The sequence below is a fragment of the Dipodomys spectabilis genome, unplaced genomic scaffold (genome assembly GCF_019054845.1).
Source record: "Dipodomys spectabilis isolate Male_0828 unplaced genomic scaffold, ASM1905484v1 ptg000187l, whole genome shotgun sequence".
Lineage (NCBI taxonomy): Eukaryota > Metazoa > Chordata > Mammalia > Rodentia > Heteromyidae > Dipodomys > Dipodomys spectabilis.
The window spans coordinates 14,259,681-14,548,038 of NW_024870864.1; the positions used below are offsets into that span (position 1 = coordinate 14,259,681).

The following is a 288,358-nucleotide window of genomic DNA, read 5'->3' on the forward strand; positions in this document are numbered from 1 at the left end:
TCTTGAGGGCCATCCTGTTCAGAGACCTGCTGTAGAATCGCCGATAGAAGCGCTGGGTTGCAGCCCAGGAGAGCCAAGGTCTCCCAGCGTGTGTCCAGTTCCTTTGCCATACTGCCCACCAGCGGGTGCTTCCTAACATCCTTCACCATCTCTCTGATACCCGTGGCGCCAAGGATTTCTGCCGTGATGGGCAAGACCGACAGCAGACTCAAGGATTTGCGGAGCTCCTCCGAATGTGTGCTGGAGGCCAGGTGCTCTTGGAGCAGCTGCACGGCTCCCCACACCCACTCTGCGGTCTGCGTCCCCATGCTACTCCTGGCCATGTCTACAGAGACACGGGAACCACACATCTGGACTCCTCCATCCAGGGGTTCACTCGCCCTGCTCTGAGAGGACAGATCCACATTTGACGCCTCCAACAGGTCCTCCTGCTCCCTCTCACCATCCTCCACCTCCTTCTGCCCCTCTCTCTGCCCAAGATCATACTTCCTGGGCTCTAGACCTCCATCCTGGTCAGGGACCTGGCTCAGAGCCTCTGATTTGTGGCTCAGAACAGCCAAGGTCTTCCAGTGTTTGTCCAGTTCCTTGGCCAAAGCAGCTACCTGTGGGTGCTTCCTAAAACTCTTCACCACCCTTCTGACACCCGAGGTGGCAAGGATTTCTGCCGTGATGGGAATGACTGAGAGCAGCCTCAGGGAATTAAGAATCTCGTCTGTGTCTGTGCTGGAGGCTAGGCGCTCCTGGAGCTGCTGCACAACTCCGCACACAGACTCAGCATTCTGCATCCCGATGTCACCCCCCACCATGTCTACAGAGATGCTGGACCCATTCGCCTGTGTTCCTGGGTCCTGCGGATCACTCGCCCTTCTCTGAGAGAACGCATCCACATTTGAGGACTTCAACATGTCCTCCGTCTCCGGCTCCCTCATCATCCTTCTCCACTCCCCCTCTCCCAGATCATCCTTCCTGGGTTCTTCACCGCCATCCTGCTCAGGAACCTGGCTCAGAGCCTCTGATTTGCGCCTCAGCACAGGCAAGGTCTTCCAGCGCTTGGCCAGCTCCTTGGCCAAAATGCCCAACTGCTGGTACTTCCTAAAACCCTTCACTGTCTCTCTGACACCCGTGGTGGCAAGGATTTCTGCCGTGATGGGCATGACTGAGAGCAGCCTCAAGGATTTGTATAGCTCGTCGGCATCTGTGCTGGAGGCCAGGCGCTCCTGAATCTGCCTCACGGCTCTGCACTCCCACTGGGCTGCCTCCATCCTTCTGCCAACCCCGTCTATGTCTACAGAGATGCCCAGGACACTCACCTGGCTTCCTGAATGCCGTGGGTCACTCACCGTGCTCTGGGACTCTTGTTCTGGTCAATCGCTGTGAGGCACGTAGGCTTCCTCCTGGTCCTCTCTGCAGCTGAGTCCAGAGTGACCCTGCCCACCAGCTGCCTGTCTTATATAAACTCTTACTGCCCCACGTCTTCCCACAGTTCCTCCTGTAAGCCCCTCCCTGTCTCATGCCTGTCACACCCTTACACCCTAGCAGGGGGTCTCCCATGATGCACCTTGCCTGACCTTCCACAAGTCCCCTCCCTACAACTCCCAAGGCCAAATGTCGGCTCTGCCCTTCTTGTCTGGAACTCCTGCATCAAGAGATCCCCCACTATTCCTCTGACCTGGGGGACCAGAGGATGGTGCAACTTTCAACTTCCACTAACACTCCCTTTGTCTCCATCCTGTTTACAGTATCCTCTCTATCTGGCCCTGTATTATTTTCCACCTTTAAAGATAACCGATAACCCTAGAGATACTTTTTTAGTTGCTCCACAAACTTCAGGGCTATTGTCGCCGATTTGACCTCAGTGTCCTTCATCACCTGATGTGCGTTGGCACTTCTAGGATTGGACACTTGCTGAGGGAATCGCTGATCCCGCCTGCACCAATCCAGCTAAAGGCAGTGGCCATTTGCCTGGTCAAGTTTAATAAATATATAAATGAATAAATAAATATGTATTTATGTGTGTATGTGCGTATTTTAACCTATGTATATGTGCAAACATATATACATACATATATATTCACAAGCATATATAGTTATATATAATTATATATATACATATATATACATTTGTATGCAAATCTGTACTGGCCAGTGTCTTTTCCTAGTGTTTCCTTCCTCTTTTGTTGTTCCTGTTGGGGTTGTGTGCTGCTGGCTTGCTAAGGAACTGTTTTGTTTGCTTGCTTTGTTTCAGAGACAGGGTCACACTGGGAATACCAAAGTGACTGGCAATTTGAAACCTCGTGATTCTGCTGCCTGTAGGCTGAGCACAGGTGTGGACCATCAACACTGAGCTCCTACCCCCTGTGGTTAGGGTGTGTTTTGATCTGAGCTTGTTGCTTCTGTTATGGTAGGAAGCAGGTTGGGTAGAAGGGAGAGTGCCTTGATCTCCTCCATCAAAAGATGTGTATTGGCAGTTTCCAGGTTGGATACTTGTTTAGGGAATTGCTGCTCACGCTTGATGTAATCTAACTGAAGACAGTGGCTGTTGGTCTTCTAGAGATAAGTGTATATATAAGTATATTTTCCCTTGTGTATGTATGTGTATATTATATTCATACATATATACACATATATGTACATACACATATGCAGAAACCTATACAAATGTACATATATTGCATATATACATATGTGTGTGTGTGTGTGTGTGTGTGTGTGTACAGTGTGTACAGCCTTTCTTGCCTCTTTCTAGGTTCTTTGTAGTGTTGTGAGACTTTTGGCTTGGTGGGAACCATTTTATTTGCTTGCTGGGTTTCAGTGACAGGGTTCCACTGGGAAGACCAGGTTAAACTTGAGCTTTGGAACCCGGTGAGTTGGCCTCCTGTAGACTGTCCCACAGGTGTGGATCATCAACACTGATCTTCTAACCCTCCCTGCTGTTAGGGTGTGTTCTGATCTTAGCTTCTTACTTCTGGTTTTGTGGGAAGTAGGTTGGGTAGATGGGAGAGAGTTCCTCAATGTCTTTCATCACCTGATGTGAGTTTTCATTACTCAGGTTAGATAATTGTTTAGGGAACAGCTGATCAGTTCTGCACCAATCCAACTGAAGCCAGTGGCCATTTGTCTTGTCCATATATATATATATATATATATATAATTTATACATTTATGCTTATATATATTTACGTTTATCTATGTATATGTGTGATATCTATTTAGCTATCTATATCCCAAACTTGAAATATGTTATCAAACCACATTTAGCAGAAGGCTTTAGGATCTTATTTTTAACTCTCTTGCTCTGAAATTACTTATTCTCCATCCTCCACATTTCTATTGTTAGAAAATTTCTTCAAAAATAATCATTCCCCATAGTTTATTTGTTCAAAATCCTTACTAACAAGAGAAATCATATTCCAAATTAACCACTTCTTCTGTTTCATTGTCTCTCTTTCTCTCTTTTCTAGTCTCTTTTCTGGAGTATTTTCTTTCTTTATTTGGGGGGTAATTCTTCATTTTGTTTCTTTCTTTTAATTTAATTGTGAAAATAACATACAGAGGGGTTACAGTTACATGGGCAAGGTAATGAGTACATTTCTTATCAAGAATTGCTACCTGCTCCTGGGAGTATTTTCTTGAGGTTACATATATGGGGCCCCATACTTGGTTTTCTGTAAGACTTCTTATGTTTGCTGAAGAATGTAGTCAACATTATCAACAATTTAAGATCTAGAGGTCTCTCTGTCTTCAGAGTTTGAACATGGTCTTACTATTCATCATAACCTGGTGTGTTCCTTAGGTTAATGTTTCAGTGTTTATAGGACTCTTCACAGATTCTAAAGGATGTCTGAAGGACAAAATCCTAACATGCTCTATCTCAATTTTTCTTCCCATAACTATGAACCCATCCTCTTACATACACAAAAATTCTTCAAACCTGCTTACAGACAAGGACAAGTTGATTGCACCCAGAAGGTAAATAAGAGGATTTCAAGCAGCCGGTGGGAACACACCAATTAAGGAAATGGAGAAGGAATGCTGTCCTCCATGCTTTCCCATCCAAAGGGTGCCAATCTCTATCCAGACAGAAAATGAACACCTTCCTGCAGTCAGCAGAGAAAAGATTCACTCTCTGGCACACCTTTCAGCTCCATAACACAAAGCTAATTTAAATATGTACCAAAAAGTCTGAGGGATTTCTATATTTATCAGAACCCTTATTCTTTGTTGTCACACAGAAGTTTAGTGTTTAATATAGATCATCGTTTCCAGTAAATGATAGCCAAAACATCATTTCATAATAAATTAGAATGCTAGTTAAATATTTATTGATTATACACTATAGTCAAATGAGAATCTTGGATATAGATGTATTATTTACTGACAAATAATAAAATGAATATCATTTACTGACTACCTGGCCTAAGAAATAACATTCTCAGTAACATTGAAGTCTGTATTTCTCCATTTAAGAAAGCTAGTTCAGAATAATAGTATTAGCATCTTCTATGTTTTTCTTTAGGGTGACAGAAATACAAATAATGCATCTTCTATGTTTATAAAAATGGGATTATACTTCCTAGATTTTTCAGTGGTTTTTTTGAACATCAACATTATGTTTCTCAGATTCACCTGCATTAATCCATATGGCTGTAGTTCATTTTTGTTTCTTAGAGCATTGCATTTCTGTGAATTCAGGACAGTTTATTTCTCCTGGGCTAGACCCTGAGATGTTTCCAGTGTCTTCTGTTTCTGGATGCTGGCTGTTGTTTCCCTCTTCTAGAGATGATGAGCAAGGTGTTTCAGGCTTGTATACCCAGGAGAGGAGGTGTTGTGTGGCAGCCCATTTACAAATGGTACATCTCCCACTTTACCCCGCAGCCTTGGTTTCTTCCAAGGTCCTCAAGCCAATTTTCACTTCTCACCAGAACTCTAGGAAAATACTCATCACTTCACAGTCTTGCCAACCCTGAGTCCTGGCACATTATGTATGTCTTCAAGTCCTTTGGGTTTGAATTTCCTGATTACCAGTGAGATCATCTGTCTTTTATAAGTTTATTGAACTTCATGTTTCCTTTGACCTTCACTTATACTTTTCTTTGAAACGCCCCACTGTGCCCTTGGGTGGACAGTTCTTTCTAAACTGGCTCATTAGAATTTTTTTTTATGTTCACGTAATTAATCTTTTCTTTATTACTATTATTTTTTGTGAAAATACCCTATAGAGGGGTTACAATTACATGGGGAAGGTAATGAGTACATTTTTTATCAAGTATTGTTGCCTCCTCCTCTGTTTCCCCTTCCTATTCCTTCCCATTTCTCTACCCCAACCCCCCAATTCCCGGGCCAAAGTTGTATAGTTCTTTTTTCGACATAATGACTTGTACATCTCACTGTTGCAATGGGTCCACCTGTATCCCTATTTAAATTATTTGTTTTTTCCCTTCCCCTCCACAAATTATACTGACCTCAAATACAGTGAAAGCAAGGGTTATACTGTGGGGAAGGGACATACAAAGCAACAAAGAAATAATGCTATAAATGTGTTAGAAACAGTCGCATGAAAGAAAAAAAAAACATTTGAATATATATCTTAGGGCTCATTTCCCTAACATCACCTTATCTGACCTTTTCTGCTTGACTCAGACATATGCTATATATTGCAAATAAGGGAAGCCATGGGACCTATGTTTCTTTGGGCCTGGCTTATTTCACTTAATATAATTTAGGAAAAGGAATCTTATCCTTTGTCTGCTATTCTGAACCTTCACCCTTTTGATCCCTTTGCTGATGAAAGTAAGGATGATGACCTGTTTCCTGCTCTCTCCAAGGATTATATCTAAGTGTTTTTTTCTTTCTTGCTTGCTATTGTTTCTAATCTATTATAATGTACCACATTTTTTTGTCTGTTTGTTTGTTTTTTGCTTTGTATGTCGCTCCTCCACGGTATAACCCCTGTTTTCACTCTATTTGATGTCGGTATAATTTGGGAAGCAGAAGGGAAAAAAAACAAATTGTTTAAGTAGCGGTACAGGTGGACACATTTCACAATGAGGTGCACAAGACGCTATTCGGGGGAGGAATGTAGTTGTGGAGATCGGAGGGAAGGGATGGAAGGGGAAAAAGAGGAGGAGGCAACAATGCTTGATAAGAAATGTACTCATTACCTTGCTCATGTAATTGTAACCACTCTGTACAGTATTTTCACAATAAAAACATTTAAAAAAATAAAGAATTCAATAGAGAAATGGCAGGAAGACCCTTACTACTGTCAAAGGGATCACTGACTATTATGATAAAAAGAAACTACTGAAGTTGTTTAAGAAGAAATTTGCCTGCAATGGTACTGTAATTAAGCATCCAGAATATGGAGAAGTAATTCAGCTACAGGGTGACCAGCACAAGAACATACGCCAGTTCCTGGTAGAGCTTGGACAGGCTAAGGACGATCAGTTGAAGGTTCATGTGTTTTAAGTGCTTATGGCTCACTAAAGCTTAAGTGAGGATTTCCTTGCAATGAGTAGAATTTCCCTCCTTTCCCTTGTCACAAGTTTAAAAACCTCACAGCTTGCATAATGTAACCATTTGGGGTCCACTTTTAACTTGGACTAGTATAACTCCTTCATGCAATAAACTGAAAAGAGCCATCCTTTCTAGTCTTGAAGTCCCTTATTTAAACTGAGTTCAGGCAACAGGCACCTGGCAGTGTCCAGCCTGCAACAAAGCAATAATGTGATGTTTCAGTTAAGCCCAGAGCCCCAGAATCACAGGTGGCTATGTCTGGTCAGAAGCTCCCTCTGCAGCTTCCCCTGCCCTAAGAGAATGCTGCTATTTGAACTACCCATGGTACTCCAGAGAGAATGGGTAAGTCATCAAGCAACAGCTGTGCCACTAGGGGGAGCCTTGAGCTGGCCACACATGGTCTAAGTAGGGGGTGTCCAAAAAATGAGACCAGCCTAATAACAATTAAACTTTTGACAAGGGAACAAACATCAGAGTCATCTCTCATGTAGCTAGCTGTAGAGTTTGCAACTTAAGTAACAGCTACTCAGTGCCATGTGAAGTAACGGACTGGTTTTTTGTTTTACTTCTCCCAGTTTTAATGTTATATCATTTATTTATACTTAAATGAAAAAGAATCAATCTTTTTTCCCATTATCAGAGAGGAACCTGTATAGAGGCAAATTTGCCATATGGTGTCCTTAAGTCTCTATTTGGTCACTGAGATCTGACATCCTGCAGTTGGCCTGCCCCTGCTGATTTGCATCTTCCCCAGAGCAAGGTCCAAGGACTTGATAAGCTGCTTACACACTGTTCAGTAGAATGTTCCAGTCAGCGCACAGAATGAACATGAGGAACCCTGCTCAACTCCTGGGGCTTCTGATGCTCTGGCTCCCAGGTTAGGATGGACAATGCTAAGGATTAGTTGGCTCTTCTTGGAAAGCATAATTTACTAAATGGCTAATGGTTTTTATGTTTCCATTGTCAGGTGCCAAATGTGATGTTCAGTTGACCCAGTTGCCATCCATGTCTGCATCTCTTGGAGAGAGAGTCTCCATCCCTTGCAGGGCCAGTCAGGGCATTGGCAGTAATTTACATTGGTACCAGCAGAAACCAGGGAATGCTCCTAAGCTCCTGATTTATTTTGCCACTAGTTTGCAATCTGGGACCACATCCAGGTTCAGTGGTGGTGAATAAAATGTTTCCTTTTTCTTGGTCTATTTATATATTACCATACATCATATTATATTATATAATACTGCAATATGGATAATATTAGTGCTGTGTTCCTCAGATATTTCAATAAATAAACTAATGTATCATATTTGTTAATATATCTTGTAGCTGTTTTCTCTTTCCTGCTTGATTGTTTTTATAAAGATACATAGTTAATCAACTGGTTTTTAACAAAAATAGAGCACAGTGAACCACCCCAAAACTTTTTTTCAGTCGTTCTTTAGGATTGAACTCTGGATCTGGGTGTTGACCCTCAGATCTTAAGCTCAAGGCTAGTGCTCTACACTTGATCCATGGTGCCACTTCCAGTTTTGTGGTGGTTTATTGGAGCTAAGAATCTCATGGACTTTCCTGCCCTGGATGGCTTTGAATCGTGATCCTCAGATTTCATCTCCCTTAGTAGCAAAAATTACAGATGTGAGCCACCGGCACCCAGCTACCCTAAACCTTTTTGGCATACAACCCCAAGCACTTATATTCATCAGCTACTCGTGCATTTTTGTTGGTCTTAGGGCTTGAACTCACGGCCTGACCACTGCCCCTGAGTTATTTTGTTCAAGGCTAGGTCTCTACTACTTTGAATCACAGTTTCTCTTCTGGTATTCTAGTGATTATAGCTGGAGATAGAGTCTCATGGACTTTCCTGCCCAAGTTGGTTTTGAACTGAGAGCCTCAGATCTCAGGTTCCTCAATAGCTAGGATTTTAAATGAATAGCGGGGAGCAGGTGGCTCACAGTGTTGCCCAGTCAATAGGTGGCATATTCATACATATATGGGTATGTTTCTCTATGGAACATATATTTTAAAAACATGCACAAATATTTATTTATTACTGCACATATATGTATATATATAAATATTCAGAGAAAAATACATCATGTGAAGATACACACACACACACAATGAGGGATCTGATGAAAGGTAGTCTAGTTTTCCCAGAGCCTTTTCTAGAGAAAGATATGTAAGAATGCAGAACATGGAGACTTAGGAATAAACATACATACACTGCTAAGTAATCTTCCTAAACTTATTATTTTCATGAAAGGTTTAAGAAAACAGAAGTAATTTTGATGACTTCTCAGGTGGTTCTGCATTGTCACATTGGTTGGATTACTTGTAGGTTAAGTACACTTCTGCACCTGTCTGTGAAAGTTTCTCTAGAGACAATTGACTAAGAGAAAGATGAACACCATTGTCCACAGCCCCTTCCAATAGGCTGGTGTCTCTTCTGCAAGAAAAGGGGAAGGAGGAGGAAGTAGAATATTCACTCTTATTCTTGGGGGTCATGATGTGAACTCCACTAAACTGTGCTCACATGGCAGACTACAATTTCTAATGTAAGATTGAAGTAAAGAATTCTGCCCTTCAAGTTGCTTTCAGTAAGATCTTAGTCACAGCAATGGAAAGTTAACCTATCTTTATAACATGTTCTAGCTTATTTTGACTATGATAGAAGATGGATGCTGATCTGAGAGCATTTAGACTCACTATCACTTAGTTGAAAGGGACAGCTCTTATTTGTAGTGGAAACTTTGTTAGCTTGTTAGGCAACAATATGTAGATATAGATTTTAAGAGACTTTAAATGAGCAAAAATAACTATGAGTGAAAAAAAAATAAGCTGAATGTGTAGAAAAACTTCTTGCATTCATAGATTTAACCTCCGGAGGGTGAGATGTGGATATAAAGAGCACAGGACAGCTGCAGGACAGCAGATGGGTTGTGAACACTGGTGTCTGGGTACAGTATTTCTGGAGCAGGATGAGAGGGGCAGTTCTTCTCTGCAGGAGGCAAGTGAGTACAGAGCCTCAGACAGCTGGGGTTCCCCCTACAGCTCCACTTTTAAGTGGTTTTCAGAACCTTTGATTTAAGAATTCAGTAGTTTGTGTCAAAAATATACCTCATAAGTCCATTGTTGCTGAAGGCACTTGACATCTATAACTAAGAACAGTGAACAACCCACATGAAGAGCAACAGGTTCTTTTTTGTGGAATTATCATACTTTTCCAGCACACTGACTTCAGGAAGCCAACACAAGCAACCTTGTAAGACATCATGACTCAAGTCAGACAAGCACAGGAGGAGCCACTTGTTCTCCACACATGCAGCTGTTGTACACCAAAGAGAGTTAGATTTTCCTTTATCAGTTCAGCTCTCCACATGCAGTTAGTGATTCATATTTTGTAGAATCCCAGGGGTGACTTGAAGAGATTCTGGGATCTCTGTGCAGCTTTTATCTCTCATTTTTCTGTCTTCAACTTTGTGGACTTCCTAGCTCTATTCTTCAACTTCCTACTGGCAAATCAGGTAATACTCTCTTTCTCTCTGTCTCTCTCTGTCTCTGTCTATCTCTCTCTCCATTCTCTCTCTCTCTGTCTCTCTGTCTCTCTCTCTCTCTCTCTCTCTCTTACAAACACACATACTACTGGAAAAAAGAGGAATTTTATCTCAGTAAACATTTCTCATGTTAAACAAAGCAATATCCATTCAGTTTGAAGCCACAACTCTATAATGTAATACCAGGGACTAAAACTTTGAGTATAGAATCACTGAGGAAGAAGAGGACAACCTAAAATACAAACAGAAGATATAGACTCCAATAGGAATAGAATATTCTTAATAAACTGTGAACAAATCAAATAGGAAACATAATGAAAGCTGCTGCCATGATGGCAGACATATCTTATCTAAAACATATTCATTTTCCTAATTATTACTACCAGAAAAAATAAGATAGGTTATAATGCAACTCCTGATGTGGTATACTGACAGTATTCTTTCTGCATTACTTTTCTCAAAAAGTATCCAATCTAATCCAGGTACTACTGATAAGATCTGAGATCAGAGTTCAAAGAAACTTGGGAAGGAAAGACTTTGAGACCCTGTCTCTGATTAACCAGCGAAAAAGGTTTAAGTGGAGTTATCCAGATGTAGAGCAACTGAGCTAAGGGCAGCACCTAGTCCTTGACTTCCAGTACTTCCATAAAGACACGAACACACACAGACACACACACACACAGACACACACACACACACACACCAATCAAACAATCCGAATTTAATCTATAAAAAAGGATAAAAAGACATTTTAAAATGTAATTCATAATTAATTCTTCCTTTAAAAAATTCTGGTTTTGTGAGATGTAATATTAAAAAAATACCACTAGATGGAAGAGAAACCCCACAATAAACAAAAATGCTCTTTAGCAGTCATAAGGAAGCCATAGAATTAGTGTTCTATCATCAAGGAAGAGGCTCTGAGCTTGGGCATTTGACTATGATAAGGGACACTCAGGAGGAGCTGCCTGCAGGCTGAATTGTGGGGAAAAGTCTTCTGTCTTTGGTATTTGGAGACTGGAAGCTGGGCCTGCCTCTATTTCCTGCTTTCTTTCTCAGCACAGGCCATCTTTTAAGAATTGATTCATGTTACCCAGAGATATGTGTCCTTGGCAAAGAGGCCTTTAAGAAGTGTGTGAGGTCATGTGAGGTCAATGGAGCTGTAGCAAACCCCGTAGTACTAATACCATTAGGAGATGAGGCATTGGTTGCTCTGTCTCTGTCTCTGTCTCTGTCTCTGTCTCTGTGTCTGTTAAAGGTATCAAGGCCTCAGAATGTTCCAAGAAGTTGAACAGTTAGAAAGACCAAATAAGATGATAGCTCCTGACTTTGCAACTTTAGAATTTTGGTTTAAAAAATACTTTGCTTTGTCTGCCCAGACTAAGATATTTATGTTCTTCATGGCAATGGAGGCAGAGTAAGGCACCAAACCAACTCTCTCTGAACAGGATCAGCCTCCCTCAGGAGTTGACTTCTGGACATGGAGTCACAGCCTTGCTTCTCTTCTCTCTGCTCTGACCTTGGGGAGGAAGCAGGACTGAGGCTTCATCCTGAGGATGCTTGCATTCAACGAGAACATTTCCTTGAAAATAAAAGTGTGAGCCTGCTTCGTTTTCTGATCAGAATCAGAAAAAAATGACTATATGCAATGTTTCATTGGTTTTGTTCGTAGATGCATATGCATTTTTTTTCTCCTGCTCAGATGCCAGTGAACACCTTATACGGACATGGTCTCAAGACTCCTTCATGTGTCCTAGCAAGAATATAAAGAGCATCCCAGACAGGAATCAGCAGAAACCAAGCCTGAATCCTGAACTCCTGCTCACTCCCTGCCTGGTCATCAAGTCTACCAGAGTTAGCCTTGGGTCTGGACATAGGTCACTCTAGCCATCAGCAGCCCATTGCCTTTGAGGCACATGAACTTCCTCCTGTCACCACTAGAAGGGGAAATCTCACAGTAGCTGCTGCCCTGCAGGGGGCAGCTGGGAGCCTGGGAACTTCTTTAAGAACAGGTGTTGGAGTGGAGTGGAGGCTGAGGGATGAGGGTTCAGCTCTGAAATAACATCAAGTCCCCCTCCCACATCCTTCTGTTTCTCATACAAAGACACCACCATGATTCTGCTCTGCATTTCTGAATGAGGACTTCTCAGTTTCCTCACCCCACTTGCCTCTTACACTATGCTCACAAGCCAATTCTTCCCTACTTCTCACGTAGCTGTTCTTGAGTTGAGCTTCAGTTCTTTCTCCAGATCTTGGACTCTGGCTTACTACTGTCTCTACAGTACTTTAAGAATCTTCCTTGGTTAATTGTGGTTATTGACAAACTTCCAAGGAAGTGATATATAGATAGAGGATTACATATGGAGAAGTTGTAGCCTTTCAGGAACAGATTCCTAGGTGAGCAGAGAAACCCTCATTGCTGCAGGTCAGAGAGGAGGCTGACAGTGGTCTGTGTGGTTCTTTGTTCTGTGCCGACCTAGATCCTACCAAGGTATATGCCCTGAGTGATATGAAATCCACGGGAAGTAAATTCATTGTAAATTCCTCACCCATAGCTTCTCTGAACATGGATCCTTGATATCCTGAAGTTCCAGAGCATTTGGTTTTCTGTGTCTTAGATCCATTTAGATAACCTTTCATTCTCAAAAATGCAAAACAAATCTCTCCATTAGCAGGAATACAGGAGGAGTTTCTTGGTGTTTGATGGTCTTGGCTGTGGAGAAGACAATGAGAATGCTCAGTCAGTGTTGGTTTTATGTCCCCAAGGCAAGTTACCAAAAAATAAAGTCATATATTACCTTAGACAGGAAAATTTTATCTCAGTGTATCCAAATATTGTGAATATTGAACCATGGTGTATTTATAGGATTTCACATCCTGTGCAAGAGTCAGTCCCAATCAGCACACAGCATGGACCTGAGGGCCCCTGCTCAGCTCCTGGGGCTTCTGCTCCTCTGACTCCCAGGTAAGGAAGAAAAATGTTGGGCCAGTGTGGCCAGTACTGGTCATTATCAGGGAACTTAAATAAGAGTAATGTTGTTAATTTTTTATAGTGAAAATACCGTAGGGGTTATATTTACATGGGCAAGATAATGAGTACATTTCTTATCAATCATTGTTGTCTCCTCTTTTGTTTCCCCTTCCCATTCCTTCCCATAAAAGTTGTAAAGTTCGTTTTTTGACATACCTTTTTGTACATCTCATTGTTACACTGGGTCCACCTGTATCCCTAGTTAAACGATTTGTTTTTTCCCTTCTCCTCCATAGATTATACCAACATCAAATACAGTGAAAGCAGGGGTTATGCAGTGGGGGAGGGATATACAAAGCCACAAAGAAATCATCTTATAAATATGTTAGAAACAATTGCATGAAAGCAAAAATATTTGAATACTTATTTTGGGGTTCATTTCACCTAACATTAACTTATCTGACCTTTTCTGCTTGTCTCAGACATATACCAGTTATTGAAAATAAGGAAAACAATAGGACCTATGTTTCCTTGGGTTTGGCTTACTTCACTTAATATGATTTTTCCAAGTCTTTCTATTTCCTAACAAATAGGGTGATGTCATTCTTTCTGATGGAAACATAGAATTCCATTGTGTATATAAACCACATTTTCTTGATCTATTCATCTACTGAGGGGCATCTGGGTTGGTTCCATACTTTAACTATGGTAAATAATGATTTAATAAACATAGTTGTGCTGGCAGTTTTCGTATGATCTTGTTTGTGATCATTTGGGTAAATGCTTAAAAGTGGGATTGCTGGGTCTTAGGGGAGATCTATGTGGAGTCTTTTGAGGAACCTCTATACTATTTTCAAAAGTGGTGGAACAAGTTAAAATTCCCACCAACAATGCAGTAAGGTTCACTTTTGTCCACATCCCCTCCAGCATCTGTTGTTATTAGAGTTCTTGATTATAGCCATTCTAACTGGGGTGAGGTGGTATCTCAATGTTGTTTTGATTTGCATTTCTTTTATGGCTAGAGAGGTTGAGCATTTCTGCATGTTTCTATTGGCCATCCTTCTTTCCTCTTCAGAGGAGTTTCTCTTTAAGTCTTTAGCCCAATTTTTTATTGGGATGATGTTATCTTTGTTGTTATGTTTCCAATGTCAGATGCAAGATGTGACATTCAGATGACCCAGTTTTCATCCTTCCTGTCTGCATCTCAAGAGATAGTCTCCATCACTTGTAGGGCCAGTATGATTCATGGTACCAATTTAACCTGGTATCAGCACAAACCAGGGAAAGCTCCTATGTTCCTGATCTAATATGCAATGTGTTTACAATTTGGGGGTCCATTCAAGTTCTGTGGCAGTCAATTTTGGACAGGGTTCACTTGGAACAGCAGCAGCCTGCAGCCTGAAGATGTCACAAGTTATTATTATCAACATGATACTGGTTTTCCTCCCACATAACAAAATCCTATTTACCTGTATAACTGGCAACAGCAAATTTTATCCTTTTGTGAAAAACCCCAGGGGCTCATATCCTTATTAGAGACAGTATTCTTCACACATCAGCCAACCTGGGATGATTGTCAGCAACATTTACAGGTGCTTTTAACCTGGGAGGAAAGAGAGTGAATCCAGCACAGTGCCTTGAAGGCAGTCCAGATACCAGATGGTTTCCCCACTGATGACCCAGTCCATTTGGAGCAAATCTTTCCTCACACTTGCCCAAGCCGGGCTACAAAATTGATTGAGATAAGGAGACACTTTTCAATTATCACCACTGTGTTAGCAGAGATACAGGCAGTGGCTAGGAAACCAACTAATTTATCTATGTGAGTGAGACTGTACAGCTCCCCAGTGAGTCCCCTAATGCTTTTCTGGAATGGCTCCTAGAAGCCCCTAGGACCTATATGGCTATCGATCCTGAGGCCCTGGAGAATTGAAGAGCACTAAATATGGCCTTTGTTACCCAATCAGCCCCATATATTTGAAGAAAGCTGCAAAAGTTAGAAGGTTTTGAAGGAAAGGAGTTATCTGCATTGGTAGTGGTTGCTCAGTGGGTGTTTGATAATAGAGATACCCTGGAAGAAAATAGTCTAAGAAGGAACTTCGAGTTTGGGTAGCAGCACCAGGATTATAGATTAAGAAACCCTTGGTGAAAACAGTAAAATTCATTTGCAATGGCAGTAGGGAACCTCTAGGAGGAGATCAGTGTGTTTACTGCAAGCCAAAGGACAATGTGATGTAACTGTGGAGATGATGTCAAAAAGCAATAGTTATGGTACAATGGCATGTCTGACCTCAACTGTCCTTAATTCAAAATGATGATATGGTTACCCAAAGATACTCTGATGTCCCAAAGGCCATGTGTTATTTCAAAGGTGTTAAGAGGTCGTAATAGGTTTAGGATGTCACAATGGCAATGTGACTCACAAAGGGTTGGTGTTGTCACAGTGGTGATGAGGTCTCCATTGGATAGTGATGTCACGACTAATTTGTAATATCACCATCACATGTCCAATTTCAATTGCTACAAGATCACAATGAAGATACCAGTTCAAGGAAAGAGCTATAAGTCAGAAAGGCCATGAATTTTCTAAAATATTATGAGGACATAATGGGTTTGTGAAAACACAATGGGACAGTGATATTACATTGACAATGTAATGTTACAATATCATGTCATAATAACTTTTTGATGTCACAATTAGTTGGTGATTCCATACCAGTGAGGAGGTCACAATAGGCTTGTTATGTTGTGATGGGTTGATGATGTCATTTCATAATGCTATGATGTCATTGTAGTTTGGTGAAGTCACAATGAGCTGATAGTGTCATAATGACAATGTAATGTCACAGTGGTGATGATATCACAAAGGTTTATGATGTTAAAATGGCATGATTGATCTCAATTGTTATTAGTTTACACTATTATCATACAAAGAGACTAGGTTTTTTCCCAAACCTATTATGAACTCATAACCTTTTAGAAAATTCCTGGACTTTGGCACTTCTAGCTCCTACCTTGAACTTATATGCTAATTGTGAACTAGTAACAATTGAAATTGGACATGCCATTGTGATATTACAAACTCATTAGTACATTACAAATCCATTGTGACCTCAAAAACAGTGTGAAATCACAAAACTATTAGGACCTCAGAAAATTTGAAAAATACCTGGCCTTTGTGACATCACAGTCCCTTTTTGTACCCATACCCCATTGTGAACTAACGACAATTGAGATCAGACATGTCATTGTAACATCACAAACCCTTTGTGGCATCATCAGGAGTGTGACATCACAGTGTCATTGTAACACTTACAACTCATTGTGACATCACACAAAAAATGACATAATAGCATTATGATATCACATTGTCATAGTGATGTCATATACACATTTGAATGCCTATTCTGATTTCATTCTATTCAAATACGGCATGCGTGTTGATATCAGAAACCTATTTTGACCTCATGAACATTGTGACATTGCAATCCCTTTTGACATCATGTTGCCATTGTGATATCACTAACCCACTGTGACTTCACCAACCTGTTCTAATCTCGTAACTGTTTGACATGATAACATTGTGATATCTTAGGCCTGTTGTGGGCTCACAGTCTGTTTTCGACCTATTTCAGGTAAGATATGTGATATCAGGAATCCACTGTGACATCATGACCATTGTGACATCTCACTGTCAGATATCATGACCATCGTGTGACATCACAAACCTGTTAGGACTTCATCACATATGTGCCAACACCTACGTTTTGAGACATCATGGTCCCTTTGTGAACTCACATATTCATTGTGAATTTATGACAATTGAGACCTGACATTCAATTTTGACTTCACCCACCCATTGTGACATCACAAACCTATAGTGACCTCATCACAAGTATGACATAAGTAACACATTGTGATATCAAAATATTATTATGACATGATATTGTGAGATCACATTGCCATTGTGATATACATCTCATGGTGTTTTCACTAACTTATTGTGACCTCTTAATATTTTAGAAAATTCATATCCTTTAGGAATTCAAGTTCTTTCTGTGAACTTGTATCCTCATTGGTAACTAGTAGCAGTGGAAATGGGACATGTCATTGTGATAATAGAAACTTGTTGTGACATCCCAAACCCCTTGTGACCTCATCACAGCTGTGACATCAAATCCTTTGTGACATCACATTCCCATTGTGAAATCAGTCACATTGTGACAGCCCAAATATATTTTGACCTCTTAGCTTGTTTGAGAAAACATGGTTTTTGTGACATCACAGTCCCTTTGTGTACCCATATCCTCATTGTGAACAAATGACAATTGATATCAGACATGCCATTGTATCATCACATTGTATCATACCATTGTGACATCACATTGCCATTGTAACATAATGATTATATTGTGACATTCCAAATCTTTTATGACATCTTAGCACTTTTGAAAAAGTATATGGCCTTTGTGACATCACAGTCCCTTTGTGTGCCAATTTTTTTGAACTAATGACCCTTGAGATCACAAACCCCTTGTGACATCACCAGTGTGATATCACTGATATCACACTGATATCTGATACAAACAGCTCATTTTAACATAATAAAACTACAATATCATCACACCATTAGGACATCACATTGTTATTGGATGTCATAGACACATTATGAATGCCTATTCTGTGATTTCATGCTATTTCAAATGTGGCATGTTGATGTTCAGAAACATTGTGACCTCATAACCATTGTGACATCATATTGCATGGTGATATCACTAACTCGCTGTGACATCACAAACCTGTCCTGTCCTCATAACTTTTGTGACGTGCTGCCATTATGATATCTTAGGCTCTTTGTGAGCTCATAATCTGTATCCAACCTCATAATATTTCAGGTATGACATGTGATATCAAAAATCCACTGTGACATCATGAAAATTCTGACATCATATTGGCAGATATCACGAGCATTGTGTCACACTGGGACATCAAAAACCTGTTAGGACTTGATCACATTTGTGAAAACATATACCTTTGCAGACATCACAGTCCCTGTGTTAACTCATATACTCATTTTGAATGAATGACAATTGTGATCCAGTATGACACTGTGACATTTCCAATTCATTGTAACATCACAAACCTATTGTGACCCCATCACCAATATAGCATCACTTAATAATTGTGACATCAAAACATTATTATGTCATAATATTGTGACACACATTACCATTGTGATATTACTGTTCCATTGTGTTTTCACAAACCCAGTATGACCTCATTACATTCAAGAAAATTCATGGCCTTTGGGACTTTAAGTATCTTCTGTGAATTTGTATCTCCATTGGGAAGTAGCAGCAATTAAAATTAGACATGTGGTTGTGATATTACAAACTCATGACATCACAAACCTATTGTGACCTCATCACCACTTTGACCTCAAAAACCACTGTAAAATCACATTGTCCATGATTTCACAATCACATTGTGACATCCAAAACCTATTATGATCTTTTAGAACCTTTCAAAAACACATGGTCTTTGTGACGTTGCAGTCACTTTGTGTACCAATATCCTGGTTGTAAAATAAGGAAATTGAGGTCAGACCTGCCATTGTAACATCACAGGGACATCATCATAAATGTGACATTATATAGTCATTAAGATACCATCAACTCATTTTGACAACACCAACCTACAATGACATCATAGCATTATGACATCATACTATCATTGTGATGTCATAAACAGTTTTGAATGCCTATTCTGTGATTTCATTTTATTTCAAATGTGGCACGTGGGTTAATATCAGAAATGCATTGTGAACTCATAGTCATTGTGATATCACAATCTCTTTGTGACATCACATTGCCATTATGATACCACTAATCAACTGTGACAACACAAACCTGTCCTGTCCTCATAACTTTTGTGACATGCTGCCATTGTAATATATTAGGCCCTTTCTGAGCTCATATTCTTTTTGGACCTCATAATATTTCAGATATGAAATGTGATATCAGAATCCACTGGGACTTCATGACCCTTGTGACATCAAACTACCAGATGTCATGACCATTGTGTCATGGTTTGTGACATCACAAACCTTCACAGTTTCTGTGTGGCATGGAGTGAGATCCTTTCATATTTTCAAGTTAATGTGAAGGACTCTATAAAAATCTATAAGCAAATGTTTGATGCTTTGCTAGTGCTAAGTGTTGGCTATTTGGAAGCAAAACACAGAACAGCCAGGGTTCACTGATTCCTGTCAATGATGAAACCATTCAATCACTGAGCTCTTCTCTGAATCCTCACTCCATGTGTGAATGACAGAGACCCAAGAGAGGCCATGAGCAAAGGGACTTGATGTGACCTGGCTGCAGTTTGAATGCAGTCTCAAAACTGGGAGAAGTAGGATGAACTTTCAGCGTGTAATAAACCTGACCCATCGCTGATACTTTCATGCTATGTAGATAGAGGTCAGCCATTAACAATTCAAACAATACATTGAAATAAAAAGTGAAAAAAATTCAATGACATCAGTATTCAAATACCAAATCGCAAGATGATGGCAAGTGAAATGAACTACAACACATGGACACAAAAGGTTTCTCTTTGTTGTTGTTTTTAATGTACTACGTGGTTTCTTTTTCCTTTTGTGTCTTTAGTTCCCCATATAGTTTATCCCCTGCTGTCACTGTAGTTGATTTTGGTACCCTGGGTATTGTATGTATGTTTGTCTGAATTAGGGAAGAGAAGGGGAACAAAAAATGCTGAGACAAAGGACAAAGGGGGAATGAATGCAACAGTGATACTCACAAGACAATATGTTGGAAATGTTCTGTACAACTTGGGGTGGTTTGTTGTTGGAGGGAAAATGGGAGAAAAATGGGGGAGAGGGTAACATGCTTGGCAAGGATTGTACTCACTACATAACTTACGTAATTAACTGTAACCTCTATATAGATCAACTTGACAAAAAATTAAAATTTAAACAAAAAAGAGAAGTGGACTGTTGGTATCATGGACCACACTGTCTCCTCATCTCTTAGCATTAGAAGGAAAAGAATAGGAAAAAGTTACAATTGAACTCTGAAGCAATATCACTGATTAACCAAATCATCTTTTGATCAAAGATGTTAGTTATTCATTCCATCATGTCCCTCTAATTAGAAATCCCCTGAGAAACAGTTTAATGTCATGAACAGACTCTGATACTCTAAGTAATCATACTTGGAGACACAAGTAGTACAGTATCATTGACCATTTTCAACATTCCTGTCAGTGAAGACAACCTTAATTTGTTTTAGGTGTTTTGAACATAGGCAAAGGAGAGAATGTTATCTATTATGTCCATAGAGTTCATAATGATAGTTCCTTGGAATTCTGACTGCCCTTTTCTTCCCTAATATTTAACTCACAGCCTTGTTCACAGATGGAAGAATGGACAATGTTTTTTTTCTCTTCTAATGCATCTATTATACCTATTACAATACACCTATTACACATTGGGGTTCTTATTCCAAATAGCTATTGTTGATTGTAGAGTGTTTGCTTTTAAGGATTATAAATCTAAACCCTTTGCAAAGACCATGGGCAGAAAAGAAGATTGGGCTTTCTGAGAAACCATGTCCTTGGCTACTTAAGGCTTGGCCTTACCTAGCTTGACTTCATATTGAGAAATTGAGTGGTATTTCAGGAAAGAAGCTTGTACATGCCAAGGATAATAGGATTGATTAGCAACAAGGCAAATTCTTCTCCTAATAAAGAAATAGCACACAAGAAGGCAGAGCACAGAGGTAGGGAAAAATCATATCTTAGTATACAAATGAGCTTCTGGGGAACCTTACTGCATTGTTGGTGGGAGTGTAAACTTGTTCAACCACTTTGGAAAGCAGTATGGAGGTTCCTGAAAAGACTTCACATAGACCTCCCCTATGACCCAGCAATCCCACTTTTGGGCATTTAACCAAATGCTTACAAACAAGACCACACTAAAGCTACCGGCACGACTATGTTTATTGCAGCCTTATTTACCATAGCTAAGATCTGGAACCAACCCAGATGCCCCTCAGTAGAAGAATGGATCAAGAAAATGTGGTATATATACACAATGGAATTCTATGCCTCCACCGGAAAGAATGACATTGCCCCATTTGTTAGGAAATGGAAAGACTTGGAAAAAATTATATTATGAAGCAAGACAGGCCCAAAGAAACAGGTCCCATGGTTTCCCTTATTTGCAATAACTAGTATATGTTTGAGTCAAGCAGAAAAGATCATTTAAGTTGATGATAGGGAAATGAACCCTAAGATATGTATTCAAATTTTTTTCTTTCATGCTATTGTTTCTAACACAATTATAATATTATTTCTTTGTTGCTTTGTATGTCCCTCCCCCATGGTATAACACCTGCTTTCATGCTACTTGATGTTGTTATAATTTGTGGAGGGGAAGGGGAAAAACAAATCGTTTAAATAGGGATACAGGTGGACCCATTGCAACTATGAGATGTACAACTCCTTATGTAGAAAATGAACTTTACAACTTTGGTGGTGGGTGGGGGGAGGGTTGGGTAGGAGGTGGGGGAGGCTTGGAAGGGATGGGAAGGGGAAACAAAGGAGGAGGCTACAATGCTTGATAAGAAATGTACTCATTATCTTGCCCATGTAATTGTAACCCCTCTGTACAGTATTTTGACAATAAAAAAACAAAGAAAGAAAGAAAAAAACAAATGAGCTTCTGAATCAAGTTTGTTTGAACTTCCTTTGTAGCATTTTCTTTTGTGTCTCTATTCTTCTATTCACTGCATTGTAAACAGAAATCTCTGCCAACTCTACTTTAAATTTTGTCAAATGATCTATGAATTCTAATGGATATTTTTCAATAATGGAAGAATATTTCTATCTTACATCTTACTATGCAAGTATAAATATCTAACTATACTTCAATTTAAATTGATTTTAAATAAAATTAAGAAGGAAAGAAATACAATGGAGGTTTGTGAATCCTTTCTTAAAAATTAACTTTGATGGCTCTAAAAGAAAGGCTAACGAATGGGTCATTCGGATTAGAATATGATGTGAGAGCTGGGTGCTGGTGGTAAACCTAGATACTTAGGAAGCTGAAATCTGAGGGTAGTATTTAAAAGCTATCCTCGGAAGGAATTTGTGTCTTTCTCCAATTAATCACAAAAAATAACTGGAAGCAGAGCTGTGGCTCATGTAGTGGATGGATAGCCTTGAACATAAAAATTTACAGCTATAGACCAGGCCCAGAGTTCATGCCCAGGACCAGCAAAAAGAAAAGAAAGTGAACAAAAGAGAAGATAAAAGAAAAGGCAAGAAATATGAGACATGCACAGGTGAGATATCATGGTGAAAGCCCTTCATGTATTTAATATATACTAAATAAATGAATGAAAAGAAGATAAAATAGGTTCTATGGGTTTCTGGGAAGAAATGACAGAGAAGGAAGGAGAGGAAATGAAGGTGAATATGATTTAAGTGCTTTAATGGCATATGTAAAATAGAACAGTGAATCCTGTTGAAATGTTTTAAGAAGGGAAAGGTGGGGATAATGAACAGGGATCAATGGCATGAAGTTGATGATATACATTGTATGCACGAGTGAAAAAGTCACAATGAAACACTTTTTGTACAACTTTTACATGCTGAAAAACAAACAAATTCATTCTTATTTTCTAGCAGTACAAAAGCAGTGGTCAAAAACTGTATATGTTGCTATTTTCTACAGAAAAATATCACTTTCTCTTTATGCTGTCAAAATTTCTCAGCTCAAAGTCATGCAAATTCCGTTACCCAGACAGGTAAATTCAAGTTTTAATCTTAGTCACAATATATATAATAGTCATGAACTTGTTAAGAAATGATTGTAGAAAGTGAATGATTTCAAAACACACAGGGAAATTGATGAATTAATGCCATATTGGGCATAATGGCTGATACCTGAAGTTCAGACTCCGAAGGAAACAGAGAATGTTAGGAATGTGCTTCTAGGTCAGTCAGGGAAAATTCGTAAGGCCATACCTCATTCATTAGGCCACCAGAGAACAGTTTCTTTTTTTAATAAGTATTTTATTGTGAAAATACTGTACAGAGAGGTTACAGTTACAAGATAAGGATTCAAATGGCTTTTTCTTTCTTGCGATTGCTTCCAACATATTTCTAAGATGATTTCTTTGTTGTTTGTATGTACCTCCCCCATGGTATAAGCCCTGGTTTCACTATATTTGATGCTGATATAATTTGTGGAGGGGAAGGGAAAAAACAAATTGTTTAAATAGGGTTACAGGTGGACCCATTAATGAGATTTACAAGATGTTATGTCGAAAAAAGAGAACAGTTTCTTTAGTCTGGCCTCCAATTTTGTGATCTTATCACTATCGGTGACCAAAAGTAACCATGTTGCTGAATGTCTCTCAGATTAGATTTGTACTTGTTTTCTCACAGGTTTATATTCAGTGGTGCATATATGAGACTAAAGTCCAGAAGTGCTGCTGTGCTCTTTTGGTGGTGTCTGTTAGGAGGTTCATGTTTTGAATTACCATTACTAGCAGTCTTCCTTCCAGTTCTAGACTAAGGGGATAGCTGGTAGATTGTTCTGCTCAGTTATTCTTTCCCCTTGGTAATTTGTGAGAATGCACGGAGAACTTTTTGATATCTTACAAATAGCCTGTTCCTTATTGAAATATCATTATGAATTCAAGGATTTACAATTTCTTTAACGGATGTGATATCCAAATTCATCAGTGAATAGCACTTGATAGCTCATTTCTTTTCTCTTATTAGTTTAGCTCAAGCTAACTTTGTATCCCACACAGTAGTGACTCCTTAGGTTCTGACACCTGCACAGGCCAATCCCAAACATCTGGATGTCCTCTTGTGTCACTCCATCTCAGCACACAAAAATTAGGGAGCCTGTGAAAGACAGTTTATTCTTTCCAGAGGCTGCCTTAGAGAAAAACTTGTAAGAACCCAGAACCTGGAGACTTCTGAAGAAACATGTATATACTGTTCAATAATATTCTTTTTTCACTCACTATTCTCTTGAAAGCTTTAGGAAAATAGAAGTACTTTTGATGATGGTTTGTGATGGTTTATCTGCATTGTCAAATTAGTTGGATTGCTGCAAGATGAACAAACTATACTTGTTGACATATCTGTGAGAGTTCCTGTAGAGAGAATTGGCTAAGAGAGGAAAATCTACGCCATTGTACACAGCCCCTTCCAAAATGCCAGGGCCTCTTTTGAAGTTAAAAAGGAAGGTGGAGTAAGCAAATCAATGTGTTACTTGGCTGCCATTATATGAGCACTCTGCCCATATGGTACACTAAAGTTTCTAATCTATGAGCTGAAACAAAGAATTCTGCTATTTCAGGTGTTTTTACTGAGGACTTAGTCACAGAAATGACAAGTTAAGTAACACATCTTTATAACTTAGGTTCTAGCTTACTTTCTGATTAATGATGGAAGATGGATGCTACACTGAGAGCATTTGGTGTCCCCATTACTGGGTTGAAAAGGATGATACTTATTTCAGTGGAAACTGGTAATTTGTTGCAGAAGATTTTTTCAAAGTGAGAGTTTAAATGTGGGAAAACATTTATCAGTGAAGGAAAGCTGTAATGCAGAGGGAGTAGAATAAGTTCCTGAACACATGGATTTATGCTTAGGAAGATGAGATGTGGAAGTGAACATCACAGAAGAGCTGCAGGCCAGGCAGTGGGTTCTGAGACCTGGTGACTGGGTGCTGTGCTACTTGGAGCAGAATGGTAGGGGCAGCACTTCTCTGCTGGAGGAAACTGGGTATAGAGCCTCAGACAATCAGGACTACACCAACTACAACCCGCCCCCCCACCCCCCATCTCCAACTCCAGAAGCTTTGCCTTAAGACTTCTGAATAGTTTATGAACACGTCCATATTTTAAGTCCTTTATAAGCACATTTGACATCTGTAACTAAGAACAGTGACCAATCCTCACAGAGTGCAACAGCCTGTTTTCTTCTAATTATAACCCTTACCCAGCATACTGGCTCCAGGTAGCCAGCAACTAGCAACTTTGTAAGTCATCAGGACTCAAGGCAGAGAAGCAGAAGGGGAGCCATTGGTTCTTTCCACCTGCACTATGCCATGAACCAAATACTGATGGATTTCCTTTACCAGTTCAGCCCTCTACATGCTTTCAGTGATTCATATTTGGTAAAATGCGGGGTGTCAAATGGAGGGATTCAGGGATCTCTGTGCAGCTTTTTTCACTTGTTTCTGTGTCCTCCCCTGTGTGGAATTACTTCCTCCTCCTCCTCCTCCTCCTCCTCCTCCTCCTCCTCCTCCTCCTCCTCCTCCTCCTCCTCCTCCTGCCCCTCTTCCCCCTCCTCCTCCTCCTCCTCCTCCTCCCTTTTCTCCTTCTCCTTCTCCTTCTTCTTCTTCTTCTTCTTTTTCTGTCCTGGGGCTTGAACTCTGGGCTTGGGTGCTGTCCCTGCGCTCTTCAGCTCAGGACAAGCGCTCAACCGCTTGAGCAACAGCACCACTTCCAGTTTTCTAGTGGTTTATTGGAGATAAGAGTCTCACGGAGTTTCCTGCCAGGGCTGGCTTTGAACCGAGATCCTCAGATCTCAGCCTCCTTAGTAGCTAGATTACAAGCGTGAGCCACTGGCGCCCGGCTTAGGTCTTCTTTTTCAACATAATACTGGACACCTTCCTCACCACCCCATAAAAAAGGGTAGAATTTTATCTCACAAATTACTCCTCAGGTTGAACAAAGTGGTATTCAATCAATTTGAAACCACAGCTCTCTACAATGTAAGGCGGTGAATAACAGTTGAGTATAGAATCCCTAAGGAAAAAGAGGAAGACCTAAGTAAAGACAGGATCCAATTGGGATAGAATATTCCTAATATTCCTAATAAACTGTGCATAATACCAAATGGGAAGAATTATGAAAGCAGCTGTCATGGTGCTCTTCTAAAGAGTTAATTTTGCCAGAGGGGCTTCTTTTTCCATATGAATTTATTACTACCAGAAATAATAAGATAGGTTGAAGTTATATAACTCCTGAAGTAGTGCACTGAGAATGAGTATTCTTTCTATAATGCCTTGCTGAAAAAACTTATACTTGGAGTCAGTACTACTGAGATCTAGGTTCAGTGAATGAAATCTGAAGACCAGAGTTTCTAGCAAACTGAAAAGGAATGCTTCTGATACTTTCTCCAATTAACCAGCAAAACACCTGCATGTTGAATTGTCAAATGGTAGACCTGCAGCCTTGTACAGAAAAAGCTAATGGCAACATACAGGCCCTGATATCAGTATAATCACACACACACACACACACACACACACACACACACACACACACACACACAGAAACTGCAATATTAAACCCCTACACACCACTAACAATATACAATACAAATTTAATCCATAGAAAACGTCAAAAAGACATTTTGGAATATATTCATTAATATTTCTAGGGGGAAAAGCTTACTTTATAAGATATAAAGCTAAAATATTACCACTAGAGGGCAGAAAAACTCAGTAGAAAACAAGCTGGAAACTTCATCTTGTCTCTATTCATGCCTGCTTTCTCAGCAAAATAATATTTCAGGGAAGATTCATGTCCCCCTTAGTTATGTTTACTTGGAAGAGGCCTGTAAGAAGTGAGTGAGGTGATGTGAGATCACTGGGGCTGAAGCAAACCCTATAGTACTAGTGTCTTTAGCAGATGAGGCATTGGGGATTGCTGTCTCTGTCATGGTGTCTATCTCTGTCTGTCTGTCCCTGTCTCTGATCCTCCTGGTCTGCACTTCATTAGGTAAAACACGTGGTCAGCTGATACAGATGGATTGCCATAATAGTTTACACCACTTGGATATTCAGCATTTGTTGTTTGTTTTTCAAACATTCTTTTCATGAATAATCACTAATTTATTTTTCTTCACATTGTCATTTCTACCTTTTAGCACCTTGATATAGAAAACCTTCTATCAACTCTTGCCTTAGGAGAAGTTTTATGAAATATTTAATGCACTCATACATTCATAGTAGTCACAAGGTTCTTATACCAACATATTTCCTCTGCCTTATAAACTTTTTGCAGATTAAAGAGGATAATTCTCACAAATCTTTTCTTCTCTGAATTGCAAGAGGTGTACAAGAGATTATGATGTAACATGCTCATTGGAATGTCTAGGGCTTCTTGATCAGAGTCAGCCTTCTGTCATGCTATTTGAAAATAAACAGCAGAAATTATAGCATGGAAAACATCAAGTTACTTCATACAACAGAAAAGATGAAGAATTATATAGGATTTCTCTCACACAAATCCTCATAATTATGAGTGACCTAAATATTATTTTAGATAATAAATTGTTGTTATTTTACCAAAATCAATGTTTCAATCACAAGAATAAATTACTTTCCTATCACATTATTAAATGCGGAGACATACATATATGCATAGCTTTTTATTTAAATATTGACAAATATTTAAACACTTTCAGATGATGTAATTTCAAATATTAAAAGATACATGAAATATTGTCTATACATTACAAAAGTCCTTCCAGAATTAGAAATACTTTACTTGTGTGCACATTCATATGAGACATAGAGCAGCAGGGAGCTGAGGAGTTGGGGTTGTGATGCCATCTTGCTGCCATTCACCCGTATGATGCTCTCAGACTCTTGTTGCTAGGAAAGCCTATGAGAGCTTTGAGCACCCAATCTTGGACCTGAGCAGCCTATGCTAAGATTCAGAGAATTAAATATTAGAACAGGGGCAGTGAGTTCTTTGGAAAAATAATGGAAAGACAGGAAAGATGCCATTACTCCTAGAAATATAAATGTATGTTTGCCAGGTATTTGTCAGCAAACTTAAATGCTTCATTTTCAGTCCTAGTTCCTACAATTCTAAATATAACATGCATTTTATATCATGTACTATGCTTTTAAAAATAACATAGAGTCAATTTTAAAACATTGATTTATGTAGCCTAATCAATGAAATTCTTGGTATAGAATTGCAAAACATGGTGAAACAAGTCTTTGAAACACATGAAACAGTTAATTGTTTCTAGATTGCATGAGAAGACTGCACTTTTCAGACTCTTTTTCTATTTTAATACATGTTTGATTTCTTAGATAATGAATAGGCACCCGGTCATCCAAAGCAGACTTCTTAGATTACCATCAGTGCGAACACTATCTCCAAAATGAGTTCACACATACTTAGAAATCACTTGTCACTGCACCTCAGGACAGTTAGTTAAACCTATGACATCTCACAACCTACGAAATTCTTCTGTCACCATGAGATTTGAGGTGTCACAGCTCCCCCTGGGTACAAAATAGGAAATACCTTTAGTTCCTCAATTCTGGTAGAACATTTTTTTATTCTTACTCTAAATACAAAGAACCACATTTACAAAAGAATGGAGAAATAGTACCATGAACACTTCTAGACCTGAATATTTTGAACAAATCAAATAGAACCTCTGATCTCACAGAGCTGCTTTCATTTGAAGGCAAAGAGCAGAAATTGAACAAAAGCTTCTCATGATTCTCTAATTTCTGATACTCCCCACATGCAGCCTTCCCTTTCTCCCCTCACCAAAAGTAACACAATTACTGAAAAAGATGAGCTGTGAACATCTAAGTCCACATTTTGTCTCCTTACCACCTGACATGATTAGAGTTAAGAGTAGGGTGATAAGTTACATTTGACCATTTGTATTTTCTTAAAACAAAACAACCAAAATAATCCCTCTGATGCAATTTCACTGAAGGCCATATAATCAAACTATCTTTTGAACACACATATAAATTTTTCATTCCATCATTTATATGCAGTTGGAAATCACCAAACACACAGATCAGAGCCATGAATTACACCTCAATCTCTATTAAGTAAATCTGGATCCATTTGTAGCAGAGCATTGTTTTTGTTTTTTACTATTTTTACCATTTCTGTTAGTGAAGAGCACCAGTCTCCCTTTGTTTTTGCTGAGTTGTTCACAAGCAAAGGGAGAGAAAGTAATTCTTGCCTATTATATAAAGTCAGTCAGATTCAAAATGATAGTTCTTTGGAACTGTGCATTACTTTCTACCTGTAATCTTTAAATTGGCCATGGCCATTTCTGTTTGCTTTATTAATTCATCTTTTGCAACAATTTGTTACAATACATCAATTACACATGGAAGTTCTCACTCCAAATAGCTATGAATGTTTGTAGACAATTTGCTTTGTAAGATGCTGAATCTAAACCCATTGCAGTGAACATATGCAGGAAAGCTGAATAGCCTGTCTGAGAAGCCATGCCCTTGGCTGTGATCATCTCAATATTTGTCCAAGATTTGGCCTTGTCGGTCTTAGATTCATGGAGAAAAAAATGACATGGTAATGGTATATGAGAAAGAAGACTGCACATGGCTAAGAGTATACATATTCTTAGGATTAGGTAGCAACAAGCCCAAACCGTCTCCTAATACAGAAGTAGTACAAAAAGGGTAGAAGAGACAAGTAGATAAAAATCATATCTTAGTATACAAATAAGCTTCTGTATTAACTTTTGTTTGTGATTCTTCTCTGGAATTTCCCCTTGTTTTTGTATTCTTCTGTTCACTTCTTTGTAAACTGAAATCTCTGACAACTATCAAAGAAATATTCCCAAATGATCATGGAGTTCTAATCACTGTTATTCAGTAATGGAAGACTAGTTTATCTTATATCCTACGATGTTAGTAAAAAAATCCACAATGTAATTATGATTCAAATTTAATTTAATTTAATTAATTTATTTATTTTAAACTGTAAAGCATTCTATTTTTTTTAATTGTGAGAATAACATACAGAGGAGTTACAATTACATGGGCAAGATAATGAGTACATTTCTTATCAAGCATTGTTGTCTCCCCTTTGTTTCCCCTTCCCATCCCTTCCAATACTAGCCCCCTTCGCCCCATCTGATTCTCCCCCCATCCCCCACCAACATTGTAAAGTTTGTTTTTCGACATAATGACTTGTACATCTCATTGACTTATACATCTCATTGTTGCAATTGGTCCTCCTGTATCCCTAGTTGAACGATTTTATTTTAAAATAAAATTAAAAAGGAAAAGAACACAATGGAAAGAGGTCAATCCTTTAAAAAATACAATTGATGTCTCCAAAAGCAAGATTAATAGAGAGGGTTGTTCTGATTAAAAGATGATATATAACCTGGCACCTGTGGCTCACTACTGTAATCCTAACTACTCAGGATGCTGAGATATAAGGATAATGGGTCAAAATCAGCATGCCAGGAAAGTCTGTGACACTCTTATCTCCAATTAACCACAAGAAAGGTGAAACTGGAGCTGTGGTGTAAGTGGTAGAGAGATAGAATTGAACACAAATACTTAGGGACATTGGTCATTCCCAGAGTTCAAGCTCTAGAACCAGCAAAAAGAAACAGAAAGGAAATATGATTTATGCACAAGTGAGATACCATGGTGAAAGCCCTTGGTACAATTAATATATATATGAAACAAATGAATGACAAGAGAATGAAATAGGCTATGTTGGCATTTTATGGAGCGAGTACTATGAATGGAGGAAGTTATATGAACGTGAAGATTATTGAAGTGCTTCTCTGGAATATATGAAAAAGGCCAGCAAAACACATGCAACTTCTTTAAGAAGGGAAATATGGGGATAAGGATGAGAGATCAAGGGTGTGAGGTTAATGGAGTACATTGTATGCTTGTGTGGAAATGTCACAATGAAACTCTTCTTGTACAGTTAATATATGCTGACAAGGACTAGTGTATGTCTAGGACAAACAGAAAAGCTCAAAAGCTATGTACCTATGACCACATAAAATGATGCTAAGCAAAATGCATCCCAAGATAGCGACACAAATGGTTTTATCTTTCTTGCTGTTTTTTTAAGGTACATTTATAATGTACTGTGTGATTGTTTTGTTTCTTTTGTATGTTCTTCCCCCATGGTGTAACCCCTGTTTTCACTGTACTTGATTCTGGTGCCCTGCATCTTGTATATACATTTTTCTATTTTGGGGAGGGTAATATAGCAAAATGCTGAAATAAGGATAGAGATTGCCCTTTATAACAATGAGACGTACAAGATGCTATATTGAAACCAAACTTTACAACTTCATTGGGGGAGTTGTGGGAAGGGAGTAGTTGGGGAAGTGGAGAGGGAAGGGACAGAAGGGGAAAACCAAAGGAGGAGATACCAATGCTGGATAAGAAATGTACTCAATACCTTACTCATGTATCTGTAACCCCTCTGTACAGTATTTTTACAAAATATATATATATATATAATTTAAAAAGAAATTAAATATATTCTTATTCTGTAGCAGTATAAAAGCAGTGGTCAAAAATTGTATGTGTTACTGTTTTGTTTTTTAACATATATAGCTCACTATGTCATTATATTTTCAAAAAGATCTTAGTTTGAAATCACTGAGGTTCCCTTAACCAGACATGTGAATTCAATCTTTAGTCTTAGTCACTGTACATACCATGTTTATGAACTTGTGAAGAAATGGCTGTAGATGAATGATCTCAAGACACAAAAATTCCAAACAAAAGAATACTTTAATGGTCATGATGGCCATAATGGTTCACACCTATAGTTCAACCTCTAGAGAATGGTAGGAATATGGTTCCAGTTAAGTCAGAACAAAGTAGTCAGACCACATCCCAATAATCAAGCCACCAAGGAACAGGGTTTTAGTTCAGTCTTAAATTTTGTCTTCTTGTTGCTCGTGGTGAACACATACTAATCATGTGGATGAATGTCTCTCAGATTAGATTTGTGCCTTTTTCCCCTCAGAGTTCTTTCAGTAATGGATATATGTGAGCAAAGTCTAGAAGTGTTGCTATGTTCTATAAGGACATCATTACTGATGATCTTTATTTCAATTCTAGATTAAGGTGTTGGCTATTGGATTTCTCTGCTATATAGTTGTTCTTTTTCCTTTGAAATTGTGAGGATTTGTGGAGAAATATATAGTGGTTTATGGATATCACATCCCTAGTGAAAATATCACTACTAATCCAAGGACTTACAACTTATTTCATGGAATACTTTGGTATTTATTCAATATTCAAAAACGCTCAAATCGGCGAGTGGGCATTCTTGTTAGCTGATTTCTCTCCACTCTTTCTATTTATGAGAGAATAAATGAGGTCAATTAATGAAGGTGCTATCTGTTATTAAAATGAAAGCATCATTACTTCTAGATTAGAAAAAATTATCCACTTGTGCATCTATTCATCAATATGTATATATATATTTACATGTACACATTCATATATACATATGTATACATCATACATATGTAAATTTATGGTAATTACTTCACTCACATCAAAAAATTAGGTTATTATTAAATGAATTCTTAGAAAAATTTTCTGATTTTCTTTTTTCCAGAAAATATTCAGTATAAAAATCTTTGAAATATGTCACTAACATTAGATGAAATTTTCATTTAATTAGCTTACTTTTTTTACCTCAAGAACATTGGCTCTAATTTTCCCTCATTAATTTAGTCATATGATCAACAACTCTTCTGGGTGATATGAAACTCTTGGTGTTACTGCCACTTATATGATCAGATCATACACACCCTGCCCCCAACCCCAGATTTGTTCAGATATTCCTCAGAATGTGATAACATGGATAAGATGAGCCAACTTTGTATCCCATGCAATAGTGACTTCCTGAGCCCTGACATCTGTACAGGAAAATCGAACACATATGGATGTCCTCTTGGATCACTCCATCTCAGCACCTACAATGGAGTAAAAAATGATGTTTCTCCCTTGCACAGAAAATCAGTTCTCCCATGTTGCCTTATCCTAATATGGATGACATTTCCATGTTCTATTGATTTCAAGATTCTGTTCAGAGATTTCAACATACTCACTTTGCATGGGCCCAATACCTTTTACCCAGGTGTGCAGCACAGTGTTCTCTTAGGATCTAGAAGAGTCCACTGAACAGGAGACATATGTAGGTTTAGGCCACAAAATAGGCTTCAAGATAACCTAAGTTTATCCTTCTTTTTTTTTTTTTTTTGGGTCCGGTCATGGGGCCTAAACTCTTGGCCTGGGCGCTGTCCCTCAGCTCTTCAGCTCAAGGCTAGTGCTCTACTACTTGAGCCACAGTGCCACTTCCGGCTTTTTTCTTTTTGCTTATGTGGTGCTGAGGAATCGAACCCAGGGCCTCAGGCATGCAAGGCAAGCTCTCTACCACTCAGCTACCTTCCCAGACCGAGTTTATCCTCCCTTTTAAGGAGAATTTATCTCTGCTTCTGAACATAGTAGTTGTGGTGAAGATGATTAAAAGCCAGAAGGAATAATATGAGAACCTTCAGAATGGACATATAAAATGATACAAAATTCTAGGTCAGTAAAAATTGTAAAGGCTGTTCAGACATGAAGGGAGAAAGGCTCTGAAAGGACGTGCTTGTACGGATCACCTGGGACAAAAACTCAGAGATGAAGGAGATAATAAGGCTGAACAGCACAGTACAGAAGTCCAGGCATTTTCTTATCAACACAACAGCTACACTTATTCATTACAGGACAACAGTGCTGATAAATTGACACATACAGATTATCAGTGAATCAGAGCTACTGTAAAAGTTTCTGTCCTGCATAATAACAAAGAAATGCCAAATTTGTGTTCTGCAAAATTTGTTTATAAATTTCTGGCACTAACACTCCAGTGAACAAGTCTTGACTCAGTTAAAGAAATAAGATGGAAAAAAAGCTTTGATCCTCAAAGCTACCATTGTTGTGAGCACATCACAGGAAAGCAACTTGGAGATTCTCTTCTGTGTTTAAAACTTATTCTGTTGCCCGACCTAGTTCCCTTGAGACTCAGAATGCAGAGTTGCTGAGATGAGGCAGCTGGACAGCTTTGTATAACTCTGCTGCTGATTTGCATGCACCAACAGCACAGCCCAGTGTGCTCAGGACTTCTTCATAGGCTGCTCACATTAGGCAGTAGTCAGACCACGTCAGCACACAGCATGGACATGAGGACCCTTGCTCAGCTCCTGGGGATCCTGCTGCTCTGGCTTGCAGGTAAAGTAGGACAATGCTAGGGATTAACACAGCTCAGTGTGATCCAGGATGTTTACTCTTCAGGGATGCCTTCTTATAACTTGATAATTAGTGTGGATATTTGTTTTCATGTTTCTGCTTCCAGGTGCCAAGTGTGATATCCAGATGACCCAGTCTCCATCTTCACTGTCTGTGTCTCTAGGAGACACTGCCACCATCACTTGCAGGGCCAGTGAGGACATTGAGTATTATTTAGCCTGGTACCAGCAGCAACCAGGGAAAGCTCCTAAACCCTTGATCTACGGTGCAGATATTTTGGAGTCCGGAATTCCATCAAGGTTCAATGGGAGTCAATCTGGGACAGAGTTCACTCTCAGGATCAGTGGCTTGGAGCCTGAAGATGTTGCCACTTATTACTGTCAACAGCATAGCAGTTTCCCTCCCACAGTGATACAAGCCATAACAAAAACCCCCCAGGGAAGCTGAAGTGTGAGTCTGGGCTGCCCCAGCTGCTCCTCCTGCTGCCTCCACCTGCTCAGAATGTTGTCAGAAAAGGCCAGTTAATACTAGGAGAGTCTGAATTGTATCAGTTGATATTTATGCAATAATAAAATAAATAACGGTATTTAAGCAGGAATTGCCTTTAATACAAAGAATGGATTCATTGCTTCAGATTTTATTCCCTTATTTTCTGATAGCCTATTTTTTTTATTAATGTACATATCTGTAATCATTAATGGGATTCTGGGTTTCTCAGTATATGTGTATTATGTGCATTGATCATAGTCTTCCATCTTTCTTCTGTGTTCAACCTCCTGCGCTCTGATCCTGTGCCCTTGTCAGCCCCATAGTATCACTATTGCATTTTATTTTTTAAAATTTTGCTTGAGTGAGAAGGAGTATAGACAATGCTCTTTGTCTTTACTATTTTTGTTAACAAGGTGTTCTCTACTTCTATCCATCATGCTGCAGACTATATGATTCTTTATGCATGTTGTATGTATATATATATATGTATAAATACATATATATGTATTTATACATATATATACATATATATGTACATATATACATATATATGTATTTCATGGGGCTTGAACTCTGGACACTAGACACTGTCCCTGACATTTTCATGTCATGGCTAGCGCTCACCACTTGAGCCACAGTGCCACTTCTGGTTTTCTTGTGGTTAATTGGAGATAAGATTCTCATGGACTTTTCTGCCCCAGCTGGCTTTGAACTGTGATCCTCAGATTTAAGCCTCCTGAGTAGCTAGGATTACAAGCCTGTTTTAAAAGACAATGTTATGTAAATGTTTTTTCTACTCATGTGTCTTGTGTTTTAGTTCATCCAGACATGAATGTAAATAAACAATATTCAGACTTTTTAGGCACAAATTTAATTGTGTGGGAGCTCAGTTTTGAAGTTAGGCTCCTTCAATTCTTCTGCTTGATTTAGCAATAGTAAGTCCTGATCTTCAACCGATAGTCAGCAGATCACTTCCACCCTTCATCTCACATTGCTCCACACAAATCACAAAACAACTCTTGTGTGGACTGTCTGTTCACATATTCAGAATCCATCCACCTTCCTCAAAGCAGCAGGGTTGGACCCCTGTGGATCTGGGGAATGGATGACCTGTCATGGAATGATGGTCAAGAGGATAGATTTGAGGAAGAGAGCCACAGAGCCTATAAAATTTAAGCTTTGAATTTTTAGTTTAAAACTTTTGTGGTCATGAGGGTAATAAAGATTGAAAAAGATGATTCTGTTTTAATTATATCTTTATTATCTTTAAGAAATAAGATAAGAAATTATCATTCAACACGTCAGATTTGAGTAAAATAATATCATTCTCTCCTGTCCCTCCAAGGACAGTTGATATTTTTAAATTCTATTTTATTGTCAAGATAATGTACAATGGGGATACAGTTACATATGTAAATTAGTAAGTACATTTCTTGTCGAACATTGTTACTCTCTTTCCCATTTTCCTCCCACTTTCCCTTCCTCATTATGTCCCACCAAGATGTAAGGTTCATTTCCAACATATTGTTTTGTGAGTATTGCTCTTGCATTATCTCTTTTTTCTTTTTTTTTCTGGTTTTCCCTTACGGTTTATCCCCTGTTGTCACTGTATTTTATTTTGGTGCCCTGTGTACTATATATACATTTATCTGAATTAGGGAAGGGAAGGGGAACAACAAAATGATGAAACAAAGTTGATTCTTGAATTGTCCTTTCTCTCAGAATGTCTGAAGGAGAGCTATGCCAGAGATCTAATTTCTGGTGAACAAAGGAAGATATCAAAGTGGCAATTTATACTTACTGGATTATCAACATGGGACTGTTTGGCATGAAACTCTGATTATTGTTGTTACACTCTGTGGGCCTAATTGAAATAGAGGATGGGAACTTGAACCAAGACACTGTCCTTTACATAGAGTCCTTTTTGATCCATCAGTTCTCTTTTGACTTTCTGGTGTTCTTAGATTCCTGGCAGCACTTTTCATCTCTGCCCTCACTCTCTTCCTCTCTGTGTCTCTGAACTCAGGGTAATAACCCAGGTCATGTGATGCTGATTTTTGTCTTACATTTGTGTCATTGTTCTGAAATAGATCTGAACTAGTGTGGGGTTTTAGGGTTATCCTAAGTCTAGTTCCATTCACAGGGCCAGGTTGCTTGTTTGGAGGAAGTAGAAGGTTCATCATAAGAGATAACCATAGAACTACAGTAGGCACAACATAAAGTTTATATTTAGGTATTAAATTATATGTGTATATTCTTTGTCTACAAGTTGTATAATTAAAAGAATCACAGGAAGTAGGTGTAATCTAGGTCCATCATATAACTAACTACATGGAAGAATCCATCAGGGAAAGTCTCTCTCTGGATGTGTGTACCAAACATACATACTTCGTCTCATTCAATTTTATTTAAGTCTACACAGCAAGATTTGCTGTGCATTTCATCCTGACAGGAGTATGGGAAAATGCTTCTGGGGTCACATAGAACCCAATCACATAACTAGTTTATATCTAATTGTGACTACAAAAACACCCCTCTGTGTAGTATTTTCACAATAAAAAAGCACCATGCCTCACTCGTTCCTGAATATTGTGTTTCATTAGACACAGCTGCTCTTCATAGAGGGATCAATACTGTAAAAACAGGAAGTTAAGAGATCACTTGAAATTGTAAAATCTGTTGTTCACTTCTCATTAAGATGATATTTTGATAGTATGCAATTATGAATTGAAAAGAAATTTTCCTCAAAATACATTGTTTCTCCAATTTCCAGATTTCAAGTGGAAAAGTCACATTTGAGTTGAATGTTTTCATCTTTGATTTTCAAACTTCTGCTATGTACACTGCATCATTGCTTAATGGAAAATTTTTCCTAAATTTTATAATGATATGCTAGTTCAGACAAATCTCTAACAATTTTACTGAGCACTAAAAGGGATTTCTCAATCCACATGTGGAGTCTCTAAGCATATGACAAAGGCAAAATCCTATACTATTATCCTTGCTAATTATTTCTTAATTCTGAATTGTTTATATGTAGAAATAGTGACATCATTTAGTAGCTATAGAATTCCTAACAGAAACGAAGACGCAACTTTCTATGATCAATTTTTATTACTCCTTTGGTAACATTTTTGATTTTATGATTATTTGGTTGTCTTGAGACACAGAAATTCCCCACACCTCTTGCACTTCACAAATGAGTTGCAGATGAGTCTCCATGTGTTCACCATTCAAGAGATGGAACAAGGTTAGAGCCGACTTCCAGATGTTGAATGTCATTGCCATGTAGTGTCTATTATATAAATATAGCACAATTAATCTGCTCTTGGTTATGCTGTTTTAGCTATGGATCTTATATAGAAAAAAGCTGTGATGGGAACAATTATTTTCATTGGCTTTTTGGAGCTCAGTTCAGGCACAGGATTCTATCTTTTTTTTAATTCTATTTTTAAAATGTTTCTTTTGGTATTTTAGTTTACAATTCTGAACAACATGCATTTAGTGATATTTATTTAATAATTCATCAACATGTTTAGATATTAGATATCTAATATATAAATTTTCTAAACATGACAGAGATTTAGTGGTACAAAAACCTGCAAAAATCCACAGACACACACATCCAATGAAGATTTCCCCTGCTGGATTCTTCCATGTAGGCTTAGTTATACTATGGATCTAGACTATACCTACTTCCTGTCATGCTTTTTATTATCAACGTGTACACAAAGAACATATAATATATAATACATAATATAATACTTAAATATAAGCTTTACTGTGTTGTGCCTACTGTAGTTCTATGGGCACAAATACAGAGTGTCAGATATCTCTTACTTATGGGCATTCAGCAGTCTACTTCCATGTAAAGTATTCAGACATTTCTGCCACTAGAATGAAGGAGTTAGAAAGTTTCTTGTTTCTTTTTTCTTTTTGCTTATGTGGTGCTGAGGAATCGAACCCAGGGCCTCAGGCATGCAAGGCAAGTGCTCTACCACTGAGCCACAAAGGAGGAGGCTACAATGCTTGATAAGAAATGTACTCATTATCTTGCCCATCTAATTGTAACCATTCTTTACAGTATTTTCACAATAAAAAATAAATAAAAATTAAAAAAAGAAAGTTCCTTGTTTCATTGTTTTTTGATTTTTTTCCCCACTGAGAAATTACAAGCTTTGGAAAAAGAAAACTATTATATGTTCTTTTTATTTATTTTCAAATAATTATAAATGTCCATAAAGTTGTGAAGAAAATTACTAGGAGGTTTTTTGCATCCATCCCCCAGACTATCCCAGTACCAACATCTTTGTATAACTGTGCTGCATTATTTAAACCAGGAAATAGACATTGGTTCAATCCATATAGATACTACAGTAGTCACTTGCACACTTTGGTGTTTGTTCATGTGCAGATGTGTGTGCATTGGGTTTGCTTATCACATGAGCAGCCCACATGTAAGTGTGAATGTTGAGAATATATAGGTACCCCATATTTGGGTTTCTCTGTTGTCAACACCATCATGGAGGAACTGTTCCCTACCAATGCCACAGACTCCTGGGGCTGTCCATTAGCCACAGAATTCCCTTTTTCCAATCAGCCCTGGCCAACACTTCATAAAAAGAAAATATAAAAAAGTCCTGTTTTAAGATTGGCTGTATTATTCAGTATAGCTTTCTTATGGTTCATCCAGACAATGTATATGATAGTTTAGCTCCTGTTTATATTGAATAGAATGCCTTGGTTGAAGAAACACATATTCTTTTATTTTTTTATCAGTTAATAGTTGGGAAGATTCTTAGTTTTACTACTGATAAGGATTCTAAGACTATTTCTTTAAAAGTTTCTATGTGAAAATTAAATGCATTACTCTGGGATAAATGCCCCACCATTTTTTTTGGAAATGTATTTTAATAGAGCTTTCAAGTTTAGAAAGCACTGTCCAATTTCATATTTTTTATTGTCATGATGATGTACAGAGGGGTTATAGTTACATAAACAAGGTAATAATTACACTTTTTGTCAAACTTGTTACCCGATTTCAAGGTCATTTTAACATTGCTGTAGCATTTTAAATTCCATTCAGCAATGGATGACTATTCAGCTCCCCACCATGTTTAGCATAGTTCCTGTTATCTTTATCCTTTTTCAATTTATTTCCTCTCGAAAGTTTATGTAGCTTTTCTTCTGATGATATAGAAACTTGTGCCAGACCTCATTCAGGTTCATGGCCCAGACCATAAACACTTTCCTTCTGAACTGCACTTCCTTCTCCCAGGAAGATCCATAGGAAAGTCTTCCAGTATCCTCCTTCCCATGAGTCCGCAGCCTCATCTGTCAGGCAGAAACTCACAACCCATGAAGTGTAAGCCTGCCCATAGCTCTGGTTTGAGATCATTATTCCAAATTCTATCATGGATTCTGGTGCCTGAGTCTGTGTGGACTGGAAATTCACAAGCCACATGGCCACATTTGCTGAAGCCAGCCCTGGAGCAGATACATCATGAAAATTTCAGGGGTTATCCTTAGAATCTGGCTTCTTTCAACCCTACTTGTGTCAATGCTTTTGTGACCTCTCTTTGTCAATCTATTAATGTGTCCCCTAAGTTTACCAAGTGGCTTTCACACCTACACAGCACCCAGCTTCCTTCACCTTGTTTTATTTAGTACCAGTTTTGTCTATCCTGCAGTTCACATGATAAAGGAAGAATAAAACAATGATTTTATAGTAACTTGAGGAAATACAAAGGAGAAATAATATAAATTTGTACCTTGTTTTAGAATGATTGGACATTTTTTTCTATTGTTTATTCAGAGTTTAGATGGTCAAAGCACCCTTGGCTTGTGGCCCAGTTAAATAAATACACACATAGAAAAAAGTATGAAAAATGCGAATAAATAAAATACATTTAGAACACTTATGAGACTGTATAACAAGTACATATAAAATAGTGACCCATATAACTTCAGTATTTCCAAGGGTAATATGAAAAGGGTCTTCCATGTACCATACATATATAGAGCCATAAATTCATATTTAATAATCTAATATGTATTTTATACATGGAAATGTTTCTGGAGGGAGAGGGGTTGGATAGAGTAGGGCAGAGTAGAAAGATAAAAGAGTGACATTATTCAAGATGAATTGTATTTATAAACTGACATGTTTAATGGTAACAGTTTTTTTTGCACAACTACAGAGAGATAATAAAAGTACAACTGAAAATAAGAAATGTGTATGAAGTTCTAAATTTCTTCTTTTCATGGGCACAGAACCTGGCATTTATTACAGGGGGAGTTAGGGATGCTCATTCAGTCCAGCGGTGGCCGCAGTGCACACGTAGTACAAGCGCATGGCATCCTCAGCCCGGACACTGTGTGACTGGAAGAACACTGCCTCCTTGTGGCCACACTTCTGGCATGGGTGGTCTTCGGTCCACTGCAAAGTGGGGTCCTGGGACACGTCAGCGATGATCTGGGTCAGCTAGTGCACTTCGTGCTTGATTTTGTGGACATTAGATGTAGCTGTTGTCTGCTTCCTGCTGGTAGTCACAGTTCCGGCACGCACACAGCAGGATGCGGTTCTGCTTTTCTTCCTTGGGGTACAGCATGTTGTTACATTCCTGGCAGAAGCGAATGCCTACAGAGCCCGGCTCGTAGTACCATCGGGTTCAATAGTTACACACTGACGCCCAGCCTCCCCAGCTTGCGCAGACTGAAGCTCTAAATTTCTTCACTCTCCTCTCTGTCTTTCTGTTTCTTTGAAGGTTATATTTGAATAAGATTGAATCTTTTAAGGCTTCTAATCGAGATTAGAAGTGATCTCATCAGTGTTGGGAAATGTACTTCCAGAAGAGACTGTGATGAGAGGAGTTCACAGCTGATGACCCAGTGAAGTCGTGGTCCAACTCACTGAATATATACAGGAAGGCACTTTGCATAGCAAGAGTTTCAGTCAAACTCAGTCAATGTAAAATGAAGTATTTATAGCATATATAAGGAACACTTCTCCAACAAAACTCCTTCTTGACACGTAGGAAGCAACACAACTAAATATAGATGCAATATTATTTTCTTTTCTACTCAGCATTTGTCCAGAAATCAGAATCATCAGCAGAATCCCTGAGAACATGCTACAAATTCAAAATGACAAAATCACCTCAGATCTACTGAATATATGCCAGCAAGTTAACAATGATCCATGTTAGGTTTAGGAATTGTATTCAGATTAGTATAACAGTACTACAGATATGATTTTTACTCCTCAACACATTTAAAAGCATTTTCATTTAAACCATAGTTCTCAGAATTTCTTTGTTTCTCTATCTCAGTCTCTGTCTTTCTCTGTCTCTGTCTTTGTGTCTCTCTCTTACACATGCAGATAAATGCACACACACACACACACACACACACACACACACACACACACAGAGCCCTGCACCAGTCCTTTATTATAACAGAGGAATTGACCTAAGCTCTGAATGAAGAAGAGTTTTGTACTCAGGCAAGGCCAGTTCTGTCTATGTCACAATAATATTCATAAATAGAAAACCAGATGCAAGTTGAGATGGGCAAGCACATGGCTGTCTTCACTTTATAACAAGTGAATATAATGTGACTCATTTCATGAGAACAGTTTTAATACTCTCAAGGAATGGACAGCCAATGGTCTAATAATTTCCCACAAGGCACCTCTTTGCAGGGCTAAATTGGGTACATTGTGGCATCAGCACAAGCCTTCTTCTCTATTTGCTCCTAATTGCCAGGTGATGTTCTCCCTTACAACAAGTCCAGAATCTTTGGAGACAGGAACTGGAGACTGAAATCTCTGAGACAAATAAGCAGAAACAGGTTGTTTTGGATTGAGACTGAAGACCTTTAAAGATTGTATGTTAGCAACAATGAGATGTGCAAGTCGTTATGTCGAAAAACGAACTTAACAACCTTGGTGGGGAGTGGGGGGAGGATGGGGTGAGGGGAGGGGAGGAGTATGGGAAGGGATGGGAAGGGGAAAGAATGAGGAGACAACAATACTTGATAAGAAATGTACTCATCATCTTTCCCATGTAATTGTAACTCCTTTGTATGGTATTCTCACAATAAAAAATAAATTAAATAAATTTAAAAATAGATTATATGTTAGTTTAAAATAAGCACAATTATATATATATGTATATATATACACACACTCATCATGTGTATATGTATATAATTATATACAAGTATTTACACTAGGGCATTTCAAGTCAACATGTCAGTATGTGAGTGCAGTACATCTTCATCAATTTCACATTTCCATTACTCCAAAGAGAAAATTTTAAAGAATTATTAGATTAATTTGCTATAGAAATATAGTGTGGAAGAATGACAGGATATTAGTGGATACAAAAATTGTTACATTGAACATATATTCACACTTTCATGTATAAACATTTCTATCATTTTCCTTTTCCATTATAAAGGCCATGAGGATAATACCTGTAAGAGAAAATTTTGTCCTCCCTGTCAATTCTTTATCCTAAGTCTGAATAGGAAGTTCCCAGGAATCAAGAGTTTCTAACACTCATAGTAAACATCCCTGAACAGATGTGAACTATGGTATCAGATGCATCTTCAGGTAGCTCAACTCTGTGCACTGATTGGTCAGCTCCCTTGAGGATTAGTGCTGCTGGTGGTGACACTGTCTTTTTCTGGACTAGCTGAATTAGGTTCAGGGGAGATCAGCCTCAAATCTATTCCTTTCCTAGAGACTATGCTAGACATAAACTTAACTATCACTGGGTCTCTGATGCTGAATTAGGGTGGTAGGTGCATATGTCTCTTCAAAACCATACTTCCACCGTGGGTCCTTCTTCCCGGTGCTGCAAGCATCATGGGTTTTTATTGGTTATTACCAAGCGATGTCACTTTTCTCAGAAGAGCAGGTCTTACCCTATCCATCTGGCTATTTGCATATTGCTCCCAAAGGACAGCCTTCCTTTCTAAGTCTGAAATAAAAACTTAGCTCTGAACTTGCCTTGACCTGTCAAGACTCCTCATCTCACTCCTAAACTGAAGTCCTTCTCTCAGCTCCTGTGGCTGTAAATGCTGTGGATCCCTGGTAAGAGCAAGGGGAGATGAGGGATGAGAGTGGGTTGAAGGGTGTGTTCTCAGGGCTCAGTTTCGACCTATGCAAGTGTTAGATGTTCAGTTCTTGTTATCTATGGTGGGGCAATTGAGATTTAGTTCTGGGAAATAGAGAAATATTTCAGAAGGATCTAAAACTTACGCTTTTGTGAAGATTCTTCTTGGTTAGAATAATGTAGTTGACTCCTGGATACTCATTTATATTTAAAAAATACCTTTATTTCTAATATGAAATATATTGTAAGCCAAACCATGAAATATAAACAATAGGTAATATATCAAAATACAAATAAAAAGCATGCTTTTCTATGTTTGTACATAACCTTGCACTTCTGTCTTATCCTAATTTCAGGATCCAGTGGAGATGTTGTGCTGACCCAGACTCCACTTTCCCTGCCTGGCACTCTGGGAGAGCCAGCATCCATCTCCTGCAGGTCGAGTCAGAGCCTCTTGCATAGCAATAGAAAAACTTATTTGGATTAGTTCCTGCAGAAACCAGGCCAGTCTCTACAACTCCTGATCTATTTTCTGAGGTTCCGGAGATTTGGCCAGTGAGGTGGGGGGGAAGGTCAGGCAAAGATTTCACATGAAAACAGGGTGGAGGCAGAAAATGTTGGAGTTTATTGCTGCTTTCAACATACACATGTCCTCCCACAGTGATACAGCCCTGAACTAAAAACTTCCTTCTCGCTATTTGAGCTGCCTTAAACATTGCTGGACTTGGGGGCACTAGAGAAGATTGTCTGGGTTGCTTTGTATGTTCCTCCCCTATGGTATAACCCTTGTTTTCACTGTAATTAATGTTGGTATAATTTGTGGAGGGGAAGGGAAAAAACAAATTGTTTAAATAGGGATACAGGTGGACTCATCGCAACAATGAGATGTTCAAGATGTTATGTCAAAAAATGAACTTTACAACTTTGGCGGGGTGAGGGGGTGTGCTGGGGGCAGGAGGGTGGAGATGGGAGGGCAGGGATGGTAAGGGGAAACAAAGGAGGTGGCAATAAGAAATGTACTCATTACCTTGCTCATGTAATTGTAACCCCTCTCTCTGTATGGTATTTTCACAATAAAAAAAGAAAAAAGAGAGAGAACTGGAAACAGCACATGTCTTGGAGCTCACTTTGATAAGAATCATTTTATATGCTCATATGCACAAGCTGGTACAAAAGAGCAGACAGGGGAATTTTCCCTCAGCCAATCAGCTTTTCTTTCTTCAGCCAAACGCATGGTTTCTCTCATTCATATTGATCAGCAGTCTGTGGAAAAGTAGCAAAGAACTGGGCTCTCTCAGTTAGCTCTGTCCTCTCTGCTTACTTCACACTCCTGGATTCTGTGCTTACTCATCACTTGATGGGTTAACAATGGGGTGGTGTTACTGGTAGGATGTAAAAGCTCCTAGTTGGAGGAAATACAATTGTGGGACTGTCCTTAGGCCTAAATCTTGCCCTCACTTCTTCCTATATAATTTTGGATTCGTGTTTGCCATGAGTTGAATAGCCTGTAGTAGATGGTCCCACATCATGAAGTTCTGCCTCTTCATAGGCCAAGGAAGCTAAGGATTGTAAACTGAAATCTCTGACAAAATGAGCCCAAATGAATCTTTCTTCTGTTAGGTTGTTCTTGTCAGTACTTGGGTTCAGACACAAATATTAGGAACTCACCTAAATATTCTGACTAGCAATCTGTACTTTAATCAGGTAACAAGGATCCATGCAAAATTTCAGAAACTAGGCTTTAGCACATGCCTATTTTGGCTAAGAAGATCTTAAGTTGGAAATAATTATTTAGATATACACAACTACTTATCAATACCATGATCTCAGGCCTCAAAATAATAATGGTTTTAGAAACTTGAGGATATATAAAGACTAAACAATTACTAAACATTTTGCCTATAATCCCCAAAGGTCACAGAAGGAAATAAGTGGATTGAAGTTGAGGCTATATTGGCAAATCATTATCACAAAGCTCTCTGCATGAAATCTAGGCATTGTGCTACTATTTTATACTAATGGCTATAAGGGAGGTACAGATAGATGGAACATGGTCTTACCTCTATCTGATAGACAAAACTAAAACAGAAAAGGCTAGGTTTATGGCTCATGGAGTGTGGGTGGTTGGGGAGGAAGGGATGGTGGGACAACAACAAGGGAATGGGTAACAATGATGGACAAGTAATGTACTCATCGCCTTACTCATGAAAGTGCAACCCCTCTGTATAGCATCTTTAAAATAAAATGAAATAAAAATAAAACAGAATTGCTTAGCAAGCTCAAGGCTTTGGACTACAAGCCCTTTACAAATGTGTTTCTGTGTTGGGCATTTTGTGACCTGAATTTCTCTATGTACCTTGATCTCTAGATGTTGCTTATGAACTCTAGAAGTGACTCTTTGGCCACTGAGGAAGATCAAACAAAATCCATGTCAGAGGCAAAATGAGTGATCTGCAATACAAGAGCTCCAGTCAGATCAACAGCCATTAAGAGTGTGAATAGTTTTGAGCAGGTGGCTCATTCCTGTGAATCCTAACTACTCAGAAGGCTGACATCTGAGGATGTCAGCTGGAAAGTCCATGAGACTCTTATCTCCAATTGTCACTGGAAAACCAGAAATGGACATGTGCCTCAAAGTGGAGAGTGCTAGCCCTGAGTTCAAGCTCCATGAGTGACCAAAAAAAGTATGAATTGCTGATGAATATAAGTACTTATGTTGTATGCCAAAAAGTTTTTGAGTGGTTCATTGCACACTATTTTTGTTAAAAACCAATTGGTTCACTATAGATATTTACAAAACAATCGGAAACAGGAGAAATAAAAAAATCTACAAAATATATGAATGAATAGAATACATTTTAGTTCATTTATGGTAACAGCCAAGGAATAGTTAGTACTATTATCAATATTACAGAATTATATAATGTAATATACAGTAATGTGTGGTAATATATAAATGGAGCCATAAAATGTGACTTTATATGTACAATAAAGACTTTTCAAATATCATTAAGTTCACAGTTAAAAAATGAGTGGCATATATCCCTATGGGCTATAGGTTTTAAAACATGCATATAGATTTATTTACTGCTACATACATACATGTATATGTGTGTGTATTTATAAATATCAAGAGAAAGATGCATCATGTGCAGATACACACACAAACACACATACACAAACACAAATTATGAGGCATCTGATGAAATGTAGCTTAATTTCTCCAGAGTCTGTCCTAAAGACAGAAATGCAAGAATGTAGAGCATGGAGACTTCTGAGGAAACATATATATTGCTAAACTACATATTGCTAAATAATCTTATTTCTACACTTACTAGTCTCATGAAAGTTTCAAGAAAACAGAAATACTTTGGGAACCTTTTATAGTAGTTCTGCATTGTCAAATGGGTAGGATTGCTTGCAGATTAAGAAAGTGTATTTCTGAACCTGTCTGTGAGAAACTCTCTAGAGAGAATTGACTGTGAGAGGAAGATCCACCTCATAGTCCACAGTTCCTTTCAATAGGATGCAGTCTCTTGTGCAATAAAAGAGCCAGGAGGAGGAAGGAGAACATTCACTGTGCTTCTTGGGTGACATGATGCGAGCTCCACTGTACTCTGCCCACATGGCAGAGCAAAATTTCTAATCTAAGATTGAAATAAAGAATTCTTCCCGTCAAGTTGCTTTTATTAAGGTCTTGTCACAGCAATTAAAAGCTAAGTACACATCTTTATAACATGTTCTAACTAACTTTGACCAATGATATAAGATGGATGCTGTACTGAAGAGCATTTGGCATCACAGTCTCTGGGTTGAGAGGGATGGCTATTATTTATAGTGGAAACTTTGCCAATTTGTTAGATAACAATATGGTGAGGTAGATTTCTTTAAAGAGGGTTTATAAGTGAGGGAAACTATGTTTCTAAGCAGATGGTGTAAAACAACATCCTGAACTTATCTATTTAGCCTCAGGATGATCAAATGTAGGTGTGATTAAGGCGGGAGAGCTGCAGGCTAGGAGGTGGATTCAGAACACTGGTATCTGGGTGCCATATTCTTGGAGCAGGAAGGAAGTGACAGCTCTTCTCTGCAGGAGGCAAGGTGTCCCCCTACAGGCTCCATGTACAACTTTAATCTTAAAACAGTTTTGACCCTTTGCAGGGATGGGAAGGGGAAAAAAAGGAGGAGGCAACAATGCTTGATAAGAAATGTACTCATTACCTTGCTCATGTAATTGTAACCCCTATGAATGGTATTTTCACAATAAAAAAGGGAAAAATAGAAAAAAAAAGACTTCTCAATAGTTTGTGAACAAATCCACATCTCATGATAAGTCCATTGGCACTGAGTGCACTTGACATCTGTAACTAACAGTGATGAATTCACACTGAGAGTATCAGCCTGCTTTTCTTCTAATTATAATACTTTCCCAGCACATTGGTTTCAAGAAGTCAATACTAGCAACCTTGTAAATTGTCAGGACTCAATGGCCAATAGACATAAAAGAAATGCAAATCAAAACAACATTGAGGTTCCACCTCACCACAGTTAGAATGGCTATAACCAAAATCTCTAATAACATGTTGGAGGAGATGTGGACAAAAGGGAACCCTACTGCATTGGTGGTGGGAGTGTAAACTTGTTTAACCACTTTGGAAAGAAGTATGGAGGTTCCTCAAAGACTCCACATAGAGCTCCCCTATGACCCAGCAATCCCGCTTTTGGGCATTTACCCAAATGATCAGAAGCAAGACCATACTAAAGCTACCAGCACAACTATGTTTATTGCAGCATTATTTACCGTAGCTAAGATATAGAACCAACCCAGATGCCCCTCAGTAGATGAATGGATCAAGAAAATGAGATATATATACACAATGGAATTCTATGCCTCCATGAGAAAGAATGGCATCGCCCATTTTTTAGGAAATGGAAATATTTGGAAAAAAAATATATTAAGTGAAGTAAGCCATGCCCAAAGAAACATAGGTCCCAAGTTTTCTCTTATTTGCAATAACTAGTATATGTCTGAGACAAGCAAAAATGGTCAGATAAGTTTATGTTAGGTGAAATGAACCCCACAATAAGGACTCAAATATTTTTTTTTCTTTCTTGCTATTGTTTCTAACATATTTATAAGATTATTTCTTTGAGGCTGAGACGGTGGCTTAGTGGTAGAGTGCTTGCTTTGCATGCATGAGGTGCTGGGTTCGATTCCTCAGCACCACATAAGTAGAAAAAAAAGCTGGAAGTGGCACTGTTGCTCAAGTGGTAGAGTGCTAGCCTTGAGCTGAAGAGCTGAGGGACAGTGCCCAGGCCCAGAGTTCAGGCCCCTTGATTGGACCAAGAAAAAAAAAAGATTATTTCTTTGTTGGTTTGTATGTCCCTCCGCCATGGTATAACCCCTGTTTTCACTGTATTTGATGGTATTATAACTTGTGGAGGGGAAAGGATAAAACAATTTGTTTAAATATGGATACAGATAAACCCATTGCAACAATGAGATTTAAAAGACGTTATGTTGAAAAACGAACTTTACAACTCGGACGTAGGGTGGGGTTGGGGAGTGGTGACTTGGGTGGTGGAGGAGATGGGAAGGGATCGTAGGGGAAACAAAGCAGGAGGTAACAATGCTTGATAAGAAATGTACTCATTACCTTGACCATGTAATTGTAACCCCTCTGTATGATATTTTTACAATTAAAAAAGAAAAAAAAAACTAGCTCACAGGGAAACACTGGTTCTCCCCATCTGCACCATGGCATGCATGAATAGTGATAGATTTTCCTTTACCACTTAAGCCCTCTACATGCCATGGGACCTATGTTTCTTTAGGCCTGGCTTACTTCACTTAATATAATTTTTTCCAAGCCTTTCAATTTCCTAGGAAATGGGGCAATGTCATTCTTTCTGATGGAGGCATAGAATTTCATTGTATATATGTACCACATTTTCTTGATTCATTCATCTACTGAAGGGCATAGGGATTGGTTCCATATCCTAGCTATAGTAAATAATGCTGTGATAAACATGGTTGTTGTGGTAGCTTTGGTATGATCTTGTTTGTGTAAATCCTCAAAAGTGGGATTGCTGTGTCATAGGGGAGCTCTAGGTGAAGTCTTTTGAGGAACCTCCATACTGCTTTCCAAAGTGGTTGAACAAGTTTACACTCCTAACAACAGTAGGGTTCCCTTCTGTTCACATCCCCTCCAGCATTTGTTGTTACTGGATTTCTAGATTATATCTATTCTAACTGGGGTGGGGTGGAATCTCAACATTCTCTTCAATGATACTGAAAGCAAAAATTCACTAGCACACTCTTTTATATGAAGCCAGCATAACCCTCATACAAACCAGGCAGGGATTCATCAAAGAAAGAGAACTGTAAACCCATTTCTTTGATGAATATTGACGCAAAACTTCTCAACAAAATCTTGGCCTAAGGACTTCAACAACTCATCAAAAAAATTATACACCACAATCAAACAGGAATCATTTCAGGGATGCAAAGATGGTTCAATATATGCAAATCAAGTTATAAAATTCAACATGAGTAAGGATAAGAACCACACAATTATCTCAATAGATGCAGAGAAAGCATTTGACAAGATCCAACACCCCTTTATGATGAAAGCTCTGGAAAAACTAGGAATCTACAGAACATTCCGCAATACAATAAAGGCTGTATATGACAAATGTACAGCCAGCATTTTACTAAATGGTGAAAAATTAAAGCCATTTCCTCTAAATTCAAGAATGAGAAGAGGATGCCCACTCTCTCCACTCCTCCTCATCCTAGTATTAGAATGCCTAGATCATGGACCTCAAGCCAGAAATCTCAGGGATCATGCCCATGTCCTGCAGCCTTGCCTAGCTCCTGAGGATTTGCATGTGTCCATGCACAGCCAAGTGCCTGAACCCTTCTTCATGGTCTGCTCACACCCTGTGTAGCAGTCAGTCCCAGTCAGCACACAGTATGAGTAAGAGCCCCTGTTCAGCTCAGAGGATCCTGCTGCTTTGACCCAAAGATACAGAAGGATAGTACTAGGAATTTATTGAGCCCAAGGTTAACAGTGATGCCTCACTCCTCATGGAAACTCCCAGAACATAATTAATTCTGTGGATATTTGGTGTCTGTTTTCAATATCAGGTGCTAGAGTGACATCCCCATTTCCCAGTGTCCATCCTCTCTGTGTGCATCTGTAGGAGACAGTCTCCATCACTTCCAGATCCAATCAGGGATTGGTCGTGATTCACAGTGGCATCACCAGAAACGAGGTGATGCTCCTAAACTCTTGATTTATTGGGCATCACATTTACAGTCTGGGGTGACATCCAGATTTAATGGCAATGGACAAGAGTATTGACAACCCTCTCAATGTTGTCTGTCTGTCTTCCATCAGCCTCAGGAGCACCAACCAGATAATGCTTCTTGTGTCTTATTAAAAACACAGATCTGTCATTCTGAGCCTCTGAAATATGGTATCCAGGTGGATATAATTTGCAGTTTGTCACACAAGAGGCCTTTGCCCGCCTTGTGCTCCCTTTACACTGCTGCACCCACCTGCTAATTTGCATAGTGCTCCCTAAGGAGGACTTTCCCTTTTGAGTCTGAGATGAAGACTCAGCTTGCCCTTGTCTTGTCCTATCAGGACTCTTAAAAGAGAATTCTTTTAGTAAGCTCCTGGGCTGCTAATGCTCTGGCTCACTGGTAAGGACAGAGGGAGATGAACAATGAAATCATGTAAATCGCAAGAAAATGAAAGGAACTAGATCATCATATTGAGTGACATAGGTCAGGATGCAAAAACAAAATAGTATTCGGTCCTACTCACTTGTGGAACCCAGACTTAAATGATGGTAATGATGATGGTGGTGATGGTGATGATGGCATTGATGATGATGATAATAATAATAATAATATAATTTAACATGAATGCCAAAATGGAAAATATGTGAAGGGAGACAGGTGAAGGTGAAAGAAAGGGACAAAAAGCACACTAAGTGTAGAAGAAGAATTGGTATATAAATAAATATATACATTCACATACTCACGTGTGCATTCGAGTTATGACGTTCCTTTACACAGTATGAAAAATGGGAGTTCCGGGAAGATGGCGGAGGAGAAGCTGGAATCTGAACAAGCTCTCGCATAGAAAGCAGGTTTAGAGTTCCAGTGAACAGTCCTAAGCCAGAGAATCACACCAAGTGTGCCATCACAGGACAGAGAGTTAGACAAGAGAGGGGAAGCCAAGACAAGGAGACACATCTGAGCGCCTGCCAGCAGCCGCGGCGGCGGCGGCAGGGTCGCAGCGGCGACCGCAGCCGCGGCCATACCTGAGCGCTCACACAGAGAGTCTGGGACGAAGGAGCCAGACGCAGCGGGTGAGAGGATTCTACTCAACACCAGCAAGAACCGACAAGGAGCGGACATCTTCATCCTGCAGTTTGCAGACCAGAGACGACCCAGGATCCAAGACTCGGCGTGAGTAGAAGCCCGACATCCTCACTCCTTCTCCGGGAGCAGAGGAGGGAAGGCCACCCCTCCCCCCGCAGCACCGGTGATCTCCATCTTGGATACCAACAAAGCTCGGAGGAGCTGCTAGCTCCAACTCAGGCCTTGGAATAAAACGAGTCATATAACAGGTCACAAGAACTTAACGGCAAAGTGACCTGCCAGACTCAGCTCCATCCAGGGAAAAGTCACCCAGCTCAGGCACCAGCCATTGGAGTGGCTTTCCTCACTGGGTAACCAGAGCCAGAGGCTGCCCCTCCCTCTAGCAGCGTCCACAATCAATTTATAAACAGAAACCCTGAGAATGGCTCCAGGGTGGGTGCTGTGAATTTTTCACAAAATAGCCCCAGGGAAAAGCTACTGTTTGTTGAAAGGCCTCAACTCTACCAGAACCTAGCCTCATCACCCCTCTTTTGTGATTCTCAAAGCAGATCACCCTCCCATTAAACTAACCTGGGAGGGGGAATCTCAAAATCTTGGGTAAAGCAGAGCATTTTTCTGCCTGTTTGAACAAACTGACTCAAGAAACCAATCAAGCCACAGGACCTCAAGCTGACCAGAGACTCCAACAAGAGGCTGGTTACAGACAAAAGGGAGATACAGGATTCTTCCCACCCCTCCCAAAAAAATCAAAAAAAAATAAAAATCAAAGAACTTTTTTTTCTTCTTTTTTTTTTTTTTTTTTTTTTTTGGTACCTTATATATATATAATTTTTTTTTCCTTTTCTAAAACTTTTATTAATCTTTAAGTTTTGCCTTTTTTGAAAAAATAATTGTTTTCCAGTAACTTTTTTTTCCCTCTTATAATTTTTATTTTAGGAATACGTGAATGTACGTTTTCCTTTCTTTTCTTGCCTTCTCTCTCTTTTTCTTTCTTTCTTAATTATCTTTTTGTTTTTTGTCTAGCTCTACTGAACTTCTGATCTTTTTTTTTTCTCCCTTTCTTATCCTTTTCACCTTTTCCTTTCTTTTGTTCTTCTGTATGTGACTTAACTCTTGTCCTGCACATCCTCAGATAAACCCATAGTTAACTAGTAGACCCTATCCCCCATTGTGTACACACTTAATCCACAAATTTATTACTCAATCCAAAACCTCTGAGACTTAAATTCCTTAATAGCAGTACTACCTCTTTATACCTATATAATATTTTAAGCATTTTTTAAGTTTTTCACATCTCCTCTATCTCCCTCCTGTTTTCTCATTATATTCACATTCCTCACTAAATACATGGTCTTTCAATCTCCATAACTATATTGATTTTTACATTTCTAATTTTTTTTCTGGTCTCTTTTCATTTCCCTTTCCCTTTCTTCTTTTTCTCTCCCTCTCTACTTGCATCCTACCCAACCTATTTCCTGCATTGAGATTAGGACATAGTTAACTCTCCCTGTGCCTCCCCACACCAATCTATTCCTAATTTTTACCCACATCTCTCCCTAACCCTAAAAATTTCTGGTTTTCCAAATTCTTCTCTGCGGTTCGAAGCCCATTAACATATAGTTGTTTGATGTTGAATAGATGTATCTGTTGAACTAGATTGTATTTGTAGACTATTGACTGTATAAATGCAAACGTTGGTTGATGGTTGCCTTAAGATAGTGTTCTAGCACAAAACTGGTGCTATTTTCATCTCAAATGGGCAGAGTAAGCCGGAAAAACACAAGAAAAATGGCAAATCCGGGTATCTCAATTCCCAATCTTGATAATCAGGGGTCAGATCAGATAATGAACAATCCAGAGGAGAGTTCCCAAATAGCTCTACAAACACTGGTGGCAAACATGATAAATGAGAAGTTTGACAACTTACAAAGGACTCTGTATGAGCATGATAGGGAGAGAGAGGAGGCATCCCAAAAGTTTATACAAGAATATCATAAGCGTGAGGGAGCTACTCAAAAACTGATACAGGATTTGCGTGAACAACTTGAGAATACTCAAAGAGAAAGGGAGGAATGGCGTGAGCAGGCTGAGAACACTCAAAGAGAACTGCAGGAATCCCACGAACGGGAGGAAAGAGAACTGCAGGAATCCCACAAACGGGAGGAAGCTAATCAAAGAGTAATTCAGGAATTGAGAGACCAGGTAGAGAACACACAAAGATCACTAAAGGCATTCATGGAATCCATTAACAAAGAGCTGAAGGAAGTCAGGGAGACCACAAAGGGAATGCTGAATGGAACCCAACAGAAGGAATGGGAGTCCAAAGAAACCATAACCAATCAACTAAGTGATTTGAGAACAAACGCTGAACACCAAATTAAGGAATTAAAGAAATTCATACAAGACCTAAAACAGAGCTTCAACAAAGAACTTGAAGCCATCAAAGCTGACCAATTAGAAGGAAAAGAGATAAAAAACAAAGTAGAGAGTCTTGACAGCAGGTTAGACCATGCAGAAGATCGAATCTCAGGGATTGAAGACAGCCTAGATATTATAGAGAAAGAACATACAACCATCCAAGACAAGTCCAAGAAGTATTATAGATCTATCCAACACCTGGAAGACACCATCAGAAGGCCTAATCTAAGGATAATGGGTGTAGAGGAGCACCTAGAAACAGAAGTTAATGGTCTAGGAAATTTGTTTAACAGGATCCTAGCAGAGAACTTCCCAAACATACAAAAAGATAGGCTTATTCAGATACAAGAAGCTTTTAGAACCCCAAATAGACCAGACCAGAATAGGACATCCCACCGTCACATTATAATCCATACAGGATCAACTCAGACCAAGGAAAAGATCCTTAAAGCTGTCAAGGAGAAAAGGGTAATCACCTATAAAGGGAAACCAATTAGAATTACCTCAGATTTCTCAGCAGAGACAATCAAAGCAAGAAGAGCCTGGAATGATGTATGCCATGCCCTAAAAACAAACAACTATCACAAAATGTCATGTCAAAACCAGCTTTACAATGTCGGTGGGGGGGGGGGAGGGGGGGGTATGATTGGGTTGGAGGGAGGGGGGAGGCTGGGAAGGGAGGTGAAGGGTAAACAAAGGAGGAGGCTGCAATGCTTGGTAAGAAATGTATGCATTATCCTGCCCATGTAATTGTAACCCCTCTGTACAGTATGTTCTCAAATAAAATAAAATTAAATTAAAAAAAAAAAAAAAAAAACAACTATCAACCAAGAATACTGTACCCTAAACTCTCCTTCATAACTGAAGGCCAAATAAAAACCTTCCATAGCAAAGAAAAATTGAAACAATACATCTCCACCAAACCAGCCCTACAAAAGATTCTTAAAGATGTCCTACACATAGAAAACCAACAAGACCGCAACAAAGGCCAAGAAACTGCACCCAAACTGAGAATCCAAGAACCATAGGAAGAACCCAGTTTTCGCAGCCCCCACGAAGGTTGATAACATGGCAGGAACTCCCAAATTCCTCTCAGTCCTATCTCTTAATGTTAACGGACTGAACTCTCCAATTAAGCGACATAGACTGTCTAGTTGGATTAAAAAACAAGACCCTTCTATCTGCTGCCTTCAGGAGTCACATCTTGCCCATAAAAACAAACACATTTTCAATGTCAAAGGCTGGAACAAAATCTACCAAGCAAACGGCCCCCATAAACAGGCGGGAGTTGCAATCTTAATATCAGATAAAATAGACTTCAAATTAAAATTCGTGAGAAGAGATAAAGAAGGTCGCTACATACTAATTAAAGGATCTCTCCTTCAGGAGGATATTACAATTCTAAATATCTATTCGCCAAACAATGGAGCACCCAAATTTATCAAAGAAACACTACTTTCCCTCAAATCCCATATTGATCCAAAGACATTAATTGTTGGGGATTTTAACACACCACTCTCCCCACTAGATAGATCAACTCGGCAAAAACTCAACAGAGAAACCGCAGATCTAAACAGCTGCATAGATCAACTAGACTTAACAGACATCTACCGAACATTTCACCCAGCAGCATCAGAATACACGTTTTTCTCAGCAGCACATGGAACGTTTTCTAAAATAGACCAAATTTTGGGCCACAAAGCAAACTTGTCTAAATTCAGAAACATTGAAGTTATACCTTGCATTCTCTCTGACCACAAGGGAATAAAATTAGAACTCAACACCAAAAGCCACCAAAGAAAGTCCAGTATCACATGGAGGCTGAACAACACACTGCTGAATCAAGAGTGGGTCATGGAAGAGATTAGAAAGGAAATTCAAATGTTCATGCTATTCAACAAAAATGAACACACAAATTACCAGCTCTTCTGGGACACAGCAAAGGCAGTACTCAGAGGCAAGTTTATAGTTCTGAGCTCCTACATCAACAAATTGGAGAGATCTGAAACTAGCAATTTAATGACACATCTAAACCTCCTTGAAAAAGAGCAGCAAGATAAACCCCAATCCAGTAGACGGAAAGAAATAATCAAAATTAAATCAGAATTAAATGAATTAGAATCCAAAAAAACTATAGAAAGAATCAACAAAACAGAGTTGGTTCTTCGAAAAACTTAACAAAATTGACAGACCCTTAGCAAATCTTATCAGAAAAAGAAGAGAACAACCCCAAATTAATAAACTCAGAGATGAGAATGGAAACATCACCACGGAAACAACCAAGATTCAGAACATTATAAGGGAATACTTCTCAAAACTTTATGCTAATAAGTTTGAGAACTTGACAGAAATGGACCTTTTCCTAGCAAATATTGACATGCCAAAACTAAACCAAGATGAGTTAAACCAGCTTAACAGGCCCATATCAAGCATTGAAATAGAAACAGCATTAAGAGACCTCCCAGCTAAGAAAAGTCCAGGACCAGATGGTTTTACAGCAGAATTTTACAAGGCCTTCAAAGCAGAGCTCACACCAATACTCCTCCAACTCTTCAATGAAATTGAAAGAGAAAGCTCACTACCGAACACATTCTATGAAGCCATCATAACCCTCATCCCAAAACCAGGCAGGGACTCATCAAAGAAAGAGAACTATAGACCCATTTCTTTGATGAACATTGATGCAAAACTTCTCAACAAAATTTTGGCCAATCGACTTCAACAATTCATCCAAAAAATCATACACCACGATCAAACAGGATTCATTTCAGGGATGCAAAGCTGGTTCAATATACGCAAATCAATTAATATTATTCATCACATCAACAGGAGCAAGAATAAGAACCACATGGTTATCTCAATAGACACAGAAAAAGCATTCGACAAGATCCAACACCCCTTTATGATGAAGGTTTTGGAAAAATTAGGAATCCATGGAACATTCCTCAATACAATAAAGGCTGTATATGACAAACCTACAGCCAGCATTATACTCAATGGTGAAAAACTAAAGCCATTTCCTCTTAACTCAGGAACAAGACGAGGATACCCACTCTCTCCACTTCTCTTCAATCTAGTATTAGAATGCCTAGCTACAGCAATAAGACAAGATGCAGACATAAAGGGGATCCAAATAGGGAAAGAAGAAATAAAACTCTCCCTCTTTGCAGATGACATGATCTTGTATTTAAAGAATCCCATAGACTCCACTCCCAAATTACTCAAGCTGATTCAAAACTTTGGCAAAGTAGCAGGTTATAAAATTAACCCCCAAAACTCAATGGCTTTTCTGTATGCCAACAATGAGAAAAGTGTGGCTGAAATTAGGAAAGCAACTCGATTTGTAATAGCCCCACAAAAAATAAAATACCTCGGAATTAACTTAACTAAAGAAGTGAAGGACCTCTATGATGAAAACTTTAAAATCTTGAAAAAGGAAATCAACACTGAACTTAAAAAATGGCAAAACCTCCCATGCTCCTGGATTGGAAAGATTAACATCGTGAAAATGGCAATACTTCCCAAGGCTATCTACAAATTCAACGCGATACCTATGAAAATTCCAACCTCATTCTTCAAGGAAATAGAAGAGGCAATCCAAAAATTCATATGGAACAATAAAAGACTCCGATTAGCAAAAATGCTCCTCTACGGAAAGAACACTGCTGGAAGAATATCAATACCAAATTTCAAACTCTACTATAAAGCCATAGTAATCAAAACAGCTTGGTATTGGCATAAGAACAGACCTCAGGACCAATGGAATAGAATTGAAAACCCAGAAATGAACCTACAGACCTATAGCCATCTAATCTTCGATAAGGGAGCTAAAACAATAGAATGGAAGACAGACAGCCTCTTCAGTAAATGGTGCTGGCAAAACTGGTTAACTACATGTAGAAAACTAAAGCTAGATCCTTATATATCACCCTGCACCAGAATCAACTCCAAATGGATCAAAGACCTTGAACTCAAAGCAGACACTCTGAAAACATTACAGGATGGAATAGGAGAAACCCTGGGTCTCCTTGGCTCAGGCCGAAATTTTCTGAATAGAGACCCGGAAACACAACAAATCAAAGAAAGGTTGGACAAATGGGATTGTATAAGGTTGCAGAGCTTCTGCAGGGCAAATGACATAGCTAGCAAGATCAATAGAAAGCCCACGGACTGGGAGAAGATCTTTACTAGCCATACAACGGACAAGGGTCTCATATCTAAAATATACTTGGAACTCAAAAAATTAAACCACCCAACAACAAATCCTCAAAGAAACAACTGCCCAATAAGTAAGTGGGCGAAAGACTTAAAGAGAAGCTTCTCTGAAGAAGAAAGAAGGATGGCCAGTAGACACATGAAGAAATGTTCAACATCCCTAGCCATAAAAGAAATGCAAATCAAAACAACATTGAGATATCACCTCACTCCAGTTAGAACAGCAAAAATCAAGAACTCTAACAACAACAGATGCTGGAGGGGATGTGGACAAAAAGGAACCTTACTTCATTGTTGGTGGGAATGTAAACTTGTTCAACCACTTTGGAAAGCAGTATGGAGGTTCCTCAAAAGACTTCACATAGAGCTCCCTTATGACCCAGCAATCCCACTTTTGGGCATTTACCCTAATGTTTACAAACAAGACCACACTAAAGCTACCAGCACAACTATGTTTATTGCAGCATTATTTACCATAGCTAAGATATGGAACCAACCCAGATGCCCCTCAGTAGATGAATGGATCAAGAAAATGTGGTATATATACACAATGGAATTCTATGCCTCCATCAGAAAGAATGACATTGCCCCATTTGTTAGGAAATGGAAAAACTTGGAAAAAATTATATTAAGTGAAGTAAGCCAGGCCCAAAGAAACGTAGGTCCCATGGTTTCCCTTATTTGTAATATCTAGTATATGTATGAGTCAAGCGGAAAAGGTCAGATAATGTGATGTCAGGAAAATGAACCCTTAGATGTGTATTTTAATGTTTTTTTTCTTTCATGCATGTGTTTCTAACACATTTATAAGATTATCTCTGTGTTGCTTTGTATGTCCCTCCTCCACAGTATAACCCCTGCTTTCACTATATTTGATATCAGTATAACTTGTGGAGGAGATGGGGAAAAACCAGTTGTTTAAGGATACAGGTGGACCTCTTGCAACAATGAGAAGTACAAGTTGTCATGTCCAAAACGAGCTTTACAACGTTGGTGCGGGGGGGGGGGGGGGGGGGAAGGAGAAGGATTGGGATTAGGGGGGGAGGGGGGAGGCTGGGAAGGGATGTGAAGGATAAACAAAGGAGGAGGCTGCAATGCTTGGTAAGAAATGTACGCATTATCCTGCCCATGTAACTGTAACTCCTCTGTACAGTATGTTCACAAATCAAATTAAATTAAATTAAAAAAAAAAAAAAAAGAAAAATGGTGGGAGTGGGAGAGCAAGAGGATAGCAATAGAAAGGAGGTGGTGAGTTTTTGAAAATAAGCTGCATTCAGGTAGGGATTCTCATCACAAACTAACCTCCTGCTGTTAATATATGACAATTACAATTTATCCAACAATAAAATAAATAAAATCATGATTATGCATATAAAACTACTGGGAATCTGCACAACTATTAACCAAGAATGGTAAAACTCCAAAGGAAAACTTGTCAGCTGCTATGTCATAAAAAGGCCACTAGATGGAAAACAAATCTCACAAAGAAAAACTTGAAACCTAACCTTGTCAATAGGAGCTTGAAGCCAGGGAGTTCCATCTCAGTCTTTCATGGCACACATGGCATGTTTACAGAGGATATTGTGTCTCCCCACATCCACTTTGTAAACTTTAATCAAACCTGACAAGGAAGACGCACAAGTTTCTTTTTTTTGCGGGGGGGAGGGTCCGGTCGTGGGACCTGAACTCTGGGCCTGGGCCCAACACACAAGTTTCTTGTAGTGAAGTTATTAAGGGCAGGTCAGAAAGGTGAGGGGAGGAGGGTGGACCCTGCAGATATGCAGCCCTGAAGGGAACATGTGCACACACCCTGTCCAGCTGTGGAAGGTGGGAGGGGGCTGCAGTGTCAGTGCTGTCCCCAGCAGTTCCCAAGAGACGTCTGCAGTGATCAGGCCACTGATTGTCCTTAAAGGCACAGATGATGTCCTGAGCTTCATGATGTCAGGCTAGAAATATAACTGCTCATTGTTCCTAGCATTCTTTTACAGTGTTCGAATTTAAAATGGTGAGTTAGACAATTAGAATTATATTAATTAATGTTTTAGTTTACTAGGTAATTTACTATGTATAAACAATAGATATATAAATTCTACATTCATTTGTGAAGTGCTCCTCTCTATTTGAGAGGAATAGACTTTTTCCTTGGACCTAGGCCTCACTTAGGTCCATGACCCAGACCATTAACACCTTTCTTTCCTGTATGCTCTTTCTTCTTCCAGGAAGATCTCCAGAAATGTTTTCTTATGACCTGCTTGGTCTTCATCTCTTTCCTTGGTTTTCAGCCTCATTTCTCAGCCAGCTGGCTACATTCCTCACACCTCAGAGCAGTGTAAGCCTATCTGGAGCTCTGATATGAGACTAGTCTTCCGTGTTTTTCAGTACCTGAAGTCTGTGCAGATTTCAAATTCACAAGTCCCATGCCACATGTCCACACATGCTGAAGGCAGCCCTGGAGTGTGGATCTGGAGAATGTAATGTGTTATTCCCAGAGCTTGGCTGATTTTAACCATACTCAAATAGATACTCTTGGGGTCTCTCTTCTTCATCCTATTATAATGGACCCTTGAATTTATCAGATGGCCTTCACAACTATAGCAGCCAGCTGCCTTCTCCTTGTTTTATTTAGTACCAGTTTTGTCCTGCAGTGCATGTAAGAGATACCAGATCCCTCCCAGCAAGGGCAGTAGGAGCTATTCAGGGGACCATGTGATAAGATTAGAAGTGATATTTCAGAACAGAGAAGGGGGTGGGCATATCTTTCAGGAAAATATATAAATCGTCATCAAAATAGGAAAAAAGAGCATTGTAGAAGAATTATGTGAGCATGTAGTGCAGAGAACATTAATTTTTTAAAGGATGGAGGTCATCAAATCAAGACTCAGATGGAGTTCTGGTAGTAAATGGTACTGAAGAATACACTGATTGGGTAATGAGTTACTCATGGTCTATTGGCTTTGAAAGAGCAGTGTTATCTTTACACATCATCTTCTTGGACTTCCAGTGGTAAGTTCCATGTGATCACCCTGTTCATTTAATTCTGGTATGACAATCTACACAATGGGATGAAGCATGTCCACATGCTAATCTCTATGTGGGGACCTTTTTCATTTCACTTTGGCTTCACTGTCTGTGATTTCCCAGGTGGAAGATGTTCTTTGCAAACTGGGTGGCTCCAGTTTCTCAACCCCACCCTTGACCACATTGTAATTTGTCATTTCTGTACCTATAAGAATAACATCTCCTACATACAACTTGTGAAAACTGCTTTGTTGGGGTAATGCATATAATACTAGCCACAGGAGGTTGAGATCTTACGATTAGGGTTGGAATTCATGTTGGACACAAAAGACTATGAGTCTCTGTCACCACTTAAACACAAAAAGGTTGGAAGTGAAGCTGTGACTCATTTGGCACACTACCACCCTTGAGCACAAAAGCTCAGGGACTAAGTCAAGCCCCAGGCCTAGTACACAAAAAACTGCTTGACTTAGGACCTAAAAGACATGTAACTTGAAGGACTATGCAGGCTTAAGGAGCATAATGAAGTTCAAGTAGAGTTGAGTCCTTGGTCTAGAGAATAACTCAGCTTCTGAGAAAGAAAAATTTCCATTACTAGAAGAAACAAATGTCCTCTAAAAGTTCAGAAATATCTGGCACATACATGCATAATACCCACAAAGCTAGATATGATTCCAGGTATTTTCCTAAAACTAAAGAAGAAATGCCTGAGGGTGAACTGTTCTAGAGGAAGGCATTCGGGAAGAACATTCAGAAGGGAAGCAATCCAGTCAAATATATGAGTTCACAGGACACCAATGAATGCACCAATGGATTGTCCATATACCTCTGATCATGACACTTTGTAGCACGTATATTTTCAGTGCGACCTACCAATAAAGACTTTGAAAACTGTCCACTTCTCTCTTTCTATCAATGCATCTATCTGTCTTTCTACCTACACATATATTATCACTTTTATAGCACACATGTCTGGGTAATAATGATCATTATTAAACCATATAACAAGGTTCAGGCAAACAACCTGAATACTCTTAAGAATTCTGTGTCACAAACTCCACTGATCCCAGAGTTAGGGGCATCCTAAAATTACTTTTCCTTGGAAATGTTTGTCTTTGAGTGACTGATTTTAGTGAAGGAAATCATACCAAGTCATGGATAAGTTGAAAATGTTAAAAAATCTATTTGGGGTTGGGAATCGAGCTCAGTGGAAGAGTGCTTACCTGGAAAGTGCAAGGTCCTCAGTTCAGTCCTCAGATCTGGAAAAAAATCTATTCTTATCACAGGCCAACAGAATCATAATGCTTTCTTGTCTCTAGAAACACATCATCTACAAGCACATTGGACATCTGGGTTCCTCAGGACTGTGCTTTGTCACTGAGATCTGCTAGCCTGCGGCTCTGACTCGCACTGCCCAAGCCATGTTGATTTGCATGTGCCCAGAGCTCAGCCCACTACACTGGGAACTTCTTCATAGGCTGCTCACACTCTGTGCAGGAGAAGTTCCAGTCAGCACACAGCATGGACATGAGTGCCTCTGCTCAGCTCCTGGGGCTCCTGCTGCTCTGGATTGCAGGTAAGGAAAGATGATACTGGGGATTATTCATCCAGTGTTCAACTGAGCTACTTTGCTGTTCAAGGAAGTACTTGGACAGCAGAATTAATTAAACTGTTAATGGCTTTTATGTTTCCAATGTCAGGTGCCAGATGTGACACTCAGTTGACGGAGCCACCATCCCTGTCATCATCTCAGGGAGACAGAGTCACCATCACTTGCCGAGCCAGTCAGGGCATTAGCAATTATTTACATTGGTACCAGCAGAGAGCAGGAAAAGCTCCAGAGCTCCTGATCAGTTATGCAACTACTTTGCAATCTGGGTTCCCAACAAGGTTCAGTGGCAGTGGATCTGGGACAGAGTTCACTCTTGCCATCAGCAGCCTGCAGCCTGAAGATGCCGCAACTTATTTCTGTCAACAGAGTCATTATTATCCTCCCACAGTGATACAAGTCATAACAAAAACCTCCCAGCAAAGCAGAAGTGAGGGGCTGGGCTGCCCCAGCTGCTCCTCCTGGGGCCTCTACCTGCACAATTGCCTCTACTCTACACAACTACTCAGACACAGCCAAACTTTAAGGTCACTGGAATGTATTGGGAGAGGTCATGGAGGCATTTGCACACCCTAACATTCTGTCCTCCTGCTCATCCCAAGCAGCACACACCTTCTGACTTTAAAAATCACTGATCTATACTCATGTTTCACTTACATTGTGCTAACAATTTGCAGCCACCCAAAAGAAAGAGGCATTTTAGGTATATCAAACCAGGTTTTAAACGCAAGGCAATAAAGCTTTAGAAAAGATTTGGAAAAAATTATATTAAGTGAAGTAAGACTGACCAAAAGAAACATAGGTCCCATGGTTTCCCTTATTTGCAATAACTAGTATATGTCAGCGTCAAGCAGAAAAGGTCAGATAAGTTGATGTTAGGGAAATGAACCCTAAGATATGTATTCAAATGTTTTTTCTTACATGTGATTGTTTCTAACACATTTATAAGATCATTTCTTTGTTGCTTTGTATGTCCCTCCCCCACGGTATAACCCCTGCTTTCACTGTATTTGATGTTGGTATAATTTGTGGAGGGGAAGGAAAAAACCAAATTGTTTAAATAGGGATACAGGTGAACCCATTGCAAAAATGAGATGTACAAGTCATTATGTCGAAAACGAACTTTACAACTTTGGTGGGGGGGAGAGGGGTAGGAGGAGTGGGTGGAGGGGCAGGGGGAGGATGGGAAGGGATTTTAGGGGGAAACAAAGGAGGAGGCTACAATACTTGATGAGAAATGTACTCATTACCTTGCCCATCTAATTGTTAACCCTCTGTATGGTATTTTCACAATTAAAAATTATAATAATAAAAAACAGATTTTGTTTTCAGATTATAAAGAATTCTTCATCAAGTCTTGAAATATAATTTCTTGATTAAAATGGAAAATTTCCAGTTCACTGAGAGATACATCCATGAGTTATCATATATATATATATATATGTATATATATATATGCCACTAGCAATACATAAGATAGCAAATTTACACAATTCCTGTTACAGCCATGGTCTGATTCATAAGATACTTCATCCATCTGCCAAGGGCTCTGAGGATACCGAGCAGAGCATATCTTCTGAGACCCCACTCCACTGGGCCTACAGCCCACAAAGCTCTCCCCTTGCAGGTCTGTATTGGTGGCTCTACTCAAGAAGAAGTTTTCCCTGTATTTGATGTTGGTTTAATTTGGGGAGCGGAAGGGAAAAAAACATATTGTTTAAATAGGGATACAGGCTGATCCATTGCAACAATGTACAAGACACTATATTGAAAAATGAACTTTACAATTTAGACTGGGGGGTTGTGGAGGGAAGAGAGAAGGGAGTGTACTTGTGGAGATGGGAGAGAAAGGATGGGAGGGGAAAACAAAGGAAGAGGCAACAATGATTGATAAGAAATGTATTCATTACCTTGGTTATATTGTTACCCGGCTCTATTAGTATTTTCATAATAAAATCCTTATTTAAAAAAAAGGAGTTGTTTGAAGATATTGAAAGGTAAAGAAAAACAGAAATAGGAAAGGAACAAGATAAAAGCCTTGCTCCTGTCATTGCTTAAGGAGGTAAAGAAAAGAAATGTTAATAGAGGAATAGAAACATCTTAATATTCCTTAAAATAACATGAAGCTCAGACCTAAGTGAGACATAAGTCAGGCAAAGCAGTTCTCAACACTTTCAAACAGTGTGTTGAGCATCCTTTGAATATCAAAGTGTGAAATAAGAAAGCAACAAAATCATGCTCTGAGAAAGAGGTTAGAAAGGACAGTTGTGTAAAGCTTAAGGTTGAAAATGGTTCTCCAGTATCAGTTCTTTGGCTTGCTGGGTAGTAGCCTCCAGAACAGCAAGATGTGAGGCTCTGGTTTATGGATGCTATAATGACCCCATACCAACTCTGCTGCACACCAAGATTCCTCCTTGCAGATTCAGACAACAAATTGCTTTTAGGGACAAGCTCCATTATGTCGTTGGGTAACATGTCATGCTGGCATGTCCTATTTATCTGAACAGTAAATTTTTTTATGCAACATGAATGCTCCATCAGTGAAATTCTAAATGCAAGCTTCCAACCATCAAGCAACTCATAGCAGCACATTTGAAAACATTTTAGAAAAGTAATTTTATAAAGAAAAAATAGTCATTGAAAAACAATTTTGCCATGATACAATTGTATTTGAAGTATACTATTATGCCATGATCTAAACATTTGAGCTAACAAACTAGTTCATCACATTAAACATCAATTTCTTATAGGCATGGGATATTTTCAGCTAATTATGTCTTTAAGAACTTATTTCTGGGGCTGGGAAGGTGGCTCAGTAGTAGAGCGCCAGAGTTGGCCTGAAGAGCTGAGGGACAGTGCTCAAGCCCAGAGTTCAGTCACCATGACTGACAAAAACAAAACAAAACAAAAATAAAATCTCCCTTATTTCTACTCATGTTAACAAAACATCCAATCTAATTATCAGAAAATTAATTTCTTTCTGATGGTGATTATCAAATTGGTTATTAATTGTCAATGCCATGGTCTCATCCCTTGAAAGTAGAATAGAACAATGACATTATAATAGCTTAAGGAAATACAAAGACAAAACTAAGAAAAATGTGTTACCCAATTTTGGAAAGTTTGGACATAGATATATTTTTTTCAGTTACTAGACCTCAAGGTATTATTCAGAGTTCAGAAGGTCAAGGCAGCCTTGGATTCTGGCTAGGTTCAAATAAATATGCACATAGAAAAATAAAATAAGAAAATTTGGGAATAGATAAAATACAGTTAAGACAATATTTAACAGGTTCAGATACATACTGACCCATATTACATCAATATTTACTATAGAGTAATGAAAAAGGGATCTTACATATACTATACAGTTTTACAGGGTCAGAAATTCACATTTATTAACTGAAAATATTTTATATATGGAAATATGTATAGAAAAAAAGGGTTGGATAGAGAGGACTGGGCTAGAAAGATGAAATGGTAATATGGATCAAGATGCATTATATTTATAAACTGACATGTTTAATGTACCTTTTATGTAATACTCATAGATAACAAAAATATAATTCAAAACCAGAAATATGCCTAAAGTTCTCAGTTGTCCACATTCTCATTTCTGTCCACATGATTCTTTGCAGGATGTAGATGGACTGGATTGAGACTCTTAAGGCTTCTAAACTCATAAGCGATTAGAAGAGGTTTCATCTCATTTAGAATAACCACAGTAAAGAAGAGAAGGAATAAAGTGCTGGAAAGAGCACTTCCTGAAGAGACTGTGATCACAGGAGCTCACAGCTGAAGACCCAGTGAGGTCAGGGCCCAATTCTCAGAATATATCCAGGAAGGCATTGCACAAGACCATGTTCACATGTGCTTCTTCTTATCAGCAACTTTTAACCATAGCAAGAATTTCAGTAAGACTCAGTCCAAAGAAAAGGAGATATTTGCATGACACTTAAGGGACACTTAAGCAAAACTACTTCTTGACACAAATGAATCAAACACAACTAAACATGGATGAAATATTATTTTCTTTCCTACTCAGAATATGTCCAGAATTCTGAATCATCGTCAGTATCCCTGAAAGCATCTTACAAATAACACCTTAGATCTACTGAATGTGAATCCTCACTGATTCTTAGGAATCTGAATATGCTTCCTTAAGGTTTAGGGTGTTGTTTATGAGAGGAGAGGAGTATCATGGGTAGAGAGATGCTTTTTATTCCTCAAACAGCCCATTAAAGAGCATTTCTATGTAAACCACATCCAACACACACACACACACACACACACACACACACACACACACACACACACACACACACACACCCCTTTATCAGTCAACTGACTTAAGCTCTGAATAATGTTTAACTCAGTTTTAGATACAGAAAATTCTAGATGCAGTAGTTTCATCTGCCTCTACTCAGGTGAGGCCTGTCTGCTGTGTTAATGTAAAGAGAACAAGTAGTTGCCAAGCGCTGGTGGCTCATGCCTGTAATCCTAGCTACACAGGAACCTGAGAGCTGAGGGTCAAGGTTCAAAGCCAGCCAAGGCAGGAAAGACCTTAAGAGTCTTATCTCCAATAAACCACCAGAAAACTGGAAGTGACACTGTAGCTCAAGTGGTAGAGCACTCTCCTTGAGCTGAAGAGCTGAGGGACAGTGCCCAGGCCCAGAGTTCAAGCCCCATGACTAAGCAAACAAAAAAAAATGAAAACAAGCTGCACTTAGAGTAGTCCAAACATACGGATTGTAACAAGCAACTGTTATGAGAACTGACTCACTCCATGAGAGAAGATATAGCTCTTCTGAGAACAAGACCTCCAATGAATTAATCACTTCCCACAAGGAGGCTCTTCAGATGACCATGTGGGGTCTTCTGGAGCTTCAGCACCAACTTCCTTCTCCACATGTTCCTTCTTACCATGTGATATTCTGCCCCATGACAGAGCAGAATCCTTGGAGACAAGAAGTAGGGATTTAAATCTCTGTGACAAATAAGCAGAGACTGGTTAATATATATTGGGAAGGTAGACATTATAAGATTTTATGTTAATTAAAGATAACCAGAATTACATACCTATATTTGCCTTTACATAGTTTAAAAAAGAGGTTAAAAACATGTCAGTATAGCAGTAGAATACATCTTGATCACTTTCTCCCTTTACTTTCTAGAGGGAAGATTTAAGAAATTCTGTGAGCAATTTGTTGTGTAAATACAGTGTGGAAGATTAACAGGACAGATTTTAACACTCATTACACTGAAGTAAAAATTTATAACACTTTTCTTTTATCCTTTTTAATTTAATTTAATTTTGTTGTAAAGGTACTGTACATAAGGGTTACAGTTACGTAAGCAGGGTAATGAGAACATTTCTTGTCAAATATTGTTACCCATTCCTTCATCTCCTACTATCCCTACACCCAACCCACCCACCCCGAAGTTATAAAGTTCATTTCCAACATAGTGTCCTGTGAGTATCACTGTTGCATTGGTCACCCTTTGTCCTTGTTTCACCATTTTGTTATTCTCCTTCTCTTCTCAAGTCATAGAAATGTGTATAAAAGATGCATGGTTCCAGAATATAAACAGTGACTACAGGGGATAAGCCAAAGGGAAGTTAAAAAAGATATAATAGGGCTGGGAAGATGGCTCAGTGGTAGAAGTGCTTGCCATGCATGCCTGAGGCCCTGGGTTCGATTTCTCAGCAACACATAAGCAAAAAGAAAAAAGCCGGAGGTGGTGCAGTGGCTCAAGTGGTAGAACGCTAGCCTTGAGCTGAAGAGCTGAGGGACAGCGCCCAGGCCCAGAGTTCAGGCCCCAGGACTGGACCCCCCCCAAAAAAAAAGATAAAATAAAAAGAAGGAACTTGATACAGTATAGAGACCACAACAAAGTCAACAAAAAAGACCTCTTGTTTCTATATCTTGGAGTTCATTTGGATTAGCATCATTTTATATGGTGATATGTACATAGCTATTGATCTATTGTGATCCTCTGCAAGGACTATACTAGACATATACTAATTATTACAAATAAAGGAAACTATGTAGCCTATGTTTCTTTTGATCTGCTTACTTAACTTAATATGGTTTATTCTAAATCTTTCCATTTTCTTGCAAATGGATTTGTAGGGCTCCTTTACCCAGGAGAAAACTTTCTAAATATAGATCGAGAACACAATGAATCAAAGAATGGATGGATAAGTGGTATCATATTAAGCTGCAGAGCTACTGCATGGCAAATGCCATAGCCAGCAAGATAAATAGAAAGCTCGCAGACTGGGATGAGATATTCACAAGCTATACAACAGACAAGGCCTCATATCAAAAATATACCTAAAGCTCAATAAACACTCCTCAAAAATCCTCAAAGAAATAACCAGCCCATTAATCATCAGGCTAAAGAATTAAGAGTCTATTCTGGAGAGCAAATAAGAATGGCCAATAGACACCTGAAGAAATGTTCAACATCTCTGACCATAAGGGAGATGCAATTCACAACCACACTGAGATTCCACCACACCCCAATTACAAGGGCCATTATTAAGAAAACAGATAATAATAGATGTTGGCAGGGATGAGGCCAGATACTACTCTGATGGTGGGAACATAACGTGATTCAACCACTATGGAAAGCAGTATGGTGGTTCCTCATAAGATTAAACATAGAACTCCCTACAATCCAGCAATCCCACTTCTGGGAATTTACTCAAGTGACCACAAACAAGGCCACATTAATGTTACCAGTACAATTGTATTCCTTGCAGCACTATACACCATAGCTAAGATATGGAACCAACACTGATGCCCCTCAATTGATGAATGGATCAAGAAAATGTGATATATATATATATATATATATATATATATATGCAGGGAATGATAATCAGTTTTTTCTTAGTTGATCTAAATGAAAAAAATGCCACAAACCATACAAACTATACTAAAAAATAATATCTTTATGAAAAAATAAAATATTTACTCCAATGTGACACCTTCATCATCATTTGTTGTCCTTTACAGAGATCATCCCATTGAATTCAACATTCAAAGCCAATGTAACTTTTACTCTTATCTCTTGTAATGGCATTAAGGCATCATATATAGCTAAATTTTCCAGAAGACATTTCAAACTTAGCTTTCTTACAGAACCAAACCTAGAAATGATTTGTTTTCTGGATGTTTTAATAAATAAAGTACTGGGTTTAATTTGGGCTTATTACCCAAGATTACATTTTATTACTTGGTTTTGGGTTAAATTATATAAAAGTATATTTTTCTTAATATTTATTTATTTATAACTGCTGAGTTGAACATGGAGCCTTATATCATCTTGGGTAGTCCTCTCTCCTTGGAAAATTCCTCCAGCATTCTTTGATGGTAGCTATTTAGGAGATAGGACTTGTGACCCTTTGTGACCATGTACTGATCTTCAACCCAGATTCTCCAGATCTCACCCTCCCAAGTAGCTTGGCATACAAGCTTGATCTTTGCTTCCAGCAACAATCTGTAAAACCCTTTCCTCTAGCGTTTGTTTGCTGTCCGGAGCATGTTTCAGAAGTGAAGGGATGTAGGCAAAAATGGCTCCAAAAGCTGGTTAATCTGGACTCAAATGTACTATCATTCTTCAGAAACTACTTGCACCTGAAGAAGCTAATTGTAAACAGAACTCTAAGTAGCCAGGTTTGGTTCCAAGGATACCATGTAAGTGATCAGATGGTGTGAAAGAAATAAGCAAATGTGGAATCTTTTAGAAAGGAATTAAAAAATGGAACCATTGCAGCAATTGTCATTGTGAGCTTACTATATGTTAAGACAATTTAAATGCACAGTTTTCAAGAATTTTCAGTAGTTAATTACTTCAAATATCAACTGTACTATTTCAGTAGAAACACAATAAGAAAGGTGAATTGAGAGATACCAGAATAGGAAATTACAAAGATAACTGAAGTATTAGTTCTTGTGTTACCTCATGCAATACATTATTTTTAATACTTTTTTATTGTAAAAATACTGTACAGAGGGTTTACTGTTACATAAGCAAGGTAATGAGTACATTTCCTAACGAGCATTATTGCCTACTTCTTTGTTTTTCCCCTACAATCCCTTCCCTCCCACCTCCACAACTACCCCCCATAATTGTTGTCACTATTTATTAGTTTGGCTCTGGTCTGGGGTTGAACTCAGGATCTTGTTACCCTTCCTGAGGTTTCCTTCTTCAAGGATAGTGTTCTACCACTTGACCACTTGAGCCAACACTCCACCTCCAGCAATGATTTTGAAGCGGGGGAGGCGGTGATGCCTTTGCGGAAGAGTAGTTCAGTGGGTAGGACAGTCTCCTGTACTTTCCTGCACGGTCTTTTTGCAACCATGGCCTTCAGATCCCAATCTTCTGAGTAGCTAGTATGGTAAACTTGAGTCAGAGGTCCTCCAGCTTTTCCCCTGTTTGGAAAAAAATCTGATTAATTTTCGCTGTCCAGAGGCCCACTGAGTAGTCTGTGCTTGATCTGAGTCTGAGACACACACACACACACACACAAACACACAGATATTATGTATATGTTTGCTTGTATATCTGTGTGTGTTTGCTTGTATATACGTGTGTGTGTTTGCTTGTATGTGTGTGTGTGTTTGTGTGTGTGTGTAGTCTTTGCATTATACAGGTATTCCGTGTGATATTTTTGCACATATTCATTCATATATTGGTATAAAACTTAATTTTATTGATTTTGACCACGTTTGACTGCTTTCCCCTATCCACAGCCTGTCGGCACAATGTGTGCACTTTGTGGGTCTAGGTGTGGGTATATGGTCCATCTCCACACAGCTGTTCCCTGTGAATGGGAGGAAAATCCATTTCCTTCTGGAGAGTAATAAGTAATGTATATGTCTTATAAACTCAATCCACATGGAATACCTGTTCCTTAGGACATCTTCCTTCAAGTTGTATAAGGACAGGAATTAAGGAGGGAGGAGTAGCCATGAGGTGCTAGGGTCCCAGGGGTAAGGTAAGAGTGGACATATTGTGAGACTGTGGCCTGGACAGAGGCATGGGAAAGCCAGTGGGCAGTGTCCTTTGGACATCCCACCAGTGTTCCAGGCCTCTCGAGCTCATCACCAGAGGAACTTGCCATTACATTAGTTGTCCTTGCAAATGGTCTTGAACATGAGCTTGGCAGTTTTCATACCAGCGGCCTTTCTGGTGTTGCCCATGGACCTGTGAAAAGATGGTGGTGCTGGAAGGGGCACAGGCTGTTGTCTGGGCTTGGGATGAAACTTCCTTCCCCTGAGACCACCCCTGTCCTCACCGCGCCAGCACTAGCAACACTACCAGTACCCCTTCCTCCTCCTATACCTCCAGCTGCTGGCTGACCAGCACTTCACATCACACTTGGTATGTGGGCAGAGATGTGGCCACTCCCAGTGCAGGCCAGGTCAGGCTGGAGTTGACCTCCTCAGGACACTGTGCCCCTATGTTCATGGCCCAGAAGCTTGTGCAAGAGCCAGGAGGAGGCTTTTCTGGATGCTGGTGTAGAAGCATCTGGGCCTGTAAGCCTCTGCTCATGTTGCTTTGGGCAGCCCAGATCCTGGCACTCATGGCTTTCAGACGCCATTCTTGGTGTTGGCAAAGCCGCAGGTACAGCTCTTGCCAGGACTCTCCCTCTGCTGCTTTTTAGTCTTTGAATTGTCTTCTATACCAGACTTGCCCCAGTTTGTCTATACTGCTTTTGGTCAATGTCCTAGGCAGTTGTGAGGAGGGGACTTGTGGAAGGTCATGCAAAGTGCATCTTGGGAGACCCCCTACTAAGATAGGAGGGTGTAACAGGCAGGAGTCAGGGAAGGGCTTAGAGGAGGAACTGTGGGAGGAGGTGGGGCAGCCAGAGGACTATATAAGGCAGGCAGCTGGCAGGTAGAGTCACTCTGGACACTGCCAGGAAGTTCCACGTGCCTCGCAGTGACCAACCAGAGATGATTGCTCAGTGCACAGTGAGTGACCCATGGCATCCAGGAACCCAGTTGAGTGGCCCAGGCACCTATGTAAACGTGGACATGGTTGGCAAAATGATGGAGGTGGCCAAGTGTGTGTGTCGAGCTGTAAGGCAGATTCAGGAGTGCCTGGCCTCCAGCACAGATGCTGAGGAGCTCCACAAATCCTTTTGTCTGCTCTCAGTCATTCCCATCACAGCAGAAATCCTTGCCACCATGGGTGTCAGAAGGCTAGTGAAGAGTTTTAGGAAGCACCCACAAGTGGCCGGTTTAGCCAAAGAACTGGCCAAACACTGGAAGACCTTGACTGTTCTGAGCCACAAATCAGAGGCTCTGAGCCAGGTCCCTGGCCAGGATGGAGGTCTAGAGCCCAGGAAGTATGATCTTGGGCAGGGGGAGGGGCAGAAGGAGGTGGAGGATGGTGAGAGGGAGCAGGAGGACCTGTTGAAGGCGTCAAATGTGGATCTGTCCTCTCAGAGCAGGGTGAGTGAACCCCTGGATGGAGGAGTCTAGGTGTGTGGTTCCCGCGTCTCTGTAGACGTGGCCAGCTGTGGCATGGGGACACAGACCACGGAGAGCGTGTGGGGAGCCGTGCGGCTGCTGCAAGAGCACCTGGCCTCCAGCACACATTGGGAGGAGCTCCGCAGATCCTTGAGTCTGTTCTCAGTCTTGCTCATCACGGCAGAAATCCTTGGTGCCATGGTTATCAGAGACATAATGAAGGGTTTTAGGAAGCACCCGCTGGTGGGCAGTATGGCAAATGAGCTGGACCTTGGCTCTACTGGGCTGCAACCCAGCGCATCTACTGGTGCTTCTACAGCAGGTCTCTGAACAGGATGGTGTTCAAGAGCGCAGGAAGGAGGCTCTTGTGCTGTCAGAGTCAGGGTGGGCGCAAGAGGACAAGTTGAAAGAGTCAAGTGTAGTTTGTGGCTCCGGGGGAAAAGCCATGGTGCCCAGGAAGGGAGGCCCCAGCTCTGGGCCAGAGACCCCATGGCCTGGGAAGCTGTGTGAGCTCCAGGGATCTGGCAAGCAGACTGCCAGCCCTTGGCCCAGTAGCAGGTGGGAGAAGCATCCCCAAGTGGCCCCAGCATCCTCTGGGGGCAGCATCAGTTCTCATCACTGGTCCATGGACAGCTCCAGAGGCCCTCAGGACCCTGGGCCCACTGGTACTGGGGGCACACCTGGCATCAGCTGCCCTCCCAAACAGTAGGTCCGGAATTCACCAAGGCGCCTACAAGAAGGTCTCCCTTGGGAACCCCAGGGACAGCACAGAGCCAAAAGAGGGGTGCTGATCCTCTGTGGAGGAGAAAGGAGGATTAGGCCCTCTAAGGTCAGACTTCTGGCAACCCAGAGAAGCTGTGTGGGGGCAATCACCAGAGCGAATCCCAGCAACAGCATGAATTTCATGCACCTCCACAGTCTTTTGAGGATGCCCTCTGCTAGACCCAGATGCTGCCGAGGAGAGAGTGGACCAGGGACAGGATTCGTGCAGCTGCCTCGGCTCTTGGAGGTCTGAGAGGTAATAGGTCCCATGGTCCCAGTAGACTCTCAGATTCCGTACATGGCTCAGCCTCAAGGGTGATCACGGGACAACTGGCCAACTATGCAGCCAGTGTCACCAATTCCATACAAGAAGCCAGGGTGGCAATAGTGCCGCTCAGCACTGAAACCCTTAATTTCCCTGGGTCGCAGGCCAACTCGGGTGACTGCCTGACCTGCAGTGGATGTCCCCATTTCCTCCAACTGGGATCAGAGCCTCTGTGCCCTGGGAAGTGGGAGAAGGAGAAGGCAAGGGGGAGGGGAAGCGGCCTTGCCTTTGTCAGAATTTCCCTGAAGATGCCTCTGTACTGTGGACCAAAGCACAGCTCCCTCACTCCCTGGCGCACCCACGAATTCCAGGGCCTCCCACAACACAGTGCTCCAGCCAGTCCCAGGCCGCCCTGCATTCTCCTTGCCCCGGTTTCCAGGACTTATACCCATTCTCCACACCAGCATCAAGGGCACACTCACCCCAGGCTCTTGGCACACAGGGTCTGCAAGCAGAGAGTGCCAGGGTCTGGCCTGCACAAGCAAAGGAAAGCAGAGGCCAACTGGTCCAGATGCATCTACACCAACCTCCAGAAAAGCCTTCTGGCCCTGGTACAAGCTTCTTGGCCAGATTATAAGGCCAGCCATGTCCCGAGGAGACAAGGTCATACCCAACCTGGCCCACAGTTTGAGTGTGAACATAGCCAACCACCTGGCAAGTGCTACTGGCAGTGCTGGTCAGCCAGGAGCTGGAGGTATAGGAGGAGAAAGGGGTGCTGGTAGTGTTGCTAGTGCTTGTGGGGGTGGAGGAGCGAGTGGTCTGGGAGGCAGGATGTTTCATCCACAAGCTCAGACAACAGCCTGTGCCCCTTCCAGTACCACCGTGGCTGCCCCAGGCCCATAGGCAACACCAGAAAGGCCACTGATATAAGAACTCCCGGGCTCATGGTCAAGACTATTCACGAGGACAACCAAGGCAATGGCAAGTTCCCCTGGTGATGAGCTCAGGAAGCCTGGAATAATGGGGAGATATCCAAGGGACACTTCCAACTGACTTTCTCATGCCTCTGCCAGGGTCACAGTCTCACAATATGTCGCCTCTTACCTTACTCCTGGGACACTAGCACCTCATGGCTACTCCTCCCTCCTTAACTCCAGCCCCTATACAACTTGAAGGAAGATGTCCTAAGGAACAGGTATCTCTCACATGGATTGGTTTAGAAGATATATACATTAATAAGTCTTAATACTCTCGAGGAGGGAGGTATTTTTCTCCCATTCATAGGGAACAGCTGTATGAAGATGCACCATGTGCCCCCACACAGACCCACACAGTGCACACATTCTGCAGATCAGCTGTAGATAGGGAAAAGTAGTCAAACATGGTCAAAATCAGTGAAATTAATTTTATACCAATATATGAATGAATATGTGCAATATTGTGGGGGAATTTCAAATCACAGAGAACATCTACATAGAGCAAGAATAGACACACACATGCACACAACAAACACACATAACCAGTGTGTTTGTATGTCTCAGGCTCAAATAAAGCACAGACTACTCAGTGGGCCTCTGGAGAGGGAAAAGTAATCACGTGTTTTCCAAAGAGAAGAAAAGCTGAAGGACCTCTGACTCAAGATTCAGTGAAGACCATGATTCCAAAAAGACCAGATAGGAAAGTACAGGAGCCTGTCATCTCCACTGAACTACTCTTCCTCAAAAGCATCCCACCCTCACAATCATTGCTGGAAGTGGAGCTTTGGCTCAAGTGGTAGAACACTATCCTTGAGGAAGGAAACCTCAGCAAGGGCAACCAGGCCCTGAGTTCAAGCCCCAGGACCAGAGCCAAACAAATAAATAGTGACAATTAAAAATTTATGAAAAATCTTGTAAATTAAAAAGGGTTTAAATATTTTTAAGAATAGCCAGGTGAAAGATGATTCATGGAAAAGCTGAGAGACACAGGTGGTGGCCCTCAACCTGGGCTCCAACTGGTGAGGCAGCTGGAGAGACCCACTGGAGCCAAGGGGTTCATAGCCAGGCTACATGAGAAACCAACACTTCATGTCCTAGGAAGCATTGTGTGTGAGGGCTTGGAGGCAGAGGGAAGAGGAGGAGGAAGCAGTTAAACACCATCTTTATCAGCACAGGTTTGGATGGACATTACTTCCAGGTGCTTGATAAACCTGAGGCAACCATCCCTGTCCACACCAAATCATATACATCAAGAGGGAGAGGCTCCAACAGCACTGGTCTTGCAATGTTCCCCTTTCATTTTACCTAGAATGCTGGAGATTGGCATGTAGGGTATAGAGAGGTGTTAGCTACCATTGATTTCATGCCTTCATTCAGTGGGCTCTGGTGGGAATGTGATGGCTGTCAATGACATGAGTGCAAAAAGAGGTCTAGGGTGTTTCTTGTGAGCAATGAATGATGAAGAGGCAGTAGCCTGGCTCTCATAGAGTCTGAAAATCTGCAAGATTCACAGGAGTGTAATGCATTGTCTGTAGCTAACAATGTCCTGTCCTGATCCCATGCAAAGAAACCTGATGCTCTGTCACTCCCCTCATTGCAGGTAAAAAGAGCTTCCAGACTGCGTTCTGCTTCAAGGGGTAGACTAGCACAGCTGGGTTTAGGAACATGTTACATGCTGTGACATGATAACCGAAGATCCATCAGGGTTTTCCCAACATGGAGCAGGGGCAATAGGAATCCATGTTCATCAGTCAGATCTGCATTAGGAATGATCTGTGTAACCATAGGAAGCAAAGACACCTGAGCCTGTGCAAGATTCTATCTTTTTCCATAGCTACCAGCAGCCTTCTTGCACACCCAGTCATTAGCTAATAGCCAAAAGCAGATATTGACTCTGTAACAGAGCTTGTACTGGATTATGATGTGGCTCATTCCTTTTACCTTTACCCCCGAGAAGTTTCTACACCAAATGTAACCTTGTGTCGAATATAAATTTATCAAATAATGGGGAAAAATAAAAAAAAATGACCATCAGTCTAAATAGAAGGAATGATGTTTACTGTGACGTCTTATACTTCCTGGTCTTTATTCTTCTGCTTTATTGTGATGACATGAATATACACCTTTATTTTATTCTTTAAATAGTTTGTATAGGTAGATTACTTATTTGCTACTTCCATGATGACAGCATTGTAAGGGGGTTAAAAATCCCTTTCAATAGGGGTTTAAAGTGATAGTATTTTTATGATCATCACAAAAATAAAAATGTAATCAAACAATATATCAATACATTATTCTGATAATATAACCATCCGAATTTGAAAATAAATATGGCTTGTTTATTTCATAGGAGCTAATGCAGATATATGCTTTTCATTTAATTTCTTTTAAAATATTGCTGTATGATGAGTTCTCAATAATGCTTGACATTTCAAACATTTACATGGTATAATGAAAATAAAAGAACACTTCCATCACCATGGTAAGATAAAGAAGACTTCAGTCAAGGGAGTAAATTAGAGAAATATTTAAAGATAATGGCAATTCCTATGAACTCTAATTGAGAAGAACTGGAATTTGACATTAGTGCTTCCTGAATTCAATGGTATTTACAATCATCTGGTCCTTACACCAGCAAAACACTAGGGGTCATTCAAGTCATATATGTACAGACATTTTTCTCTACAACTTCTGGACTAAATTTTTCAGACTCCGTTCAAAGGATAGGAGGAGAATAACAAAGGAGAGTCTAATAATGCTCGACAAGAAATGTACTTATTACATTACCCATGTAACTATAACCCCATCTACACTGCATCTTTGCAATAAAATAAATTTTTAAAAGACACCAATGGCTCCCACTTCTAATTCTACCTAACTGAGGGTTGAGAATATGTGGTTTGAAGGCCATCCTGGACTAAAAAGTTCACAAGACCCCTTTTAAGCTGATAGAGCTGGACATAGTGTTGTGTACCTTTTATCCTAAGCTATGCAAGGGTATGAGATTTGGAGGATTGCATTGACAATTGGATTATTTTAAGCTCATATTCACCTTTTGCTGCCACCTTACTGGAACTCCAAGATGTGGTGTTTAGCTGCTTCTTTCCTTGAAAGTAGAGACAGGTCTTCAACCACTGAATAGGATGCATAGCCCTTCTTGCCGGCTATTGATAGAGCACAGGAGAGAGCTACAAAGCAAAATTCTACCTTTAAACTGGATTCAGATGCAGAGAAGACTGTTAAGAAATGTCTACTTAGGGGGTAAGAGATTTCAAACTCAGAAGCTAGTTAGAAAAAAACAGGCAGGTTAAATTCTACATGCCCTGAGATTCAAGGATCTACTCCTTCTACCCTGAGCTTGGAGTAATGTTTTGTGCTTTGTGACTAGACATCACTTTTATATTAAGGAAACACTCCCCATTTCATCAGAAAGAACATCCATTTAAGCCTTGGAAGGAAACTGTTTCTGTGTGAATTAATCTGTCCTCAAACAGTAAGGGATGGGCTGTGTGTGATGACAGAGTCTACAGGACAGTGTGCAGAACCTGTGGTCCAACCATGCTCCTCGACTCGCCAACATCTGCCTCCAGGGGATGGCAAAAAATTCCTTCAACAAGTAGTTTTCTAAGGCACAGGAGGTGCAGCAGCCAGACAGTGTCATGGCCCCAAACAATAGCACCTGGCAACACAATGGACATTTCAAGGCAGTGCACCTGCCTCAGTCTTTTCCTAAATGGTGGCCAGATCGTAGGCACTTGGGGACACCTACTTCCACAAAAAACAACAGGATTAGGAATTTGAAGCACGTCAGAGGCTACATTGTGAAAATGATACTTTCTATTTTTTATTTTTTTAATTTAATTTTATTGTAAAGATTCTGTACAGCGGGGTTACAGTTACATTTCTAAATGAATGAGTACATTTCTTGTCAAGCATTGTAACCCTTTCTCTTATTGTTCTCCCACTATCCCTTCCTAGCTTGCATTATTTATCTTTTTATCCTCATGCTTGTTCAGATTCCTTGCTTGTCTGGTCCTCTATAACATGAGCCACACCTCCAGTCCACCTTCTTGAATGTTAGTTGGGATTTGATCATGATCCTTGAGATCTCCATACTCCTGTATGGTTAGGAATATATTCATGAGATACTGATATCTGACAAATGTTTTCATGATTATATTTTGATTCTATGAGCTCATGACATAATTTCTACTGCTTCTTCATTTTGCCTCAATCCAAATTTCCATATTGGATAATTACAGTGTAAATGGTTGGGACAACCATAACAAAATTTCACAATTTTAGTGTTCAGAGTAGCAGATAGGAATTGTTTTGTCATATATTTGATTGCTGGAAGGGGAAATAATGTGTCTGTGCAGCTCTGACAGAGCATCCTGTTCTTCATCAGGTTTTGATGAAGGTCCAGTGAAATTTCAGCCATTGCATTGAGACAAATGAACAGTGGATCTACTCTTGTGTTTTAATCTGGGAAATCTACATTTCAACTATGGACTCCTTGTTGTGGGTGCTCTACATACAGCCTGGGATGAGATGAAGTAAGGTTCTCACTAAGAGCTATAAACCTTGACAGGATCACATGTTGTTCATCAGAAAATTTGTCATTCTGGGCTGGGAAGGTGGCTCAGTGGCAGAGCGCTTGCCTTGCATGCCTGAGGTCCTGGGATCGATTCCTCAGCACCACATGAAGTAAAAAGCCGGAAGTGTCGCTGTGGCTCACGTGGTAGAGCATTAGCCTTGAGCTGAAGAGCTGAGGGACAGCACCCAGGCCCAGAGTTCAGGCCCCATGAACGGACCCCCCAAAAAAAGAAAAAAAAAAAGAAAATTAGTCATTCTGTCCCATTGTACACAGAGAAATGAAAAGAAATATGAGATTAAGTGCCCAATTATCATGAAGAAATAATATAGGTTTACTAATTAGATTTTAAAATAATTCCGTGCAGTTTTATATTCACATATTTAGGTGTAAACATCTCTGCTGGTAATGTTATGAGCTCACTGACTGTAAGAAATGCGGTTTTTCCTGTGTCCATTTTTTCAGCCATGATCACTCTGATTAGTTTATTAGATCCAATTCTATTGTTTTTGGTAAATTCTATTTTATTGTAAAAATGCTGTACTGAGGGGTGACATTTACATGAGGAAAGCAGTGAGTACATTTCCTGTGGAGCATTGACACCCTTTCCCTAGTTGTTCTCCTTCCATCCCTTTCCTCCCCCACCACCCTCCTCCCTTCCCCCTCCCCTTCCCCTCCCCCCCCCCCCCCCCCCCCCCGCCGCCTTCCCTGAAGTTATAAAGTTCATTTCCAATATACTCTCTTGTGGATATGTTTCAATGTGTCATCCTATGTCTTTGTTTCACAATTTTGTTAATCCTCTTTCCTTCCCCAAATTAGACAAATGTATATACAAGATGCAGGGCATCAAAATCAAGTACAGTAACAACATAGGGGGAAGAACAGACAAAGGAAACAAAATAATCACATAGTACATTAAAAATAACAACAATAAAGAAAGACCTCTTGTGCCCATATCTTGGGGTTCATTTCACTTAGCATCATGTTATATGGTCATATGTACATAGCTTTTGAGCTTTTTCTGCTCATCTGATAAAATTGTCCTATACATACACTAGTTATTGTAAATGAGGGAAACCATGGGACTTGTATTTCCTTGGGTCTGGCTTACTCCACCTTAGGTCTCTGGGACTGACTGTCTTTTTTGCCAGTCCTGTACTTGAACTCAGGGCCTGGTTGCTATCCCTGAGCCTCTCTGTGCTCAAGGTTAGTACTCTACCACTTGAGTCACAGCACCACTTCTGGCTTTTTCTGTGTATGTGGTACTGAGGAATTGAACTGAGGGCTTCATGCATACTAGGCAAGCACTCTACCACTAAGCCACATTCCTAGCCCAGGACTGACTGTCTTGTTAGTAGGGTGATTCTTACTCCATTCTCATATCCACTTTTCTTCTACCTGCAACTGAGAGCTATTCCTCTAATTGTTCTTCTCTCAAACCCACATCAGAGGAATGATAATCAGGAGACCTTGTCTGCACCAGGAGTGCATGTTTACCATAAGCCAGGTCCAGCATCAAAGCTCTACTCATTATGTGGAGGGGGAAGAGGAAAACAAGAATTTATTTCTATACTCTGCTTTGTTCCAATAGTGTATGAAATACTTCAGTTAGCAAGGTTGCTATAGGAACCTGTCATGTAGGGCCTGGTACAGATGGACTCTGACTTTGGCAATGCCTGGTCTGTGAGCTACTGGCCTTTGGGAGAGCATTGCTATCTTTGTCCACCTGGAGCAACTGCTTGGACTCACAATAAGATGGTGGATTCATTGTCTTGTCCTGTCCGTGACTTTCCAGTTGTGACATCCAGCACTAGGGTGAACAGCTTCCTCACATGCTGGACTCCAGGTGGGAGCCTTCCTCATCGTACTCTGGATTTATCACCTGTGGCATTTTCCCTTGTCTTCTCTGGGCTTTGCAGCTCCGGTGTCCCACTTCACACTTCACTATGCTACATGTCATCCTTTCAGAGCTTGTTTATGTCATAAACTCTAAGTTCAATCACTGAAAACTTCATTAATTACAAATTCCATTAAATGGGAGGTACTGTGGGAATTTACATTTTTAAGAGGCAGAGTAAATTGAAGTTTAGTTCAGCCTTGGTTTAGAGAATAGCTCATGTTGTGAGGAGGAATAACTTGGATTACGAACAATAATGCATGAATGTCATCAACATTTTAGGAGACTTGCAGCTCAGAAATGTACAAAGATAATAAAGCTGTGCCTGTAGCCAGATCCTTTTAGTATACAGAGAGCCAATGTCTGATGTTAAGTCTAGTGGATGATGGTGGTGGGAAAGTATATTCAGAAACAGAGACCTGTAGTTGATAGCAAAACCCAAAGGCTAGCCTATATATTGTACACCATAGCCTAATACTGCACATAGTTTAATTTCAGACTTTTCATTATCTTTCATTAAGTCTTAACTGATACTTGTCTATCATCTAATTATTTAACTATCATTCTCTCTATCAAACTACATACCCCTGTAGGTTGAGTAATTGAAAAATTGTGTCTATGATTAACAAATGGGTTCAAGGAAACCAAAGACTTAGAAAATCTGATCTAAGTCATTAATTCTACATTTTGGAACAATATTTGCTTGAAAAATTGACTTAGATAAAATGATATCATGAAAAGCATGCCATGACCCATGTATAAATTAAAGTTCATTGTATTTAACCAGAGAGGCATTCTGTCCCCTGAATCCCAGAGAGAAACATATTCTCTTCATGCACAACAGTGCTATCCTGGTATTGTTTTTTGTATCTGGGGCATAATGTCTGGGCTGAGATACTGAAATATGGCATGTTGGTGTAGCTGTGCTGGCCCCTTCCAACCCCTACTGATTTGCATGTGCTCAGAGCACAGCCCACTACCCTGAGCAGTTCTTGAAAGCTGATCACATCCTGTGCAGGAGTCAGTCCTAGTCAGCATACAGCATGGACATGAAGGCCCCTGCTCAGTTCCTGGGGCTCCTGCTACTCTGGATTACAGGTAAGGAAAGACTACGTTGAGGATCTCCTCAGTCTGCTGTAGTCAGTGATGCTTGGCTGTTTTTGAAGCTTTCTTATAACATGCTTGATTCTATGTATACTTATTACTTTTCCAATGGCAGATACCAGATGTGACATCCAGATGACTCAGTCTCCATCCACTTTGACTGCATCTCCTGGAGACAGAGTTTCCATCACTTGCCGGGCCAGTCAGGGCATTAGCAATGCCTTAAACTGGTACCAGCAGAAACCAGGGGGAGCTCCAAAGCTCCTGATCTCTGGTGCAAAGTATTTACAATCTGGGATCCCCTCCAGATTTAGTGGCAGTGGATCTGGGACAGAGTACACTCTCACCATCAGTAGCCTGCAGCCTGAAGACATTGCCACTTATTACTGTCAACAGTATTATAATTACCCACCCACAGTGATACAAGCCATAACATAAACCTCCAGGAAGCAGAAGTGTGAGCCTGGGCTGCCCCAGCTGCTTTCTTCAAGCTTCCTCTTGCCAGAGCTGTCCTTGAATCATAGGACAGGAATCCTGCCCAGGCTAACCTGGACCAGCGAGCTTCTATACCTCAATCTTTAGAGTAAGTGTAATTATAGATGTGCGATACTGGCACTGTGCTAGGTGTTGAAATATTAATATTACATTCCAGACTATAAACATGGAAATACTCTGACTTTATCCAGGTTATTTTATTCTTGAATAGATATTCACAATGTGCACAAAGACACTTCAAAGTTATTTCAAAACTTTTATTTTGAGATTTTTCAATACTTCATGCACGAATTTCATTAGCAAGTAAAGACAGTTTGCCACTTCCTTTTTCTGCTTCAGGTCTTTTGTGCTTCTTATCCAATCAGTTTTAGCTTTTCTTATTGCATTTGGAGAACCTCAGTACAATTTTAGGTATAGAAGGTAATAGTGAACTTTTCATAGTTTAATGCAGCTTGAGTGGTAAATTGCTAAATAACTATATCAATGAGTACAAAGTTTGTTGCAGAGTTTGCCTATTTATTAAAACAGGTATTTTTCATTATTCCTGACGTGCTGATATGTAATGGATAGCTGTTGATGCTATTAGAAATATTGTTTCACATAAATGTAGACAGTTATAGTTTTTCTCTTTAACTCAATCAGAATGATGAAATGCAGAGATCAGTTATCTAATTTTAAAAGAGATTTCTACTTGTGGAACATATTCGACTTGATCAACATACATTGCCTGAGAAAAATAAGAAATGAGAGAGAGAGAGAAAGAGAGAGAGAGAGAGGGAGAGAGAGAGAGAGAGAGAGAGAAGCAAAGTAGGAGATGGAGATGAATGGAAGGAGAGAAAGGGGAGGTGAAAGGAGGATAAATTTAGTTTATTTCTATTTTCTAAATGCTAGTTCGACTTAGCAATCAAGCTGAAATTATCAAGAGAAACACTGAATACAAACAACACTGTTGGCACTGGGTATCCAGCCATCCTGTGCTCTCCTGCAAGGTACACTGAAGGTGAGATGTTTTTTGAGCTTAGTCCCTCTGTCCTCCAGACCAGTTCCCACCAAGAATCACAGCAGTGTTCCTAGTTCACTGAATCTTCTCTGTTTTAATCTCAAGAATCAAGGAATCTTTGACAGTCAGAGGAACAACACTGACGTCTTTTATTTATAAAAATAAGAATGGAGAAACCTCAAGATAAAGCAGATCTTCCTTAAGTCAAAAGCCCTCTGATTCTCAGATTGACAAGTGAACATATGCATGCAATTTATATATCATATTTATGTATATATACCTAATATATGAGATACAGTATGTAATAATTAAATATAAATTACATAAAATATATTATGTGTTATTTTGTATATATGATGTATTATTAGATATTAGTCTATGATTTTTCTGATTTTCCCTATTTTATTGTTTTCACATTTTTTGTAAAGTTGATATGTAGAGGGGTTACAATTACAAATGTAAGGTAATGAATAGATTTCTTTTTGAATAGTGTTCCCCTCTCCCTCACTATCTCCAATGTCTACCTTGCCAACTACTCCCCCAGCCCAAGTTGTAAAGTTCATTTCCAATATATTGTCTAATAAGTATTATTGTCACATTGTTTTGTTATTATATGTTATGTCATTCATGTATCTTCTTAAGATTTAACAAATTTTTTAAACAATGTATAGGTGAACTCTTCTATTTTACAAAATATTGTCCTACTGATTATAACTTTACCTGGAAATATATCCAACTAATCATAAGGAATAACTTGAGGGAAAAACTCACTCTGAAAGAGTTTCTATGGTAGGTATTGAAGTTTTCACTAAATATCATGAGTTAATTATTAGGGAAAAGGTATACAAAAAGGTGAATTAACAGCAAGTTAAAATGGCAAACGTAGGGCATCTCTCTTTTATAGGCAATGTTTTAACAGTGGATGTAGGAGGAAATGTGTTGAGAAGTTGGAGATGTACTTCAGGGGTTTGTTGCCATTGAAGAAAATACTTAGGATTATGAGATATATGATCCTATGAGTGAAAATAGCCAAGAGAAAAATTGGCCCATGGATGGAAGAAGGTAAAATCCCAGAGAAAGATACAGAAAAGTATTCAACACTACTGTAACAGTTACACAAATGAGGATGCTGAAGCAGAGAATTAAGGAACTTAACAGCTGCCACACTCCATAAAGCATGGAAGGGCGGGGCCACCAGGGCACATTGTTTGACCTCAGGCTCACAGGATAGCAGTTGGATTGTGTTTATGGAAGTGCGATTTAAATTGAATCTACAGAGATATGGAATAGAGTGGCACAGATGAAAATGCTTGCTTGAGACACATGTTGCAGATGGAAAAGGACAGTTTAATTTTTATTGAGGAACTAGAAGACAGACAGGGAGGACATTCAGAGCCAGAGAACTTAAGCCAAAGTAAAGAGCAGATCACACTGTCCTTCAAGACATGCATTGTTGAAGACCAGCCATCCAATGAGCACAACTTGAAGGAGCAGGAAAAACCCAAGGTGGGTTCTAGGTAGAACCTGATTTTCTTTTTCTTTTTCTTTTTTTTTAGTATTCCACAATCTTTATTTTTTAATTGTGAACATACTGTACAGAGGGGTTACAATTACATAGGCAAGATAATGAGTATATTTCTTATCAACCATTGTAGCCTCCTCCTTTGTTTACCCTTCCCATCCCTTTCCCAGCCTCCCCCTCCCCCACCAAAGTTGTAAAGTTCGTTTTGGACATGACAACTTGTACTTCTCATTGCTGCATCGGGTCTACCTGTATCCTTACTTAAACGACTTGTTTTTCCCCTTCCCCTCCACAAATTATACCGACATCAAATACAGTGAAAACAGTGGTTAAACTGAGGGGGAGGGACATACAAAGCAACAAAAAATAATCTTATGAATGTGTTAGAAACAATCACATGAAAGAAAAAAAAAACATTTGAATACATATCTTAGGGTTCATTTCCCAACATCAACTTATCTGACCTTTTCTGCTTGACTAATACATATACTAGATATTGCAAATAAGGGAAACCATGGGACCTATGTTTCTTTGGGCTTGGCTTACTTCACTTAATATAATTTTTTCCAAGTCTTAACATTTCCTAACAAATGGGGCAATGTCATTCTTTCTGATGGAGGCATAGAATTCCATTTTGTGTATATACCACATTTTCTTGATCCATTCATCTACTGAGGAGCATCTGGGTTGGTTCTGTATCTTAGGTATGGTAAATAATATATTAAACACATGTGCTAGTAGCTTTAGTATCGTCTACACAAGAGATCTTTATGTTCATGATTCCTACCTGAGGCTCAGGGCATAACAGTCTTATTACACAAATTGGGAAGTGGTTGATCTCCACTCTCATATCCACTCTTCTTTCCTCCTGAATCGTAGCCATTCCTAAAATGTCTTGGTCTGAAACCCAGGTGTGGGGGGACGTTGTGTGTACCAGGAGTGGATGTGTATCAAAAGACAGGTCCACCTTCAAAGTTCCTCTAATTAAATGCAGGTAAATAGAAAGGCATGAGTTTTACAGTTTCAACATAGCTTCCTTTGGCTTCAGAAGTGTAATATTTCAGGCCACAGATACATCATAACAAGGGTCGTAGTTGGTGAATCTCTCAAATCCAGATCCACGTGCAGTTCATTTAGTGAAGGATGATGAAGAGAACTCTGACTTTGGCAGGGACTTTCACTGTGTGTGAGCTTCTGACTGTGAAGAGCAGTGTTATTTTTTGTACCTGCAGCAGCTGGGACTCACAATGATGAGAAGTCGATTCACTGTCATGGCAATGCCCTGCTAGTGGCTCCCCAGAGTGACATCCTGCACTAGGGTGGACAGTGTCCCCACATGCTGGTCCTGATGTGGGAGCCTTCCTCACTGCGCTCTGCCTTCACTGTCTGTGGCAGGTTTTCCTTGCTTCCCATGCTAAGGATGTCTTCTCCATTCATTGTGGTTTCATTGCCTTGCTCACCCTTTATTTTGTTTCCTTTCATCAAATCTGAACCTGCTGGGACCACAAGTTCTAGCCCAGTTACTAAAAAAATGTTATTCTGAACTGGAAGAGACGATAGCATAAGAACATGAAGGTTTATGAAGCAGAAGAGACTGAAGTAGATGTGAGCTCTTGGTTTAGGGAACATCTTATCTTTAAGGGGAGTTTTTTGGGCTATTGATAGGAGACAGGAATGTTACCTGAGAGATTTGGAGACTGCTAGTTCAGAAATTCATGAAGATCACAAAGCTATGTATATAGCCATATCTTTTAAATCTTTCCAACCCTGCTGATTTTCATGTGCCTTGAGCACAGCCCACTGCCCTGAGAACTTCTTCAGAGGCTGCTCACACCCTATGCAGGAGAAGGTTCCACTCAACAAACAGCTTGCAAATGAAGGCCGCTGCTCAGCTGCTGGGGCTCCTGCTGCTCTGGCTCCCACGTAAGGAAGAACAATGCCAGGGAATACTCATCTCATATTAACAGAGCAGCTTGAGGCTTCGTGGAAGTACTTGGATAATATCATTAATTACATGACTAATTGTTTTAATTTTTCCAATGTCAGGTGTCCATTGTGATGTCCAGTTGACTCAGTCACCATCCCTGTCTGCATCTCTGAGAGAGAGAGTCACCATCACCTGCAAAGCCAGTCAGGTCATTAGCAATTATTTACATTAGTAGCAGCAGAGAGCAGGGAAAGCTCCAAAGCTCCTGATCTATTTTGCACCTACTTGGCAATCTGGGGTCCCATGGAGGTTCAATGGAAGTGGATCTGGCACAGAGTTCACTCTCAGCATCAGCAGCCTGCAGCCTGAAGATTTTGCCACTTACTACTGTCAGCAGGGTAATTATTTACCTACCCCTGTGACACCAGTCATAACAAAAACCTCCCAGGAAAGCAGAAGTGAGAGGCTGGGCTGCCCCAGATGCTTATCCTGGTGCTTCAACTGCTGACAGAACATCTCAGATGCAGCCCCCATTTTTAAGGTCACTGGAAAGCATTGGGAGATACGTTCTGGAGTCAATTGCATACCTTAACTGTCTGTCCTCCTGCTCATCCCAAGCAGCACACACCTGACACTGCCTGTTCTGTGACTTACAAAGAACACTGCTCTGTACTCATGTATGGTCCAGTCTGTCCTAAAATTCTGCAGTCAGTCAATAACGAAGCCATTCTAGATATGTCAGGACAGGTTTTTAAAGGTAAGGAAAAATAACTTCTGAAAAACATTTTAAAAACAATTGTTTGAAGAAAAATAGTAGTTAAAATTTATTTGAAATTAATTTTGTATTGGCATGAGATAATTTTATTTGAGGTACAATATGATGTTTGGGGAAGCTAAATAATTAAACATGTGAGTTTAGTAATTTAAACATTTATCTATTTCTTGTCAGGGAATTTTTTTCAGGAAGTGTATTTTTAAATACTCATTTCAACTCTCATATTAAAACATGCAACATTTTAATCTAGTTCTCAGAAAATTAATTTATTTTGATATCGAGTAACATATTATTGTTTTACACTGCCATTGTCTAAACCATAGAAAGTAGAGTTGAAAAATATGTTTTTAAATAACTTCAGGAAATATAAAGAAAAAATTAACTAATACTTTGTATCAGGTTTTGGAAGGTTTGAACATGTTTTTTTTTTTTTTTTTTTTTCTGGAGCTTGATCTTAGAGGTGTTATTCAGAGAGCAGATAACAAAAGCACCCTTGGCTTCTGGCCTAGTTAAAATAAATGCAAACTGAAGAATGGAAATAAATATATGTGAATAAATAAAATACTTTTAAGACACTTGTGGAGTCATGTACTGGGTACAGTTCCAGAGTGACCCATATTATATCTATATTTATCACAGTAATCAGAAGTGACTTCCCCATATCCTACAGACATAGTGAGAGTGATAAGTTCACATTTAGCAATTAACATGCATTCTTACACATGGAAATGTATATGGAAGGGAGGAGTTGGATTGGGAGGGATGGTTCAGAATGATGAAAGGGTGATAGGTAAAGATGAATTGTCTTCATAACCTTGAATCTTTATGGACATCATTTTGTACTACTACTGATGGAGAGCCAACATGGCCTGGTGCCATCCAGATCGATGAATAAACATACCCCTTACCTGAAAAAACAAAACAGAATTTAGGACAAAACATTTGTATGGAGTTCTCTTTTGTCCACACTCTCACTTTTGTCCAAGTTCCTTGCATATTGTGGATCGATAGGATTGAGTCCCTTCCACCTTCCAAACTTATATGTGATTGGAAGATATCCCATCTAAATCAGAATATAAACAGGAAAGCAGAGAGGGAGAGGAGTGCTGGGAAATATATTTCCTGTAGAGACTACGCTGATGGGAGCCCACAGCTGATGACCCAGTGAAGTCACAACCCTACTCTCAGAATATATCCAGGAGGGCCTTGTCCAAGACCAGGTACACACATGTCTCTTCCATAGTAAGAGTTTCAGTAAGTCTCAGTTCATAGAAAATGAGATATTATCATGAAATATGTAAGTGACCATTCTCAAATAGAAATATTTCTTGACAAAAAGGAAGCAAACACAACTAAACATGTATGTAGTAGTATTTTCTTTCCTACTCAGAAAGTGTCCAGAATTCAGGATCATCAATAGCATCCCTGAGAGCATGTTACAAATAAAATATTACAAAACCACTTCACATCTGAGTGTGAATCTGCCTTTCAGCAAGTTAACAAGTAATCTTATAAGGTTTGAGAAGTTGTATTTAGAAGAAGAAGAGTATCACAGGTAGAGAGCTGCTTTTTACTCCTCAATTAACCTATTAAGAGCACTTCTATTTAAACAGATTTCTCTGTCTCTCACACACACCTGTGCGCACACACACATAAACATGACACACGTGAGTCAGTCCTTCCCTATAACAAAGAAACTGGCCTAAACCCTGAGTAAAGAAGTTTGTTTAGCATACAGTTTTAGATGCAGAAAGTCCCCGATGCTGAATCTTCATCTGTCTGTACTCTGGTGAGGCCTGTCTTGCATTTGGTACAATATGTTGTGTTGATAAAGAGAGAACCAGTTGTAATTTGTGGTGGCCAAGCATATGGTTGTCTTCATTGGATAGCAGGTGACTATTATGAGAACTGCCTCACTGCATGAGAGTATCTTTAACCCTCTAATGAGCAGTGGTATAACCTCCAATCCCATAATATAATCACTTCTCACAAGTCACCTCTTCCATTGGCCAGATTCATCCATTGGGGTATCAGTACAAACATCCTGCATGTCCTCTTCCTTCCTTCAGGCAAAGTAGAGACAGAAATCTCTGAGACAAATAAACAGAGACTGGAGACATTTGGAGATTTTATATTAATTTAAGATAATCAAAATTATATATATACATATATATCATTTTAAGTAGTTACACAAAGTGTTCTCAACTAAGTATGTCAATTGATAAGAACACTATATTTTGATCCTCTCACTCTTCCGTTACTCTCCAGAGGAAACTTTAAGAAATCCTTTGATTAATTTGCTGAAAAATACATTGTGGAAGAATGATAGGATATTTAGTGAATTTAAGAAACTGTTACAATGTAGGGGCTGGGAAGCTGGCTCAGTGGTAGAGCGCTTACCTTGCATGCATGAGGCCTTGGGTTTGATTCCTCAGCACCACATAAGCAAAAAGAAAAAAGCCGGAAGTGGTGCTGTGGCTCAAGTGTTAGAGCGCTAGCCTTGAGCTGAAGAGCTGAGGGACAGCGCCCAGGCGCAGAGTTCAGGCCTCAAGACTGGACCCCCCCCCAAAAAAAAAAAACTGTTACACTGTAATTCTATGCTTCCATCAGAAAGAATGACATTGCCCTATTTGTTAGGAAATGGAAAGACTCAGAAAAATAGTATATTAAAATATAAAATAAAATAAAATATATAATATAATATATAATTATATAAAATAAAATTAAAATATTATATTAAAATATTATAAAGTGTAATAAGCCAGGCACAAAGAAATATAGTTCCCATGGTTTCCCTTATTTGCAATAACTAGTATATATCTGAGACAAGCAGAAAAGTTCAGATAAGATGATGTTAAGTGAAAAGAACCCCAAGATAAAAGTACAAAAGTGTTTTTTTTCTTTCTTGCTATTGTTTCTAATGTATTTATAATGTACCTGGTGATTTTTTTTGTTTCTTTGTATGTCCTTCCCCCACGGTATAACCCTTGTTTTCACTATATTTGATGTTGGCATAATTTGCGGAGGGGAAGGGAAAAACAAATTGTTTAAGTAGGGATACAGGTGGACCCATTGCATCAATGAGATGTACAGGATGCTATGTTAAAAAAGAAACTTTACAATTTGGCGGGGTGGGTGGGGTGGGTGAGGGGGAGTGTAGTTGTGGAGATGGGAAGGAAGGGATGGTAGGGGAAAAACAAAGGAAGAGGCAAGAATGCTTGATAAGAAATGTACTCTTTACCTTGCTCATGTGATTGTAACCCCTCTGTACAGTATTTTCACAATTAAAAACTTATTAAAAATTACATTGAATTCATACTTTCAATTGCAATCATTTCTACCATTAGGTTAAAAGACCATTAGGGTACTTACTGCCTATAAGAGAAAATTTTGTTATGCTTGTCAATTCTATACCCTACATGTTAATATGAATATCCTGGAAAATAGAGGTGCTAACCTTTGTAGCTAGCATCCCTAAGAGATAACTTGGTAACTATGGCATGCCTCTTCATCTAGCTTAACTCTGTGCTTTTACTGGTCAACTATTTTGAGAATCAGTTCCAGATATTATCAGTGGAGTCCTTCTGTCCATGCTACAGGCATCATGGATTTTATTTGTTATCACCAGTATTTTGATTGGAAGGGGTGTGGGGGGGGGAACTCCCAGTCTATTAAAAATGTAGTCACTTTTGGCTCACCCCAACAACACACACAAATTTATGAACACACTCATACCTACTGCATCTCAATCTGTATTTTTAAGAAGTTAACAAGGATCCATAAAAGGTTTTAGAGACTAGGCTTTAGGAGAAGTCTATTTCTGCTAAGGAGATCTTTAAATGGCAAAATTATTTAAACACAGACAAATATTTATCAATTATATGATCTCAGGCCTGAGAATAATAATGATATTTAGAAATTTGAGGATATATCAAGATTAAATATTATTCAAAATATTGCCTACAATCCCCAGAAATGGGAGAAGTAGATTCAAGTTGAGGTTTTACTGGCCAATTGTTATCAAGGAGCTATCTCAAGAGAAATCTAGGCATTGGGGTAATCTCCTATAGTCATGGTTACCAAGGCAGTACAGATAGGTGGAACATGGCCTTGTCTGTATCTTCTAAACAAAACTAAAATGCAAAAGTTTAGGAGTAGTGCTCATTTTAGAGGACTTGCTTAGCTACCTCAAAGCAGTGTTGAATGTTCAGAATACAAACACTTCAAAAATGTGTTTCCTTGTTGGATATTTTATGACCGGAATTTCTCTATGTACATTGACTTCTAGATGTTGGTCATGATCTCTATAATACTCTGCCTCTTTAGTCACTGAGGAAGATCAAACAAAATCCAATTTAGAGGCAAACTGATTGATCTGCAGCACAACAGTTAAAGGAGCTCCAGCAGGATCATCACCAATTAAAAGATGATATATATAACTGTTAGCAGTGGTTTACCAGTGGTTCATTGCATACTATTTTTGTTAAAAACCAATTGCATAACTATGGATATTTAAAAAACAATGGGGAAAAGGAAAAATAAAAAGTCTGCAACATATAAGAATATGTAGAATATATTGTAATTCACATATGGAAACATGTAAGGAGCAGTTAGCATTTACTTTATCCAGATTATTTATACCATATAATGTAATATACAATAATATATAGCAATGTATAAGTAGAGAAATAAAAATGATATTTGAATAGGTAGTACAGATTTAACAAATGTGATTCATTCACAGTTAACAAATAGGCATACTTATACATATATTGGTATGTGTTTATATGGGTCATCTATAAAACATGTGCCTAGATTTATATATTTATTGAGTGCATATATACATCTATATGTACATATAGATGTGTACATATGTACATATAAATGTCCAAATGTAGCTGCATAAACATGAAGCTACAATGTACACACCGAGAAATTATCAGGGATCCAATGAAACATAGTTTATCCTTTCCAGAGACTGTCTTAAAGAAAGACATGTAAGAACACCCAGCATGTAGACTTTTGAGGAATCCATGTATATATGGCTCAGTAATCTTCTTTCTATACTCACTATATTCTTTGAAAGGTTTAAGGAAACAGAAAAAATTCTGATGATCTTTAATGATGGCCTCTAGGTTGGATATACTTCTGGACCTGGCTGTGAGAGATTCTCTAGAGAGAATTGACTAAGAGAGAAGCCCCACCCTATTATACACAGCCCCTTCCAAAGGACTGAGTTCTCATCAAACCAAAGGGGAAGGAAGATGTAGCCACCAAGTATAAGATTTCCTCTGTTTCTTGGGTGCCATGTTGTGAGCTTCACCAAACTCTGCCCACATGGTAGACTAGACTTTATGATCTAAGAGTTGCAATCAAGTACTCTGCCCTTTATATTGCTTTTACTGAGGTCTTAGCCACAACAAGGGAAATCTAAGTAACACAGCTTCATAACTTTGGCCCTAGCTTACTTTCTAACCAATGATGGAAGATGAATTAGGCACCAGAAGCATTTGGGGGTCCCCAGCACTCAATTGGGAGAAATAGCTATTATTTGTTGTGGTAATAATATGTTGAGGTAGCTACTTTTAAGTCAGAGTTTCAATGTGGGAATGTATGTATTAGTGAAGCAAAGTCATTAAACATGAATCAGTCCAAAAACTCATGAATTGGATTTATCCTCACGAGTGTGAGATGTGGATGTAAACAGCACAAGAGAGCTGCAGGCCAGGAGGTGGATTCTGAGCACTCATGTCTGGGTGCTATAATCTCAGAGCAGGAGGAAAGGGACAGCCCTTCTCTGCAAGACATCACTGAATAGAGAATCCCAGTACCAAAGTTCATCCTACTGGCTCCAACTTCTACTCCATTCTTGAAAAGGTTTCCAGAACTTCGGCCTTAAGACTTCTCAATAGTTTGTAAACAAATCCATATCCTAAGATAAATCATCTTGTGCTGAGTACACTTGACAACTGTGACTAAGAACAGTGACAAATCCACAGGGAGAGCAACAGGCTCCTTTCCTTCCAATTAGAATACTTTCCCAGCAGACAGAGTCCAGAAAGCCAACATTAGCTAACTTGCAAGCCATCAGTACTCAAGCCACATAAGCACAAGGTGAGTCATTGGTTCTCCACACCTGTACCATGTCATACAACAAGTAGAGATCAACTTTTCTTCACCACTTCAGCCCTCCACATGCAGTCAGTGATTCATATTTAGTAAAATACCACGTTTGGCATGGACAGATTTGGGGATCTCTGTGCAGCTTAGGCCTCTTGTTTCTCTATCTTCACCTGTGTGGACTTACTAGCTCTTATTCTTCAAGTTATCACTGGCAAACCACTGACACACGCACAAACACACATCCACATATATACACTCAGATACAGACAGATACACACACACACACACACAAATCTACCATCTTATCTGAATTTAATCCATAGAAAAATTAAAAAGGATACATGAAAATATAATTTATAACTCTTCCTGAAAAAAGAATCCTGGGGTTCATTTAGCTTAGCATCATCTTAGATGGTCATATGTACATAGTTTTTGAGATTTTCTGCTTTTCAGATAAAATTATCCTAGATGTATATTAATTATTGCACATGAGGGAAACCTGAATCCTCAGATATGGACACAGAGGACTTTCTTTGTTGTTGTTTTTAATGTATTGTGTGATTTTTTTTGTTTCTTTTGTATGTTCTTTCCCCCTGTGGTGTAACCAATGTTTTCAATGTACTGATTTTGGTACCCTGAATATTGTATGTACATTTGTCTAATTTGGGGAGGAGAAAGGAAATAACAAAACGCTGAAACAAGGACACAGGATGACTCATTGCAACGATAATACCCACAAGACTCTATATTGGAAATGAACTTTACAACTTTGGAGAGGGGGAAGGTATGAGGGAGGGAAGGGAGAAAAGGGATAGTGGGAGAACAACAAAGGAGGGAGTAACAATGCTTGACAAGAAATGTACTCATTACCTTACTCATGTAAATGTAACCGTTTGTACAGCATCTTTGCAATAAAGTAAAATTAAAAATTAATAAAAAGTTAAAAAAAGAATCCTGGTGTAAAAGCATGTACTGTTTGAATAATACCACTAGATGGTAGTGAAACCACACAAGACATATAAAAAGAGCTATTTAGGGCTAGGAAGGTGGCTCAGTGGGAGAGCGCTTGCCTTGAATGCATGAGGCCTTGGGTTGGATTCCTCAGCACCACATAAGCAGAAAAAAAGCCGGAAGTGGCGCAGTGGCTCAAGAGGTAGAGCGCTAGCCTTGAGCTGAAGAGCGGAGGGACAGCGCCGAGGCCCAGAGTTCAGGAGCCATGACTGGACACCCCCCCCCCCCAAAAAAAATAGCTATCTAGATTAGTAATCTAGGGAAACTAGAGCGAGTGTTTTATCATTAACAAAGAGTCTCCAGGCTTGGGTATTTGACTAGGACCAGGGACACTCAGAAGGAGCTGTCAGCAGGCTGAATTGTGGGGGAAAGACTTCTGTTTTTGGAATTTAGAGACTGGAAGCTTGGCTTTGCCTCTATTTCCTGCCTTATTCATCAGCAAAGACCATGTTTCAAGGATTGATACATATCCCCCTGAGATATGTGTCCTTGGAGAAGTCTGTAACAAGTGTGTGAGGTGATGTGAGGTCTCTGAGACTGTAGCAAGTCCTGTAGTGCTAGTGTCTTGAGGAGATGTGGCACTGGATGGCCCTGTCTCTGTCTCTGTCACAGGCATCAAAGTCCTTGTGAGGACCTTACAAGAAAGTGAACAGTCAGGATGAGAGTCTAAAACAGATGATACTCTAGACTTCCCGGCTTCCAGAACATTGATTTTTAAAACTATTCCATGAATTTATGCACCAGCCCAAGATATCTGTGCTCTCCATGGCAGTGCAGGGAAACTAAGTCACCAAACCAGCTCTCCCTGAGCAGGATCAGCCTTAGGAATTCACATGTAGTTTGGACATGTAGCTGCAGACTTGCTTCTCTTCTTCCTGCTGCTGCAACCATGGTGAGGAAGCAGGACTCAGGTTCCATTCTCAGTGAGCTTGAATTCAAGAATGTTGCCTAGCAGTTGAAGGTTTAAGCCTGCTTAGTTTTTGGATCAGAATCAGAAAAGCATCAACTAAATGGGATGCATTACTGGTATTGTTCGTAGACGTACATGTATTTTTTTTCTTCTGTAAGCAAATGAGAAGATCCTTTTTATCCAAACATTCTTTTCTCTATATAGCCCTCAGCACAGACTTTATAATGCCTCTCCTGACTTGTAAATGACATATCTACATACTCGGGGTAGTCAGGGTTGTGCCATTATTTTAGATTCACATAGCATATAGAAGTTTATGTAGGTAAAATAAAGAAGTATATGTATTTATATATTTGTTTGTGCATTTCATTTATTCAGTTTTATTATTATAGTTTTCATAGTACAGATGATTTATCTCCTTGGTTATGCTTATATATTCTTATTTTTGAGGAAATAATTTCATAATTTCATTTTCCCTATTTAGTATGGTGTTGACAATGGTTTTGCCAGATATCTTTTATTGGGCTAAGGTGATATTTTTTTCTATCCCTAGTCACTTGAGAGAATTTTATCAAGCGCTTTTCTCCAATGAATGGCAACATTTAAAGTTATTATCTTTTTATATTTTCTGCTGCTTCTCTGAATCCAACTTGCCAAGAACAATGACCACTATTGAGCCTCTACTACTGCACCACACCTGAGAAGAGCAGACCATCACCTGGTATGCAGTTGAGGACAAATGGCCAGCAGAACTGATCAGCAACTTCACAATGTTCCAATCCTGAGAATGAAACCCTACCATGCCTGGTTGTGTGGCAAGGGACTGTGTTTTGAGAGGTATACATTCAAATCCCGATATTCTACAAGGCTGATGTAGCTATAAGAGGCCAATGCAGGTGGCTCATACCTGAAAACCTACCTACACAGAAGGCTGAGATCTGCTGATCACAGTTCAAAGCCAGACCAGGAAAGGAAAGTGCAAGAGACTCTTTCCTCCAGTTAACCAACAAAAGGACAGAAATGGATATGTGACTGAGGTGGTTGCTCATCCTTGGTGGGGGGTATGAAAGGATAAGATTTCAGTATTTCTTTTGAGCTATATCATTTATAACTCATCTACAGGATTGAAGTTACAACCTATTGGGAAATTACCTGTGTTAGTCATCTCACTTTCCATGTGATTGGCATGTAATTTCACTTTGAAACTTTCTTCCAGTAATGGTATCTGAAAGAGTTTGGAAAGGAATAAAAGAAATAATTTACAAATAACATATTTATAAGATAATTTCTTTGTTGCTTTGTATGTCCCTCCCCCAAGGTATAACCCATGATTTCACTGTATTTGATGTTGGTATAATTTGGAGAGGGGAAGGGAAAAAACAATTTGTTTAAATAGGGATACAGGTGGACCCAGTGTACTAAAGAGATGTACAAGACATTATGTCGAAAAATGACCTTTACAACTTTGGTGCTTGGGGTGGGTAGTGAGGGCAGGGGTCGAGGGAACAGGAATAGGGGAGATAGGCATTGATAGGAAGAGGAAAGAAAGGAGGAGGCAACAATGCTTGATAAGAAATGTACTCATTAACTTGGTCATGTAATTGTAAACTCTCTGTATGGTATTTTCACAATAAAACACTTATTTAAAAATAATATATAGTACCACATATATGGTATATAAGTGCACATCAGAGGGAAACTAGGAGGAAGACACAGAAACAGAGGGAAATGGGAAAACATACAATAGTGGGACCTATCAGCTACACTGGACATTGATCAAAATGAACAAAGCAACTCAATGGAAGCAATGGGAGGGAGGGAATGAGCAGGAAAGAGGGAAAAGCTGACACTAAGCAAAAGGAAAGAAATGTATATATCACCCCATGTGGAAGAAATAACTGTATTGTCAAAGCTCATAGAATTTACAAACTTTATAAACCATGACAAAGATAATTCACCCCACGAATGTTAGAATGTGTTTTTGACTATAAATATCACTTACTTTGTGACTATAAGTATCACAATCCTGTGAAATTTGAGAAATTTATGTAATCACTTAATCACAATAAAAAACCCTATAATAAATTTTAATAGAAGAAAATTTTTGTGTAACCTATAAGAAAATGTCACAAACAGTGTCCAATAGTAACAGAAATGTATGTTCTTCAGGCTGAGTGGAATATGAATTCCTCTGTAAAACTCTGAACCAACATTCAGTTTCTGAGTAGATCCTGATGAAGCTTAAGAGAAGACTTAATTTTGAGTACTTGTTATATTGAGACATGAAAACAGATCTTGCTGGGTCCTGCTATGAGGTGTGGAGTCCTGGCTGTGGCTGCCCCCATGGAATCCAGGCATGACAAAGAGGGTCTACTACAGAGTTAATAACTTTTCTAGGAACAGACTCTGTAGAAAGATTAAAAATAGATGTTGCAATAGTCTGACTACCTAACTGAATGTAACTGGTGTTCTTGTACAAACTGTCTTATAGAAGAGAGAGAGGAATATTAAGAATGCTGTTGTTAGTCTGGTGAAGAGTTATGCTGAATAAGTGTCATCCCATATTTACAGATTGTGAAAATGCCTATGTAAAATTTAGTTTTCTGGGGCTGGGAAGGTGGCTCCGTGCTAGAGTGCTTGCCTTGCATGCATGAGGCCCTGGGTTTGATTCCGCAGTACCACATAAGCAAAAGAAAAAAAGCCGGAAGTGTTGCTGTGGCTCAAGTGGTAGAGCACTAGCCTTGAGCTGAAGAGCTGAGGGACAGCACCCAGGCCCAGAGATCAGGACCCACGACCAGACACAAAACAAACAAACAAACAAACCAATAAATAAACTTAGTTTTCTCTGCCATTTTTCTCTTTCATTTAGAAATGTTATTAGTTTACCCTCTGTAAGGAGGATTTTATCCTCTGGGTTATTTTGTTTTGACACAAGTGATCATAAGGAACTTAATTTATTAGGCCCTCTATGAAGAATCTTATTTTTTTAATCACTTGTAGGGATTGAACTCAGGACCTGGGCACTGATCCTGAGCTCATTTGCCCAAGGCTAACACTCTACCACTTTCAACCACAGCACCACTTACAATTTCTGAATGATTAATTGGAGATAAGAGTCACAAGGAGAATTTTCTGCCTGGACTGGCTTTGAACCATGTCCTCAGAACTCAGCCTCCAGAATAGCTAGGATAATAGACGTGAGCCACCACTGTCTGGCTTATAAAGAATATCTCTAACAGGTGTTGATAACTTGCTAATCTTAAATTAACTTTCCTTCAGTGATATCGGATTAACTGAAGTAGGTATTTGATTTCCTTACCTAATTCAAACCACAGTGATATTGGATAGAAGTCTTGAGAGACAATGGCAAATGAAGTCTCTGTACAGTACTTTTCTCTAGAATAACTAGAAGAGGGCCAATCAAATTGACCCTTCACCAAGACTCTCCTGGACACACATTTCAATTGAATTGGGCCTCTAGTGTTTTAAGTAGACAGTGGAAACTCCCTGCAGATCCAGGCATCAGGGGAGAAGGGTCCTTCTACCCACTGCTGGAGCCAGCCTGGTATTTGTGGGTCTTTTCTCCAAACACAGAAGAAATTTAAGTCACTTTCTGCACCAGAGCGATGCCCTTGTCCTCCACTTTGTTCTTCTCACACTGCTGCACCCACCTGCTGATTTGCATAGTGCTCCCCAAGGAGGACTTTCAGGCACTAGTTTGACATAAAGACTTATCTTGACCTTGACTTCACTGATTAAATCTCCTGGATTGCCAGCTAAAATGAGGCTCTGTTCTTGGGCTCTGGGTCTCCTAATGCTATGGATTACTGTAAAGGGCAGAGGGAGAAGATAAAAAAGGGGGTTGAAGGGGAACCCTTAGGGCCACTGCTTTTTGTTTGTATTCTGTTCATGGTTTAGATGCACAGAACTTGTCCTCTAGAATGGGGCAGGTGAAGTTAATTATATGAGAGTGATGAACATTCTAGATGGAACCAGTTCCTGAGCTTTGTTGACAACTATGACAACTGTGCAGTGGGTAGTATACATGAGATCTAGAAACTCATTTATGCTTTTAATATTTGTATATTTTTTGAAATATTGAATGGTAGGATAGAAGGAAAAACCATGAAACGATTAGGAATAAATATATAAGCACAGAAAAAATTATATTACCAATATAACCTTGTGCTTTTCATTTATTTTAATTTCAGGATCCAGAGGCGATATTATAATGACTCAGACTCCACTCTCCCTGGCTGTCACCCTGGGAGAGAAGGTCTCCCTCTCCTGCAGGTCAAGTCAGAGCCTCTTACATAGCGATGGAGATAGTGCTCTATTTTGGTACTTGCAGAAGCCTGGCCAGTCTCCAAAACTCCTAATCTATTGGGCTTCCAACCGAGCAACTGGGGTCCCAGAAAGATTCAGTGGCAGTGGGTCAGACACAGATTTCACACTGCAAATCAGCAGGGTGGAGGCTGAGGATATTGGCGTTTATTACTGCATGCAAGGTATAGATACTCCTCCCACAGTGATATAGTCCTTAACAAAAACATCTCTGTAGGGCTTGGCCCAGCAGTCCTATTTCAAAGCTTGTCTGGGGAGCAGCATAGCACATTCTCTGAACTGAAGCAGTAGTCTGAGTTTGGAGGACTTGACAGAAGATGTCATACCAGAGACCTTGTCCAAGTGGGATCTTGGGTTACTTCAGCTTCAAGGGACTCCCAGAACCAGAATTTATAATGTTAATGCAGAAATCAATTTATCACTTATTCCCAAATGTGAAAGACAAAGACAAAAACATCTACCACCAGCATGCCATTTCTATAGTTTGGAGAGAATTACAGAGTAAAATCTCTTGCAGAATAACTCAAGAAACATTAGTAGCTAGCAATTGAAGAATGAATCACAAAGCTTGGCTTAAAAGTGAGAAAGATTTTATTTAATAGGAATGTTACTGAATATCACCAAATAAATAGAATATGTTTGTTAAATATAAAGCAAATTAATTATATGATTCTGATGTTAAAACCTTGTTGCTTAATCAACCTATGATTCTGAAATTCCCATTAGTATTACTTTTTAATTGTGAAAATACCATACAGAGGAGTTAACAATTACATGAGCAAGGTAATGAGAACATTTCTTATCAAGCATTGTTGTCTCCTCCCTTTTTTCCCCTTGCCATCCCTGCCTTCCCATCTTCCCCTCAACCCCCAAAAATTATACAGTTCATTTTTTGACATAACGATTGTATATCTCATTGTTGCATTGTATCCCTATTTAAACCATTTGTTTTTTTCCCTTCTCCTCCCCAAATTTTACCAACATCAAAGACAGTGAAAACAGGGGTCTCATTGGCACAGGCCCATTCTTTTAACAAAGCTACAAATTGAAGTGTGACTCTGCATAAGGCTATGTTACATGTCTGTTTCCTCTAGTCCTCCTCTAATGGAGGCTCTTTCTCACCTGCCTCTTACAGGTTAGAAGAATATGTTCTTCCCTTCCAAAAACCTACCATTACATGGCAAACAAGCCTGACAATGAGCAAAGGCTTCCACTGAGACTTGAGCATGTACTGGATTTTCTCTCAGACAATGCACAGACCACTGAGATCCTTGTGTGCAGATCAGGTTCTTACTCTATGCACACAACAGATCTTTTTTAAAAATAACTTTTTTTTTATTGTGAAAATACTGTACAGAGGGGTTACAATCACATGAGCAATGTAATGAGCACATTTCTTATCAAGCATAGTTGCCTCCTCCTTTGTTTTTCCCCTACCATCCCTGCCCTCCCATCTCCAGAACTACATTTCCCTCTCTCCTCCCCCACTCCACGCCTAAATTATAAAGTTCGTTTTTCAACATAGGTCATATACATCTCACGGGTTAACCTGTATCCCAATTTAAACAATTTATTTTTTGGGTCCGGTCGTGGGGCCTGAACTGTGAGCCTGGGTGCTGTCCCTCAGCTCTTCAGCTCAAGGCTAGTACTCTACCACTTGAGCTACAGTGCCACTTCCAGCTTTTTTTCTTCTTGCTTATGTGGTGCTGAGGAATCCAACCCAGGGCCTCATGCATGCAAGGCAAGCACTCTACCATTGAGCTACCTTCCCAGCCCTAAACATTTTTTTTCCTTTTCACTCCCTAAATTATACCAACATCAAATACAGTGAAAACAGGGGTTATACCATGGGGAAGGGGCTTACAAAGCTACAAGAAAATTACATGGTACTTATAAATACATTAAAAACCATTGCAAGGAAGAAAAAAACCACTTGTGTCCATGTCGTGTGGTTCATTTCACTGACCTTTTCTGCTTGTCTCAGATATATACTAGTTATTGCAAATAAGGGAACCCAAGGGGCCTATGTTTCTTTGGGCCTGGCTTGCTTCACTGATATATTTTTCCCAAGATTTTCTATTTCCTAACAAATGGGGCAATATCATTCTTTCTGGTGGAAGCACAGAATTCCATTTTGCATGTATACCACATTTTCTTGATCCATTCATCTACTGAAGGGCATCTGGGTTGGTTCTGTATTTTAGGTATGGTAAATAATGCTGTATTAAACACATGTGCTGGTAGCTTTAGTATGGTCTACACAAGAATCTTTGTTTATGATTCCTACCTGAGGCTCAGGGCATAACAGTCTTATTACACAAATTGTGAAGTGGTTGATCTCCACTCTCATATCCACTCTTCTTTCCTCCTGAAACATATCCATTCCTAAAATGTCTTAGTCTCAAACCCAGGTGTGGGGGGACGTTGTGTGCACCAGGAGTGGATGTGTATCAAAAGACAGGTCCACCTTCAAAGTTTTTCTCATTAAATGCAGGTATATAGAAAGGCATGAGTTTCACAGTTTCATCATAGCTTCCTTTGGCTTCAGAAGTCTGAGATTTCAGGCCCCAGATACATCATAACAAGGGTCGAAGTAGGTGAATCTCTCAAATCTAGATCCCCATGCAGTTCATTTAGTGAAGGTTGATGAAGAGAACTCTGACTTTGGCAGGGACTTTCCCTATGTGTGAGGTTCTTGACTGTGAGGTACAGTGTTATTTTGTGTACCTGCAGCAGCTGGGACTCACAATGATGAGAGGTTGATTCACTGTCATGTAAATGTCCTGCTAGTGGCTCCCCAGATGTGACATCCTGCACTAGGGTGGACAGTGTCTCCACATGCTGGTCCTGATGTGGGAGCCTTCCTCACTGTGCTCTGCCTTCACTGTCTGTGGCAGTTTTCCGTGTTTCCCATGCTAAGGATGTCTTCTCCATTCCTTGTGGCTTCATTGCCTTGCTCACCCTTTACTGTGTTTCCTTTCATCAAATCTGAATCTGCTGGGACCACAAGTTCTAGAACAGTTACTAAAAAAATGTTATGTAGGAACTGGAAGAGATGATAGTGTAAGAACATGAAGGTTTATGAAGCAGAAGAGACTGAAGTAGATGTGAGTTCTTGGTTTAGGGAACATCTTAAATTTGAAGGGGAGCTTTTGGGACAATTGATAGGAGACAGCAATGTTATCTGAGAGATTTGGAGACTGCTAGCTCAAAAATTCATGAAGATCACTATATCTTATATAGCCATATCTTTTAAATCTTTCCAACCCTGCTGCTTTTCATGTGCCCTGAGCACAGACCACTGCCCTGAGAACTTATTCAGAGGCTGCTCACACCCTATGCAGGAGAAGGTTCCACTCAGCAAATAGATTGGACATGAAGGCCCCTGCTCAGCTCCTGGGGCTCCTGCTACTCTGGCTCCCAGGTAAGGAAGAACAATGCTGGGCATTACTCATCTCATATTAACAGAGCAGCCTGAAGCTTCGTGGAAGTACTTGGATAATACTACTAATTGTTTTAGTGTTTCCAATGTCAGGTAGCCATTGTGATGTCCAGTTGACCCAGTTGCCATCACTGCCTGCATCTCTGGGAGACAGACTCCACATCACTTGCAAAGCCAGTCATATCATTAGCAATTATTTACATTCTTACCAGCAGAGAGCAAGGAAAGCTCCAAAGCTCCTGATGTATTTTGCACCTACTTGGCAATCTGGGGTCCCATGGAGGTTCAATGGAAGTGGATCTGGCACAGAGTTCACTCTCAGCATCAGCAGCCTGCAGCCTGAAGATTTTGCCACTTACTACTGTCAGCAGGGTAATTAGTTACCTACCCCTGTGACACCAGTCATAACAAAAACCTCCCAGGGAAGCAGAAGTGAGAGCCTGGGCTTCCCCAGATGCTTATCCTGGTGCTTCAACTGCCGACAGAACATCTCAGATGCAGCCCCATTTTTAAGGTCACTGGAAAGCATTGGGAGACAGGTTCTGGAGCCAATTGCATACCTTAACTGTCTGTCCTCCTGCTCATCCCAAGCAGCACACACCTGACACTGCCTCTTCTGTGGCTTACAAAGAACACTGCTGTGTACTTATGTATGGTCCAGTCTGTCCTAAAATTCTGCAGTCAGTCAATAATGAAGGCATTCTTGATGTGTCAGGACAGGTTTTTAAAAGTAAGGAAAAATACTTTGTGAAAATCATTTTGAAAATTATTTTTTAAGAAACATAGTCTTTGAAATTAATTTTAGATTGCCATGGAATAATTTTATTTGAAATACAACATGATATTTGGGGATGCTAAATAATGTAATAAACAACTGAGTTCAGTACCTTAAACATTTATCAATTTCTTGTCAGGGAATTTTTTTTCAGCAAATGTATTGTTTTAAATACTGATATCAATTCTCATGTTAAAACATGCAACATTTTAATCTAGTTCTCAGAAAATTAATTTATTTTGATACTGAGTATCATATTATTGTTTTACATTGCCATGGTCTAAACTTTTGAAAGAGGAGTGGAAAAATAAGTTTTTAAATAACTTCAGGAAATATAAAGAAAATACTAACTAAAACTTTGTATCATGTTTTGGAAGGTTTGAACATATTTTTCTTCAGGTGCTTGAACTTAGAGGTGTTATTCAGAGAGCAGATATCAAAAGCACCCTTGGCTTCTGCCCTAGTTCACACAAATCCAAACTGAGGAATGGAAATAAATATATGTGAATAAATAAAGTACATTTAATCCATGGACTTTCTATTGATCTTGCTAGATATGTCTTTTGCCATGCAGAAGCTCTGCAACTTCATGCAATCCCATTTGTCCAACCTTTCTTTGATATCTTGTGTTTCTGGGTCTCTATTAAGAAAGTTTGGCCTGTGCCAAGGAGACTTAGGGTTTCTCCTATTCCATCCTGTAATGTCTTCAGAGTGTCTGCTTTGACTCCGAGGTCTTTCATCCATTTGGAGTTGATTCTGGTGCAGGGTGATATATAAGGATCTAGCTTTAGTTTCCTACAAGTAGTTAACCAATTTTGCCAGCACCATTTACTGAAGAGGCTGTCTTTCTTCCATTCTATTTTTTTTGGCTCCCTTATCGAAGATTAGATGGCTATAGGTCTGTAGGTTCATTTCTGGGTTTTTAATTCTATTCCATTGGTCCTGAGGTCTGCTCTTGTGCCAGTACCAAGCTGTTTTGATTAGGATGGCTTTATAGTAGAGTTTGAAATTTGGTATTGATATTCCTCCAGCAGTGTTCAATAGAAAGCCCATGGATTGGGAGAAGATCTTCACTAGCCATACAACGGACAAGGGTCTCATATCTAAAATATACTTGGAACTCAAAAAATTAAATCCCCCAACAACAAATCCTCAAAGAAACAACTGCCCAATAAATAAGTCGGCTAAAAACTTAAAGAGAAACTTCTCTGAAGAAGAAAGAAGGATGGCCAATAGACACATGAAGAAATGCTCAATCTCTCTAGTCATAAAAGAAATGCAAATCAAAACAACATTGAGATACCACCTCACACCAGTTAGAATGGCAAAAATCAAGAACTCTAATAACAACAGATGCTGGAGGGGATGTGGACAGAAGGGAACCTTACTTCATTGTTGGTGGGAGTATAAACTTGTTCAACCACTTTGGAAAGTAGTATGGAGGTTCCTCAAAAGACTCCACATAACATATGACCAGATAAGATGAAGTTAAGTGAAATGAACCCCAAGATAGGAACACAAGTGGTTTTTTTCTTTCTTGTTATTGATTCTAATGTATTTATAAGGTATCATGTGATTTTTTTGTTGCTTTGTATGTTCCTCCCCCATGGTATAACCCCTGTTTTCACTGCATTTGATATTGGTATAATTTGGGGTGGGGAAGGGAAAAAACAAAATGTGTAAATAGTGATACAGGTTGACCCATTGCAACAATGAGATGTAGAAGATACCATACTGAAAAGCGAACTTTACAATTTAGGCGGGGGGTGGGGGGGGGGGCGTTGGTGGGGAGAGGGGAGTGTAGTTGAGGAGGTGGGAGGGAAGGGATGGTAGGAGAAAACAAAGGAGGAGGCAACAATGCTTGGTAAGAAATTTACTCGTTACCTTGCTCATGTAACTGTAACCCCTCTGTACAGTATTTTCACAATAAAAAACATTAAAAAAAAATGACTCCACATAGAGCTCCCCTATGACCCAGCAGTCCCACTTTTGGGCATTTACCCAAATGTTTACAAACAAGACCACACTAAAGCTACCAGCACAACCATGTTTATTGCAGCATTATTTACCATAGCTAAGATATGGAACCAACCCAGATGCCCCTCAGTAGATGAATGGATCAAGAAAATGTGGTATATATACCCAATGGAATTCTATGCCTCCATCAGAAAGAATGACATTGCCCCATTTGTTAGGAAATGGAAAGACTTGGAAAAAATTATATTAAGTGAAGTAAGCCAAGCCCAAAGAAACATAGGTCCCATGATTTCCCTTATTTGCAATATCTAGTATATGTCTGAGTCAAGCAGAAAAGGTCAGATTAGGTGCTGTTAGGAACATGAACCCTAAGATATGTATTTTAAATGTTTTTTTTTCTTTCATGCATTTGTTTCTAAAGCAATTATAAGATTATTTCTTTGTCGTTTTGTATGTCCCTCCCCCACAGTATAACCCCTGCTTTCACTCTATTTGATGTCGTTATAATTGGTGGAGGGGAAGGGGAAAAACAAGTCGTTTAAATAAGGATACAGGTGGACCTGTTGCAACCATGAGAAGTACAAGTTGTCATGTGGAAAAGGAACTTTACAACTTGATTGGGGGGAGGATTGGCTGGGGAAGGAGGGAGGATGGGAAGGGATGGGAAGGGCAAACAAAGGAGGAGGCTACAATGCTTGATAAGAAATGTACTCACTATCTTGCCCATGTAATTGTAACCCCTCTGTACAGTATTTTCACAATAAAAAAATAAAAATAAAATAAAAATATACGTTTAAGAACCTTGTGGAGTCATTTACTAGGTATAGCTACATAGTGTCCCATATTTTATCTATATTTATCAGAGTAATTAGAAATGACTTCCATATGTCCTACAGACATTCTGAGAGTCATAAATTCACATTTAGTAATTAACATGCATTCTTACACATAGAAATGTATATGGAAGGGAGGTGTTGGATTGGGAGGGATGGTTCAGAATGATGAAAGACTGATTGGTAAAGATGAATTGTATTTATCACCTTGTATTTTTAGTACATTTTGTACAATTAGTGATAGATATTAAAAATAGAATAAAGACAAGAGAGGTGTATGGAGTTCTCACTTGTCCACACTCTCACCTCTGTCCTTGTTCCTTGCATATTGTGGATCAATAGGATTGAGTCCCTTCCACCTCCCAGTCTTATATGTGATTAGAAGAGGTCTCATCCCATTCAGAATAAAAACAGGAAAGCAGAGAGGGAGAGGAGTGCTGGGAAATGTTTTTCCTGAAGATACTATGCTGTTGGGAGCCCACAGCTGATGACCCAGTGAAGTCATCGCCCAACTCTCAGAATATATGCAGTAGGGCATTGCCCAAGACCAGGTACACACATGTCTCTTCCTCTTAGCAACTTGTAACCATAGCAAGAGTTTCAGCAAGTCTCTGTTCATGGAAAATGAGATGTTTTCATAAAATATTTAAAGGTCCATTCTCAAATTGAAACATTTCTTGAAAAGGAAGCAAACACAACTAAACATGTATGTAGTATTATTTTCTTTCCTACTCAGAATGTGTCCAGAATTCAGGATCAACCAGAGCATCCCTGAGAGCATGTTACCAATACAATATTACAAGACCACTTCATATGTACTTTGTGTGAATCTGCCTTACAGCAAGTTATCATGTCATCACTGTAAGGTTAAGAAGTTGTATTTAGAAGAAGAAGAGTATCCCAGGTAGAGAGATGCTTTTTACTCCTCAATTAGCCTATTAAGAGCACTTCTATTTAAACCACATTTCTCTTGCTCTCTCTCTCACACACACCTGTGTGCACACACACACAAACATGACACACCTGTGTCAGTCCTTTTCTTTAACGAAGTAACTGACCTAAACTCTGAATAAAGAAGAGTTGGTTTAACTCACAGTTTTAGATGCAGAAAGTCCCCGATGCTGAATCTTAACCTGTCTGTTCTCTTGTGAGGCCTGTCTTGCAAATGGTACAAGATGTTGTGTTAATAAAGAGGGAACCAGTTATAATTTGAGCTGGCCAAGAATATGCCTGTCTCCATTTGATAACAGGTGACTATTATGAGAACTGCCTCACTGCATGAGAGTATCTTTAACCCTCTGGTGAGCAGTGGTATAACCTCCAATCCCATAATATAATCACTTCTCACAAGTCACCTCTTCCATTGGCCAGGTTCATCCATTGGGGCAGCAGTACAAACATCCTGCATGTGCTCTTCCTCCCTTCAGGTGAAGCAGAGACTAAAATCTCTGAGACAAATAAACAGACACTGGTTAAATTAAATTAAGACTGGAGACATTTGGAGATTTTCTCTTAATTTAAGATAATCACAATTATATATGTATATAGATATATAGATTTATATCATTTCAAGTAGTTACACAAAGTGGTCTCCACTAAGTATGTCAATTTATAGGTACAATATATTTTGATCCTCTCACCCTTCGGTTACTCTCCAGAGGAAACTTTAAGAAATCCTTTGATTAATTTGCTGTACAAATTCATTGTGGAAGAATGACGGGATATTTAGTGAATTTAAAAAACTGTTACATTGAATTCATACTTTCAAGTGTAATCATTTCTACCATTAGGTTAAAAGACCATTAGGGTACTTACTACCTGTAAGAGAAAATTTTATTATGCTTGTCAATTCTATATTCTTACATCTTAATATGAAGATCCTGGAAAATAGAGGTGCTAACATTTGTAGCTAGCATCCCTAAGAGATAACTTGGTAACTCTGGTGTGCCTCATCATCTACCTCAACTCTGTGCTTTTATTGGTCAACTATTTTGAGAATCAATTCCAGATATTATCAGTGGAGTCCTTCTTTCCATGCTACAGACATCTTGGATTTTATTGGTTATCACCAGTATTTTGATTCTCGGGGGGGGGGAAACTCCCAGTCTATTAAAAATGGAATTAGTTTTGGGTCACCACAACAACACACACAAATTTATGACCACACCCATACCTACTGCATAGCAATCCGTACTTTAAGCAGCTAACAAGGATCCATACAAGGTTTTAGAAATTAGGCTGTAAGAGAAGTCTATTTTTGCTAACTAGATCTTCAATTGGCAAAATTATTTAGACACACACAAATATTTATCCATTATATGATCTCAGGCCTGAGAATAATAATGATATTTAGAAATTTGAGGATATATCAAGATTAAATATTATTCAAAATATTGCCTACAATCCCCAAAAGTGGGAGAAGTAGATTCAAGTTGAGGTTTTACTGGCCAATTGTTATCAAGGAGCTATCTCAAGAGAAATCTAGGCATTGGGGTAATCTCCTATAGTCATGGTTACCAAGGCAGTACAGATAGGTGGAACATGGCCTTATCTGTATCTTCTAAACAAGACTAAAATGAAAAAGTTTAGGAGTAGTGCTCATTTTAGAGGACTTGCTTAGCCACCCCAAAACAGTGTTGAATATTCAGAATACAAACTCTTCAAAAATATGTTTCCTTGTTGGATATTTTGTGACCAGAATTTCTCTATGTACCTTGACCTCTAGATGTTGTTCATGATCTCTATGATTCTCTGCCTCTTTAGTCACTGAGGAAGATCAAACAAAATCCAATTTAGAGGCAAACAGAGTGACCTGCAGCAAAACAGTTAAAGGAGCTCCAGCAGGATCATCACCAATTAAAAGCATGAATAGTTGATATATATAAGTGTTAGCAGTTGTGTACCAGTGGTTCGTTGCATAGTGTTTTTATTAAAAACCAATTGCATAACTACGGATATTTAAAAAACAACGGGGAAAAGGAAAAATAAAAAAGTCTGCAAAATATATGAATATGTAGAATATATTGTAATTCACGTATGGAAACATGTAAGGAAGAGTTAGCATTCACTTTATCCATATTATAGTAATGTATGATGTAATATACAATAATATATAGCAATGTATAAGCAGAGAAATAAAAATGATATTTTAATAGGTAGTACCGATTTAACAAATATGAGTAATTCACAGTTACCAAATAGGCATACGTATACATTTATTGGTATGTGTTTATACGGGTCATCTATAAAACATGTGCCTAGATTTATATATTTATTATGTGCATATATACATCTATATGTACATATAGACGTGTGCATATATACATATAAATGTCCACATGTGGCTGCATAAACAGCTACATGCAGCTACAATACACATACTAAGAAATTATCAGGGATCCAATGAAACATAGTTTATCCTTTCCAGAGACTGTCTTAAAGAATGACATGTAAGTTAGGGAAATGAAACCTAAGATATGTATTTAAATGTTTTTTTTTTCTTTCATGGGATTTCTTCTAACACATTTATAAGATTATTTCTTTGTTGCTTTGTATGTCCCTCCCCCACAGTATAACCCATGCTTTCACTGTATTTGATGTCGGTATAATTTGGGGAGGGGAAGGGGAAAATTAAATCGTTTAATTAGGGATTCAGGTGGACCTATTGCAACAATGAGATGTACAAGTCGATGTGTCGAAAAGGAAACTTACAACTTTGGTGTGGGGGAAGGGAGGGAGGATTTGGTGGGGGTGTGGTGGAGGATGAGAAGGGATGGGAAGGGGAAACAAACGAGGAGGCTACAATGCTTGATAAGAAATGTACTCATTATCTTACTCATATAAATGTAACCTGTCTGTACAATATTTTTACAAAAAAAAAGAAAGACATGTAAGAACACATAGCATGTAGACTTTGAGGAAACCATGTATATATGGCTCAATAATCTTCTTTCTATACTCATTATTCTCTTTGAAATTTTAAGGAAACAGAAAAAAATCTGATGATCTTTTTTGATGGTTCACTTGGTTGGATTGCTTGGAGATGAAAAAATATACTTCTGGACCTGGCTGTGAGAGATTCTCTAGAGAGAATTGACTGAGAGAGAAGACCCACCCTATTATACACAGCCCCTTCCAAAAGGCTGAGATCTCATCAAATAAAAGGGGAAGAAATATGTAGCCACCAAGTAGAACATTTCCTCTGTTTCTTCAGTCCCATGTTGTGAGCTTCACCAAATTCTGCCCACATGGTAGACTAGACTTTATGATCTAAGAGTTGCAATCATGTACTCTGCCCTTTATATTGTTTTTACTGAGGTCTTAGCCACAACAAGGGAAATCTAAGTAACACATCTTCATAACTTAGGCCCTAGCTTACTTTCTAACCAATGAGGGAAGATGAATTAGGCACCAGAAGCATTTGGGGTCCCAGTCACTGAAATGAGAGAAATGGCTATTATTTGTAGTGGGAATAATATGTTGAGGTAGATTTTTTAAAGTCAGAGTTTAAATGTGGGAATGTATGTATTAGTGAAGCAAAGTCATTAAACATGAATCAGTCCATGAACTCACAGACTGGATTTATCCTCAGGAGTGTGAGATGTGGATGTAAACAGCACAAGAGAGCTGCAGGCCAGGAGGTGGATTCTGAGCACTCATGACTGGGTGCTATAATCTCAAAGCAGGAGGAAAGGGACAGCTCTTCTCTGCAAGTGATAACTGAACAGAGAGACCCAGGAGACAGGGTTCATCCTACTGCCTTCATCTTCAAATCCACTCTTGGAAAGATTTCTAGAACTTCTGCCTTAAGACTTCTCAATAGTTTGTGAATAAATCCATATCCTAAGATAAATCATCTTGTGCTGAGCGCACTTGACAACTGTGATTAAGAATAGTGATAAATCCACAGGGAGAGCAACAGGCTCCTTTTTCTATTAATTAGAATACTTTCCCAGCAGACAGAGTCCAGGAAGCCAACATTAGTTACCTTGCAAGCCATCAGTACTCAAGCCACATAAGCACAAGGTGAGTCATTGGTTCTCCACACCTGTACTACTGTCATACAACAAATAGTGATAAATTTTTCTTCACCACTTTAGCCCTCCATATGCAGTCAGTGATTCATATTTAGTAAATTACCAGGGTTTGGCATGGAGAGATTTGGGGATCTCTGTGCAGCTTAGGCCTCTTGTTTCTCTACCTTATCCTGTGTGGACTTAGTAGCTCTTATTCTTCAAGTTATCATTGGCAAACCACTGACACACACACAAACACACACCCACATATACACACTCAGATACAGACAGACAGATACACACACAAATCTACCATCTTATCTGAATTTAATCCATAGAAATGTTAAGAGTTTATAACTCTACCTGAAAAAAGAATCCTGGGGTTCATTTAGCTTAGCATCATCTTAGATGGTCATATGTACATAGTTTTTGAGCTTTTCTGCTTTTTATATAAAATTATCCTAGATGTATACTAATTATTGCAAATGAGGGAAACCTGAATCTTAAGATATGGACACAGAGAACTTTCTTTGTTGTTTTTAATGTAATGTTTGATTTTTTTGTTTCTTTTGTATGTTCTTCCCCTCTATGGTATATCCCCTGTTTTCACTGTAGTAATTTTGGTACCCTGAAACTTGTATATACATTTGTATAATTTGGGGAAGTGAAAGGGAATAACAAAATGCTGAAACAAGGACACAGGATGACCCTTTGCAACGATGATACCCACAAGACTCTATATTGGAAATGAACTTTACAACTTTGGGTGGGGAGGTGTGAGGGAGGTAGGGAATGGAAGGGATAGTGGGAGAACAACAAAGGAGGGAGTAACAATGCTTGACAAGAAATGTACTCATTACCTTACTCATGTAAATGTAACCATTTGTACAGCATCTTTGCAATAAAGTAAAATTAAAAATTAACTAATAATAATAAAGAAATAGAATCCTGGTTCTAAAGCATGTAATGTTAGAATAATACCACTAGATGGTAGAGAAACCCCACAAAATATATTAAAAGAGCTATCTAGCTTAGTAATCTAGGGAAACCACAGAGTTAGTGTTTTAATCATCAACTTTCTCTAGCCTTGGGTATTTGACTAGGACCAGGGACACTCAGAAGGAGCTGTCAGCAGGCTGAATTGTGGGGGAAAGTCTTCTGTTTTTGGAATTTACAGACTGGAAGCTTGGCTTTGCCTCTATTTCCTGCCTCATTTATCAGCAAAGGCCATCTTTTAAGGATTGATTCATGTCCTCTGAGATATGTGTCCTTGGAGAAGTCTGTAACAGTGAGTGAGGTGATGTGAGGTCCCTGAAACTGTAGCAAGTCCTGTAGTGCTAGTGTCTAGAGGAGATGTGGCACTGGATGGCTTTGTTTCTGTCTCTGTCACAGGCATCAAAGTCCTTGTGAGGACATTACAAGAAAGTGAACAGTCAGGAAGAGAGTTCAAAACAGATGACAGTCTAGACTACCCTTCTTCCAGAATTTTGATTTTAAAACTATTCCGTAAATTTTTCTACCAGCGCAAGATATCTGTGTTCTCCATGGCAGTGCAGGGAAACTAAGTCACCAAACCGCTCTTCCTGAGCAGGATCAGCCTTAGGAATTGACATGTAGTTTGGACATGTAGTTGCAGCCTTGCTTCTCTTCTTCCTGCTGCTGCAACCATGGTGAGGAAGCAGGACTCAGGCTCCATTCTTAGTGAGCTTTAATTAAGGAATGTTTCCTAGCAGTTGAACGTGTAATCCTGCTTAGTTTTTGGGTCAGAATCAGAAAAACATCAACTAAATGGGATGCATTACTGGTATTGTTTGTAGATGTATAGGTATTTTTTGTTCTGTAAGGAACCGAGAAGATCCTTTTTATCCCAACATTCTTTTATCGACATGGCCCTCAGCACAGACTTTATAATGCCTCTCCTGATTTTTAAATGGCATATCTACATACTCTGGGGAGTCAGGGTTGTGTCATTAATTTGGATTCACATAGCATAGAGAAGTCTATGTAGGTAAAATAAAAAAGAAGTATGTTTGTATACATTTGTGCATTTCATTTATTTATTTTTATTATAATAGTTTTCATTGTAGAGATGCTTCATCTCCTTGGTTAAGCTTATATATTTTTACTTTTGAGGAAATAATTTCATAATTTCAGTTTTCCCCATTTAGTATGATGTTGACAATAGTTTTGCTACATATTTTTTGGGGGGGACTGAGGTAATTTTTTTCTATCCCTGGTCAATTGAGACATATTTATCAATCACTCTTCTCCAATCCATGGCAACATTTAAACGTATTATGTGTTTATATTTTCTAGTGCTTCTCTGCAGCCAACTTGCCAAAAACAATAACCACTACTGAGCCTGTACAAGTGCACCACATCTGAGAAGAGCAGACCATCACCTGGTATGCAGTTGAGGGCAAATGTCCAGCAGGACTGATCAGCAACTTCACCATGTTCCAATCCTGAAACCCTTCCATGCCTAGTTGTGTAGCAAGGGACTGTGGTTCCTGAAGCTATACTTTGTCCTGTTTTGAGATGTATAAATTCAAATCCCGGTGTTCTACATGGCTGATGTATCTACAAGAGGCCAGTGCAAGTGCCTCATGCCTGAAAATCTACCTACACAGAAGACTGAGATCTGCTGATCCCAGTTCAAAGCCAACCAAGGAAAGGAGGGTGCAAGAGACTCTCCTCAAGTTAACCAACAATAACAGAAATGGAGATGTGGCTCAGGTGGAAGAGTGTTGACCTTGAGTACAAAAGCTCAGGGCCATGGCCCACACCCTGAGTTCAAGTCCCAAGACATACACACACACACACACACACACACACACACACCCATACAAACACACACATAGTAAAAATAATGCACAAAAATGTCGTCATATATGATTCTTCTTATGATTGGTGATCCTTGGGGCAGGGGAAATCAAAGAGTAATATTTCAGTATTTCTTTTGAGTTATATCATTTATAACCCATACACGATTGAAGTTATAACCTAATGGAAATTTACCTGTGTTAGTCATTTCCCCTTCCATGTGATTGGAATTTAATTTGAGTTTGGAACTTTCTTCCAGTTTTGGTATCTCAAAGAGTATGCTCATTCTCTTTGCATAAGCAAGCAGCAAAGGAATAAATGAAATAATTTACAAATAACATATTTATAAGATAATTTCTTTGTATGTCCCTCCCCTAAGGTGTAACCCATGTTTTCACTGTATTTGGTGTTGGTATAATTTAGGGAGCGGAAGGGAAAAAACAAATCCTTTAAATAGGGATACAGGTGGCTCCACTGCAATAATGAGATGTACAAGATGTTTTGTCAAAAAATGAACTTTACAACTTTGGTGCTGAGGGGGAATAAGGCGGGTGGGTAGGATGGGGGGAAAGTGGAGAAGAAGGGAATAGATGGGAAGAGGAAACAAAGGAGGAGGCAACAATGTTTGATAAGAAATGTACTCATTACCTTGCTCATATAATTGTAACCCCTCTGTATGGTATTTAAAAAACATTTAAAAATAATATATACCACATATATGGTATATATGTGCACATCAGACGGAAACTAGGAGGACAACAGAGAAACAGAGGGAAACAAGGGATAAAATATAATAGTGGGACCTATCAGCTGCGCTGGACATTGATCCTAACGAACTAAGCAACTCAATGGAAGCAATGGGAGGGAGGGAATGAGCAGGAAAGAGGGAAAAGCTGACACTAAGCAAAAGGAAAGAAATGTATATATCATCTCATGTGGAAGAAATAACTGTACTGTCAGAGCTCATAGAATTAACAAACTTTATGAACCATGATAAAGATAATTTACCCCACGAAGGTTAGAATGTGTTTGTGACTATGTTTCACTTACTTTGTGACTATAAGTATCACTTACTTTGTGATTATAAGGATCATAATCCTGTGAAATTTGTGAAATTTATGCAATCAATTAATCACAATAAAAATTGCTATGAAATAAGTTTAATAGAAGAAACTTTTTGTGTAACCATAAGAAAATGTCACAAACAGTGGCCAATAGCAACAGATATGTATGTTCTTCAGGCTCTGGATGGTGTAAGTGGAATATGAATTCCTCTGTACAACTCTGAACTAGCATTCAGTTTCTTAGTAGCTTATGATGAACCTTAAGAGAAGACTTAACCTTGAGTGTTTGTTATATTGAGACATGAATACAGCTCTTGCTGGATCATGCTATGAGGTGTGGAGTCCTGGCTGTGGCTGCCCACATGGAATGCAGGCAGGACAAGGAGGGTCTAATACAGAGTTAATAACTTTTCCAGGAGCAGACTCTGTAGCAAGATTAAAAAATAAATGTTGTAATAGTCTCACTAACTAACTGAAAGTAACTGGCATTCTTGTCCATTCTGTCTTATAGAAGAGAGAGAAATATTAAGAATGCTGTTGTTAGTCTGGTGAAGAGTTATGCTGAAGAAGTGTCATTCCATATTTACTGATTAGAAATGTTATTAGTTCACCCTCTGTAAGGAGGATTTTAAAATCTGGGTTATTTTGGTTTGACACAAGTAATCATAAGAACTTAATTTATTAAGTCCTCTATGAAGAACCTTATTTTTTATCACTTGTAGGGATTGAACTTAGGACCTGGGTGCTGATCCTGAGCTCTTTTGTCCAAAGTTAACACTCTACCACTTCCAGCCATAGCACCACTTCCAATTTGTGAATGATTAATTGGAGATAAGAGTCAAAAGGGGAACTTTCAGTCTGGACTGGCTTTGAACCATGTATTCAGAACTCAGCCTCCACAGACATGAGCTACCAGTGTCTGGCTTATGAAGAACATCTCTAACAGTTGTTGAATACTTGCTAATCATAAGTTAACTTTGTTTCAGTGATGTCAGATCAACTCAAGTATGTATTTGATTTCCTAACCTAGTTGTAACCACAGTGGTATTGGATAGAAGTGTTGAGAAACAATGGCAAATGAAGTCTGTGTACAGTATCTTTCTCTAGAATAACCAGAAGAGGGCCAATCAAATTGACCCTTCACCAACACTCTCCTGGACACACATTTCATTGAATTGGGCCTCTAGTGTTTTAAGTTGACAGGGTCAAGTACACCACATCCTCCCTGCAGATCCAGGCATCAGGGGAGAGGGGTCCTTCTACCCACTGCTGGAGCCAGCCTGGTATTTGAGGGTCTTTTCTCCAAACACAGAAGAAATTTAAGTCACTTTCTTCACCAGAGAGATGCCCTTGCCCTCTGCTTTGTTCTTCTCACATTGCTGCACCCACCTGCTGATTTGCATAGTGCTTCCCAAGGAGGACTTTCCAGCCCTAGTTTGACATAAAGGCTCATCTTGTCCTTGACTTCACTGGTCAAATCTCCTGGATTGCCAGCTAAAATGAGGCTCTGTTCTTGGGTTCTGGGTCTCCTAATGCTCTGGATCACTGGTAAGGGCAAAGGGAGATGAGGATGGAAAAGGGGGTTGAGGGTGAGCCTTCAGGGCCACCGCTTCTTGTTTGTATTCTGTTCATGGGTTAGATGCACAGAACTTGTCCTCTAGAATGGGGCAGGTGAAGTTAATTATATGAGAGTAATGAACATTCTAGATGGAACCAGTTCCTGAGCTTTGTTGACAATTATGAGGATTATGTAGTGGGTAGTATACATAAGATCTAGAAACTCATTTTTGCTTTTTAATATTTATATGTTTTCAAATATTAAATGGTTTTAGGATAGAAGGAAAAACCATGAAAAGGATTGGGAATTAATATATAACCACAGAAAAAATTATATACCACATATAACGTTGTACTTTTCATTTATTTTAATTTCAGGGTCCAGAGGCGATATTTTAATGACTCAGACTCCACTCTCCCTGGCTGTCACCCTGGGAGAGACGGTCTCCCTCTCCTGCAGGTCTAGTGAGAGCCTCACAGATAACAATGGAAATAGTGTTCTATTCTGGTACTTGCAGAAACCTGGCCAGTCTCCAAAACTGCTGATCTATGGGGCTTCCTATCGAGCACCTGGGGTCCCAGACAGATTCAGTGGCAGTGGGTCAGACACAGATTTCACACTGCAAATCAGCAGGGTGGAAGCTGAAGATATTGGGGTTTATTACTGCATGCAAGCTATAGATACTCCTCCCACAGTGATACAGTCCTTAACAAAAACATCTCTGTAGGGCTTGGCCCAGCTGTCCTATTTCAAAGCTTGTCTGGGGAACAGCATAGCACATTCTCTGAACTGAAGCAGTAGTCTGAGTTTGGAGGACTTGACAGAAGATGTCATACCAGAGACTTTGTCCAAGTGGGATCTTGGATTACTTGAAGCTTAGATGGACTTCCAGAACCAGAATTTATAATGTTACTACAGAAGTCAATTTATCACTTATTACCAAATGTGAAAGACAAAGCCAAAAACATCTACCACCAGCATGCCATTTCTGTAGTTTGGAGAGAATTACAGAGTCAAATCCCATGCAACATCACTCAAGAAGCAGTAGTACCTAGGAATTGAAGAATGAGTCACAAGCTAGGCTTAAAATGAGATGGATTTTTAAAAATAGGAATGTTACTGAATATCACCAAATAAATAGAATATGTTTGTTAAATATAAAGCAAATTAATTATATGACTCAGATGTTACAACCTTGCTGTTTAATCAACACATGTTTTTTTTTAGGGTGGGGAGTAGGGTTTGGGGCCTGAACTCTGGGCCTGGGTACTGTCCCTCAGCTCTTCAGCTCAAGGCTAGCGCTCTACCACTTGAGCCACAGCACCACTTCCGGCTTTTTTCTTTTTGCTTATGTGGTGCTCAGGAATCGAACCCAGGGCCTCCGGCATGCAAGGCAAGTGCTCCACCAATGAGCCACCTTCCCACCCTCAACTCATGATTCTGAAAGTTCCATTATTTTTTAAAATTGTGAAAATACTATACATAGGGGTTACAATTACATGAGCAAGATAATGAGAACTTTTCTTATCAAGCATTTTTACCACAACCTTTGCTTCCTCTTACCATCCCTTCCCTCCCATCTTCCCCCCAGACCATAGTTACAAAGCTCATTTTTTGACATAACATCTTCTACATCTCATTGTTGCAATGGGTCCCCCTATATCCCTATTTAAAAAATTTGTTTTTTCCCTTCCACTCTGCAATTTATACCGACATCAAATACAGTGAAAACAGGGGTCTCCTTGCCACAGACCCATTTTTTTTTTAAACAAAGTTACAAATTGAAGTATGACTTTTCATAAAGCTATGTTCCATGTCCGTTTCCTACAATCCTCCTCTAATAGAGGCCATTTGTCACCTGCCTCTTAGAGGTAAGAACAATATGTCCTTCCCTTCCAAAAACCTACCATTAGATGGCAAACAAGCCTCACAATGAGCAAAGGCTTCCTCTGAGACTTGAGTGTGTATTGGATTTTCTCTCAGAAAGTGCACAGACCACTCAGACATCCAAAGTAGACCCCTGATATTTCCCTCAGCACAAGCATCATCTTAGGAAAGGACCATCCTTACCAGTTTCTCTATTACATTTAAGTTCTCCTAATCCCTCTGTCACTGATAGATCTAAAATATCTCAACTTCCCCTGGTGGTAAAACATGAAATAGCCTCATAGCCACAGCTATGCTGGGAGAAGTTCTATACTTACTGAGTCCCAAACAGACAGAAAACATTTATAAAATTATCCACTGACTATATCATGAGCTTTACTAGGGAAGCATTTGAATATTTCAAAGAACCACAAACCACACTGAGAGTTGGTTTTAGTGCCAGGGGAAGACAATACTATTGAACAAATGCTATTTCTGGCAATGTGCCCTCTCTGCTCCTGCCAACACCACTCCATGAAGCAAGGCTATGTCAGGTGAGACAGGGCTTATCCATGTGTGTCCTGATTGACCTGAAACTCTCCATATTCCTTCCTGTGTCTCCCTGAGTGATTAGGATTACACATAGGCAGTGTCTGTGGTAGAAGCAGTCCTTTCATCTCAAATAGCTTATTTGTGTATTTCACAGGATGTCACTATCTATCAATCTTACACCTTACATCTTAAATAAGAATCCTACTTTTAAACAGAACTTTGAAAGCATTTTAGGAAAATGAATAAACAGAAAACACTCTGCCCTTGTTTACATGGCAGCTAGCCTGTGAGACATCAGTGACACAGTGACCTGAGATCCCTGTGTGCAGATCAGCTTCTTACTCTATGCTCACAACAGATCTTTTTTTTAAATAAGTTTTTTTATTGTGAAAATACTGTACAGAGGGTTTACAATCACATGAGCAATGTAATGAGTACATTTCTTATCAAGCATTGTTGCCTCCTCCTACCATCTCTGCCCTCCCATCTTGACAACTACATTTCCCTCTCCCCTCCCCCATTCCACACCTAAATTGGGGCAATGTCATTCTTTCTGGTGGAGGCATAGAATTCTATTATGTATATATACCACATTTTCTTGATCCATTCATCTACTGAGGGGCATCTGGGTTAGTTCAATATTTTGGCTATGGTAAATAATGATGCAATAATCATAGTTGTGCTGGTAGCTTTAGTATGGTCTACACGAGAGATCTTTATGCTTATGATTCCTATCTGAGGCTCAGGACCAAACAGACTTTTTACACAAATTTTGAAGTGGTTGATCTCTATCCCCTTATCCACTCTTCCTTTCTCCTGAAACATAGCCATTCCTAAAATGTCTTAGTCTCAAACAAGGTGTGAGGGGCTATGTGTGCTCCAGGAGTGGATGTTTATCAAAGGACAGGTCCACCTTCAAAGTTCTTCTCATTAAACGCAGGTAAATAGAAAAGCATGAGTTTTACAATTCCATCATAGCAGGTTTGGCTTCAGAAGTAAGAGATTTCAGGCCACAGAAACATCATCACCAGGGTAGAATGGTGAATCTCTCAAATCCAGATCCACATGAAGTGCATTTAGTGAAGGTGCTGAAGAGAACTCTGACTTTGGCAGTGACATTCCCTGTGTGTGAGCTTCTGACTTTGAGGAGCAGTGTTATTTTGTGTGCCTGCAGCAGCTGCTTGGACTCACAATGATGGGAGGTTGATTCACTGTCATGTAAATGTCCTGCTAGTGGCTCCCCAGATGTGACCGCCTGCACTAGGGTGGACAGTGTCCCCACATGCTGGTCCTGATGTGGGAGCCTTCCTCACTGTGCTCTGCCTTCACTGTCTGTGGCAGTTTTTCCTTGCTTCCCATGCTAAGGATGTCTTCTCCATTCCCTGTGGCTTCATTGCCTTGCTCACCCTTTACTGTGTTTCCTTTCCTCAAATCTGACCCTGCTGGGACCACAAGTTCTAGCCTAGTTACTAAAAAATTCTGTTTAGAAACTGGAAGAGATGATAGTGTAAGAACATGAAGGTTTATGAAACAGAAGAGACTGAAGTAGATGTGAGTTCTTGGTTTAGGGGACAACTTATTTTTGAGGGGGTCTTTTGGGGCTATTGATAGGAGACAGGAATGTTACCTGAGAGATTTGGAGACTGCTAGCTCACAAATTCAGGAAGATCACAGAGCTACATATGTAGCCATGTCTTTTAAATCTTTCCAACCCTGCTGGTTTTCATGTGCCCTGAGCACAGCCCACTGCCCTAAGAACTCCTTGATAAGCTGTTCATACCCGATGCAGGAGAAGGTTCCACTCAGCAAACAGCTTGGACATGAAGGCCTCTGTTCAGCTCCTGGGGCTCCTGCTGCTCTGGCTCCCAGGTAAGGAAGGACAATGCTGGCATTTCTCATATGGTGTTAACAGAGCAGCTTGAGGCTTCATGGAAGTACTTAGATAATATAGTTTATTTGTCAAGTGCCCTTTATGATGTCCAGTTGACCCAGTTGCCATCCCTGCCTGCTTCTCTAGGAGAGAGAGTGGCCATCACTTGCAAAGCCAGATAGGTCATTGTAAATGTAAATAATTTTTTGCATTTTTACCAGCAGAGAGCATAGAAAGCTCCAAATCTCCTGATCTATTTTGCACCTACTTGGCAATCTGGGGTCCCAGGGGAAATGGAAGTGGATCTGGCACAGAGTTCACTCTCAGCATCAGCAGCCTGCAGCCTGAAGATTTTGCCACTTACTACTGTCAGCAGGGTAATTATTTACCTACCCCTATGACACCAGTCATAACAAAAACCTCTCAGGGAAGCTGAAGTGAGAGGCTAGGCTGCCTTTCAGCAAGTTAAAAAGTAATCTTTGTAAGGTTTAGGAAGTTATATTTAGAAGAAGAAGAATATCACAGGTAAAGAGATTATTTTTACTCCTCAATTAGCCTATTAACAGCACTTCTATTTAAAACATATTTCTCTCTCTCACACACACCAACACCCACACATGTGTGCACACACACACAAACGGGACACACGGTGTCAGTCCTTTTCTATAACAAAGTAGCTGACCTAAATTCTGAATAAGAAGAGTTTGATTAACTCACAGTTTTCGACGGAGAAAGTCCCTTATGTTGAATCTTCATTTGTCTGTACTCTGGTGAGGCTTGTCTTGCATGTGGTTCAATATGTTGTGTTAATAAAGAGAGAACCAGTTGTAATTTGAGCTGGCCAAGAATAAGCCTGTCTTCATTTGATAACAGGTGACTATCATGAGAACTGCCTCACTGCATGAGCGTATCTTTAACTCTCTGGTGAGCAGTGGTATATCCTCCAATCCCATAATATAATCACTTCCCACAAGTCACCCCTTCTACTGGCCAGGTTCATCCACTGGGGCATCAGTACAAACATCCTGCATGTGCTCTTCCTTCCTTCAGGTGAAGTAGAGACTGAAATCTCTGAGACAAATAAATTGAGACTAGTTAAAAAACTATAGACATTTGGAGATTTTATGTCAATTTAAGATAATCAAATTTATGTGTGTAGATATATATATACACACACATATATCATTACAAGTAGTTACATAAATTGGTCTCACCTCAGTATGTCAATTTATAAATACACATTATTTTAATCCTTTCACCATTCTATTACTCTCCAGAAGAAACTTTAAGAAATCCTTTGATTAATTTGCTATACAAATATATTGTGGAAGAATGACAAGATATTTAGTGAATTTAAAAAACTGTTACATTGAATTCATACTTTCAAGTGCAATCATTTCTCCCATTAGATTAAAAGATCATTAGGGTACTTACAACCTGCAAGAGAAAATTTTGTTATCCTTGTCAATTCTATATCCTCTATCTTAATATGAAAATCCTGGCAAATAGAGATGCAAGCATCCCTAAGAGATAACCTGGTAACTATGGTATGCCTCTTCATCTAGCTCAACTCTGTGCTTTTATTGGTCAACTGTTTTGAGAATCAGTGCTGCTGATGCTTGACACTGTGTCTTTCTCTAGACTAGATGAGGGAGGAATGGAGGACCCAGGCACAATGTCTACTCCTTTCCTAGAGTCTCTCCTGGACATAAAGCTGCATATCATTGGGCCTCTGATGCTGTTTTAGGGTGGTGAGGTGATGTGCATCCTGTTTTTCCCTCAATTCCAGATATTATCAGTGGAGTCCTTCTTTCCATGCTAAAGGCATCATGGATTTTATTGGTTGTCACCAAATATAGAACTGATCTGCTGCTACTTTGCTCAGAAGAGCAAGCCTTACCTCCCCTTGACTCTTCTCACACTATTGCCCCAACCTGGATATTTGCATATTGCTCCCTAAGCAGGACCTTCCTTTCTAAGTCTGAGATAAAGGCTCAGATCAGAACTTGCCTTGACCTGTCAAAACTCCTCATTTCAGTCCCAAAAATGAAGTCCTTGTCTCAGCTCCTGTGGCTGTTAATGCTCTGCATCCCTGGTAACAGCAAAGGAGGATGAGAAATGAGAGTGGGGTGGCAGGGTGAGATCTGAGATTCCAGTTGTGCCCTATCCATGTGTTAGATGTGCAGGTCTTGTCGTTCATGATGGGGTAAGTGAGATTTAGGTCTGCAGAAGGAGTGAAAACCTGTGTTTGCTGAGAAAAATGTTTTATGCCTAGAGACCTATTTATGCTTAAAATTATCTCTATTTTTTCACTTTAATGAGCATGGAAGATAGATGCCTTTTCCTTCTTAATTAAATCATTTAAGAGCATTTCTACTCAAATACCCCATTTCTCTCTCTCCCCCTCACACATAATCTGTATTAGTTCATTTGTAAAACAAGTTTCTTTTCATAAGCTCTGAATAAAGAGTTTTGTTTAACTCACAATTTTAGATGCAAAATGTTTTTATAAGTGAAACCATGTAATATTAATAATAGGTAATACATCAAATTAAAAATAAAAAGCATGTCTCTGTACATTTGTGTATAACCTTGCACTTCTATCTTATTCTAAATTCAGGATCAAGTGGAGATGTTGTGATGACCCTGACTCCACTCTCCCTGCCTGTCACCCTAGGAGAGCCGGCCTCCATCTCTTGCAGGTCTACTCAGAACTTTCTATACAGCAATGGAAACACATATTTGAAATGGTTCCTGCAGAAGCCAGGCCAGTCTCCACAACTCCTGATCTATGAGGTTTCCAACTGAGAATCTGGGATCTCAGAAAGATTCAGTGGCAGTGGGTCAGGCACAGATTGCACATTGAAATGTAGCAGTGTGGAAACTGAGGATGCTGAGGTGTATTACTGCTTTCAAGCTACACGTAATCCTCCCACAGTGATACATCCCTGAACTAGAACCTCTCCTCTGGCTGGGTGAGCAGCCCTCATGTGTTGCTGGTCTGGGAACCAGCAGAGAAGATTGTCTGAATGAGCTGAGGAGGAGGATATTGTGATCAATATGACTGGGTGGATATGAAGAGCACATGATAATTGGATGACTTGGAAATTATAAAGAGCAGGAGAAAATCATGAAAGGATAAAGATCAGGAGACTTTAGGTAAACAATGAGGTATCTATTGAAAAAAATATGTGTCTCTTAAGTAGTACTATAGACAATCAATGATATAAGCATCAAGTATCTTCTATGATTTTATTCCCTTCATAAGGAAACTTATAAAACTTCCATCATTCACATGGTTTTGTTCCATACATACAGTCTATGTTATGTTTTCTGTTCAGAAGCTGGAAGCCCAGTTGTACTTTGTCTAGCATCTTCTCTGTTTGTCCCCAAACCCTGCATAAATATCAAGCCCTTCACCGAGTTCTCTCACTGGTTCCTCATTGAATCAAGCTTGGGCTGATACAGTACTGGACTCTGCACACTGGTCTCTGGCCTTGTGTGTTCTGGGGATCTGGCTCTACTTGAGAGAGTAGAGTATGATGAAGTTGTGTAATAGTGTTCAGAGGTCACAGAAGTCTGAGACTGAGCCCTTGTATCTGTCTTGTATCTGTGTCTAGATTCTATTACAGTTTTATGGGTCTGAAGCGTTGTATATCTTTTAGTGTCTCTAAGACATAAAATCTCCATCACTTGATGGACAGAAACAATTGTGGAAGAGTCTGAATTTTTCTCACATGCTATGTCAACCTGGATGAAATACATCTTCCAGCTGGGTTCAGAGCTGTGGGATAGACAATTGATTTTCAAGTACCAGCATGGTTGTTCTAGTAATAAGGCTTGTGATCATGATCCCGAACTGGGCTGTCAGCCCATCAATGTAACTGTAAGAGGATCAGACACATGCATCCATGGGACCAGGCAGAGGCAGGCAAACACAGGAGAAAGAATATTGTAAGGTTTATTAGAGAAGCCGTATATCCCCCAAATGGTAACACATGGCCTCCATCACCATCCAGATAGCAAGAGGGTGTGAAGGATAGGAAGTGAGGTAAATGGGAGTTCAGGTGGGTCTGGGCAGAGAGAGGGAGGAGCCAAAGTATGGAGGGAACTCCAGGATGGGAGGGGGGCCCAGTTCTGGGTGGAGCTAAGGAATAAAGCTGAGCACTACATTAACAGTAACTACACAGAAGTATATTAAAACTCAATTTTTGGTCCTTTAGGGACCATAGGTACATTCCCAATTTTGATGAGGTAGGTGCTGAGTGAATTTGGTTTCCTTTTCAATTGATATGCATTTCTTTCTTTTGTAAAAAAAAAAAAAAGCTCTGCAGTATCTTCTGTGAGAAAAAGAAGTGAGATTGCAATATGGTGTCAGAATGTAAATGTGGATTGGGGGAGAAACAGCCCCTGTGTCCACAAAGAAGACAAATCCTCATGTGACCAACATGGGAATATAGTCAACACAAGCATTGCTGCAAGCCACGAGGCCAGGCCTCTGATTCCTGTATGCAGGGTGTGAGCCTTCTGTGGCTAGAATGACAGGAGTAGTTGTCTTCTTTGTGGGTCATAGCCTGAACGTTGAGCCACAGGCATGAGGGACCCTCCAGAGGCTCTATCAGAGGTAGCATTACTGAGACTGCTAGGAGTTTGTTGCTTGAGGATTCCCAATAGTTTGTAATTCAGTATTCCAGCATGTAACATTTTCTGCTTCTTAGACTTTATATTTGAAGCCAAAATAATAACTAGTCCACCAGATAGCATCAATAAAGTTTTTGTTGTTGCTAATTATCATATTTTGACACTAGATTTGTTAGAGGAGGCCAATATGAACAACCTTCCAGGCCTTCACACTGAAATCAAACAAGAACAGGGGAGACACTAATTCCTCCACCTGCACAGTTACATGGTACAAATGGAGGAAAAAGGACAATTTTCCTTTTGTGAATCAGTTTTTTGTTCTTCAGCGAAATTCATGTTCTTTACTTATTCATGTTGTTCAGTGTTGTGTTAAAAACTAGCAGAGAGCTGGTTTCTCTGGGTGTAGTTTTATCCTCTGTGTTTACTTCACACTGTTGGATTTGTATTTATTCACCCTTTGCACCCTTTGATGGGTTAACAATAGGGTGGTGGTATGGGAAGTTTTAAGAGCAAGGGGTGGGGCTCAGTTGGAGGAAATACATCACTTGTGGGCATGTACTTGGGGCTAATCTTGCCCTTACCACTTCCTATGGTTTGTTTTGTTTTGTTTTTGTTTTTTTCCTTTGGATTATAATGTACCTTGAGTAGCCTCTGCTAGATGGTCCCACAACCTGATCTTGGGCCTCACCTCAGGCCAAGGAAGTCAATAATTGTGATTTGAAATCTCTGAAACTATGAGCCCAAATTAGCACTTCCTTCTCTTACTTTGTTCTTGTTATGTACTTGGTTTTACACATATTCTGGGGAAAAGAGTCCACCATTCATGTAAAGACAGACTCATGTAAAAAGATGACATTTTTGGGGAAGTGGATAGCTGACCAGCAAGGGACTCAGCACAGACTCTGGAGCTGAAATTGACACCCCGAATGGCCCACAAGCTAGGGATTTTAAAGACAATACTCATGTGGTCAAGCCTGTCAACATGCAGGTGGCCAACAGGATTGTAGCGCACACACAAATATTGCATATTTATGTCAGTGGCCAATGGGGTTACAGTCTGTCTCATCATTAGGTCTTCGTCCGTCCCACGAAAGACGGACAGGGTCCGAGGAAAGGTAAGTGCGGTGCTCCTCTGATCCCGAGCCTCCCTAAGCCCAGGAGACAATCAGACACAGTGGAGAGCCAAATCAAGTAGGAAGAAAACGTGTTTATTAACAGAGAGCAGCCCTTTTTAAAGCCAAAAAGGGCAGGTGGCATGGCAGGGAGGGAAGAGGAAAGTACACTGTCAAGGTCACACGTTATCATGCACCTAAGCTTCCATGGGCTGATTATGCACTGAACATAAGGGAAATTGGGCTCTGCCCATTCTACTCTTTCTCAGTGCCATCTTTGCTGCCCATGTGCTCTGCATCTCATAGTATCTGTTTGAACTAACCTGTCATTCTGGTTTGAATTGGGATGCAAATTGGGTGGTCTCCACACAAAGCAGGTGGATATTCTCATTCATGGGGACAGAGATTAGGCTGCTCCTTTCTGGCAGAGCAAAGGTGGCTGGGATGTTTTACTGTTGATAACCAAACAGGGCTGCAGATCCTGTCTAAGCTATTGATAATCAAACAGGGCGACACATCAAACAACCTGATCACAACAATCCTAAGGTGCTTTCCAAACAGTTTCCACATTTTGGGGTCTCAACAAACAGCATATTTACTGACCCTGGGGGCTTTTGAGAAATCAGTATTTTGATTCTCAAGGGTGGGCAGGAACTCCTGGTAGATTAAAAGTGGAGTTAGTTTTGGCTCACCCCAACAACACACACAAAATTTATGAGAACACCCATACCTACTGCATAGCTATCTGTAATTTAATCAGGTAAAAAGGATCCATACTAGGTTTGAGAAATTAAGCTTTAGGGGAAATCTATTTTTGCTAAGGAGATCTTCACTTGGCAAAATTATTTAGTCACATATCAATATTCATCAATTCTGTGATCTCAGGCCTCAAAATAATAATTATTTTTAGAAATCTGAGGATATGCCAAGATTAAATAGAATACAAAATATTGCCGAAAATCCACACAAGTGAGAGAAGTAAAGAAGTGCATTCAAGCTGAGGTTATTCTGGCTAATTGTTATCAAGAAGCTATCTCAAAAGAAATCTAGGCATTTGGATAATCTCCTATAATCATGGTTACTAAGGCTGTACATGTTACTAAGGTGGAACATGGCCTTGTCTGAATCTCCAAAACAAAACTAAAATGAAAAAGTTTAGGATTGCTGAGTCATAGGGGAGCTCTATGTGGAGTATTTTGAGGAACCTCCACGCTGCTTTCCAAAGTGGTTGAACAAGTTTACATTCCCACCAACAATGCAGTACAGTTCCCTTCTCTCCACATCCCCTCCAGCATCTGTTGTTATTAGAGTTCTTCATTATAGCCATTCTAACTGGGATGAAGTTGTATCTCAATGTTGTTTTGATTTTCATTTCTTTTATGGCTATAGAGGTTGAGCATTTCTTCATGTGTCTATTGGCCATCCTTCTTTCTTCTTCAGAGAAGTTTCCCTTTAAGTCTTTAGCCAACTTGTTTATTGGGCAGTTGTTTCTTTGAGGATTTGTTGATGGGGGATTTAATTTGTTGAGTTCAAGGTATATTTTAGATATGAGACCCTTGTCCGTTGTATGGTCAGTGAAGATCTCCCAATCCATGGGCTTTCTATTGATCTTGCTAGCTATGTCCTTTGCCATGCAGAAGCTCTGCAATTTCATGCAATCCCATTTGTCCAACCTTTCTTTGATTTGTTGTGTTTCTGGGTCTCTATTAAGAAAATTTTGGCCTGTGCCAAGGAGACCTAGGATTTCTGCTATTCCATCCTGTAATGTTTTCAGAGTGTCTGCTTTGACTTCGAGGTCTTTGATCCATTTGGAGTTGATTCTGGTGCAGGATGATATATAAGGATCTAGCTTTAGTTTTCTACAAGTAGTTAACCAATTTTGCCAACACGATTTATTGAAGAGGCTCTCTTTCTTCCATTCTATTATTTTAGCTCCCTTATCGAAGATTAGATGGCTATAGGTCTGTAGGTTCATTTCTGGGTTTTCAATTCTATTCCATTGGTCCTGAGGTCTGTTCTTGTGCTAGTACCAAGCTGTTTTGATTACTATGGCTTTATATTAGAGTTTGAAATTTGGTATTGATACTCCTCCAGCAGTGTTCTTTATGTTGAGGATCGTTTTTGCTATTCGGTATCTTTTATTGTTCCATATGAATTTTTGGATTGCCTCTTCTATTTCCTTGAAGAATGAGGTTGGAATTTTGATAGGTATCACATTAAATTTGTAGATAGCCTTGGGAAGTATTGCCATTTTCATGATGTTGATCTTTCCAATCCAGGAGCATGGGAGTTTTTGCCAATTTCTAAGTTCTGTTTTGATTTCCTTTTTCACGTTTTTAAAGTTTTCATCATAGAGGTCCTTCACTTCTTTGGTTAAGTTAATTCCTAGGTATTTTATTTTTTGTGGGGCTATTACAAATGGAGTTGCTTTCCTAATTTCAGCCCCTCTTTTCTCATTGTTGGCATACAGAAAAGCCATTGAGTTTTGAGGGTGAATTTTATACCCTGGTACTTTGCCAAAGTTTTGAATCAGCTTGAGTAATTTGGGAGTGGAGTCTATGGGATTCTTTAAATACAAGATCATGTCATCTGCAAAGAGGTAGAGTTTTACTTCTTCTTTCCATATTTGGATCCCCTTTATATTTGCATCTTGTCTTATTGCTGTAGCTTGGCATTCTAATACTAGATTGAAGAGCTGTGGAGAGAGTGGACATCCTTGTCTTGTTCCAGAATTAAGAGGAAATGGCTTTAGTTTTTCACCATTAAGTATAATGCTGGCTGAAGGTTTGTCATATACAGCCTTTATTGTATTGAGGAATGTTCCATGGATTCCTAATTTTTCCAGAATCTTCATCATAAAGGGGTGTTGGATTTTGTCAAATGCTTTTTCTGCATCTATTCAGATAACCATGTGGTTCTTATCCTTGCTCCTGTTGATGTGATGAATAATATTAATTGATTTGCATATTTTGAACCAGCTTTGCATCCCTGAAATGAATCCTGTTTGTTCGTGGTTATGATTTTTTGGATGAATTGTTGAAGGTGATTGGCCAAAATTTTGTTGAGAAGTTTTGCATTAATGTTTTTCAAAGAAATGTGTCTATAGTATTCTTTCTTTGATGAGTCCCTGCCTGATTTTGGGATGACGGTTATGATGGCTTCATAGAATGTGTTTGGTAGTAAACTTTCTCTTTCAATTTCATTGAAGAGTTGGAGAAGTATTGGTGTGAGCTCTGCTTTGAGGGCCTTGTAGAGTTCCGCTGTAAAAACATCTGGTCCTGGACTTTCCTTAGATGGGAAGTCTCTTATTGCTATTTCTATTTCAACGCATGATATGGGCCTGTTAAGATGGTTTAACTCATCTTGGTTTAGTTTTGGCATGTCAATATTTGCTAGGAAAAGGTCCATTTCTGCCAAGTTCTCAAACTTATTAGCATAAAGTTTTGAGAAATATTCCCTTATAATGTTCTGAATCTTGGTTGTTTCTGTGGTGATGTTTCCATTCTCATCTCTCAGTTTATTTATTTGCGTGCATTCTCATCTTTTTCTGATAAGATTTGCTAAGGATCTGTCAATTTTGTTAATTTTTTCGAAGAACCAACTCTTTGTTTTGTTGATTCTTTCTACAGTTTTTTTTTGGATTCTAATTCAATTAATTCTGATTTAATTTTAATTATTTCTTTCCATCTACTGGATTGGGGTTTATCTTGCTGCTCTTTTTCAATGAGGTTCAGATGTCTCATTAAATTGTTGGTTTCAGATCTCTCCAATTTGTTGATGTAGGAACTCAGAGCTATAAACTTGCCCTTGAGTACTGCCTTTGCTGTGTCTCAGAAGAGCTGGTAATTTGTGTGCTCATTTTTGTTGAATAGCATGAACATTTGAATTTCCTTTCTAATCTCTTCCATGACTCACTCATGATTCAGCAGTGTGCTGTTCAGCCTCCATGTGTTACCGGCCTTTCTTTGGTGACTTTTGGTGTTGAGCTCTAATTTTATTCCCTTGTGGCCTGAGAGAATGCAAGGTATAACTTCAATGTTTCTGAATTCGGACAAGTTTGCTTTGTGGTCTAAAATGTGGTCTATTTTAGAAAATGTTCCATGTGCTGCTGAGAAAAACATGTATTCTGATGCTGCTGGGTGAAATATTCGGTAGATGTCTGTTAAATCTATTTGATCTATGCAGTTGTTTAGTTCTGCGGTTTCTCTGTTGAGGTTTTGCCGAGTTGATCTATCTAGTGGGGAGAGTGGTGTGTTAAAAAACCCAACAATTAATGTCTTTGGATCTATATGGGATTTGAGGGAAAGTAGTGTTTCTTGGATAAATTTGGGTGCTCTGTTGTTTGGCGAATAGATATTTAGAATTGTAATATCCTCCTGAAGGAGATATCCCTTACTTAGTATGTAGCAACCTTCTTTATCTCTTCTCATGAATTTTAATTTGAAGTCTAATTTTATCTGATATTAGGATTACAACTCCCACCTGTTTATGGGGGCCATTTGCTTGGTAGATTTTGTTCCAGCCTTTAACATTGAAAATGTGTTTGTTTTTATGGGCAAGATGTGACTCCTGAAGGCAGCAGATAGAAGTATCTTGTTTTTTAATCCAACTAGATAGTCTATGTTGCTTAATTGGAGAGTTAAGTCTGTTAATGTTAAGAGATATGACTGAGAGGTATTTGGGAGTTCCTGCCATTTAATCCACCTTCTTTGGGGGTGCAGCTACTGGATTCTTCCTATGGTTCTTGCATTCTCCCGTTCATGGCATTCCTGTAGTTCTCTTTGAGTGTTCTCAGCCTTCTCACGCCATTCCTGCCTTTCTCTTTGAGTGATCTCAAGCTGCTCATGCAATTCATGTATAGTTTTTGAGTAGCTTCCTCATGCTTATGATATTCCTATATTAACCTTTGGTTTGCCTCCTCTCTCTCTGTCTATCACACTCATACAGAGTCCTTTGTAGGTTTTTAATCTTTTCCTGTATTAACCTTTGGTTTGCCTCCTCTCTCTCCTTATCAATCTCATACAGAGTCCTTTGTATGTTTTCAATCTTTTTATTTACCATGTTTGCCAGCAGTGTTTGTAGAGCTATTTGGAATCTCTCCTCTGGAGTACTCATTATCTGTTCTGTCCCCTGATTATCATGAGTGGGAGATGAGATTCCAGGACTTGCCATTTTTCTTGTGTTTTTCTGGCTTACTCTGCCCATTTGGGATGAAAGTAACACCAGTATTGTGCAGGAACACTATCTTAAGGCAAGCATCAAAGAAAGTCTATAGTTGCAGTCAAAAGTCTGCAGATAATATCTAGTTCAACAGATTTATCTATTCAACATCAAACAACTATATATTAATGGGCCACGAACCGCAAAGAAGAATTTGGCAAACTAGAAATTATTAGGTTTAGGGAGAGATGTGGGTAAAAATAGGAAGAGAGGGATGTGGGAAGGCACAGGGAGAGTTAACTTAACTGAGTCCTAATCTCAAAGCAGGAAATAGGTTGGATAGAATGAAAGTACAGAGAGAGAAACAAAAGAGGAATAAGAAAGAGAAAAAAGAGAGAAGAAAAAATAGAAAAGCAAAAATTAAAAAATAAAATGAGCAATGCTTAAAAATTATGCAAATTGAAAACGAAGTATTCAGAGACGAACGTGGATATAATGAGAGAAGGAGAGGTATATAAAGGTGACGTGAAAAATTTAAAAATAAAAATACTTAAAATATTATATATGTATAAAGAGGTAGTACTGCTATTAAGGAATTTAAGTTTAAGAGGTTTTGAATTGAGTAATAAATATCTGGATTAAGTGTGTACACAATGGGGGATAAGGTCTAATAATCGACTACAGGTATATCTGAGGATGTGCAAAACAGCAATTAAGTCACACAAAGAAGAGTGAAAGAGAAGAAAAGGTGAAAAGAATGAGAAAGAAAGAAAAAAAAGGTCAAAAGTTCAGTAGAGCTAAACAAAAAACAAAAAAATTTTTAAAGAAAGAAAAACACACACACACATATACCCCTAAAATAAAAATTATAAGAGGAAGAAAAAAAAGTTACTAGAAAACAATTTTTTTAAAAAGGTAAACATTAAAAATTAAAAATAAGTTTTAGAAAAAAAAATTTTATACAAGGTACCAAAAAAAAAATTTTCTTTGATTTTTTTTGGGAGGGGTGGGAAGATCCTGTATCTCCCTTGTGTCCTTAACCATCCTCTTATTGCAGTCCCTTGTCTGTTTGTGGTGTTTGATTTTCCTGTGGCTTGGTTGATTTCTTATGTAAGTTTGTTTGAGCAGGGAAAATAATGCTCTGCTTTATCCAGGATTTTGTGATCCTCCTCCTAGGCTAGTTCAATGGGAGGGAGGTCTGCTTTGACTATTACAAAAGAGGGAAATGTCTGTTTCCTCAAGTTTGGAGATGCTGTGACAAGGCTAGGTTCTGGGTAGAGTTGAGGCCTTTCGGCAAACAGTAGCTTTTCCTGGGGGGCTAGCTTGTGAGAAACTCACAGAGCCCAGCTTGGAGCCATTCTCAGGATTTATGTTTATGGAATTTCAATTGATTGTCCAGGCTGCTAAAGGGAGGGGCAACCTTTGACTCTGTTTACCCAGTGAAGAAAGCCACTCCTGGGGCTCGTGGCCCATTTTTCTCCGGGTGGAGCTGAGTCTGGCAGGTCAGGTTAGGTTCTTGTGACATGCTAAATGACTCTAGTTTTCTTCCAAGGCCTGAATTGGAGCTAGCAGCTCAGCCCGGCTTGGGCCTTTGTCAGTATCAAGATGGAGATCTCCTGTAGTGGGGGGAGGGGAGGAGTGGCCTTCCATCCTCTGCTGCCTGAGAAGGAGTGAGGACCTCAGGTCTACTCACGTCGAGTCTTGGTTTGTTGTTAAGGTCTTTAATCCATTTTGAGTTGATGTTGGTGCATGGTGATAGGCTGGAGTCCACTTTTAATTTTCTGCATGTAGCCTCCCACTTTTCCCAGCACCAGTAGTTGAAGAAGCTGTTTCTTCCACTGTATGTCTTTGGCTACTTTGTCAAATAGTAGCTGACTATAGATGTGTGGTTTTATTTCTGGATCTTGTATTCTATTCCATTGGTCTTCAGGTCTGTTTTTGTGCCAGTACCATGCTGTCTTTGTTAGTATGGCTCTATAGTAGAGTTTGAAGTCTGGTATGGAGATCCCTCCCATGTTGACTTTTTTGCCTAGAATTGTTTTGAACATTCTAAGTCTTTTGCTGTTCCATATGAATTTTTGGACTGTGTTCTGTATTTCAGAAATGTACATCATTGGGTTTCTAATAGGAATTGCATTGAATTTGTGTATCAATTTTGGCATTATATCCATTTTCATTATGTTAATTCTGCTATCTAAGAGCATGGAAGATCTTTCCATTTCTTTTTTTTTTTTTCAGGTAGGAGAATAAGTTTGTTTACCTAACTGCTGCCCCCCCCCCATCCCATACATGGTGGAGAAGCATGGCTGAAAAGGAGGGGGGGCGTGACCCACCTCTGGACTAGGACTTATCTAGGCCAGGGACAGGCAGAGGTGTGGCCAGGTGGGGGGAAATATATGCCACACTGGATCTGGATGGGACCTCAGAGCCTGGGACCCTCCTAAGGTCAGATGGAGGCATGTGACCAGAGGTGGCCCAGGATGTGTCCTAGCAGGAGGAGAAGGTGACTGCTTCCAGGTCTGCCAGTTACCTAGGTAACAGATACTGGGCAGAAACTTTCAAGAGGGAGGGAGGTGTCCCTGTTCAGATCTTACATTCCAGCCTTTCATAATTATGAAAAAGGGCAAAGATTCTCTCTGGCTACTTCCTGCTGGCAAGGGGCATCGGCAGTAGGGGTATAAGGATGAGATGTGGTCCCCTCTGGGAGAAGGCAGCGGCAACAGCTGTCATTTGGTTGGTGTGATTCCTTAGATGAAGTCTGGAGGAGGCAAATTTCTTGGATGAAGTCTTCAGGATCTCCTGAGGGTGACAGGAGCAATGAGGAGATAGTCAGGATGGTCTAGGCAGGAGTGAGTCCTGTCTTCCAGACTGGAAGAGATGAACTGGATCTGGACTGAAGGTAGACTGGCTGCCACTGAACTACAATTCCAAACTTAACAAATTTCTCCCATGATGGCAAGATGGCGCATCCACCACATGGTCAATGCTAGGAGAGCAGAGTAGAAAAGTGGTGTGGATGTGGATGTGAAGGCCAGCCATGGTGTTGGTGAAAAGTCTTGTGTGGTATCTCCAGGCAGTTTGGTTCACAGAGAAGGGGTGGTTAGGAAATTCTAACATTTCCAACTCAAAAACCCCATCCGAGTCACGACACCATATATAAGACATATTAAAGAGGTAGGTTTCATTAGGAAGCGGATGAAGAGTACACCACAAGCTATTCAGGCAGAAGTTTATTTCCCGAATTGCTGCCCCGCCATATATGGTGGAAAGGCATGGCTGTAAAGGAAGTGTGTGTGTGAGGGGCGGTCTTTCCATTTCTTAGTGTCCTCTATACTTTCTTTCTTTAAGTTTTTATAGTTTTCATTAAATAATTCTTTTATATCTTTGGTTAGGTTAAATCCTAAATATTTTTTGGGGGGTGTTATTGTGAATAAAATTGCTTCCTTTATTTCCTTCTCTGCTTGTACATTGTCGGTGTACAAGAAGGCGACTGATTTTTGTGGGTTGTTTTTGTATTCTGCTACTTTGCTGAAGTGGTTTATAATTTCTAAGAGTTTGGGGATGGAGTTTTTGTGATCATGAAAGTAGATTATCATCTCATCTGCAAAAAGGGATAGGATAAATTCTTCCTTCCCTATGCAGATCCCTTTAATGTCTTTTTCTTGCTTTATTTCCCTTGCTAAGGGTTCCAGGACTATATTGAAGAGGAGTGGAGACAGTGAGCATCCTTGCATTGTTCCTGATTTTAGGAGAATTGGTATAATATTCAACCAACAGTTTTTTAAACCAAAAAAAACTTTTTAACGAAACTAGGCAGAAAAAAGAGTTCTTCAATTTTTTTTGAGGGGGGGAAATCTTGTGTCTCCCCTGTGTCTGTAACCAGTCTCTTGGTGGCGTCTTTGTTATGCTTGTGGTGTTTGGTTTTCCTGTGGTTTGGTTAGTTTCTTAAATCAGCTTGTTTGAGAATGCAAAATGAAGCTCTGCCTTACCTGGGTCTTTACGACAATCCTCTCAGGCTGGTTCAGTGAGAGTGTGATCTACTTTGACTATCACAAAAGAGGCATGTGGCTGATTTCTCCAGCTTAGACTTGCTGTGCGGGAGCAAGGTTCTAGGCAGCGCTGTGGAAAGTCAGCAATCAGTAGCTTTCTCCCGGACGGACTATCTCCTGAGAGAGTCAAGCAGGCCAGCCTGGAGCTATTCTCAAGATTTACATGTAACAAGTTTCTAATTGTTTTATTTTTACCCTCCAGCAGCTGGAGTTGCTGCCTATGCTGCATGGGTAGGTGAGTCTCTGGGTCTATATACCCACTGAGGACAGTCTGCCCTGCCCAGGTGGAGCTCCCTCTGCTTGGGAAGGACAACTTTCCCCAGGGGTGGAGCTGAGCCCCACAGGTTAGTTTCCTATGACCTGTTGAATGGCTCCTTTTTCTAAGGCTTGAGTTAGATGTTAGCTGCTCTGGCCTGGTCTTTCTCAATATCAAAGATGGAGTTCTTCTCCAGGGATGAGGGATGAGTTACCATTCCACTGCTGCTCTATGAGAAGTACTGAAGATATCTTGAGGGTACTAGCACCTTTCCCTTGGTTTCTGGGCCACCTACAGTATGTGACTATCTATGGTCAGCAGGATGAAGATTTTCACTTTTCGTCAGTTCTTGCTTGTGGTGATAGAATCTGCTTTTACACTGCCTCTGGTCCCTTTGTCTTGGACTCCTTCTGTAGATGTGGTGGCTATGGTAGCAGCTGCTGCTGCCACCACCACAGACCCTACAGTGTTTGAATCTGTCTCTGGAACCAAGCTGCCTGAAATTTTCCTCTCTTGCCAAACTCTTTGTACTATGATAGCATACTTGGTGTGACTCTAGCCTTAGATTTGCCACTGGAACAGTAAAACTGGTTTCTACCTGAGAGCTTATTTAGCCCCCATGTTCTTCTCTGCCATCTTCCTCCAGACTCTCTTGGTTTACATGTTAACCTGCAGCAACTTTTTAAAGAGTTAATGCACAGAATGGAAATAATAGAGAGAACATCTGAAGAGACAATCCTAAAAATGATAAATAAAACATAACAAAATCTACAAAGCAGCATGATTTTATCATTTAACATATATCCCATATATTGCAAGAAATGTCCTTGAAGATAAACTTCTCGACCCTAGGAAAAATATTGGCAACAAATAAAATGCAATGCATGTACATAAGGTGTGACTGAACAATCATCTCACTCTCGCTCTCTCTTTCTCTCTGATCATAAACACACACACCTGTACACACACACATGTACATATACACACATACATAGACACACACACACACAATGGATTTTTTTTCCAATGCAAAAGAAGGATGCTTTCTGTGAACGGATGATACAAGTGTATATTGTTAATAAATTGAATAATTATTTGGAATATATTTCATATAAAGAAGAAAAACGATTTGATATTCTAATATAAGCGGGAAAAAACCTAAACTACAAGCATACAGCAATTGAGTGTGATACCCAGTACCTGTGATACATAGCAATGTGACAGAAGGATTAGAGATGTGATTTTTCTTTGAGCATGACTTCCTTCATTTTGTTAATTCTCACTTGGTGTGCAATATCAAACTTACACATATACAAAAGGAATAGCTTATGGGAAAAATAAAGGAAGGTGAAATTATGATTCTTTAAGAGGAAAAGGAAAATGTGAAAGTCTGAGAGAATCCACTATCCTGAATGATTAGTTAGCCATACAGTCAGGTCAGTAGATAATGTATTAAAAATAATATGCAAATATAATTCTTGAATATCCAGGTGAACATAATTTGATACACTGAAGTTTGGAATTTTGTTTCTCAAGTAATGAATTAAAATTATAAATTAAAGAAGCACCAATCATACAATTTTCATCTACAGGACCCCAGATCTCTGTGACCAGAAATGTGATTGAGGCAAAAGAGCTGAGACATTAAATAGTACATCATAAGAACACTGAAGAATTCCTAAAACATTTTGTATTCTTTCCTTTTTTGGAACCAGGAAGCAAAATACTATGTGAAGCACCATTGTCATCTTCATACATAGTGCTCATCTCATGACAAAAGAAAGGGTTTTCTTTTTATTCAAATAAGATCATGAAAGTACATGATTTAGGAAATCAATGGTTTAGGGAAGATAACAGGGCATCTCCTTCCTCTATGATCGTGAAGCAGGTGTTTCCCAGATCCCAGGAAATTAACAATTGAAGAAGATGAGATCCAACTGGAAATGAGAATTTGAAGACAAGCTTTCCTCTTTGACTATCATTTCTTTCTACCCAATACATCCCAACAATGACCAGGGAAGACATTAGCCAGAAAAAGAGATACTGCCTGTTAAAGCTTTAAAGCTTTTGTCTCTGTGAAAACTTTAGTCTCTGTGAAATCAAATGGTTTATTGAGTCATGACACATAACAAAAGAAAAACATCATGTCCTAGGATAAGTTCCTACATCCATCAGTGAAAATACTGAATAGAAGTAGGACCATTTTTCTCTGGATCTAAACACCAAGAGCATTTTTGTCAGCCTTCACGAAAAGTTCTTGCAGTAATTCTATATTAGCTAGAAATGAGACAAGTTAGATTGTACGTACAGCGGTCAAGTGTGGCTGTTTGTAAACAATGTATTTGGTGTTTAGGGAATGATTGGGCTTAGCAGTCTATAAATTCATTGTTACTAAAGATTTCTAATTTATGTGTGAGTGGCTACTCAGGTTTTAGTATTTCAATTAACTTTCAGAAAGCTTTTGTCAAACTTTCATTCTTTGGGCCTTTAACTTTTAAGTGATTAACTTCCCTTAGCTCTCCCTTCCCCTTCTTCCAGCTTTCAAAATTTAGGATGATTGTTTTTATCATGCCTCATAAACAAAGAGTAAACAGAAAATCTAGCACAATAAAGACTAACTGAATCTCTAGAGCCCCAATTCAAGTGACATTGAAGTCTCTCCAGTGAAACCTAGGGAGCATTGGCATCGAGGATTTCCAGGAATGGTGGTGGAGTTCCATTTCAGAGTAACTAACATCTAACTGAAGACTACATCTCACTAACTCATTCAGCCGTAGTCCTAGATTATTCAGAATAAAAACATTCAAGAATGTTATGTCTAGATAACGAATGACATCCATAGATGATGGATATCTAATCTATATTGTGTCCTTCCAATGCTGTTACAATGAGGAAGGAAGTTTTCAGGTTGCTTCTTCCCACTTAACCACAAGAAAGGACACATTTTCCCAAGGATTGCTCATGTGTTTGGAATGTTTGCTTATGTATCAAAATGATTTTGGTGGTTTACACTATCACTCATCTTTTTGTTAAGTTATTTCTTTCTCTCAAAAGAGTTTCTATTTTGTTGTGTTTCCAAAGTTTGGTCCCCTGAATTCACAAAGCTAATTCACAAAAAAATGGCAGCAGTGTGTTGAGGAAAAAGAAAATAAGGCTTATTATTTGTCACTTGTCAAATGAGAAGAATAGTGAAGATTTGAAATCAAAGCTCTATTATCCTACTAATCGGAGAATAGGTCCCAGTTTTAAGAGGCTGCTCAAGGGGTCTGCTCCAGGCTACATGAAAGATGTCCATCCCAAGACTAAATGGTAGCACAATTGGTTCTTATCTCTTGGTTTACTGTTGTCACATCTCTTTAGTTCTGTGTTTGTCTGACAGAGATTTAATAACTTCCTGGGTTGGAGAGATGAGAGGTGACTGCCTGTTTGGGTTGAAAGTATGTTAAACTTGTTTTCCCCATCATGGGCATGTGAGAGAGAAAGGGGAAACAAATGCAAGTTTGAATTTTTAAATATACAAATTTTCCAGTAATACAAAATGCCTAGGAAGAATACAGAGGAGGGAAAGGACAGGTAGAGGAGAAGTAAGGCAAAAATTTACATTGCTGTAAAAATCAGGTTTGGGAATTCTAGAACCCAACAGAACAATGCACTAAATAGATATGTTAGCACTTGATTATGGCAGAAGAATCAGTGAATATATAACCATATAAGTTCTTTAGTAAAAAATCAATGAAAATTGAACAGATAATTCCTCAGAGAATTATCGGTTAATTTAGTGATTACTATGGTAAGACTGTGTATAAAAATCTATAAAGCAAAAGATAAAAATAAGCTGAAAATATTTGAAAAATAACTCTTAAAATGAGATTTATTTTTGCATTAAAGAATTCTATTGAATCACAATCAGGTAAACACATATAAAAAGCTGTTATCCAGGAAAAGAGAATCTTGAAGAAAATTATGCCTATTTGCATAGGAAAATTCAATAAAGTCCTGGATTAATTTTATCATTAACATTTGAGGTTCGAATATAGTAGAATGGCATATGTCACAATCAATAGAAAAGAAAAGCCAACCAAGAATACTGTATTCATGACCCCATACCTTAAAATTGAAGGCAAAAAAAAAAACATTGTTTTTCTAACTGCAAATGAAGGGAAATTGGTATCTGCAGACATATTCTGGCAGAACTAGAAGCCTTTTAGAACCATGGAAGTGATAGGAAGTGTGCAGAACCTATGAGGGGAGAAGACCTCAAAAGGATTTCAGAAACAAGAAGCTGAAACCAAATAAAAGTTCTCTCTTCAACACATGTGATGGTTAAGTCTAGGAAACAAACTATAATGCCACATGCTGGGACTGTCACCTAGGTATATTACAGCCTCTGTTATGGACTGGAGGAGGGGCCTTTGAGTAACTTGATACTGAATTCCATGGTTTGTCTGAATTGTATATCTGTGCTAAACATTTTCCATTTCTTATTTTTGCTCTCTACATTACATATAATTTATACTAAGCAAAATAAAATGACCAGACCTAAACTTTTAAACAAATATCTAGAAAATAAATAAGAATGACTCAATATTTATGGAAATGCATCCTTATCAAGAAAACTGTAAAGCATACCAGAAAGGGTTGAAGAATTAAGCAGCAGACAAGAGCAGGAGGAATCATGAAGGCATTCCCTTTCTAGGGAACACACATTAGATTTCTCTTGCTTTACTTGGTAACAGTTAATGTCATTTGCTCACAGGAGAGGCCCCACCCTGCCGGTGTCTGTTTCCATCTCACCTGACAGTTTGTCTGTCACCATTGCACAACCAGGACATTTGCATATTGCTCCCTAGGGAGGAGCTCCTTGCAAGTACAACATAAAAGCTCATATCTAAGCTTGGTTGGACTGACCAGCACTGCTTACTCTCAAAATGAGGTGCCCTGTTCAGCTCCTGGGGCTGCTCTTGCTCTGGGTATCAGGTAAGAACACACTAGAGCTGAGGAAGGAGATGGGGAAGGGCTGAGCTCTGCTCCCCATGTGTGTTATGTCCACTCGTGCAAAACGTGTCATATGTGTCTTTGAGAGTGAGGAAGATTCCAGAAGGAGCAAAGAATCATGCTGTTTTACAAATTCTGATGTGTGTGTGTGTGTGTGATATCATCATGTATTTAATGAACATTTTGTTGGATGAAACAAAAATAAAAAAAATTATAGCCTGCAATAAGATAATTGTGAAAATGTCTCATGATGCCTGTAATTAACCCTGTCCACTTTTCTAATTATTTTAGGATCCAGTGGAGATGCTATATTGACTCAGACTCCACTCTCTCTGCCTGTCACCCTGGGAGAGCCAGTCTCCATCTCCTGTAGGTCCAGTCAGAGTCTCTTATACAATGATGAAAACACCTATTTGTACTGGTTCCTACAGAAGCCAGGCCAGTCTCCACAATCCCTAATCTATTTGGTTTCCAACCGATGTTCTGGGGTCCCAGACAGATTTAGTGGCAGTGGGCCAGGCACAGATTTCACATTGAAAATCAGCAGGGTGGAGGCTGAGGATGTTGGTGTTTATTACTGCTTTCAACACACACATGTTCCTCCCACAGTGATACAGCCCTGAACAAAAACCACACTGACTGGTGCAGCAGAACTGTCACGTGTAGCCTTTTCTGGGAGTTGCACAACAGCTTTTCTGAGTGAATATGAGAGCAAGAAACTAGAGAAGTCAGGATAGTAAGTCACTGTTGTGCTCTCTGAGGCAAGCATTACTGATACCCTTTAGGGATATTGCAGCAAAAGCCATGGAATTGCACAGGCAGCCATATGGCTCCTTTGGCTGATGGTATGATAATGCATCATATCGTTTAATAAATACTCATTCTGATTCCATTTTCTTCTCTATCATTTGTCCACTGTATTTGAACACTACAAATTGCATAGTTAATATTAGAAATTAGTGCTTTTCAAATAAATCTCATCTTTGGCTGTGCTGGTGGGACTTACCAGCTCAGTATTAGCCTAAGCTATATTGTGACTTCCAGCCCTTAAGAGAACATGTGCACACAGCATGTCCAGTTGTGGGAGATGAAAGAGGGCTGCAGGATCAGTGCTGTCCCTAGCAGGTCACCAGAGTCCTCTGCAGTGAGGAGGTCACTGCTTGTGCTCAAGGGCACAGACTGTGTCCTAAGCTTCATCATGCCCAGTCTAAGAGTGAGCAAAGGCCAGCCCAGTGACTGTCCATTATTCCCTAGATTTCCTTCTCAGTTTCAGAATTTAAAATGATATGTTATACAATTAAATATTAGTTTACCAATCAATTAAATTAATACCTAATTTACTACATATACACAATAGACATATAGCTTTTGCATTCATGCATTTATGCAGTGCTCCTGGATGTTCTAAGAACAGACTCCAGTGGTTTAAGACTCTGTTCTTAGGACTCTGCTGACTCTCCTCATTATCCCAGTCCCTCAGAAGCAGTGAGAAGGGCCCTTGAGCATCCTTCCAACACAGTCCTGGCCCGGGAGCTTTTTCCAGGGCCAGGAGGCTTTTCTGGAGGTTGGTTTAAGAGCTTTGCTCCCGTTGGCCTTGGCTCTTCTTGGCTTGTGCAGGCGCTCGCTGCTTGCACACGCTGCTCTTGGCGAAGCCGCAGGTACAGCTCTCGCCAGGACTCGCCCTCTGCTGGTTTTTTGTCCTTGAATGCTTTGCAACAGCGGATTTGCCACAGTCTGTCTGTACCACTGTGCGCCACTGTCCTTGAATGAGTGTTCCCTTGAGGCTGGTGCGGAGAAGGGGTAGAAGTCTGGGAAATGGGTGCTAGGAGAATGCAGGGCGGCCTGGCAGTGGCTGGAGTGCTGTGTTGCGGGAGCCCACGGACATCCTGGGGGCACCAGGGAGCCAGGGAGTCGCACGTTGGTCCAGAGTACAGTGGCATCTTCAGGGACTTTCTGACAAAAGGCAAGGCCATCTCTTCCCCTCCCTCTCCCTGTGCCCCTTTGCCTTCTGCTCCCCTTCCCCCATCCCTTTCCTCTCCCCTTCCCCCTTCCCTTTCATCTCCATTTACCCCTTCCTCAACACCTCCTCCTTCCCCTTCTCTTTCCCTTTTTCCCACTTCCCAGAGCCCAGAGGCTCCTGGCCTAGATGAAGAGAAGGAGGGCATCCTTTTCATGTCAGGCAGCCGATCCGAATAGACCTGCAGCCCAAGGAACTTAGAGGTTTCAGTGCTGAGCTGCACCATTGGCACCCTGACTGCTTCTGTGGAATTGACGGGACTGGCTGGATTGGTGGCTGAGGTTGGAGCCAGCTGTCCTGCCTGGTTTTCCTGGACCTCGCTTGCCCTTGGAACTGAGCTGTGCATGGAATCCGAGAGTCTTCTGGGGCCGCTGGAGCCATTCCTTTTCAGGTCTCCTTGAGCCAAGGCAGCAGCACGAATCCTGCCCTTGGTCCTCTGTCTCCTCAGCAGCAGCTGGGTCTGGTTGAGGGCATCCTCGAAAGACTGTGGAGGTGTGTGGATTTCATGCTGTTGCTGGGATTCGCTCTGGTGATTGCGCCCGCGCAGCTTCGCTGCCTGCGTCTCTGGCTTGCCAGAGGTCTGCTTGACCTTAGAGGGCAGGGCCCTTGAACCTCTCTTCCCCTCTTCAGAGGATCGGCACCCATTTTTTGGTCTGGCCCCAGCCTGTCCCTGGGGTTCCCAAGGGAGACCTTCTTGTGGGAGCCCTGGTGGATCCTGAGACTGCGTGACCGGACGGCTCGCGTTGCCAGGCATGTCCGGGATACCAGTGGGCCCAGGGTCCCGCGAGACTCCAGAGCTGTCCACAGCCCAACGATGAGACCTGCTGCTGCCCCCAGAGGACTCTGGGTCCACTCGGGGACGCTTCTCCTGCCTGCTCCTGGGACAAGGGCTGGCAGACCGCTTGCCAGGTCCCTGGAACTCACACAGCTCCCCGGGCCGTGGGGGCTCTGGCCCAGAGTTGGGGCCTCCCCGCCTGCCTGCCGTTTCTTTCCCCCCGGAGACCCAAACCACACTTGACTCTTTCAACTTGTCCTCTTGCACCCACCCTGACTCTGACAGCCCAAGAGCCTCCTTCCTGGGCTCTTGAGTGCCATCTTGTTCAGAGACCTGCTGTAGAATCGCCGAAAGAAGCGCTGGGCTGCAGCCCAGAAGAGCCAAGGTCTCCCAGCGTGTGTCCAGCTCCTTTGCCATACTGCCCACCAGCGGGTTCTTCCTAAAACCCCTCACTATCTCTCTGACACCCGTGGCGCCAAGGATTTCTGCCGTGATGGGCAAGACTGAGAGGAGACTCAAGGATTTGCGGAGCTCCTCCGAATGTGTGCTGGAGGCCAGGTGCTCTTGGAGCAGCCGCACGGCTCCCCACACCCACTGGGTGGTCTGCGTCCCCATGCCACCCCTGGCCACGTCTACAGAGATGCAGGAACCACACGCCTGGAGTCCTCCATCCAGGGGTTCACTCGCCCTGCTCTGAGAGGACAGATCCACATTTGATGCCTCCAACAGGTCTTCCCTCTCCCTCTCACCATCCTCCACCTCCCTCTGCCCCTCCCCCTGCCGAAGATAGTACTTCCTGGGCTCTAGACCTCCATCCTGGTCAGGGACCTGGCTCAGAGCCTCTGATTTGTGGCTCAGAACAGCCAAGGTCTTCCAGTGTTTGTCCAGTTCCTTGGCCAAACCAGCCACCTGTGGGTGCTTCCTAAAACGCTTCACTACCCTTCTGACACCCGTGGTGGCAAGGATTTCTGCCGTGATGGGAATGACTGAGAGCAGCCTCAAGGAATGAAGAAGCTCGTCCGTGTCTGTACTGGAGGCTAGGCACTCCTGGAGCTGCCGCACAACTCCGCACACAGACTCGGCATTCTGCATCCCGATGCCACACCCGACCTTGTCTACAGAGATGCTGGGCCCACTCACCTGGGTTCCTGGATCCTGCGGGTTACTCGCCCTAATCTGAGAGAACGTATTCACATTTGAGGACTTCAACATGTCCTCCGGCTCCGGCTCCCTCATCCGCTTCCACTCCAACTCTCCCAGATCATCCTTCCTGGGCTCTTGACTGCCATCCTGCTCAGGAACCTGGCTCAGAGCCTCTGATTTGCGCCTCAGCACAGGCAAGGTCTTCCAGAGCTTGGCCAGCTCCTTGGCCAAACTGCCCACCTGCTGGTACTTCCTAAAACCCTTCACTGTCTCTCTGACACCCGTGGTGGCAAGGATTTCTGCCGTGATGGGCATGACTGAGAGCAGGCTCAAGGATTTGTATAGCTCGTCGGCATCTGTGCTGGAGGCCAGGCGCTCCTGAATCTGCCTCACGGCTCTGCACTCCCACTGGGCTGCCTCCATCCTTCTGCCAACCCCGTCTATGTCTACAGAGATGCCCAGGACACTCACCTGGCTTCCTGAATGCCGTGGGTCACTCACCGTGCTCTAGGTCTCTTCTTCCAGTCAGTCGCTGTGAGGCACGTAGGCTTCCTCCTGGTCCTCTCTGCAGCCGAGTCCAGAATGATCCTGCCCACCAGCTGCCTGCCTTATATAAACTCTTACTGCCCCACCTCTTCCCACAGTTCCTCCTGTAAGCCCCTCCCTGTCTCAAGCCTGTCACACCCTTACATCCTAGCAGGTGGTCTCCCATGATGCACCTTGCCTGACTTTCCACAAGTCCCCTCCCTACAACTCCCAAGGCCAAGTGTTGGCTCTGTCCTTCTTGTCGGGAACTCCTGTATCAAGAGATCCCTCACTATTCCTCTGACCTGGGGGACCAGGTGATGGTGCAACTGGCAACTTCCACTAACACTCCCTTTGTCTCCATCCTGTTCACAGGATCCTCTCTATCTGGTCCTGTATTTTCCACCTTTAAAGATAACCGATAACCTTAGACATACTTTTGTAATTTCTCCACAAACTCCAGGGCTATTGTCGCCGATTTGATCTCTATGTCTTTCATCACCTGATGTGCATTGGCACTTCCAGGATTGAACACTTGCTGAGGGAATCGCTGATCCAGCCTGCACCAATCCAACTAAAGGCAGTGGCCATTTGCCTGGTCAAGTTTAATAAATATATAAATGAATGAATAAATATGTATGTTATGTGTGTATGTGTGTATTTAAACCTATGTATATGTGCAAACATTTATACATACGTATATATACACAAGCATATATAGTTATATATAATTATATATAGTTTATACATACATAAATATACATTTATATGGAAATATGTACTGGCCAGTGTCTTTTCCTAGTCTTTCCTTCCTCTTTGGTTGTTCCTTTTGGGGTTGTGGGCTACTGGCTTGCTAAGGAACTGTTTTGTTTGCTTACTTTGACTCAGAGAAAAGGTCACACTGGGAAGACCAAGTTGGACTGGTGCTTTGGAACCTGGTGAATCTGCTGCCTGTAGGGTGAGCACAGGTGTGGACCATCAACACTGAGCTCCTACCCCCTGTGATTAGGGTGTGTTTTGATCTGAGCTTGTTGCTTCTGTTATGGTAGGAAGCAGGTGGGTAGATGGGAGAGAGTGCCTTGATCTCCTCCATCACCTGCTGTGTGTTGGCAGTTCCCAGGTTGGATAATTGTTTAAAGAATTGTTGCTCACACTTGAACTAATCTAACTGAAGCCAGTGGCTATCGGTCTTCTAGAGATAAGTGTATATGTAAGTATATTTTCCCTTGTGTAATATGTGCACATGCATACATATATACACATAAATGTACATATACATATGCAGAAACCAATAAAAATACATATATTGCACGTATATGTGTGTGTGTGTGTGTGTGTGTGTGTATACAGTTAAATGTCTTTTCCCAGCTTTTCCTTCCTCTTTCTTGCTTCTTTGTAGGCTTGTGAGACTTCTGGCTTGGGGGGAACCATTTTATTTGCTTGCTGGGTTTCAGTGACAGGGTCCCACTGGGAAGATCAGTGAACTTTGGAACCCGGTGAGTTGGCCTCCTGTAGACTGTCTCACAGGTGTGGACCATCAACACTCATCTCCTAACCCTCCCTGCTGTTAGGGTGTGTTCTGATCTTAGCTTCTTCCTTCTGGTTTAGTGGGAAGCAGCTTGGGTAGATGGCAGAGATTCCTCTACTTCTTTCATCACCTGAGGTGAGTTTTCATTTCTCAGATTGGATAATTGTTTAGGGAACTGCTGATCACTTCTGCACCAATCTAACTGAAGCTAGTGGCCATTTGTCTTGTCCATATACATATGTATATATATATATAATTTATACATTTATCCTTATATACATTTATATGTTTACCTATGTATATATATGAGTATACACACACACACACACACACACACACACACACACACACACACACACACACACACACATATATATATATATATATATATATATATACCACTCTATATGCAGATATATATGTGGATATCTATCTATCTATATCCCAAACTTGAAATATGTTATCAAACAACATTTAACAGGAAGGTTTTAGGATCTTATTTTTAACTCTCTTGCTCTGAAATTACTCATTCTCCATCCTCCACATTTCTGTTGTTAGGAAATTTCTTTGAAAATAATCATTCCCCATAGTTTATTTGTTCAAAATCCTTACTAACAAGAGAAATCATATTCCAAATGAAATTCTATTTCATTGTCTCTCTTTCTCTCTTTTCTATTGTCTTTTCTGGAATATTTTCTTTCTTTATTCTTTTGGGGGGGGGGAATTCCTCATTTTGTTTACTTCTTTTTTTTTAATTGTGAAAATACCATACAGAGGGGTTACAATTACATGGGCAAGGTAATGAGTACATTTCTTATCAAGCATTGTTGCCTCCTCCTGGGAGTATTTTCTTGAGGTTACATATATGGGCCACCATACTTGGCTTTCTGTAAGACTTCTTATGTTTGCTGAAGAATGTAGTCAACATTATCAACAATTTAAGATCTAGAGGTCTCTCTGTCTTGAGAGTTTGAACATTAGTCTTACTATTCATCCTAACCTGGTGTGTTCCTTAGATTAATGTTTCAGTGTTTATAGGATTCTTCACAGATTCTAAAGGATGTCTGAAGGACAAAATCCTAACATGCTCTATCTCAACTTTTCTTCCAATAACTATGAACCCATCCTCTTACATACACAAAAATTCTTCAGACCTGCTTACCGACAAGGACAATTTGATTGCACCCAGAAGGTAAATAAGAGGATTTCAAGCAGCCAGTGGGAGCACACCACTTAAGGGAATGGAGAAGGAATGCTGTCCTCCATGCTTTCCCATCCAAAGGGTGCCAATCTCAATCCAGACAGAAAATGAACACCTTCCTGCAGTCAGCAGAGAAAAGATTCACTCTCTGGCACACCTTTCAGCTCCATAACACAAAGCTAATTTAAATATGTACCGAAAAGTCTGAGGGATTTTTATCAGAACCCTTATTCTTTGTTGTCACACATAAGTTTAGCGTTTAATATAGGTCATCTTTAACAGTAAATGATAGCCAAAACATCATTTCATAATAAATTAGAATGCTATTTAAATATTTATTGATTATACACTATAGACAAATGAGAATCTTGGATATAGATGTATTATTTACCGACAAATAATAAAGTGAATATTACTTACTGACTACCTGGCCTAAGAAATAACATTCTCAGTAACATTGAAGTCTGGATTTCTCCCTTTAATAAAGCTTGTTCAGAATAATAGTATAAGTATCTTCTTTGTTTTTCTTTAGGGTGACATAAATACAAATAATGCATCTTGTAAGTTTATAAAAATGGGATTATACTTCCCAGATTTTTCAGTGGTTTATTGAACATCAACATTATGTTTCTCAGATTCACCTGTATTAATGCATATGGCTGTAGTTCATTTTTGTTACATAGAGCATTCCATTTCTGTGAATGCAGGACAGTTTATTTCTCCTGGGATAGACCCTGAGATGTTTCCAGTGTCTTTTGTTTCTGGATGATGGCTGTTGTTTCCCTCTTCTGGAGATGATGAGCAAGGTGTTTCAGGCTTGTATAACCAGGAGAGGAGTGGTTGTGTGGCAACCCATGTACAAAAGGTACATCTCCCACTTTACCTGGCAGCGCTGGTTTCTTCCAAGGTCCTCAAGCCAATTTTCAGTTCTCACCAGAACTCTAGGAAAATATCCATCACTTCACAGACTTGCCAACCCTGAGTCCTGGCAGATTATGTATGTCGTCAAGTCTTCTGGGGTTTGAATTTCCTGATTACCAGTGAGATCATATGTCTTTAAAGTTTATTTTATCCTTTTCTTTGAAATGCCCCACTGTGCCCTTGGGTGGACAGTTCTTTCCAAACTGGCTCATTAGCTTTTTTTTTTAGGTTCACGTAAGTAATCTTTTCTTTATTATTATTATTTTTTATTTGGAAAATACCATATAGAGGGGTTACAATTACATGGGTAAGGTAATGAGTACATTTCTTATCAAGCATTGTTGCCTCCTCCTTTGTTTCCCCTTCTTATTCTTTCCCATTTCTCTCCCCCACCCCACCCCCCAACTCCCAGGCCAAAGTTATATAGTTCATTTTTCGACAAAATGACTTGTACATCTCATTGTTGTAATGGGTCCACCTGTATCCCTATTTAAATTATTTGCTTTTTTCCTTCCACAAATTATACTGACCTCAAATACAGTGAAAGCAGGGGTTATACTGTGGGGGAGGGACATACAAAGTAACAAAGAAATAATCTTATAATTGTGTTAGAAACAATCAAATGAAAGAAAAAAAACCATTTGAATACATATCTTAGGGTTCATTTCCCTAACATCACCTTATCTGTACTTTTCTGCTTGACTCAGACATATACTATATATTGCAAATAAGGGAAACCATGGAATTTATTTTTCTTTAGCCTGGCTTACTTCATTTAATATAATTTAGGAAAAGGAATCTTATCCTTTGTCTGCTATTCAGAACCTTCATCCTGTCGATCCCTTTGCTGATGCAAGTAAGGGTGATGACCTGCTTCCTGCTCTCTCCAAGGATTATATTTAAGTGTTTTTTTTCTTTCTTGCTTGCTATTGTTTCTAATGTATATATAAAGTACCACATTTTTTTTTTTGCTTTGTATGTCCCTCATCCATGGTATAACCCCTGTTTTCACTGTATTTGATATTGGTATAATTTGGGAAGCAGAAGGGGAAAAAAAATTGTTTAAGTAGGGATACAGGTGGACACATTTCACAATGAGGTGCACAAGATGCTATTGGGGGGAGGAGTGTAGTTGTGGAAATCCGAGGGAAGGGATGGGAGGGGGAAAAATGAGGAGGAGGCAACAATGCTTGATAAGAAATGTACTCATTACCTTGCTCATGTAATCGTAACCCCTCTGTACACTATTTTCACAATAAAAACATTTTAAAAAAATAAAGAATTCAATAGAGAAAAGGCAGGAAGAACCTTACTACTGTCCAAGGGATCACTGACTATTATGATAAAAAGAAACTACTGAAGGTGTTTAAGAAGAAATTTGCCTGCAATGGTACTGTAATTAAGCATCCAGAATATTGAGAAGTAATTCAGCTACAGGGTGACCAGCACAAGAACATATGCCAGTTCCTGGTAGAGCTTGGACAGGCTAAGGACAATCAGTTGAAGGTTCATGGGTTTTAAGTGGTTATAGCTCACTAAAGCTTAAGTGAGGATTTCCTTGCAATGAGTAGAATTTCCCTTCTTTACCTTGTCACAAGTTTAAAAACCTCACAGCTTGCATAATGTAACCATTTGGGGTCCGCTTTTAACTTGGACTAGTATAACTCCTTCATGCAATAAACTGAAAAGAGCCATCCTTTCTAGTCTTGAAGTCCCTTATTTAAACTGAGGTCAAACAGCAGGCGCCTGGCAGTGTCCAGTGTGCAACTAAGCAATAATGTGAAGTTTCAGTTAATCCCATAACCCCAGGATCACAGGTGGCTATGTCTGGCCAGATGCTCCCTCTGCAGCTTCCCCTGCCCTAAGAGAATGCTGCTATTTGAACTACCCATGGTACTCCAGAGAGAATGGGGTAAGTCATCAAGCAACAGCAGCTGTGCCAATAGGGGGAGCCTTGAGCTGGCCACACATGGTCTAAGTAGGGGGTGTCCAAAAAAGAAGGATATGAGACCAGCCTAATAACAATTAAACTTTTGACAAAGGAACAAATATCAGAGTCATCTGTCATGTAGCTAGCTGTGGAGTTTGCAACTTAAGTAACAGCTACTCAGTGCCATGTGAAGAAACGGACTGGTTTTTGGTTTACTTCTCCCAGGTTTAATGTTATATCATTTATTTATATTTAAATGAAAAGAATCAATCTTTTTTCCCATTATCAGAGAGGAACCTGTATAGAGGCAAATTTGACACATGGTGTCCTTAAGTCTCTATTTGGTCACTGAGATCTGACACCCTGCAGTTGGCCCAGCCCCTGCTGATTTGCATCTTCCCCAGAGCAAGGTCCAAGGACTTGATAAGCTGCTTACACACTGTTCAGTAGAATGTTCCAGTCAGCACACAGCATGAACATGAGGAGCCCTGCTCAACTCCTGGGGCTTCTGATGCTCTGGCTCCCAGGTAAGGATGGACAATGCTAAGGATTAGTTGGCTCTTCTTGGAAAGCATAATTTACTAAATGGCTAATGGATTTTATGTTTCCATTTTCAGGTGTCAAATGTGATGTTCAGTTGACCCAGTTGCCATCCATGTCTGCATCTCTTAGAGAGAGAGTCTCCATCACTTGCAGGGCCAGTCAGGGCATTGGTAATTATTTACATTGGTACCAGCAGAAACCAGGGAATGCTCCTAAGCTCCTGATGTATTTTGCAACTAGTTTGCAATCTAGGACCCCAACCAGGTTCAGTGGCAGTGGATGAAATGTCTCCTTTTTGTTGCTCTATTTATATATTACCATACGTTATAGTATATTATATAATACTGCAATATGGGTAATATTAGTGCTGTGTTCCTCAGATATTTCAATAAATAAACTAAAATGTATTATATTTGTTAATATATCTTGTAGATGTTTTTCTCATTCCTGCCCGATTGTTTTTATAAAGATCCATAGTTCATCAACTGGTTTTTAACAAAAATAGAGTACAGTGAACCACCCCAAAATGTTTTTTTTTGGTCGTTCTTTAGGATTGAACTCTGGGTCTAGGTGTTGCTCCTCAAATCTTCAGCTCAAGGCTAGTGCTCTAAACTTGAGCCATGGTGCCACTGCCAGTTTTGTGGTGGTTTATTGGAGATAAGAATCTCATGGGGGCTGGGAAGGTGGCTCAGTGGTAGAGTGCTTGCCTCACATGCCTAATCCTCTGGGTTCCATTCCTCAGCACCACATAAGCAAAAAGAAAAAAGCTGGAAGTGGCACTGTGGCTCAAGTGGTAGAGCGCTAGCCTTGAGCTGAAGAGCTGAGGGACAGCTCCCAGGCCCAGAGTACTGGACCCACGACCAGACCTCTCCCCCCCAAAAAAGTCTCACAGACTTTCCTGCCATGGCTGGCTTTGAATCGTGATCCTCAGATTTCAGCTCCCTTGTTAGCTAAAATTATAGATGTGAGCCACCGTCATCCAGCTACCCTAAACCTTTTTGGCATACAATCCTAAGCAGTTATATTCGTCAGCTACTCATGCATTTTTGTTGGTCTTAGGGCTTGAACTCAGGGCCTGACCACTGCCCCTGAGCTATTTTGTTCAAGGCTAGGTCTCTACCACTTTGAATCACAGTTTCACTTCTGGTATTTCAGTGATTATAGCTGGAGATAGTCTCATGGACTTTTCTGCCCAAGATGGTTTTGAAATGAGAGCCTCAGATCTCAGGTTCCTGAGTAGCTAGGATTTTAAATGAATAGTGTGGAGCAGGTGGCTCACAGTGTTGCCCAGTTAATAGGCAGCATATTAATACATATATGGGTATGTTTCTCTATGGATCATATATTTTAAAAACATGCACAAGCCGGGCGCTGGTGGCTCACGCCTGTAATCCTAGCTATTCAGGAGGCTGAGATCTGAGGATCACGGTTCAAAGCCAGCCCGGGAAGGAAAGACCGTGAGACTCCTATCTCCGATAAACCACCAGAAAACCGGAAGTGGCGCTGTAGCTCAAGTGGTAGAGCGCTCCCCTTGAGCTGAAGAGCTGAGGGACAGCGCCCAGGCCCAGAGTTCAAGCCCCACGACCGACAAAAAAAAAAAAAATGCACAAATATTTATTTATTACTGTACAAATATGTATATATATAAATAGTCAGAAAAATACATCATGTGCAGATACACATTCACACACACACACACACACACACACACACACACACACACACACACACACGTTATGAGGGATCTGATGAAAGGTAGTCTAGTTTTTCCAGAGCCTTTTCTAGAGAAAGATATGTAAGAAAGATATGTAAGAATGCAGAACATGGAGACTTTTTAGTAAGCATATATACACTGCTATATAATACACTGCTACACATCATTTTCATGAAAGGCTTAAGAAAACAGAAGTAATTTTGATGACCTCATGGGTGGTTCTTCTGTGATGTCACATTGGTGGGATTACTTGTAGGTTAAGTACACTTCTGCACCTGTCTGTGAAAGCTTCTCTAGAGACAATTGACTAAGAGAGAAAGATGAACACCATTGTCCACAGCCCCTTCCAATAGGCTGGCGTCTCTTCTGCAAGAAAAGGGGAGGGAGGAGGAAGTAGAATATCCCCTCTTATTCTTGGGGGTCATGATGTGAGCTCCACTACACTGTGCTCACATGGCAGACTACAAATTCTAATGTAAGATTGAAGTAAAGAATTCTGCCCTTCAAGTTGCTTTCAGTAAGATCTTAGTCAAAGCAATGGAAAGCTAACCTATGTTTATAACATGTTCTAGCTTACTTTGACTATGATAGATGATGGATGCTAAACTGTGAGCATTTGAACTCACTATCACTTAGTTGAAAGGGACAGCTCTTATTTGAAGTGGAAACTTTGGTAACTTGTTAGGCAACAATATGTAGAGGTAAACTTTTAAGAGACTGTTTAAATGGGCAAAGATAACTATCAGTGAAGAAAAATAAGCTGAAGGTGTAGAAAAACTTCTTGCATTGATAGATTTAACCTCCGGAGGGTGAGATGTGGATATAAACAGCACAGGACAGCTGCAGGACAGCAGATGGGTTGTGAACACTGGTGTCTGGGTACAGTATTTCTAGAGCAGGATGAGAGGGGCAGTTCTTCTCTGCAGGAGGCAAGTGAGTACAGAGCCTCAGACAGCTGGGGTTCCCCCTACAGCTCCACTCTTAGCGTGGTTTCCAGAACCTTTGATTTAAGAATTCAATAGTTTGTGCCAAAAATATACCTCATAAGTCCATTGGTGCTGAAGGCACTTGACATCTATAACTAAGAACAGTGAACAACTCACATGAAGAGCAACAGGTTCTTTTTGTCAAATTATCATACTTTCCCAGCACACTGACTTCAGGAAGCCAGCACAAGCAACCTTGTAAGACATCATGACTCAAGTCAGACAAGCACAGGGGAGCCACTGGTTTTCCTCACATGCACCTGTTATGCAACAAAGAGAGTTAGATTTTCCTTTATCACTTCAGCTCTCCACATGCCATTAGTGATTCATATTGGTAGAATCCCAGGGGTGACTTGAAGAAATTCTGGGATCTCTGTGCAGCTTTTATCTCTCATTTTCTGTCTTCACCTTTGTGGACTTCCTAGCTCTATTCAACTTCCTACTGGCAAATCACGGACATACTCTCTTTCTCTCTGTCTCTGTCTTTCTCTCTATCTCTCTCTCCATTGCCCCTCTCTCTCTCTTCAAACACACATACTATTGGAAAAAAGTGGAATTTTATCTAACTAAACATTTCTCATGTTAAACAAAGCAATATCCATTCAGTTTGAAGCCACAACTCACTATAATGTAATACCAGGTACTAAAATTTTGAGTTTAGAATCACTGAGGAAGAAGAGGACAACCTAAAATACAGACAGAAGATAGAGACTCCAATAAGAATAGAATATTCTTAATAAACTGTGAACAAACCAAATAGGAAAAATAATGAAAGCTGCTGCCATGATGCCAGATATATCTTGCCCAAAAGAACTTCATTTTCCTAATCATTACTATCATAAAAATAAGATAGTTTAGTCTTATGTAACTCCTGATGTGGCACACTGACAGTATTCTTTCTGTATTACTTTTCTCAAAAAATATGCAATCTAATCCAGGTATTACTGAAATCTAAGGATGAGAGGATAAGATCTGAGATCAGAGTTCAAAGAAACTTGGGAAGGAAAGTCTATGAGACCCTGTCTCTGATTAACGAGCAAAAAAGGTTTAAGTGGATTTATCAATAGGTAGAGCAACAGCCTAGAGCAAAAGAGCTAAGGGAAGCACCTAGTCCTTGACTTCCAGTACTTCCATAAACTCACGAACAAACACACACAAACACACATACAGACAAATGCACACACACACATACACATACATAAACCCCAATCAAGCAATCTGAATTTAACCTATAGAAAAGGATAAGAAGACATTTTAAAATGTAATGTATAACTAAGTCTTCTTTTTAAAAATCCTGGTTTTGTAAGATGGAATATTAAAAAAATACCATTAGATGGTAGAGAAACCACACAATAAACAAAAATGATGTCTAGTAGTCATAAGGAAGCCATAGAATTAGTGTTCTATCATCAATGAAGAGGCTCTGAACTTCGGCATTTGACTATGATAAGGGACACTCGGGAGGAGCTGTCAGCAGCTGAATTGTGGGGAAAAGTCTTCTGTCTTTGGTATTTGGAGACTGGAAGCTGGGCCTGCCTCTATTTCCTGCTTTCTTTCTCAGCAAAGGCCATCTTTTAAGGATTGATTCCTGTTACCTAGAGATATATGTCCTTGGAAAAGAGGCCTTTAAGAAGTGTGTGAGGTCATGTGAAGTCAATGGAGCAGTAGCAAAACCCATAGTACTAATACCATTAGGAGATGAGGCATTGGGTTGCTCTGCCTCCGTCTCTGTCTCTGTCAAAGGTATCAAGGCCTCAGGATGTTGCAAGAAGTTGAACAGTTAGAAAGACCAAATAAGATGATAGCTCCTGACTTTGCAACCTTCAGAATTTTGGTTCTGAAAATATGTTGATTTATCTGCCCAGACTAAGATATTTATGTTCTTCATGGCAATGCAGGCAGAGTAAGGCACCAAAACAGCTCTCTCTCTGAACAGGATCAGCCTCCCTCAGGAGTTGACTTCTGGACATGGAGTCACAGCCTTGCTTCTCTTCTTCTCTCTGCTCTGACCTTGGGGAGGAAGCAGGACTGAGGCTTCATCCTGAGGATGCTTGCATTCAACGAGAATATTTTCTTGGAAATAAAAGTGTGAGCCTGCTTCATTTTCTGATCAGAATGAGAAAAAATGACTATATGCAGTGTTTCATTGGTTTTGTTTGTAGATGCATATGCATTTTTTTCTCCTGCTCAGATGTCAGTGAACACCTTATAGGGACATGGTCTCAAGACTCCTTCCTGTGTCCTAGCAAGAATATAAAGAGCATCCCAGACAGGAATCAGCAGAAACGAAGCCTAAATCCTGAACTCCTGCACATTCCTTGCCTGGTCAAGTCTACCAGAGTTAAGGTGGAGTCTGGACATAGGTCACTCTAGACATTAGCAGCCCATAGCCTTTGAGGCACATGAACTTCCTCCTGTCACTACTAGAAGGGGAAATCTCACAGTAGCTGCTGCCATGCAGAGGGCAGCTGGGAGCCTGGGAACTTCTTTAAGAACAGGTGTTCGAGTGGAGGCTCTGAAATGACATCAAGACCCCCTCCCACATCCTTCTGTTTCTCATACAGGGACACCTCCAATGATTCTGCTCTGCATTTCTGAATGAGGACTTCTAAGTGTTCTCACTCCTCTTGTCTCTTGCACTATGCTCACAAGCCAATTCTTCCCTCATTCTCACATAGCTGTTCTTGAGTTGAGCTTCAGTTCTGCTTTCCCCAGATATTGGACTCTAGCTTACTAGTGTCTCCACAGTACTCTAACAATCTTCCTTGGTTAATTGTGGTTATTGACAAACTTCCAAGGAAATGCTATATAGATAGAGGATTGCATATGGAGAAGTTGTAGCCTTTCAGGAAGAGATTTCCAGCAGAGCAGAGAAACCCTCATTGCTGCCATTCATAGAGGAGGCTGACAGAGGTCTGTGCAGTTCTTTGTTCTGTGCCCACAAAGATCCTACCAAGGTATGTGCCCTGAGTGATGGGAAATTCAAGGGAAGTAAATTCATTGTAAATTCCTCACCCATAGTTTCTCTGCACATAGAGCCTTGATATCCTGAGGTTCCAGAGCATCTGGCTTTCTGTGTCTTAGATCCATTTAGATAACCTATCATTCTCAACAATGAAAAACAAATTTCTCCATTAGCAGGAATACAGGAGGAGTTTCTTGTTGGTTGGAGGTCTTGACTATGAAGAAGACCATGAGAATGCTCAGTTAAGCATTGGTTTTATGTCCCCAAGGCAAGTTACCAAAAAATAAAGTCATATATTATATTAGACCGGAAAATATTATCTCAGAGTATCCAAATATTGTAAATATTGAATCATGGTGTATATATAGGATTTCACATCCTGTGCAAGAGTCAGTCTCAATCAGCACACAGCATGGACTTGAGGGCCCCTGCTCAGCTCCTGGGGCTTCTGCTCCTCTGACTCCCAGGTAAGGAAGAAAAATGTTGGGCCAGTGTGGCCAGTACTGGTCACTATCAGGGAACTTAAATAAGAGTAATGATGTTAACTTTTTTTACTGTGAAAATGCTGTACAGAGGAGTTACAATCACATGGGTAAGATAATGAGTACATTTCTTGTCAAGCATTGTTGCCTCTGCCTTTGTTTCCCCTTCCCATCCCTTCCCGCCAAAGTTGTAAAGTTTGTTTTTCAACATAACGATTTGTACATCTCATTGTTGTAATGGGTCCACCTGTAATCCTATTTAAAGAATTTGTTTTTTCACTTCCCCTCCACAAATTTTACCAACATCAAATACAGTGAAAGCAGAGCTTATACCATGGAGGAGGGACATAAATAGCCACAAACAAATCCTCTTATTAATATGTTAGAAACAACTGCATGAAAGCAAAAATATTTGAACACTTTTTTGGGGGTTCATTTCACCTAACATCAACTTATCTGACCTTTTCTGTTTGACTCAGACATATACTTGTTATTGCAAATAAGGGAAAGAATGAGACCTATGTTTCTTTGGGTTTGGCTTACTTCAATTAATATAATTTTTTTTCAAGTCTTCCCATTTCCTAACAAATGGGGAGATGTCATTCTTTCTGATGGAAGCATAGAATTCCATTGCGTATATATACCACATATTCTTGATCCATTGATCTACTGAGGGGCATCTGGGTTGGTTCCATATCTTAGCTATGGTAAATAATGCTGCAATAAACATGGTTGTGCTGGTAGCTTTAGTATGGTCTTGTTTGTGATCATTTGGGTAAATGCCCAAAAGTGGGATTGCTGGGTCATAGGGGAGCTCTATGTGGAGTCTTTTGAGTTAACTCCATACTGCTTTCCAAAGTGGTGGAACAAGTTTACACTCCCACCAGCAATGAAGTAAGGTTCCCTTCTGTCCACATCCCCTCCAGCATCTGTTTTTATTAGAGTTCTTGATTATAGCCATTCTAACTGGGGTGAGGTGGTATCTCAATGTTGTTTTGATTTGCATTTCTTTTATGTCTAGAGAGGTTGAGAATTTCTTCATGTGTCTATTGACCATCCTTCTTTCCTCTTCAGAGAAGTTTCTCTTTAAGTCTTTAGCCCACTGATTTATTGGGATGATGTTAACTCTGTTTTCATGTTTCCAATGTCAGATACAAGATGTGACATCCAGATGCCCCTGTCTTCATCCTTCCTATCTGCATCTCCAGGAAATAGTCTCCATCACTTGTGGGGACAGTAGGAGCCGTGGTACAATTTAACCTGGTAACAGCAGAAACCAGGGAAAACTCCTATGTTCCTGATCTAATATGCAATGAGTTTACAATTTGGGGTTCCATTCAAGTTCTGTGGCAGTAGGTTTTGGACAGGGTTCATTTCTACCAGTAGCAGCCTGCACCCTGAAGATATCACAAGTTATTACTATCAACATGGTATTGGTTTTCCTCCCACCGTAATACATAACAAAACCCTACCAACCTGTATACTGGCAACAGCAAATTTTGTCCTTTTGTGAAAAACCCTAGGGTCTCATCTCCTTATTAGAGACCATATTCTTCACTCATCAGCCCACCTGGGATCATTGTCAGCAACATTTACAGGTGCTTTTTACCTGGGAGGAAAGGGAATGAATCCAGCATAGTGCCTTGAAGTCAGTCCATGTGCCAGATGGTTTCCCCACTTATGAACCAGTCCATTTGGAGCAAATCTTTCCTCAGACTTGCCCAAGCTGGTACTACAAAAGCGATTGAGGCAAGGAGGCACTTTTCAATTATCACCACTTTGTTAGCAGGGATACAGGCAGTGGCTAGGAAACCAACTAATTTATCTATGGTGAGTGAGACTGTACAGCCCAGTGTGTCCCCTAATGCTTTTCTGGAATGGCTCCTAGAGGCCCCTAGGAGCTATATGGCTATAGATCCTGAGGCCCTGGAGAATTGAAGAGCCCTAAATATGGCCTTTGTTACTGAATCAACCCCAGATATTTGAAGAAAGCTTCAAAAGTTAGAAGGTTTTGAAGGAAAGGAGTTATCTGCATTGGTAATGGTTGCTCAGTGGGTGTTTGATAACAGAGACACCCTGGAAGAAAAATAGCCTAAGAAGGGAGTTTGAGTTTTGGTAGCAGCACCAGGATAGGGATCAAGAAACACTTGGCAAAAACAGTAAAATTCATTTGCAAATGGCAGTAGGGAACCTCTAGGAGGAGATCAGTGTGCTTACTGCAAGCAAAAGGACAATGTGATGTCACTGTGGAGATGATGTCACAAAGGGATAATGATGGTACAATGGCATGACTGAACTCAATTGTCCTTAATTCAAAATGATGATATGGTTATCCAAAGAGATTGTGATGTCCCAAAGACCATGTGTTATTTCAAAGGTGCTAAGAGGTCATAACAGGTTTAGGATGTCAAATGTGATTGTGATGTTACAATGGCAATGTGACTCCCAAAGGGTTGGTGTTGTCACAGTGGTGATGAGGTCTCCATTGGATAGTGATGTCATGACAAAAATGTAATATCACCATCACATATCCAATTTCAATTGTTACTAGATCACAATGAAGATACCAGTTCAAGGAAAGAGCTAGAAGTCAGAAAGGCCATGAATTTTCTAAAATATTATAAGGACATAATAGGTTTGTGAAAACACAATGGGACAGTGATAATACATTGGCAATGTGATGTTACAATATCATGTCATAATAACATTTTGATGTCACAATTAGTTGGTGATTCAATACCGGTGATGAGGTCACAATAGGCTTGTGATGTTGTGATTGGTAATGATGTCATTTCATAATGCCATGATGTCATTGTAGTTTGGTGAAGTCACAATGAACTGATGGTGTCATAATGACAATGCGATGTCACAGTGGTGATGATATCACAAAGGGTTTATGATGTTACAATGGCATGATTGATCTCAATTGTTATTAGTTTACAATATTAGCACACAAAGGGACTGTAATGTTACAAAAGGCCCATAATAGGTTTTTTCCCAAACCTGTTATGAACTCATAACCTTTTAGAAAATTCCTGGTCTCTGGCACTTCTCGCTCCTACCTTGAACTCATATCCTAATTGTGAACTAGTAACAATTGATATTGGACATGCCATTGTGGTATTACAAACTCATTAATACATCACAAATCCATTATGATCTCAAAAACAGTGTGAAATCACAAACCTATTAGGACCTCAGGAAATTTGAAAAATACCTGGTCTTTGTGACATCACAGTCCCTTTTTGAACCCATCCCCCATTGTGAACTAATGAAAATTGAGATCAGATATGTCATTGTAACATCACAAACCTTTTGTGGCATCATCAGGAGTGTGACATTACAGTGTCATTGTAACATTAACAGCTCATTGTAACATCACAAAATAAAAATGACATAATAGCGTTATGACATCATATTGTCACAGTGATGTCCTATACACATTTGAATGCCTATTCTGATTTCATTCTATTCAAATGTGGCATGTGTGTTGATATCAGAAACCTATTTTGACCTCATGAACATTGTGACATTGCAATCCCTTTTGACATCACATTGCCATTGTGCTATCACTAACCCACTGTGACTTCACCAACCTGTTCTAACCTCGTAACTGTTTGACATGCTAACATTGTGATATCTTAGGCCAATTGTGGGCTCACAGTCAGTTTTCGACCTATTTCAGGTAAGATATGTGATATCAGGAATCCACTGTGAAATCATGACCCTTGTGACATCTCACTGTCAGATATCATCAACATTGTGTTACATTGCAAAATCAAAACCTGTTAGAACTTCATCACATATGTGACACATACCTTTTGAGACATCATAGTCCCATTGTGAACTCATATATTCATTATAAACTTATGACAATTGAGACCTGGCATACAATTTTGACTTCACCCACCCATTGTGACATCACAAACCTATTGTGACCTCATCACTAGTAGGACATAAGCAACACATTGTGATATCAAAACATTATTATGACATGATAGTGTGACATCATATTGCCATTGTGATATACATCCCATTGTGTTTTCACAAACCTATTATGACCTCATAACATTTCAGAAAATTCATATCCTTTAGGAATTCAACTTCCTTCTGTGAACTTGTATGCTCATTGGTAACTAGTAGCAGTGGAAATGGGACATGTCACTGTGATAATAGAAACGTGTTGTGACATCCCAAACCCCTTCTCACCTCATCACAGCTGTGACATCAAATCCATTGTGACATCACATTCCCGTTGTGAAATCACAGTTACATTGTGACAGCCCAAATATATTATGACCTCTTAGCTTCTTTGAGAAAACATGGCTTTTGTGACATCACAGTCTCTTTGTGTACCCATATTTTCGTTGTGAACAAATGACAATTGAGATCAGACATGCCATTGTATCAACACATTGTGACATCACATTGCCATTGTGACATAACGATTATATTGTGACATTCCAAATATTTTATGACAGCACTTTTGAAAAAGTATATGGCCTTTGTGACATCAGAGTCCCTTTGTGTGCCAATTTTGTGTACTAATGACCATTGAGATCAGACATGCCATTGTAACATCACAAACCCTTTGTGACATCATCACCAGTGTGACATCACATTGTTATGATACAATCGGCTCATTGTAACATAATAAAACTACAATATCACACCATTAGGACATCACATTGTTATTGGGATGTCATAGACACAATATGAACACCTAGTCTGTGATTTCATGCTATTTCAAAGGTGGCATGTCGTTGATATCAGAAACCCATTGTGACCTCATAACCATTGTGACATCACTTTGCATGGTGATATCACTAACTTGCTGTGACATCACACCTGTCCTGTCCTCATAACTTTTGTGATATGCTGCCATTGTGATATCTTAGGCCCTTTGTGAGCTGATAATCTGTATTCGACCTCATAATATTTCAGGTATGACATATGATATCAGAAATCCACTGTGACATGATGAAAATTCTGACATCATATTGGCAGATATCATGACCATTGTGTTACACTGAAACATCAAAACTTGTTAGGACATCATCACATTAGTTAAAACATATACCTTTGGAGATATCACAGTCCCCTTGTGAACTCATATACTCATTGTGAATGAATGACAATTGTGATCCAGCAAGACATTGTAACCGTTCCAATCCATTGTGACATCACAAACCTATTGTGACACCATCACAATATAGCATCACCTAATAATTATGACATCAAAAGATTATTATGTCATAATATTGTGACATCACATTGCCATTGTGGTATTACTGTTCCATTATGTTTTCACAAACCCAGTATGACCTCATAACATTCAAGAAAATTCCTGGCCTTTGGGACTTTAAGCACCTTCTGTGAACTTGCATCCCCATTGTGAAGTAGCAGCTATTAAAATTGGACATGTGGTTGTGATATTACAAACCTATTGTGAACTCATCACCACTTTGACCTCACAAAACCATTGTGAAATTACATTGCCATTGTGACTTCACAATCACATTGTGACATCCTAAATCTATTATGATCTCTTTCAACCTTTAAAAAGCATATGGCCTTTGTGACATTACAGTCACTTTGTGTACCAATATCCTCATTGTAAACTAAGGACAATTGAGGTCAGACCTGCCATTGTAACATCACAGTGACATCATCATAAATGTGACATTATATAGTCGTTAAGATACCATCAGCTCATTTTGACAATACCAACCTACAATGACATCATAGAATTATTACGTCATACTATCATTGTGATGTCATAAACAATTTTGAATGCCTATTTATTATTTCAAATGTGGCACGTGGGTTAATATCAGAAATGCATTGTGAACACATAACCATTGTGATATCACAATCTCTTCGTGACATCACATTGCCACTATGATACCACTAATCAACTGTGACAACACAAACCTGTCCTTTTCTCATAACTTTTGTGACGTGCTGCCATTGTGATATATTAGGCTGTTTCTGAGCTCATATTCTATTTTGGACCTCATAATATTTCAGATATGAAATGTGATATCAGAATCCACTGGGACTTCATGACTCCTGTTACATCAAACTACCAGATGTCATGACCATTGTGTCATGGTTTGTGACATCACAAACCTTCACAGTTTCTGTGTGGCATGGAGTGAGATCCTTTCATGTTTTCAAGTAAATGTGAAGGACTCTATAGAAATCTATAAGCAAATATTTGATGCTTTGCTAGTGCTACGTGTTGGCAATTTGGGAGCAAACTACAGAACAGCCAGGGTTCACTGATTCCTGTCAATGATGAAACCATTCAATCACTGAGCTGTTCTCTGAACCCTCACTCCATGTGTGAATGACAGAGACCCAAAAGAGGCCAGGAGCAAAGGGACTTGATGTGACCTGGCTGAAGTTTGAATGCAGTCTCAAAACTGGGAGAAGTAGGATGAACTTTCAGTGTGTAATAAACCTGACCCATCGCTGGTACCTTCATGCTATGTAGATAGAGGTCAGCCATTAACAATTCAAACAATACATTGAAATAAAAAGTGAAAAAAATTCAATGACATCAGTATTCAAATACCAAATCGCAAGATGATGGCAAGTGAAATGAACTCCAACACATGGACACAGAAGGTTCCTTGTTGTAGTTTTTAATGTACTACGTGTTTCTTTTTCCTTTTCTGTCTTTAGTTCTCCATATAGTTTATCCCCTGTTGTCACTGTATTTGATTTAGGTACCCTGGGTAATGATTGTATGTTTGTCTGAATTAGGGAAGAGAAGGGGAACAAAAAATGGTGAGACAAAGGACAAAGGGGGAATGAATGCAACAGTGATACTCACATGACAATATGTTGGAAATGTTCTGTACAACTTGGGGTGGTTTGTTGTTGGAGGGAAAATGGGAGAAAAATGGGGGAGATGGTAACATGTTTGACAAGGATTGTACTCACTACATAACTTATGTAATTAACTGTAGCCCCTATATAGATCAACTTGACAAAAATTAAAATTTAAACAAAAAAGAGAAGTGGACTGTTGGTATCCTGGACCACACTGTCTCCTCATCTCTTAGTATTAGAAGGAGAGGAATGGGAAAAAGTTACAAGCAATATCACTGAAGCAATATCACTGATTAACCAAATCATCTTTTGATCAAAGATGTTAGTTATTCATTCCATCATGTCCCTCTAATTAGAAATCCCCTGAGAAACTTATGTAATCATACTTGGAGACACAAGTAGTACAGTATAATTGACCATTTTCAACATTCCTGTCAGTGAAGACAACCTTAATTTGTTTTAGGTGTTTTGAACACAGGCAAAGGAGAGAATGTAATTTTATCTATTATGTCCCTAGAATTCATAATGATACTTCCTTGGAACTCTGACTACCCTTTCCTTCTCTAATATTTAACTCACAGCCTTGTTCACAGATGGAAGAATGGACAATGTTTTTTTTTCTCTTCTAATGCATCTATTATACCTATTACAATACACCTATTACACATTGGGGTTCTTATTCCAAATAGCTATTGCTGTTTGTAGAGTGTTTGCTTTTAAGGATTATAAATCTAAACACTTTGCAAAGACGATGTGCAGAAAAGAAGATTGGGCGTTCTGAGAAGCCATGTCTTCGGTTATTTAAGGCTTGGACTTACCTAGCTTGACTTCATATTGAGAAATTGAGATCCTAGTAGTATGTCAGGAAAGAAGCTTGTACATGCCAAGGATAATAGGAATGATTAGCATCAAGGGAAATTCTTCTCCTAATAAAGAAATAGCACACAGGAAGTCAGAGCACAGAGGTAGGGAAAAATCATATCTTAGTATACAAATGAGCTTCTGGGGAACCTTACTGCATTGTTGGTGGGAGTGTAAACTTGTTCAACCACTTTGGAAAGTAGTATGGAGGTTCCTCAAAAGACTCCATATAGAGATCCCCTATGACCCAGCAATCCTACTCTTGGGCATTTACCCAAATGTTTACAAACAAGACCACACTAAAGCTACCAGCACAACTATGTTTATTGCAGCATTATTTACCATAGCTAAGATATGGAACCAACCCAGATGCCCCTCAGTAGATGAATGGATCAAGAAAATGTGGTATATATACACAATGGAATTCTATGCCTCCATCAGAAAGAATGACATTGCCCCGTTTTGTAGGACATGGAAAAACTTGGAAAAAATTATATTAAGTGAAGTAAGCCAGGCCCAAAGAAACAGGTCCCATGGTTTCCCTTATTTGCAATAACTAGTATATGTTTGAGTCAAGCAGAAAAGGTCATTTAAGTTGATGATAGGGAAATGAACCCTAAGATATGTATTCAAATTTTTTTCTTTCATGCTATTCTTTCTAACACAATTATAAGATTATTTCTTTGTTGCTTTGTATGTCCCTCCCCCATGGTATAACACCTGCTTTCACTCTACTTGATGTTGTTATAATTTGTGGAGGGGATGGGGAAAAACCAATCGTTTAAATAGGGACACAGGTGGACCCATTACAACAATGAGATGTACAAGTCCCTATGTCGAAAACGAACTTCACAACTTTGGTGGTGGGGGGAGGAGGGTTGTGTAGGAGGTGGGGGAGGATGGGAAGGGGAAACAAAGGAGGAGTCTACAATGCTTGATAAGAAATGTACTCATTATCTTGCCCATGTAATTGTAACCCCTCTGTACAGTATTTTGACAATAAAAAAACAAACAAACAAAGAAAAATACAAATGAGTTTCTGGATCAAGTTTGTTTGAACTTCCTCTCTAGAATTTTCTTTTGTGTCTCTATTCTTCTATTCACTGCATTGTAAACAGAAATCTCTGCCAACTCTCCTTTGAATTTTGTCAAATGATCTATGAATTCTAATGGATATTTTTCAATAATGGAAGAATATTTCTATCTTACATCCTACTATGCAAGTATAAATATCTAACTATACTTCAATTTAAATTGATTTTAAATAAAATTAAGAAGGAAAGAAATATAATGGAAGTTTGTGAATCATTTCTTAAAAATTAACTTTGATGGCTCTAAAAGAAATGCTAAGGAATGGGTCATTCTGATTAGAATATGATGTGAGAGCCGGGTGCTGGTAGTAAACCTAGCTACTTAGGAATCTGAAAGCTGAGGATAGTTGTTAAAAGCTATCCTCAGAAGGAATTTGTGTCTTTCTCCAATTAATCACAAAAAATAACTGGCAGAGCTGTGGCTCATGTAGTAGAGGGATAGCCTTGAACATAAAAATTTAGAGCTATAGACCAGGCCCAGAGTTTATGCCCAGGACCAGCAAAAAGAAAAGAAAAGAAAAGAAAGTGAACAAAAGAGAAGATAAAAGAAAAAGCAAGAAATATGAGACATGCACAGGTGAGATATCATGGTGAAAGCCCTTCATGTATTTAATATATACTAAATAAATGAATGAAAGGAAGATAAAATAAGCTCTATGGATTTCTGGGAAGAAATGACAGAGAAGGAAGGAGAGGAAATGAAGGTGAATATGATTTAAGTGCTTTAATGGCATATGTAAAATAGAACAGTGAATCCTGTTGAAATGTTTTAAGAAGGGAAAGGTGGGGATAATGAATAAAGATCAGCGGCATGAAGTTGATGATATACATTGTGGATCAGCGGCATGAAGTTGATGATATACATTGTATGCATGAGTGAAAAAGTCACAATGAAACAATTTTTCTACAACTTTTATATGCTAAAAAACAAACAAATTCATTCTTATTTTCTAGCAGTACAAAAGCAGTGGTCAAAAACTGTATATGTTGCTATTTTCTACAGAAAAATGTCACTTTCTCTTTATGCTGTCAAAAATATCTCAGCTCAAAGTCATGGAAATTCCATTACCCAGACAGGTAAATTCAATTTTTAATCTTAATCACAATATATACAATAGTCATGAACTTGTTAAGAAATGATTGTAGAAAGTGAATGATTTCAAAACACACAGAGAAATTGATGAATTAATGCCATATTGGGCATGATGTCTGATACCTGTAGTTCAGACTCCTAAGGAAACAGAGAATGTTAGGAATGTGCTTCTAGGACAGTCAGGGAAAATTAGTAAGGCCATACCTCATTCACTGGGCCACCAGAGAAGAGTTTCTTTTTTTAATAAGTATTTTATTGTGAAAATACTGTACAGAGAGGTTACAATGGATTCAATGGATTTTTCTTTCTTGCAATTGTTTCCAACATATTTCTAAGATGATTTCTTTGTTGTTTGTATGTACCTCAAGCCCTGCTTTCACTATATTTGATGCTGATATAATTTGTGGAGGGGAAGGGAAAAAACAAATTGTTTAAATAGGGTTACAGATGGACCCATTAATGAGATTTACAAGATGTTACGTCGAAAAAAGAGAGCAGTTCCTTTAGTCTGGCCTCCAATTTTGTGATCTTATCACTATCGGTGACCAAAAGTAACCATATTGCTGAATGTCTCTCAGATTACATTTGTACTTGTTTTCTCACAGGTTTATATTCAGTGGTGCATATATGTGACTAAAGTCCAGAAGTGCTGCTGTGCTCTTTTTGTGGTGTCTGTTAGGAGGTTCATGTTTTGAATTACTATTACTAGCAGTCTTCCTTCCAGTTCTAGACTAAGGGGATAGCTGGTAGATTGCTCTGCTCAGTTATTCTTTCCCCTTGGTAATTTGTGAGCATTCACGGAGAACTTTTTGATATCTTACAAATAGCCTGTTCCTTATTGAAATATCATTATGAATTCAAGGATTTACAATTTCTTTAACGGATGTGATATCCAAATTCATCACTGAATAGCACTTGATAGCTCATTTCTTTTCTCTTATTAGTTTAGCTCAAGCTAACTTTGTATCCCACACAGTAGTGACTCCTTGGGTCTTGACACCTGCACAGGCCAATCCCAAACATCTGGATGTCCTCTTGTGTCACTCCATCTCAGCACACAAAAATTAGGGAGCCTGTGAAAGACAGTTTATTCTTTCCAGAGACTGCCTTAGAGAAAAACTTGTAAGAACCCAGAACCTGGAGACTTCTGAAGAAACATGTATATACTGTTCAATAATATTCTTTTTTCACTCACTATTCTCTTGAAAGCTTTAGGAAAATAGAAGTACTTTTGATGATGGTTTGTGATGGTTTATCTCCATTGTCAAATTAGTTGGACTGCTGCAAGATGAACAAACTATACTTGTTGACATATCTGTGAGAGTTCCTGTAGAGAGAATTGGCTAAGAGAGGAAAATCCACGCCATTGTACACAGCCCTTTCCAAAATGCCAGGACCTCTTATGAAGTTAAAAGGAAGGGGGAGTAAGCAATTCAATGTATTACATGGCTGCCATTATATGAGCACTCTGCCCATATGGTACACTAAAGTTTCTAATCTATGAGCTGAAACAAAGAATTCTGCGATTTCAGGTGTTTTTACTGGGGACTTAGTCACAGAAATGACAAGTTAAGTAACACATCTTTATAACCTATGTTCTAGCTTACTTTCTGACCAATGATGGAAGATGGATGCTACACTGAGAGCATTTGGTGTCCCCATCACTGGGTTGAGAAGGATGATATTTATTTTCAGTGGAAACTGGTAATTTGTTGCAGAAGATTTTTTCAAAGTGAGAGTTTAAATGTGGGAAAACATTTATCAGTGAAGGAAAGCTGTAATGCAGAGGGAGTAGAATAAGTCCCTGAACACATGGATTTATGCTTAGGAAGATGAGATGTGGAAGTGAACATCACAGAAGAGCTGCAGGCCAGTCAGTGGGTTCTGAGCCCTGGTGATTGGGTGCTGTGCTACTTGGAGCAGGATGGTAGGGGCAGCACTTCTCTGCTGGAGGCAACTGGGCATAGAGCCTCAGACAATCAAGACTCCTCCAACTACAACCCCCCCGCCCCATCTCCAACTCCCGAAGCTTTGCCTTAAGACTTCTGAATAGTTTGTGAACACGTCCATATTTTAAGTCCTTTATAAGCACATTTGACATCTGTAACTAAGAGCAGTGACCAATCCTCACAGAGTGCAACAGCCTGTTTTCTTCTAATTATAACCCTTACCCAGCATACTGGCTCCAGGTAGCCAGCAACTAGCAACTTTGTAAGTCATCCGGACTCAAGGCAGAGAAGCAGAAGAGGAGCCACTGGTTCTTTCCACCTGCACTATGCCATGAACCAAATACTGATGGATTTCCTTTACCAGTTCAGCCCTCCACATGCTTTCAGTGATTCATAATTGGTAAAATGCTGGGTATCAAATGGAGGGATTTAGGGATCTCTGTGCAGCTTTTTTCACTTGTTTCTGTGTCCTCCCCTGTGTGGACTTACTAGCTCCCCCCCCCTCCTCCTCTTCCTCCTCTTCCTCCTTCTTCTTCTTCTTTTTCTTCTTCTTCTTCTGTACTGGGGTTTGGGTGCTGTCCCTGCGCTCTTCAGCTCAAGACAAGCGCTCAACCACTTGAGCAACAGCACCACTTCCAGTTTTCTAGTGGTTTATTGGAGATAAGAGTCTCATGGAGTTTCCTGCCAGGGCTGGCTTTGAACCGCGATCCTCAGATCTCAGCCTCCTTAGTAGCTAGGATTACAAGCGTGAGCCGCTGGCGCCCGGCTTAGGTCTTCTTTTTCAACATAATACTGGACACCCTCCTCACCACCCCATAAAAAAGAGTAGAATTTTATCTCACAAATTACAATTTACTCCTCAGGTTGAACAAAGTGGTATTCAATCAATTTGAAACCACAGCTCTCTACAATGTAAGGCAGTGAATAACAGTTGAGTATAGAATCCCTAAGGAAAAAGAGGAAGACCTAAGTAAAGACAGGATACAATCAGGATAGAATATTCCTAATAAACTGTGCAAAATACCAAGTAGGAAGAAGTATGAAAGCAGCTATCATGGTGCTCTTCTAAAGAGTTAATTTTGCCAGAGGGGCTTCTTTTTCCATATGAATTTATTACTACCAGAAATAATAAGATAGGTTAAAGTTATATAACTCCTTTAGTAGTGCACTAAGAATGAGTATTCTTTCTATAATGACTTGCTGAAAATACTTATACTTGGAGTCAGTACTACTGAGATCTAGGTTCAGTGAATGAAATCTGAAGACCAGAGTTTCTAGCAAACTGAAAAGGAATGCCTCTGATACTTTCTCCAATTAACCAGCAAAACACCTGCATGTTGAATTGTCAAATGGTAGACCTCCAGCCTTGTACAGAAAAAGCTAATGGCAACATACAGGCCCTGATATCAGTATAATCACACACACACACACACACACACACACACACACACACACACACACGCACACACACACACACACACACAGAAATTGCAATATTAAACCCCCCCCCCACACCACCAACAATATATAATAAAAATTTAATCCATAGAAAATATCAAAAAGACATTTTGGAATATATTTTATTAATATTTCTAGGGGGAAAAGCTTATTTTATAAGATATAAAGCTAAAATATTACCACTAGAGGGCAGAAAATCTCAGTAGAAAACAAGCTATTCGTCTTAGTAATAAGGAAGTCATAGAGTTAATGTTTCACTATCAACCAAGTCTGCAGGATTGGACATTTGAGTATGACCAGCCACACTCAAGAGGAGCTCTCAGCAGGCTGGATTGTTGGGAAAATCTTCTGTCTTTGGTATTTGGAGACTGGAAACTTCGTCTTGTCTCTATTTCATGCCTGCTTTCTCAGCAAAGTAATCTTTTCAGGGAAGATTCATGCCCCCTTGAGTTACGTTTACTTGGAAGAGGCCTGTAAGAAGTGAGTGAGGTGATGTGAGATCACTGGGGCTGAAGCAAACCCTATAGTACTAGGGTCTTTAGTAGATGAGGCATGGGGATTGCTGCCTCTGTCATGGTGTCTATCTCTGTCTGTCCCTGTCTCTGATCCTCCTGGTCTGCACTTCATCAGGTATAACACCTGGTCAGCTGATACAGATGGATTGCCATAATAGTTTGCACCACTTGGATACTTATAATTTGTTGTATGTTTTTCAAACATTCTTTTCAGTAATAATCACTAATTTATTTTTCTTCACATTGTCATTTCTACCTTTTAGCACCTTGATATAGAAAACCTTCTATCAATTCTGGCTTTAGGAGAAGTTTTATGAAATATCTAATGCACTCATACATTCATAGTAGTCCCAAGGTCCTTATACCAACATGTTTCCTCTGCCTTATCAACTATTTGCAGAGGATAATTCTCACAAATCTTTTCTTCTCTGAATTGCAAGAGTTGTACAAGAGATTATAATGTAAAATGCTCATTGGAATGTCTAGAGCTTCTTGATCAGAGTGACCCTTGTGTCATGCTATTTGAAAATAAACAGCAGAAATTATAGCATGGAAAACATCAAGTTACTTCATACAACAGAAAATATGAAGAATTATATAGGATTTCTCTCACACAAATCCACATGATTATGAATGAAATCTGTTTTAGATAATAAATTGTTATTTTACCAAAACGAAGTGTTTCAATCACAAGAATAAATTAGTTTCCTATCACATTATTAAAAGCTGAGACATGTACATATATGCATAGCTTTTTATTTAAATGTTGATAAATATTTAAACACTTTCATGATTCTCTAATTCCTGATACTCCCCACATGCACCCTTCCCTTTCTCCCCTCACCACAAGTAACAAAATTACTGAAAAAAATGAGCTGTGGACATCTAGGCCACATTTTGTCTCCTTACCACCTGACAGGATTAGAGTTAAGAGCAGGGTGATAAGTTATATTTGACCACTTGTATTTTCTTAAAATAAAGCAAAAAAAAAAAAAATCCCTCTGATGCAATTTCACTGAAGGCCATTTAACCAAACTATCTTTTGAACACACATAGAAGTTTTTCATTCCATCATTTATATGCAGTTGGAAATCACCAAACACACAGATCAGAGCCATGAATTACACCTCAATCTCTATTAAATAAATCTGGATCCATTTGTAGCAAAGCATATTTTTTTACTATTTTTTCTATTTCTGTTAGTGAAGAGCACCAGTCTCCCTTTGTTTTTGCTGAGTTGTTCACAAGCAAAGGGAGAGAAATTAATTGTTACCTATTATATAAAGTCAGTCAGATTCAAAATGATAGTTCTTTGGAACTGTGCATTACTTTCTACCTGTAATCTTTAAATTGACCATGGCCATTTCTGTTTGCTTTATTAATTCATCTTTTGCAACAATTTGTTACAATACATCAATTACACATGGAAGCTCTCACTCCAAATAGCTATGACTGTGTGTAGACAGTTTGCTTTGGAAGATACTGAATCTAAACCAATTGCAGTGAACATATGCAGGAAAGCTGAATGGCCTGTCTGAGAAGCCATGCCCTTGGCTGTGATCACCTCAATATTTGTCCAAGATTTTGCCTTGTCGGTCTTAGATTCATGGAGAAAAAAAATGACATGATAGTGGTATATGAGAAAGAAGCCTGCACATGGCTAAGAATATACATATTCTTAGGATAGGGTAGCAACCAGCCCAAACCTTCTCCTAATACAGAAGTAGTACAGAAAGGGTAGAAGAGAGAAGTAGGCAAAAATCATATCTTAGTATACAAGTAAGCTTCTGTATTAACTTTAGTTTGTGATTCTTCTCTGGAATTTTCCTTTGTTTCTGTTTCTTCTGTTCACTTCATTGTAAACTGAAATCTCTGCCAACTATCAAAGAAATATTGCCAAATGATCATGGATTTCTAATCACCGTTAGTCAGTAATGGAAGACTAGTTTATCTTATATCCTATGATGTTAGCAAAAAATCCACAATGTAATTATGATTCAAATTTAATTTAATTTAATTTATTTATTTATTTTAAACTGTAAAGCATTCTATTTTTTTAATTGTGAGAATACCATACAGAAGAGTTACAATTACATGGGCAAGATAACGAGTACATTTCTTATCAAGCATTGTTGTCTCCTCTTTGTTTCCCCTTCCCATCCCTTCCAATACTAGCCGCCTCATCTGACTCTCCCCCCACCCCCTACCAACGTTGTAGAGTTTGTTTTTCGACATAATGACTTGTACATCTCATTGACTTATACATCTCATTGTTGCAGTGGGTCCTCCTGTATCCCTAGTTAAACGATTTTATTTTAAAGTAAAATTAAAAAGGAAAAGAACACAATGGAAAGAGGTCAATCCTTTAAAAAATACCATTGATGTCTCCAAAAGCAAGATTAATAGAAAGGGTTGTTCTGATTAAAAGGTGATATATAACCTGGCACCTGTGGCTCACTACTATAATCCTAACTACTCAAGATGCTGAGATATAAGGATAATTGTTCAAAATCAACATGCCAGGAAAGTCTGTGACACTCTTATCTCCAATTAACCACAAAAAAGGTGAAACTGGAGCTGTCGCGTAAGTGGTAGAGAGATACTTAGGGACATTGGTCATTCCCAGAGTTCAAGCCCTAGAACCAGCAAAAAAAACAGAAAGGAAATATGATTTATGCACAGGTGAGATACTATGGTGAAAGCCCTTGGTACAATTAATATATATATGAAACAAATGAATGACAAGAGAATGAAATAGGCTATGTTGGCATTTTATGGAGTGAGTACTATGAATGGAGGAAGTTATATGAACGTGAAGATTATTGAAGTGCTTCTCTGGAATATATGAAAAAGGACAGCAAAACCTATGCAACTGCTCTAAGAAGGGAAATATGGGGATAAGGATGAGAGATCAAGGGTGTGAGGTTAATGGAGTACATTGTATGCCTGTGTGGAAATGTCACAATGAAACCCTTCTTGTACAGTTAATACATGCTGACAAAGACTAGTGTATGTCTAGGATAAGCAGAAATGCTCAAAAGCTATGTACATATGACCATATAAAATGATGCTAAGCAAAATGCTTCCCAAGATAGGGACACAAATGGATTTATCTTTCTTGCAGTTTTTTTAAGGTATTTATAATGTACTGTGTGATTGTTTTGTTTCTTTTGTATATTCTTCCCCCATGGTGTAACCCCTGTTTTCACTGTATTTGATTCTGGTGCCCTGCATCTTGTATATACATTTTTCTATTTTGGGCAGGGTAATATAAATAACAAAATGCTGAAATAAGGATACAGATTGCCCTTTATAACAATGAGATGTACAAGATGCTATATTGAAACCAAACTTTACAACTTCATTGGGGGAGTTGTGGGAAGGGAGTAGTTGGGGAATTGGGGAGGGAAGGGACAGTAGGGGAAAACCAAAGGAGGAGATACCAATGCTGGATGAGAAATGTACTCAATACCTTACTCATGTATCTGTAACCCCTCTGTACAGTATTTTTACAATACATATATATATATATATATATATATAATTTAAAAAGAAATTAAATTTATTCTTATTCTGTAGCAGTATAAAAACAGTGGTCAAAAATTGTATGTGTTACTGTTTTGTTTGTTTTTTAACATATATAGCTCAATATGTCATTATATTTTCAAAAAGATTTCAGTTTGAAATCACTGAGGTTCTCTTAACCAGACATGTGAATTCAATCTTTAGTCTTAGTCACTGTACATACTATGTTTATGAACTTGTGAAGAGATGGCTGTAGATGAATGATCTCAAGACACAAAAAATCCAAACAAAAGAATACTTTAATGGTCATGATGGCCATAATGGTTCACACCTATAGTTCAACCTCTAGAGAATGGTAGGAATATGGTTCCAGTTAAATCAGAACAAAGTAGTCAGACCACATCCCAATAATCAAGCCACCAAGGAACAGGGTTTTAGTTCAGTCTTAAATTTTGTGTTCTTATTGCTCGTGGTGAACACATACTAATCATGTGGATGAATGTCTCTCAGATTAAATTTGTGCCTTTTTCCCCTCAGAGTTCTTTCAGTAATGGATATATGTGAGCAAAGTCCAGAAGTGTTGCTAAGTTCTATAAGGACATCATTACTGATGATCTTTATTTCAATTCTAGATAAAGGTGTTGGCTATTGGATTTCTCTGCTATATAGTTGTTCTTTTTCCTTTGAAATTGTGAGGATTTGTGGAGAAATATATGGTGGTTTATGGATATCACATCCCTAGTGAAAATATCACTACTAATCCAAGGACTTACAATTTATTTCATGGAATACTTTGGTATTTATTCAAGATTCAAAAACTCTCAAAATTGGAGAGTGGGCATTCTCGTTAGCTGATTTCTCTCCACTCTTTCCTGTACATCATCCAATATGAATTTGTAGTTTGTGACAAAAAATGATCCAAACTCATCTTCCTCTTTTTCTATTTTTGAGAAAGAAATAAACTGTTCTGCAAAGGTCACTGGTTTTATTTATGAGAGAATAAATGAGGTCAATTAATGAAGGTGCTATCTGTTATTAAAATGAAAGCAGGGGAGTTCCGGGAAGATGGCGGAGGAGAAGCTGGAATCTTAACAAGCTCTCGCATAGAAAGCAGTTTTAGAGTTCCATTGAACAGTCCTAAGCCAGAGAATCACACCAAGTGTGCTATCACAGGACAGAGAGTTAGACAAGAGAGGGGAAGCCAAGACAAGGAGACACATCTGAGTGCCTGCCAGCAGCCTCGGCGGCCGCGGCATACCTGAGCGCTCACACAGAGAGTCCGGGACGAAGGAGCCAGATGCAGCAGGCGAGTGGATTCTACTCAACACCAGCAAGAGCTGACAAGGAGCGGACATCTTCATCCTGCAGTTTGCAGACCAGAGACGACCCAGGATCCAAGACTCAGCGTGAGTAGAAGCCCGACGTCCTCACTCCTTCTCAGGGAGCAGAGGAGGGAAGGTCACCCCTCCCCCGCAGCACCAGTGATCTCCATCTTGGATACCGACAAAGCTCGGAGGAGCTGCTAGCTCCAGCTCAGGCCTTGGAATAAAACGAGTCATTTAACAGGTCACAAGAACTTAACGGCGAAGTGACCTGCCAAACTCAGCTCCATCCAGGGAAAAGTCACCCAGCTCAGGCACCAGCCATTGGAGTGGCATTCCTCACTGGGTAACCAGAGCCAGAGGCTGCCCCTCCCTCTAGCAGCCTCCACAATCAATTGAAAAACAGAAACCCTGAGAATGGCTCCAGGGTGGGCTCTGTGAATTTTTCACAAAATAGCCCCAGGGAAAAGCTACTGTTTGTTGAAAGGCCTCAACTCTACCAGAACCTAGCCTCATCACCCCTCTTTTGTGATTCTCAAAGCAGATCACCCTCCCATTAAACTAACCTGGGAGGGGAATCTCAAAATCTTGGGTAAAGCAGAGCATTTTTCTGCCTGTTCGAACAAACTGACTTAAGAAACCAAGCAAGCCACAGGACCTCAAGCTGACCAGAGACTCCAACAAGAGGCTGGTTACAAACAAAAGGGGGATACAGGATTCGTCCCACCCCTCCCAAAAAAATAAAAAAAAAAAATCAAAGGACTTTTTTTTCTTCTTTTCTTTTGTCTTTTTTTTTTTTTTGGAACCTTATATATATAAAATTTTTTTACCTTTTCTAAAACTTTTATTAAACTTTAATTTTTGCCTTTTTTGAAAAAATAATTGTTTTCCAGTAACTTTTTTTTCCCTCTTATAATTTTTATTTTAGGAATACGTGAATGTACATTTTCCTTTCTTTTCTTGTCTTCTCTCTCTTTTTCTTTCTTTCTTAATTATCTTTTTGTTTTTTGTCTAGCTCTACTGAACTTCTGATCTTTTTTTTTCTCCCTTTCTTATCCTTTTCACCTTTTCCTTTCTTTTGTTCTTCTGTATGTGACTTAACTCTTGTCCTGCACATCCTCAGATAAACCCATAGTTAACTAGTAGACCCTATCCCCCATAGTGTACACACTTAATCCACAAATTTATTACTCAATCCAAAACCTCTGAGACTTAAATTCCTTAATAGCAGTACTACCTCTTTATACCTATATAATATTTTAAGCATTTTTTAAGTTTTTCACATCTCCTCTATCTCCCTCCTGGTTTCTCATTATATTCACATTCCTCTCTAAATAGATGATCTTTCAATCTCCATAACTATATTAATTTTTACGTTTCTATTTTTTTTCTGGTCTCTTTTCATTTCCCTTTCCCTTTCTTCTTTTTCTCTCCCTCTCTACTTTCATCCTACCCAACCTATTTCCTGCATTGAGATTAGGCCATAGTTAACTCTCCCTGTGCCTCCCCACACCAATCTATTCCTAATTTTTACCCACATCTCTCTCTAACCCTAAAAATTTCTGGTATTCCAAATTCTTCTCTGCGGTTCGAAGCCCATTAATATATAGTTGTTTGATGTTGAATAGATGTATCTGTTGAACTAGATTGTATCTGTAGACTATTGACTGTATAAATGCAAATGTTGGTTGATGGTTGCCTTAAGATAGTGTTCTAGCACAAAACTGGTGCTATTTTCATCTCAAATGGGCAGAGTAAGCCAGAAAAACACAAGAAAAATGGCAAATCCGGGTATCTCAATTCCCAATCTTGATAATCAGGGGTCAGATCGGATAATGAACAATCCAAAGGAGAGTTCCCAAATAGCTCTACAAACACTGGTGGCAAACATGATAAATGAGAAGTTTGACAACTTACAAAGGACTCTGTATGAGCGTGATAGGGAGAGAGAGGAGGTATCCCAAAAGTTTATACAGGAATATCATAAGCGTGAGGAAGCTACTCAAAAACTGATACAGGATTTGCGTGAACAACTTGAGAATACTCAAAGAGAAAGGGAGGAATGGCATGAGCAGGCTGAGAACACTCAAAGAGAACTGCAGGAATCCCACGAACGAGAGGAAAGAGAACTGCAGGAATCCCACAAACGGGAGGAAGCTAATCAAAGAGTAATTCAGGAATTGAGAGACCAGGAAGAGAACACACAAAGATCACTAAAGGCATTCATGGAATCCATTGACAAGGAGCTGAAGGAAGTCAGGGAGACCACAAAGGGAATGCTGAATGGAACCCAACAGAAGGAATGGGAGTCCAAAGAAACCATAACCAATCAACTAAGTGATTTGAGGACAAACACTGAACACCAAATTCAGGAAGTAAAGAAATTCATACAAGACCTAAAACAGAGCTTCAACAAAGAACTTGAAGCCATCAAAGCTGACCAATTAGAAGGAAAGAGATAAAAAACAAAGTAGAGAGTCTTGACAGCAGGTTAGACCATGCAGAAGATCGAATCTCAGGGATTGAAGACAGCCTAGATATTATAGAGAAAGAACATACAACCATCCAAGACAAGTCCAAGAAGTATGATAGATCTATCCAACACCTGGAAGACACCATCAGAAGGCCTAATCTAAGGATAATGGGTGTAGAGGAGCACCTAGAAACAGAAGTTAATGGTCTAGGAAATTTGTTTAACAGGATCCTAGCAGAGAACTTCCCAAACATACAAAAAGATAGGCCTATTCAGATACAAGAAGCTTTTAGAACCCCAAATAGACCAGACCAGAATAGGACATCCCACCGTCACATTATAATCCACATAGGATCAACTCAGAACAAGGAAAAGATCCTTAAAGCTGTCAAGGAGAAAAGGTTAATCACTTATAAAGGGAAACCAATTAGAATCACCTCAGATTTCTCAGCAGAGACAATCAAAGCAAGAAGAGCCTGGAATGATGTATGCCATGCCCTACAAACAAACAACTATCAACCAAGAATACTGTACCCAGCTAAACTCTCCTTCATAACTGAAGGCCAAATAAAAACCTTCCATAGCAAAGAAAAATTGAAACAATACATCTCCACCAAACCAGCCCTACAAAAGATTCTTAAAGATGTCCTACATATAGAAAACCAACAAGACCGCAATAAAGGCCAAGAAACTGCACCCAAACTGAGAATCCAAGAACCATAGGAAGAACCCAGTTTTCGCAGCCCCCAAGAAGGTGGATAACATGGCAGGAACTCCCAAATACCTCTCAGTCCTATCTCTTAACGTTAACGGACTGAACTCTCCAATTAAGCGACATAGACTGTCTAGTTGGATTAAAAAACAAGACCCTTTAATCACTTATGAAGGGAAACCAATTAGAATCACCTCAGATTTCTCAGCAGAGACAATCAAAGCAAGAAGAGCCTGGAATGATGTATGCCATGCCCTAAAAACAAACAACTATCAACCAAGAATACTGTACCCAGCTAAACTCTCCTTCATAACTGAAGGCCAAATAAAAACCTTCCATAGCAAAGAAAAATTGAAACAATGCATCTCCACCAAACCAGCCCTAGAAAAGATCCTTAAAGATGTCCTACACATAGAAAACCAACAAGACCGCAATAAAGGCCAAGAAACTGCACCCAAACTGAGAATCCAAGAACCATAGGAAGAACCCAGTTTTCGCAGCCCCCAAGAAGGTAGATAACATGGCAGGAACTCCCAAATACCTCTCAGTCCTATCTCTTAATGTTAACGGACTGAACTCTCCAATTAAGCGACATAGACTGTCTAGTTGGATTAAAAAACAAGACCCTTCTATCTGCTGCCTACAGGAGTCACATCTTGCCCGTAAAAACAAACACATTTTCAATGTTAAAGGCTGGAACAAAATCTACCAAGCAAACGGACCGCATAAACAGGCGGGAGTTGCAATCCTAATATCAGATAAAATAGACTTCAAATTAAAATTCGTGAAAAGAGATAAAGAAGGGTCGCTACATACTAATTAAAGGATCTCTCCTTCAGGAGGATATTACAATTCTAAATATCTATTCGCCAAACAATGGAGCACCCAAATTTATCAAAGAAACACTACTTTCCCTCAAATCCCATATAGATCCAAAGACATTAATTGTTGGGGATTTTAACACACCACTCTCCCCACTAGATAGATCAACTCGGCAAAAACTCAACAGAGAAACCGCAGATCTAAACAGCTGCATAGATCAACTAGACTTAACAGACATTTACCGAACATTTCACTCAGCAGCATCAGAATACACGTTTTTCTCAGCAGCACATGGAACGTTTTCTAAAATAGACCACATTTTAGGCCACAAAGCAAACTTGTCTAAATTCAGAAACATTGAAGTTATACCTTGCATTCTCTCTGACCACAAGGGAATAAAGTTAGAACTCAACACCAAAAGCCACCAAAGAAAGTCCGGTATCACATGGAGGCTGAACAACACACTGCTGAATCATGAGTGGGTCATCGAAGAGATTAGAAAGGAAATTCAAATGTTCATGCTATTCAACAAAAATGAACACACAAAATACCAGCTCCTCTGGGACACAGCAAAGGCAGTACTCAGAGGCAAGTTTATAGCTCTGAGCTCCTACATCAACAAATTGGAGAGATCTGAAACCAACAATTTAATGACACATCTAAACCTCCTTGAAAAAGAGCAGCAAGATAAACCCCAATCCAGTAGACGGAAAGAAATAATCAAAATTAAATCAGAATTAAATGAATTAGAATCCAAAAAAACTATAGAAAGAATCAACAAAACAAAGAGTTGGTTCTTCGAAAAACTTAACAAAATTGACAGACCCTTAGCAAATCTTATCAGAAAAAGAAGAGAACACACCCAAATCAATAAACTCAGAGATGAGAATGGAAACATCACCACGGAAACAAGCAAGATTCAGAACATTATAAGGGAATACTTCTCAAAACTTTATGCTAATAAGTTTGAGAACTTGACAGAAATGGACCTCTTCCTAGCAAATATTGACATGCCAAAACTAAACCAAGATGAGGCAAACTATCTTAACAGGCCCATATCAAGCATTGAAATAGAAACAGCAATAAGAGACCTCCCAGCTAAGAAAAGTCCAGGACCAGATGGTTTCACAGCGGAATTTTACAAGGCCTTCAAAGCAGAGCTCACACCAATTCTCCTCCAACTCTTCAATGAAATTGAAAGAGAAAGCTCACTACCGAACACATTCTATGAAGCCATCATAACCCTCATCCCAAAAACAGGCAGGGACTCATCAAAGAAAGAGAACTATAGACCCATTTCTTTGATGAACATTGATGCAAAACTTCTCAACAAAATTTTGGCCAACCGACTTCAACAATTCATCCAAAAAATCATACACCACGATCAAGCAGGATTCATTTCAGGGATGCAAAGCTGGTTCAATATACGCAAATCAATTAATATTATTCATCACATCAACAGGAGCAAGAATAAGAACCACATGGTTATCTCAATAGATGCAGAAAAAGCATTCGACAAGATCCAACACCCCTTTATGATGAAGGTTTTGGAAAAATTAGGAATCCATGGAACATTCCTCAATACAATAAAGGCTGTATATGACAAACCTACAGCCAGCATTATACTCAATGGTGAAAAACTAAAGCCATTTCCTCTTAACTCAGGAACAAGACAAGGATGCCCACTCTCTCCACTTCTCTTCAATCTAGTATTAGAATGCCTAGCTACAGCAATAAGACAAGATGCAGACATAAAGGGGATCCAAATAGGGAAAGAAGAAATAAAACTCTCCCTCTTTGCAGATGACATGATCTTGTATTTAAAGAATCCCATAGACTCCACTCCCAAATTACTCAAGCTGATTCAAAACTTTGGCAAAGTAGCAGGTTATAAAATTAACCCCCCAAAATCAATGGCTTTTCTGTATGCCAACAATGAGAAAAGTGTGGCTGAAGTTAGGAAAGCAACTCCATTTGTAATAGCCCCACAAAAAATAAAATACCTAGGAATTAACTTAACTAAAGAAGTGAAGGACGTCTATTATGAAAACTTTAAAATCTTGAAAAAGGAAATCAACACAGAACTTAAAAAATGGCAAAACCTCCCATGCTCCTGGATTGGAAAGATTAACATCGTGAAAATGGCAATACTTCCCAAGGCTATCTACAAATTCAACACAATACCTATCAAAATTCCACCCTCATTCTTCAAGGAAATAGAAGAGGCACTCCAAAAATTCATATGGAACAATAAAAGACCCCGAATAGCAAAAACGCTCCTCAATGGAAAGAACACGGCTGGATGAATATCAATACCAAATTTCAAACTCTACTATAAAGCCATAGTAATCAAAACAGCTTGGTATTGGCATAAGAACAGACCTCAGGACCAATGGAATAGAATTGAAAACCCAGAAATGAACCTACAGACCTATAGCCATCTAATCTTCGATAAGGGAGCTAAAACAATAGAATGGAAGACAGACAGCCTCTTCAGTAAATGGTGCTGGCAAAATTGGTTAACTACATGTAGAAAAATTAAGCTAGATCCTTATATATCACCCTGCACCAGAATCAACTCCAAATGGATCAAAGACCTTGAACTCAAAGCAGACACTCTGAAAACATTACAGGATGGAATAGGAGAAACCCTAGGTCTCCTTGGCTCAGGCCGAAATTTTCTGAATAGAGACCCGGAAACACAACAAATCAAAGAAAGGTTGGACAAATGGGATTGCATAAAGTTGCAGAGCTTCTGCAGGGCAAATGACATAGCTAGCAAGATCAATAGAAAGCCCACGGATTGGGAGAAGATCTTTACTAGCCATACAACGGACAAGGGTCTCATATTTAAATATACTTGGAACTCAAAAAATTAAACACCCCAACAACAAATCCTCAAAGAAACAACTGCCCAATAGTAAGTGGGCGAAAGACTTAAAGAGAATCTTCTCTGAAGAAGAAAGAAGGATGGCCAATAGACACATGAAGAAATGTTCAACATCCCTCGCCATAAAAGAAATGCAAATCAAAACAACATTGGGATATCACCTCACTCCAGTTAGAACGGCAAAAATCAAGAACTCTAACAACAACAGATACTGGAGGGGCTGTGGACAGAAAGGAACCTTACTTCCTTGTTGGTGGGAATGTAAACTTGTTCAACCACTTTGGAAAGCAGTATGGAGGTTCCTCAAAAGACTTCGCATAGAGCTCCCCTATGACCCAGCAATCCCACTTTTGGGCATTTACCCTAATGTTTACAAACAAGACCACACTAAAGCTACCAGCACAACTATGTTTATTGCAGCATTATTTACCATAGCTAAGATATGGAACCAACCCAGATGCCCCTCAGTAGATGAATGGATCAAGAAAATGTGGTATATATACACAATGGAATTCTATGCCTCCATCAGAAAGAATGACATTGCCCCATTTGTTAGGAAATGGAAAAACTTGGAAAAAATTATATTAAGTGAAGTAAGCCAGGCCCAAAGAAACGTAGGTCCCATGGTTTCCCTTATTTGTAATATCTAGTATATGTATGAGTCAAGCGGAAAAGGTCAGGTAATGTGATGTCAGGAAAATGAACCCTTAGATATGTATTTTAATGTTTTTTTCTTTCATACATGTGTTTCTAACACATTTATAAGATTATCTCTTTGTTGCTTTGTATGTCCCTCCCCCACAGTATAACCCCTGCTTTCACTATATTTGATGTCAGTATAACTTGTGGAGGAGATGGGGAAAAACCAGTTGTTTAAGGATACAGGTGGACCTGTTGCAACAATGAGAAGTACAAGTTGTCATGTCCAAAACGAGCTTTACAACGTTAGTGCGGGGGGGCGGGGGGGGGGGCGGAAGGGGGGGGGGCGGAAGGGTGGTGGGGAGGAAGGAGAAGGATTGGGATTAGGGGGGGAGGGGGGAGGCTGGGAAGGGATGTGAAGGGTAAACAAAGGAGGAGGCTGCAATGCTTGGTAAGAAATGTACGCATTATCCTGCCCATGTAACTGTAACTCCTCTGTACAGTATGTTCACAAATAAAATTAAATTAAATTTAAAAAAAATGAAAGCATCATTACTTCTAGATTAGAAAAAAATTATCCATTTGTGCATCTATTCATGAATATGTATATATATTTACATGTACACATTCATATATGCATATGTATGCATCATACATATGTAAATTTATGGTAATTACTTCACTCACATCAAAAAATTAGGTTATTATTAAATGAATTCTTAGAAAAATTTTCTGATTTTCTTTTTTCCAGAAAATATTCAGTATAAAAATCTTTGAAATATGTCACTAATATTAGATGAAATTTTCATTTAATTAGCTTACTTTTTTTTTTTTACCTCAAGAGCATTGCCTCTAATTTTCCCTCATTAATTTAGTCATATCATCAACAACTCTTCTGGGTGATATGAAACTCTTGGTGTTACTGCCACTTACATGATCAGATCATACACACCCTGCCCCCACCCACAGATTTGTTCAGATATTCCTCAGAATGTGATAACATGGATAAGATGAGCCAACTTTGTATCCCATGCAATAGTGACTTCCTGAGCCCTGACAACTGCACAGGCAAATCCAACACATATGGATGTCCTCTTGGGTCACTCCATCTCAGCACCTAAAATGGAGTAAAATTGATGTTTCTCCCTAGCACAGAAAATCAGTTCTCCCATGTTGCCTTATCCTAATATGGATGACATTTCCATGTTCTATTGATTTCAAGATTCTGTTCAGAGCTTCCAACATACTCACTCTGCATGGGCCCAATACCTTTTACCCAGGTGTGCAGCACAGTGTTCTCTTAGGATCTAGAAGAGTCCACTGAACAGGAGACATATGTAGGTTTAGGCCACAAAATAGGCTTCAAGATAACCTTAGTTTATCCTTCTTTTATTTTTTTTTTTGGGTCCGGTCATGGGGCCTGAACTCTTGGCCTGGGCGCTGTCCCTCAGCTCTTCAGCTCAAGGCTAGCGCTCTACTACTTGAGCCACAGTGCCACTTCTGGCTTTTTTCTTTTTGCTTATGTGGTGCTGAGGAATAGAACCCAGGGCTTCAGGCATGCAAGGCAAGCGCTCTACCACTCAGCCACCTTCCCAGTTCGAGTTTATCCTCCCTTTTAAGGAGAATTTATCTCTGCTTCTGAACATAGTACTTGTGGTGAAGCTGATTAAAAGCCAGAAGGAATAATATGAGAACCTTCAGAATGGATATATAAAATGATACACAATTCTAGGTCAGTAAAAATTATAAAGGCTGCTCAGACATGAAGGGAGAAAGGCTCTGAAAGGACATGCTTGTATGGATCACCTGGGACAAAAACTCAGAGATGAAGGAGATAATAAGGCTGAACAGCACAGTACAGAAGTCCAGGCATTTTCTTATCAACACAACAGCTACACTTATTCCACCTCCATGGATTGGATTCATTACAGGACAGCAGTGTTGATAAGTTGACACATACAGATTATCAGTGAATCAGAGCTACTGTAAAACTTTCTGTCCTGCATAATAATAAAGAAATGCCAAATTTGTGTTGTGGAATATTTGTTTGTAAATTTCTGGCACTAACACTCCAGTGAACAAGTCTTGACTCAGTTAAAGAAATAAGACGAAAAAAAGCTTTGATCATCAAAGTTACCATTGTTGTGCGCACATCACAGGAAAGCAACTTGGGGATTCTCTTCTGTGTTTAAAACTTATTCTGTTGCCCGACCTAGTTCCCTTGAGACTCAGAATGCAGAGTTGCTGAGATGAGGCAGCTGGACAGCTGTGTATAACTCTACTGCTCATTTGCATGCACCAACAGCACAGCCCAGTATGCTCAGGACTTCTTCATAGGCTGCTCACATTAGGCAGTAGTCAGTCCAAGCCAGCACACAGCATGGACATGAGGACCCCTGCTCAGCTCCTGGGGATCCTGCTGCTCTGGCTCCCAGGTAAAAAAGGACAATGCTAGGGATTAACACAGCTCAGTGTGATCCAGGATGTTTACTCTTCAGGGATGCCTTCTTATAACTTGATAATTAGTGCGGATATTTGTTTTCATGTTTCTGCTTCCAGGTGCCAAGTGTGATATCCAGATGACCCAGTCTCCATCTTCACTGTCTGTGTCTCTAGGAGACACTGCCACCATCACTTGCAGGGCCAGTGAGGACATTGGGTATGCTTTAGCCTGGTACCAGCAGCAACCAGGGAAAGCTCCTAAACTCTTGATCTACGGTACAGATATTTTGGAGTCTGGAGTTCCATCAAGGTTCAGTGGGAGTCAATCTGGGACAGAGTTCACTCTCAGGATCAGTGGCCTGGAGCCCGAAGATGTTGCCACTTATTACTGTCAACAGCATAGCAGTTTCCCTCCCACAGAGATACAAGCCATAACAAAAACCTCCCAGGGAAGCTGAAGTGTGAGTCTGGGCTGCCCTAGCTGCTCCTCCTGCTGCCTCCACCTGATCAGAATGTTGTCAGAAAAGGCCAGTTAATACTTGGAGAGTCTGAATTGTATCAGTTGATATTTATGCAATAATAAAATAAATAACGGTATTTAATCAGGAATTGCCTCTAATACAAAGAATGGATTCATTGCTTCAGATTTTATTCCCTTATTTTCTGATAGCCTATTTTTTTTATTAATGTACATATCTGTAATCATTAATGGGATTCTGGGTTTCTCAGTATATGTGTATTATGTGCATTGATCATAGTCTTCCATCTTTCTTCTGTGTTCAACCTCCTGCGCTCTGATCCTGTGCCCTTGTCAGCCCCATAGTATAACTATTGCATTTTATTTTTTTAAATTTTGCTTGAGTGAGAAGGAGTATAGACAATGCTCTTTGTCTTTACTATTTTTGTTAACAAGGTGTTCTCTACTTCTATCCATCATGCTGCAGACTATATGATTCTTTATGCATGTTGTATGTATATATATGTATAAATACATATATATGTATTTCATACATATATACATATATATGTATGCTTATACATATATATGTATTTCATGGGGCTTGAACTCTGGACACTAGACACTCTCCCTGAGATTTTCATGTCATGGCTAGCGTTCACCACTTGAGCCACAGTGCTACTTCTGGTTTTCTGGTGGTTAATTGGAGATAAGATTCTCATGGACTTTTCTGCCCCAGCTGGCTTTGAACTGTGATCCTCAGATTTAAGCCTCCTGAGTAGCTAGGATTACAAGCCTGAGTCAGTGGTGTCCAGCTGTTTCATTTTAAAAGACAATGTTATGTAAATGTTTTTTCTACTTATGTGTCTTGTGTTTTAGTTCATCCAGACACGAATGTAAATAAAAAATATTCAGACTTTTTAGGCACAAATTTAATTGTGTGGGAGCTCAGTTTTGAAGTTAGGCTCCTTCAATTCTTCTGCTTGATTTAGCAATAGTAAGTCCTGATCTTCTACCAATAGTCAGCAGATCACTTCCACCCTTCATCTCACATTGCTCCACACAAATCACAAAACAACTCTTGTGTGGACTGTCTGTTCACATATTCAGAATCCATCCACCTTCCTCAAAGCAGCAGGGCTGGACCCCTGTGGATCTGGGGAATGGATGACCTGTCGTGGAATGATGGTCAAGAGGGAAGATTTGAGGAAGAGAGCCACAGAGCCTATAAAATTTAAACTTTGAATTTTTAGTTTAAAACTTTTGTGGTCATGAGGGTAATAAAGATTGAAAAAGATGATTCTGTTTTAATTATATCTTTATTATCTTTAAGTAATAAGATAAGAAATTATCATTCAACAAGTCAGGTTTTGAGTAAAATAATGTCATTCTCTCCTGTCCCTTCAAGAAAAGTTGATATTTTTAAATTCTGTTTTATTGTCAAGATAATGTACAATGGGGATACAGTTACATGTGTAAATTAGTAAGTGCATTTCTTGCTGAACATTGTTACTCTCTTTCCCATTTTCCTCCCACTTTCCCTCCCTCATTATGTCCCACCAAGATGTAAGGTTCATTTCCAACATATTGTTTTGTGAGTATTGCTCTTGCATTACCTCTTTTTTCTTTTTTTTTCGGTTTTCCCCTATGGTTTATCCCCTGTTGTCACTGTATTTTATTTTGGTACCCTGTGTACTATATATACATTTATCTGAATTAGGGAAGGGAAAGGGAACAACAAAATGATGAAACAAAGTTGATTCTTGAATTGTTCTTTCTTTCAGAATGTCTGAAGGAGACCTATGCCAGAGATCTAATTTCTGGTGAACAAAGGAAAATATCAAAGTGGCAATTTATACTTACTGGGTTATCAACATGGGACTGTTAGGTATGAAACTCTGATTATTGTTTTTACACTCTGAGGGCCTAATTGAAATAGAAGATGGGAACTTGAACCAAGACACTGTCTTTTACATAGAGTCCTTTTTGATCCATCAGTTCTCTGTTGACTTTCTGGTGTTCTTAGATTCCTGGCAGCACTTTTCATCTCTGCCCTCACTCTCTTCCTCTATGTGTCTCTGAACTCAGGGTAATAACCCAGGTGATGTGATGCTGACTTTTGTCCTACATTTGTGTCATTGTTCTGAAATAGATTTGAATTAGTCTGGGGTTTTAGGGTTATCCTAAGTCTAGTTCCAATCACATGGCCACATTACTTGGTTGGAGGAAGTAGAAGGTACATCAGTAAGAGATAACCATAGAACTACAGTAGGCACAACATAATAAAGTTATATTTAGGTATTAAATTATATGTGTATATTCTTTGTCTACAAGTTGTTTAATTAGAAGAATCACAGGAAGTAGGTTTAATCTAGGTCCATGATATAACTAACTACATGGAAGAATCCATCAGGGAAAGTCTCTCGCTGGATGTGTGTACCAAACATACATACTTCGTCTCATTCAATTTTATTTAAGTCTACACAGCAAGATTTGCTGTGCATCTCATCCTGACAGGAGTATGGGAAAGTGCTTCTGGGTCACACTGAGCTCTGTCACATAACTAGTTTCTATCTAATTGTGACTACAAAAACACCCCTCTGTGCAGTATTTTCACAATAAAAAAGCACCATGCCTCACTCTTCCCTGAATGTTGTGTTTCATTAGACTCAGGTCTCTTCATGGAGGGATCAAAACTGTAAAAATATGAAGTTAAGAGATCATTTGAAATTGTAAAATATGTTGTTCACTTCTCATTAAGGTGATATTTTGATAGTATGCAATTATGAATTGAAAAGAAATTTTCCTCAAAATATATTGTTTCTCCAATTTCCAGATTTCAAGTGGAAAAGTCACATTTGAGTTGAATGTTTTCATCTATGATTTTCAAACTTCTGCTATGTACACTGCATCATTGCTTAATGGAAAATTTTTCCTAAATTTTATAATGATATGCTAGTTCAGAGGGAAGGGATGGTGGGACAACAACAAGGGAATGGGTAACAATGATGGACAAGTAATGTACTCATCGCCTTACTCATATAACTGCAACCCCTCTGTACAGCATCTTTAAAATAAAATGAAAAAAAAAAATAAAACAGAATTGCTTAGCAAGCTCAAGGCTTTGGACTACAATTCCTTTACAAATGTGTTTCTGTGTTGGGCATTTTGTGACCTGAATTTGTCTATGTACCTTGATCTCTAGGTGTCACTTATGAACTCTAGAAGTGACTCTTTGGCCACTGAGGAAGATCAAACAAAATCCATGTCAGAGGCAAGCTGAGTGACCTGCAACACAAGAGCTCCAGTTGGATCAACAGTCATTAAGAGTGTGAATAGTCTTGAGCGGGTGGCTCATGCCTGTAAATCCTAACTACTCAGAAGGCTGACATCTGAGGATGTCAGCAGGAAAGTCCATGAGACTCTTATCTCCAATCATGTGCCTCAAAATGGAGAGTGCTAGCCCTGAGTTCAAGCTCTATGAGTGACCAAAAAAAGTATGAATTGCTGATGAATATAAGTACTTGTGTTGTATGCCAAAAAGTTTTTGAGTGGTTCATTGCACACTATTTTCGTTAAAAACCAATTGCTTCACTATAGATATTTAAAAAATAATCGGAAACACCAGAAATAGAAAAATCTACAAAATATATGAATGAATAGAATACATTTTATTTCATTTATGGAAACATCCAAGGAATAGTTAGTACTATTACCAGTATTACAGAATTATATAATATAATATACAGTAATGTGTGGTAATATATAAATGGAACAATAAAATGTGACTTTATATGTACAATAAAGACTTTTCAAATATCATTAAGTTCATAATTAAAAAATGAGTGGCATATATCCCTATGGGCTATAGGTTTTAAAACATGCATATAGATTTATTTATTGCTGCATACATACATGTATATGTGTGTATATTTATAAATATCAAGAGAAAGATGCATCATGTGCAGATACACACACAAACACACATACACAAACACAAATTATGAGGCATCTGATGAAAGGTAGCTTAGTTTGTCCAGAGCCTGTCCTAAAGACAGAAGTGTAGAATGTAGAGCATGGAAACCTCTGAGGAAACATATATATTGCTAACCTATATATTGCTAAATAATCTTATTTCTACACTTACCATTCTCATGAAAGTTTCAAGAAAACAGAAATACTTTGGGAACCTTTTATAGTACTTCTGCATTGTCAAATGGGTAGGATTGCTTGCAGATTAAGAAAGTGTATTTCTGAACCTGTCTTTGAGAAACTCTTTAGAGAGAATTGACTGTGAGAGGAAGATCCACCTCATAGTCCACAGCTCCTTTCAATAGGATGAGGTCTCTCATGCAATAAAAGAGCCAGGAGGAAGAAGGAGAACATTCACTGTGCTTCTTGGGTGACATGATGTGAGCTCCCCTGTTCTCTGCCCACATGGCAGTGTAAAATTTCTGATCTAAGATTGAAATAAAGAATTCTTCCCTTCAAGTTGCTTTTATTAAGGTCTTGTCAGCAATTAAACGCTAAGTACACATCTTTATAACATGTTCTAACTAACTTTGACCAATGATATAAGATGGATGGTGTACTGAAGAGCATTTGGCATCACCGTCTCTGGGTTGAGAGGGATGGCTATTATTTATAGTGGAAACTTTGCCAATTTGTTAGATAACAATATGGTGAGGTAGATTTCTTTAAAGAGGGTTTATAAGTGTGTGAAACTATGTTTCTAAGCAGATGGTGTAGAACAACATCCTGAACTTATCTATTTAGCTTCAGGATGATGAAATGTAGGTGTGATTAAGGCGGGAGAGCTGCAGGCTAGGAGGTGGATTCAGAACACTGGTATCTGGGTGCCATATTCTTGGAGCACGAAGGCAGTGACAGCTCTTCTCTGCAGGAGGCAAGGTGTCCCCCTACAGGCTCCATGTACAACTTTAATCTTTTTTTTTTTTTAATTTAATTTAATTTTATTTGAGAACATACTGTACAGAGGGGTTACAATTACATGGGCAGGATAATGCATACATTTCTTACCAAGCATTGCAGCCTCCTCCTTTGTTTACCCTTCACCTCCCTTCCCAGCCTCCCCCCTCCCTCCCACCCAATCATACCCCCCCCCCCACCGACATTGTAATGCTGGTTTTGACATGACATTTTGTACTTCTCATTGTTGCAACAGGTCCACCTGAATCCTTAAACGATTTGTTTGTCCCCATCTCCTTACAACTTTAATCTTAAAACAGTTTTGACCCTTTGCAGGGATGGGAAGGGGAAAAAAAGAAGGAGGCAACAATGCTTGATAAGAAATGTACTCATTACCTTGTTCATGTAATTGTAACCCCTATGAATGGTATTTTCACAATAAAAAAGGGAAAAAAAAGACTTCTCAAAAGTTGGTGAACAAATCCACATCCCATGAAAAGTCCATTGGCAATGAGTGCACTTGACATCTGTAACTAACAGTGATGAATTCACACTGAGAGTATCACCCTGCTTTTCTTCTAATTATAATACTTTCCCAGCACATTGGTTTCAAGAAGTCAATACTAGCAACCTTGTAAATTGTCAGGACTCAATGGCCAATAGACATAAAAGAAATGCAAATCAAAACAACATTGAGTTTCCACCTCACCACAGTTAGAATGGCTATAACCAAAAACTCTAATAACAACAGATGTTGGAGGGGATGTGGACAGAAGGGAACCCTACTGCATTGGTGGTGGGAGTGTAAACTTGTTCAACCACTTTGGAAAGTAGTATGGAGGTTCCTCAAAAGACTCCACATAGAGCTCCCTTATGACCCAGCAATCCCACTTTTGGGCATTTACCCAAATGATCAGAAGCAAGACCATACTAAAGCTACCAGCACAACTATGTTGATTGCAGCATTATTTACCATAGCTAAGATATGGAACCAACCCAGATGCCCCTCAGTAGATGAATGGATCAAGAAAATGCGATATATATACACAATGGAATTCTATGCCTCCATGAGAAAGAATGGCATCGCCCCTTTTTTAGGAAATGGAAATATTTGGAAAAAAATATATTAAGTGAAGTAAGCCATGCCCAAAGAAACATAGGTCCCATGCTTTCTCTTATTTGCAATAATTAGTATATGTCTGAAACAAGCAGAAATGGTCAGATAAGTTTATGTTAGGTGAAATGAACCCCACAATAAGGACTCAAATGTTTTTTTTTTTCTTGCTTGCTATTGTTTCTAACATATTTATAAGATTATTTCTTTGGGGCTGAGACGGTGGCTTAGTGGTACAGTGCTTGCTTTGCATGCATGAGGCGCTGGGTTTGATTCCTCAGCACCACATAAGTAGAAAAAAAAGCTGGAAGTGGCACTGTTGCTCAAGTGGTAGAGTGCTAGCCTTGAGCTGAAGAGCTGAGGGACAGTGCCCAGGCCCAGAGTTCAGGCCCCTTGATTGGACCAAGAAAAAAAAAAGATTATTTCTTTGTTGGTTTGTATGTCCCTCCGCCATGGTATAACCCCTGTTTTCACTGTATTTGATGGTATTATAACTTGTGGAGGGGAAAGAATAAAACAAATTGTTTAAATATGGATACAGATAAACCCATTGCAACAATGAGATTACAAGACGTTATGTTGAAAAACGAACTTTACAACTCGGACGTAGGGTGGGGTTGGGGGGTGGTGACTGGGGTGGTGGAGGAGATGGGAAGGGATGGTAGGCGAAACAAAGCAGGAGGTAACAATGCTTGATAAGAAATGTACTCATTACCTTGACCATGTAATTGTAACCCCTCTGTATGATATTTTTACAATTAAAAAAGAAAAAAAAAACTAGCTCACAGGGAAACACTGGTTCTCCCCATCTGCACCATGGCATGCATGAATAGTGATAGATTTTCCTTTACCACTTAAGCCCTCTACATGCCATGGGACCTATGTTTCTTTAGGCCTGGCTTACTTCACTTAATATAATTTTTTCCAAGCCTTTCAATTTCCTAGGAAATGGGGCAATGTCATTCTTTCTGATGGAGGCATAGAATTTCATTGTATATATGTACCACATTTTCTTGATTCATTCATCTACTGAGGGGCATCGGGATTGGTTCCATATCCTAACTATGGTAAATAATGCTGTGATAAACATGGTTGTTGTGGTAGCTTTGGTATGATCTTGTTTGTGTAAATCCTCAAAAGTGGGATTGCTGTGTCATAGGGGAGCTCTGTGTGAAGTCTTTTGAGGAACCTCCATACTGCTTTCCAAAGTGGTTGAACAAGTTTACACTCCTACCAACAGTAGGGTTCCCTTCTGTTCACATCCCCTCCAGCATTTGTTGTTACTGGATTTCTAGATTATAGCTATTCTAACTGGGGTGGGGTGGAATCTCAACGTTCTCTTCAATGATATTGAAAGCAAAAATTCACTTTCACACTCTTTTATATGAAGCCATCATAACCCTCATACAAACCAGGCAGGGACTCATCAAAGAAAGAGAACTATGAACCCATTTCTTTGATGAATATTGACGCAAAACTTCTCAACAATATCTTGGCCTAAGGATTTCAACAACTCATCAAAAAAAATTATACACCATAATCAAACAGGAATCATTTCAGGGATGCAAAGATGGTTCAATATATGCAAATCAAGTTATAAAATTCAACACGAGTAAGGATAAGAACCACACAATTATCTCAATAGATGCAGAGAAAGCATTTGACAAGATCCAACACCCCTTTATGATGAAAGCTCTGGAAAAACTAGGAATCTACAGAATATTCCACAATACAATAAAGGCTGTATATGACAAATGTACAGCCAGCATTTTACTAAATGGTGAAAAATTAAAGCCATTTCCTCTAAATTCAGGAATGAGAAGAGGATGCCCAATCTCTCCACTCCTCCTCATCCTAGTATTAGAATGCCTAGATCATGGGCCTCAAGCCAGAAATCTCAGGGATCATGCCCAAGTCCTGCAGCCTTGCCTAGCTCCTGAAGATTTGCATGTGTCCATGCACAGCCAAGTGCCTGAACCCTTCTTCATGGTCTGCTCACACCCTGTGTAGCAGTCAGTCCCAGTCAGCACACAGTATGAGTGAGAGCCCCAGTTCAGCTCAGAGGATCCTGCTGCTTTGACCCAAAGATACAGAAGGACAGTACTAGGAATTTATTGAGCCCAAGGTTAACAGTGATGCCTTACTCCTCATGGAAACTCCCAGAACATAATTAATTCTGTGGATATTTGGTGTCTGTTTTCAATATCAGGTGCTAGAGTGACATCCCCATTTCCCAGTGTCCATCCTCTCTGTGTGCATCTGTAGGAGACAGTCTCCATCACTTCCAGATCCAATTAGGGATTAGTCGTGATTCACAGTGGCATCACCAGAAACGAGGTGATGCTCCTAAACTCTTGATTTATTGGGCATCACATTTACAGTCTGGGGTGACATCCAGATTTAATGGCAATGGACAGGAGTATTGACAACCCTCTCAATGTTGTCTGTCTGTCTTCCATCAGCCTCAGGAGCACCAACCAGATAATGCTTCTCGTGTCTTATAAAAAACACAGATCTGTCATTCTGAGCCTCTGAAATATAGCATCCAGGTGGATATAATTTGCAGCTTGTCACACAAGAGGCCTTTGCCCGCCTTATGCTCCCTTTACACTGCTGCACCCACCTGCTAATTTGCATAGTGCTCCCTAAGGAGGACTTTCCCTTTTGAGTCTGAGATGAAGGCTCAGCTTGCTCTTGTCTTGTCCTTTCAGGACTCTTAAAAGATTATTCTTTTAGTAAGCTCCTCGGGTGCTAATGCTCTGGCTCACTGGTAAGGACAGAGGGAGATGAACAATGAAATCATGTAAATCGCAAGAAAATGAAAGGAACTAGATCATCATGTTGAGTGACATAGGTCAGGATGCAAAAGCAAAATAGTGTTTGGTCCTGCTCACTTGTGGAACCCAGACTTAAATGATGGTAGTGATGATGGTGGTGATGGTGATGATGGCATTGATGATGATGATGATAATAATAATAATATAATATAATTTAACATGAATGCCAAAATGGAAAATATCTGAAGGGAGACAGGTGAAGGTGAAAGAAAGGGACAAAAAGCACACTAAGTGTAGAAGATGAATTGGTATATAAATAAATATATACATTCATATACTCACATGTGCATTCGAGTTATGACGTTCCTTTACACAGTATGAAAAATGGTGGGAGTGGGAGAGGAAGAGTATAGCAATAGAAAGGAGGTGGTGGATTTTTCAAAATAAGCTGCATTCAGGTAGGGTTCTCATCACAAACTAACCTCCTGTTGTTAATATATGACAATTACAATTTATCCAACAATAAAATAAATAAAATGCCATGATTATGCATATAAAACTACTGGGAATCTGCACAACTATTAACCAAGAATGGTAAAACTCCAAATGAAAACTTGTCAGCTGCTATGTCATAAAAAGGCCACTAGATGGAAAACAAATCTCACAAAGAAAAACTTGAAACCTAAACTTGTCAATAGGAGCTTGAAGCCAGGGAGTTCCATCTCAATCTTTCATGGCACACATGGCATGTAGGACCATGTTTACAGAGGGTATTGTGCCTCCCCACGTCCACTTTGTAAACTTTAATCAAACCTGACAAGGATGACGCACAAGTTTCTTTTTTTGGGGGGCGGGGGTCCGGTCGTGGGACCTGAATTCTGGGCCTGGGCCCAACACACAAGTTTCTTGTAGTGAAGTTATTAAGGGCAGGCCAGAAAGGTGAGGGGAGGAGGGTGGACCCTGCAGGTATGCAGCACTGAAGGGAACATGTGCACACACCCTGTCCAGTTGTGGAAGGTGAGACGGGGCTGCAGTGTCAGTGCTGTCCCCAGCAGTTCCCAAGAGTCCTCTGCAGTGATCAGGCCACTGATTGTCCTTAAAGGCACAGATGGTGTCCTGAGCTTCATGATGTCAGGCTAGAAATATAACTGTTCATTGTTCCTAGCATTCTTTTACAGTGCTTGAATTTAAAATGGTGAGTTAGACAATTAGAATTATATTAATTAATGTTTTAGTTTACTAGGTAATTTACTATGTATAAACAATAGATATATAAATTCTACATTCATTTGTGAAGTGCTCCTCTCTATTTGAGAGGAATAGACTTTTTCCTTGGACCCAGTCATCACTCAGGTCCATGACCCAGATCATTAACACCTTTCTTTCCTGTATGCTCTTTCTTCTTCCAGGAAGATCTCCAGAAATGTTTTTTTTTCTTTTAATTTAATTTAATTTTATTTGTGAACATACTAGACAGAGGGGTTACAATTACATAGGCAGGATAATGCGTACATTTCTTACCAAGCATTGCAGCCTCCTCCTTTGGTTTACCCTTCACATCCCTTCCCAGCCTCCCCCCTCCCCCCCAATCCCAATCCTCCTCTTCCTCCCCCTTCCCCCCCACACCGACGTTGTAAAGCTCGTTTTGGACACGACAACTTGTACTTCTCATTGTTGGAACAGGTCCACCTGTATCCTTAAACAACTGGTTTTTCCCCATCTCCTCCACAAGTTATACTGACATCAAATATAGTGAAAGCAGGGGTTATACTGTGGGAGAGGGACATACAAAGCAACAAAGAGATAATCTTATAAATGCGTTAGAAACACATGCATGAAAGAAAAAAAAACATTAAAATACATATCTAAGGGTTCATTTTCCTGACATCACATTATCTGACCTTTTCCGCTTGACTCATACATATACAAGATATTGCAAATAAGGGAAACGATAGGACCTGTGTTTCTTTGGGCCTGGCTTACTTCACTTCATATAATTTTTTCCAAGTTTTTTCATTTCCTAACAAATGGGGCAATGTCATTCTTTCTGATGGAGGCATCGAATTCCATTGTGTATATATACCACATTTAGAAACAACTGCCCAATAAATAAGTGGGCGAAAGACTTAAAGAGAAACTTCTCTGAAGAAGAAAGAAGGATGGCCAATAGACACATGAAGAAATGTTCAACATCCCTAGCCATAAAAGAAATGCAAATCAAAACAACATTGAGATATCACCTCACCCCAGTTAGAATGGCAAAAATCAAGAACTCTAACAACAACAGATGCTGGAGGGGATGTGGACAAAAAGGAACCTTACTTCATTGTTGGTGGGAATGTAAACTTGTTCAACCACTTTGGAAAGCAGTATGGAGGTTCCTCAAAAGACTTCGCATAGAACTCCCCTATGACCCAGCAATCCCACTTTTGGGCATTTACCCAAATGTTTACAAACAAGACCACACTAAAGCTACCAGCACAACCATGTTTATTGCAGCATTATTTACCATAGCTAAGATATGGAACCAACCCAGATGCCCCTCAGTAGATGAATGGATCAGAAATGTTTTCTTATGACCTGCTTGGTCTTCATCTCTTTCCTTGGTTTTCAGCCTCATCTCTCAGCCAGCTGGCTACATTCCTCACACCTCAGGGCAGTGTAAGCCTATGTGCAGCTCTGATATGAGACTAGTATTCCAAGTCTTCCATGTATTTCAGTACCTGAAGTCTGTCCAGATTTCAAATTCACAAGTCCCATGCCAGATGTCCACACATACTGAAGGCAGCCCTGGAGTGTGGATCTGGAGAATGTAATGTGTTATTCCCAGAGCCTGGCTGATTTTAACCACACTCAAATAGATACTCTTGGGGTCTCTCTTATTCATCCTATTATAATGGACCCTTGAATTTATCAGATGGCCTTCACAACTATAGCAGCCAGCTGCCTTCTCCTTGTTTTATTTAATACCAGCTTTCTCCTGCAGTGCATGTAAGAGATACCAGATCCCTCCCAGCAAGGGCAGTAGGAGCTATTCAGGGGACCATGTGATAAGATTAGAAGTGATATTTCAGAACAGTGAAGGGGGTGGGCATATCTTTTAGGGAAATATATAAATCATCATCAAAATAGGAAAAAAGAGCATTGTAGAAGAATTATGTGAGCATGTAGTGCAGAGAACATTAATTTTTTAAAGGATGGAGGTCATCAAATCAAGACTCAGATGGAGTTCTGGTAGTAAATGGTACTGAAGAATACACTGATTGGGTAATGAGTTACTCATGGTCTATTGGCTTTGAAAGAGCAGTGTTATCTTTACACATCATCTTCTTGGACTTACAGTGGTAAGTTCCATGTGATCATCCTGTTCATTTAACTCTGGTATGACAATCTACACAATGGGATGAAGCATGTCCACATGCTAATCTCTATGTGGGGACCTTTTTCATTTCACTTTGGCTTCACTGTCTGTGATTTCCCAGGTGGAAGATGTTCTTTGCAAACTGGGTGGCTCCAGTTTCTCAACCCCACCCTTGACCACATTGTAATTTGTCATTTCTGTACCTATATGAATAACATCTCCCACATACAACTTGTGAAAACTGCTTTGTTGGGGTAATGCATATAATACTAGCCACAGGAGGTTGGGATTTTACGATTAGGGTTGGAATTCATATTGGACACAAAAGACTATGAGTCTGTGTCACCACTTAAACACCAAAAGGTTGGAAGTGAAGCTGTGACTCATTTGGCACACTTTCACCCTTGAGCACAAAAGCTCAGGGACTAAGTCAAGCCCCAGGCCTAGTACACAAAAAACTGCTTGACTTAGGACCTCAAAGACATGTAACTTGAAGGACTATGCAGGCTTAAGGAGCATAATGAAGTTCAAGTAGAGTTGAGTCCTGGGACTAGAGAATAACTCAGCTTCTGAGAAAGAAAAATTTCCATTAATAGAAGAAACAAATGTCCTCTAAAAGTTCAGAAATATCTGGCACATACATGCATAATACCCACAAAGCTAGATATGATTCCAGGTATTTTCCTAAAACTAAAGAAGAAATACCTGAGGGTGAACTGTTCTAGAGGAAGGCGTTAGGGAAGAATATTCAGAAGGGAAGCAATCCAGTCAAATATATGAGTTCACAGGACACCAATGAATGCACCAATGGATTGTCCATATACCTCTGATCATGACACTTTGTAGCACGTATATTTTCAGTGCGACCTTCCAATAAAGACTTTGAAAACTGTCCACTTCTCTCTTTCTATCAATGCATCTATCTGTCTTTCTACCTACACATATATTATCACTTTTATAGCACACATGTCTGGGTATTAATGGTCATTATTAAACCATATAACAAGGTTCAGGCAAACAACCTGAATACTCTTTAAGAATTCTGTGTCACAAACTCCACTGATACCAGAGTTAGGGGCATTCTAAAATTACTTTCCCTTGGAAATGTTTGTCTTTGGGTGACTGATGTTAGTGAAGGAAATCATACCAAGTCATGGATAAGGTGAAAATGTTAAAAATTCTGTTTGGGGTTGGGAATCGAGCTCAGTGGAAGAGTGCTTACCTGGAAAGTGCAAGGCCCTCAGTTCAGTCCTCAGACCTGGAAAAAATCTATTCTTATCACAGGCCAACAGAATCATAATGTTTTCTTGTCTCTAGAAACACATCATCTACAAGCACATTGGACATCTGGGTTCCTCAGGACTGTGCTTTGTCACTGAGATCTGCTAGCCTGCGGCTCTGATTCCCACTGCCCAAGCCATGTTGATTTGCATGTGCCCGGTGCTCAGCGCACTAAACTGGGAACTTCTTCATAGGCTGCTCACACTCTGTGCAGGAGAAGTTCCAGTCAGCACACAGCATGGACATGAGGGCCCCAGCTCAGCTCCTGGGGCTCCTGCTGCTCTGGATTGCAGGTAAGGAAAGATGATACTGGGGATTATTCATCCAGTGTTCAACTGAGCTACTTTGCTGTTCATGGAAGTACTTGGACAGCAGAATTAATTAAACTGCTAATGGCTTTTATGTTTCCAATGTCAGGTGCCAGATGTGACACTCAGTTGACCCTGCCACCTGTCATCATCTCAGGGAGACAGAGTCACCATCACTTGCCGAGCCAGTCAGGGCATTACCAATTATTTACATCGGTACCAGCAGAGAGCAGGAAAAGCTCCAAAGCTCCTGATCAGTTATGCAACTGCTTTGCAATCTGGGTTCCCAACAAGGTTCAGTGGCAGTGGATCTGGGACAGAGTTCACTCTTGCCATCAGCAGCCTGCAGCCTGAAGATGCCGCAACTTATTTCTGTCAACAGAGTCATTATTATCCTCCCACAGTGATACAAGTCATAACAAAAACCTCCCGGCAAAGCAGAAGTGAGAGGCTGGGCTGCCCCAGCTGCTCCTCCTGGGGCCTCTACCTACACAACTTCCTCTACTCTACACAACTTCAGAGATGCAGCCAAACTTTAAGGTCACTAGAATGTATTGGGAGAGCTCATGGAGGCATTTGCACACCCTAACATTCTGTCCTCCTGCTCATCCAAAGCAGCACACACCTTCTGACTTTAAAAATCACTGATCTATACTCATGTTTCACTTACATTGTGCTAACAATTTGCAGCCACCCAAAAGAAAGAGCCATTTTAGGTTTATCAAACCAGGTTTTAAAAGCAAGGCAATAAAGCTTTAGAAAAGATTTGGAAAAAATTATATTAAGTGAAGTAAGACTGACCAAAAGAAACATAGGTCCCATGGTTTCCCTTATTTGCAATAACTAGTATATGTCAGCGTCAAGCAGTAAAGGTCAGATAAGTTGATGTTAGGGAAATGAACCCTAAGATATGTATTCAAATGTTTTTTCTTACATGGGATTGTTTCTAACACATTTATAAGATCATTTATTTGTTGCTTTGTATGTCCCTTCCCCACGGTATAACCCCTGCGTTCACTGTATTTGATGTTGGTATAATTTGTGGAGGGAAAGGAAAAAAACAAATTGTTTAAATAGGGATACAGGTGAACCCATTGCAAAAATGAGATGTACAAGTCATTATGTCGAAAATGAACTTTACAACTTTGGTGGGGGGAGAGGGGTAGGAGGAGTGGGTGGAGGGGCAGGGGGAGGATGGGAAGGGATTTTAGGGGGAAACAAAGGAGGAGGCTACAATACTTGATGAGAAATGTACTCATTACCTTGCCCATCTAATTGTAAACCCTCTGTATGGTATTTTCACAATTAAAATTTATAATAATAAAAAACAGGTTTTGTTTTCAGATTATAAAGAATTCTTCATCAAGTCTTGAAATATAATTTCTTGATTAAAATGGAAATTTCCAGTTCACTGAGAGATACATCCATGAGTTATCATATATATATATATATATATATATATATATATATGCCAGTAGCAATACATAAGATAGCAAATTTACACAATTCCTGTTACAACCATGGTCTGATTCATAACGTACTTCATCCATCTGCCAAGGGTTCTGAGGATACTGAGCAGAGCATATCTTCTGAGACCCCACTCCGCTGGGCCTAAAGCCCACAAAGCTCTCCCCTTGCAGGTCTGTATTGGTGGCTCTACTCAAGAAGCAGTTTTCCCTGTATTTGGTGTTGGTTTAATTTGGGGAGCGGAAGCGAAAAAACATATTGTTTAAATAGGGATACAGGTTGATCCATTGCAACAATGTACAAGACACTATATTGAAAAATGAACTTTACAATTTAGACTGGGGGGTTGTGGAGGGAAGAGAGAAGGGAGTGTAGTTGTAGAGATGGGAGGGAAAGGATGGTAGGGGAAAACAAAGGAGGAGGCAACAATGATTGATAAGAAATGTACTCATTACCTTGGTTATATTGTAACCCCTCTGTATTAGTATTTTCATAATAAAATCCTTATTTTAAAAAAAGGAGTTGTTTGAAGATATTGAAAGGTAAAGAAAAACAGAAATAGGAAAGGAACAAGATAAAAGCCTTGCTCCTGTCATTGCTTAAGGAGGTAAAGAAAAGAAATAAGTTAATAGAGGAATAGAAACATCTTAATATTCCTTAAAATAACATGAAGCTCAGACCTAAGTGAGACATAAGTCAGGCAAAGCAACACACTTTCAAACAGTGTGTTGAGCATCCTTTGAATATCAAAGTGTGAAATAAGAAAGAAAAAAAAGCATGCTTTGAGAAAGAGGTTAGAAAGGACAGTTGTATAAAGCTTAAGGTTGAAAATGGTTCTCCAGTATCATTTCTTTGGCTTGCTGGTTAGTAGCCTCCAGAACAGCAAGATGTGAGGCTCTGGTTTATGGATGCTATAATGACCCCATACCGACTCTGCTGCACACCAAGATTCCTCCTTGCAGATTCAGACAACAAATTGCTTTTAGGGACAAGCTCCATTATGTCATTGGGCAACATGTCATGCTGGCATGTCCTATTTATCTGAACAGTAAATTTGTTTATACAACATGAATGCTCCATCAGTGAAATTCTAAATGCAAGCTTCTAACCATCAAGCAACTCATAGCAGCACATTTGAAAACATTTTCGAAAAGTAATTTTATAAAGAAAAAATAGTCATTGAAAAACAATTTTGATTGCCGTGATACAATTTTATTTGAAGTACACTATTGTGCCATGATCTAAACATTTGAACTAACAAGCTAGTTCATCACATTAAACATCAATTTCTTATAGGCATGGGATATTTTCAGCTAATTATGTCTTTAAGAACTTATTTCTGGGGCTGGGAAGGTGGCTCAGGAGTAGAGCGCCAGAGTTGGCCTGAAGAGCTGAGGGACAGTGCCCAAGCCCAGAGTTCAGTCCCCATGACTGACAAAAACAAAACAAAACAAAAATAAAATCTCCCTTATTTCTACTCATGTTAACAAAACATCCGATCTAATTATCAGAAAATTAATTTCTTTCTGATGGTGATTATCAAATTGGTTATTAATTGTCAATGCCATGGTCTCATCCCTTGAAAGTAGAATAGAACAATGACATTACAATAACTTAAGGAAATACAAAGACAAAACTAAGAAAAATGTGTTACCCCAATTTTGGAAAGTTTGGACATAGATATATCTTTTTCAGTTACTAGACCTCAAGGTATTATTCAGAGTTCAGAAGGTCAAGGCAGCCTTGGATTATGGCTAGGTTCAAATAAATACACACAAAGAAAAATAAAATATGAGAATTTGGGAATACATAAATTATATTTAAGACAATATTTAATAGGTTCAGATACATACTGACCCATTATATCAATATTTACTATAGAGTAATGAGAAAGGGATCTTACATATACTATACAGTTTTACAGGGTCATAAATTCACATTTATTAACTGAAAATATTTTATATATGGAAATATGTATAGAAAAAAAGGATTGGATAGAGAGGACTTGGGTAGAAAGATGAAATGGTAATATGGATCAAGATGCATTATATTTATAAACTGCCATGTTTAATGTACCATTTATGTAATACTCATATATAACAAATATATAATTCAAAACCAGAAATATGCCTGAAGTTCTCAGTTGTCCACATTCTCATCTCTGTCCACATGATTCTTTGCAGGTTGTAGATGGACTGAATTGAGACTCTTAAGGCTTCTAAACTCATATGCAATTAGAAGAGGTTTCATCTCATTCAGAATAACCACAGTAAAGAAGAGAAGGAATAGAGTGCTGGAAAATGCACTTCCTGAAAAGGTTGTGATCACAGGAGCTCACAATTGAAGACCCGGTGAGGTCAGGGCCACTCTCAGAATATATCCAGGAAGGCATTGCACAAGACCATGTTCACACGTGCTTCTTCTTATCAGCAACTTTTAACCATAGCAAGAATTTCAGTAAGACTCAGTCCACAGAAAATGAGAAATTTGCATGAAATATGTTAGGGACACTTAAGCAAAACTACTTCTTGACACAAAGGAATCAAACACAACTAAACATGGATGAAATATTATTTTCTTTCCTATTCAGAATATGTCCAGAATTCCGAATCATCATCAGTATTCCTGAGAGCATCTTACAAATAACACCTTAGATCTACTGAAAGTGAATCCTCACTGATTCTTAGGAATCTGAATATGCTTCCTTAAGGTTTAGGATGTTGTTTATGAGAGGAGAGGAGTATCATGGGTAGAGAGATGCTTTTTATTCCTCAATCAGCCCATTAAAGAGCATTTCTATGTAAACCACATCCAACACACACACACACACACACACACACACACACACACACACACACACACTCACACACACACACACACACACCCCTTTATCAGTCAACTGACTTAAGCTCTGAATAATGTTTAACTCAGTTTTAGATACAGAAAATTCTAGATGGAGTAGTCTCATCTGCCTCTACTCAGGTGAGGCCTGTCCTGTCTGTTGAACAATTTGCTGTATTAATGTAAAGAGAACAAGTAGTAGCCAAGCGCTGGTGGCTCACGCCTATAATCCTAGCTACACAGGAACCTGAGAGCTGAGGATCAAGGTTCAAAGCCAGCCCAGGCAGGAAAGACCTTAAGAGTCTTATCTCCAATTAACCACCAGAAAACTGGAAGTGACACTGTAGCTCAAGTGGTAGAGCAGTCTCCTTGAGCTGAAGAGCTGAGGGACAGTGCACAGGCCAAGAGTTTAAGCCCCACGACTAAGCAAACAAAAAAAAAAAAATAAAATAAAACAAGCTGCAATTAGAGTAGTCCAAACATATGGATTGTAAGAAGCAACTGTTGTGAGAACTGACTGACTCCATGAGAGAAGATATAGCCCTTCTGAGAATAGGACCTCCAATGAATTAATCACTTCCCACAAGGATGCTCTTCAGATGACCATGTGGGGTCTTCTGGAGCATCAGCACCAACTTCCTTCTCCACGTGTTCCTTCTTACCATGTGATATTCTGCCCCATGATAGAGCAGAATCCATGGAGACAAGAAGTAGGGATTTAAATCTCTGTGACAAATAAGCAGAGACTGGTTAATATAGATTGGGAAGGTAGACATTATAAGATTTTATGTTAATTAAAGATATCCAGAATTACATACCTATATTTGCCTTTACATAGTTTAAAAAAGAGGTTAAAAAACATGTCAGTATAGCAGTAGAATACATCTTGATCACTTTCTTCCTTTACTCTCTAGAGGGAAGATTTAAGAAATTCTGGAGCAATTTGTTGTGTAAATACAGTGTGGAAGATTAACAGGATAGATAAGCTATTTTAAAACTCATTACACTGAAGTAAAAATTTATAACATTTTTCTTTTATCCTTTTTAATTTAATTTAATTTTGTTGTAAAGGTACTGTACGAAAGGGTTACAGTTACGTAAGCAGGGTAATGAGAACATTTCTTGTCAAATATTGTTACCCATTCCTTCATCTCCTACTATCCCTTCACCCAACCCACCCACCCCGAAGTTATAAAGTTCATTTCCAACATAGTGTCCTGTGAGTATCACTGTTGCATTGTTCACCCTTTGTCCTTGTTTCACCATTTTGTTATTCTCCTTCTCCTCTCAAGTCATAGAAATGTGTATAAAAGATACATGGTTCCAGAATATAAACAGTGACTACAGGGAATAAGCCAAAGGGAAGTTAAAAAAGATATAATAGGGCTGGGAAGATGGCTCAGTGAGTGCTTGCCTTGCATGCCTGAGGCCCTGGGTTCGATTTCTCAGCAACACATAAGCAAAAAGAAAAAAGCTGGAGGTGGTGCAGTGGCTCAAGTGGTAGAGCGCTAGCCTTGAGCTGAAGAGCTGAGGGACAGCGCCCAGGCCCAATGTTCAGGCCCCAGGACTGGACCCCCCCCCCCCAAAAAAAAAGATAAAATAAAAAGAAGGAACTTGATACAGTATAGAGACCACAACAAAGTCAACAAAATGACCTCTTGTTTCTATATCTTGGAGTTCATTTGTATTAGCATCATTTTATATGGTGATATATACATAGCTATTGATCTATTGTGATCCTCTGCAAGGACTATACTAGACATATACTAATTATTACAAATGAAGGAAACTATGGAGCCTATGTTTCTTTTGATCTGCTTACTTAACTTAATATGGTTTATTCTAAATCTTTCCATTTTCTTGCAAAGGGATTTGTAGGGCTCCTTTACCCAGGAGAAAACTTTCTAAATAAAGATCGAGAACACAATGAATCAAAGAATGGATGGATAAATGGTATCATATTAAGCTGCAGAGCTACTGGATGGCAAATGCCATAGCCAGCAAAATAAATAGAAAGCTCGCAGACTGGGATGAGATATTCACAAGCTATACAACAGACAAGGCCTCATATCAAAAATATACCTAAAGCTCAATAAACACTCCTCAAAAATCCTCAAAGAAAAAACCAGCCCATTAATCATCAGGCTAAAGAATTAAGAGTCTATTCTGGAGAGCAAATAAGAATGGCCAATAGACACCTGAAGAAATGTTCAAAATCTCTGACCATAAGAGAGATGCAATTCACAACCACATTGAGATTCCACCTCACCCCAGTTACAGGGGCCATTATTAAGAAAACAAATAATAATAGATGTTGGCAGGGATGAGGCCAGATACTACTCTGATGGTGGGAACATAACGTGATTCAACCACTATGGAACGCAGTATGGAGGTTCCTCAAAAGATTAAACATAGAACTCCCTACAATCCAGCAATCCCACTTCTGGGAATTTACTCAAGTGACCACAAACAAGGCCACATTAATGTTACCAGCACAATTGTATTCCTTGCAACACTATTCACCATAGCTAAGATATGGATCCAACACTGATGCACCTCAACAGATGAATGGATCAAGAAAATGTGATATATATATATATATATATATATATATATATATATATATATATATATATGCAGAGAATGATAATCAGTTTTTTCTTAGTTGACCTAAATGAAAAAAATGCCACAAACCTTACAAACTATACTAAAAAAGAATAATATCTTTATGAAAACATAAAATATTTACTCCAATGTGACACCTTCATCATCATTTGTTGTCCTTTACAGAGATCATCCCATTGAATTCAACATTCAAAGCCAATGTAACTTTTACTCTTATCTCTTGTAATGGCATTAAGGCATCATGAAGAGCTAAATTTTCCAGAAGACATTTCAAACTTAGCTTTCTTACAGAACCAAATCTAGAAATGATTTGTTTTCTGGATGTTTTAATAAATAAAGTACTGGGTTTAATTTGGGCTTATTACCCAAGATTACATTTTATTACTTGGTTTTGGGTTAAATTATATAAAAGTATATTTTCTTGATATTTATTTATTTATAACTGCTGAGTTGAACATGGAGCCTTATATAACCTTGGATAGTCCTCTCTCCTTGGAAAATTCCTCCAGCATTCTTTGATGGTAGTTATTTAGGAGATAGGACTTGTGACCCTTTGTGACCATGTACTGATCTTCAACCCAGATTCTCCAGATCTCACCCTCCCAAGTAGCTTGGCATACTAGCTTGATCTTTGCTTCCAGCAACAATCTGTAAAACCCTTTCCTCTAGCATTTGTTTGCTGTCTGGAGCATGTTTCAGAAGTGAAGGGATGTAGGCAAAAATGGCTCCAAAAGCTGGTTAATCTGGACTCAAATGTACTATCTTTCTTCAGAAACTACTTGCACCTGAAGAAGCTAATTGTAAACAGAACTCTAAGTAGCCAGGTTTGGTTCCAAGGATACCATGTAAGTGATCAGATGGTGTGAAAGAAATAAGCAAATGTGGAATCTTTTAGAAAGGAATTAAAAAATGGAACCATTGCAGCAATTGTCATTGTGAACTTACTATATGTTAAGATAATTTAAATGCACAGTTTTCAAGAATTTCCAGTAGTTAATTATTTTAATATCAACTGTACTATTTCAGTAGAAACACAATATGAAAGGTGAATTGAGAGATACCAGAATAGGAAATTACAAAGATAACTGAAGTATTAGTTCTTGTGTTACCTCATGCAATACATTATTTTTAATACTTTTTATTGTAAAAATACTGTACAGAGGGTTTACTGTTACATGAGCAAGGTAATGAGTACATTTCCTAACGAGCATTATTGCCTACTTCTTTGTTTTTCCCCTACAATCCCTTCCTTCCCACCTCCACAACTACCCCGCATAATTGTTTTCACTATTTATTAGTTTGGCTCTGGACCTGGGGTTGAACTCAGGGCCTGGTTACCCTTCCTGAGGTTTCCTTCTTCAAGGATAGTGTTCTACCACTTGACCACTTGAGCCAACACTCCACTTCCAGCAATGATTTTGAAGCGGGGGAGGGTGGGGATGACTTTGTGGAAGAGTAGTTCAGTGGGTAGGACAGTTTCCTGCACGGTCTTTTTGCAACCATGGCCTTCAGATCCCAATCTTCTGAGTAGCTAGTATGGCAAACTTGAATCAGAGGTCCTCCAGCTTTTCCCGTTTGGAAAAAATTCTGATTAATTTTCGCTGTCCAGAGGCCCACTGAGTAGTCTGTGCTTGATCTGAGTCTGAGACACACACACACACACACACACACACACACACACACACACACACACACTCACAGATATTATGTATATGTTTGCTTGTATATCTGTGTGTGTTTGCTTGTATATATGTGTGTGTGTTTGGTTGTATGTGTGTGTGTGTTTGTGTGTGTGTGTGTAGTGTTTGCATTATACAGGTATTCCGTGTGATTTGAAATCCTCCGATAGTGTTGCACATATTCATTCATATATTGGTATAAAACTTAATTTTATTGATTTTGACCACGTTTGACTGCTTTCCCCTATCCACAGCCTGTCTGCACAATGTGTGCACTTTGTGGGTCTATGTGTGGGTATATGGTGCATCTCCACACAGCTGTTCCCTGTGAATGGGAGGAAAACCCATTTCCTTCCGGAGAGTAATAAGACTTATTAATGTATGTGTCTTATAAGATCAATCCACATGGAATACCTGTTCCTTAGGACATCTTCCTTCATGTTGTATAAGGACAGGAGTTAAGGAGGGAGGAGTAACTATGAGGTGCTAGGATCCCAGGGGTAAGGTTAGAGTGGACATATTGTGAGACTGTGGCCTGGTAGAGGCATGGGAAAGCCAGTGGGCAGTGTCCTTTGGACATCCCACCAGTGTTCCAGGCCTCTGAAGCTCATCGCCAGGGGAATTTGCCATTACCTTAGTTGTCCTCACAGATGGTCTTGACCATGAGCCAGGCAGTTTTCATACCAGCGGCCTTTCTGGTGTTGCCCATAAGCCTGTGGACAGCCATGGTGGTGCTGGAAGGGGCACAGGCTGTTGTCTGGGCTTTAGATGAAACTTCCTTCCCCTGAGACTGAAAGATTGAAATTGGGGCTATGTTCATTTTACAATATGCTAACTGCTAATTCTGCTTCTGTAAACCTGCTTGCGCTAACACTGACTCTTCCCCTCCCAGAAATAAGTTAAAAAGTTACAAAGTCCAGATGCAGGCCCAGGGACAAGGTCTGCAAACATAGGTAAAGAACTAAAGAGTATGTTCTTCTAAATTCCTGTTTAGAAACTCTCAGCAAGGGGCTCAAGACAAGGACCATCTGGCAAGCCCAGCAAACTAAGTCAAATGTCAACCAATCACGAGCCTGTAACTATGTGGACTCCCCCCCCCCCCCCCCCCCCGCCCCCCCCCAGGGAAGCCTCCCCCTAGAGAGCCAACCAGTTTACCACTAGTGTTACAAGACTTCCCACACAACAAAATGATTGCTGGAGTATATGATAATTTTTAACCTGAGCCAATCCTGGGGAGCCTGGGGTCTTATGCTAATCCTGTGGTTTTTGTCTTTAAAAGTGCCTGTAACCACTGCTGGGGCTTCCAGTCTGCCTTGGAAGGGGAGCCCGTTTGCGCAAACGCCTAATAAAATCCTCTTGCTTGTTGCATCTGCTGGTTTGTAGTCTTGGTTCTTGGGGTGCCCTCCCGTTGAAGAAAGCATCCCAGTGAGTCTGGGGTTTTTCAAGACCACCCCTGTTCTCACCCCGCCAGCACTAGCAACACTACCTGCACCCCTTCCTCCTCCTATACCTCCAGCTCCTGGCTGACCAGCACTGCCCATGACACTTGGTAGGTGGGCAGAGATGTGGCCACTCCCAGTGTAGGCCAGGTCGGGCTGGAGTTGACCTCCTCGGGACACTGTGCCCCTGTGGTCATGGCCCAGAAGCTTGTGCAAGAGCCAGGAGGCTTTTCTGGATGTTTGTGTAGGAGCATCTGGGCCTGTCGGCCTTGGCTCATCTTGCTTTGGGCAGCCCAGATCCTGGCACTCACAGCTTTCAGATGCCATTCTTGGTGTTGGCAAAGTCACAGGTATAGCTCTCGCCAAGACTCGCCCTCTGCTGGTTTTTAGTCTTTGAATGATTTTCTACACCAGACTTGCCCCAGTTTGTCTGTCCTGCTTTGGGCCAATGTCCTGGGCAGTTGTGGGGACGGGACTTGTGGAATGTCATGCAAAGTGCATCTTGAGAGACTCCCTATTAGGATGTGAGGGCTTAACAGGCATGAGTCAGGGAAGGGCTTAGAGGAGGAACTGTGGGAGGAGGTGGGGCAGCCAGAGGACTATATAAGGCAGGCAGCTGGCAGACAGAATCACTCTAGATGCTGCCGGGCAGTGTCATGTGCCTCGCAGTGATGAACCAGAGACAAGTGTTCTGAGCACGGTGAGTGACCCACGACATCCAGGAACCCAGGTGAGTGGCCCAGGCACCTATGTAAATGTGGACATGGTTGGCAAATGATGGAGGTGGCCAGGTGGGCGTGTGGAGCTGTGAGGCAGATTCAGGAGTGCCTGGCCTCCAGCACAGATGGCGAGGAGCTCTGCAAATCCTTGAGTCTTCTCTCAATCATTCCCATCACGGCAGAAATCCTTGCCACCACAGGTGTCAGAAGGGTAGTGAAGAGTTTTAGGAAGCACCCACAGGTGTCCAGTTTGGCCAAAGAACTGGACAAACATGGGAAGACCTTGGCTGTGCTGAGCCACAAATCAGAGGCTCTGAGCCAGGTCCCTGACCAGGATGGAGGTCTAGAGCCCAGGAAGTATGATCTTGGGCAGGGGGAGGTCAGAGAGAGGTGGAGGATGGTGAGAGGGAGCAGGAGGACATGTTGAAGGCATCAAATGTAGATCTGTCCTCTCAGAGCAGGGCGAGTGAAGCCCTGGATGGAGGAGTCCAGGTGTGTGGTTCCCGCATCTCTGTAGACGTGGCCAGGGGTGGCATGGGGACGCAGACCGCGGAGTGGGTGTGGGGAGCTGTGCGGCTGCTACAAGAGCACCTGGCCTCCAGCACACATTCGGAGGAGCTCTGCAAATCCTTGAGTCTGCTCTCAGTCTTGCTCATCACGGCAGAAATCCTAGGCGCCACGGGTGTCAGAGAGATAATGAAGGGTTTTAGGAAGCACTCGCTGGTGGGCAGTATGGCAAAGGAGCTGGACACACACTGGGAGACCCAGCGCTTCTGCCGATGCTTCTACACCAGGTCTCTGAACAGGATGGTGTTCAAGAGCCCAGAAAAGAGGCCCTTGTGCTGTCAGAGTCAGGGTGGGAGAAAAACGACAAGTTGAAAGAGTCACGTGTAGTTTGTGGCTCCGGGGGAAAAGCCATGGTGCCCAGGAAGGGAGGCCCCAGCTCTGGGCCAGAGCCCCCATGGCCTGGGAAGCTGTGTGAGCTCCAGGGGCCTGGCAAGCAGATTGCCAGCCCTTGACCCAGTAGCAGGTGGGAGAAGCATCCCGGAGTGACCCCAGCATCCTCTGGGGGCAGCATCAGTCCTCATCTTTGGTCCATGAACAGCTCCAGAGGCCCTCAGGACCCTGGGCCCACTGGTACGAGGGGGGGGGGAGGTGCATAGCTGGCATCGGGTGCCCTCCCAAACCGTAGGTCCAGGACTCACCAAGGTGCTTACAAAAGGGGTTCTCTTGAGGACCCCAGGGACAGGGCAGTACCAGACCAAAAGAAGGGTGCTGATCCTCTGTGGAAGAGAAAGGAGGATTAGGCCCTCTAAGGTCAGACCTCTGGCAACCCAGAGAAGCTGTGTGGGGGCAATCACCAGAGCAAATCCCAGCCACAGCATGAATTCCGCGCACCTCCACAATCTTTTGAGGATGCCCTCAACCAGACCCAGCTGGTGCCATGGAGACAGAGGACCAGGGGCAGGATTCGTGCTTCTGCCTCAGCTCCAGAAGGTCTGAAAGGGAATGGCTCCCATGGCCCCAGTAGACCCTCAGACTCAGTGCATAGCTCAGTCTCGAGAGTGAGCACGGGACAACTGGCCCCAGCCCCAGCCAACTATACAGCCAGTGTAACCAATTCCACACAAGAAGCCAGGGTGTCAATGGTGCCGCTTAGCACTGAATCCCCTAATTTCCCTGGGTTGCAGGCCACTCGGGTGGGCTGCCCGACCTGCAGTGGATGTCCCCATTCCCTCCACCTGGGCTTGGAGCCTTTGCCCTGGAAAGTGGAAGAAGGAGAAGGAAAGGGGGAGGGGAAGGGACAGCCATGCCTTTTGTCAGAATGTCCTGTAGATGCCTCTGTACTGTGGACAAAAGCGCGGCTCCCTCTCTCCCTGGCACACCCAGGAATTCCAGGGCCTCCTGCAACACAGCGCTCCAGCCAGTCCCAGGCCGCCCTGCATTCTCCTCGCACCGGTTTCCAGGACTTATACCCCTTTTCCGCACCAACATCAAGGTAACACTCACCCCAGGGTTTGCAAGCAATGAGTGTCAGGGTCTAGCTTGCCCAATCTAAGAAGAGCAGAGGGAAATAGGTCCAGAAGCTTCTACACCCACCTCCAGAAAAGCCTCCTGGCCCTGGTGCAAGCTTCTTGGCCAGACTGTAAAGCCAGCCATGTCCCGAGGAGGCAAGGTCATACCCAAACTGGCTCACACTGTGAGTGTGCACATTGCCAACCCCCTGGCACGTGGGTGGGCAGTACTGGTCAGCCAGGAGCTGGAGGTGTAGGAGGAGGAAGGGGTGCTGGTAGTATTGCTAGTGCTTGTGGGGTTGGAGGAGCGAGTGGTCTGGAAGGCAGGATGTTTCATCCACAAGCTCAGACAACAGCCTGTGCCCCTTCTGCTATCACCATGGCTGCTCCAGGCCCATGGGGAACTCCAGAAAGGCCGTTGATATAAGAACTGTCCGGCTATGGTCAAGACTATTCACGAGGACAACCAAGGCAATGGCAAGTTCCCCTGACAATGAGCTCTGGAAGCCTGGAATAACGGGGAGATATCCAAAGGACACTGCCCACTGGCTTTCTCATGCCTCTGCAAGAGTCACAGTCTCACAATATGTCCACTCTTACCTTACTCCTGGGACCCGAGTACCTCATGGCTGCTCCTCCCTCCTTAACTCCCACCCTTATACAATTGAAGGAAGATGTCCTAAGGAAAAGTTATCTCTCAGTGGATTGGGTTTAGAAGATATATACATTACTATTCCTTAATACTCTTGGGGAGGGAGGGGTTTTTCTCCCATTCATAGGGAACAGCTGTGTGAAGATGCAGCATGAGCCCCCACACAGACCCACATAGTGAACACATTGTGCAAATCAGCTGTGGATAGGGAAAGCACTCAAACATGGTCAATATCAGTGAAATTAATTTTATACCAATATATAAATACATAAGTGCAATACTGTGGGGGGATTTCAAGTCACAAGGAACATCTGTATAGAGCAAAGAATAGACACACACATGTACACAACAAACACACACAATCAGTGTGTTTATGTGTTTCAGGCTCAAATAAAGCAGAGACTACTCAGTGGGTCTCTGGATAGGGAAAAGTAATCACATGTTTTCCAAAGAGAGGAAGAGCTGAAGGACCTCTGACTCAAGATTTCTATCCTAGGTACTCAGGAGCTTGGGATCAGAAGACCACGATTCCAAAAAGACCAGATAGGAAAGTACAGGAGCCTGTCATCTCCACTGAACTACTCTTCCCCAAAGGCATCCCACCATTAAAATCATTGCTGGAAGTGGAGCCTTGGCTCAAGTGGTAGAATACTATCCTTCAGGAAGGAAACTTCAACAAGGGCAACCAGGCCCTGAGTTCTAGCCCCAGGACCAGAGCCAAACAAATAAATAGTGACAATTAAAAATTTTATGAACAATCTTGTACATTAAAAAGGGTTTTAATATTTTTAAGAATAGCCAGGTGAAAAATGATTCCTGGAAATGCTGAGAGACACAGGTGGTGTCCCTCTACCTGCACTCCGTCTGGTGAGGCAGCTGGAGAGGCACACTGGAGCCAATGGGTTCATAGCCAGGTTGCCTGAGAAACCAACACTTCATGTACCAGGAAGCATTGGGGGGGCAGAGGGAAGAGGAGGAGGAAGCAGTTGAACACCATCTTTATCAGCACAGGTGTGGATGGACATTACTTCCAGGTGCTTGATAAACCTGAAGCAACCACCACTGTCCACACCACATTATATACATCAAGAGGGAGAGGCTCCAACAGCACTGGTCTTGCAAAGCCCCCCTTTCATTTTCCCTAGAATGCCAGAGATTGGCATGTAGGATATGCAGAGGTGTTAGCTACCATTGACTTCATGCCTTCAGTCAGTGGGCTATGGTGGGAATGTGATGGCTGTCAATGACATGAGTGCAAAAAGAGGTCTAGGCTATTTCTTGTGAGCAATGAATGATGAAGAGGCAGTAGCCTAGCTCTCATATAGTGTCTGAACATCTGCAAGATTCACAGGAGTGTAATGCATTGTCTGTAGCTAACAATGTCCTGTGCTGATCCCCTGCAAAGAAATCTGATGCTCTGTCAATCCCCTCATTGCAGGTAAAAAGAGCTTCCAAACTGCTTTCTGCTCCAAGGGGTAGACTAGCACAGCTGGGTTTAGGAACATGTTGCATGCTGTGACATGATAACCAAAGATCCATCAGGGTTCTCCCAACATGGAGCAGAGGCAGTAGGAATCCATGTTCATCAGTCAGATCTGCATTAGGAATTTTCTGTGTAGCCATAAGAAGCAAAGACACCTGAGCCTGTGCAAGATTCTATCTTTCTCCATAACCACCAGCAGCCTTCTTGCACACTCAGTCATTAGCTAATATCCAAAAGCAGACACTGACTCTGTAACAGAGCATGTACTGGATTACCCTGTGGCTCATTTCTTTTACCTTTTCCACCTAGAAGTTTCCACACCAAATGTAAAATTTGGTCAAATACAAATTTATCAACTAATGGGGGAAAATAAAACTTAGTGACCATCAGTCTAAATAGAACGAATGGTGTTTACTGTGATATCTTATACTCACTGGTCCTTATTCTTCTGATTTATTGTGATGACAGTAATATACATCTTTATTTTATTCTTTAAATAGTTTGTATAGGCAGAGTACTTATTTGCTACTTCCATGATGACAGCATTGTAAGGGGGTTAGAAATCTCTTTCAATAAGGTTTTAAAGTGATAGCATATTTTATGATCATCACAAAAATAAAAATGTAATCAAACAATATATCAATACATTATTCTGACAATATTACTGTCTGAATTTGAAAATAAATATGACTAGTTTATTTGGTAGGAGCTGATGCAAATACATGCTTTCCATTTGATTTCTTTGAAAATAGTGCTATATGACGAGCTCTCAATAATGCTTTTCATTTCAAACATTTACATGGTATAATGAAAGTAAAAGAACACTTCCATCACCAGGTAAGATAAAGAGGACTTTGGTCAAGAGAGTGAATTAGTTTAGAGAAATATTTCAAGATAATGGAAATTCCTTCTGACTGTAATTGAGAAGAAGTGGAATTTGACAGTAGAGCTTCCTGAATTTAATGGTATTTACAATCATCTGATCCTTATACCAGCAAAACAGTAGGTGTCACTCAAGTGTTAGATCTATAGACATTTTTCTCATTAAAACTTCTGGACTAAATTTTTCAGACTTCATTCAAAGGATAGGAGGAGAAAAACAAAGGAGAGGCTAATAATGCTCGACAGAAACGTACTCATTACATTACTCATGTAACTATAACCCCATCTACACAGTATCTTTGCAATAAAATAAAATTTTAAAAGGCCTCAATGGCTCCAACTTTAATTCTACTTAATTGAGGGTTGAGAATATGTGATTTGAGGGCCATCCTGGACAAAAAGTTCACAAGACCCCTTCTAAGCTGATAGTGCTGTACACAGTGCTGTGTAGCTTTTATCCTAAGCTATGGAAGGGGGGCTGGTAAGGTTTGGAGGATTGCATTTCCAATTGTGTTATTTTAAACTCATATTCACCTTTTGCTGCCATCTTACTGGGACTCCAAGATGTGGTCTTTAGCTGCCTCTTTCCTTGAAAGTAGAGTCAGGTCTTCAACCACTGAATAGGATGCATAGCCCTTCTAGCCGGCGATTCATGGAGCACAGGAGAGAGCTACAGAGCAAAATGTTACCTTTAAACTGGATTCAGATGTAGAGAAGAATGTTAAGAAATGTCTACTTAGGGGATAAGAGACTTCAAACTCAGAAGCTAGTTAGAAATAAACAAGCAGGTTCAATTCTACATGCCCTGAGATTCAAGGATCTATTCCATCAACCCAGAGCTTGGAGTAATGCTTTGTGCTTTGTGACTAGACATCACTTTTATATTACGCAAACACTCCCCATTTGATCACAGAAAACATCCATTTCAGCCTTGGAAGGGAACTGTTTCTGTGAGAATTAATCTGTCCTCAAACATTGGTCTCCAGGGATGGCAAAGAATTACCTCAACAAGTAGTTTTCCAAGGCCCAGGAGGCGCAGCAGCCAGACAGTGTCCTGGCCCCAAACAATTGCAACACAATGGACATTACAAGGCAGTGCACCTGCCTCAGTCTTTTCCTTAATGATGGCCAGATAGTAGGCACTTGGGGACAACTACTTCCACAAAAAAACAACAGGATTAAGAATTTGAAGCACGTCAGAGGCGACATTGTGAAAATGGTACTTTATATTTTTTATTTTTAAATTTAATTTTATTGTAAAGATGCTGTTCAGAGCGGTTACAGTTACATGAGTAAATCAATGAGTACATTTCTTGTCGAGCATTGTTACCTTTTCTCTTATTGTTCTCCCGCTATCCCTTCCTATTTTATATTATTTATATTTTTATCATCATGCTTGTTCACCTGGTCCTCTATAACATGAGCCACACCTCCAGTCCACCTTCTTGAATGTTACTTGGGATTTGATCATGATCCTTGAGATATCCATGCTCCTGTATGGTTAGGAATATAGTCATGAGACACTGATATATGACAAATGTTTTCATGATTATATTTTGATTCTATGAGCTCATGACAGAATTTGTACTGCTTCTTCATTTTGCCTAAGTCAAAGTTTCCATATTGGATAATTACAGTATTAATAGTTGCGGCAACCATAACAAAATTTCATAATTTTAGTTTTCAGAGTAGCAGATAGGAATTGTTTTGTCATATATTTGATTGCTGGAAGGGGAAATAATGTGTCTGTGCAGCTCTGACAAAGCATCCTGTTCTTCAGCAGGTTTTGATGAATGTCCAGTGAAATTTCAGCCATTGCATTGAGACAAATGAACAGTGGATCTACTCTTGTGTTTTAATCTGGGAAATCTACATTTCAACTATGGACTCCTTGTTGTGGGTGCTCTACATACAGCCTGGGATGAGATGAAGTAAGGTTCTCACTAAGAGCTATACACCTTGACAGGATCACATTTTGCTCATCAGAAAATTAGTCATTCTGTCCCATTGTATACAGAGAAATAGAAATATGATTAAGTGCCCAATTATCATGAAGAAATAATTTAGGTTTCCTACTTAGATTGTAAAAATACCTCCATGGAGTTTTATATTCCCATTTTTAGGTATAAACATCTCTGCTGTTATTCAATTTATTTTTTTTTAATGTTATGAGCTCACTAACTATAAGAAATGGGCTTTTTCCTCTGTGTCAATTTTTTCAGCCATTACCACTCTGATTAGTTTATTAGATCCAATAAAACATTTCTATTATTTTTGGTAAAATTTATTTTATTGTAAAAATGCTGTACAGAGGGGTTAGTTTTACATGAGGAAGGCGGTGAGTACATTTCCTGTCGAGCATTGTTACCCTTTCCCTAGTTGTTCTCCCTCTATCCCTTTTCCCCCACCACCCTCACCCCTTCACCCTCCCCTTCCCTCTCCTCCTCCTTCCCCAAAGTTATAAAGTTCATTCCCAATATAATCTCTTGTGGATATGTTGCAATGTGTCATCCTATGTCTTTGTTTCACAATTTTGTGATTGCTCTTCCCCTCCCCAAATTAGACAAATGTATATACAAGATGCAGTGTATCAAAATCAAGTACAGTAACAACAGGGGATATACCGTAGGGGGAAGAACATACAAAGAAAACAAAATAATCACACAGTACTTTAAAAATAACAACAATAAAGAAAGACCTCTTGTGTCCATATCTTGGGGTTCATTTCACTTAGCATCATGTTATATGGTCATATGTACATAGCTTTTGAGCTTTTTCTGCTCATCTGATAAAATTGTTCTATATATACACTAATTATTGTAAATAAGGGAAACCATGGGACCTATATTTCCTTTGGTCTGGCTTACTCCACCTTAGGTCTCTGGGACTGATTGTCTTTTTTTGCCAGTCCTGTACTTGAACTCAGGTCCTGGATGCTATCCCTGAGCCTCTTTGTGCTGAAGGTTAGTGCTCTACCACTTGAGTTACAGCACCACTTCTGGCTTTTTCTGTGTATGTGGTACTGAGGAATTGGACCGAGGGCTTCATGCATACTAGGCAAGCACTCTACCGTAGAGCCACATTCCCAGCCCAGGACTGACTGTCTTATTTCACAATTAGTGGGGTGATTTTTTCTCCATCCTCATATACACTCTTCTTCCACCTGCAACTGAGAGCTATTCCTCTAATTGTTCTTCTCTCAAACCCACGTCAGAGAATGATAATCTAGAGACGTTGTCTCCACCAGGACTGCATGTTTACCATAAGCCAGGTCCAGCATCTAAGCTCTACTCATTATGTGGAGGGGGGAGAGGAAAACATGAATTTATTTCTATACTCTGCTTTGCTCCAATAGTGTGTGAAATAGTTCAGTGAGCAGGGTTGCTATAGGAACCTGTCATGTAGGGCCTGGTACAGATGGACTCTGACTTGGGCAATGCCTGGTCTCTGAGCTACTGGCCTTTGGGGAGCAATGTTATCTTTGTGCACCTGAAGCAACTGCTTGGACTCACAATAAGAGGGTGGATTCATTGTCAAGCAAATGTCCTGTCCGTGTCTTTCCAGTTATGACATCCAGCACTAGGGTGAACAGCTTCCTCACATGCTGGATTCCAGGTGGGAGCCTCCCTCATCGTACTCTGGATTTATCACCTGTGGCATTTTCCCTTGTCTTCTCTGGGCTTTGCAGCTCCGGTGTCCCACTTCACACTTCACTATGCTACATGTCATCCTTTCAGAGCTTGTTTATATCATAAACTATGAGTTCAATCACTGAAAACTTCTTTAATTACAAATTCCATTAAATGGGAGGTACTATAGGAATTTACAGTTTTAAGAGGCAGAGTAAATTGTAGTTCAGCCTTGGTTTAGAGAATAGCTCAGGTTCTGAGGAGGAATAACTTGGATTAAGAACAATAAGGCATGAATGTCATCAAGACTTTAGGAGACTTGCAGCTCAGAAATGTACAATGATAATAAGGTTATGCCTGTAGCCAGGTCCTTTCAGTATACCGAGAGCCAATGTCTGATATTAAGTCTACTGCATGATGGTGGTGGGAAAGTACATTCAGAAACATAGGACAGCAACCTGGAGTAGATTGTAAAACTCAATGGCTAGCCTGTACATTGTACACCATAGCACAATACTGCACATACTTGAATTTCATACTTTTCATTGTCTTTCATTAAGTATTAATTGATACTTGTTTATCATCTATTTATTTAACTACCACTCTCTCTATCAACTACATACCCATGTAGGCTGAGTAATTGATTGATTGTGTCTATGATTAACAAATGGGTTCAAGGAAACCAAAGACTTAGAAAATCTGATCTAAATCATTAATTCTACATTTTGGGACCATTTTTGTTTGAAAAAATGACTTAGATAAAATGCTATCATGAAAAGCATGTCATGACCCATGTATAAATTAAAGTTCATTGTATTTAACCAGAGAAGCATTGTGTCCCCTGAACCACAGAGAGAAACACATGCTCTTCAGGTACAACAGTGCTACCCTGGTTTGTTTTTTTGTATCTGGGGCATCATGTCTGGGCTGAGATACTGGAATCTGGCATGTTGGTGCAGCTGTGCTGGCCCCTTCCAACCCCTACTGATTTGCATGTGCCCAGAGCGCAGCCCACTGCACTGAGCAGTTCTTGAAAGCTGCTCACACCCTGGGCAGAAGTCAGTCCTAGTCAGCACACAGCATGGACATGAAGGCCCCTGCTCAGTTCCTGGGGCTCCTGCTGCTCTGGATTACAGGTAAGGAAAGACTACGCTGAGGGTCTCCTCAGTCTGCTGTAGTCAGTGATGCTTGGCTGTTTATGAAGCTTTCTTATAACATGCTTGATTCTATGTATACTTGTTACTTTTCCAATGGCAGGTACCAGATGTGACATCCAGATGACCCAGTCTCCATCCACTTTGTCTGCATCTCCTGGAGACAGAGTCTCCATCACTTGCCGGGCCAGTCAGAGCATTCACTATGGGTTAAATTGGTACCAGCAGAAACCAGGGGGAGCTCCAAAGCTCCTGATCTATAATGCAAACAATTTGCAATCCGGGATCCCCTCCAGATTTAGTGGCAGTGGATCTGGGACAGAGTTCACTCTCACCATCAGTAGCCTGCAGCCTGAAGACATTGCCACTTATTACTGTCAACAGTATTATGATAACACACCCACAGTGATACAAGCCATAACATAAACCTCCAAGAAGCAGAAGTGTGAGCCTGGGCTGTCCCAGATGCTTTCCTCATGCTTCCTCTTGCAAGAGCTGTCCTAGAATTATGGGACATGAGTCCTGCCCAGGATATCCTGGACCAGCGAGCTTCTATGTCTCAATCTTTGGAGTAAGTGTAATTATAGATGTGCTATAATGGCCCTGGGCTGAATGTTGAAATATTAAAATGACATTCCAGACTATAAGCATGTAAATACTCTGACTTTATTCAGGTTTTTTAAATCTTGAATAGATATTCACAATGTGCACAGAGACACTTCGAAGTTATTTCAAAACTTTTATTTTGAGATTTTTCAATACTTCATGCATGAATTTCATCAGCAAGTAAAGACAGTTTGCCACTTCCTTTTTCTGCTTCAGGTCTTTTGTGCTTTTTTCAATTAGTTGTAGCTTTTCTTTTGGAGAACCTCAGTACAATATTAGGTACAGAAGATAATAGTGAACATTTCATACTTTAATACAACTTAAGTGTTAAAATGCTAAATAACTATATCAATGAGTACAAAGTTTGTTTCAGAGTTTTCCTATTTATTAAAACAGGTATTTTCCATTATTCTGGGCCTGCTGTTATGTCATGGATAGCTGTTGACTCTATTAGAAATATTTTTCACATAAATGGATATAGCCTATACCTTTCCTCTCTAACTCAATTAGAATGATGAACTGCAGAGATAAGTTATCTAATTTAAAAGAGTTTATACTTGTGCAATATATTCGACTTGATCAACATACATTGCTGAGAAAAATAAGAAAAATGAGAGAGAGAGAGTGAAAAAGAGAGAGAAAGAGAGAGAGAGAGAAGCGAAGTAGGAGATGGTGTGAATGGAAGGAGAGAAAGGGAGGAGTGAAAGGAGGATAAAGTTAGTTTATTTCTATTTTCTAAATCCCAGTCCCACTTATCAATCAAGCTGAAATTATCAAGAGAAACACTGAATACAAACAACATTGTTGGCACTGGTATCCAGCCATCCTGTGCTCTCCCCTGCAAGGTACACTGAAGGTGAGATGTTTCTTGAGCTTAGTCCCTCTGTCCTCCAGACCAGTTCCCACCAAGAATCACAGCAGTGTTCCTAGCTCACTGAATCTTCTCTGTTTTAATCTCAAGAATCAAGGAATCTTTGACAGTCAGAGGAACAACACTGACATCTTTTATTTATAAAAATAAAAATGGAGAAACCTCAAGATAAAGCAGATCTTCCTTAAGTCAGAATCCCTCTGACTCTCAGATTGACAAGTGAACATATGCATGCAATTTATGTATCATATTTATGTATATATACCTAATATATGAGATACAGTACGTAATAATTAAATATAAATTATATACAATATATTATGTGTTATTTTGTATATATGATGTATTATTAGATATTAGTCTATGATTTTTCTGATTTTCCCTATTTTATTGTTTTCACATTTTTTGTAAAGTTGATATGTAGAGGGGTTACAATTAAAAATGTAAGGTAATGAGTAGATTTCTTTTTGAATAGTGCCACCCTCTCCCTCATTATCTCCAATGTCTACCCTGCCAACTACTCTCTCAGCCCAAGCTGTGAAGTTCATTTCCAGTATACTGTCTAATAAGTATTATTGTCACATTCTTTTGTTATTATATGCTATGTCATTTATGTATCGTCTTAAGACTTACCATATTTTTTAACCAATGTATAGGTAAACTCTTCCATTTTATGAAATATTGTCCTACAGATTATAACTTTACATGGAAATATATCCAATTAATCATAAGGAATTACTTGGGGGAAAACTCACTCTGAAGGAGTTTCTACTGTGAGTGTTGAACTTGCCACTACTAAATATTATGAGTTAAATATTAAGGAAAAGGTATACAAAAAGGTGAATTAAGAGCAAGTAAATCACTTAATATAATTTTTTCCAAGTCTTTCCATTTCCTCACAAATGGGGCAATGTAATTCTTTCTGATGGAGGCATACAATCCCATTGAGTATCTATACCACATTTTCTTGATCCATTCATCTATTGAGGGGCATCTGGGTTGGTTCCATATCTTAACTATGGCAAACAATGCTGCAATAAACATAGTGGTGCTGGTAGCTTTAGTATGGTGTTGTTTGTGATCATTTAGGTATGGACTTGTAGATTTTAATTGATTAACTTCCTTTGTCTTTCCCTTCTTCTTCTTCTGTCTTTTAAAATTTAGGACAATTTTACTTTTATTATAGCTCATAAACAATGACTAAACAGAAAGTATAACACAAGAAAGACTAACAGAATCTCTAGGGCTTTAAGTCCAGTGACACTGAAGTCTCTCCAGTGAGACCTAGGGAGGATTGGCACCGAGGATTTTGAGGCCTTTGAATGCTAGACATGGTGGTAGAATTCAAATTCAGAGGCTACTACCACCTAATGGAAAACTATATCTCACTATCTCATTTACATAGATTATTCCTGAAAAACACCCCAGGATGCTATGTCATGGTAAAGAATAACAGCCATGGAAGGTGATTCTAAATTTATATCCTTCTAGTTTATAGTGTATCCTTCTAATGCTGAAGCTACAGAGAAAATAAATCTCCAGGATGCCTCTACCCATTTGGTCATAGGATGGACCCATACTAGCTTATGTCAAGGACAAGCAGAAAAGGTCAAAAGCTATGTACATATGACCAGATAAGATGATGGTAAGTGAAATGAACCCCAAGATAGGGACCCAAGTGATTTTTTTTTCTTTCTTACTATTGTTTCTATCGTTGTTATAATGTACCATGTGATGTTTTTTGTTTCTTTGTATGTGCCTCCCCCATGGTATAACCCCTGTTTTCTCTGTATTTGATGTTGGTGCCCTGCACCTTTTATAGTTTGGGGAGGGGAAGGGAAAAAATCAAAATACTTAAATAGGGATACAAGTTGGCCTATTGTAACAATGAGATGTGCAAGACACTAAGTTGAAAACGAACTTAACAATTTCTGAAGGGATGGTGAGGAGGTGTAGTTGTGGAGATGGGAGGGAAGGGATGGTAGGGGAAAAACAAAGGAAGCAACAATGCTTAATTGAAAATGTACTCATTACCTTGCTCATGTAACTGGAACCCCTCTCTACAGTATCTTTACAATAATAAAACGTACAAAAAAGAATGGACCCATATAGGTTAATGTGTTAGTTATCATTGGAAGATTATGTGTAAAACTTACAAAGGAAAAGGCAGAACTAAGCAAAAATATTTGAAAAAATAACTCTTAAATAAAATATACATTTGTACATAGAAGAGTTCTACTGAAACAGAATCAGAAAACAGATAAAAAGATGGTATGCCTTTTTACACATGGAAACTTCAATATAGCCATGGAGTAAATTTTTAATAAGTTTTTTATTGTAAAAATACTGTACAAAGGCTTTGCAATTACATGAGCAAGGTAATGAGTACATTTCTTATCAAGCATCGTTGCTTCCTCCTTTGATTTTCCCCTACCATACCTTCCCCCCCACCTCCTCAATTAACCCTTCCCCACCCCTCACCCTAACCCCAGCTAAATTGTTAAGTTCCTTTTTCAACATAGTGTCTTGTACATCTCATTGTTGCAATGGGTCAACCTGTATGCCTATTTAAACATTTTGTTTTTTCTTTTCCACTCTCCAAAATATACCAACATTTTATACAGTGAAAACAGGGGTTATACGGTGGGGGAGGGACACACAAAGCAACAAAAAATCACATGGTAACTTGTAAATCCATTAGAAACAAGAGCAAGAAAGAAATGTTGTGCCCCCATCCCAGGACCTCCACCAAAAAGAAAAGTCAGAAGTTCCGAAATGCAAAAGCAAGGCTTTATTCAGATGGGCTGCAGCTCAGGCTTTGTCCTTCACACTTACACAGCAGAGATTAGGAGGAAGCCCTGAGCTGAAATTTTACAAGGCTTATGAAGGCAAAAATCACAAGGTTACAGCAACCAGATGCAGGACATTCCAGGGTGATAAGGGCCATCTGGACATTTCAGAGCAGTTAAAGTTTAGCAGGGAGTTTTCTGGCTAGTTGGATTCGGATAAGCTGTTCTGCTAGCTGGGATAATTGCTGGTCTGGGTTTTCTCACAGGGTCTGTTTATCTTGGGCCAGCTTAGTCATCTCCAGGAGTTTGTGGGGGTCTAAGGTTAGCTATAGTACAAAGTGGGGCCTGACTTCAGAGCAGTTTCAGCACAAACAAGTCAGCTCGTGGAACTCAGGTGGGCCCTGAGTTAATATGAACAGCAGAATGGCCACTGCTTCGAAACGAAGCCACTTTTAACTCTTCAGAAAAAACCAATTGTGTCCTTATCTTGGGCTTCATTGTGCTTAACTGCATCTTATATAGTTATATGTATATAGCTTTTGACCTTTCCTTGATCACAGTTAATGTCATTTGCTCACAGGAGAGGGCTCACCCTCTGTTTCTGTCTCATCTGACAGTTTGTTTCTCACCACTGCACCCACCAGGATATTTGCATATTGTTCCCTAGGGAGGAGCTTCCCTGCAAGTACAATATAAAAGCTCAGCTCTAAGTTGCCTGGACTGACCAGGACTCCTTACTCTCAAATTGAGGTGCCCTCCTCAGCTCCTGGGGCTACTCATGCTCTGGATCCCAGGTAAGAACTCACTAGAGCTGAGGAAAAGGATGGGGAGGGGCCGAACTCTGTTGCCATTGCTCTCCATGTTTGTTGTATCCACATGTGAGATGTGCAGATTTGTCCTCCTGGATGGAAATGTGACATATGTATCTGTGAGATTGAGCAGATTCCTGAAGGAACAAGGACCTGTGCTCTGGTTACAACTAGATAGTGGGATGGTGCTGGCAAATTATAGATGTCCCTTACCGGCATGGTTTAGAAGCATCAAATTCTCTCTGTGTGTGTGTGTGTGTGTGTGTGTGTGTGTGTGTGTGTGTGTGTGTGTGTGTTCATTGTATATTTTATGAACATTTTGAGGCATAAAACAAAAATTTTAAATTATAGTATGAAATAAAAAAGATGCTTATGAAAATATCCTATGATGCTTGTAATTAACTGTGTTCACTTCTCTCATTATTTTAGGGTCAAGTGGGGATGCTGTATTGACTCAGAATCCAGGTTCTCTGACCCTCACCTTGGGAGAGCCAGCCTCTATCTCCTGCAGCTCTAGTCAGAGTCTTCTGCATAGCAATGGAAACACCTATCTGGCTTGGTTCTTGTAAAAGCCAGGCCAGTCTCTACAACTCTTGATCAATAGGATCTCCAACCAATATCCTGGGGTCTCAGACAGGTTCAGTGGCAGTGGATCAGGCACAGATTCCACACTGGCAATCATCAGGGTGGGGCTGAGGATGTTGGAGTTTATTACTGCTTTCAACATACACATGGTCCTCCCATACTGATACAACGTGAACTAAAACCTTCCTTCTGAGTGAGACAGGTGTGCTCATGTGTTGCTGTTCTGGGAAATCAGTAGAGCAGATTGTGTAAGTCTACCAAGAAAGAAAATTGTGTTGTTACAATGAAAGTGACTGAGTCCAGAAGAAACCAATTTGATAATTATACTACATACAATCTACAACGACTAGTAGAACAATCATAAAAGTACAAATATCGAGACTTCAGATAAACCATTAGGTATTTAATGAAAAAACTGTTTCATAAGCTATTTATTTATATTTTAAATATAAATTATAATTATAATAATTATAAGATAATGTTAGAATTATACAATATTACATATAAACATAAATTATACATATATGAATTTATATATTTATTATATATTATATTTATAGCTGTTTACAGCTATCCAGGTTATAGTTATCAAATGTTGTATGTGATTTATTTTTCATTTGTAATGAAAGTTAAAATACTTCCATCAAGATGTGATCCTGCTCCACAACTATATAGCATACTGTTATTTCTGTTCAGAAGCTGAAAATCCAGTTGTGTCTTTTCTAGCTTCTACTCTTTATTCGCCAAACTACCTGATCATCAAGCTCTTAGAAGTGTTTGGTACTGTCTCTTAGCTGAATTACCCTGAAGAAGATATACTATTGGACTCTGCACTCTGGTCTCTGGCTTTCTGGCTCTAGTTAAGACAGTTGATAGGAACTTCTGCCTATCCACTCTTTCTCATCACAGTCAGCAGAAACTAAAATGGTAATGGCAAAGAATAAAATTAGGGAAGGTTTATTTGCTCTTCCCTCAAGAGGGAAGGCAGAAAGCTTTGTGACACTTGAGTGTATTCAAAAACCCAAGTGCACTGAGTTAGCCTTTGCCTGACTGACCCTTGCTGGCTCTAAGCCATCTTTAATCATCAAGTGGCCATCACATCATCAAACGCTCTCTGCAGTACTGATGTTTTGATCTGCAGTTTGTTGTATCCCATGCCACACATTCTAGTGACAATTGTTGGGTCTAACTGGTCTGGCAGTGGATATTCTAGATACAAACAGTCTTCCTCAACTTGATCAAACCACGGGTGTACCATGATTTGATGTATATCCAGCCTCTGTTGCGGGTCTATTGTTCAGAGCTGCCAAAGGATGTTACGTCCTTGGTAGTCAGGTGAGATGGCATATTATACTTGCCCTCTACAATTTCTGCACATAGCTGATTGGAAGCGTTCCCTTTAAATGGGAAATTTACTCTAACCATAAACCACAAGCTAGTGCCCAGGCACAAGACAGCTACCTTAAAGCCATTATATTTTTGCAGGTTTATTTCAGGGGCATGGTATACACATAGGCACCACGAATTTCTGTGAGCAACTGACCTGTGGCAATCCTCATGCTTAACCCAATGCCTGTCTTTGGCAGTGCCATTTCCATACAGTAGGATGCTGTCAAGTTTTAGGTCGAGGTGTGTAATCTGATTCAGATGAAAGTACTGCATAGTACTTACTATCTGCTTTAGAATCCTTCAGGCTTCATTCTAAAAAATGCAGCCAGATGCTTCAATCCACATCTGGAGGTTTCCCTTGGTGGCCATCTCCATCACCAGGTAGACATATTCCTCTCCCTGGACCACTTGGTATACCCCTGACCTTGTGAGGTTGATTCAGAGCATTAACAATTTCCACGTCATTGTCAACCAGCATGGGGTACTAAAAAAAAGACAGTGGAGTGTGGTGAAACCCTGTAATAGTGTTCATAGGTCCCAAATGTCTGAGACTGAGGCCTTTTTCAAGTGGAACAATATTCACAGCCCTACCTGATCAACCTCTGTAACTTCATTTGAAAAATAATGACAAGAGTACATTACTAATGCTTAAGTGAATCTTGTATTGAGGTCTATAACCTTGTTTGCTTTGTTGTAGTGAGCCTTTCTGAGGCCTAGAACTATGACATTAGACAGTGTAGGTCTTGGAAGATTCTCTAGTGTCCATCAGTGTCCAGTGTGCTTTTCTCTCATGGCATAAAGTCTTTTACCATGATGCTCTCAGTTCCATCTGAGAAACCAAAGGATGAAGGTGGAAAGCTGTGAGCTCACTGAGATATCTTAATAGGAGAAATATAGGTCTGGAATGTATATGAACAAATGGAATATCTTTAAATCATGTATGGAACTTCTAACAGGCATAGTTAACCCAACATTTATCTATACTTGTAACATTTTGTAGAATACTAATCATAATCATGTCGTAGTTGATTCTGTTCTCATCTCTGTCCAGCCATTTTACAATGGTTCAGAGTGGCACTGTTCTTATGTCTAATCTTGTCATGGCTTCACATTGTGCAAATATGTGGGTCAGCAGGAAAGCAATAGTAAATGTTCACTGTGCCTCCCATGTGGTGCTGATGTTAGGGATTGGCAGTCTGCTGCCATCATTACTTTCCAACTTTCCAACATCATTTCTTGGCCAACTGGTGATGCGCCTGGAGCTCACTTGAAAGTATTTCCAGATATTCTCAACAAAATTTCATCATAATATATTAATGGAAAAATGAGAAAGTACATTAAATATTTCCAGTCAACATTTGATAAGTGGAAAATCTTTCTTGAAAAACGCATACCTAGATAAACCCACATAGTGAATATAATGGTGGAACGTTCATTTACTTAAATATATATAAGCATTGCTACTGATTTTTCCACCAAATCAGAAATACACTCATCATCACTGAGCACTTGGTACAAATTCAAGATAGCTGACCCTTCTTAGTCCCAGGAATGACAGTCTGCATTTTAACAAGGTAGAAAGTATCCAGGGAATGTATTGCAATCCACCCTGTAGGAGCTTTTTACCTCAGCAAATGAAACCTTTTAGGAAAAATGTTGGAATTTGGACTTGATATTCCTCCAGCTCTGTTCTTCCTTCTAAGGATTATTTTGTTCCATATGAATTTTGGGGTTGCTTCTTCTATTTCATTGAAGAATGAGGTTGGAATATTGATAGGTATCGCATTGAATTTGTAGATAGCCTTTGGAAGTATTGCAATATTCCCGATGTTAATCTTCCCAATCCAGGAGCATGGAAGGTATTTCCTCTTCCTTAGTTCTGCTTTAATTTCCTTTTTCAGATTTTTCATTTTTCATTGTAGAGGTCCCTCACTTCTTTAGATAACTCCTAGATATTTTATTTTTTGTAGGGTAATTACAAAAGGAATTGCTTTCCTGATTTCAGACAAGCTCTTCTCATTGTTGGCATACAGAAAAGCCATTGATTTTTGAGGGTTAATTTTATACCCTGCTACTTTGCCAAAGTATGACATGATACTGCCATTTACCGAAACTTAATCTTATTTCTATATTTTCACAAGAACCGCTTTTGTATTGTGTATTAGTTTCTGATAAAAACAATAATCAAAATTTCTGGAACTAGTTAGTTTCATTGCAATTACATATCATGCCATTCACAGTAAAAGAATATTTAAATAATCAGGGAAATAATCTGTTCAGTCAGATTTTTTAATGCCAAGGAAATAGATTCTAATTTTCAGTATCATTGTATACCTGTTCACAAAATAAACACAAAGAAAAACATACAGGAAGGATTTGGCAACACAACTCTTTAGAATATATATTTTGTTTTTTTATATTTCAAAAATCTTACTCATTAAGCAATACACAAATTGGTTTTTGAGTTATGTTAAAAGAATTTAAAAAGAAGAACCCTTTTATTTAGGGTTTAGGCAAATTGATACATAAAATGATGGTAGAAACTTCCTAGTTTGCATTCAAATATCACAGCTTTAATGTTCCTCCAATAAAACAAGTGTTTATTTATAGGTAAAGGTAAATCATTCCTGAATTACCTTAGGAAATCATTGTTTTCACTACATGCAAAATATAAGAACATTTTTTTAAATATGTGATTTCCTGTTTAATTAAATCTGTAAGACATGACAAGTACAATAGAAGAGTTATAGAATATATATATTTCTACAAACACGCTATGAAGTGTGATGACCCTGCACACACAGCTCTGAGCTGGACACTCACTGGAACCCTAAACAATGTGACAGCCCCAAACACAAACTCCCAGTATAGCCTGAGATTCTCAATGTAGCAGCATCATCTGCAAAGCTCAGAGGACTACAGGGAAACAGACTTGGCTCAGGGGCAAATGGCTTCAGAGTCTTGAGAAAGAGTCATGGGAAGCCTGTCACGAGCACTGGGCAGCCCTCATGCAAACACAGGAACCAATACTTGGCCAAAATAACCAGGTAGCCTCTTCTTCCCTCTATATTAAGAGTCTATTTTGAACACATTTTACTAGGAAATGGCTGTAAGTTCTCTTTAAATGTCATTGCTAACATCGCTAACAGGGAAGATCTGTCATGACCTCCGGAGGGGACCTGACATCACTGCTGCTATTTGGTCCATTAAGGGCACTAACTCATGCCTGTTCTGGGTATCTGTCACTCTCCTACAAGGAGATCAATTGTGACCATAGATGAACCAAACATTAGAACTTCAGAATACTGGAAATAAGCAGTGACTGAATGGGAGAAATAGATTTACAAAAATAATAGCATATTCTACTATGCTACATTCAATAACACAGACTATACATAGAAGATCACTAATGAAAAGGATTCAATCTTTAATTATTTACAAGTACAAAAAAATCATATCTTTAAGACATAAAATACATTACACCAACAACAACATAATGTATTTTTCTTATGCAAAATTTATTTTCATTAATAATTATGTGTATTTACTAAAAATTGTTAATAAATTTAAAAACAAAGAGTCAAATTGTTTTCATTGATGAAAAAGGATGAAAGAACAAATCAATAGAAAAAAGAAACCTGAAATTTTTACAAATATAATGGGGGCAAGCATTACATTTATTTTATTTTATTCTTTTACTGTTATTGTAAAAATGATTTACAGAGGGGTTACATTTACATAAGCCAAGTAAAGACTACATTTTTCATGCAGTGCCTGTATATCTGATTTATAAAGTTGGTCTAAGAAGAAATCAAAAGGCATATTAAAAATATCATGTCAAAAAATGCAACTGCTAAAATAAAATATTTATGAGCTTCAAAAACATATGGTAAGAGTAAAAATGTATAACCATGACAGCATACTTAATAACAGAATTCTCAAAGTAAATTTATATTTGGAAAACTTCCTTTAACAAACTCACCTTCGTAATAGCTGAGATTTGTTTCATGCTGCAAGAATCATTAACACCTACAATATCTACAAAAGTTTCAAAAATTAGCTGGGAGCAAGTGGTTTACACCTGTAATCCTAAACTACTCTGGATGCTGAGATCTGAGGATGGCATTTTGAAGCCAACCCCAACTTCAGGCAGGAAAAAAATGCATAGGAATCTTTTTGGGGGGGGCTTGGGGGTGGGGGGAAGGGGTTGTTGGCCTGAGGCCTAAACTGAAGGCCTAGGTGCTGTCCTTGAGCTTTTTTGCTCAAGGCTAGAACACTACCACCTAAACCACAGCTCCATGTCCACTTGTGAGTTCCATGAACTTTCCTGATCAAGCTAATTTCAAACCACAATCCTCAGATCTTAGTCTTCTGAACAGCAAGGATTACAAGGGATCCACTGGAATGTAAGGCTCTTATCTACAACAAACAATCAAAAAGCTGGTAGTGAAGACGTGGCTCAACCTTGAGGGAAAAAGCTAAAGTATAGCACCAGTGGTGGCACAAAAATTAAAACAAGTAACAAGGTTGGGAAAACCACCTGAACACTGTATTTACCGGGTTTGGATCTTCAGGCACAGATCCCCTCACAACTGAGTGACAGTGGTTAAACAATGATGTCACTCTTAGCAGCAGCAGCAGCCTGGAGATCCAGGGACTGTAGGACAGACTATGCTAATAATTATCATCCTGATCATCATAATAATATTAATGAATATTATTGTTAAAATGTGCTGTCTCACATAACCAATACCAGCAGCATATGTGTGTTTAAATTTAAATTTTACTCTAATTATAAATTATACACATTGCAGTTGCATTCATTTCATTTCAACTGCTTAATAGCCATATGCAACTAATGACTGCTGTACTAGACAGGTCAGATATAGGCATTGTCATAGCAGAACATTTTTTTAAAAGATATTGGCCTAATTTACAGAGGTAGAGAATATCCACCTAAGAGGGATGATAAGAGTAGAACACAATTTAATATGTGACAATTGACACATGTATGCTTCTGGTAGGATCTTGTAACTGCTCACAGCCCGTAAGTGGAATGACAATTTTGTATGAACAAAGAATAATGGGAATGTTAAAAGAGATGACATTGATCAAGATATATGTTGCTGTTTCTGTTTTCTTTTCCTTTTGTTTTGCTTGTATTTGAGAGAGTAAGGGAGGACACATAAAATGTGGAATGAAGATAAACAAATACAGCAATGATACACACTGGACACTATGTGGAAAATGAACTGGATAAATTATGGGTGGGGATGGGAGGGAAAGACTGGGAAAGGGTGACAAAAAATGAAACATGGTTCACAGAGAATTGTACTCATTATTCATTATCTGATTCATGTAACTGTAACCCCTGTATATATCAGCCCTACAATAACAATAAAATATTATAAAAAGATATAGTGTATTTATTAACTGCTTGTTAAATGGCAAGTCCTTTGTATAACTACTTAAAGACAATAAAAAACAAACAAATATAGTGAAAACAGGTGTTATACCATAGGGGAGGGATATACTCATAACCTTGCCCATGTAATTATAACCCCTCTGTATTTTCACAGTAAAAAAAGAAATGGTTGAAACTAAAAAAAAAAAAAAAAGAAAAAAAACATATAACTATGCAATTGCATAAAATAAGCATTTTTATCCTGGCAGAAACAAATATTCCCCTATCCCTAGAAATATTAATTTGATCTTTTAGTGTTCCAGATAAAGATTCATATCTTTCCCACTCTCTGGGTAGATAAACCTTGTAACAACACTGGAGACTTATAGTATGTGTGCATGTATGTGTGTGCACTTTCGTGTGCATACAGATGTGAAGGGAGACATGGGGAAATGGAGAAAGGTGAGGATGGAAAGAGACACTGCAATGAATGTAAAGAGGGACTGTGCCTTTAGGTACGGAAAGCAGAAGGAGGGGAGAGGACAGGAGATGGCAATAGTGGTATTGTAACTGAAATACAGAATATGAACATCATCAGTATAAAACATCAGAAGTAAATATTAAAGGAATAAAATATCCAGTGGTAAGTATGAGCAAATAAATTGCATGCATGTATGTATGGAGGTTTAAAAATGAACTCTTTTGGACAGGTAATATATGCAAAGAGAGATGAGAGGAAATGGGAGAAGAGGAGGGAATGAGGATTCATAAAATCTAGTTACTCTAATCTTACAAGAAGCAATTTTACAGTATGACCATTAGATGGCACATCTGACACTGCTCACACAAAGCCCCCAATAAGAAATACTAGAGAGGAAATAAGAGAACTATGTCTGCTGTCACTAGTGACACCCACTGGAACTCTGAACAGAACAACAGCCCCAAACATAAACTCACGGTTAAGTAGCTTCTCCTAGAAGGATGGATTTGGGGGTGAAAGTCTCTGCCCTTGCTGATTCTGAGACTGGAAGTCTGGCATTGCCTCTATCCCTGCATTCTGTATGGCACCAAAGCTGTCTCTAAAGGAAGGAGTTGTGTCCCCCGTGTGTGTCCTTATGGAGAGTGACCTGCAAGGAGGAAATGAATGTTAAGAACGCAGGCATAACATCCAATGCATGTCCTAAATCTTAAGAAAACTGAGGAAAGGGGTTGAAAGAATTATGAAAAGGGTGATATTGAATAAGATGAATTGTGTTCATCAACTGCTTTATTGAATGACAACACATTTGTACAACTACTTACAGATAATTTTAAGAAGAGAGGAAGTATAGTGAAGAGTGACTTCCAGAGCTGGGAAGGTGGCTCAGTGGTAGAGCACTTGCCTTGCATGCATGAGGCCCTGGGTTCAATTCCTCAGCACCACATAAGCAGAAAAAAAAAAGCCGGAAGTGGTGCTATGGCTCAAGTGGTAGAGCGCTAGCCTTGAGCTGAAGAGCTGAGGGACAGCGCCCAGGCCCAGAGTTCAAGCCCCACGACCGGACCCAAAAAAAAAAAAAGAGTGACTTCCATATCACCAATATGAATTTCTTTAGCCTTCTTCACAGGCATCAAGCCTGTAAGGACATGACAAGAATGTGAATCATCAGGACAGTCAGGAATCTTGTATTTACCCAACTTCTAGAAAATTAATCCCAGTTGATTAATAAACCTTGCTCCAGGTATTTTGGCTCCTTACTGCACACAAGGCAAACGAATATACCAAAAACCAGCTCTGCCTGAGCAGGATCAGCCTTAGGAGTTGACTTTGGGACATAGAAACCCTAACTTTATTATTCTCCATCCTGAAGCTTTGACCTTGGTAAGAAAGGACTACTGAAGCTCCAGACCCAGTGTGTCTGCATTGAGCCTGACTGTATCCTTGTGAATGAAGGTATTTTCCTGTTTGATCTGAACAGAATGACATTCACTAAATAGCCTGCTTGATCAGTATTGATTTATGTTCTCACACTTAGATATCAGTGAACAAGTTATGTGGTCCTTATATCCGGCTTTCCTCCTTGCTTCCCAGGATGTGGGTGATCAGCAAGATGATTAACAGCATCCTACACAGAATCAAAGTTTTCTCATTCTGGGAGAGAGGGGATGCTGCCTGTTTGTTTCCCTTTGTAAACAGGAGCTTGAATCTGAGTATCTCTGCCAGGCTTTTGTGGCATACATAGAATCTAGGATCATGATATTAGAGGGGGTCATGTCTGCCCATATGAGAGTTTTTGACCATTTCTGTTCTTTCTTTATTTTTTGTCATTCTGGGAGCTTGAACTATGTGCCGGGGCACTGTCCCTGAGATTTTCAGGTCAAGGCCAGAGCTCTACCACTTTGAACCACAGCGCCACTACTTGACCATTTCATATATTACTTTTTAAAGTGTAATCATACCTGTCATTGATAACACTTGATCCAGGTTTCTTACAGTAAAGTCATTAAGTGCAGGTCAGAAAGGTGAGGGAAGGAGGGGAGACCCTGCAGATATGCAGCCCTGACGGGATCATATGCATACACCATGTGGGAGGGGAGAGGGAGCTGCAGTATCAGTGCTGTACCCAGCAGGTCCCCAGAGCCCTCTGCAATGAGCAGGTCACTCTTAAAGGACACAGATTTAGTCCTGAGCTTCATGATGCTCAGGCTTAGAGTGAGCAAGGGCTACATGGTGACATGCATATTGTGCATTAGAGAATTTTCTCAGTGTCAAAATTCAAAATGATGACTTACACAGTTAAAATCATGTTTATTAATGTATTAATTTAACAGGTAATTTACTACATATATATAATACATGTATAACTTCTGCATTCATTTGTGATGTGCTCCTCTCTGTTCTGATAAGAAGGAACTCCAGTGGATTTAAGGCTCTGTCCTGAGGGCCCTGCTAACTTTCCACATTATCCCAGCCCCTCAGAATCAGTGAGAAAAGCCCTGGATCATCCTTCCACAGATTCAGCCCTGCTCTGAAGGCTGGGTCTCTCAGAATTTCACCTTAGTCCCAGACTTCATTCAGGTTCATGGCCCAGACTATAAGCACTTTCCTTTCCTGGATGTATTTTCTTCTTCCAGAAAGATGCATGGAAATGTCTGCTGGTTTTCCCCGCCAGCGGGGCCTTCAGCCTCATCTCCCAGGCAGATAGCTCCATCTGTCATAACCCATGGCCATGTACGCCTGCCCAAAACTCTGATTTGAGTCTAGTATTTGTACTCTTCCATATATTCCAGTACCTGAAGTCTGTGTGGACTTGAAGTTCACAAGCCACATGTCCACACTTGCTGAAGTGAGCCCTGGAGCGTGGATCATGGGAATTTAATGTGTATCCTCAGAGCCTGGCTTCTTTAAACCATAAAAGAGTAGAGGCTCTCAGGATCTCTCTTCTTCATCTAGTTAATATGTCCCTTATAATGTACTAGGGAGTCTTCACATCTGCCTTCTCCTTGTTTTCTTTAGTATCAGCTTTGTCCTGAAGTGCATAGTGGAGAGAGCAAATCTCCCCCAGACAAAGGCAGTAGGAGATACACAGTGACCATATGATATGATTGGAAGTAAAATTTCAGAGGAGTGGCAAGGATGTGTAAATCTTGTTGACAAGATTATACATCATTGTAAAAAGAAGAAAGAAGAGCATTGTAGAAAACTTGAAACAGTTATGCTAGCATGTAGTGCAGTGAGCGCTAATGTTTAAGAAGGTAGAGGTGATGAAATAACTACTCTCGTGGCATTCTTCTAATGAATGGTTTTGAAGAGGCCCCTGAGTGGCCAATGATTTGCCCATGTGCTACCACAGCAGAGCATCACTGTCTTGGCTTTGTTATGTGCCATGAGAGTACTCTGCTCATCATTTCCAGTTCTGACATTGTGCACAATGGGATGAAGTTAGTCCACATGCTATTCTCCATGTGGGGAACACACCTTCATGTCACTCTAGCTTCACAATCTGTGGTCATTTTTCCTTGATTCTCTATGTTGAAGATGTTCTCTCCACACTGTATGGATCTACTTCCTGTCCCCAACTTTGACCTTGTTGCATTGTATTCATTCTGTATCTGGATCACATAGACTAAACAAAGTAAAAACTGCTTTCCTGTTGGTCACTTGTAGCTCATGCCTATAATGCTACACAAGAGTCTGAGATCTAAGGATTGTGGTTTGAAGCCAGCATTGGTTATAAGAATCTATGAGACTCTTTTTAAAACTTTTACTGTCAAGTTGAGGTACAGAGGGGTTACAATTATATACATAAAGTAGGAAGTGCATTTCTTGTGATAATCTTATCTCCAATTAAACACCAAAAACCTGGAATTGAAGCTGTGGTTTATGTTCCTTGAGACAAAAATCTTAGGGACTGACTTCAAGCCCCAGGCAGAACACACAAAATATTGCTTTATTTAGGACCTAAAAGATATGAATGTTGGTTTAGAGGACACTCCAGCTTCTGAGAAGGAAGTGTTTCCAGTAATTAAGAAAGAACACACACATATCCTCAAAAGCAAATATCTGGCACAGAAATGCATGATGCACACAAAACTAGATGAGGAGACATGTCTTTTCCTAAGTATTAAGAAAAAATGTCTCATGTGAATTGTCCTTGAAGGAGATAATGCTTAAGTTTAAGAGTATTCAGAATAGAAGGAGGGCAGACATTCATAAACAGTGCCCAGGACACCAATGCAAAGACCAGTGGACAGTCCATAAAACTCAGAGCATTTTACTTCATTGCATATATTTCATTTTATCTTCCATTAAACATTTTGAAATCTATCCCTCTCCAGCTGCTCACCAGGGCTTACAAGCCAAGCTGGCTCCAATGGCACCTCCAACACCTGGCCCATAGCAGGTATTTAAAAGTCAGTTAATATAGCTTTTGAAGATTTTTGGAAAGATTTTGTAAAGAAAAAATAGTGATTAAAATTTTAAGATAAGTTTTATTGCCAAAGTATAATTGTGTCTGAAGTACAATATGATGTTTAGGTATGTTCACATATTTTACAATGACTTAAACAGTGTAATTAACACATTTATTCATTACATTAAACATTGATTTCTTGTAGTCAAAGATTTTCTTCTTCAGTTAATCAAACACTTTAGTAAAAATGTTATTTCAAGTGACATGTTAATATATTTTGTACTTTCTTTTGTAAAAATACTGTGCAGAGGGGTTACAGTTACAGGAGCAAGGTAATGAGCACATTTCCTATGGAGCATTGTTGCTTCCTCCTTTGTTTTTCCCCTACCATCCCTTCCCTCCCACCTCCACAATTACTCCCCTCCCCCCCTCCCCCCACCAAAGTTGTAAATTTTGTTTTTAACATAGTGTCTTGTATATCTCACTGTTACAATGGGTCAACTTGTATCCCTACTTAAGCATTTTATATTTTCCCCTACCCAAATTACAGAAGAGTATATAGAAGATGCAAGGCTAATACAAAATAGCTTGTGAAAAAGATTTTTGAAAATAATATTATATGATAAGTCATTAAAAATTTTACAACAATTACTGATTACCACAGTATAATCTAATTTGAAGTACAATATAATTTTTGTATTTGCACACATTGTGCAATGATCTAAAGGAGTTAATTAACAAGTTAGTTCACCACCTTAAATATTTATTATTTTTGTATAGTGAACTAGTGAACTTTTTTCTTCAGGAAATTAGATCTTTACAACATCTTATTTCTATTCATGTCTCAACAATACATCCAACATTGCAATCTATCAGAAAATTAATCACTTTTTCATGCTGAATATCACATTAATTATTATTATTTCTCATTGCCACTGTCAGAGCACTTTCGGAAGTCGAATGGAATCATGAATATGTTATTAACTTAAAAAACATAAAGACAAAATAATAAAAATTTTGTACCTCCATTTTGGAAGATTTGGATCTAACATTTTTAGCTTGATCTTTTCAAAATAAACTACTCTCTTATTATTTTTCATTTCTTATTGTTATTGTATAGATGATGTACAAAGTGATTACAGTTACATAAGACAGGTAATAACTACATTAATTTTTGAACAGTGTTACCCCTTCCCCCATTTTCTCCCTTTTCTTCCTCCTGATCCTTGCCCCCAAAGTTGTGTAGTTCATTTTCAACAGCGTCTAGTGAGTATTACTGCTGCATTTGTTGACCATTTGTCCCACCATTTCTATGGTACCCCTTACTCTCTTCAAAATAAAACAAAACAAAATTTATATACAAGACAAGGGTACAGAAAACAAAACCAGCCAGAAAGAAGATAAAAAATAAAAAGCAAAAATCAAAAGAATAAACCATAATTTTAATTGATCATATGTATACATGCACTGAGGCTTTTTTGTGAAAATATCATACAGAGGGGTTACAATCACACGGACAAGGTAATGAGTACATTTCTTATCAAGCATTGTTGCCTCCTCCTTTATTTCACCTTCTGGTCCCTTCCCATTTACCCACACCACTCCCCGTCCCCCCGAAGTTCCCCAACCACCCCCACCACCGGCCAAAGTTATAAAGTTCGCTTTTCGCCATAACGTCTTGTACATTTCATTTTTGCAATGGGTCCACCTGTATCCCTATTTAAACAAGTTGTTTTCTTCCCTTCCCCTCCACAAATTATATCAACATCAAATAGTGAAAACAGGGGTTATGCAGTGGGGGAGGGACATACAAAGCAACAAAGAAAGCATCTTATAAGTAAGTTAGAAACAATCACAAGAAGGAAAAAAAAACATTTGAATCCTATCTTGTGGTTCATTTCACCTAACATCAACTTATCTGACTGTATCTCCTTGTCTCAGACATATACTAGTTATTGCAAACAAGGAAAACCATGGGACCTATGTTTCATTGGGCTTGGCTTACTTGACTTAATATAATTGTTTCCAAGTCTTTCCATTTCCTAACAAATGAGGCAATGTCATTCTTTCTGATGGAGGCATAGAATTCCATTTTGTATATAACCACATTTTTTTGATTGATTCATATTTTGAGGGCCATCTGGGTTTGTTCCATATCTTAGCTGTGGCAAATGATGCTGTTTAAACATAGTTGTGCTGGTAGCTTTAGTGATCATTTGGGTAAATGCCCAAAAGTGGGGTTGCTGGGTCATAGGGGAGCTCTATGTGGAGTCTTTTGAGAAAACTCCATACTACTTTCCAAAGTGGTTGAACGAGTTTATACTCCCACCAACAGTGCATTATGGTTCCCTTCTATCCACATCCCCTCCAGCATCTGTTGTTATTGGAGTTCTTGCCTCTTCAGTAAATGGTGCTGGCAAAATTGGTTAATCACTTGTAGAAAACTAAAGCTAGATCCTTATATATCACCCTGCACCAAAGCAACTCCAAATGGATCAAAGACCTCAAAGTCAAAGCAGACACTCTGAAAACATTACAGGATGGAATCAGAGAAACCCTAGGTCTCCTGGGTACATACAAAAAATTTCTTAAAAGAGACCCAGAAACACAACAAATCAAAGAAAGTTTGGACAAATAAGATTGCATGAAATTGAAGAGCTTCTGCATGGCAAAGGACATAGCTAGCAAGATCAATAGAAAGCCCACAGATAGGGAGAAGATCTTCACTAGCCATGAAATGGATTAGGGTCACATACCTAAAATATACTTAGAACATGAAAAATTGAATCCCCCAACAACAAATTCTCAAAGAAACAACTGCCCAAGAAATAAATGGGCTAAAGACTTAAAGAGAATGTTCTCTGAAGAGGAAATAAGAATGGCCAATAGACACTGTTCCTTTTTCTTTTCTTACACTGTTGCACCCATCTGGCTATTTGCATATTGCTCCCTAAGGAGGACCTTTCTTTCTAAGTCTGAAATAAAGGCTCAGCTATGATCTTGCCTTGACCTGTCTAGACTCCTCATTTCACTCCTAAAAATGAAGTCCTTGTCTCAGATCCTTTGGCTGTTAATGCTCTGGATCCATGGTAAGGGCAGTGGGAGGTGAAGAATCAGAGAGGGTGGGAGGGTGAGCTCTCATGGACCATTGGTAACTTATCCATGTGTTAGATGTTCATGGTAGGGCAATGAGGTTTAGGTCTGAGAGAGTGAGGAACAGTCCAGAAAGCTAGAACCTGTGCTTGAGTTAAGACTCTGCTAGGTGGGACTACTGCACTTGACTCCTAGAGACACTTTTCTGCTGCAAGAATATCACTTTTAATACTTAGTATTTTAAATTAAAAATCAAATCATGAATATGAATAAGGGGAAACATTTATCTAAATAAAAGTAATGCATGCATTGCTCCCTATGTTTATATATAATCTTGCTCTCTGCCTCATTCTAATTTCAGGATCCAGTGGAGATGTTGTGATGACCCAGACTCCAAGGTCCTTGCCTGTCACACTGGGAGAGCCAGCCTCCATATCATGCAGGTCTAGTCAGAGCCTTCTGCATAGCAATGGAAACACCTATTTGCATTGGTTCCTGCAGAAGCCAGGCCAGTCTCCACACCTCCTGATCTATTTGGTTTCCAAACGAGGATCTGGGGTCCCAGACAGATTCAGTGGCAGTGGGTCAGGCACAGATTTCACACTGACAATCAGCAGGGTGGAGGCTGAGGATGTTGGAGTTTATTACTGTTTTCAAAGTATGTATCTCCCTCCCACAGTGATACAGCCTTGAACAAAAACCTCCCATCTGGCTGGGTGAGCTGCCCTCATGGCTGGCTTGTATGGGGAGCAGCCCAGCAGATTGTGTGAGTCTGCCTAGGAGGAAGATATTGAGGTCTATATTAGAGTCACTCTGAGTAGAGGTGAAGAGTATATGACAATACAACAAAATGCAATCTATAACAATCAGGAGAATAATTACCTGAATATAAATACCAGATAAACCATTAGGTATTTATTGAAAAATGCAAGTCTCTCCTCAGTAATATTATAGCCAACCAGAAATCTAAAAATCAAATGTCTGCTGTGGTTATTATTCTCTCTGTGATGAAACTTGTAATACTTCATTTTAACACATACTAGCCTACAACTTTTGCCATGCTTTCTGTTCAGAACCTGGAAACCCAAGTTTGCCTTTTCTAGTTTCTGCTCTGTGTGTTCATTAAACCTGCCTGACCATAAAGCCATTATCAGAGTTTGATCAATGTCTGTTGGCTGGATCAACCTGGGGAAAATACAAAATTGCACAAAACACAATATTCTCTGCCTCTGTGTATTGGGACTCTGGTTCTACTTAAGAGAGTGGTGTGTGGTGAAACCCTGTAATATGGTTCATAGTTCCCAGAAGTCTGAGACTGAAACCTTTTTTTAAGGATGCTATCTTCATCTGTTCAACGTCTGTGTCTTTATACAAAAAAAAAAAAAATTCAAGAGGGCAACATTAATCTTGTGTGTCTTGTATCCACTTCTATCACCTTAGACACCTGGAATTATGACATCTCACAGGCTACGACTTGGGGAATTCTCAAGTTTCCACCAGTGTCCAGTGTGTATCTGCTTCTGATGCTATAAATTGTTTCACCATGATGCTCTCTAATCCATCTGGGAAAAAGTGGCATGAAGTTGGAAATGCTCTGAGTTCATCAAGGTATCATTTATAGGAGAAGTATAGGTCTGGAATGTATATGAACTAATGGAATACCTTTAACTTACTTAAGGAATCGTCTTAACAGAAACAATTAATGCAATGTTTATCTACAGTTGTAGCATTTTGTGGAAGACCAGACAGAAATGTCAGAGTTGAATCTCAGTTCTCCTCTCTGCTTAGGAATTTTAACAGGTTATACAGGGGTACCCATCAGATTTCTAATTCTCACCTGGGCTACTCATTGTCTCTCACAAGTCATCAGAAAAAAATAATTATAACGGGGCCTCCAACACACTGCTCTTGCTGTATGATTGACAAGTCAGTTGTTATCATTACTTCCCATCTAAGAGCTGCAAATGGAGCTTGCGTGGAGTCATTTACAGATATTATTATTGACTTTACTATCATATCAACAGAAATTAATTGTAATAATGGTAATTACAAAATGAGAAATTATATTAAATATTTGTAATCAACATTTGTCAGCTAGTGGAATAGCTTTCTAGAAAAGCACATACACAGACAAACACATATATGGAATATAATGGAGGAATATGTGTTTACCTAAATATATATAATTAAGCATTTCTACTCATTCTTTTCTTGAAACCAGAAATGTCCTCATCATCCCAGAGCACTGGTTCCAAATGCAAAATTGCTGATCCACCTTTCTGCATTTCAACAAGTTAACAGGTTTCCATGGGATGTTTTGGAATCCAAGCTTTAGGAGATTTTGACCTCAATGAAGACCTTTTAAGAAAAAAAAATGGTAGCAACACAACTACATCTTTGTCTAATTAACAACAACTAATTTTTTTTCTTGGATGCCAAACTGCAAATTCATAATTATTTCTCAGTTATATGATCCAGTCTTATGAAAGTATAATGGAATAAATGTTTATTAGTATTTTGATAAGCCATAAAACAAATGGTTTAAAATGCATGGTCCTGTTCTGGGGATATTTGGACATAAATTTGTGACAATAGCTTGACCACAGCAGCATGTATATAATCCTAAGTGGTCATTTCCTCTTATGTCTCTGTTCCAGATCAAACAAATCCACACAGTGGACTCAAGACAAGGGACCCGCAACAAAATGAAGAAGCTAAGCCCTGCCTGGATTGGGCATATCAGTGCAATTGTGAATTAGTCTTTGCACTAACATAAATGATTTGTGCAAAGACTAACATAAATGATTTGTGTTACAAGGCCCTAGATTTAGAGGAGTTTGTTAGACTTTATTATTGTTGAAATAGTGACTGGTTATATATGAAACATAAACACATAGAAGATGCATTTTATGAGAACTGATTACATAATATAAGTATTTGTATAATAAATATAAAGTGATAGAATACAGAGACAAATATGAGAATATGTAAATAAAAGTAATGCAGTTGAGTCTACCAAAGAACCTTCTGGAAAAAAACAATTAATTTGCAATTGACTCATGAACATCAATAAATATCAGAGGAGTTAGAAATGGGCTTACATATATGAACTTACTAATAGTCAGATATATACATTAATACGTTAACAGAAAAATCATAGACATAAAAATATGTAAAAACATATAATATACAGGTTGACCCATTGTAACAATGAGATGTGCAAGACACTATGTTGAAAATGAACAACTTGGGGGGGATGGAAGAGCTGGGGAGGTGAGGAGGGAAGGATGGTAGAAACAAAACAAAGGAGGAGGTAACAATGCTCGAAAGGAAATGTACTCATTACCTTATTCATGTAACTATAACCCTCTGTACAGTATTTGCACAATAAAAATATAAAACATATCCAATACATATAAAATATGTAAAAATGTATGAAGTCCTCAGTTGCCTATAGCTCTCAACTATTTCCTTGTGTATATCTATGGATGGATATGACTGAGTCATCTTAGGGCCTAGAATCCTATGTGAGGCCCTCATTTAGTATATCCACAGGAAAACAGAGAGGGAAAATGATTCTGGGAAATACACTACCTGTAGAAACTCTGTAATAGAAGTTGAGAGCTTTATGGTCATGTGACCCAAAACTCAAGGATTTGATGAGGATTTCATTAGCCAAGAACATTTCCACATTGATTTTAAGTATCATCAGTATATTGCAAGCAAAGCAAGGAAGTTTCATTAAGTCACAGATCAGTGGAAAATGACATTTTTGCATGAAATATGTAAGAATCTCTTCACAAGCAAACCAAATTCTTTCTTAACAATATAAAAAGCAAACAACTAAATAAGGATGCAGTATTTCCCTTCAGAGTGTGTACAGAATTCAACATCATCAATATCATGAAGACCATGTAACAAAGGCAAAATTATACACCATCTCAAATCTACTGAATGTGAATATTCAGTTCAGCAAGATAACCAGTGTTCCTTGTTAGGTCTAAGAAGCCTTGTGCAAGCCAGGGCCTGGTTGTTCACAACTGTAATCACAGCTACTCAGGAGACTGGGATTTGAAGATTGTGGTTCAACGCCAACCCAGACAGGAAAGGAAGACTCTTATTTCTAATTAACCAAAAAGGTCTGGAAGTAGAGCTCTAACTCAAGTGGTAGAGCACTTGTCTTGAGTACACATAGTGTAAGAAAAGGGCCTAGGCCCTGCATTCCAGCATGAGGACTGGAAGAAAAAATATCACCTGTGTTTACAGGATGAGTATAAAGGATAAGAGATTCTCCTTACTTCTCTATTAGCCCCATTTAAGAACATGTCTATTTAACCCTTAAACACACATAGATGTGCATCTGCATGTCTGTATCAGGATGGGTGTGTTATTAAAAAGCCACATGTTGAAGAGGCTGATTATTTGGTTGTCTTCACGTCAAAGCAATTGACTCTTAAGAGTCCTTCAGTGATCTAAGCAATTTCCCCAAGTCACTGACATTTGAGGTCTTCTAGCTCTTAGCATAAACACACAGAGGTCCACTGAGGAAAATGTTTCTTACACAGACTTTGTGGAAAAAGCACATCGAAATGTTAGTAGTGCCTGTCCATATGCTAATATATGTGTATTAACAGACAAGTAGATTGGAAATGTGTGAAGTTACTGTCCTCAAAGAAAGAATAATGAACTTAATACTTGCCAGTACCATAATGATGCATTCACTTCTACCCCTTGAATAGTCACTGGGTTGGGAAATTTTCACATTTATAAATGACATCATAACATTGGGATCTGAGTGTTCATGGTTCTTCAGCCTTAGCTCAGATATAATAGGGGGATCATCTTAGTGTTCTGCAGGGCAGCCACACAGAACTCCTGTCAGCACCAGGGTATTCTGTACATGAAAATATATAACATTAGTTTAAGATGCTGGTCTTTCTTTTTGTGTTTTTTTTTCTGTGCTACTGAGGTTTGAACTCAAGATTTCATAAGGACCCTTCTATTGCTGCAACATATCCAGATCTTTTTGCTTAAGGTCATTTATTTCAAGTAAGGTTTTGGGGTTCTGCTTGTCTGGGTTACAAGCCCAGACAGTAGTTCAGTCACTAAAGATTTCTTCAGTTTGACACTAAAAGAGATGGATAACTTAGTAATGCACATGTTTATAGAGCAGAGTAATCTGAGTAGACTTCAGTTTGTAAGATAAAGAATAGCTCAATTTCTGAATGGGAACAATTTGAAAGGACAGAAACATGAATGTCATCCAAAGGTGTAGGAGACTTCTAGCTCAGACATGTGGAATGATCACAAAGCTGTTTATGAATCTATGTCCTTTCAGAATACAGAGAGTCAAGTCTGATATTAACTGTCTAAATCCTGGTTATGGAAAAGGAGTAGAGTGGTATGTGGTAGACTGTACTTTGCAGAATTTAACAATATATTTCAGAAAGTATATTTTCACATATGTCTTCATCATTCATTGAAATATTTCTGGTTTCTCTCTAATCATTTTTCTATCTCTCCATCTATCTTCAGTCTTAAGTCTCATTCTATCTCTGGGTAATTGGGCAATTCTATTCATGATCACTAAATAAAGTTTGTTAATAAAAGAAAACAAGCTAATAAGTCAGGGTATCTGGTAAAAAAATAATTACTTATACTTATCTGGAGCTGTCTTTTCCTGTAAGATTTGCTTAGATAAAAACCTAGCAAAAAAGTGTTCTCAGAAGACCATAGAACCTATGAGGTCTAGGAGATTTTGCTGCCTTCTATGGTTTTATCTATTCTGAAGGAGCGCTTTCTCCGGGAAAGGGGGTTGGGGCTAATCATTTACTGCCTTTACTACATGAGCCTAGTGTTGAGGAGGGAAAAAGCATGCCAAGCCACGAGAGAGGAAGCTTCTGGGCTAACAGAGTAAATATCTGATGTTAACTGTCCTAGACCTTGGTGGTGGGAAAGCCCATTCAGGAGTGGAAGACAGCAAGTCATTTACATGGAGTTGATAGCAGATATACACTAGGAAAATTATAAATTGCAGACCATGACACTATAGCTCACATACTATATTGTTATACTTTTCATTGTTATTCAATTTAAAATAATTAGGTTTCTATAATCATTTTTATCTATCTGTCTATCTGTCTATCTTACTATGTATCCTTCCATCCATCATCCATCTACCTCATTAGCTGAATAACTATCTAGCTTGCTAGCTATCATAAGTATTAAATCTTGTTCCATATCTGGGAAAAGGTATAATAGTGTTCATAGTTACCAATTAAAAAGTTTATAGAAACAATTTAAATAAGAAATTTAATCAAAATAATGAATTATACATTTCTGGATCTATTTTTAACTGAAAAGATTGGCTTAAATAAAAAGTAAGAAAAGCTTGTCATGAACAACAATTAAATCACAATTTACACTATTTGCAGGATATGAATTCAGTTGGTTCTCTGGACTCCATGGAAAAACGTCTTCTGCAAGCACAGCTGGCTACCCTGGTCATGTCTAGGGCACCTTGAAGAATACAGGTCTGTGCTGAGATACTAAAGTCAATTAGCCTTGCAGCTGCGCTCCTCCCTCCCAGACCCTGATTTGCCCATGCCCAGAGCACAGCCCCCTGCCTGGAGCACTTCTTGTAAGGCAGCTCACACCTATGCAGAAATCAATCCTCCCAATCAGCATACAGCATGGACAGGAAGGCATCTGCTCAGGTCCTGGGCTCCTGCTGCTCTGACTCACATGTAAGGGAAGAAAATGCATAGCTTCACCCAGCTCACTGTAACCAACACTGCTTCAAGGAAGTTCTCTAAGTAATGCATAATTATAGGTTGTTTTTAATGTTGTCAATGCCAGGTGTTAGATGTGACATCCTGCTGACCCACTCTCTATCCTTGTCTGCATCTCTAGGAGACAGAGTCATCACTTTCAGGAACAGTCAGGGCACTGGTAGTTAATTAAGCTGGAATCAGCTGACATCAAGAAAAACTTCTGTTTGCTTTAATCTAAATGTAATATAAATGAAATGGCATAATTTTGCATATAAAATTACTGACACACTCTTGCATATCTCTGTTGAGATAAACATTTAACATAACAAAACAAAACCAGAACTTCAAATGAAAATCTTGTCAGGTGTTATGTCATGACATTGTCACTAGTGGGAAATAAAACCCCAGAAAGAGAAAAAAACTGATCCTTGATTTAGAAACCCTGGGAAAGCATGGGTGATGCTGCCTCCTTGTAAAAAGGAGTTTGAAGCTGGGGAGCATTCTGCCATGCTTTCATAACACTCATGGCAACTGGGACTATAATTACAGGGGGAGTGTGTGTGTCATGTTTCCTAATGTACAGGTTGCTGACTATTCCATATTTTATTTTGTGAATTGTAATCACTTTACAAGGCTGACACTTCCACCCGGATTCTTATGGGGAGCTCATTACATACAGGTCAGTAAGGTGAGGGAAGGAGGGTGGACTTTGCAGATATGCAGCTCTCATGAGAACATATGCATACACCATGCTCAGTTGTGGGAGATGAGAAGAGGCTGCAGTGTCAGTGCTGACCCTAGTGGGTCCCCAGAGTCCTCTGCAGTGAGCAGGTCACTGCTTGTCCTCAAGGATACAGATTGCATCCTGATCTTCATGATGCTCAGGATAAGAGTGAGGAAAGGCCATGTGGTGGTGACTATCCATTGTTCCCTAGTGGGTTTTCTCAGAGCAAAATTTATAATGATTGGTTATACAATTAAAATTAGTTTTATGAATATACTAACTAGTTTATTATATATGAAATAGTCATATACCTTCTGCATTCATTTATATGTAAATCCTCCTTTCCATTTTATTATTAATAATTTCTATTGTGAAAATACCATACAGAAGAATTACAATTACATGAGCAAGATAATGAGTACATTTGTTGTCAAGCATTGCTGCCTCCTACTTTGTTTCCCCTTAATATCCCTGCCCTCCCATTTCCCCTCCCCACACACAAAAAGTTGTATTATTTGTTTTTCGACATAACATCTTGTATATTTCATTGCTCCAATGAGTCCACCTGTAGCCCCATTTAAACAATAGTCCTCCTTTCTATTCTGGTAGTTATATTACGTGAACTATGCCTGGCTCAAAGAAACATAGGTCCCATGGTTTCCCTTATTTGCAATAACTAGTATATGTCTGAGACAAGCAGAAACAGGCAAAATGAACCACAAGATAAGGACTCAAATGGTTTTTCTTTCTTGCTATTGTTTCTAGCATATTTATAAGATGATTTTTTTGTTGCTTTGTATGTCCATCCCCCACAGTATCACACCTGCTATCAATATATTTGATGTTGGTATAATTTGTGGAGGGGAAGGGAAAAAACAAATTGTTTAAATGGGGATACAGGTGGACCCATTGCACCAATGTGATATACAAGATGCTATGTCGAAAAACGAACTTTACAACTTTGGTGGGGGGCATAGATGGAAGGGCAGGGATGGGAAGGGGAAACAAAGGAGGATGTAACAATTCTTGATAAGAAATATAATCATTACCTTGCTCATGTAATTGAAACCCTCTGTATGGTATTTTCACAATAAAAATAAGGAAATTGGCTCCAGTGGATTTTGCACCATCCTGACCACACTGAAGACTTTCCACCTTATCTTAGTCACCTCCTCCACCCTCAGCATCCTTCCCACAATGTCAGGCCTTCCTGAATTCTGGGTCTCTCAGATTTTCACCAAGGTCCCAGACGTAATTCAGGTTCATGTCTCAGCCTATAAGCACTTCCTTCTTGCCAATAAGCCTCATAGAAAGCAGTCTTGGTCTCCTTCTGTTCCCACATCCTTACCCTCGCTTCTCAGCCAGGAGCACCTTCCCTCACAACCAAGGTCAGGGTAAGCCAAACTACAATTCTGGTTTGAGACCATTATTCCATGTATTCCAGTGCCTGAAGTCTGTGTGGACTTGAAATTCACAAGACAGAAGTCCACACTTGCTAAACCAGCCCTGGAGCATGGCCCATGAAATTTTATATATATATATATATATATGTATATATATGTATATATATATACATATATATATATACATATATATTTATGTATATATAAATATATAATATAATGTATATTACTGTAAAAATACTGTATAAAGGGGTTACAGTTACATGAGTAAGGTAGTGAATATTTCCTATCAAGAATTTTTACAAGGCTCTCCAGATTTTAAAGCCCTGTTTCTTTCTTTCTTTTTTTTGGGGGGTGATCTGGTAGTGGGGCCTGAACTCTGGGCCTGAGCGATGTCCCTCAGCTCTTCACCTCAAGGCTAGCGCTCTACCACTTGAGCCACAGCGCCACCTCTGGCTTTTTTCTTTTTGCTTATGTGGTGCTGAGAAATCGAACCCAAGGCCTCAGGCATGCAAGGCAAGCGCTCTACCACTGAGCCACCTTCCCAGCCTAAGCCTGGCTTCTTTCCAGTCCACACAAATAGATGTTCTTGGGATTTCCCTTCCTCATCCTATTAATATGTCCCCTATAATTTACCAGGTGGGCTTCACTCTTAGCCAACACCAGCTGCATTCTTCTTGTTTTTTGAGTACCCACTTTGTCTTGCAATGCATGGTAGAGTTAAAGTCAATAGCATCTACTTGGGGAACCATGTGAGAAGATCAGACGTGAAATATCAGAGGACTGAAAGGGATGGGTAAATCTTTCAGGTAGGATGAAATCATCTTTCAAACTGGAAAGAACATTGCAAAGTACTTCTTGGATCAGTTATGTTAGTATGTACTGCAGAGAGCAGCAATGTTGTAGAAGCTAAGGACGATCCAAACACAACTCAGATGCAGATTATTTAGTGAATGATATTGAAGAGAAATCCTGCAGTATGGGGTGATGTGCCCCTCATGCTGATTTCCATGTTTGTGGGGGCTATTTACTTCACTATAGTTTCACTGTCTCTGGTTTGTTGTTCCCAGGATGAAGATGCCATCTCCATACTGTGTGGCTTCAGTTAATTTTCCTCACCCTTGACAACAGTGTATTTTATACCTTCTGAATCTTCTTGGGTCCTATGGTCCAAAACAACCATTAAAAACTGCGTTACTGTCTATTGGTGGTAGTTTATGCCCGTACCACCAGCTACACAGAAACTGGAGATCTGAGGCTCTTGGCTGGAAGCCAATCTTGGTACAAAAGTCCATAATTACCTTACCTTCAATTAACTACCAAAAAATCTGGAAGTGAAGCTGTGGCTCAAGTGGGAATGCACCAGCCATGAGCACAAAAGCTCAGGAAACCTCTTAGACCCCACGTTAAATCTTCAGTCCTAGCACGCAAAATATTTCTTTAGTAGCCAGGCACAGGTGGCTCATGCCTGTAATCCTACCTACTCAGGAGGCTGAGATCGAAGGATCATGGTTCAAAGCCAGCCGGGGCAAGAAAAGCCATGAATCTCTTTTCTCTAATAAATCACCAGAAAACAGGAAGTGACACTGTGGCTCAAGTGGTAGAGTACTCAACTTGAGCAGAATAGTTGAGGGACAGCGCTTAAGCCCAGAGTTCAAGTCCTATGACCAACAAAAAAAAATTATATATATATATATATATTGTTTTACTGAGGACCTAAGAATGTAACTTGAAAGATTTTTAAGCTAAAGGAACACAGGGAATTTAAAGTAGTTGAGCCCTTGAGTTAGAGAATACCTCAGCATCTGAGAGGGAAAAATTTTCATTAAGATAACATTCAGATAAACGTCCTCTAAAAATTTATTAAATATCTAGCACTACAGTGCATATGCTCACGATGCTGGCTATGATACTATGTATCTTCCTAAGAATAAGTGGGAAATGTCTAATGTGAGCTGTCCTGTCCTAGAGGGGGTGATGATGAAGAGCCTTCAGAAGAAAAGGAAACAACTTATTTATAAGTAATGAACAGGGCACCAATCCAAACAACAGCAGATAGTCTACGCACCTCAGATCATGAAACATGATTGCACATATACTTTTTTTTTGCGGGGGGGTCCGGTAGTGGGGCCTGAACTCTGGGCCTGGGCGCTGTCCCTCAGCTCTTCAGCTCAAGGCTAGCGCTCTACCACTTGAGCCACAGCGCCACCTCTGGCTTTTTTCTTTTTGCTTATGTGGTGCTGAGGAATCGAACCCAGGGCCTCAGGCATGCAAGGCAAGCAGTCTACCACTGAGCCATCTTCCCAGCCCCTGCACATATACTTTTTGTTAGCATTTTCCCAATTATGTATGGATTAACTCCTTTTCAATATTTTTATTATTGTATCTTTAAATAGTTGTACAAAGAAGTTCTCATTCTACAAAACAGTCTATGAGAACAAGGTGTCTGACAACATTGTCACCCATCCCCCCTAACCCAACCCTGCTCTCACTAATTTTTAAAATTGAGATTAGGTGATTACATAAATTTCACAGTATTGTGGAATAGTGATGCTAAGTTTAAGTCACAAACTTTTTAACCTACACAAGGCTAATTGTCATTATCATGGTCTACAAAGTTTGTGAACTCTATGAGCTTTGACAATACAAATTCAAATATACTTTTGAAGTATTATCTTTCATTAAGAATTTTGATAGTTTTCTTTATCTACCTATACAATTTCTTGACTATCTTTCTATCTCCATGTGCATTATCACTTTTATAACACTTGTGTCTGGGTAATAATGACCCTTATTAATCATATTCTAGGAATTGTGTGTTATAAAATCCACTGATACCAAATGTAGAGGTATTATAAAATTAACTTGCCTTGGAAATGTTTATTTCTGAGTGACTTACATTTAGAAAAAAAACTAGCAAATTTTAGATAATGTTCATTATATTATTATTCTGCTAACAGGACACACATCTGTTTTTTCCTCACCAGAGTCAAACACATGTTCTAGAAACAAAGTGGAAATCTGGGATCTTTACGTCCTTTCTTTGTCACTGAGATATACCAGCCTGAAACTCCAACCAGCCCTGCCCAGCCCTGCTGATTTGCATGTGCCCAAAGCACAGTCCATTTCTTCATATGCTGCTCAAAACCTCAGCAGGAGGTTTTATCAGCACACAGAACAGACATGAGGGCCCTTCCTCAACAACAGAGGCACTTGATCCTCTGGCTCCCAGGTAAGGAAAGATAATACTGAGGATTTCTCATCCAGAGTTAACAGAGCTGCTGGGCTCTTCATGGATATATTTGGATAGTAGAATTAACTAAACAGATAATGTTCTCCATATATCCATTGTCCGGTGCCAGATGTGACATCAAGTTGACACAAGCAACACCCCTGTCTACATTTCTGGAAGACATAGTTATCATCGTTTACAGGGCCAGTCAGGGCCTTAGCAATAGCTTACTTTGGCACCATTAGAAACCAGGGAAATCTCCAAAGGTCCTGAACCTTTATGCAACTGGTATGCAATCTGGGGTACTATTAAGATTCAGTGGCATGGGTCTGGGATACAGTTCACTCTCAGAAACAGCAACCTGCAGACTGAAGATGTTGCTACTTTTTTATTTTTATTTTCTTTTTGTATTACTATCAACAGAGTTGTTGTTACCATTCTACAGTAATACAAGTCATAACAAACTTCACAGAGAAGCAGAAGTGAGAGGCTGGGCTGCCCCAGCTGCTCTTCCTGGTGCCTCCACCTGCTGACAGAGCTTCTCAGATGCAGCCAGATTTTTGAGATCATGGGAAAGTATTGGGGAAAAGTCATGGAGGCATCCTCACACCATAACTCTCTGTATTTCTGCTCATTCCAAGCAGTACACACAATGCCTATTATGACTTACAAGGAATATACATCTGTACTTTTTTGTAGCTCATATTGTGTTAATAATTTGCAGTCATCCAATAAAGAGAAAACACTTTTCTGTAGGTCAAATCAGATTTTTAGTATGTTTTTCATTGTAAAAATATTATACAGAGGGGTTACTATTACATGAGCAAGTTAATGAGTACATTTCCTATCAAGCATTGTTGCCTCCTCCTTTGTTTTTCCATTACCATCCCTTCCCTCCCACCTCCACAACTACCCCCTCCCCACCCCCGCCAAAGTTGTAAAGTTTGTTTTAAACATAGTGTCTTGTATATCTCACAGTTATAATGGGTCAACTTGTATCCATTCTTAAGCATTTTGTTTTTTCCCTTCCCCTACCTGAATTACAGAAACTATATAGAAGATGCAAGGCTAATTAATTTTATAGGATAAAGTCATTAAAATTTTTAAAATATTACTGATTCCCACAGTAAAATCTAATTTGAAGTAAAATATAATGTTTTTGTATATGTACACATTGTGCAATGATCTAAAGGAGGTAATTAACAAGTTAATTCATCACTTAAACATTTATTATTTTTGTGTAGTCAACTTTTTTTCTTCAGGAAATTAGATCTTTATAACAACTTATATCAAGTTATGTCACAACAATACAGCCAACATTGTAATCTAACTATCAGATAATTAATCTTTTTCATCCTGAATATCACATTAATTATTATTATTTCTCAATGCCACTTTGTCAGACCACTTTTGGAAGTCAAATGGAATCATGAATTTGTTATTAACTTAAAAAATATAAAAACAAAATAATAAAGATTTTGTACCCTATTTTGGAAGGTTAGGACCTAATTTTTTTGTTGCTTGATCTTCTCAAAATAAACTACTCTCTTATTATTTTCACTTCTCATTGTTATTGAATAGGTGATGTACAAAGTGATTACAGTTACATAAGGCAGGTAATAAGTACATTAATTTTTGAACAGTGTCACCCCTTCCACCATTTTCTCCCTTTTTTCCCTCCTGATTCTTGCCCCAATAGTTGTGTAGTTCATTTTCAACAGTGTCTAGTGAGTATTACTCACTAGCATTTGTTCACCATTTGTCCCACCATTTCTATGGAACCCCTTACTCTCTTCAAAATAAAACAAAACAAAATTTATATACAAGACAAAGGTGCAGAAAACAAAACCAGCCAGAAAGAAGATAAAAAATAAAAAGCAAAAAACAAAAGAAATAAACCATAATTTTAATTGATCATATATATATATATATATATATATATATATATATATGGATATAAATCCATTGAGGCTTTCTTGTGTGTGAAAATATCATACAGAGTGGTTAAAATACATGGGCAAGGTAATGAATACATTTCTTTTCAAGCATTATTGCCTCCTCACTTGTTTCATTTTCTTACCTACCCACAAGCACCCTCCTCCACCTTCCCCCCCCCCCTCCTCCCTCAGCCAAAGTTGTAGAGGTCTTTTTTTCCATAACATCTTGTACATCTTATTTTTGCAATGGGTCCACCTGTATCCCTATTTAAACAATTTGTTTTTCCCTTCCCCTCCGCAAATTATATCAACATCAAATACAGTGAAAACAGGGGTTATACCGTGGGAGAAGTACATACAAAGCAACAAAGAAATCATCTTATAAGTATGTCAGAAACAATCACAAGAAAGAAAAAAAAAACATTTGAATCCTTATCTTGGGGTTCATTTTGTCTAACATCAACTTGTCTGACCATTTCTGCTTGTCCAGACATGTACTAATAATTGCTAATAATGGAAACCATGGGACCTATGTTTCTTTGGGCCTGGCTTACTTCACTTAGTATAATTTTTTGCAACTCTTTCCATTTCCTAACAAATAGGGCAATGTCATTCTTTCTGATGGAGGCATAGAATTCCATTGTGTATATATACCATATTTTCTTGATCCATTCATCTTTTGAGGGCATCTGGGTTGGTTTCAAATCTTAGCTATGGTAAATAATGCTGCAATAAACATAGTTGTGCTGGTAGCTTTAGTATGGTTCTGTTTTTGATCATTTGGGTAAATTCCCAAAAGTGGGAATGCTGGGTAATAGGGGAGCTCTATGTGGAGTCTTTTGAGAAACCTCCATACTGCTGTCCAAAGTGGTTGAAAAAGATTACACTCCCACCAACAGTGCAGTAAGGTTTCTTTCTGTCCTCATTCCCTCCATCATCTGTTGATATTAGAGTTCTTGCCTCTTCAGTAAATGGTGCTGGGAAAATTTGTTAACCACTTGTAGAAAACTAAACCTAGATCCTTATATATCACCCTGCACCAGGATCAACTCTAAATGGATCAAATACCTAGAAGTCAAAGCAGACACTCTGAAAACATTACAGGTTGGATTCAGAGAAACCCTAGGTCTTCTGGGTACATGCCAAAACTTTCTTAAAAGAGACCCAGAAACACAACAAATCAAAGAAATTTTGGACAAATGGGACTGCAAGAAATTGCAGAGCTTGTCCATGGCAAAGGACATAGCTAGCAAGATCAATAGATACAACGACAAGGGTCTCATATCTAAAATAAATTTAGAACTAAAAAAATTAAATCCCCCCCAAACAAATCCTCAATTACACAACTGCCCACTAAACAAGTGGGCTAAAGACTTAAAGAGAACCTTCTCTGAAGAGGAAAGTAGGATGGCCAATAGACACCCTTCCTTTTTTTCTTTTCTTACACTGTTACATCCACCTGGCTATTTGCATATTGCTCCCTAAGGAGGACCTTCCTTTCTAAGTCTGAAATAAAGGCTCAGCTCTGAACTTGCCTTGACCTGTCAAGACTCCACATTTCACTCCTAAAAATGAAGTCCTCGTCTCAGCTCCTGTGGCTGTTAATGCTCTGGATCCCTGGTAAGGGCAAAGGGAGGTGAGGAATAAGAGTGGGTGGGAGGGTGAGCTCTCATAGACCAGTGGTAACTTATCCATGTGTTAGATGTTCATGGTAGGGCAAAGAGGTTTAGGTCTGAGAGAGTGAGAAACAGTCAGAAAGAGCTAGAACCTGTGCTTGAGTGAAGACTCTGCTAGGTGGGAATACTGCTCTTGACTCCTCGATACACTTTTCTGCAGCAAGAATATTGCTTTTAATACTTAGTATTTTAAATTAAAAATCAAATCATGAATATGAATAAGAGGAAATATATATCTAAATAAAAGTAATGCATGCATTGCTCCCTATGTTTATATGTAACCTTGCTCTCTCTACCTTATTCTAATTTCAGGATCCAATGGAGACGTTGTGATGACCCAGACTCCAAGGCCCTTGCCTGTCACACTGGGAGAGCCAGCCTCCATCTCATGCAGGTCTAGTCAGAGCCTTCTGCATAGCAATGGAAACACCTACTTGCATTGGTTCCTACAGAAGCCAGGCGAGTCTCCACATCGCCTGATCTATTTGGTTTCCAAACGAGGATCTGGGGTCCCAGACAGATTCAGTGGCAGTGGGTCAGGCACAGATTTCACACTAACAATCAGCAGGGTGGAAGCAGAGGATGTTGGAGTTTATTACTGTTTTCAAAGTACACATGTTCCTCCCACAGTGATACAGCCTTGAACAAAAACCTCCCATCTGGCTGGGTGAGCTGTCCTCATGGCTGGCTGTTCTGGGGAGCAGCCCAGACTGTTTGAGTCTGCCTAGGAGGAAGATATTGAGGTCAATATAAGAGTGACTCTGAGTATAGATGAAGAGTATATGACAATACAACAAAATGTGATCTGTAACAACCAGAATAATTACCTTAATATAAAGACCATATAAACCAAGAGGTATTTATTGAAAAATGCAAGTCTCTCCTCAGTAATATTATAGCCAACCTGTAATCTAAAAAACAAATGCCTGCTGTGATGATTATTCTCTCTGTGATGAAATGTATAATACTACTTTTCAGCACATGGTAGCCTACATCTTTTGCTATGCTTTCTGTTCAGAATCTGGAAGAACAGTTGTGCCTTTTCTAGCTTCTGCTCTGTGTGATCATCAATCCCTGCCTGACCATCAAGCCACCATCAGAGTTTGATTAGTGTCTTTTGGCTGGAACAACCTGGGGAACATACAAAATTGCACAAAGCACAGTAATGTCTGCCTTCTTTGTCCTGGGGCTCTGGCTCTACTTAAGAGAATGGTGTGTGGAGAAACCCTGTAATATGGTTCATAGGCCCCAGAAGTCTGAGAGTGGGCACTTTTTCAAGAGGGCTTTATTCATCTGTTCATTCTCTGTGTCTTTATATCAAAAAACATGTCAAGACTGCATCATTAATCTTGTTTGCCTTGTATACACTTTTGTCACCTTAGACACCTGGAACTATGACATCTCACAGGCTAGGACTTGGGGAATTCTCAAGTCTCCACCAGTGTCCAGTGTGCTTCTGCTTCAGATGCTATAAATTGTTTTGCCATGATGCTCTCCAAGCCATCTGGGAAAAAGTGGCTTGAAGTGGTAAATGCTCTGGTTTCATCAAGGTATCATTCATAGAAGAAGTATAGGTCTGGAATGTATATGAACTCATGGAATAGCTTTAAGTTACTTATGGAAACATCTTAACAGGAACAATTAATGCAATGTTTATCCACAATTGTAGCATTTTGTATAACACCAGCCAGAAATGTCAGAATTGAATCTCAGTTCTCCTCTCTGCTCAGGCATTTTAACAGAAGTTGCCATCAGATTTGTAATTCTCACCTGGGCTCCTCATTATCTCCTCACAAGTCTGTGAGTCATCAGAAAAGAAAAATAATGTTTCACTGGGACTCCAACATACTGCTATTGCTGTATGATTGACAAGTCAGCTGTTATTACTACTTCCTATCTAAGAGGAAGCTCACATGGAGTTATTTCCAGATATTATTATTGAGTCTATTATCATATCAAGAAAAATTCATTGTAGTAATGGTAATTACAAAATGAGAAATTACATTAAATATTTGCTGTCAATATTTAACACTGCAATACCTTTCTAGAAAAGCACATACACAGGCAAACACACATATAATGGAGGAATATTTGTTTACCCAAATATATATATATAAAATTAAGCATTTCTACTCATTCTTCTCCTGAAAACAGAAATATTCTTATCATCCCTGAGCACTGGTTACAAATGAAAAATAGCTGATTCATCTTTCTTCCAGGAATGATGCTCTGCATTTCATCATGTTAACAGGTTTCCATGGGATGTTTTGTAACCTAAGCTTTAGGAGATTTTGACCTCAACGAAGACCTGTTAAGAAAAAAAATGGTAGCAACACAACTACATCTTTGTCTAATTAACAGAAACTAATTTTTTTTTCTTGGATGCCAAACTGCAAATTCATGATTATTTCTGTTATATGATCCAGTCCTTTGAAAGTATAATGGAATAAATGTTTATTAGCAATTTGATAAAAATTCATGGTCCTGTTCTGAGGATATTTGGACATAAATTTGTGGCAATAGCTTGACCACAGCAGAATGTATATAATCTTAAGTGGTCATTTCCTTTTATGTCTCTGTTCCGGATCAAACAATTCCACACAGTGGAGACAAGACCAGGGACCTGCAACAAAATGAAGAAGCTGAGCCCTGCCTGGATTGGGCACATCAGTGCAAGTGTGAATTTGTCTTTGCACAAACATAAATGATTTGTGTTATAAGCCCCTAGATTTAGAGGAGTTTGTTACACTGAATTATTGTTGTAATGATGACTGGTTTTATATAAAACATGAACACATAGAGAGGATGCATTTTTATGAGAACTGATTACATAACATATTTATAAAATAAATATAAAGTGATAGAATACAGAGACGAATATGAGATTATGTAAATAAAAGTAATGCAGTTACATCTACCATAGAACCTTCTGAAAAAGAAACAATTAATTTGCAACTGACCCATGAACATCAATCAATATCAGAGGAATTAGAAATGGGCTTACATATATGAAATTACTGATAGATATTCACATGTATACCTTAACAGAAAAAACATACTTAGACACACATAATCTATAAAAACATATATAATAAAGGATGACCCATTTTAATAATGAGATGTGCAAGATACTATCTTGAAAACAAACTTTACAACTGGTGGGGAGGAGGGAGAAATTGGGAGGTGGGGAGGGAAAGGATGGTAGGAGCAAAACAAAGGAGGAGGTAACAATGCTCGAAAGGAAATGTACTCATTATCTTATTATGTAGCTGTAACACTCTGTACAGTATTTGTACAATAAAAAATATAAAACATATCGAATACATATAGAATATGTAAAAATTTATGAATCCTAGGTTGTCTACAGCTCTCAACTATTTCCTCCTGTATATCTGGGGATGGATATGACTGTCATCTCAGGGCCTAGAATCCTATGTGAGGCCCTCATTTAGTATATCCACAGGAAACCAGAGAGGGAAAAGCATTCTGGGAAATACACTTCCTGTAGATACTGTGTAATAGAAGTTGAGAGCTGGCCACCCTTGGTGGTCATATGACCCAAAACTCAAGGATTTGATCAGGATTTCATTACCCAAGAACATTTCCATATTGATTCTAAGTATCATCAACATATTGCAAGCAATACTGGAAAGTTTCATTAAGTCACAGGTCAATGGAAAATGAAATTTTTGCATGAAATATGTAAGAATCTCTTCATAAACAAACCAAATTCTTTCTTAACAATATAAAAACAAAACTCAACTAAAAAGGGATGCAGTATTATTTCTTTCACTTCAGAGTTTGTACAGAATTCAGCATCAACAACATCACGAAGACCATGTGACAAAGGCAAAATTATAAACCATCTCAGATCTAGTGAATGTGAATATTCAGTTCAGCAAGATAACAAGTGTTCCTTGTTACGTCTAAGAAGCCTTGTGCAAGCCAGGGCCTGGTTGTTTACAACTGTAACTACAGCTACTCAGGAGACTGAGATTTGAAGATTGTGGTCCAAAGCCAACCCAGGCAGGAAAGGAAGACTCTTATTTCTAATTACCCAAAAAGACCTGGAAGTAGAGCTCTGACTTAAGTGGTAGAGCACTAGTCTTGAGTATACATAGTGCAAGAAAAGGGCCTAGGCCCTACATTCCAGCATGAGGACTGGTAGAAAAAAAATCAGCTGTGTTTACAGGATGAGTATCAAGGATAAAAGATTCTCCTTACTTCTCTATTAGCCACATATAAGGACATGTCTATAAAACCCACATGTTAAACACACACAGATGTGCATCTGTATATACATGCTTGTGTACACACACATACACATGCCTTCATTAGCTCATTCCCAGTTTTTATAACAAAGTACTTATGCACTGTACAAAGTTTTGTTTAATACATACTTTTAGAGTTAGAAAGTCCTAGGTACAGTGTCTTTATTTGTCTGTTCTCAGGTGAGGGCTGTCATGTCTGTATCAGGATATTGTGTGCTATTAGAAAGCCACATGTTGAAGAGGCTGATTATTTGGTTGTCTTCACGTCACAGCAATTGACTCTTAAGAGATCTGACTTACTCCTTTAAACCTCCCAAAGGCAGCACCTCCAGTGATCTAGGCACTTCCCACAAGTCAATGATATTTGAGGTCTTCTACCTCTCAGCATAAACACACAGGGGTCCACTGAGAAAAATCCTTCTTACACAGACTTTGTGGAAAAAGCACATCGAAATGTTAGTAGTGCCTGTCCATATGCTAATACATTTGTATTAACAAACAATTAGATTGGAAATGTGTGAAGTTACTGTCCTCAAAATAATAATAATGCACTTAATACTTGCCAGTACCATAATGATGCATTCACTTCTACAGCTTTAGTAGTCACTGGATTGGGAAATTTTTACATTTATAAATGTCATCATAACATTAGGATCTGAATGCTCATGGTTCTTCAGCCTTAGCTCAGAGATAATATGGGGATCGTCTTAGTGTTCTGCAGGGAAGCCACACAGAAGCCCTGTCAGCACCAGGGAATTCTGCACATGAAAATGTATGGCATTAGTTTCAAGATGCTGGTCTTTTTTTGTGTGTTTTGTTCAGTGGTACTGAGGTGAACTCAAGAATTCACAAGTACTCTTCTATTACTGCAACATATACAGATCTCTTTGCTTTAGGTCATTTTTTTCAAGTAAGGTTTTGGGGTTATGCTTGTCTGGGTCACAAGCCCAGACATTTGTTCAGTCACTAAAGATTTCTTCAGTTTGACACTAAAAGAGATGGATAGCATAGTAATGCACATGTTTATTGAGCAGAGTAATCTGAATAGACTTCAGTTTGTAGGATAGAGAATATCTCAGTTTCTGAATGAGAACAATTTGAAAGGACAGAAACATGAATGTCATCCAAAGGTGTAGGAGACTTCTAGCTCAGGCACGTGGAATGATCACTAAGCTGTTCATGAATCTATGTCCTTTCAGAATACAGAGAGTCAAAGTCTGATGTTAACTGTCTAAATCCTGGTTATGGAAAAGTGTATTCAGGAGTGGAGAGCAACAAATGTCTTATGTGGAGGTGATAGATACCCAATAGGTAGTCTGTACTTTGCAGAACATAACAATATATTTCACAAAGAATATTTTCACATATGTCTTCATCATTCATTGAAATATTTTAGGTTTCTCTCTATTCATCTATCTATCCCTCCATCTATTTTCAGTCTTAAGTCTCATTCTATCTCTGGGTAATTGGGTAATTCTCTTCATGATCAATAAACAATAAAGTTTGCTATAAATAAACAAGCTAATGAGTCAGGGAATCTGGTAAAAAATAATTACTTGTATATCTCTGGAACTGTCTTTTCCTGGAAGATTGGCTTAGGTAAAAAGCTAGCCAAAAAGTATTTCATATCCAACATGGAAATCACAATTCACTCATATCACAGGACATAAATTCATTTAGTTCTCTGGACCCAAGAGAATACCATCCCATGCTAGCACATTTGTATTACCCTGGCTGGGTTGACCTTAATGTATCCTGGGCACATTAAGGACAACATGTCTGAGCTAAGATACTAAAATCTGCAGCCTTATAGTTGTGCACCACACTTCTAGTCCCTGCAATTTACCTGTGCCGAGGGCCCAGCCTACTGCTTTTAGGATGCCATAATAGTCTGCTCTCATCCTGGTCAGGACTCAGTCCCAGTCAGCACATCGCATGGACATGAAGGCCCCTGCTCAGCTCCTGGGATTTCTGCTGCTCTGGCTTCCAGGTAAGGAAAAACAATCCCTAGATTTACTTAACACAATAGTGTTAACAATATTTTATCAATATTTCTTCAAGGAAGACCTTTAATAAATTAATGTCCTATTTTAAATTTTATTTTATTGTAAAGATGCTATACAGAGGGGTTACAGTTACGTGAGCAAGGCAATGAGTACGTTACTTTTTGAGCATTGTTACCCCTTCCCTTGTTGTTGTCCCACTGTCCCTTCCCTCCCCAACTTCCCACACTCCTCCCCTTCCTCTCCATCCCTGCACTCCTTGCCAAAAGTTGTAAAGTTCATTTCCAATATACCATCTTGTGGGTATCATTGTTGCAATGTTGCAATGTGTCAGCATTTTGTTATTCCCCCCAAGTTTTGTGTTTTCAATGTTAGGTGACAGATGTGACACCCAACTGACGCAGTCTCTGTCACTGTCTGTGTCTTTAGGAGACAGAGTCACCATCACTTGTATGGCTACTCACAGTATTAGCAGTTACTTACACTGGTACCAACAGGAAGCAGGAACAATCTCCAAGCGCCTTTTATATAGAGCATTCAGTTTGCAACCTGGGGTCCCATTAAAGTTGAGTGGCAGTTGATCTGGGACAGAGTTCACTTTTACCATAAACAGCCTCCAGCCTAAAGATGTTACAACTTATTTTTGTATGCAATATGCACTGACTCTGCCACAGTGATACAAGTCATAACATAAACCTCTCAGGGAAACACAAGTGTAAGGCTGGCTGCCCCAACTGCTCATAATTGTGCCTACATCTGATGACAGTGGGACTCAAAAGAATGGAACTCTGCAGGTCATTTGAAACTTTTGGTTGAAAAAAATCAGGGACCATCCTTTCCAGCTTACTCATCTTCTTCTACCCCACCAGCATAGATCTGACAATGCACCTGCTGTCTTATTAAAGAGACACATCTATACTTACAAGGATCTGAACTGTGATATTCAATTGGATTCACAAAATAAGGAGATAAAATTATACAAAAAAGATTTTCAAAATACAAGCTGTAGATTTTACAGCTCATCTTGTTCTGGTCCAGAAATAGGCATGTGGATGTAGAGGATACCTGATATTCCTACCAATCTCTTCCACTTACAGTTCTTTGCTTTCTGGAAAGGGTGAAAAACAATACAATGGAGAACGCAGTATCTATTGAACAATTACTGGTAAAACAAATGATTTCTATAGGCAAAAGCCTAGATAGAATTGGATCCATGCTACATAGGATTTAGGAAAATTAACACAAACTATTATGAAAATGCAAGTATAAGAAGTAAAATCAAAATTCTTAGCAGGCGCACCAGCTTTCCAGCTTTGTGACTATGCATAAGCACCATTTCTTAGTTGTCAGAGTTGGAAGAGGGGAGGAGTTGGGGACATGGGAAGGGAAAGGATGGTAGGCCTTAAACAAAGGAGGAGATAACAATGCTTAATAGGAAATGTACTTATTACCTTACTCGTGCAACTGTAACTCCTCTGTACAGTATTTTACAATAAAAACATATTTAAAAAAAAATCAAACAAAAAATTCTTGTGTGTAAACAAGGAGGATTTTCTTAGTATTTTAGAGAGATTCCCATTTTGGTATACACATTCACAGATCCTGCTATGTACATCTAGTTACCAGTAATATTTATCAATCTATTATTTCCCAGTGTTAACAATCTTAAAGTAACTAGAAAAGGCACACAGTATTCATGTGTAGGTTCTTAGTGGCTGGTATTCCACTCCTTATACTTGGATCTACATGGAAGTGGCCTTGACAAGTGTCTGGGTTTCCATTCTCATCCATGGATAGAACTCTCATCTCTAATAAGTTGGATCCTCCAGTATAGGCACAGATGGAGACAGGTCTTTGTGTGTTTCAAACCCCATTAATGTAATATAGATCTCGAGACTTTGCAAGGTTACAATCTAGACAAACTAGATCATATGCAACTGTATGATATAAATGAGATAAAGATGTCTATTAATGCTTCATGTTATTTATTCAAACCACACATTTCTTTACCATTTTCTTTAAAGGCAGATTTGTATTGCCAAATTTAATTTTACATATCCAGTTATTTCAAATTTCCACAAAGTGGCACTGATTTGACCACTAAAGAAGCAGATAAAGTGTGGGCTGCAGGAAGGAAACTCCATCCACAACATCAAGCAATCAGGAAAGATAAACCCAGGTCATGGAAATTCCTAACCACACTGGCCTTGTGTATCTCTGACCTAGAGACTCCTTATGTGTCTCAGAGTGAAGTCTTCTAGACAGACTAGCCCTTCTTTGTTCTCTGTCATCTCAGCTTCTAGACAGTCTCCTGTTGTGAGGGGCTTCATCCTGCAAATGTCAGTCATCCCCAAAATAAAGCTGCCACTTGCTCCTGGTCTTTGAGATCAGATCATTTTTATGTAATTATATCACAGATGTCACAATACTCTTATAGATTCACACTTCCTGCTTATTGGACACAAACAATTCACTTTGAAGAGCTTCTGGCCTGACATCCAGATAATACACCTGGTTCTAACGTATGAATCCAGACTAAGAGCATGAGGCAAAGGAGCCTGAATGGCAGAATACAAAGTGCCCTTTTGTAAGTCCTACCTCCTTTGATTGCCTCAGGTCTTTATTAAAGACAGTTAGGAACCTGAATCCCACTTGGGCACAATGGACACTCCTCTTAGATCCTTACTCTTTTCCTTTTCAGCATGTGGTCACAAAATTTGGTGATGTTGTTACAGCCACAGTATTATGTATTAGCGTAGGAGAGTGACAATTTAAGTCATGTTGGCATAGTCTGCCTTAGTTCTATAGATAGTATGTGAAAACTGAAATGGCTCTTTTCTTTTTCTGTGTGCTGGTACTGGTACTTGTATTCAGAGCCTGGGAGCAATTCCTGAGAATTTTTGGCTCAAAGCTCTACCACTTGAGCCACAGCTCTACTTCTGTAATTTTTAATAGTTAACTGGAGTTGGCTTTGAACTGTGATCCTCAGATCTGGACCTCCTGAGTAAGTAGCTTGGATTGCAGAGTGAGCCACTGGCACCTGGCTGAAATGGCTTGTTTTTGCTAAAGAAGAATTGTGGTGAGTATTTATATTTTCTGAACCTTTAAGGGTCATATATTATGACAGAAAACAATAACAATAACAAAACAATAACAATGATAGTATCTTATAGTGTTAAGGATTTATTTCCACAAAATATAGAAATACATTCTCCAATGCAAGCATCTTTAAAGTATGCTTTGCATCCATTATATTTTCCAGCAGTAAGTGAGGTCATGACATATTTCATATTGTTACTCATTTTCCCAGAATTCAAATTTGGTATTGAGTAATAGGTCTTAGTGTTATTTTTAATTTAACGTTTCTTCACAATTATTTTCTAAGCAAGCAGTTGTATTTAAAATGGATTCATGAGTTGATATTATTTGTGTGTGTATCTGTGTACTTTCCTTTTCCAAGTCCTTATGTCCTCAAGTGCTTTTACTGGAATGAGACTTAGATTTAATAATTTATAGAATGATAACCAGTTTCTAGTTTGTTATGCTAAGAGACAAAAAGTTAAAATGCACAAATCATAAAAATTATACTAATGGAAACAGTAAAAACTTTGTGGAGATAGGAAACATTTACTCTAATTTTATCTGCTCATCATGATTTGTTGGCTTTTACAGAGATTATTGCCCAGAATTTTGCCATAAATAATAATTATTATTTTTATTTGCATAAAAAATAATTTTATGCAAATAACTCTTGTTAGTTTGTTAAAATATCTTATTTTGCTAAATTTCCTAGAAAAGATTTCAAGGTTAGATTTTGCAGAACCTTACCTAGAATTAGATTTGTTTTTTGGTATTTCTTTTAAATTAAGAATGATAGAGAAGGATATTGTCTTGCTATTTGTTTATTTATAAGTGCTGGGGTTGAGCATAGGATCTTACATTTGCTTAAATGGTCCTTGATTACGTGAGCCATACACTCAACAATATTTTTAGTGGTCACTTTTGAGATAGGCTTTGTGACCATATTTTTCTTTGACTGTCCTACAACCAGGATCTTTAGGATCTCAGCCTCCTAAGTAGCTAGGACTACTAACCTGATCTCTGCCTCCCAGCATCAATCTATGATTCCTACTCCTCTAGCATTTGTTTTCAGTTGTATGAGCATTATTCTAAAGTAAACTGAGGTAGGCAGTATTTTTTCCAGAAGCGGATTATTCTGGTCTCAAATGCTTTAGTGAGAAATGGAGCACAGTCAAGTTGTTTCCATGTTTAAATGATTCACGATGTGAAATTATCGCAACAGTAACAGTTATCATCATTAAATGAAGGGCCAATAAAATGTCAGCCTTACAAGCTAATTGTAAACAGGAATGTGACCAGCCTGGCTTGGACCCAAGGATACTATGTAAATCATCAAATGATTCAAAAGAAAAGGGCATGTGTGCTACATCTTTGAAAGGGAGACAAAATGGAGTTTTTCCAGGAAATGTCATTGAGGGCTTGTGAAAGATCAAGATGACAACGTTAAGTGCATGATTCTCAGGAATATTCACCAAAATTTTTAGCAAATACTTTAAATATGCATTAAACTCTTTCAACAAGACACTACATGAAACATAAATTGATTGGTATCAGAATACATAATTATAAAGATAATTGAGGCATTTCATCTTCTGTTACCTCATGCGATAAATATTTAAGTCATCGGCCAGTATGAGAACAGGTGCAGCCCCTCTTTTAAGTTTTAAACCTGTCTGTAACCACAATCAGAAACAGCATGATGATGACATGATACTGGGACTCCGAACTGAGAAAGACGACAAAATAGAAAAGGGGCAGCAGGAGATCCAGAGCTCAGCTCCTGCTTCTGAATCCTGAAATCTCTTAACAAGGCTTTTTAATTTAGTTCACAACAGGCGAAGTAACTTGTTTTTAATATATTTGCAACGTACTATATGATTTTTTTGTTTCTCTTGTAATGTTCTTTCCTATGGTATAACCTCTGTTTCAATGTATTTTATTCCGGTGCCCTGCATCTTGTACATACATTTTTCTCATTTGGGGAGGGGAAGGGAAATAGCAAAATGCTGAAATATGGATACAGCTGACCCACTGTAACAATGAGATGTACAAGATACTATGTAGAGAACGAAGTTTACAACTTTGGGTGGGGAGGGAGGAGTTGGGGAAGTGGGACAGGAAGGGATGGAAGGGGAAATATAAACGAGGAGGCAACAATGCTGGATAGTAAATGTACTCATTATATTACTCATGTAACTGTAACCCCTCTGTACAGTATCTTTACAATAAAAAACACAAATTTCAAAAAGGACATAAGTAGGGATACAGGTTGACCTATTATAACAATGAGATGTACAAGACACCATGTTACTTTACAACTTCTGCGAGGGGAGGGGCGGGAGTCAAGGAGGTTGGAAAGGAAGGGATGGTGGGGGGCGGGAACAAAGGAGGAGGTAACAATGCTTGATAGGAAAGGTACTCATTACTTTGCTCATGTAACTGTAACCCCTCTGTACAGTATGTTTACAATAAAAAACGTACAAAAAAGAAAATAAAAGTACAGGCAAATGACTACAGGTATGTGCAGAGACTAGGGTATTCATACCTTTGAAATTAACAGCATTAACATGAGGCATAGTTTGCATACAAGTGATAAATGCCTCCCTTAGGAAGCAGAGGGAAGCAATAAACACTCTAACTTTTTAAATAAGTTTTTTATTGTGAACATACTGTACTGAAGGGTTACAGTTACATGAGCAAGGTAATCAGTACATTTTTTATCAAGCATTGTTGCCCACTCCTTTGTTTTTCCCCTACCATCCCTTCCCTCCCACCTCCTCAACTACACTCCTCCCTCGAACTACCCCCCTGCTAAATTGTAAAGTTTGTTTTTCATCATATTGCCTTATATAACTCATTGTTACAATGGGTCAACCTGTATTCCTATTTAAACATTTTGTTTTTTCCCTTCCCCTCTCCAAATTATACCGACATTAAATACAATGAAAACAGGGGTTATACCGTTGGGGAGGGACATGCAAAGTGACCAAAAATCTAAATTTATCATAGACTTCTTTCTCATCTCTAAAGTCTTAAACAACCCAAGCAGCTGACATTTAAGGGAGAAAATTGAAGCTCTGTTTTGCCTTGACAGTTTGACCTTTCCTGGGCCCAACTCTCAGTCTTCTGAATACAGTCAGAGACGACTTTCCAATCTCTTTATCCTTTCTAGGTCTCACAGCTCAACTCCAGAGTTCATTACATTTCCCCCTTGTATTATTATTTAAGACAATATGATTGTCGTTTCTGCTTGAGTGGAAACATGCTGATGATAAACATTGGAATAGACAGGGAACTAACAGGACAGCCCCTAAGATGGAAGCTCTTGGACCCAAAAAGAGACATAGCCAAGTCAGCCCCCAGTCATTAATAATTTTTAACTTGTTTAATTCCATTTTGAGCTGCTCTAACTCGTTCTGAATTTTTTTTGAGAATCGTTAGTTATATTAAAACAACCCTTCAAATTCTTGTTTTTCATCAGCAAATAATCTATGGAAGCTTATTTTTGTCAAATACTTGATCTTAACTCCATTATTTCCTGATTTATTTCTTCCAGAATTATGGCCCTAACATTTGTTGTCTTGTTGAAAAGACAAGCTAGCTGACTAGATTCTCTCTGGATACCTACTCCACAAGTTTAGGGTCATGTAGAATAAATGCTGTAGCTACAACTCTATCGTCAGTACTTAATAGTATAAGGTTATCTTCAAAATTTTCTGCAGATCATGTTTCATTCATACCTTATTCTAGTGAGTTTAATTATTAAGTAATAGAGGTATATCCTCCCAATGTAACAGAGTCCTGAATAATTTCTCTTCAGAAGACGAGATGTTTTTCTTCCACAAAAGAAAAAGACCAACCAATTCCAAGTAATTTTCCTTTAGACAAAGCAAGTATTGCTACAGAACAGTTACTAAAATGGTCCACAAAACTGAAACATAAACATTTTTGATGATCTATAAATTCAAGGTCAATACTTAACTCATTCTCTATGATTTCATCTTTTTTTATTTTGATTTCATCTTTTTGCTGACTAATTTTATCCTAGGTTATAAATTTGTCCCCTTCTAAGGTAACAGCAGTTCTGACTAAATTTTGCAATAGGATATTTGTACAGAAGGGCTTTCCTCAATAAAAAAGGAAGTTTTAATGATGGTATTAATGGCCAATAGAAGCCTTATATTTGAAGAACTGTAAATTCTGTCTCAAGAGCTAAATATACAATAACATTTTTTTCTATAAGAGCACTGTCTTGGTGGTAGACTCTCTGTATTTTGGAACTGAAACCAATCAGATATATTTATCCAGGGCCTGTCAAGTTTTTTGTGACTAAATAGTTCTACTCTACCTTTATATCAATGGACAGGTCCCACTTCTGAATTGTTACATATCACAGTACATGTTAAGTATAATATTGACCCATCATTGGAACCCTCCCGGCAGAGGCTTGCACTCTGCAAGAGGCACTCACACTATGAATAAGTGATGTTTCCATTACAAAGACATGGCATTAATTTCCTGTCCTTTGTCCTGTAAGCATCTCTCAGCTTCTTGAGAAAGCTTCTTCATCTGTTCCAACATGGGAATAGTTGCTGTTCTGGTTTGCACTGTTTATCCAGTGCCTGCAGTCATCTTCATCCTCTTGAAGGATTCATCCAGAGGTTCCTTGGTATTAGATGATCTTTCCTTCATTCCTGGGTATTAGTTTCTGGGCTGGTAACCAGATGTCTGTAAAACCTGTGGAGACATAAGCATGACCATGGTGCCATATACTTTGACAGTTTCAAATTTCCAGTTATTATCACTATCATCCTTCTACCATGTAGGCTGGCATGAAGATGGCAATTTTTTCAGAACTTTCCAATGTTTATCTTCTTGTGAAGTATTGGATGCAAAACTAAATTTTCATAATTTAGGATATGTAATGATTGCTATCTGTTCTTTGGCTGGTTCAGTGACCTATGCCTATTCCCCCTTCTTGTTTACTTAGTTGAGACTTGAGTATATGGTTACTGTATTCCACAATGGCTTATCCTTGAGGATTATATGAGATATCTGTAATATGTTTAATGTGCCATTTATGTAGGGAAATTTGCAATTTAGTACTAGTATAAGCAGAACATTGTAGAGGAATCACCTATGATCAAAGAACTCATTGCCTTGGGACAAAGGACTGAGCATTTGGGAATGAGCTCTAATGAGATTAAAAGAAGTGGGATAAACCGTGAACAGTTGATGAACAGGTGGATGAACAGTTCTTTCTCCTGTGTAGACTGTTAAGGGAGTTGTTACAAGAGCAATATACCTTTCTCTTTTTGCTTCTGTCAGTAAAATAAAGAGGTAGTCTTCATTTAGGATAACAATCTTTGGCAAAATCCGTTGTATATATTTTAGAGATGAATAGACCTTACCATTTTGATTATGATATCCTAGATATTTCAGCTAAGTGGAAAGAACTATTTATCTCCTTACATGCTAGGGATTCAAGATTCACTCTTTCTAACTCCATATTTTAGATATGTTGCTGTAGTAGTTGCAGCTCCTCTTGAGCCTGTGGAAGTTATTACACGAGGGCTCAATATGATATAACATGGTCAGTGTTAGAAAAACAGACAACACCAAAGAAACTATGAGACAAAATGCAAAACAGAAAACTCCTGTTAACAATAGCATTTGTACATAGATAATCAAGACCTGGATAGCACAGAACACATTCCAATACACATTAGCACACATTTTGATTTTTAAATATTTCCTAGATGGGCTTCAGTTTCTAGGACTTGGAAAGAGAAATAGAGAAAGGAAAGGCACATGGCCTTATTTTAAGAATGCAACAGAAATCTTTAGAAAGGTCTGTCAATCCCCATCCTATACCAAGAAGGTTATTTAACTTATACAAGGATCTGAATTTGCTTGGAGTTTTTATTTTCTGAACAATTCTTTTTCATCTGCAAGGTTGGCATTTGTGGCCCTGATGAGGTCCAAGCATTCTGAGACTCTGAATTAGGATTATCAAAGGGAAGCATTTGGAGAAGTAATTCTATTAACTCAGTTTGTTGTACAGTTTTATGAAGATTGTCTCAACCTGGCTATAAAATAACATAAGGTGCTGGGTCTCCATGCCTGATTTCTACTGAAGAGATAGTCACTTATCCTGGCTGTGTTATCTTTTCTCTTGCCCTGTGTTCCTGATTAATAGCTTGATCATCATACTGTAACTGTTGAGCCATGTTCAGCCAAACTCTCTTCCTCCTAAGTGGGGCAGCCCCAATTTGTATGGGGGCTGGACATGCTCCTTTCTATAGGTTTAGCTATGGGCTTCCTCATTCCAGGACATTTTGAATTACAAATACTGGTTAGGCTTCAAGCAGGTTTCCTTTTTCTACATAGGAGCTTCCAATACAGACCTACACTCTGATTATGGAGGAGTTTGAAAAGGTTGAAACATCATTGTAATTATTGCATAAAAATCAGTTTTTATATTTTTTATTGTAAAAATGCTGTACAGAGGGGTTACAGTTACATGAGTAAGGTAATGAGTACATTTCCTATCAAGCATTGTTACCTCCTCCTTTGTTTTTCCTCTACCATCCCTTCCCTCCCAATGGGATTATTTTCCCCTGGTTAAGAGCCATTTCAATGGCCTGACAACCTCCTTCCATCACCAAATTTGAAGCATTCCTTGTGGAGGCAACCGATGACAATATTTTTTGACATAAAAGGCTAAGTCCTCAGTCTTTTCTCTTTACTTTTGCTCCTGAGGCTGCCAGCAGCATCTTTGTTGACTTAAAATACTCAGCCCTTTTGCTTTTAGCTTTCCCCCTTGTTACCCTGGCAATCCTGAAGTATGGTGCTAGTGCAGGAACTCCTCAGGGTTCTTGTGTTGACTTTTGCAAATCCTTCAGTTCACTTGTTATTCAAGCCCCATGTTGGGTGCCACTTGTTGCTAACCACAACCAGGATCACCAAGATGACAGGATACCTGGCCAATGAAAGAGAAAAGAGAGAAACTACAAAAGGAGACAGCAGGGGATCCAGAGCTGAGATCTCAGTAACAAATCTTTTTATTTAGTTCAGTATTGATACTAGGGTATGAATATATTTGAAGTTATAACCACTATGGATAATTTGCATACAAGTGATAATGGAGTCCCTTATCTTATGAAGCTGAGGGAAGCAATAAGCACTCCAACAGTAGCATAGACATTCATCTTATCTCCAAGGCCTTAAACTTTAGATGCACAAGCAGCCACAAGGTGCAAACTTGAACCTCTGTTTTGCCTTGACTGTTTGATATTTCCAGGGCCCAGCTTTCAGCCTTCTGGTTACTGTTGAGATGGCTTTCCTATTTCTTTACCCTTTCCAGGTCTCACAGCTCAGCTTCAGAGTTCCCTACATAAATCCATGTTTGAATTCCTTTTATTAAGTAAACAAGCAGCTCCAAACATCAAACAGGCTTCTGACATCTTCATCAGCTTAAGCATTATTGCAGACTATGAATCCCCACCACATGCTCAGGAGCTTTATCACTGCTCCTCAGGTCAACAAGTCTCTTGCCGCGGACCCGCTCTGTCGGGACGAAGGAGGATACCTAGGGGAGGAAGGAACCTGGAATAGGGGGGAAGATGGCAAACAGACAACTAACACACATTAGGAGTGGATGCTGAGTGAGATTTAATGCAGAGGATAACAAACTTTTATAGCAAAAGTCTCCATAAGAAAGGGCAAAAGGTTACACAATCTGCTGCAGGGCTTCATTCTTGGGCGGTCACCAGCAGGTGGCCTGAAAGGGCAAAAGGTTACACAACCTTGCTGCAGGGCTTCATTCTTGGGTGGTCACTAGCTGGTCCCCTGATAGGCACTTGTTTCGGGCTTGTCTCTAAGAAATATAATGGGTTTCAATGTTTGTCACCAACTAACCATTACCTTATTTCTATAGAGGCCTTAACTGTTCCATAAGATCTTTCCTGTTCCTTCTTTTTTTTTTTTAATTTTATTTTATTTTATTTGAGAACATACTGTACAGAGGGGTTACAATTACATGGGCAGGATAATGCATACATTTCTTACCAAGCATTGCAGCCTCCCCCCTCCCCCCCACCCAATCATACCCCACTCCCCCCCCACACACCGACATTGTAAAGCTGGTTTTGACATGACATTTTGTACTTCTCATTGTTGCAACAGGTCCACCTGAATCCTTAAACGACTTGTTTGTCCCCATCTCCTCCACATGTTATACTGACATCAAATATAGTGAAAGCAGGGGTTACACTGTGGGGGAGGGACATACAAAGCAACAAAGAAATAATCTTATAAATGCGTTAGAAACACATGCATGAAAGAAACAAAAACATTAAAATACATATTTGAGGGTTCGTTTTCCTAACATCACATTCTGACTTTTTCCGCTTGACTCATACCTATACTAGATATTGCAAATATGGGAAACCATGGGACCTATGTTTCTTTGGGCCTGGCTTACTTCACTTAATATAATTTTTTCCAAGCCTTTCCATTTCCTAACAAATGGGGAAATGTCATTCTTTCTGATGGAGGCATAGAATTCCATTGTGTATATACACCACATTTTCTTGATCCATTCATCTACTGAGGGGCATCTGGGTTGGTTCCATATCTTAGCTATGGTAAATAATGCTGCAATAAACATAGTTGTGCTGGTAGCTTTAGTGTGGTCTTTTTTGTAAACATTAGGGTAAATGCCCAAAAGTGGGATTGCTGGGTCATAGGGGAATTCTTTGTGAAGTCTTTTGAGGAACCTCCATACTGCTTTCCAAAGTGGTTGAACAAGTTTACATTCCCACCAACAATGAAGTAAGGTTCCTTTCTGTCCACATCCCCTCCAGCATCTGTTGTTGTTAGAGTTCTTGATTTTTGCTGTTCTAATTGGTGTGAGGTGATATCTCAAAATTACTCAAGCTGATTCAAAACTTTGGCAAAGTAGCAGGTTATAAAATTAACCCCCAAAAATCAATGGCTTTTCTGTATGCCAACAATGAGAAAAGTGTGGCTGAAATTAGGAAAGCAACTCCATTTGTAATAGCCCCACAAAAAATAAAATACCTAGGAATTAACTTAACTAAAGAAGTGAATGACCTCTATGATGAAAACTTTAAAATCTTGAAAAAGGAAATCAACACAGAACTTAAAAAATGGCAAAACCTCCCATGCTCCTGGATTGGAAAGATTAACATCATGAAAATGGCAATACTTCCCAAGGCTATCTACAAATTCAACCCAATACCTGTCAAAATTCCACCCTCATTCTTCAAGGAAACAGAAGAGGCAATCCAAAAATTCATAGGGAACAAGAAAAGACCCCGAATAGCAAAAACGCTCCTCAACGGAAAGAACACTGCTGGAGGAATATCAATACCAAATTTCAAACTCTACTATAAAGCCATAGTAATCAAAACAGCTTGGTATTGGCATAAGAACAGACCTCAGGACCAATGGAATAGAATTGAAAACCCAGAAATGAACCTACAGACCTATAGCCATCTAATCTTCGATAAGGGAGCTAAAACAATAGAATGGAAGACAGACAGCCTCTTCAATAAATGGTGCTGCAAAACTGGTTAACTACATGTAGAAAACTAAAGCTAGATCCTTGTATATCACCCTGCACCAGAATCAACTCCAAATGGATCAAAGACCTTGAACTCAAAGCAGACACTCTGAAAACATTACAGGATGGAATAGGAGAAACCCTGGGTCTCCTTGGCTCAGGCCGAAATTTTCTGAATAGATACCCGGAAACACAACAAATCAAAGAAAGGTTGGACAAGTGGGATTGCATAAGGTTGCAGAGCTTCTGCAGGGCAAATGACATAGCTAGCAAGATCAATAGAAAGCCCACGGATTGGGAGAAGATCTTTACTAGCCATACAATGGACAAGGGTCTCATATCTAAAATATACTTGGAGCTCAAAAAATTAAACCACCCAACAACAAATCCTCAAAGAAACAACTGCCCAATAAGTAAGTGGGCGAAAGACTTAAAGAGAAGCTTCTCTGAAGAAGAAAGAAGGATGGCCAATAGACACATGAAGAAATGTTCAACATCCCTAGCCATAAAAGAAATGCAAATCTTGTTCCTTCTTTAATAGTAAGGTCACGGGGCCTAGATCTAGCAAGTCTCTTAGTAAATGAAAGAGAGTAACAGGAAGTTCTTTCTCCTAAGTAGTTATCTCAGCAATTGCCATACATTCCTTCTGTTCTAGCTGCGCCTGCAGCTTCTTGTAAATCTCTTACAAACAATTCCTTCTGCTGAAGTGACTTGTGAAACCCTCAATACTTTTATATTTACTTATGACTTGTCTACTAGCCTCCATAAGAGGGGCTTTCAGGGTAGCACTTAACTCCGGTGAGTTAGTCATATTTTTAAGACACTCATCAGATATTGGAGTCGTCAACACTCTTAAGAAAGAGCTTTGATTAAGGGAACGTTGACAATGAGTAAGTACAATGAACAGCAGAAACAGTAAAAGATTAATAGGCACTCTTATACAGTGAAGAAAAGAAAAGCAGAAACATCTTTCCCAGGGGCTTGCCAGGCTTTCCAGGAGGTAAGCCTCTTTGAAGCCCTATTCTCCGAGGTAGACTTCGGTGAAGTCCCAATACTCCGAGATAGGTTTCTGTAAAGCCCCATTCTCAGGTCTGAAAGCTGGTTTCCCATGCTAAGCAGACTCCACTGGAGTAGGCGTGGCAGTCTCTCCTCTCCCATGTCAAGTCCTCCCACATCTCTGTCACTGACACATTGAAGGTTCCACAGCCCCACCTGATGGTAATAAGCAAAACAGCTACAGATCTCAAACTGTATTGGGGCAGTTGTTCATTTACTCCTACCCCAAACACAAAGAAATTATTGTTATACACTAATAGTATCAGGGATGATCATCAACCCTGAAATCTTGAGCACATCAAAGAAAATCAATGATCTCATAGAGCATTCCATTTAATGTATTGACAGACATCACATGAACAAAGACTGTTCTGGCTGTTCCTAACTTGGTCTTTCAAGATTCTTACCCCTTTTACTGTGCTGTCTAGGCCTTTGAACTTAAGGCCTGAATGCTGTCCCTGAGCTGTACTGCTTGAGCCACATTACTTTTTTTTTTTTTTGTCGGTCGTGGGCTTGATCTCTGGGCCTGGGCGCTGTCCCTCAGCTCTTCAGCTCAAGGCGAGCGCTCTACCACTTGAGCTACAGCGCCACTTCTGGTTTTCTGGTGGTTTATTGGAGATAGGAGTCTCACGGTCTCTCCTGCCCGGGCTGGCTTTGAACCATGATCCTCAGATCTCAGCCTCCTGAGTAGCTAGGATTACAGGCGTGAGCCACCAGTGCCCAGCATCTTGAGCCACATTTCTACTGCTGGCTTTTGGTGGTTAATTGGAGGTAAGAGTCTCACAGAGGTTTTTGTCTGAGCTGACATTGGACTGTGATCCTCAGATCTCCATCTTCTGAGTGGTTATCTATCCACATTGGATATTTCTTGTGTTTCACATCATGAAGAGAAGTTCTACAGAGGGTGGCATGTAATATATGAGCACCGTGTAACAAACATCTTTGGATTTTAGGCTTTATTCAAATCCAGACTTGGGCATCTGTCTCTGTCTCTGTCTCTGACTCTCTCTCTCTCTCTCCTTTCTCTTGTCTCCCCTCCCCAAAGTTCCAAGGGATTTATAGGCTTTTATGTCATGAAAAAGGATGGAAGTTCAAACACGCATTGTTTTGTACCAGAGCTACATTTAAGAGTACTCCTAACACAAATGTTTCTTAGGCTTCTCCCATTTAGTGCATTGTCATAGAGTTTTCTGCCCATTGTAAACAAAAGTTTCCCAAAGGCCATTCACTTTATGTTCTTGTTTGGGTGTAGTATGGATTGATCCTCATGTGGGAAGGCCTTCGCACTTACTCTAACTTCACTGTCTGCGGTCTTTGTCCTCACTGTATGAAGATGTCCACTCTATATTTTTACCTCCAATTCCTAGTCTTCATCCTTGGACATGTTGCATTTTACCCCTTCCATGCCTATTTGAGACATAATCCCTAAACTCAGTCATTAAAAACACCATCACTTAGTCGATACCTTCACTTACAGTACACAAAATGGATGATGTAGGAACATACAGATGTGTGAAATGGAGAACACTGAAGTAGATATGAGTTCATGGTTTAGAGAACACCTCAGCTTCTGAGGGGCCTCAGCTTCAGATAATAAAGATAGGAGATACATGACACCCAAAAGCTTAGGAAATGTCTGGTGTAGAAATGTGTAATGCTCACTAAGCTAGAAATAGCATCAAATTCTTTCCTTAGTAGAAGCTAGGGGTGTTTAGGGGAGCTTATATGAACTTTCCTGGAGGGAGGCGTTGGGAAAGAACATTCACCAGAGAAGAAAAACAGTCATTTATCAGGAGTGTGCTGGGCACCAATGCAAAGGCCAGGGGATGGTCTATACCTTGCAGATCATGATTTTTTATTGCTCCGATTTTTCTTTTGCATAGTATTTTTAAAGTAAAATTTAAGCCACCTAGCTACCTAGGTAGCTTTCTGGATTTTCTTTCCTTCCTTGCTTCCTTGCTTTTATTCTTTCCTTAAATTTCCATTTTTTTTCTTTTTTCTACTTCCCTACAGATGTACATTTCTATCTGTCTACTTCTACCTAGCCAACTACCTACCTACCTATGATTAGTGTTATCACATATCAATTTCTGGGTAATACTGTTATGATTATTCTTTGGGATAGGACAGGGAAACAGTGAAAATTCTGGGAATCTGGACTCATAATATCTAGTAACAGAGCAGCAGTATTCTATAATTATTTTAATTGTAAAACTGTTTAATTTTTTTCTGAGTGACTGAATTATATAAAAAGCTGTCATGAAACCATAACATGGGGCTGGGAGGGTGGCTCCGTGGTAGAGTGCTTGCCTTGCATACATGAGGTCCTGGGTTCCATTCCTCAGCCCCAAATAAGCAGTGGAAGTAGTGCTGTGGCGCAAGTGGTAGAGTGCTTGCCTTGAGTTGAAGAACTGAGGGACAGCGCCCAGGCCCAGAGTTCAGGCCTCACAACCAACTTGAAAAAAAGAAAAAGAAAAAGAAAAAAGTAAAGCATATCATGGATCATGTCAAAATTAAAATGCACTTATAAAAAAAAAAAGAGCAGTAGAGAACAATAGAGTCAATCTGCCTTAGGTCTGCAAGGAAAAATATTTTCTTTTTTTTTCTGTATAAATGCATAGATTTTAATTTTCTTTTCTTTTCTTTATTTTTTTAGAGGCACTAAAGTTTATTTAACATTTAAAAATGTTTCACTTCACTAACATGACAGACAGATCCTGTCCAAACAGTTAAAATCCAGAGTTAGGGCAGGAAAGATCTTAACCCATTTCAGAGGTGGAGTGAGGGAGCTGAGCAGGCCTTCAGGATGGGTCAGGCTCCTCTCCACTAGGTGGAGAGAGGGAGCAGAGCCAGGCCTTCAGGGTGGGTCAGGCTCCTCCACTAGGTGGAGAGAGGAAGCCTCAGACTGATTGACATCAGGAGTCAGGTTTAATGTTCACAAAGAAAAAAAGAGCTAGATACATTGGAAACTGGTTCCTGATGAGTCAATGGGGAGGTCAGTGGTTCTTTCTTCAGTAAGAAAAAAGAAGTTGTCTGGGGTGGGGGCGGAGGCTGTAGACTAAGGGCCACCATTCCACAAAGGTTCCTTTCTTTTCCAGTAACACTGTCCCTTCATTTTCTTTTAATATATATTTTATTGTAAAGATATTGTACAGAGGAGTTACAGTTACATGAGTAAGGTAATGAGTTCATTTCCTATTGATCATTGTCACACCCTCCTTTAAAAACATTTTCTGAGGACAAATTTGTTCTTTGCAGGTCTCTAGAGACCCCACCCCTGGTGACTTTAGTTCTGGGCTTTGACAGGCATTTCAGCCAGCCTGCATCTGGCCCAGGCCTGCAGCTCTGCCCACTGCTTGAGGATTTGCATGTGCCCAGAATACAGCCTACTGCCCTGAGAATTTCTTTATAGTCTGCTCACACCCTGTGCAGGAGTCAGTTGCAGTCAGCACACAGCATGGACATGAGGGCCCCTGCTCAGCTCCTGGGGCTCCTTCTGCTCTGGCTCCCAGGTAAGGAAGGAGATGCTAGGAATTTATTCAGCCCATTGTTAACAGTGTTGCCTCATTCTTCATGAATGGTCTCAGAGCAAAATTAATTGTGTTGATATTTGTCTTTTGTTTCCAATGTCAGGTGCCAGATGTGACATCCTAATGACTCAGTCTCCATCCTACTTGTCTGCATCAGTAGGAGACAGAGTCTCCATCACTTGCAGAGCCAGTCAGGGCATTGGTACTAATTTACATTGGTATCAGCAGAAACCAAGGAAAGCTCCTAAACTTTTGATTTATTGGGCAAACAACTTGCAATCCGGGGTCCCATCCAGGTTCAGTGGCAGTGGATCTGGGACAGAGTTCACGCTCACCATAAGCAGCCTTCAGTCTGAAGACTTTGCAACTTATTACTGTCAACAGGGTAGTAGTTTTCCTCCCACAGTGATACAAGCCATAACATAAACCTCCCAGGGAGGCAGAAGTGAGAGGCTGGGCTGCCCCAGCTGTTCCTCCTGGGGCCTTTGCCTACAGATAGTGTTTCTCAGCTAGAGAAAGGCTCTGAGGTTCAGTGGGGGTTTGGTCCAGGCCATCAATGACAATCCTCTCAATTTTATCTTTCCTCCATCTCAGCCTCAGGGGCACCAACCAGACAAGGCTTTTTTCGCCTTATAAATAACACAAGTCTGTATTTCAGAGCACCTGCAATGTGGTATTCAGGTCGATATGATTTCCACTTGGTCACAAGAGAGATCTTTGCCTTCTCTTTCCTCCTCTTAAACTGCTCCTCTTAAACAAGCACTTCCTGACTTGCATAGTGTTTTCCCTTTTAAGTCTGAGATGAAGGCTCAGCTTGACTTTGTCTTTACATATTAGGATTCCTCTGTTCACGCTTTAAAATGAGGTACTGGTGGATCATGCTGGGTACTGGTGGCTCAATCCTAGCTACTTATGATGCTGAGATCTAAGCACCTCAGTTCAAAACCAGCTTGGGCAGGAAAGTCTTTGAGACACTTATTTCCAATTAACTACCAGAAAACCAGAAGTGGAGCTGGGGCTCAATATGCTGGAGTGCTAACCTTGAGCAAAATATCTCAGGGAGAGTGTACAAGTCCTGAGTTCAAGCACTATGATGGACAAAGGAGGTATTTTAGTAAAGTCTTGAGGCTTGTAATTCCCTAGATCAGTGGCAAGGAGAGAGGGGAAGATGAACAATGAAATCTATAATATGCTGAAAAATGAATGGAACTAGATATCATGTTGAGTGATATAAGTTCAGATCCCAAAGCAAATTGTCCAAGGCCCCACTCATTTGTTGAACCTAAATGATGATGATGATGATATAATAATAATTATTTAGTAGTGACAATAAAAATCAATAATGGGTCATGAATGCCAAAAAGGGAAAATGTTTAAGGAGATAGATTAGGGGGAAAGGAAGGGAGCAAAGGCACTAATGATTGAAGATGAATTAAGTATAATGTAATATATAGTGTAATCTATACATACACACATTCACTTGTGAATAATGGAGTCTATTACCTACTGTCAGAAAAATGTTATGCATTAGACAGGAAAAGACTGGAAATATAAAGTGAATAGTGAAAATTTTGAAAGTACAATGCATTTAAGTATAGAATTATCAAGAAATCACTGCATGCTATTAATATACATAAATTACAATTAATCAAGAGGTAAAACAAATAAAATGGTATAATTTCACATAGGAAAATACTGGGACTCTCTTGCAGAACTGTTTGAGGTAATCATTTAATATAATATAACCAAGCCAAAACTCCAAATGAAAAGCTTACCTGTTGATTTGTCACAAATTGTCAAAGTTGTGTGCATTGACAAACAATGCACACAAGGATAAAAATCCAAATCTTGACCTTCTAAACCCTGGGAAAGCATGGGTAATACTGCCCCTTTATGAATAAGAGCTATAAACTAGGGAGCTCTATTCTAGGCTTTCAGGGTACATAGGCAGCTGGGACCATGCTTTTAGAGGGGTCATGTCTCCCCATGTGAAAGTTTCTATTTCATATTTTACTTTGAAAGTGTAATCACACCTGATAAGGATGACACTTCCACCAAGATTCCTGTAGTGATGTCATTAAGTACAGGTCAGAAAGGTAAGAGAAGGAGGGTTGACCCTTAAGATATGCAGCCTTGAAGGGAACATGTGTGCATAACATGTGGGAGGTGAGAGGGGGCTGCAGTGTCAGTGCTGTCCCCACTAGATCCCTGGATTCCTCGGCAGCGAGCAGGTCACTACTTGTCCTCAAGGGCACAGATTTTATCCTGAGCTTCATGATGCTCAGGCTAAGAGTGAGCATGGGCTGTGTGGTGATTCTCAGGGTCAGAATTTAAAATGATGTGTTAAACAATTAAAATTATATATATTAAATTGTTAATCTAATAGCTAATTCAATGCAGAACAATAGATGTATAACTTCTGCATTCATTCATTTATGAAATACAACAACTCTGTCCTGAGTACCCTGCTGATTCCCTTCAGAAGCAGTGAGAACAGCCCTGGAGCATCCTTCTCACAGAGTCAGCCCTGCTCTGAATTATGGGTCTCTCAGAGTTTCACCTAGGTCCTAGACATCATTCAAGTTCATGTCCTAGATTATAAACACTTTCTTTTCTTGGGGCTTTTCCTTCTTCCAGGAAGATCCACAGAAAGCTCTTCTGGTCTCCCCACTCCCCTATCTTCAGCTACATCTCTCAGTCAGGAACTCCTTCCCTCACAAGCCAGGAAAATAGAAGCCTGCCCACATCTTTGGTTTGAGGTCATTGTTTCAAATTCTTCCATGTATTCCAGTTCCTGAAGTCTGTGAGGATTGCAATTCATAAGACACATGTTGCTGAAGCCAGACATGGAGCATGGATCATGAGAATTTAATGTGTAGTCCTCAGAGCCTGGCTACTTTCAACCCAACTTGAATAGGTATTCTTGGAAACTAATTTCGTGATTCTATTATCATGTCCCCTCTGATGTGCCAGGTGGCTTTCATACCTACCCAGCAGCCAGCTACATTTTCCTTACTTAGTACCAGCTTTGTCCTACAATGAATGGTAGAGAGAGCAAATTTCTCCCAGTAAAGGCAGTAACAAAGATTGACAGGCCCATATGAGAAGAACAGAAGTTAAATAAAAGAGAATTTGAAGGGATCAGTATAGCTTTTGGATAGTAAAATTATAAGTCATCATCAAAAGAAGGAGGAAGAACATGGTAAAATCCTTCCTGGAGCAGTTATGTTATCATGTTGCTGCAGATAGTCTTAATGTTGTGCATGTAGGAGGAGATTGTCAAATCAAGACTCAGATACAGTTTATATAGTGAGTGAACTGAAGAAGTCTCTGACTGGACAATGACTTATCTGTGGGCTATATTACTTTGAGCAGCTGTGTTACTTTTGTGCACCCACAGCCGCTACTTCAAATTATAATGTTCAGTTCCATGTGAATGCTCTGCTCATCTGTTCCCAAATGTGACTTCCTACACTACACAATGCAGTGTGTCACCACATGCTGATCTCCATGTTGGGGCTTCCTAATTTCACTCTAGCTTCACATCCTACGATCAGTATTCTTGATTCCTCATGTGGAAAATATCCTCTCGATTCTGTGTGACTAGTTCCTTGTACATGGGAATGTGTATGTAAGAAAGGGGTAGGATAGGGAGAGATGAAGTAGAAAGATGAAAAAAAGTGACATCAATCAAGGTACATTGCATTTATAAACTTACATATTTAATGACAACTCTTTTGTACAACTACTTATAGATAATAAAAATATATATAATGACAACACAAGAAACCTGTATGAAGTTTTCATTTGTCTGCACTCCCATTTCTCTCTATTTCTTTGTAGGTTAGGGATAGATGGAGTGCTGGGAAATGCATTTCCTGAAGAGATTGTGATGAGAGGAGTTCACAGCTGATGACACAGTGAGGGCATGGCCCATCTCTCAGAAGATATCCAGGAACGCATTGCCCAAGATCATGTTCACATGTGCCTCTTCCTATCAGCAACTTGTAACCATAGCAAGAGTTTCAGGCAGTCTCAGTCCATGGAAAAGAGGTATTTGCATGAAATATGGAAGGGAGTCATCTTAAACAGAACTATTTCTTGACACAAAGGAAACAAACACACCTAACAAAGTAACTCACCTAAGTTCTGCATAAGAATATTTTTAATGCACATTTTGTTTAATCCTCATCTGTCTGTACTCATGTTAGGGCTGTCATGACTAAGTCACACTATGGTGTGTTAAAAAAAAGAGAACCAGGTGAAAGTTGAGGTGGTCAAGCATATGATTGTCCCACAGAATGGAAAAGGTCTGTATTAGCTAGGCATCAGACTAGAGCCTCATATCTAAAATATATTTAGAGCTCAAAAAATAAATCCCCCAAAACAAAAAATCCTTAAAGAAACAACCACATTAATATGTGGGCTAAAGACTTGAAGGAAGATTTCTCTGAAGAAGAAATAAGAATGGCCAATAGACACATGAAGAGTTGTTCAATATTTCTGGCCATAAAAGAAATGCAAATCCAAACAACACCGAGATTCTGCCTCATTCTTGCTTCAAAGCTCCATGTAGCCTCCTCCCAATATGGATGACATTTTCGTGTGCTGCTAGTTCTAAGACTCTGTTCGTAGATTCTAACATAATCTTCATTTTTAGGGTTTTATTCACTCTGCTTAGGCTTAGTGTCTAACCCAGGTGTGGAACATGGTTTGCTTTTTTGTTTTTTGTCAGTCGTGGACCTGAATTCTGGGCCTGGGAGCTGTCCCTCAGCTCTTCAACGCAAGGCTAGTCCTCTACCTCTTGATCCACAGCACCACTTCTGGCTTTTTCTGCTTAT

The 288,358-nt window shown here is 39.5% G+C and overlaps 1 long non-coding RNA gene, 4 pseudogenes and 9 gene segments (V, D, J or C); 11 read left to right on the forward strand and 3 right to left on the reverse strand.

Moving 5' to 3' along the window:
• Positions 1-34,020: 34,020 nt before the first annotated feature.
• On the forward strand, positions 34,021-34,699 carry LOC122121236. The segment is given in 2 exon segments: positions 34,021-34,162; positions 34,287-34,699. Coding segments are annotated over 2 exon segments (483 nt in total).
• Positions 34,700-40,977: 6,278 nt separating this feature from the next.
• LOC122121237 lies at positions 40,978-43,609 on the reverse strand (annotated as a pseudogene).
• Positions 43,610-65,751: 22,142 nt separating this feature from the next.
• Positions 65,752-65,976, reverse strand: LOC122121238 (annotated as a pseudogene).
• A 17,474-nt stretch (positions 65,977-83,450) lies between these two features.
• Positions 83,451-224,233, forward strand: LOC122121261. The segment is given in 2 exon segments: positions 83,451-83,532; positions 223,911-224,233. Coding segments are annotated over 2 exon segments (378 nt in total).
• On the forward strand, positions 83,962-88,917 carry LOC122121265. Its single transcript, XR_006149913.1, has 3 exons — positions 83,962-84,121; positions 84,925-85,033; positions 88,602-88,917. It is a non-coding gene; the product is annotated as an uncharacterized LOC122121265 (long non-coding RNA).
• On the forward strand, positions 119,015-120,147 carry LOC122121250. The segment is given in 2 exon segments: positions 119,015-119,122; positions 119,510-120,147. Coding segments are annotated over 2 exon segments (399 nt in total).
• On the forward strand, positions 123,352-126,228 carry LOC122121254. The segment is given in 3 exon segments: positions 123,352-123,419; positions 123,645-123,797; positions 126,041-126,228. Coding segments are annotated over 3 exon segments (390 nt in total).
• On the forward strand, positions 143,550-144,257 carry LOC122121257. The segment is given in 2 exon segments: positions 143,550-143,615; positions 143,925-144,257. Coding segments are annotated over 2 exon segments (381 nt in total).
• LOC122121207 lies at positions 150,682-153,264 on the forward strand (annotated as a pseudogene).
• On the forward strand, positions 188,910-189,475 carry LOC122121251. The segment is given in 2 exon segments: positions 188,910-188,988; positions 189,113-189,475. Coding segments are annotated over 2 exon segments (396 nt in total).
• On the reverse strand, positions 205,534-205,758 carry LOC122121264 (annotated as a pseudogene).
• A 19,918-nt stretch (positions 224,234-244,151) lies between the features above and the next one.
• Positions 244,152-244,950, forward strand: LOC122121255. The segment is given in 2 exon segments: positions 244,152-244,238; positions 244,604-244,950. Coding segments are annotated over 2 exon segments (381 nt in total).
• Positions 244,951-259,835: 14,885 nt separating this feature from the next.
• LOC122121256 lies at positions 259,836-260,646 on the forward strand. The segment is given in 2 exon segments: positions 259,836-259,931; positions 260,300-260,646. Coding segments are annotated over 2 exon segments (381 nt in total).
• A 22,742-nt stretch (positions 260,647-283,388) lies between these two features.
• Positions 283,389-283,958, forward strand: LOC122121259. The segment is given in 2 exon segments: positions 283,389-283,499; positions 283,621-283,958. Coding segments are annotated over 2 exon segments (378 nt in total).
• The last annotated feature ends 4,400 nt before the right edge of the window (positions 283,959-288,358 follow it).